The following is a 240872-nucleotide window of genomic DNA, read 5'->3' on the forward strand; positions in this document are numbered from 1 at the left end:
ACTGGGGCCTCTGCACTTCCCTGGTCCCTAGAGCACTTTTTTATTTTTTAAGATTTTATTTATTGCCTGACCAGGCGGTGGCACAGTGGATAGAGCGTCGGACTGGGACATGGATGACTCAGGTTTGAAACCCCGAGGTCACCAGCTTGAGCACAGGCTCATCTGGTTTGAGCAAAGCTCATCAGCTTGAGCCCAAGGTTGCTGGCTTGAGTAAGGGATCACTCACTCTGCTGATCACTCACACACACACCCCCCCCCCCGTCAAGGCACATATGAGAAAGCAATCAATGAGCAACTAAGGTGCCGCAATGAAGAATTGATGCTTCTCATCTCTCTCCCTTCCTGTCTGTCTATCCCTATCTCTGACTCTCTCTGTCTCTGTAACACACAGACATACACACAAAAAAGATTTTATTTATTGATTTTACAGAGGGATGTGGGAATGAGAAGTAACAATTCATAGTTGCCTCACTTGAGTTGTTCATAGCTTGCTTGTTGCATGTGCCTTGACTGGCCAAGCCCAGGGTTTTGAACCAACTGGTGACCTTAGCATTCCACATCAACGCTCTATCCAACTGCACCACCACAGGTCAGGCTAGAGCTCTTATTGAAAGAAATTTTCTGAAAGAGTGAGCTTAAGAAGGAGCGGGAGCTGTTGCCATGACTGAGGGAAGCAGTCTAGCTTCTCTTCCGGGAGCCTACCAAACTCATTAGGGAAAAAGCCTTTTGTTCCCTAGAGATAAACCCAACACCTCGCTGTGACGGTAATTATCCTGCATAGTCTGCAGGGTGCTCTCGCCATGTGACTTCGTTTAGTCCTGAGAACAGCCTGGCGCTGACACCAGGAACAGGCACTGAATGGCAGGCCAGAACGCAAACCTGGGGCTCTGTCCCCAGACCTGGTGCCTGCTCTGCCACGTAAGCCAGTGAGCTTGACCAGTGAGGTGACGTCTGGTTCTCTGTCCCTGTGTAGAGCCCTGGCAGGAGTTGGCCTGTTAGAAAGCCGTTCTGATGGTTCCAGGAACAGAACAACAGTAATGAGGCAGCAGACCTTTCTCTTGCCAGGACTCCTGCATCCCCCAGACAGAGCTGACTCATGCACTCGCCCTCGGCACCCCCTGTAATAAGCGTCCTCCTTGTTCCAGAGTGCCGCCAAGATGATCAAAGAGACGATGGACAAGAAGTTCGGCTCCTCCTGGCACGTGGTGATTGGCGAGGGCTTCGGGTTTGAGATCACACACGAGGTGAAGAACCTCCTGTACCTGTACTTCGGGGGGACCCTGGCCGTGTGTGTCTGGAAGTGCTCCTGACGCTGCCCCTCCCCAACCCTCCCCCTCAGGGCCCTTCCTGCCCTCCATCTGGCATGGGAGCAGCCCCAGGCATGTCCTAGCTTTCTGAAGGAGAGCGCGGGGTCTGTCCTTTGTCCTGTGTACTGGTGTCCTGAGCCATGCCCAGTGTGTGAGCTTATCAACATCTCTCTCCCCAGGCTCTGAGTCCCAGGGTGTGAGGGGCAGCGGCAGTGGTCTTGATGCAGGGCAGGGCAGGGCAGGGCAGAGAGATGTGAAATGTGACAGGGTAGGAAGGTGGGGAGGCGGAACTTCTCTCCCAGTGTGTTCTAGCCCCACCTCTCTCAAGAGCTGCTCCCTCTTATATCCAGGAGCCCCCTGCCCTTCCACCCAGCACTGCTGGCAGCTGTCACTATCCTTGTCATTACTGACCATATGCAAATGGTCCGAGAAGGAGCCTGTCTTCTCCAGGGTCACTGGCAGCTTCTCTCCTTGTCCTCTGGAGGAGTGGTGACTCCCCAGAAACCCCTTTCCAGTCTGACCCCAGGCTGAACAACCACTGCATCTCATTGGACCAACAGCTCCACAGCCCCGGCTTCTTCGGCCTGAGGACCAAGCAGCCTTCCCCCATCCCCTCCTGCCTCCCCACCCCAAGGCTTCGTGAACCTTTTCCACTGCCTCCCCGCGAAGTTGGTGACCAGTGGCTGAGGGTGTGGGGACTGCTCTGGAGCAGTGTCTCAAGGTGTCAGCCCCGGTGAGCCGCCTGGGCCAGGAGCGCACTCACCGTGAGGCCCATTTCAGCAGGGAAACCTGGCCTGCCAGTTATTTCTCATCAGGGACCGCATGCTATTTGTACTTCTTATCTCTGCTGGGTTTTCTACATTCTTTTTGAGTGTGGGGAGAAGCGTTTAGTAGAAGGGTGAATCCTATTTTACATAGCGGTCTTATTTATATAAATGTCTTGTTTTTTGCAATTAAAATGGTCAAAAACTGACTCGAGCTACAGCGTCTTAAGGTTGGGGGAAGACGTGAGCAGGGTCCTCAGACTGTGGTGTAACCCAGGAAGCCAGAGACTTCTGGCAAGACAGTGAGGCTGCTGGAAACCCTGTGCCTAGACACACACCCCGGGCCCCGCCCCCCTCCCCATTGCCTCGTGTTCTGGCTGAGTGCAGTCGGACAGGGCCAGGTGGACACTGACTGGACACCCTTGGTGGTCAGATTGAGCTACTGTGGAGGTACATTCAGTCTCACATAATTTGGTTCCGTTCAAAGATATTTATTCAACAGTTGTTGAGTGCCAGGACCCGGAAGTGCGGGTATGAAGATGGGAGCCACAGACCCTGCCCTCAGTGAGCGCACAGCAGATCGGGAGGAACACTAACCCAGTCATTTAACAGAGTGTGGAAACTGACAAGTCAAAAGCCTAAACGGGCATTCTGGGAGGAGGACAGAGGGGCTGCACACCCAGCCAGGGGAGTCAGGGAGGGCCTCTGGCAGGGTCAGGCCAAAAGTCAGCCCTTGAAGGGAGAGAGGGGTTTACCCAGAGAGGGCCGGGACTCCAGGGTGAGGCATGCAGGAGTAAATGTGGAGGCAGAAGTGACATGAGGATGGCGTTCAGGTGCTGGCCTCTGAATCCCAGTCTCAGACCTGAAAACACTGCACATGGGCAGAGCTGGGGCCCTTGCTCTTGTCCCTACCTTCCTCACACCCACAGGGCCCTCTCTTTAGATGGCCCACCCAGGACACTGAGGCCTAGAAGTCCTGGCACCTGGCCCAGTCACGTCATTCTGTGGCTGAGAGTCGTTTTAATGAGGTCTGCTGGGTCGTGTCTTGTCAGGCTACTAAAGCTTGCTCATACAAAGCCCAGTGTGGCGGAGCAGAGGCAGGAGCTCTGTGGGCCCACATGGGAACTGACGTGCTCTCTGGAGCTGCTGCTGTGTGTAGGTCCTCAGCTAGGTGCAATGGGACAGACAAGAACAAGAAGTCAGGTCACTGCCCACAGCTGACCGTCCATCCACTCAGGTGGCTTTTGGGATCTAGGCCCTCTGGGACTTGAGGCAGGGAGATGGGGAGGCGAGGTGGGGAGGTGGGGAGGCCTGGGCCGGCCAAGCCCTGCGCCACACCAGGTGCTACCAGAGAAATTGGCAATGTGCAGACGGGAATGAAAGGAGAGGGACACCAAGGTCTGGGATAGCTATGGTTATTAACTGCCTGCTTTGCATCTGTTCTCTCCTCTAATGTGCCGCATGTGATGCCAAACAGTGAGGCTGGCCCTGCCCTAACCAAAGCAGTGTGGTGCTGGGAGTGTGGGCTCTGCCGTCCACAAATCTGGCTCAGGCCCAACCTTGCGCTTCCTACCTCTCTGTACCTTGCTTGCCTGGTCTGTGGAATAGAGATAAAAGCACCAGCCTCCTGAGGTTGTTGGGAGACTCAGGCCTGTGTGTGTGTGCTGTTACTCTCTTTACTGCTCAACTTGGGCGTGCTACTTTTCTTTCTATCTGTAGATGGGGAATGACACCCAGCTCCCTCAGGACTGTGTGGAAATTCATCAAGATCAGGCTGGTAAAGGGCCTAGCATACATGGGTTCCCCTACCCACTCCCCACCTAACTGTCCCCCCACTACCTCCAGACGGTGGTGTGCTCACTGTTGGGCCAGGTCAGGTACCCGGGGACCATAGCAGCTATGCTTTCCAGGGACCTTCCTTCCTTTCCTTCCTTTCCTTCCTTTCCTTCCTTTCCTTTCCTTCCCTTCCTTCCCTTCCTTCCCTTCCTTCCCTTCCTTCCCTCCTTCCTTCCTTCCTTCCTTCCTTCCTTCCTTCCTTCCTTCCTTCCATTCCTTCCTTCCTTTCCTTCCTTCCTTCCCTTCCTTCCTTCCTTCCTTCCTTCCTTCCTTCCTTTCCTTCCTTTCCTTCCTTCCTTTCCTTCCTTTCCTTCCTTCCTTCCTTCCTTCCTTCCTTCCTTCCTTTCTTTCCTTTCCTTCCTTCCTTTCCTTCCTTCCTTCCTTCCTTTCCTTCCTTCCTTCCTTTCCTTCCTTCCTTCCTTCCTTCCTTCCTTCCTTTCCTTCCTTCCTTTCCTTCCTTCCTTCCTTCCCTTCCTTCCTTCCCTTCCTTCCTTCCTTCCCTTCCTTCCTTCCTTCCTTCCTTTCCTTCCTTTCTTTCCTTTCCTTTCCTTCCTTCCTTTCCTTCCTTCCTTCCTTCCTTCCTTCCTTTCCTTCCTTCCTTTCCTTCCTTCCTTCCTTCCTTCCTTCCTTTCCTTCCTTCCTTTCCCTCCTTCCCTTCCTTTCTTCCTTCCTTCCTTCCTTCCTTCCTTCCTTCCTTCCTTCCTTCCTTCCTTCCTTCCTTTTTGTATGTGTGTGTGAGAGACAGAGGGAGGAAGGGAGAGAGATGAGAAGCATCACCTCACTTTAGTTGTTCATTGATTGCTTTCTCATACATGCCTTGACCAGGGGGCTCCAGCCGGGCCAGTGACCCCTTTCTCAAGTCAGCAACTTCAGGCTTCAAGCCAGCAACCTTTGGGCTCAAGTCAGTGACCATGGGGTCATGTCAGTGATCCCACACTCAAGTTGGTGACCCTGTGCTCAAGCTGGCAAGCCTGTACTCAAGCCAGTTAGCAGGCACTTAAGGCCAGTGAGCTTGTGGTTTTGAACCTGGGACCTCAGCGTCCTGGATCAATGCTCTGTCCATTATACCATCACCAGTCAAGCAGACTTCTCTTTCTTTATCTCATTGACTTTACTTCCCTTCCCTCCCTGCAGCCCATACCAACCAAAGTCACCCTAATCTTCCTGGTTATAGCCTGTGATTTAACAAGCTTTGCTGACAGGGCGCTGAAAAGGCAGGGGATAGAACAAGGAAGAATGTACCATCCTTGGCAGGAAGTGGCTCACAGTCTACTGAGGGAGACAGACCCAGGAACAGTAAAGCAGGATGCATGTAAGTCATCTACTTGGAGAAGAGACATGGTGGGTGTAGGGGAGTGTGGGGTTCAAAGAAGAGAGCAACCCTCACTGCCAAGGCTCAGTGGATGCAGTGGAAGGCACCACTGGTTAAGGGAGTGACAGCATATGCAGAAAAACAGCACGAGGAAGCAGGGGGAGACGTTCAGGGAGTGGACTCTGGCTCCCTCCCTATAACCATGATGTTCTGTATCTTCAACACACCTCCACGGTGGTACTCCTGTTCCCATTTGCAAATAAACTGAGGCCTGGAAGATGAGATATCTTGCCCAGGGTCCATCCAGGAAGCAACTCTGGCCAGGCCCCAAACCCAGGCCTGCCAACCTGCACCATCCCTGCTCTTCCTGGCACAACCGCACTCATAGGCCTTCCGTGTTCTCCCACCCCGCAGAGAGCTGGGATCTCCACGGCCTGCACCGTCCCTGCTCCTCCTGACACAACCGCACTCATAGGCCTTCTGTGTTCTCCCACCCCGCAGAGAGCTGGGATCTCCACGGCCTGCACCGTCCCTGCTCTTCCTGACACAACCGCACTCATAGGCCTTCCGTGTACTCCCACCCCGCAGAGAGCTGGGATCTCCACGGCCTGTCCCCAGTGCCTCAGTCCATCTGGCTCTTTTTTCCTCAGGCCTTCACCACACCCTCCTCTCACACCTCAGCAGCCCTGAGGATTTACTGGCGGAGGCAGGGGCCCCAGCCAAGCAGCTGTGGCCTCCCAACTTTTCTTCTGCCATCAATGTGGGGGGTGTGGTGGCTCACCCACTACCACCTCAGTCCTTTCTGCTGGGCCCAGCCAGAGTCAGTGAGGGGGGGGGGGGGAGGTAGGGGGAGGAACAGGCAGCCATGAGCAGACACATCTGCAGGCCAAGTCACTGGCCCCAAACCTCAGGGTCCTGTTCCTCTAACTGGGAGAGCGGTGAGCCCTGGCCAGATCCGAGAGTGGAGCGTTGGTTCCCCCACTGGGACCTACAGACTCCAGCACCACAGGCCTCACCAGAGGGTGGGGTGGGGGGTCAGCGAGGCTGTCAGTGTGAGAAGGTGAAGGCCATGGCAACGAAGGCAGTGGGCATGCTGCCTTTGAAGCTCTCAGTGGGGCCTGTGAAGAAACCTGTGAATGTTAGTGTCCTGGACGTGCTGCAGACCAGCTCCGGAACCCACTCATCCTACTTCTGGAGAACAGCCTGCAGTCAGGTAGGGGCTGTCTGCCTGTGGCCTGCAGGCCCAGCCCAAACCAGTGACCCCTGCCAGAAGGACTGAACTGGAAGCAAAGCTCCTTAAGAATAGGAAGCAGGCCAGGAACTCCGTTGGTTAGAGCACCGTCCCAATAGGCCAAGGTTGCAGGCTCGATCCCTGGTCAGGGAACATACAAGCATTAACCAAGGAATGCGTAAATAAGTGGGAAAACAAATCAATGTTTTTTTCTCTCTCTCCTTCCCTCTCCCCCTCCTCTCTCTCTAAAATCAATAAGTTTTAAAAAAAAAGCGGGGGGGGGAGCAGACATCTGATTTGTCCTCCAGATCATCCTCCCCAAGTTTGGGAGGGCAGTTGATGAAAGTTTAGCCATGAGCCAACACCTCCTCTGTTTTCCTGTTGTTCTCATCTCATATTTAAAGTAACCACCTCCCACTGCCAGCTGCTGCCTTTCATCCTTAGAAAGAAAGGCGTTGGGGCGGGGGTGGGGAGGAGAGAACAGGAGGCAGACGATCTGGATTAGTGTTAATATTTCCAAACTATTGGGTGCCCCAGGTGTGCCAGGCACTTCACTGAGCATTTTCTGAACTCTGTCTCATGGAATGCTTCCATTCACTCTGGCAGTAGGACTCTCAGTATCCTCTTTATTCAGATGAGAGATTGAAGTCCAGGGAGGCTAAGCTATGGACTTAGCCTCCCTGGCTAAGCACACAGCGATGAAGTGGAAGAGCCAGGATTCATCATTGGCCAGGCCTGTGACACCAGAGCCCCAGGTCTGAAACCTCTCCAGGGGATGGCCCGTCAGCGGGCACAAGCCACCTTGCTTCTCGATCTTGTCAGTTTCCTCACCCACAGAAGCCCCCGCCCTGCCTCCTCCCCAGGGTTACCATTGGGCACTGCGGGAGGGGGGTGGGGATGGCAGCCACAAGTATGGAAGTGTCTTAGAGTTGGAAGGATCTGGGTCAGGGTGAGTCTCAAGAGCCATCCCCGGCCTTGGGGCTGGTTGGATGAATGGATGGGTGGGTAGATAGATAGGTGATGGATGGATAGATGAGGGATGAATGGATGATGGATGGGTGGATGGGTGGATGAATGGATGGATGATAGATGAGTGGAAAAGTCTTTTCCAGGAAGCTTTGAGCAACAGGGCACACAAGGCAAGCACATCAGTAATGACTGGATCAGGGACTGAACCTTGTCCCTTGATTTCTGATGCCCTCAGCCAAATTTCCAGGCCCCTCACCGAAGATCTCAGGTTTGTGTGGGACTCACAAAGTTAATCCCCCTTTGACCTGGTTCCTAAGAAAGATGAAAACCCAAAAGTGGCATGGGTGGATTCCTGAGGGTGGAAGAACATGGCTAAAGGGCAACAAGCGAGGAGGTGCAGCAGGTTTGCAGTTGGACCTGAATTCCAGCGCATCCCCTCTGGCCAGCCATATGACCTTCAGTGAGTCCCCTCATCTCCTGAGCCCCATCCTCATCTATAAATGGGGAGACATCCTTGTCCTCCTATTCAGAGGTCACTGGGACAATTAGGGTATGGAGCAGTAAAGTGGTCAGTTAGCTACTATTGTTAAAGCTTCCGCCTGGTTATTGTCATTGGCAAGTGAGACATATCTTGGCCCCTACACCCCAAGTTGGCCTGTGACAACCACTTTCTATCTATTCCACTGTTCTGGTGGTCTTTCCAGCCATCAGTCAGCAAATAGTTAATGAGTTCTGGCAAAGTGCCAGGCACTGTGGTCTCCACCCTCGGGGGCACACAATCTGAGAGGGCTTCCTGGAGAACACTGCACAGGCAGAGCTGAGGCGAGCCAGCAACTGTTAGAATCCGCACGTCCCAATCAGGAGCCCCCTGCAAACCCTTCTCCGCAGTCTCTGATCACTCTGGCGGGGCAGAGCTTCTCCCCTTAACAATCTCATCGTCGGGCACTTACAGGAGCCCAGAGACCTTGCCTGATGTATCCCCCTGGGGGGCGTAGCACAGGGTGTGTAGACACCTGGGGCTCGATAGATGTATTAAGTGAATGCCCTTGTTCCCCATTTGTTTATTTGCCACACTTTTTGGCACATTTTTTGTGCTGGGTTCTGCTGGGGCCAGGGAACACAGGACAGCATGACGTTTGCCACCCTGAAAGAGCTTGGGACAGCTCTGTGCACAAAGTGCTGTTATGTGGGTATGGGAGTGCCCAGGAGGGGCACAGAGACCAGAGGAGGGACATTTGTACTGAGCTGGACTTGGAGTTCAACATGAGAGAAAGGAATTGAGGCAGAGCTCAGTCTCTGTATAAGCCCTGAAAACAAGAGTGTTATGTTTTTCAGAAAACAAGGCCATTTGGTGTGGCAGGAGGTGGGGATGAGGACTGAGGGTCATGAGAGATGGCTCTGGGGAGGCGGGCAGGGCTGCACATTTGTGGACCTCACTCACTGAAGCAAGGAGTGGGAGTGGGTGGTAAGAAGGTGACAGCACTCACATGGTAGGGTCCAGCTGCCACATAGAGGGCAGGCTGGGGTCAGAGGAAGGCCTACACCAGGCTGACAGAGGGTGCTGAATGCGGGGAGGCGACAGTGCAGAACCTATTAAATGTTGGGAATACAGGCTGGAAAGGGGCGGGGGTCTGTGGAGGACCTTGGTCCTTGGGCTGGGCGGTTCTTGCTCTCTCCCACCCCAGCTCAGGGCACCTGTGGAGCCACTTTGGTTTGCACCAGCATCTCTGGAGGTTTCCTCAGGCCCAGGAGGGAGGTGAGGTAAACATTCTGTCACTGAATAATCCAGAGCCCAACCCTGCCTTCCCCTTGACCCGCAGCCCCTTCTCCCTTATCAGCACTGATAAACCCCGCACACCTCCCTCACCTAGGACTCCTCCCTCGCCCAGGCCTCCACTACATCCCCAGGGCCATGGGCGCTCTCTAGACTCCATCTCTGAAGACCCCACTGAGAGAAGACCTTACCCCCACCCCCCAGCTGGCCTGCTCTAGCAGATGCCACCTCTCTTTGACTCTTCCCTCTGCCAGCCTGACCCAGCTCCAGGCCTTCCAGCTCCTGAGACTCATCTCAATGGCCCTGCTACCTGTGGGCCCCTTCAGGTGACCAGGGCAACCCAGGTCCACATAGCCAGGAACCATGTGGAGGGCTTCAGAAGCTGCGGACTTCAACAGTGGCAAGGACTCCATGGAGCGGGCACTGCCTCACTGAGCCTGGAGCCACAGCACTCCAGGTGGGCCAGGACAAACTGGCCAGCTCTCTGCCCGAGCCAATCCTGAGTAAGGAAGACAAGCTTCTCTGTGACACCCCAAAGAGAAGTTTACAGACCCCCAAAAGGAGTGCTGAATGGTAAAGGTCAGGAGAGCTGGACTTCTGGGTGTTGCTGTGGGCCTGGCTAGAGACCAAGCCTCTCCCCGTCCCCAGCTGGGCGAGACACAGGGGGAGGCTCTTGGAGGCCTGCTTAGCTTGAACATTCAGTGACTGGAAGATAGGGCTGGTGTCTCCATCCCCTCTGGGCCCCTCTGTCCCAGACTTACTCTTTCCTTTCTCCCGCCAACCCTCTTGTTGAATGCTACATATGCTGCTGGGCCCTGGAACGGCTGGAGACTCCAGTCCCTGACATTCAGCAGTGTTCTCTGCCCACCAGGACGTTGGCCACAAACCCAGTTAATGTGGTGGGCACTGAGCTCCCACAGGTCTGGGGCCCCAGGGAGAGGCCTCGATCCCCAGACTGTCTTGAAGGTGTTTCAGAGGAAGTGACATTTGAGCTGGGGCTGGGCCTGAAAGGGATTTCTTAGGCCCCAGAGAGGGAGGAGGGGCCAGGACATAGCAGCCAAAGATGTGGGTAGAGAATGGGCAGAGCTGAGGCTGGGGCTGCGTGGGGCGTGTCCATGTCACCCAGCAGTGGCAGGGAGTCATGGAGGCTCCTGGCAGAATTCGATGCCATGGAACCAGGAACATAGGTCTCTTTTCCCAGCTCAAAGGCTTGACAAGTGACAGCAGAGAGCCAGTCAAGCTGCTCTGCAGGTCAAGCATGAGCTGGGCTAAGAGCTATGGCGCAGGCACCAGAGGGCAGGGCCTCTTAACCTACTCCCCCACGCCTCTCTTGCCCCTAAACAGTAACCAGAAGGCCCATGCTGCTCCCCATCTTACCCCCCACCAGATAGTTTGCCCACTTCCCTAAGATAAAGCCCAATTTCTCACCTGGCCTGCAAGGTCCCTCCTGGCCTCACCACCGTTTAGCAAGGCCCCACTGCCTGGGCATCCAGGGCCAACGCTGACCCTTGATTCTGGGGTCCCAGAGTCAGCAAGGGCCAAGCAAGCTGGCAGAGCTGCCAGGTCAGACCCCAGGGCACTTGCCCCACCTGACAACACTTCCACATCAATGGGCATGAGCTGCACTCTGGCGTGACCCCCTAGGCCCACCCTGATGGATGAGGATTGTGCTTTAGGTATGGCTGAGTCCCACCACTGTAATCCCACCTATCATACCCATCCCCCAGTCTTGCCCTCCTTCACTCCATGTCTGCCTTTCAGTCCAGCAGTCTGGGGGTAACCCAGGCAAAGCTAATCATAACATGGCCGACAATGACACAACCTCCTTCATACCAGTGAGGGAACCTCGCAGCTCTACCACAGGCTGGCTGTGTATCCTGAGAACAACCATCCCTTCTCTGGGCCTATTTCTTCCTCTGTAACCCAGGGCGCTTCTTATGGTGCACCATTCCACTGATCCTCCAGATGGTACAGTCCTCCAATCCTGCCTCCCTCCCTCATACTACAGATTTTTCCTCTACTACTAGTGGTCTCCTTGTGGCTGGTGGTGTGGGGCGACCTCTGGTGGCTACATATGGGCATAACGGCTCAACAGCAACTGCTCTGGCCAGGTCCTGAGGGAGGGCACTGAGGGTGCTTGATGGGCTCAACTTCCACCCTGTTCTCTGAAGCCCAACAGGCCATAGGCCACCTCTTCAGGTTCATTGGGCCCAAGTGGGGAAAGTGTGGCTTTGGGTCTGTCAGACCTGACTTCCTTCTGCTCTTCACTAGAAAACATTTATTGAGCACCTACTATGTACTCTGCTTATGTGGGTACTGGGGCAGCAAACTAACAGAGCAGGTAGGTAGGTCCCCATGCTCATTTAAGTTATGGTCCAGCCTGCCCCAGCACCTCTACTTCACAATCTGAGCCCCTGTTCCCTCCTGTAACTTAGCAGGTATGCCAGGTGCTCAGGACCTGGCCCAGGGCAGACATCTGGGACCTGGTAATTCCCTCAGCAGATTACCATCAACTCCTCCACCTGCCCCAAGGAATCCTCCAGAGTCCAATTCTGGGACTAGGGCTCGCTGGGGGGGACGACAGCATGAGAGGCTCCTAGGGGATGGGCAGACTGGTGGGGAAGAGGAGATGGCACCTCACTGAGGGGTTCCAAAGGGAGTTGTTTGATCCTAGAAAGGAAGGCAGAAGGGAGCACAGGATCCAAGGAGTGGGAGGAAGGCTGGCAGTTAGGGATGGGGTATGGGGAGGAGGCAGGGAGCTGGTTCTGAGGGCTCTGAGGTAGGAGGTGGGGGCTAGGGAGAGGCCGGAAGAGGAAGACTGAGAAATTGCCCAAATTATAAATAATCATCACCACCTTGGCCCAGGGAGCAAAGCTGTTGAGAATGGAACACAGGAGGAGGTTGGGATAACAGAGAAGAGAAGTAGGGGGCAGGACAGAAGTGTAGGGAGAAAACAGAAGAGTTTGGAACACTCCAAACAGAAAGGAGAAAGAAATGGTGACCTACAGGAACCTCAGAACCTGTGTGGGAGAGCCTGGGCAGCCAGCCAGCAGGAGAGAAGAGGGACAGTTAGAGCAGGCATTACACATGTATACAGAGCTGTCCCTGTGAAGCAGGCATGGACTGGGTGTGTATTTAAGGTGTGTCCTTGGGGCTGGATCAATTCCAGGAAGGTGGCTGGAACAGAGAAGGGGACAGCCCCTGCTAGTGGGCAAGCCTGAACCCAGGATGGGCTTTGGAGGGGACCCTAAGGGCAGTTCATTCAATCCTTGCTGCGGCCAAATAAGCGCACTGAGGGTTGCTCAAGTTCATGCCACTTGCAAGTGGCAGCCCAAATCTACTGTCTGTGTTGTACATGCGCGTGCGCGCGCACACACACACACACACACACACACAGAGGCACACATACACATAAACACATGCCCCAGCTGCAAGAGAGGAGTCCTCTCTTGGACCAGTGGGATGAAGGGGGCAGCCCCAAGCCATCCCTTGCTGACCCTGTCCCACCCTCCCACTCTTCAGCATCAAGAAATCAACCTTTTTGAGCTCACACCTCCTTACCACCAGGCCCTGTAGCCTGAGTGATGGCATATGGGAGTCTCTGAGCTCCAGGAAGCCCCGGGCCGAAGGCCAGAAGCCATGCTGGATACAATGCCCAAGTGCCCTCTGATGTGTTAGTGGAGGAGCTCACTGGCTAGTGGGATGGAGCTGAGCAGAGGAGCACATTTAGCCTTTGAAGCTCTTCACAGCCCCAGGTATGAGGCACCAAAGCCAGCCACTCAGGTTCCTCCACACCTAAAGGACTTTGGCTGCTGCCCTGGATGAATAACTCGATTGGTTAGAGTGTCATCCCAATGCGCAAAGGTTGAGGGTTCAATCCCCAATCAGGGCACATCCAGAAACAGGTCTCTGTCTCTGTCTCTGTCTCTCCCTTCCTCTCTAAAATCAATAAAATACATTTTTAAAAAAAGGACTTTGGGGCCCTGGCCGGTTGGCTCAGTGGTAGAGCGTCAGCCTGGCGTGCAAAAGTCCCGGGTTCGGGCCCTGGCCGGTTGGCTCAGCGGTAGAGCGTCAGCCTAGCGTGCGGAGGACCCGGGTTCGATTCCCGGCCAGGGCACATAGGAGAAGCGCCCATTTGCTTCTCCACCCCTCCGCCGCGCCTTCCTCTCTGTCTCTCTCTTCCCCTCCCGCAGCCAAGGCTCCATTGGAGCAAAGAAGGCCCGGGCGCTGGGGATGGCTCTGTGGCCTCTGCCTCAGGCGCTAGAGTGGCTCTGGTCGCAACATGGCGACGCCCAGGATGGGCAGAGCATCGCCCCCTGGTGGGCAGAGTGTCGCCCCATGGTGGGCGTGCCGGGTGGATCCCGGTCGGGCGCATGCGGGAGTCTGTCTGACTGTCTCTCCCTGTTTCCAGCTTCAGAAAAAAAAAAAAAAAGTCCCGGGTTCGATTCCCGGCCAGGGCATACAGGAGAAGCGCCCATTTGCTTCTCCAGCCCTCCCCCTCTCCTTCCTCTCTGTCTCTCTCTTCCCCTCCCGCAGCCAAGGCTCCATTGGAGCAAAGATGGCCCGGGCGCTGGGGATGGCTCCTTGGCCTCTGCCCCAGGCTCTAGAGTGGCTCTGGTTGCAGCAGAGCGATGCCCTGGAGGGGCAAAGCATCGCCTCCTGGTGAGCAGAGCTTCGCCCCCTGGTGGGCGTGCCAGGTGGATCCCGGTCGGGCGCATGTTGGGAGTCTGTCTGTCTCTCCCCGTTTCCAGCTTCAGAAAAATACAAAAAAAAAAAAAAAAGAAAGAAAGAAAGAAATAAAAGGACTTTGGCTGGCAGAAAGTACAGACCCCAAGGAAATAGGGGTGAGGGAGTGTTGGGCACAGAAAAAGAACTGAAGAAACTGGGTCCCCAGATGGAAATGCCCTTGGCCATGACCAACAGCCCACCACTCTGGCACCCTTTCTGGGGGTCACGTTGAGTGGCTCATGATGGAACGCCTTCCCCATGCAGGCTGCAGTGTTGACAGAGGGACGCTGAGTGAGGTGGGCCTCTGAGGCTTCTCCCTGCATGGGAAAGGCATGCCGGTCACACCAACAATAGCACTGCTGTGAGGACTGGCTGCCTCTGTGGGTCCTCACATGGCACCTTCTCCCCAGGCCCTGGAAAGCTTCCACCTCCTCTGTCTCTACAGCCACTGGGTAGGCAGGGGAGGGTGGCAATTACTGTCCCCATTGTGCGTGGGAAAGTTTGAGGCTGGGGCAGGGATAGAATGTGCTGTAGTCAAGGAGGAGGGAGCTGGGCTAGTAATGGAGGGTTTGTGTGTTTGGTGACAGGCTACAGTTGTGCTGGGGACATGGGTGGAAGATGCAGTGACAGGGCTGGGATGGGACAGAGGCTGTCTGCACGCAGTGGGCCTGGTAGATCTGGCAATGCATTCATGAGCTCAGTGCTCTCCCTGCTGTCCCCTCTGCCCCTCTTGTCTCCTTGGTCCCCTGGCTTCTCCTCTTACCCTCTAGGCCACTGTCTCTGGCAGCTTCCCTGACTCCCCAGATCTGGGTTAGGAGTCATGGTCTGGCACAGTGTCAGAGCCCACAACACTTTCAGGGCACATGAAAGTATTTTAATTATCTTTTTAATTGGGAGTAGGGGATATTAGTATAATCTAGCCTAGATTATGTTTGTCTTCATGCCAACACAGCCAAAAAAATAGAATTTTTAACATTTTTATGGAAGAAGAGGCCCACAAAAGTCACACTGAGGCCCTGGGGGACCTTTGGGGACCGGTGCCCCTCCCAGGGCTTCATTGTGTGCTAACCATCTGCTCTGTTGACCACCTTCTCCAGTGGGAGCATGTCCTGCTGTCAGAGCAGGCATGCAGTAGGCACTGGGCGAATAAATACTGTACATGCTTATAGTTAGCACTGACTTAGCACTTCCCCTATGCCAGGCACTGTGCCAGCTTCTATGAAGTAGACACATTAATGTCGTCTTCGTTTTACATAGGAGGACATCAAGGCTCAGAAAGACTACATGACTTGCCCAAGTTGCTCACTAGGAGAGACTGTCAATTCTACACTCTGGACCATTGGCCCAGCAATGTCCCCACAGGAGATAGAGTCAGTTTCAAGGAGGGACAACCTCACATAGATATCACACAAGTCCGTCAATGTCAGCACATGAGTCCTGACCCATGTGTGGGCCGGTGCCCTCAGAGGCCCCAAGGCTGCCCCCTGACCTTTATTCTTCTTCTTCTTCTTCTTCTTCTTCTTTTTTTTTTTTTTTTTTTTTTGAGAGAGAGAGGGAGAGGAAAGGAAAGGAGAAAGATGAGAAGCATCAACTTGTAGTTGTGGCTCTTTAGTTGTTCATTGATTGCTTCTCATACATGCCTTGACCAGGGGGCTCAAGCCGAGCCAGTGGCCCCTTGCTCAAGCTAGAGAACTTGGGCTCAAATCAGCAACCTTGAGCTTTAAGCCAGTGACCCCCTGCTCAAGCTGGTGAACCCATACTGAAGCTCTTAAACTCAGGGTTTTGAACCTGGGACCTTAGCATCCCAGGTTGATGCTCCATCCACTGTGCCACCGGTCAGGCCTGACTTTCCTTCTGACAGCACACCCATGCAGGCCATTCCTCCATGAAGCCAGGCACAGGGCCTGGGAGACAATAAGTGATAACGTCACTTTCACTGTGTGTCAGGCATTAGCTCATCCAATCTCATGATGCCTGGGACTGTGGGTGACTAGTACTCCCACTCAAGAACACAGCTTGAGATAGAGGGGACACTCAGAACATAAGGACACGATGTAGAAGCCATTCCTTTGCCTTGGATACATAGAGGCAGAGAAATTTGAGCCCGTCCTTGAAAGGTTAGTAGAATTTCATCAGGCTGAGAAATGGAGAAAGGGCACAGGCTGAGCAAAGGTGTGGGAGTGGGAGGTGCCTGAGGATGGGCTGAGGAACAGGGCTCGACTCTGGGGAGTACAGGTGGGGCCCACAGGCGTCTGTGGCTGCCACGCTAGGGAGCAGGGTGTTTGAAGATTGGGGAGCCACAGTCATGCAGTTTGCTGATGCACATTTATTTAGAGACAGGCACTGTAATAACGGGAGGGGGGCAGAGATGATTTAAGGCACAGTCACCCATAAGAGCCTGGCTGGGAGAGTTCAGTCTGTCCCTGACACCTGCTGGGCCCATTTAGTGACCTGGATCCAGCACCTTTCCTTCCTTGGCCAGGCAGGGAAACAGCCCTGGGGCAGGGGCACCAGATCCTCTGAGATTACTGCCTCTCCATAGCTGCCAAACATGTTCCTGCTCCCGAAAGCTTGATCTTAAAGTCTCTCCCCCACCCCCATCAAGGCAACTCTGCCTGTGGTGGTGGTTTAATGACAGACGCCAACTCCCGACTGCTGACTGATGTGTCAGCAGGGAGGAAGATGTGGCGGTGGCCTTGACTGAAGTGAGATGGCTAATACCCTCACTCATGTGGTCATCTGACACAGGCACACTAAGTATCTCCTTTGGACCAGTCCCCAGCACACGTGTCCTGGATCCATGGAGGAGGCAGACAGAGGCACAGATCATTCCAACACCCCATGGGGATATAATGGGAAAGCCCTAGCCTCTGAAAGCACAAAGAAGACATCTGATTTGACTATGAGTCCAGGACAGACCAGGGGCCCAACACTATCTCTCCTCTTCCCAAAGACCAGTCGTGGCAAAGCCCTTTGTATTTGAGCAGTCCTTCTCAATTGCCCTCCCGTATGAGGAAACAGAGGCCAGAGAGCCTCACTGACTGGTCCAAGGTCACACAGCCATTCACATACAGACAAGACAGTTGCTATTCACATTGTACAAATGAGGAAAATGGCTCAGAGAGGTGAAGTGTCTGGCTGGGAGTTACAAAGCAGGTGGTGCACCTGGCCTGGAACCAGGGCCACAGATGCCACTCTCTCTCTTGCTGGTCACCACAGCCCACCCTGGCACGGGACTCCCACAGCTGCTGCTGCTCCAGATGAGAACGAGGGTATTTTGTGGCCCAGTAGCGCTCCCTGCACTGACTTCCAGTGCAGGGCCATCCTCTCCATGTGGCAGAGCAGGCACAGCACTAGGGCCCGGGCTGCTTTGGGGGTCCACAGAAATGTTTTCATTTTCATTTCTTTTAAAATCAGAAAGAAAATTAAGTATCATAATAATAAATATTGACTAATGAAAGCCTAGAGTACAGTCATCTTTCTACCAATGTGATCATAAAACATAATTTTAAAATATTTTTTATGAAGTGCCACTAAGGCAACTGCGCCTAGCAATAGAGTCATAATATGGCCCCACTGCTGTGGCTGCACTGTCACAGCTGGAGCAATACCACCATCTCCCCTCACCACTGTTTATGAAATGATGATGAGAGAAGGAGTAAGAACAAAGCAGGAGAGAGAAGTGGGGCTGGGAGAAGACTAGCCAAAGGAATGGTGGCCGGACAGAGAGAGAGTCTGCAAGGTGGAGTTGCTGAGTGAACAGATGGAAGAGAGTTGGGGGGGGATGGCAAGAGAGATGGGGAGACTGGTGTGTGTGTGTGATCTCACACGTCTGATGCATGGTGTCAGTAAGGCTGGCCAGGACCGAGGGAGGGGCCTGGTATATTGTGGAAATATCTGGTGTATCTTAAGCAGGAATTTGCCAGGGTCCTTATTACTGTCCTATCGCTGCTATGGCAGATTACCACACACATGTGGTGACTTACAGCAACAGGAATTTATTCTCTCACAGTTCAGAAGACCAAACGTCCAAAATCAAAATCACTGGGCAGAAATCAAGCTGTGAGCAGGACCATGCTCCCTCCGAAGGCTCCTGGCAGAATCTGTTTCTTGTCTCTTCTGGTGGCTGCCAGCATTCCCTGTCTTGTGAGCACATACTTCAGTCTCTACCACTGTGGTCATATTTCCCTCACCTCTTCTCCTTTGCCTCTTTCTTAAAAGGATATTTGTGATTACACTGAGGACCCACTCTGATAATCTGCATCTCAGAATCCTTCATTTAATTGAATTCGCAAAAACTTTCCACTGGTGGTTAACATTCATGGGTTACAGGAATTAGAACTTAATATATTTGGAGCCCATTGTTTGTCTCCTACATGGAGACATGTTAAGTATAAAAAGGGCCTGCTTCCGGCCCTGGCTGGTTGGCTCAGTGGTAAAGTGTCGGCCTGGCGTGCAGGAGTCCTGGGTTCAATTCCCGGCCAGGGCACACAGGAGATGCTCCCATCTGCTTCTCTACCCCTACCCCTCTCCTTCCTCTCTGTCTCTCTCTTCTCCTCCTGCAGCCAAGGCTCCATTGGAGCAAAGTTGGCCTGGGCGCTGGCTCTGTGGCCTCTGCCTCAGGCGCTAGAGTGGCTCTGGTCGCAACAGAGTGATGCCCCAGATGGGCAGAGCATCGCCCCCTGGTGGGCATGCCGGGTGGATCCCAGTCGGGTGCATGCGGGAGTCTGTCTGACTGCCTCCCTGTTTCTGGCTTGGGGGGGGGGGGAAGGGAGGGCCTGCTTCCAAAGAGTCCCTGGCCATGGCCCTTGCCTGACACCAGCAGAAGGCACAACACCTCCTGCTTCACAAACCAGCAGATCCTGGAAGGGAGGTCCTTCTGCCAGGACCCTGGAAGAGGGGGGAAGCAGGCTCTGCAATGGAGATGGAGGTATCTGGAGACTCCACTGAAATTAGCTAGGAAAAAATTGGGGTGTTAAAGTACCCTGGTAAGGAGGTGTCAGAATAAAGTCCTGCCCCTACCTGGACACTGACCCTAAATCTGAGTTCTCAGCAGATATTCAGACATGAGCGCAGATATTCAGACATGAGCCAGGACCTGTGCTGGGTCTTACAGAGCCAGCCCTTGGCCTCAGGAAGCTCTCCATCTACCCCAGAAGCAACTCTGACCAGCACCATTGTCTTCAAGATGCTGTAAATACAGGTGAGGCCTCTACTTTCCAGGTGGGGCAGTGGAGGCCCAGGGAGGGAGGATTGTTTTTTTGTCTGGAGTCAACTTAACACAAGGGCTTCAAATTTTCTCAATCCTCTACCCCATACCCCAGGGGTTGGGAAACTTTTTGGCTGAGAGAGCCATGAACACCACATATTTTAAAATGTAATTCCGTGAGAGCCATACAACGACCCATGTACCTTACACATTATCCAATAAAAGTTTGGTGTTGTTTCAGAGGACAGCTGTGATTGGCTCCAGCCACCCGCAACCATGAACATGAGTGGTAGGAAATGAATGGATTGTAATACATGAGAATGTTTTACATTTTTAATGTTATTTTTTTTTTTATTAAAGATTTGTCTGTGAGCCAGATACAGCCATCAAAAGAGCCACATCTGGCTCGTGAGCCACAGGTTCCTACCTCTGCCCTACCCCCTTCTTCCTGTCCTGTCTCAGTGGTTTTGTCATTTCTTGTCTCTTCCTCTTGGCACATTAAAAATGAAATAACTAGTCTGTTTGTCTTCCCCTAGAAGAGCTTGCACAGGAAGTGACTACTCCCAGGCTTTGCCTCTGGTAAGCCAGGGCACAGGACCCCTGGTGTTAGGCATTTTCCTCGGTCAGTATCTATATATGCTCATAGGTGGCCTGCCTTCTCAGCACCAGTGGGGCCAACTCCCTCCTTAAAACTGAGAAAAACTTCTGCAGTGAAAGTTGGGGCTTCTGGAGGCAGACTGGGAAGCAGCAGAGCATCCCACCATGTTTGAATCCCAAAATTAACCCTAAAATGGAAACCGCGGGTTTGGATGTGGAGAAAATCTCCTAATCTCAATTTACCTCTTTCCAGCTGTGTGACTTGAAGCAAATCACTTCAAACCTCTACGAACCAGTTTCCTTATTTGTAAAATGGGTGTAGGAAGGTCTGGCTAACAGGACAATCACGCATGCTCCTTCAACAATCCTTTGAGATTCCACGGAGGGCTAACTACAACCCTACACCCCCAGGTGGGCCCAGGCCAGGGATCTTTTTACCTCCCCTGCTCTCCACCTCCTCGGGCCATCCCCGGGGAGGCTGTTACTCCAACCACACAAAGCCTATAAGATCCTGGCACCCGGGTCTCGTCAAGTCAGCTTGCGGAGAGCTGGGACGCCGCGGACAGGGGGCCACGAGCGGTGTGGAGCGCTAGAGGGAGCCCTCAGGTGTTTTGAATCATTGGAACGGGGAGCCAAGTGCGCAGAGACGACCGGCGGAGCAGCCAGCCACCTGCGAGATCCAGTTGAGTTCTCAGCGTCCAGACGTCACCCTCGCGCCTCCCACGCGCGGACTGCTAACTGGGCGCGCCCGGCCCGCGGGGCCACGCGGTGGGCGGGGCGAGCCGGGGCCTTTGTGTTCAAACCACCCAATAGGAGGTGGCGGTGGGCGGTGAAGCGGGAGGGGCCTGGCCAATGGGCCACGGCCTGTCAGGGTTGACTGACAGGCGCACACATACACACTCCGCCACGCGCGCACCGCTCGGCCCCACTCGCGCAGTTCTGCGCGGGCGGCATTGTCACCGCTCTCGCAGCTCCCGCCCGCCGGCCCCGTCCTGCGCCGCCGCTCCTCGGCGCCTCGGGCCCGCGCGCAGAGCGCCGTTCGCGGGATTCTGACGGTGAAAGGGGGCGCGCCCGGGTGGCACCGCGGGCCTCGGACGCCCCCGTCCCCGCACGGAGCAGCCGTGGTAGCAGGTAACAGCCTTTCGTGGGCCTCAGGCGAGCGAACACGCGGGGCGAAGGTGGTGGGCCGGACTCGCCCGCCTCCCCGCGGACGCCGGGCCAGGCCTGACCCCGGGGTCATCACTGGGCCGCTTCGGCTAGGGCCAAGCTGCCCAGGCCTGGTTCTTCTCCGGGCCAAGCTGGGCCAGGCTCCAGCCCCGCCCGGCGCACGCCCCTGGGCCGGTCGGGCAGGGCCAGCGCCGGGCCAAGGCCAACCGCCCTGACTCATCTCTGCCAGGTCCCCGCCCCCAGGGCTGGCTGCCGCACTGGTCCCCACGGAGGGCGGATGTCTCCAGGCGGGACTTCCTTGGGCAGAAACTCCCCGGGAGAAGAAGAGTGAAGACCGGGCTGCCCCAAACCAGTGCAGGGCAGTGCCCATGTTTTCGTGCCAGTCAGGCAGTTTCCAGGGACAGGCAGTTCTCTGCCTCTGAGTGTCAGAACTCAGGAAATAGGAGGAAGGCCCATTTTGTTCAGTTCTAAAAAGAAACCAAACAAACGGGGAGGGAGTGTGCCTTAGAGCAGAGAAGCAGGGAAGGCTCGCGGTTGGTTAAAAAGAAAAAAAATTTTTTTCTATGTGTTCAGCGGGTAAGAAATAAAGGAAGTTAGCACCTGGAGCGTTTTACAGGCCCCAGGAGGAAACGTAATGTGACAATGCCCCAGAGTGAAAACAGCCCGTGCAAGATACCCAAGATCCACGTTAAGACTGAACATCGGATAGATACTGTCATATAAGTTTGCGATAGGGTGGCGGAAGGTGGTGTTAAGAAAAGGATGTGGTTCAGCTCAGAAGTGGGGAGAGATGTTTTAGTTGAGAGTTTTTTTAACTGATCGTGGGGGGGGATGGGGGGGTGTCTGTTTTCATATGCAAAATATCTGAGCTAGCGGCTCCTCTGTTTTGTTTTGGTGGATAAAGCCTTGACCTTTTTCATCTTGAGAAATGCAAACTGTTTTGTGTTAGCAGCATGCCACAGGAAAGACTAAGAGGCTCCCCTGGGAGCGTGGAGGTGCTAACAGCTTTCAGCCTTTCCACCACCTCAATATGAATATCTGTGTTTTTGCCAGCCTCAGTCTTCAGTGTTGTGTAAACACATTGCTTTGTTTCTGCCCGGGAGTGGAGGCCTCCACTGCAGCAGGGCAGAAGTTAAGAGGAGGAGCCTGTGTGGGTATTTGGAGCTTTCAGGTGGGAGGGCAGTAGTGGGGGTGGAATTACCTAATAAGGAGTTGAATATAGAAAAGAACTCAGGCCAACTTCCTGCTTTGGCTACTACCAGTCGGTCCTTTACCAACATTGGCTAGAACCAGGGGAGGACGTTGGGTGGACATCCACCTGAGAAGATGCGAATCAGACCAAGACAGAAGGGTCCTGGCATGGTGACTTAGTCGATAGAACATCCTCCTAGTGTGCTGTGGGTTGGATCCCCTGGTCAGGGCACACATGAGAAGCAACCAATGAGTGCGCAACTAACTGGAACTACTGAGTGGAACAATGAGTTGATGCTTCTCTCTCTCTTCCTCTCCTTGTTACTCTCTCTTCCTCCATCTTCCTCCCTCTTTCCCTCCCCCCCAAAAAATCAATGGGGAAAAAAAAATTAAAAACAAAAAGCAAGGTATGAGGCCGCTTGTTTTTCAGAAGAGGACTTTCTAGAATTCTCTAGCTGGACTAACCAGACCTTCTGGTTTTCATAGTCTGAGTTGAGATATGTTAAGAGTCTATGCCCACCACACAACCCAGAGAACTAGTAATTTAAGTATGACCCAGGAATATTATTAGGAGGAGCCCTTGAGTGGGCCTGAGTAACAATGACTATAACCTGGACGGGCAGAGGCAGCGTGTTGACACCCCTCACATTGGCAATCTGACATTTCAAACTTGGGTTTCTAGACTTTTTTTTTTTTCTTCATTTTTTAGAAAGGAGAGAGAGAGGGAGAGAGAGAGAAGGGGGGAGGAGCTGGAAGCATCAACTCCCATATGTGCCTTGACCAGGCAAGCCCAGGGTTTTGAACCGGCGACCTCAGCATTTCCAGGTCGACACTTTATCCACTGCGCCACCACAGGTCAGGCCGGGTTTCTAGACTTTATTAATCCTCCTCAGGTGGTAGAACGGTACCTTCTGCCAGGTCCTTCACCCAGCCTCCTCTCAGTCCTAGTTCTCGGTTCCCGAGCCTTGATTTCCGGCCCCTGTAATCCCACACTCCTGCTCTACCGCCCTGTTTTGTTAGTTTGTTAACAAATATTTGTTGTGTAACAATTCTATGTACAGACTGTTGCGAACATATTTTAGGCTGTAAAGGACTCTAGTTGGGGATACACTATACATTTCTGAAACAAGTTGAAAACTTCATGGTAGGGTGGAAAGACCCAGGCCCTATCACATGTCAAATCTGAGCTCAAACCCTGGCTCTCTGTCCCTTACAGGCTGGGTGGCTATGGGCAGTTACCAGTCATCTTAGTGTCTCAGGATTCTCCCTTGCTTATAGGATCAGAAATACCTGTAAGGAGCGAGGTACCTAGGTAGTATTTACAAAGTGTTTTGTCGTCACCTCCCACACAGTAACCAGCCCAGGGGTATACAGCAGATGGCCACTGTTAGAATGCTGGGGGCATGTACCAGGGAAGGTTTTCTGGAGTCCCAGTTTGACTGGGGCCTGATCAAATGAGTAGAGCTACAAGGAAAGGAAAGCGTGTCTCACCAGAGAAGCATCTAGAATGAGAGAGGACACCGCTCCAGGGGAGGGCAATGCAGTGGAATGCAGGGCCACAGGTTCTGTGTGGGGCAGCAGTGATTGAAGGCACTCATTTAGCATCTTTTGTGTGCCTATCGTGTGCCACTTACCACAGTTGCAGAAAGTATTGTACAACGCTGGCTCTCGTGAAGCACGGTGTCAGATAAACTGAAAATTAGGAAACCTCATGGAAAAAGGCTGCCTGGGTACAAAGTGAGCCCAGGGCTGGGTGTAGACTGTAGCAGAGTGGGTGGTGCTGTCACCCACATCTCAGGCTGTTTTGATTGATCACAGGGGGTGATCTTTTCATTGGGAGAGAGTGCCTAGTCTTTCCTCCCCCAGGGAGGAGCTGCCAACTGCCGCAACCTCACCTGTCCTCCTTTCTCTCCCAAGACTCTCTTTAGGGGAAGGGTCCCCATCTCACCTCATCATGTCTCGTCGAAGCCAGCGCCTCACACGCTACTCCCAGGTGGATGATGACGGCGGCAGCAGCAGTGGAGGGAGCTCAGTGGCTGGGAGCCAGAGCACCCTGTTTAAAGACAGTCCTTTCAGGTAGGGGAGCCCCACCACCCCTGTGTGGATGTGCAGAGCAGAGGACTCAGGCAACTCACTGTGCAGCCTCTTCCTGTTGTGACCTTCATGGGCAGAGATAAGATGCCCATGTCCAGTCAAGGGGCCATGAACAGCTACAGGGAAGCCAGGACTGGCACCAGTCCTTCTCTCTTAATGTAAGCCAGGCTGCTGCCCTCATGTTCAGAGAACAGGAAGTGGGGAGGCAACTTCAAGAGTAAGCTAGACCGGAAACCCCGACACTGCAAGCTGGGCTTACAGGATCCCCTTCTGCTATAGATGGGTGTGCCCATCTGGCCGTCCTCCCCAGACCCACACCCTTGTGTCTCACCGAGGGTAGGGCCGCAGCAGGGCCAGCCAAGCAGCTGTGGAGAGGAATGGATCCCAGGGGCACTAGAAAATGAGTAAGGCAGGCGCCAGCCTCACCGGGCCCCCCCTTGTAGACATGAGCCCCACAGCAGGCTCCTGGAGGTCAGATTGGGTTTGTTCAGGTTTTCAGTGGATTGTAGAAATTACTAATCCACAATGAAGCACGAGAAAAAAATTTGGCTTTGGACTTAGAGACCTGGGTTTGAATCTTGATTCTATCACCTTGACAATCTCCCTTAACCGCTAGTGAGATTTTTGAAGATAATGGAAGCAGAGGAACTGCCTGTGCTCAGCTCTGCAGCCAGTCAGTAATGGGGAGCTGTTAGTTTCCTAGCAACAAGGCCAGCCTACTCACTGCAGGAGGGCAAGGGGACTGGCTTCCTGTTCCTGGCTGGGTTCACCTGCCTGTTCTGCTCTTCCTTTCTGGCTGACCCCCCGCAGGACCCTGAAGAGGAAGTCCAGCAACACCAGGCGCCTTTCTCCAGCTCCACAGCTGGACCCATCCTCTGACACACACACCTCCTACTACAGCGAGTCCGTGGTCAGGGAGTCCTATTTTGGCAGTCCCCGGGCTGCCTCCCTCGCCAGGAGTGCCATCCTTGACAACCAGCTGCACAGTGACCCCTATTGGAGTAAGTATCTGCAGCCTTTCTCCTGGGACTTCGCTTCTTCTGGAAACTTAAGGTCCCAGATGCTGGCTCCTTCCCCCCAGGTTTCCTAAACATGCTGAGCCAGAGGAAGGGCTCCTGTGTTCAGAAACCCTTGGAAAAGCAGCCAGGTGTCTAAACTTCCAGGCTCCTTTAGAAGATGAAGTAGCCATGTTGCTGCTCCAAGCCCAGGAGACAAAGAGGGGCTGGGCCCAGCTCACCCCAGAGGGTCCCAGAGAGCTGGGAGAGGCCAAGGACAGAGTTCATCTGTTTATCAGGGTGTCCCCACACAGCCCTCCAGAATGCCTTCATCGGCACCTCTGTTCCCCAGGAGAACCCTGCATTCTTCCCTCCGCAGGTGAAGCCCTGCGGGTGAGGAAGAGGAGAGGCACAGGGGGCTCCGAGAGCAGCAAAGTCAACGGACTGGCAGAGACCAAGCTCTCCGAGGACTTCCTCGGGTCTTCCTCGGGCTACTCCTCTGAGGATGACTATGTAGGTACGCGACTATGTAGGTAGGCGACGCCGTCCACCTCAGCCTCAGGGAGACGGGCGATGCTCCAGCAGGTTCCAGGACTGCAGGGGAGGTGATGGGAAGCAGGGGAAGGCGCCCCTGACAGCTTGAGAGAGCGCAGTGTCTGGCGGGCACCTCCACAGATCATCTGGGCGTCCCTCCTGAACCCTAGCCTAGGGTGTCCAACACACTGGGTGCCCCTGCCCCACTAGGCCTGCGGTCAGCTCCATTGTTGAGCTTATTTCTGGCCAGCCTTTTAACACAGGCTTCACACAGAGAAGGTGCCTGATCCCTTGGTCCAGGTCTGAACAGTGGTTGAAGGATTGTCCGTGAGGGGAGGGATGCAGGTGAGGAGCTCAAGGAAAATGTCAGAAACCTATTGAAAGTTCCCTCAGCAGACAGTTACTGACCTACTAGGTGCCAAGCCTATGTGACTCTCTGAGAACGTGAAGGAAAATGATGCGTGGTCTCGGCTCACAGTCTAAGGGAGATGATAAGTAATAGGCAGTCACCACATCCCAGGGCCTTTCTGAATGAGGACAGGCTGACTTTCTTCTCCATCTCTGCAGGATACTCGGAGATGGACCAGCGGACTTCAGGTTCATGGCTAAGGAACGCTGTCTCTCAGGCAGGCACTTTTTTCTGGATGGTGGTCACTTTTCCAGGTGGGTGCTGGCTGTTCAGTGCACACTTGCTTCCATTCCCTACAGTAGTCCCTTCTCACTCATCTCCCTGAGGTTGGGTATGCAGACACCACTATAGGACCATCTGGGAAACTCACCTGGTTAAAACAAATAATTCTGGAATAACCACTGGGAGCCAAGAGCCATGGGAATATCCTCACTTGGACAGGCAGGAGCAGCTGTGGACAGGACCAAGGGCACTGGCAGAGCAGGCAGGTGGGATTTCAGGAACTGGGTAGCCAGCTGTCAGCGAAGGCAATGGTGCTCTGGCAGGTCCATGTTAGTAGCGGCAGGGAGGACTGCAGGTGGAGAGGAAGCGGTGCCCTGAAGCCATGACCCGCGGGCCGCCGCTGGCTCAGGGTGACACTTAGGCCTCATGGTCTCTCTTCTAGGCCGGCTCTTTGGACTCCTCTACTGGTGGGTTGGCACCACCTGGTACCGCCTGACGACAGCTGCCTCCCTCCTTGACGTCTTCGTTTTAACCAGGTGAGCGAGATTCCTGCCTGGACAATGATTCAGAAAGTTCCAAACAGAAGTCTCAGACAGGCTTGGTCTCTTCCTACTGGTCAGGTCGTAGGCTCTAACCCACCAGTGGTGTTTCTCAGGATATTCAGTTTCCTTCTGGACCCTGTGATGGCCTAGACCCCAGAATTTCCCACCCCATGTTCAGAGGCTGCCTGAGGGTGCCATGGGTCTGAAGTCCCTGGCCCAGTAGTGCCAGGGTTTGGGAACTGGCCCCTTGGCGGAGGGGAGAAGACTGAGCCAAGAAGTCAGGGTCCCTCTGGCCATCATCCTGGTTGGAGTGGGTGGCCAGCTCTGCTGAGAAGAGGGGCAAGGATGGATTCATGTCACCAAGAAAAAAAGGTTCCTCGTTTATTTAAAAGAAGATGTTGTTGAAGTAGTTCCATTTTTTAATATATATTTTCTTGCTTAGAGGACCTCTGTATATGAAAATTTTTATTTTTATTTTTTTAAGATTTCACTACTTATTTTTAATAACAACAGTGAACTCCTAGGTCATAATTGTCCCCGTTATTCCAAGACCTCGAAAGAGTCCTATTTGGCTCTGGCAGGATGAGACACTCAAGAGTGTCACTTCAGCCTCAGTTTAGCACTCAGAAAAAGTCTGAAGGGACTCCCTGGGGGGAAACCCAGAGGCCTGAATTTCTCTTGACACCCTTGCCTTCCTTGCTCACCCCTCCCATGGCCCAGGCGCTTCTCATCCCTGAAGATGTTCCTGTGGTTCCTCTTGCTGCTGCTGCTCCTGACAGGGCTGACCTATGGTGAGCTGACCCGCTGTTACAGGAAATGGGTAGGACAAGAGCTGCCGGGATGGGGCTGGTAAGCCAGATAGGCAGGGCAGTGTGGGCAGAGGCTGGTGTTGAGCAGAATAGAAAACTAGAGGGACGGTGATCACCTACTGGATGAGTGGGGTTGGACTGCACCTGAGCACCTCATGAACCCTGAGACCTGAGCCTTAGACCAGTCCTGTCTGGCTCTCCTGGGTCCTCTGCTGACTAATGCTACTGTGTTCTCAGGGTGCCCAGTGAGTGAAAGGGTAAATGCCCCTACCCACTGATCTTGTCCTCAATAGCCACTCTGGACTGCCTGGCATGTCTAGAGGAGGTTTGGAGCCACCTAGGTCAGAACATGCCTAGTACAGGAGTAACGGGGTAAAAATCAGGGACTCTGACAGTTGTTAGTAGTAATTTTTTCTCCATTCCAAATCAGGACATAGTCTGGATGAGTGAGTTATTGTTACAAGATCAAGTTCAAACTTTAACTATCTTTAAGATCCAAGCAATGAAGTAGTAAAAAGAAGTAAATACACCTTTTACTCTAAGATGCTATCTTTGTGAGATGCTCTACATTATCCCAGTCTCTATCATGGGAGTTCCAAATTTGTTACATAGTTGTAATCATTGTGTGTATGTGTACGTGTACATATATATGTGTGTAGATCTGTACTTTTTTTCTCTTTTTTTGTATTTTTCTGAAGTGAGAAGCAGGGAGGCAGAGAGACAGACTCCCGCATGCGCTCTACCAGAACCCACCCAGCATGCCCACTAGGGGGTGATGCTCTGCCCATCTGGGCTGTTGCTCCTTTGCAACCAAAGCCATTCTAGCGCCTGAGACAAAAGCCATGGTGACATCCTCAGCACCCAGGCCAACTTTTGCTCCAGTGGAGCTTTGGCTGCGGGAGGGGAAGAGAGAGACAGAGAGGAAGGAGAGGGGGAGGGGTGGAGAAGCAGATGGGTGCTTCTCCTGTGTGCCCTGGCTGGAATCGAACCCGGGACCCCTGCACGTCAGGCCGACGCTTTACCACTGAGCCAACCGGCCAGGGCCTTATATGTACATTTGTGTCAACTTTTTATTTGGCAGTCTCACATGAGTTTCACAATTCCATAAGGGTTGCCTCCATGGACCCCAGGTTCAATTTTAATAATTGTACTAATTTATAATTAGAGATCATGCTTTATTATTTTTTAGGTATTTGGTTTTATAGATTTAGCATCTATTCAACTTGTATTTCTTTTACTAATGTCAAGGTAGAACATTTTCTCCAGTTGTTGATTTCCTTTTTGTTTCTGTTACAAGAACAGCTTGTTCATATCCATTGGAAAGTGGGCATCATCCTTAAAATAATACCCTCTATAACAGTACTGCATTTTGTTCAGGAGGTACTTTCCCATGAGTTAACTCAGTTTAACCTGAGCTCCACCCTCACCCCGTGGAGGGACCTGCTCAGGGAGTACAGTAAGGGAGGGCGTGCCCAGGGGATCTGACAGAAAGCCTGCAGCCAAGTGCTTTCTGTTGCACCTGCTGCTAGCCGATGAGTGACAAGTATGGCATCTTACTGGGTGAAGACTCCTCAGCCAATACGGCCTTTTCAGGTGCCCTTACCACCGTACACAGGTACACACGCACACACATGTACATGCACAGCTCAGGGATAAATGCATCACAACACAGATGGCCCCGACAGCGGCCTTTTTAGCAGGTGTATTCTGTTTCAGTGATTCCCATTAGAGTCACGTGAGGAGCTTTTACTACTCACCTATGGAGGGTCCCCCTAGAGTCAGACCAATGAACTCATCCTATGGAGGGCCAGGCCTGACGCTGGGTGTTTTAAAAGCTCCCTGGGTGATCCTGATTTAAAGTTTGGGCTGAAAACCACCATCAGGGCCTCTGGGTTCTATTGCAAGTTCTGAAAGATGAGGATTCCTGAGGGGATGTGAGAATGCACACACTCTGGGACGACAGTCTGGTGGAGTTGCTGCCTTGGAGACTGGGAAGTGCGGCTCTTGTACCACTTGCCAGCAGAAGCATGGCTCCCATGAAATGAGACAGGCTACTGATGACCAACATTGATTAAGCTGAAGTCCTTACCATGTGTGCCATCATGCTTATGGCCCCAGCCTGGGTAACCACCCTCCCCTGTGTACAGGTGCTTGGTATTTCTACCCATACGGACTGCAGACATTCCACCCAGCCGTGGTTTCCTGGTGGGCAGCACGGGGCGGTGGCCAGCAGCGTGCAGCGTGGGAGTCCAGAGACGCATCTCCGCATTTCCAGGTGAGCATCTTAGCTTGTTCACAGGCTCCTCCCTCAGCCTGTCCATAGCTGGTTTCCCTGTGCTTCTTCCTGACATGCCTGACTGAGAAGAGGTACTATCCTAGCTGAGACACTGCCTCACCTTCCTGGCACCCTTTCTCTACCACTTGGAGTGTGCGTATTGAGAGGCAGTTTGCTTAGATAGTAGTCAGAACTGTCCCAAAGTTAATTGCCACCCTGGGCACAGGCAAAAGAAGGAAAAGGAATCAGACAAGTCATCTTGTTTGCTTTATTTTATCGAACACAATTTCACAAACACAGGGTGGGGCAAAGTGGGTTTACAGTTGTTCATATGGAAAACAGTACAATCATTAATAAGTGATATTACAGGAGTAAACTGTGTATTTCATGTACTCACAGCCATAAACCTACTTTTTCGCCCTACCTTGTATTTACTGAACGCCTTCTCCTTCTACAACTAAGGTGGTAATGTTGGTCAGTTACCCACTAGCAGATAAACCACCCCTAAAATCAGTGCTTTAAGAGTACGAGCCTTTGATTAGCTCATGAGTCTATGGGTCCTCTAGTTGGCTCTTTGAGTCTGTGCAGGGACAGATCAGTCTTGGCTGGGCTCCCTCATGTGTCTGCAGCTGGCTGGTGGAGCAGCAGGGTGGGCTGTACCCCACCTGCGCTGCTGCTGTCCAGCGGGCTAGCCCGATCATGTTCTCACAGAGGCTGATCCAGGTTCCAAGGGAGCAGAATCAGGCCCAGCCTTTTGCGGCCTCACTTCAGAACTAGCACCCTGTCTCTTCCTCCACATCCTATTGGCCTCAGCAAACCCAGAGCCAGTTTAGATTCAAGGACGGGATATAGGCTCCTCCTCTCCATGGGAGCACGTGCAAGGCCGCATTGCACAGGGTGCACATGCAGGGCAGAGGGCAGGACCGTGGCCATGGAACAGGCCCAGACTGCTCCCTGAAAGTGCCTGCAGTCCAGTGGGGAGGGGGTGGTGACAAGGGCACAAATAACCAGAATGTATGTGTGCAGGTCCTGAGGTACACGATGAAAAAGTTAAACTCTTTATTGTAATGATTTAACTTTGTGTGTACCTTGCTGACTTTAATTTGGTATCACATTTTTAATCATTTATTTTGGTGGATATTACTTTCTTGACCATGATCTTCTTATTTCTTAAAATAACATATCCTGGCATTTGTAAATTTTCCTTTTTTAATTAGTAAAGACATTAAATACAATTCAATTTCAAGATCACCTTTTTTTTTGTAAAAAGAAAAAAAAGAGAGAGAGAAAGGAGAAAAAGAAGTAGCAGAGTTACAGAGAGTTGCCTGGTTTGGGAGGGATGGAGAGGAGGGGAGGGGGAGGGGCAGAGATCAGGAGCATGACTTTTACTGTTTGTTTGCTTTTGAGTCATGTAAAAAATGGAATTTTTAAAAATCAAGCAATCTCTGTACCCAGTGTACCCACTGGCCTCACCCTTTGATAGTTGACAGACTGTGTTTTATGCTTTCTCTTGGCAACGATTTTTGTTCTTAAGCCAACAAGGTTCTCAGAATTCATGGCATGCTATCAAATGCCAACCTCAAGTCCAAATGACTCGTATTCTATCTTCTCTGTGGGGCAACCAGTTAGGAGAAAGAAAGCCTTTTCAAGTTATTTGGCCTTTTAGCCATTGTTCCATGAACCTCTCGGTGCCACACTCTCTGGTACACTACACCTAGAGAGGGGAGGGGGGGTGGGCTCAGCCCGGCAGGCCACCCAAATGGCCATCCTTCCTCTTCTGGGGCTGCTCCTCCATTCAGACCCTCTTCTGGGAGGGCACTGGATCCCCTCTCACCTGTCCCTTGTGCACTCCTTCTTGGGATCAGACCCTTCCAGCACCCCCTTGTGTCCCAGTGCCCTGTGCTTCCTGGTTACCATACCCACCAAACCCGGTTACCTGCAGAAGGACTTGCCCACCCGCAGGGCAGAGAGACTGTCCAGGGATCCTTGGACCCAGCATGTGTTGACATTTGGGCATATCTGGGATTCTCTTCCGTTTCTCTTCAGGAAGCACTGTTGTCGCAGGTCCCTCACCTCTTTGGGTTCTCCCTCCCACCCTGCCAGGCTGAGCAGCGCATTCTGTCCCGCGTACACTCTCTGGAGCGGCGCCTGGAAACTCTTGCTGCCGAATTTTCCTCCAACTGGCAGAAGGAGGCCATGCGCCTGGAACGCTTGGAGCTGCGGCAAGGGGCTGTTAGTGAGGGAGGTGGTGGCAGCCTGAGCCAGGAGGACACCCTGGTGCTCCTGGAGGGGCTGGTGAACCGCCGAGAGGCTGCCCTGAAGGAGGACTTCCGCAGGGACACCGCGGCCCGGATCCAGGTAGGGGAGAGGAGCTGTGGTCTCTGGGCTAGAGCTGAATGTCATATGCAGGTGACACAGTGGGCGTGTGGGGTGGAGGGGGCGAGACCTTGCACACCGTGACAGACATGAGAGACAGCTCTGCCACTTGGCAATTACCTCTCTATGTCTGAGTCTCCTCTTCTTGAAAATAGACACTCTCCTGCTGCCCCCGCCCCCTAGTTGTGAGCACTTGAGATTTCAGAGTGCCTGGTGCTGGGCCTGACACCACGTCGGTGTGCAGGAAAGCTTAAGGGGAGGTGTGCATGTTTCCAAGAAGCATGGTAGCAGCAAGACCAGGAGCTGATGTTTGCCATCAGGCCTGGTTTGAATTCCAAACACACTGCCAGTAAGTGGTCCTCTGAGCACAGCTCAGTGAAATCCTCAGCCTCTGTCACTATGCCTGACAGGAAGAACTAGTCACCTTGAGGGCAGAACATCAACAAGACTCAGAAGACCTCTTCAAGAAGATTGTCCAGGCCTCCCAGGTGGGTTTTGGGCACGTGAACCCTACAGTGGGGCCCTGATCCAAGTTGGCATCTCTTCTAGGGCTGAGATAAACAACATGGCTCCCTGAAGGGTCTGCTCAGGGATGCCCTGGGAGTGTGCTGGAGGACAGGGAGGGCCACTTTCAAGCGGCCCATGCTATTGGTCTAACATGCTGAATGAATGAGTGAACATATGAATACCCGAGTGTGCCAGATACAGGGTGAGACTAGGAGGCCAGTTTGACATTTGCTGAAGCAGTGGGGAGACCCTGGGGAAGGGATGAGTTAAAAAACCCCAAAGGGAACAGGTACTGCTCTGGGAGGCTGACTGCTCTGAGCCTGACATCTCCCTTGTTCCTGCCAACAGGAGTCTGAGGCTCGACTCCAACAGCTGAAGTCTGAGTGGCACAGGTATTGACTGGGTCTTGCAGTCTGGCCAAGGCCTGCCTTTCCCCTGCCCACCCTCACCCCCACCCAAAGCAGGACTGGGGAGCAGAGCCCCAGAGCAGAGTTCAGACTGTGTTCAAAGCAGAGTCAGATGGCTGAAACCTGGCTTGGAACCATATGCTTACAGCCTGTCCTTGAGGTGCAGTGGAGGTTGGGAGTGTGGGGTACAGCAAGAGAATTGGGATTCTTGGGGTCATGCAGACATACCATCTTTTCTGTACAACCTTGCGCGGCTGCCTTCCCATGCCTAGACATCATGCTCATGGAGGGCGTGAACAGCTGAGGCTGAGTGAATGCTGGATCTGCATTTAGAGAGGGAGCCGGATAAGAATTAACTCCCTGGTACAGGCAAGCCCGGAGCTGCATTCACAGCCAGGATCTCCCAAGAGTAGGATCTCCAAGAGTAGGCTTTGCATTCACCTGCAGGTGATCCTCTGGTTTTCCCCAGCATGTCCTTACCCCTCACCAGAGATCCAAATCTTCTTCTTCTCTTTGGGAGCAGGATGACCCAGGAGTCCTTCCGGGAGAACTCCATGAAGGCGCTGGCGCGGCTGGAGGACCAGGTGGCAGGCCTGCGACAGGAGCTGGCAGCCCTGACCCTGAAGCAGAGCTCGGTGGCAGACCAAGTGAGCCTGGTGCCCCAGCAGCTCCAGGCCTTGCGGGATGATGTGAGTTGGAACTGTCTAAGTACCCTGCTGAACAGCCCGCCCTGTGAGGCCATCTGTCCCTGCAGTCTGCATGGGGCAGAAAGCTTCCTGTCCGTGCAGCCTGTTCCATGAGCCCTGGCTCTGGACTTGACACATGCTGTTTTCCTTCAATGGGAGTTCTTCCCATTCTTCTATCAAGAACTTCTTTTCTACCCCTTTACACAAGCCAGACACCTCCCAGCCAGCATCCCAAAGTGAGACCATTTTTTTGTTTCCTAGGTGGAGTCTCAGTTCCCTGCCTGGGTCAGTCAGTTCCTCCTCCACGGTAGGGGAACCCGCACTGGGCTCCTTCAGCGAGAAGAGATGCAGGCTCAGCTTCAAGAGCTAGAGAGCAAGATCCTCACCCATGTGGCCGAGATGCAGGGCAAGTCAGCGAAGGAGGCCGCGGCCAGCCTGGGGCTCACGCTGCAGAAGGAAGGCGTGATCGGGGTGACAGAGGAGGTGAGGTTCTTGGGACCCCCACTTACACACACAAACTGCTTTCCTCCTGGGAGCTATAGACATGCACAGTCCCACAGTGTCAGCTCCCTGGAATATTCCAGGAACCAAGTGACATGCAGGGGCTCCAGTGTTTACTTTGAGGCTGATATGGGAGGGTAGAGGTGCACCTGTGTGGGAGGCATGTGTGTCGGGACACCAGTGTGGTGCAAGCACAAAAGGGGTCTGTGGGTCCCTAGCCCCCGTCAGAGGAAGCACAAGGGTAGATGAGTCTGCCTCCCACTACAACTGCTCTGGGTGCCTGGGTTTTAGGAGGTGCACCGCATTGTAAACCGGGCCCTGAAGCGCTACAGTGAGGACCGCATCGGGATGGTGGACTATGCGCTGGAATCAGGAGGTGTGTGTGCTGCCCCTTTCTGTTGCTGAGCCCGGTCCCTGCACTAGCATCCAGCATCTGCTGGAGCACTGTGGTGCTAGGCAAGCAGGGTTTATCAGCAGTCACCCAACCTAGAACTCACGACGAAGACAAGCAGCAGCTGGGAGAATTCAGAACGTGCCCAACACCATCCTTGGCTGGGATGAGGCTGTTATAGCTGCACTGTGGTCTGGGTTAGGTGGGCAGACTGGGCCTGGGGCATCTGCCTCTGCCCTCAGGGAGAACATGGGCTATAGTGGTCCCTCCTTGAGCTGCCTCAGCCCTTTAAACTTGGGGTCTTTATGGCTACTGAGCCGAGCTGGTCATCTGGTCTCCCCTTCCACCAATGTCCAGGCCCCAGGCACCCACACTGCCTTTCTTTCCTGTGTCAGGGGCCAGTGTGATCAGCACCCGATGTTCCGAGACCTATGAGACCAAGACGGCCCTCCTCAGCCTCTTCGGTATCCCCTTGTGGTACCATTCCCAGTCACCCCGCGTCATCCTCCAGGTAGGTATCCTGAGCAGTCTCCCGTGTAGCTGGGTGACCGTCCCACTCCAGGTCAGCCAGAGCTACACTCAGGACAGGCTCTTTGTCACCAGCCTTGCACTGACCTGACTTTTTCCCCTCTAGCCAGATGTGCACCCAGGCAACTGTTGGGCCTTCCAAGGGCCGCAGGGCTTTGCTGTAGTTCGCCTCTCTGCCCGCATCCACCCCACTGCTGTCACCTTAGAGCATGTCCCCAAGTCTTTGTCGCCCAACAGCACCATCTCCAGTGCCCCCAAGGACTTTGCTGTTTTTGTGAGTATGCCACCTGTGCTGGGTGAGCCCGTGGGGCTCTACTGAGGTCATGCTTTGGCCGGGGAGGGGAGCAGATCTGGAAGAGATGGTGCCAGGGTGGAAATGGTACTTTGATCCCAGTTGTTCTGGGCTATAGAGGGAGGAAGTGTCCATTGTTCAGATCCCCTGTCCGCCAGGTGGGAGGGGACCAGTGTGGGAACAGGGAGGGAAGGCACTCATCCTTGGGTGGCCAGGATCTTCCCTTCATCCTTTGCTCTTCACAGGGGTTTGATGAAGACCTGCAGCAGGAGGGGACCCTTCTTGGCCAGTTCACCTACGACCAGGATGGGGAGCCCATTCAGACCTTTTATTTTCAGGTACAGGATTGTTTTGCCAGCAGAGGTGGCATACTCACTTTCTCATCCATTCAGCAGATATATTATGGTAGTTACCCTGTGCCAGGTGCTGGGGGTTCAGAGCAGGAAACCAAAGACCCTGCCCTCCCACAGCTGGAGGTATGGGAAACAGCTGTCCCAGGTGACTGGAAGAGGTGTCAAGTAGACATCAGACAGGGGAGGGGCCCCTTCCAGATGCAGTGTTAGGAAAGATGCCTGGGAAAGGTCTGAGCATGGCCCAGCCAGACCTCAAGCAGTACACTGTACTGTGGCCACTCAACCTGAAATGCAGAGTCCCAGGCTCTACCCCAATAGGTTGATTCCCTAGGGCCGTTGGGACTCAGAAACCTGTGTTCTAACAAATAGCCCAGATGAATCTGATGCAGGTTGCCTGCAACTACCACCAATGGTAGGGACTCGGAATACTCTGCTGTGCAGTGGGGGATGTGAGGTAAAGGGACAGTAGCAGGAAGAGAGCCTGGAGAAGCAGGCCTGGATCCCAGGCCTAAGTATTTATTTTAGCCCCCAGGGCTGGGGTGGAGCATTGCCGTGTTTTAGGCAAAGAAATGACAATATGACATACATTATAATAAGATCACTGTGACTGGGTGTAAATGGTGAATCCAAGGGGGACAAGCCTGGAGACAGGGAGACTGGTTGGGAATGGTTGCAGGGAAGCAAGCCAGAACTGAAGCTAACAAGAGGGTGTTTGGAGGACCAAGGGTGGCGGGACACAATTGCCCTGGCTGGGAGTAGGGGAGGAGATGGTGGAGGTGAGGGCAGCTGGGAGGCTAACGCAGAGATGGGGCAGGTTTGGCCAACAAGTTTGAGGCACTTGTGGGACAGTCCAGTGAAGTTGTCATGAGGCCTGGACATACAGACTGAGCTGTGAGCTCCAAGGTGATAACTGAGTCATGGGAGGAGCTGGGATTTCTCAGGGAATGCGTGCAGACTATACCTTTAGGAGAATGTGGAGGACAAGAGGCTGTGTAGGAGACTGGAGGGAGAGGAAGAGCAGAACACTGTGCTGGGCCATCAATGGTGAGACTTGACCTGTGGTGGCGCAGTGGATAAAGGCGACACTGAGGTCGCCAGTTCGAAACCCTGGGCTTGCCTGGTCAAGGCACATATGGGAGTTGATGCTTCCTGCTCCTCCCCCATTTCTGTCTCTGTCTCTCTCTCCCCTCTATAAAGTGAATAAATATTAAAAAAAAAAAAAAAAAAGGTGAAACTTGCTTTAAAAGCTGGCCTTCTCTGGGAGTAGGAGAGCAGCACCCTGCCACTTCCTGCACATGCTTGATTGTGCACTGACTTCCAGGAGCAAGAACCCAAAAATTGTAGCTTTTGCCTGACCAGGCAGTGGCACAGTGGATAGAGCATTGTCCTGGAACACAGAGGACCCAGGTTCAAAACCTCAAGGTCAGCTTCAGCATGGGCTCATCCAGCTTGAGTGGGGTCACTGGCTTGGCTGGAGCTCCCTGGTCAAGGCATATATGATAAAGTAATCAATGAACAACTAAGGAGCAGCAACAAAGAATTGATGCTTCTTATATCTCTCCCTTCCTGTCTGTCCCTATTTGCCCCCTTCTCTCTCGCTAAAAAAAAAAAAAAAAAAAAAATTTTAATTAAAAATTGTAGTTTTTTGAGCATAGAGAGGCCTGATAGGAACTTAAAAAAGAAAAGAAAAAATTCTAAAGTTTATAAAGGGATTCTTTCCTGACATCAACATGTAGCAGCAAACTCTCCATGGAGGTGGTTCTGCCCGTTGACAGTAATGATTGAGAACCTGAATTGTCGGTTTGGGATCATGTGCCACTCCCAGCTCCAAGGACATTTCCATGTGGCCCTGATGGGTGGCCCCTGTAGGATCTCTGAAGCCCCTGGGGCCCCTTAGTCCATCAGCTTGAAACTCCTCCAGGGTCTAAAGACAGGTCTCTGCAGAGGCCCTAGGGGAGAGGAACATGTGGTCCTAGTGGTGGTATCTCCTCTCCTGCCTGCTATCAGTGAGGTCTGGGGGGCTCTCTGACACTCTTAACCTCTTCCTTCTCCTGCTAGGACTCTAAAATGGCCACATACCAGGTGGTGGAGCTGCGGATCCTGACTAACTGGGGCCACCCTGAGTATACCTGCATCTACCGCTTCCGGGTGCATGGGGAGCCCGCCCACTAGGCCTTCCCTGTGCTGCTGCCAGCCAGCTGGGAGGCCAGCCGTGCCTTCTCTGGAAGTGGGAGAGCAGCACCCTGCCACTTCCTGCACATGCTTGATCGTGCACTGACTTCCAGGAGCAAGAACCCCTGGCCAAGTGGAGAGGAGAAAGAACATGCAGGGCTTTCCTAGCAGCAGGGTGGTGCCAGGGCACAGCGGGCTCTGTCGTTCTCATGCCAGGCTTCAGGCATCTCCTTCCCCTCCTGGGAGGGTGTACATATGTAGCATATCACATGGGACTGAGGCAGGAGAGGTGATGAGTAAACCTGTCCCAGCAATTGCGACCCCTCCACAGGGTGAGGGGCTGGCACTGAAGAAGCTGTTGGGAGGTTATGTGAATGATGCACTTGCCAAGGCCACGGGTGGTGTAAGTGAGGGCCTGGGGTAGGGAAGGGAAGCCCTGTGGGAGGAGGGTGAGGTTGGGCAACAGGCGGGAAGCTCCTGGTAGAGGGTGGCTGGTCTTTTCTAGAAGCCAGTGCCATCAACCTAGGAGAGCTTGGCCCACAGGTTCCTTGAGAGGCTTTTGTACACTGTATTTGCCCTCAGCTGAGGTGGGCAAGGGTCTGCTTGTACCCTAGGTCCGGTTCCTATGAGCCTCTGAGGGACCCAGGGGCCATCCCTGTAGGATCCCCTCTGCTAGGAATATTAGTTGCTCTTTCTCTTCTGATGCTGGGACCGGGGCCTGTCCCCTGAAGCTTGCCACATTCCCCCAGGGTGCAGGGAGCCCAGACCTGTCCTCTGAGGCTGTAAGCATCTGGGATCAGCTAGAAGGTTGGGAGCAGGGGACTCCCTGGGCTCTCCTGGTGGCCCAGTTATAACAAGGTGATATTCAGGGTATCATGGTGGGAAGTCAGTCTGCCTTGTGGGCCCTGCATCATCCTTCATGGTGTAAGTGGTCCTCACCCTCAGCCACCCCCTTAGGGCTCTTTCAGCTCTTGCTCAATTATTTCCTTTCTGGCTTTTTCTATGGGGGCCTGGGGATGGGGAGGGGGGAGCTAGGTAGGGCAGGGGTCTGAGCAGGGACTTTTTGACCCAGCAGGCCCTGCTATATTATGTAAATATTTTTCAAGGTCTGTTTTTTAAATTGAAAAGCTAAGGGCTTGATTCCTAGCCCTGTTCTGTGGGGTGTTGGGTGACTTCAGTTCCCTATAATGCCCTAGACAAGAGGGGCTGCCAGCACAGGCAGGTGCCCTTAGGAAGAAAGAGGGCTTGGCCCTTACTGGGCTGCTGCAGAAGGGAGCTGGAGTGAAGGCGAGGCCCCAGGCCATCCTGTGCTCCTCCAGCGCCAGTCCTGCACAGCCTCTGCCCCCAGACAACCTGGTTTTGTTTTGTGCTCTTCTGTCACAAATGCTGCACTATTGGGTTCTTAATTTTTTTATCTCCAGATTATAATTTATGTCTATGCAAAAAATAAAATATGCCCAGGACTGATGGAGTACATGGTTTTTATCTGGCCACTACACAAGGAATCAGCTCTTGGGAAACGAGAATGAATTTAGTCAAAACAATGCCTCGGCCCTGGCCGGTTGGCTCAGTGGTAGAGCATCGGCCTGGTGTGCAGGAGTCCCGGGTTTGATTCCTGGCCAGGGCACACAGGAGAAGCGCCCATCTGCTTCTCCACCCCTCCCCCTCTCCTTCCTCTCTCTCTCTTCCCCTCCCGCAGCCAAGGCTCCATTGGAGCAAAGTTGGCCCGGGCGCTGAGGATGGCTCTGTGGCCTCTGCCTCAGGCGCTAGAATGGCTCTGATTGCAACAGAGCGACGCCCCGGAGGGGCAGAGCATCGCTCCCTGGTGGGCATGCCGGGTGGATCCTGGTCGGGCACATACGGGAGTCTGTCTGACTGCTTCCCCATTTCTATCCCATTTCGGAAAAATACAAAAAAATACAAAAAAAAAAAAAAAGAAAGAAAACAATGCCTCAAAGACTTACTCCTACTTTAGAAAACCAGGCCTTTCAGCTAAAACCCAGCTGTGATGGGGGATGGGGCTCAAGGGCTGGGAGGAGAGAGTGAGGTGGCTTTCTTAGCCAACACTGATACCCATTATGGAGAGGTTTTTTCTGGCATCTTAGTGCCATTTGAGTAGAAGGTAGCTGTCTGCTTCACTAGTGACCATGTCTGCCTTCAGGGCTGTGATCCTTCTCTGTGGGAGTTAAGACATTTGCCCCTTGTATCTGTTGGGATGGGACAAGGACGGGGGTCCCCTGAAGAGCCAGACTCTGCCAGCTCGAGGGGACAGGTCCTGGTCCTTCCCCATAAACACTTCCCCAGATTCAGTGCCCCTAATGAGCTGCTCAAAGGGCCAGGGTGGTTCCCCAACTGGACTCGCAAATACATGCCTCTTATCCTGACCCTGACGCCTGGCCCGGGGCAGGTCCCCATCATGGCTGAGGAATTGGAAGGCAGGAACAGGTCAGCAGTACAGGGCTTGAGGATAACCACAGAGAAGTGCTGGGTGGAGTGCAAGCCCAGCCCTGATGCTTCAGGCCAGTCACTGAACTCAAGGTCCTGGAAAAGAGCTAATCCTACATTAGGCTCACCCCCCACCGACTGCTCACTTCCCTCCCCATTTCACCCAACAACTGCTTTGCTCTGCAACTAGCACCACTTTCCAACAAAGGGCACATTCCTGAGCAGTACCAATAAATGGGTCCCAGGAATTTGCCATATACCATGGCAGGGCTCGGGGCCTCTGCTCCTGCCCTCTGGGGCCAAGCACATACACTCTGCCTGTCTGCACATGTTCAAATCCTATCAGCCTCTCGCGGCACAACTCCCACCACCTTCGTGGAACATGCCATGCCCCCAATCAAACCTGCACTCACCCTGCCTAGACTGCGCCAGGGAAGCCAGTAAGCCAGAACAGCAGTGCTGACTTAGATGCCGCCCACGCCAGCAGCACACACAGAAGAGCCAGGATTAGCCATTCAGGTGATCAGAGTAACAACTTTATTCTTTATCAACTACAAAAGGGCTGGTGTTTTGTTTCAAATGGATAGTTGGTAGGGCTGAGACCAATGGAGAACTTTTATAGTCCATCGATGACAGTAAAATGCTGCATCCGGCCAGGCCCCTGCTAGCAAGTGTGGCCTGGTGGCCACAGATATCCAAACCAACCTCCTGAGTGTCTTGAGGGCAGAGAGGCCAGGGTGGAGGCCACAGCTTCCAAACATAAAAGTGGTTATGCTCACAGGGGCCAAAGAATTCAAGCAAAATGAGGTTCTACCTGTTCTAAGGTAAAGTAACCAACCCCTCTGGAAACAAATTCCACAGAACCCACTGTGGGGACCGAGAACAGAGGGGTGCCCAACACTGGAGCCCTCCAATTACGAAGGCATCAGTGGGCAGTAGCCCCTATAAGCAGAACCGGAGTCAGAAAAGCAAGAGAGAAAGAGCCAGGAGACAAGGAACAGGCAGGGGCCAAGGACGCACTGGAGCAGCGGAGCGGGAGGGCTGGGGCGGGCCAGTGCCAGAGCAATTCGCCTGCTGGGCACTGCTCTGAGCTTCAGTTTCCTTAACTAGAACAATGGAACCACCAACACCTTCCGTCAAGAGTATGAATGCAACAAGTGAGATACCGGACACGACCCAGCCACATAACAGACATGTCAATGCCACATTTCTCCTTTCAAGCCTGTCCCCCACTGTGGCCACTGCTGTGACTTGGGAACCAGTGTGGTACCCATTCACCAGGCACCCCCACGTGCTGGGCACATCAGGGCCTCACATACATCCTCTCATTAAATCTTTACGACCCTTGTAGGCGTTTACCTCTTGCTGTAGAGGAGGAAACTGAGGTTCAGAGAAGGCTGGCAACTTGTCCTGTGTCCCAGCCGATGGAAGTGCTCAGGTGTTGAAGCCACGCCTGCCTAACAAGAGCTGGGCTCTCTCAACTCACTCTGCTCTGCAGACAGGGCTGTAGGGCACGCAGAGCAGTGTTCCCAGGGGCAGCACCTCCACCTGGAAGGGCTGGACAGGGAACAAGACATTGCAACTTGGAACAAACTTTTATTTTGTATGCTGGTCAGTCCATGGCCATGGTCAGTGGATACTAGAAAGAATTGGAAGAAGGGGAGGTGAAGGGACTAGTAGTCCAGGAGCAGAAGGAAAGGAGAAAGGGTTGGGGACAAGAGGGAGGCAAGGCTGAGGAAGGACCCAGCCAGCTGGGTATTTGCCCTAGCTAGAGAAAAGAACATGGCTCTACCCATCAGTCTGCCCGAGTGAGGGCTTCAGTCCACAGCTCAGACCAGGCTGGTTCAGGGTCCATGCTGCCACCTCTGGCCTGGCAACCGCACCTTAGGCACTGATTCTTCCAGAGGGTTTACTGCTCTGTGCTGGGCCTGGGGGAGTCTTTCCAGACATCCCAGTCTGGGCTTCCAAACCCAGGGCTCAGGGCCTTGATTTCTGTGCTCCTGTAGCAGCCATGCTGGGATGATGTAGCAGGATGTGGTGGGAGGAGGAGTTCCAGTCCCAGCCTGGCTCAGAGGAACACCCTGCACCCCACCAACAGGATGAGCTTCTGAGCATAATCCTGAGCAGGTGATACCAGTCTAGGTCATCAGTGCCCTGAGACCCAATAAGATTCAAAATCCAAGCCAGAGGCAGCTGCTGGGAGAGGCCAGAGCCTCCAGCTCAGCAGTCACAGAGGAGTTGCCCTGACCAGCCACATGCAGGATTGTCTCCAAGGGAAAGAAAGCCACTGTCTCTGGATCAGTGGCAAGGGTCAGAGCTAGGAGCTAGGAGCAGGGAGGGCCTTACTATCCAATCGCCTCTTCCCTTCACACATCTATAGGTTACAATTTAGGAGCTTTTGGCATTACCTGTTTTGGGGTTAAGGAGAAGAGGGAGAGAAAAGAGGAAGCCAGCACTCCCCACCCTGCCAGAAGCCCCGAGTCCCAGAAGGAGGCTTCCTGAGTCGCAGCGGCAGCACTTACACCTGCGGCCCCCAGCCCCAGCCCCAAGGCCAGCTCCATGGAGGGGCTCCGGGCACCCTTCAGCTCTTGACAGCCCCTAAAGGTTCTCACAAAGACACATGGACAGACAGATGAATGGCCAGGTGGCCAGCTCCTGGAGATGGTGGCCAGCCATGGATGAAGAAAGGAGAAAGGAGAAAAACTGTCAGGGCCACACTCCTGCACCTCGCACACACACACACTTAGGATGGAGAAAGAATGAGAATAAAAAGAATAAAAAATCAAGGCCCAGATGTACAAAAACAGTGAGGATGAAGGGCAGAAGGCAGGAGGTGGTCATTGCTTCAGAAGTCTGGCCATCTTCCTTAGCTTATAAATTATAAGCCCCCAGAAACCAGGGGTGGGGGAATGACAAAGCTCTGGCTGTGGCCTGCGGGAGGGCACGTGGCTACTCTGGCCCATGTGGTGGAGTGGTGGCCAGAACATGAGAATCCCTTGGGTGGTGAGGGTAGGCAGGGGAAATTCAGCAACCGCTGGCAGGAGTCACGCAGGCCCCCTGGGACTTCACCTTGTGACGCTGGCCCCCTCGTCGCCGGCCCCCACTGCTGGGCTTAGGCTGAAAAAGAAAGGAGGAACTTGAGAAACAGTGGCCCAATGGGCACAGGGAACAGCTGAGGAGTGGGGATAGAAGGAAGGGGGGCAGGAGACGAAGGGCAGGCTGTGTGGTTTGAGCCTCCCTGGCAGGCACCACTGTAGACCTGAGCACAGCTTCTCCCCTTGGTCAGATGCAGCAAGGGTGTGCTCTATCTGCTGGGCAGGTGGGTCCCCTGGGAAAGGCATGAGCTCAGACAAGCACAAAGGGAAGCAGGAACCAACTCCTGCCACCACTGACAGGTGGAAAGTGAACAGGGATGAAGGAGCACAAGGAAAACTCAATAGAGAGAACAGAAAGGAAGGAGCCAGGCAAAAGCTTCCTTCTCCAGAGAGGGATCACATGGAGAAAGACTCAGAAAGGAGAGAGGTGAGGGGGTACTGGGAGAGACCGGGACGCAGCTTGCAGGGGACACTGAGTGACAGCCACAATACACAGGGCCTGAGGCCACAGATTCCTCAAGAGGCACTAAGTCAGGGAGGGATACAGGAGAGCCCTCTAAGGCACCGTTTTTCCTGTCACACATCTCCTCGCGCCTCCCCACACAAACACTTCTTACTCTTACTATGAAAGGGAAATTTGAAATGTGGAAACTAAATGCTAATCAGGACCAATTAAATTGATTTTACATTGATCACATGTCCAAGTTTGAAAAATTCTGTCTTCAGAGACCAATAGATCACACTCAGAAAGTACCCAAGTGCACAGAGTTGTGGGAAACACCATCTATCTCTGCACGGATCAGGCAGCAGAAAAAGGCTGCCTGAAGCTCTCTTAGATGTCGTCTCCACTGACAGTGACAGCCAAACCCCATCACCCTGCCCGCACCCGCCCAAGGTGGTCAGGGGCCCAGGGCTGGCCTGGGAGGCAGGCTCACCGCTGACTGGAGGCCGCTGGACACAGCTGACTGCACAGACCCAGGAGAGCAAGTGTCATCTCCAGGTGGGGGAACCCCTGCTGCCGGCCCTCCTGGTGGGCCCCCGTCTTCTCGCTTGGCCAGGGGGCCTTTTTTTGTCGACTGCATTTTAATCTGCTGAGGCTTGGAGTTCATTGGGGAGTTGTTGGTGGTCTGGAGGAGCTGCAGGAGCCAAGAGGTGAGGATGAGGTCATAGCTACAGGCAGTGACATCAGCTCAGCTGCCTGCTCCCGCCCCCACCTCAGGGACTTCTCATTCCCTGGCCTGGCTCGTCCTAGGGGATAGCCCAGGGTCCATAGCAGGAGGGCCATGATGATACAGGGACAGAGAGATGTCCCCCAACCCTACTCCCTCCCACCCCATGTCCCAGGCTGCCTCAGCCTGGCCGGGTAGGGCTCCATCCTGTCCCTTGCTCAGGTGTTCTTCCTGCAGACAATCAGGGAACCTCGCCCCCACCCCCCAGCCCACCAGAGCCTGCTGAGCTGAATGCATATCTTCTTCACTAGGCTGGCTCCTCAGAACATCAACTGCATCTCTAGCCCTTGGACCCTACTGCCCCTGGCACAAGAGTCTGGGGCAAGTTTTAACTTCAGGCCTCCCAGAAACCGAGTATCTCAGCAGCTGGAAACATTTGGAGTGTGGCTATCAGAAATCCACGGCTATCACCCAGGAGGACTGCGCCACTCCTGCTCTCCCGAGGCAGGACCGGTGCCTCTGCCCTGGCAGTTCAGGAGACTCAATGAGGCTTCTCAAGAAGCACCTGCTGACATAGTCTAGTGGCCCCGGTGTTTGCTGGGAGCAGGTGAGATCTGCCCAGCCATACCTTGGTGATGGTGCCCACAGCCTTGGTGCGGCCTTCCCGGAATACCAGCCGTTGGTCTATGTGTAGGTACTCGGGGGTCTTGATAAAGCGGAAATGCACAGTGGCCTTGTCCCCAGTGCGCAGACAGTCCTTGTCCATGCTCAGAATGGTGGCTGTCTGCCTGATGCTCCCGCAGTGCACTGCCAAAGGAGCCAGGTCAGGACAGGTTTGAACCACCCACTAGGCTCAGGGCAGGGGAGGCAGTAAGTGAAAGCATGAGCATGGCTGAGCTGCAGCAGCGTTTAAGACCTTAGGGAGGCCTAAGGAAGCTGAGTGAGCTGGCGGAAGCTGACCATGCCTCGGATTCTACCTTTCCTTCCAGGAGACCACTCCAGTCCCTGGACCCATGGTCCCTATTCCTGAGTACAGGGCACTGTGCTTGCATGTGTGCCTGCTCTAAACTGTTGGCTTCTTGAGGGCAGGGCCCTTGCCTATCTGGTCTTTGTCCCCAGCACCTGGCGAAAACACCAAGTACACAGCAGCCTTCAGCAGACACCGAACAGGCATACAGTGGCACTCGGTTTTGTGTCTGCAGGACTGAATAACCGCTACAGCTCATGGACGAAAAAAAGAGCATCACTAAGCAAGAAGGAAACCTGCCTCTTGGATGGAATTAAATTCTAGGGTTTGGGCTGCTGGAGCACTTTGTAAAGGGAGCTAGAGTGGGGGGGCCTCCTAGGGTGGCAACCCCCTTAGACACCTACCCATGGCCTGGTAGCGTGGGCTAATCGTGGTGGGATGGTGGAGGACAAGGATCTCAGCCTCGAACTCCCAGGATGCTTGGGGATTCAAACGTGGGGAAACCATCACCATGCCCTTGCGGATGGATGAGCGCTTTATCTGAAAGAAAGAGGGAATCCCGGACCTCTGGGACAATAATGCCTCTGGGTTTCACCCCTGGTCCTAGAGGGGTGGGAGTCCTGGGAATGAGATCACCCCAACTCAGCCTTGCCCTCCCTGCAATAGACCACAGGCCTTCTAGGCAGATTTCAATGCTCCATGTGAAGCTTAAATACTGCTATTCAGGGGCAGGAAAGGTTTCATGCAGGAAGTGACATTTCAGATGGGCCTTGAAGGATGGGTAAGAATTAAGTAGGTGACAAGGACAAGGGCAGGCAAGCATTAGGTGGAAGGAGCAGGGTGAGTATGGCACGACTACTGGAGAGAATAAAGAAAGTCCCATTTTGCTGGTTAATTTGGTTCGCAGAGAAGGTAAGTGACCCTAGAGCTAGCACTCATCCTAATCCCTGGGGGACAGAAGGCTGAATGGGACCTCAACAGCCCTGTGTACAAGGACCCTCAACACAGCAAGGAGATGCCTACCTGACCTCACCAGTGAGCTCAGGACACCTGCTCAGGCACTAGGAGGAGGAACAGAGCTTAGGAAGCAGGCAGGCCTGGGTTCAAGTCTTGGCTCTAACACTTACTACCTGTGTACTCCTGGGAATGTTACACAGCCTTTCTGAGTCAGTTTCCTCCTCTGTAGAAGTGAGGTCAGTAACCGCTGGCTTGCAGAACAGCCATGAGGACTGGAAATGGCCTAGAGCCTAGCAAAATGCACACTCCCAGGGGAGTTTTGGTATTATGGATACTCACCTTCTTCAGTGCAAAGGAGGCTGTCTGGCCCCCCCGCACCTCCTTGACAGGCATGCGCTTGCGATGGATTGATTTGACAGCAATGGATAGGAAGTTACCCAGAGGATCTGGGCCCAGCAGCAGAGTGTCATTCAGCTTGATCAGGCCCCTGAGTGTTGTCCCCGACACCACTGTCCCCACACCCTGCAGAGAAGACCCTGGCCCAGTAAGTCTATCCCCACAAAGCCCCTCTCCACCACAGATTCAACCCAATGCACCTTGTAGGAAGTACTTGCTCAGCCTTCCACCCCGCTCAGCCCACCAGCAACACTCACCGGTACCGAGTATGTGTCATCAATCTGAAACTCAGCAGGTTCTTCCTCCCGGTAGCTGGTGCGGGGGGAGAGGAGGTTGAGGAACATCTTTAGCAGATCCAGGTTCTCACCTGTAACGTTGGAAATCTGGAATATCGGGCACATCCTGAGTGAAGGGTGAAGAGAAAGGAAGACGGGCACTCAGGAGGCCAGCTCCTGCCTGGCACTGGACAGGAGCAGCAGGAGGCCCTGGGATGGTCCCTTGCCCCCTCACCCACCACCAGGGCTCTACCCCTCTGCTCCACACTAAGGTCTTCTCCCCTTACTCAGTTTTGCCTCTGAAATCTGTCCCCTCCTCTCTGCCCCTCCACCATAGCCCTATTTCAGGCACTCATAACCGCTTCTGATAGCACACATGCTTTCTTAAAATCCTTTACCCCATTAACAGAGAAAACAGCCTGCATTCCTCCCCTCCTCCCAACATTTCTACAGGTTTATTTCTCTAAAATTCCTATATTCCAGCCAGAGTAGAGAACCTTACTTTCTCCTAAAAGCTTAGTTCTTTTCTGCTGCCATGTATTTGTTCACTCTGATCCTCCTACCGGAATTCTTTCCCTCTTATCCAACTATCAATTCCTCTCATCCTTTACTCCACTGCTGCTGCTTCCAGGAAACCCTTCCCAGATGGGCACTCAACTCCTCTCAGATCTAGAACATTCTGTGTCTCTGTTATATGTAAATATGTCTGATTTTCCATCAGCTATCTCAGTGGTCTCTAGATCTCCTACCCAGGGTTAATCAAACATCTCAAGATCAGGAACTATTCATTCCCCATAGCTCCTAGAATAGCACCTACACAGAACAGACCCCTGAAAAAATCAGTGAATTAAAATGGGGACAGCTGAAAAATACTCCCTCTGCTGGCCATATGATGTACTTACTGAACAGAATCAAGGCAGAGCCACAGGCCAAAATGCCAGGGTCCTGCACTACGTATAGACCAACCCAGGAGACAGATGGCTCTAAGCAGCCCCAAGACTCTGGAAGAAGGAACAGAGTTAACCAAGTCCAGAGAGTATCTCTGACCAAGGAGCTGATCACTAGAGGACAAAAACAGTGCCCAAGCCAACTCTGATGCCTAGATGAAGAGACTGGCACAGTACAGACATCCAAAAACTATTTGTGCAATCAAAGGATATGTTAATGAGTAGAGGCCTAAACTGATTTGTGATTTGAGAGCTTTTGAGAAACAGCAGTATAAAAAAATTATACCAAGTTATAATAATGTCTGTGTGTCTTTCACACAGCAGCCAGGGACAGTGCTACGTGCGTTCTGTACATCACTTACACTCATGCGCCCTTGGGAGAAGATAATATTATCCCCATCACAGATAAGGACACTGAAGTCTCAGCTGGGATTCCAACCTCAGTGGGGCTAACTCCTCAGCATCTGAGTCACCTAAATGGCTCCTGGGCAATACTGCCAGCCTGGGAGACCTTGTGTATATTTCATCCATTGTCTGGGCCTGCCCAGATGCCTGCCCAGAAGTGAGTGCTCCCTACGTCATTACCTCTCAGAACTGAAGTTGGAGGCCGTAACAATCACATCATCCTTGCTCTGCACTAGCACAGGGATCTTCCGGCAGCCTGGAGACTTTAGCAGGCGCTGTAACAGCTTCAGGGTTTCTTAAAGGGTGAACGGAACAGAATTAGGAGGACAGAGCCTTCTTTATGGCCAGGCTTCCACGGCAAGACAGATCCACTCACTGCTGTTGCAAGCAGGAGACAGACAGTGTTAAATGTCACAATGCCTGGGGAGGCAAAAAGGAAGCTCAAACTTTGGGTGGATGCGTGCTTGCTGAAGTAGAAACAGAGAATAGATGGGGCCTGTCTGTTGAGGTTACAAGCCTGAAACCCACTGGGTTTCCCTAGAGTCTCTACAACAGTGGTTTTCAACCACCAGTCTGTGGCCCGGCACCAGTCCACAGACAGGTAGCTGAAAACCACTGCTCTAGAAGACTGGCATCCGATAAATACGTGACTAGGGGATCCATAGGACAATGTTCTTCTCAGAATGCTCTCCTTCCTAGGGAAAAAAATGCATCTGACAAAAGAACCTCCAGGACATTCAGACACCTGCAGAGGTCCTCATGAGGTCCTCTGAAAGGACATCTCTCCATTTCTCTTCCACCACCTGTAGTAATGAAGGAGAAATGCACCAAGGCCTAGTCCTGCAACCCTGTTCAGAAGCCTTTGGTGGTAAAAGGTTATCAGACCCTCTGCCCAATGTTGCCACATATATCCAGCTGAGATGGCGAAACCTAACCCCCTTTGTCTGGGTCCATCTGAAAAGAGGTACCAGATTAGGGATCTCAAGAATCTTGCATTTAGAACCAGAAAGAACAAAGTGCAGGAGATTACTCTACACTGTGCTCAGACCAAGAGCTGAACAGGGGAGAAAGCACAAGACTCTGGGATGACAGAAAATCCAGGACAGGTGTGAGCACAAGAAAAGGAAGCAGAAGATTTTGGGCTTCAACCCTGGTAGCAGACCACCAGGGAGCCACAGTATGTGACAGCCACAAACAGAGAGACTGCTGCTAGCTGGAGTCATCACTTACCTTGCAGGATGTTAGCAGGACACATGTCAATCTTGGTGACCACCACAAAAACAGGCACATTAAGTGCCAATGCCAAGCCCAGGTGCTCCTTGGTCATCCCCACGATACCAGCATTGCTGCCCACCTGCCCCAACACAGAAAGAACTGTCAGGGGAAGGAAGACAGAGGGTGCTGCTGGGTCAGAACAGAGACTCAATGAATGCTGGAATAAGAGCTCCCATCTCTGAGGCCTCTGTCAGAACAGGACACAGAGCACAGGTCTCAGGCCCCAGGAAAAAATGGCTGCAGATGAAAGCTAAGCTGGGCACAGACTGCTAAACCTGATTCAACAATGCGGGCCATCAAATCTGAGGAGGCTTACAAACATTAAAAAAGACAAACCCAGCCTGATTAAGCAGTGGTGCAGTGGCTAGAGGGTCAAAATGGGACGCAAAGTACCTAGGTTCAAAACCCCAAGGTCATTGGCTTGAGCGTGGGTTCATCTAGCCTGAGCGTGCGATCACAGACATGACCCCATGGTCGCTGGCTTGTAGCCCAAGGTTGCTGGCTTGAGCAAGGGGTCACTCGCTTTGCTGTAGCCCTCCAGTCAAGGCACATAATAAGAAAGTAATCAATGAACAACTAAGGTGCCACAACAAATTGATGCTTCTCATCTCTTTCCTTTCCTGTCTGTCTGTCCCTATCTGTCCCTCTCTCTCTGTCCAAAAAAAAAAAAAAAAAAGACAACCCTAGACAGTCTAGGAAAACAACTGTCTAGAATCATCAAAGTGAATTCAGTTTAACATCTCTGGCCCTCAGTGCCCCCCATCTATAAAAGAGGGGGATAACAATATCCACTTTAGGGGGTTACTGGAGGTTTAAATGTCGTAACATATGTCAGAGGTCCAGCATACAACTAGCATGAATTAGATGTTCAAGCAACGGCAGCTGTTATTACTATTACTATTCCTTCCTATAATAATAAACATTTTAAAACAGCACCACAAGGCTAGTTAAATCAGGGCACATGCACAAGCGAGCTATACCAAGAAAGAGGAAACTCTTATCTACTGATAAAGGATAATCCTCTGAGATATGTTTTCTATCTCGTGTGTGTCTGTCTGTCTGTCTGTCTGGTGTGTGACAGAGAGAGAGAGACAGACAGGAAGGGAGAGAGATGAGAAGCATCAATTCTTCTTTGCAGCATCTTAGTTGCCCATTGACTGCTTTCTCTATGTGCCTTCTGGGGGAGGGGGAGCTCCAGCAGAGCGAGTGACCCCTTGCTCAAGCCAGAGACCTTAGGCTCAACCCAGTGACCATGGGGTCATGTCTATGATCCCATGCTCAAGCCAGCAACCCCATGCTCAAACTGGAGAGCCCGCATTCAAGCCAGCGACCTCAGGGTTTCGAAACTGGGTCCTCTGCAACTAATGCTCTATCCACTGTGCGATCACCTAGTCAGACTATCTTTATTTTTTAAGGATATGTTTTTAAGGGAGAGAAAGCAAGGTAATCCTGGCTGGGTAGCTTGGTTGGAGAATCGTCCTGATAAGCCAAGGTTGTGGGTTCAGTTCCTAGTCAGGGTATAAACAAATCAACCAATAATAAATGCATAAATAAGTGGAACAACAAATTGGTATTTTTCTCTCCCTTCCTCTCTAAGTCAATAAATAAAAAAATTGTTTTTTAAATAAAAATGTTTTTTAAAAAAAGGTGTATATAGCACACTACCATTAAAAAAAGAGAATGGATCACTTAAAAAAAAATAAAACAGATGTAAAAAATTTGGAGACCATCTAAAAAATATAAATACTTATAGACTAGATATTGGGTGGTATTGGGGAGCTCTTGTTCCTATTCTTGGATGCAGTAACAGAAGGAGGCAGTTCTTACTTTTAGGAGCTACTTGCTGAAGTATTATGTATTTGGGGGTAAAGAGTTACAATATCTATAATCTTCTTTCAAATGATTCAGCCAAAAACAAAAGACAAAAGAAACCACACACATTCATCACATATACAAGTAAGTATGGGAAAATATTAATTGTTGAATCTGAGTGGCAAGTTTATGGCATTTGTTATATTATTCTTTCAACCTTTTTCAATGTTTGAAATTGGAGAAAGAATATATACACTTTTGCTGGTATGATTACAAAATATGTCTGGAGGATACATAAGAAACTGGAATGGCCAATAGACATATGAAAAGATGCTAATGTCACAATCATCAGAAAAATGCAAATTAAAACAACTCAGAATGGCTATCATAAATAAACCAACAAACAACAAGTGTTGGCAAGGATGTGGAGAAAAGGAAACCCTCATGCATGGTTGGTGGGAATGAAGATTGGTGCAGCCACTGTGGAAAGCAGTATAGAGTTACCTCAAAAAATTAAAAATGGGGCCCTGGTCAGTTGGTTCAGCTGTAGAGCTTTGGCCTGGCATGTGGAAGTCCCAGGTTCGATTCCTGGCCAGGGCACACAGGAGAAGCGCCCATCTGCTTCTCCACCCTTTCCCTTCTCCTTTCTCTCTATCTCTTTCTTCCCCTCCCACAGCCAAGGCTCCACTGGAGCAAAGTTGGCCCGGGTGCTGAGGATGGCTCCATGGCCTCTGCCTCAGGTGCTAGAATGGCTCCGATTGCAGCGGAGCAATGCCCCAGAGGGCCGAGTATCGCCCCCCATGGTGGGCATGTTGGGTGGATACCGGTTGGACACATGCGGGAGTCTGCCTGCCTGCCCCATCCCCCACCCCCACTTCTCATTTCGAAAAAATACAAAAAAAAAAAGAAATTAAAAATGGGCCTGATCAGGTAGTGGCGCAGTGTATAGAGCAGGGGTCAGGAACCTTTATGGCTGAGAGAGCCATGAATGCCACATATTTTAAAATGTAATTCCATGAGAGCCATACAACAACCTGTGTACGTTATGCATTATCCAATAAAAATTTGGTGTTGTCCTGGAGGACAGCTGTGGTTGGCTCCAGCCACCCACAACCATGAACATGAGCGGTAGGAAATGAATGGACTGTAATACATGAGAATGTTTTATATTTTTAACTTTATTTTTTTTATTAAAGATTTGTCTGCAAGTCAGATACAGCCATCCAAAGAGCCACATCTGGCTCACGAGTCATAGGTTCCCAACCTCTGGTATACAGCATCGGACTGGGATGCAGAAGACCCAGGTTCGAAACCCTGAGGTCACTGGCTCATCTGGCTTGAGCACGGGGTCACAGGCTTGAGTGTGGGATCATCGACACAACCCCACTGGTTGCTGGCTTGAGCCCAAAGGTCGCTGGCTTGAGCAAGGGGTCACTTGCTCTGCTGTAGCCCCCTGGTCAAGGCACATATGATAAAGCAATCAATGAACAACACAGGTGCCACAACGAAGAACTGATGCTTCTCATCTCTCCCATCCTGTCTGTCCCTATCTGTCCCTGTTCCCCTGTCTCCATCACTCAAAAAAATAAATTAAAAAAAAAGGGGACCCTGACCAGGTAGTTCAGCTGGTTAGAGCATCATTGCGACATGCCAAGGTGGTGGGTTCGATCCCTAGTCAGGACACACAGCAATGAATGCACAGGTAAGTGGAACAGCAAACTGATGTTTTTTTGCTCTCTCAAATCAATAAATAAAATTTTAAAAACTTAAAAACAAAATGAAAAAATTAAAAATGGAACTGCCTTATGATCCAATAATTACATTTCTAGGAATAAATCTGAAGAAACCTGAAACACTTGATTCTAAAGAATATATGTACCCCTGTGTTCATTGCAGCATTAATAATAGCCAAGATTTAGAAACAGCACAAGCACCCATCAGTAGATGAGTAGATAAAAAAGCTATGGTGTATTTACACAATGGAATACTACACCAATGTAAAAATGGAAATTTTTATAAAAATTGATTTTAAAGAGAAAGGAAGGGAGAGAGTGAGAGAAACACTGATTTGTTCCATTTATTTATGCATTCATTGTTGATTCTCTTATGTGCCCTGACGGCGGATAGAACTTACAACCTTCGTATATTGGGACGCTTTAACCAACTAAGCTACCCCAGCCAAGGCAAGAAGGAAACCTTACCCTCTGCCAACAGCATGGAGACCTAAAGAGCATTATGCTAAGTGAAATAAGCCAGTTAGAGAAAGGCCTGTACCACATGATTTTATTCATATGCAGAACTGGATAAAAAGTGTGGGAAGGAGAAAGGGATAAAGGGAGGAAAAAGAGAGGGAGAGGGAGAGAGGGGGAGGTAGGAAGGGAAGGGGCAGGGGAAGGGGAAAGGGAAGGGGAAGGGACTGGAAATACTACTACTTGCCTCAGGGAGTAAACTAGACAAAGGAAGGACTTTTGACTATCAGCCCTTTGATATCTATTTTTTTTTGTATCATATAAATATGTTACTTACTAAAACAAGATAAAATTAAAACTGCCATGACATTTGACCATCACAGTTCACAGGTGAGCCACCACACCATTGACACAGATGTCCCATGTCTATACTCCCTTTCACCTACATAAAGACACCCCTACTACCTTCCTCTGAATATTTCCACCCAATCTTTTCTAGCCAACCCAGACTTGCTTTTGTTCTTCTCAGCCTGGATAAGACAGAGGTCTACTGCTCTGTTATATTGTTTATAAGATTACCCCAACCCTGGGAAACTGATTGCTACGGAAAAGTGATATAGTATTTCATTCTTTTCTACAGAAAAATTTTAACATTAGAATCATGTCCTAAAAGTCAGATAATGTATAACGTTTCATCTGGGTGAAAATATTTTCAATAACTGGCCTTGCTCACTCTGGCTCAGTTAGAAAAATGCTCATTTTAAACTGATTGGCCTAACCAGGTGGTGGCGCAGTGAATAGAGTGTCAGACTGGGATGCAGAAGGACTCAGGTTCGAGATCCCGAGGTCACCAGCTTGAGCGCGGGCTCATCTGGCTTGAGCAAAAAGCTCACCAGCTTGGACCCAAGGTCGCTGGCTCGAGCAAGGGGTTAGTCTGCTGAAGGCCTCTGGTCAAGGCACATATGAGAAAACAATCAATGAACAACTAAGGTGTCACACGAAAAACTGATGATTGATGCTTCTCATCTGTCTCCATTCCTGTCTGTCTGTCCCTATCTATCCCTCTCTCTGTCCCTGTAAAAATAAATAATTAAAAAAAATTTTTAAACTGATTGATTTCTATATCTTTCTTGATATCCACCCACCACCAACATATGCCTTTTGGACCATCCATTGAACCCCTTCTTGTAGCCCAGTGAAGACTGGTAATGGCCTCCTGCAGTGATGGAAGCCCTGGGACATGAAACACCAAGATCCCAAGAGCCCCAGGCAGAGCGCCATGGAGTGCTTGTCCATATGCTCCACCTCTCTCAGTCTCCAGTCTGGGGAGACTCTGCCTGAGAACCTGTGTCTGTGGGGCAACTTGACAGAGCACGCTTTGAACAGACGCTTGTGTTTACTAAACTTATTAATGCAAGCGGCTGGAGGAACTGGGATATGGGGCAGGACTTCGAGAAGGACTTGCCAAAGAAGAACTTGCTTGCATTCTCTGTGAAAGTGGTGAAGCTGCTGCCAGGGCTGTGGGCCTCGTGGACACCCACTCTGTCCAGGGAGGAAGATCCAAGGGACCCAAATACAAACTTAGCAACATGATCCAACAGAGAGGCCTCTGCTCCCTTTACTTTTCAGTTCATCTTAAAAATCTCAGCTTAAAAATCTCTTCCCACTAGACAATAAGCTCTATGGGAGCCCAGGTCAGCCCTGTTCTAGCTGCACCTTCCGGCCCAGCAGGTGCCAGGCACGCCGAACCCTCCCAACAAGGAAACTCATTCCAGGCTTCAGAAGAGGCCTTCTCTCAGGCTCCCCTACGTTTTTTTTGTTGTTGTTGTTTTTTTACAGAGACAGAGAGAGGGATAGACAGAAATGGAGAGAGATGAGAAGCATCAATCATTAGTTTTTTTGTTGCGACACCTTAGTTGTTCATTGATTGCTTTCTCATATGTGCCTTGACCGACCCCTTGCTCAAGCCAGCGACCTTGGGTCCAAGCTGGTGAGCTTTGCTCAAACCGGATGAGCCCGCGCTCAAGCTGGCAACGTTGGGGTCTCGAACCTGGATCCTCTGCATCCCAGTCCAATGCTCTATCCACTGCGCCACCACTCGGTCAGGCTCCCCTACATTTGTTTTTTTTACAGAGACAGAGAGTCAGAGTGAGGGATAGACAGGGACAGACAGACAGGAACAGAGAGATGAGAAGCATCGATCATTAGTTTTTCGTTGCACATTGCGACACCTTAGTTGTTCATTGACTGCTTTCTCATATGTGCCTTGACCGTGGGCCTTCAGCAGACCGAGTAACCCCTTGCTTGAGCCAGCGACCTTGGGTCCAAGCTGGTGAATTTTTGCTAAAACCAGATGAGCCCACGCTCAAGCTGGCGACCTCGGGGTCTCGAACCTGGGTCTTCCGCATCCCAGTCCGACGCTCTATCCACTGCGCCACCGCCTGGTCAGGCTCCCCTACATTTTTTAAATATATTTTTTACCAGGCCGTTCTTGATTGCTGGAAGTGCTCTTGTCCATTTCCTTCCCTAGCCTCCCCCTCTGAGGTAAAGGTCTGCCATCACCTCCTCAAAGTAGCCCAAGCTCAGAAGAAACATTTCTGAAGGTAATAAGTAAGCCCTAGGACAAAGCCCTCCTCTATGCTCTCCAAAAAATGAGAGGTCTGCAAATACCTTGGTTAGATCCCTTCTGAGCCTTACCTAGGACATCAAGTTACCCCCCTTCAGGAGACAGTAGAGCTTAGAGGCCTAGGCACTCTTGGCAAAACTTGTCACCCTTAAGGATGTCAAAGCCCCAAACCAATAGGCTTTAGCCTCAGGACAATTTCAGACTCTTGCACATAGCCATGCTCTCAGTAGTCCTGCTGAAGCCACCCCCTGGGAGCACCACTCACTTACCATGAGCATGCAGAAATCCGGTAAATGGCCCGTCATGCCAAAGACAGTGGTCTTCAGGTATTTCTCATGTCCAGCCAAGTCAATAAAAGTAATCACTTTGGTGGATTTCTCACAGATCTTTGTCCACTCCAGGCTGCCACCATGGCTGTCCGGCTTGTTCACCACATTGCCCTCGCTGTCGAAGCCCAGGATGTCGTTGCCCACACTGCTGGTGCGGCCAGATTCAATCTCATGTTTGTGGCGGAAGAGCTTCTGACGGGCAAAGCCTCGGCCATTGTCCAGCTCCCCGTGAGTCAGGACCCCCAGAAGTGTGCTTTTACCGGCATCCACGTTGCCCACTACTGCTACCCTGCATGTACATGAACCCATACATCCACGTGAGAGTTCGTGGGTGAGCAAAGTGAAACCCACTAACTGAATCTGCGAGGACAGCTTGCTCCTGAGCCCCTCCAGGAGTCCGTTCTATTCGCAGGTGAGCACATTGGGAATGCTGCTGGAGGTATTATCCGGGGAGTACAGTTATTCAGGAGGAAGTGGGCTCCCACCACAGTGGTTTTCTCCCTTAACTTCCACCACCTTCCCCAAAGCTGCTGGACAGCGGGCCCAAAGCCAAGAGAGGTCCACAATACTCTTCTCCATCACCCTGGTTTCTAGCCTCACAGGCGGATAAGAAAGAAAATGCAGCCTATAGAAGGTATGGTCGCCTCTCTCCTACTCTTCCCAAACAGAAATCTTTAGGGGTGGGGAAGCGTAGAAATACTTAAGGCACTATTGTGTCTCTCTGCACACTCTTTCCGTGCCTCAGAAAGAAAGGGCTGAGCTGACACTCTAGGTATCAAAGGCTCAATCAGGACTTTCTATGAAGCCCTGGACCCAAGGTCATGCTGCAGGGGACCCCTGAACTGTTTTGAGGCCTCCTCACCTGACCTCCAGGAAGTCATTGTCCCCTACTCGTTTCCGGACCAGGTAATCACGCACACGGCCCCCAGCTTCTTGACGTTCCCGCAGGAGAATGACATCAGCCTCTATCTGTTCTGCCATGCTTTTCACTGTGGCGTAGGAGGCCTCCATGTCAGCTTCACTCAGCCCATACTCAGTCCCATCTGGTGACAAGAAGCGAGACATCAGTGTTCCAACAAGCCAGAAATCAATCTCTAACAAAGGCCCCAACCCAGGCACCAGAGAACATGGCTTTCTCTACCTGACACTTTTCAAAAACTTGGGCACACATAGTTAGTAAATAATAGTGCCACGGGTTTCTTCATTAAGCAGAGCACTCATTAGTTCATTCAACAATAATCACTGAGACTCTCCTGGGTTTTATGCCAAGCCTCATGCTGAGTCCTGGAAATACAGGTGTCCTTAGCAAGCTCACAGCCCAGTGGGAGAGATAGGAAATTAATTAACTGCAATATAGCTGGAATAATGTACTATAGAACTGTATAAAGAGAATGTAAAGTGTGAGCAACCAGCACTGCCTGGAAAAGCTAAGGACAGCTTTGCAGGGTGCTGGGTCTCCAAGTGTAAAAAATGGGCCCACAGAGAAAGAAGGAAAGACATCCTAGGCAGAGCAGCTAAGCATGGAGCATCACAGAGCACAGCACATTCAGGGACCAGCAAGCAGCTCGGGGAGTTGGGGAGCAGGCTGTCAAGTGGAAAGAGACCACACAAGAGGTGGAAGTGGTTAAGCAGACAGACAACAAACAGTAAAACACACTATGTACCAGGTAGTGGGAAGCCTTCAGGGGTTAGGCAAGGGCATGACAGGACCAGACCACTGTGGGTTAGAAAGATCTCTTGGGCAGCAGTAAACAGTGTGCACTGACAAGCGAAAAACCAGAGCGGGGAGTCCAGTTAGGAAGTCGTTCTAATAATCCAGGCAAACAATAATGAGGACAGGAGACAAAGGAAATGGGGAGAGAATTTAAGAATGATTTTAGGGCCTGACCAAGTGGTGGCACAGTGGACAGAGCGTCAGACTGGAACGCGGAGGACCCAGGTTCGAAACCACAGCATGGGGTCACTACCCCCTTGAGCATGGGGTCGCTGGCTTGAGTAGAGGATCATAGACATGACACCATGGTCACTGGCTTGAAGCCTAAGGTTGCTGGCTTGAGCCCAAGGTCGCTGGCTTGAGCAAGGGGTCACTCACTCTGCTGTAGCCCCCTGGTCAAGGCACATATGAGAAAGCAATCCATGAACAACTAAGGAGCCGCAACAAAAAACTGAAGCTTCTCATCTCTCTCCCTTCTTGTCTGTCTGTCACTCTCGCTGTCTCTGTCTCTGACACACACACACACACACACACAAATGACTTTAGGGATAGATTTTTAACTGAGGTAGCTCAGATGAAATGCTTGGCAGACAAGTAGACTGAAAACACGAGTCTGAGCTCAGGATGAGGAAGGACTGTATATCAATTCCCACCAGGTGCTCTCCACTTGCTGTCATAAATCCCACAGCAACTCCCTTCAGGCTCTCCTCCAGTCTGTCTCTGAGAGCACCCCTGCTACTACTCCTCTAGGTTAATACCCCCAGCATGGGCCCAACCTCTTCTCTCTCACTCCTTCCAAAGACCCTGAAGCTGCCTGACCTGGTGGTAGCGCAGTGGATAGAGCATCGGACTGGGATGCAGAAGGACCCAGGTTCGAGACCCCGAGGTCGCCAGCTTGAGTGCGGGTTCATCTGGTTTGAGCGAGACTCACGAGCTTGGACCCAAAGTCGCTGGCTCCAGCAAGGGGTTGCTCGTTCTGCTGAAGGCTCGCGGTCAAGGCACATACGAGAAAGCAATGAACAACTAAGGTGTTGCAACGCACAATGAAAAACTAATGATTGATGCTTCTCATCTCTCTCTGTTCCTGTCTGTCTGTCCCTGTCTATCCCTCTCTCTGACTCACTCTCTGTCTCTGTTAAAAATAAATAAATAAATAAATAAATAAATAAATAAAATTTTTTAAAAAAAAAGACCCTGAAGCAACTTCTCTCACCCTCTCTTCTTTCTCCCTCCACTTCTCCCCTTACAAACAAGCTCAAGTCATTCCTAAACTAGGAAAAGGCCACCCATCCCCTCTCCCCTTGCCCCTGCATATCTCCTGAGCTACCATCTTCTCTGTTCTTCCTTTCACCACTGAGCTTCTCAAAAGAGTAACTGACACTTGTTGACTACCACCAACCTACTACCTGAATCTTCCTTACAACTCTAGAAAAACCAGTTTTCAAGTATCAATGGCCTTCTTCCCACTCATTCAATGCCCCTTTCTTGATCCCAGTAGCATTTGACACTGCTGGCCACTCATCTTTGCTTCCAGAAGCACTTTTCTCCCACCCTGTCCACCTAGTGCACGAGCTCGCCAGATTCCCATAAACGCCAGTCTTTTCCAGTAGTCAGCCAGTGGCCCTCTTCTCTATCTTCTGAACATTCTCCTTGGCTATCTTATACTATGGCTTCTGCTGTCATTTAAAAAACTACAAAAAATATCAATTTCTAGCACTGTCCTCTTCTCAAAACTCTAGACTGAATTCCCTATTGCCTGGATGACTCCTAGAAGCCCAATGTCTAAACTCAACAACCCTTCCCCCTTTAAACAACAACGCAAAACCTGACAAGATTAATCAATCATTTTAGTTCCTACTGCAACCTTTATGAGGTAAGCATTACTTTTCCCATTTAACAGTGGGGTAAAGAGAGCCCAGAGAGGACTTGGAGGTGGTAGGGAACAGAGGGGCCCTATGAGCCTGGGTCTTCTGAGTCCAAACCTAGAGCTATTCCACTTAATGCTAAACCAGTTCCTCCTCTTGTTTTCCCTATTTCTGATGACAACACCATCCTTCCAATCACCCAAGCTTACCGCTCATCACTCCAGAACTGCTGAGTCTAGCTTTATATCTGGCCTTCTTTCTTTGTCCCTGCTCTCCTCTTTTTGCAAACCCAATGCCACAAGTATGATTCAGGCCCTTATGCTCCCTCAGTCACCACAACAGACCCCTAGCTGGTCTTAGCAAATCCTGTCTCTGTTCCCTCCAACCCATCCTGCACAGACACAGCCCAAGCTCCTACACAAAGCCCAGCTCTAATGTCACCTTCTAGCCAAAGCCTTGGAATGGCTCCCCAGGCCCAGCTGTGTTCAGTTTCAATTCCTTCAAGTCCTCCCCCATTTATTCCACACTCCCTCCTCAGTTCTGTCCCACAGCAACCGGCCCAGTCACCATCCCTTCCCCCTGTTCCCCGCACTTCTCCCGCTCTATACCTATGCTTATGTATGTCCTGTCCTAAGGAGCCCATCTGCACCCTCCACCTGTCAAAAATCCACCCATTCTGCTCCCTTATGGAATTTGCCACACACTATACTTTGTGGGACAGTGTTTTGGATACATGTCTTCCCCCACTACATAAACATTTTCGACAGGGATCAAACTCAAACATTCCCTGAATACCCCATGTAGGATGTCTTTTCTATATAAAGTTCTCAAGTGTTTGTAAAATGCAAAACAAATGAACAAAGATGGAGCAGTTGGGTTAAGGAGTTTCTAAATGCAAGGCCAACTGAGCTCTGGACATCTGGGTTAGAGAAGAACTTGCTAGAAGTGTTCCTCAGAGAAGGCCTGCTAACCCTAACTGACCCCCAAATTCTATTCACCCTTTCTTGACTCTGACACAACAAAAAGCACTGCTTTCAGGTCCTGTTTCACATGAGGGAGCAATAACCAATGTCACCTTGTCCACCCAGAGCTCCCAGAAACTGCCCCCAGTCACATTATGCTTCGCCAGCAAGCACTGCATTCTTCACTCGGTAGGAGGGGAGACACAGGCCAAGGAGAAAAGCTGAAGTCCAATTACTAAAGGCCATATATATTCACCCACGCCCAGCTCTAAATGACACTTCCATCCTGCCATCTGACTTACCTTTTCTATGTGTACTCTCCTGTTCAATGTGAGGCAAAGGTTTTCTAAACTTTTTAGTATATGTGCTGCTGAAGTGAGCAGTTCTCTAAACTTTTAGAATAAATGTCTAAACTCTTTGGTATGGTATTCAAAGACCCTCAAGATCTGGGCCCTGCCTATCTTCCAGCCTGGCCTCCTAACTGACACCCAATCTCAGACACTACGCTCCTGCTTTACTGAATCACCACTGGTCCACCAACTACTCCACAACTGCCAATGGCTCTGTGCCTTGTGCATGTGGCTTCCTCTGCTCCCTCATGACTGCCTCCACAAATCTAGAAAACTCCTAGTTATCTCTTAGAACAAATTCAAGGGGAACCTCCTCTTTGAAGCCTTTCTGACTCCCCACAAAGACTTAATACTTCTACTTTGTTCCCTGAACTTATTTTTTTAAGTGAGAGGAGGGGAAATCGACAGATTCCCACATGCACCCTGACCAGGATCCTACCAGCAACCCCCATCTGAGGCCAATGCTCAAATCAACCAAGCTATCCTCAGCGCCTGAGGCCAATGCTCAGACCAACCAAGCTATCCTCAGCACCCGGGGCTGATGCTCAAACCAAACACCTGACTGCAAGAGGGGGAAGAGAGAGAAGGGAGATAGGGAGGGGAAGAGAAGCAGATGGTCACTTCTCATGTGTACCCTGAATGTCCACACGCCAGGCAAACACTCTACCACTGAGCCAACTAGCCAGTTCCTCCCTGTTTTTTTTTGTTTTTGTTTTTTCTGAAGCGAGAAGGAGGGAGGCAGAGACAGACTCCTGCATGCGCCCAACCGGGATCCACCGGCAAGCTTATTTGGGGGCGATGCTCTGCCCATCTGGGGCACTGCTCTGTTGCAACCAGAGCCATTCTAGTGCCTGAGGCAGAGGCCATGGAGACATCCTCAGCTCCAATGGAGCTTGGCTGCGGGAGAGAAAGAGAGAGATAAGAGAGAAAGAGAGGAAAAAGGGTAGAGAAGCAGATGGGCACTTCTCCTGTGTGTCCTGGCTGAGAATCGAACCCGGGACTTCCACACGCCGGGCCAACACTCTACCATTCAGCCAATGGGCCACGGCCCCCCTGAACTTTTTTTTTTTTAATTTTTTTTATTTATTCATTTTAGAGGAGAAAGAGAAGGGAGGAAGGAGCAGGAAGCATCAACTCCCAATGTGCCTTGACCAGGCAAGCCCAGGGTTTCAAACCTGCAACCTCAGCATTCCAGGTCGATGCTTTATCCATTGCACCACTACAAGCCAGGCCCCCTGAACTTTTAATCTAGTACTGGCTCTTAGAAAGTCATAACTTAGCCTGACCTGTGGTGGCACAGGAAATAAAGTGTCAACCTGGAATGCTGAGGTCAGTGGTTCAGAACCCCTTGCTTGCCTGGTCAAGGTACACACAAGAAGCAACTACTATGAGCCCTCCCATTCCTCCTCCCTTCCTTTCTCTCTCTCTAAAATCAATAAATAAAATCTTTTTCAAGAAAATTCAAAACAAGCCTGACCAGGCAGTGGCGCAGTGAATAGAGTGTTGGACTGGGATGCATAGGACCCAGGTTCGAGACCCCGAGGTTGCCAGCTTGAGCGCGTGCTCATCTGGTTTGAGCAAAGCTAACCAGCTTGGACCCAAGGTTGCTGGCTCGAGCAAGGGGTTACTCGGTCTGCTGAAGGCCCACGGTCAAGGCATATATGAGAAAGCAATCAATGAACAACTAAGGCGTCGCAACAAAAAACTGATGATTGATGCTTCTCATCTCTCTCTTTCCTGTCTTTCCCTATCTATCCCTCTCTCTGTCTCTGTTAAAAAAAAAGTCATAACAATATCTGACAAATTAACAAGTTTCTTTTTAAAAGAAATCTCATGATAAATCAACTATAACCTATAACCCTTAAAAGATTACTACTGCAACTACCAATGCTAGCTAGAATTTATATAATGCTTACTATATGCCAAGTGTTAAGCTTAACCAAGACACTACTATCCCCAGTTTAAGGTAAGTTAAAGAGCCAGTCGGCAAACTCAGACCTGTCAAGACTCCAGACCCTGAACTACTAGACGAGATTGCCTCCTCCTAAAAAATCCATCTTAAATTAGAAATGTATACTTAAACAGCACATTCCTCTGTACTGCTTAGACTTTTTTAATGTCTAACTTATTCACACAAAATTTCTTAGGAGTAGAATGGAGAAGGATGTCATTATCCTCATTTTACAGGCAAAGGAAGTGATAAACAGGTAAAGTACCAAGCACACACAGGAAGCAGGTGATGAAGCTGACCCCTAGGGGCCTTACATCTGCTTTAGTCCTGTTTGAAGCTCAACTTGTTTAACTAATTATGACCTCTAAAAAATTCCAGCAGGAAGGAGTCACTATTACTCTAATAGCATCCAATTGATAGATGCAAAGATAATGCTTGGGTGTGTAGATGTGTTACAGAATGTTTGACATCTCACGCTTTGCCATGAGAGGGTTAATTAGCTGTGAGTTGCCAAGGTATGGTAAAATTTACTGACAGTCCACATTAAGGAATGGGGGTGTGGCTTAAGAATCTGGGTCTTCAAAGAACAGTCTAACACTTGTCAAAACTGATCCAGATTTGGTTTCTTCAATTCTACTTGAATTGAACTGAAGCAGCCTCTGAGTGGTGCATCCTACCTAGTACAGCAAGCCAGATGTGTACCTGACAGAAAAATTTGTAAAAGGCTACTGATGATCCCCTAGTCACCAAACAGAATGGCTTTTTCTGAACCAGATTTTCCTTGCTGTCTCCCTAGCACTTGACAATCTGACTAACTCCCTCCCTTTCTTGACTTGTACTCTCTTGGACCATGCCTTCCTCAAGGTGGCAGCAAGGATAGAAAGGAAAGGCTAGATGGAAAGGCTAGATAAGGAAAGCATTTCAAAGGAAGCACAGCAGTCCTGGAGATCAAGCCCTTCTTGTGTCACTCTTACAGCATTTCTAAATATTGTTTTCTATTGAGGTTATTTATATATATGCCATCTTTCCTCCTTGGGGCAGAGACAGATTGTAGTTTCCAAAAGCGCTTTCTTTGCAACAGTATCAAGCCCTTAGAACAGTGGTTCTCAAAGTGTGCACCAGGAAGCACTGGTGCGCCCTAGAAGATTTCCAGGTGTGCCCTATGGTATTCCAGAGAAATATGTTCCTGTTGGGGACCAATGCTCAGACCAACCAAGCTAGCTGGTTTTTGGAATTTAGATTTTTGAGGGACAGAGGTGTGGGGAATTGGCTATAAGCTGACATCTGCCCAACGCCCACCTCACTTGCCTGATTAAGTTGCAAAAGGCTGTTAAGCTGTGGTGCTGGATTGTTTACACTACCCCTCATGTTCCCGGGAAAGACTGGAGGCAAGTTTCTTCTATCCTTTGTTTGGTGTAAAAGTTAACGTGATATGTATGGTGGGGGTTTCTGCACTCAACACAATTAAGAGTAAAAAGAGAGGAATTCTTCAATGTATTGACAAGGAAATGAGAGTTCGTCTTTCAAATAAGTGCCCAAACATTGAAGAAATCGCTAGGACAAATCAGGCTCATATTTCTCATAAACACAAGAATGAAAAGACTTAACACATTTGCATGGGGACCTGCCCAATTTACTAAATCTTACTAAGAATGGATCTATCTATATTTTTTGTTGTTTTTTTATTTTTTAACCCCTCTTTTTTATGAATTCTAAAAAACATAAAAAATGTAACATAAAAATATTTTTTAATGTCAGAATAAATTTAATTTTGTCATATTTATTTCATTTAATTACCATAAAGCACGCTTGGACTTTATATTTTTTTCTTTAATATTTGACTTAATTATTATAACACATTTCTCAGAAATTTGTATATAGTGCGCCTACAATTATTTGTAGGATTTTAAATGCACCCCAACTTCAAAAAGTTTGAGAACCATTGCCTTAGAAGATACTTAATAGGTATTTCTTAAATAAAGAATGATTTTTGCCTGACCAGGCGGTGGCACAGTGGATAGAGCGTCGGACTGGGATGCCAAAGGCCCAGGTTCAAGACCCCGAGGTCGCCAGCTTGAGCGCAGGCTCATCCGGTTTGAGCAAAAGCTCCCCAGCTTGAGCCCAAGGCCACTGGCTCAAGCAAGGGGTTACTCCGTCTGCTGAAGGCCCGGGGTCAAGGCACATATTAGAAAGCAATCAATGAACAACTAAGGTGTTGCAACGAAAAACTAATGACTGATACTTCTCATCTCTCCGTTCCTGTCTGTCTGTCCCTGTCTATCCCTCTTTATGACTCTCTCTCTCTGTCTCTGTAAAGAAAAAAAAAAAAAAAAAGAATGATTTTTAGGTTTTCTCCATCTTAAACTGGGTCTACAAAAGAAGTATCACCTGCCTTTACAAAGCCTACATTCAGCAAAGAGAACTGCTCCTTTAACGATGGCGTGGAGCCCTACTGAGGCTTCCTGTGAAGATGAGAGACAAGTTCTGGTACAGGCTAAATTCAGAATCATTAACAAGACCAGCTGCCGCTTCAGCAAAGATAATATCATAATGAAGATGAGGGTAAGTAGGTCTTGTATTGAAAGTACAAACTAGGAATGACCAGAGGGAAAAATGCCCAAGATATAATCTGGGAGTCTGTAATGAAGGGGTGCCTTCCTCTAATATAGTCCCATTACAATGAAATAAGCAACTGGAGTACAATAACTAGTTTCTTCCAGAACCATAACAAGCCTACAAGCCTGATGGGATCTCACAGGGAGAAGAGAGAACTTTTGTTATCACAGATAGCCACTCTGAGTTGTCAGCGTGGTCTGGGGCAAGGAAGCCTTCTTAAAGAGAGGAAATTGGAAATCTGGGAGTTTCCTTCTTGCTGACATCAAGAAGGAACATGGAAGTTCTCTGCTAAGCAGACATAAGTAGCAACGGGCTCTGTAAACTGGTTGGAGGGGAAGACCTAAAACGGCACAGGGAAGGTTTCATTCTAGATCTGTGACTTGCTCTATACCTGGGACAAGAAGTTTCCTGGCTTCTTGTTTCACTCCCCATTATGCGAATGGAGAGCACTGGAGGTAGAAAAGAAGCCTCTGTAAACCATGTGGAAAGTGAATCTTTAAAGTCAAGCATATTATGACCACTAAGGTGGGAATTAACATCATCACATTGTACTTCCATGTCCTCCCAAACAGTTCTGCAGACACCGAACAAGAAAAGTGGGTAAAAGATAGAAAATATGCTCTAAATAATTTTTTAAAATTAAAGTGAAAGGAAAACTATGCTCACCTGATCCCTGCCCAATGACATATATGGTCTCTCCGCATCCCTCGTCCATCCTCTCCCACATCTGCCGAAGTAGGCTGTCATACTGCTCTGATGTAGGGCTCACTAGAACCAGCTAGAAAAGAAACCAACAGCCTTAGGACCACACTTACTAGAAGAACACCACAGCCAAAGCAGATCAATAGTCTGACCAAAGACCCTGACTGAACCCCACAGCACCCTCATCTAAAATGGCTGCAAAGCCCCCTCATTCCCTCTCTGTCACTCCTTAAATAATAGCCTTTGAGCCTAAGGCCTTATGTGAATTGAGTTTTATAACTACCAAAATGACTATGTCTGAAACACCACCCACAGAAAAGAGGGTATGAGCAGCCTGCTTCCTGCTGCTTAACAGGAGGGGAAGGACCAACAATGACTGAAAATTGTGGGTAGCAAATGATGAACAGTACTTCACACCTACATGCCAGTCTTCTACCTGCAGCTTGCAACTAACAAGACAGAGACCTCCTATATTGTCATCATGCCTTCCACCCAAGACCAGTGGTTGCCACAACAAAAGAATTCCATTCTGTCCAGCCTTCGTGCCTTCCTGCCTTGGCTATCTTGATTTTTTTAGGAATCGGCAATGAAAACTCCTGCAAGACTCATTTTCATCAACAAAATACCATTACCATTCAGATGGATATTAGCACCATCATTTTACAAATGTGTGCCAATAACATTGAATTATCACCATTTATTTGAGGAAGCCATTTACCAATAGGCATGACAGGTTCCATTCTCTAACCATTCATGTGTGACCTTGGACAAAGAACTTAACCTGAGTCTTATCTTTTTCAAGCTACAAAATGAAGATAATACCACCTGCACTCTAAGGCCACTGTAAAGACCAAATAAGATAACATGTAAGTATCTAGTCCACAGCTCAATAAGTGGTAAATATAGTTTTCTTCAGTCATTCCAAAAACCTTCTTGAATGAAACTAGCCATCACAGTTGAGTAATTGTTTCTCCCTTTGGAAACTTTCAGAGCCTTAGATCACATATAATTGTAGCAAGTGTATAAACTTATAGCTTCTAATCTTCTCCTCAGGAATCATTCTATGAACCTATCCCTTCTCTCCCTCCATATGATCAGTTTTTCTTTTCAATATCACTAATATTTATATACATATAGCTTCACAACTTTAAAATAGTGAGGCAAACTCCCCCAGCTATGTGATGTAGTAGCACCTCCCTATTCTGGAACATTAAATAAGGTCGTCAGAAAATAAAGCTATTACTGTCTTTGCAACTCTACCCTGCCATTTCCCACTGTGCTTTCAGGTTTCTTCAGCACCTTGACCATGAACCTGAGTCAAGTACATCTCTTGTAATTCCTGAGTTGACTCATCAGAGCTTGTACTTGTAACCTGAGTGCTGCCTGGGTCTTCTGCATCATGTCACATTGCCTCACATATTTCCCCTGACCTTCTTCCTTTTCTCCCAGCTTGGTCATCCTCATTATGGCATTAAAGGAACCAGACAGGACCACTGCTTCTAAGTGCTCTGCTGACACTAAAGGAAAAAGAGCCGTTGAAACTTGGTTCTTCAGATTACCAGGACAAGTTTTTTCCATTTTGGGCCAAGTTTCACGCCATTTTGCCATCAAAAACTGAAAAGTCACAAACAACTCTTGCAGTATTACAACAGGAAGAATGGGTATTCGTGTTCTATCTTCCATTGGCTATTACTCTGCACAAAAAAATCATCACTTATTCAGTTCACTTCAAACATTCACTGAATAGTACGTATTAGGCACTATACTAGGTGTCTAACATATATCGCTCACTTTTACAGCCACCCGTACTTAAAAGATGACATAGCTGGAGAACTGAGAGGTTAAGAAACTTCCCCAAGGTCACAGAGCCTTTTTAAGTGGCAGAGCAGGAAAGAAATCTGTTAAAAAACAAAACCGAGTATATTTGAAGATGTCTTTATTGAGAGATTCAAGAATTGCACAGCATCCCACCTAGTATATAAGAGACATGCTCTGAGTGGTGCAAAACGGGTGATTCTTATCAGAAACTGGGTGGAATAAGAGAGTTATTAGCAAAACAAAAGATTGTTTCAGGCCTGTCAGTCACCAGTTTCGGTGGGGAAAGCTTTTAGGGGGCTCTTATGCAGATTACCTCTCTAAAGTCAATGAGAGAATTATAGGTTAATATTCCACACTTAGGAGAGGCGGAAAACTGCAATTAAGTCTTGGTTTGTTGTAGTGGGAGCAAGAGAACCTACCTTAGGCCTGTTTCTTTTTTTTTTTTTTTTAACAGAATCCAGCCCTGACTCCCAAGCTAGCATTCTTTCCTTCAGCAACGTTAAGCACCTTCAAAACACCAATCACATCTTATACTTACCTTTTTTATCACCCACAATGCCAAGCAGAAAGTGAGAACTTAACTCCTGCTCACCTTCTCAAGAGCTCAGAAGACACGATTTGAAACGTCCTTCATTATTACACTCATACAAGTTGTATTTCCACTCCCAGAATAGCGAGACTATGGGTCATGCCCATCTTTCCATTTTGTTTTGGGTGGACTAGTAAAGTAGACAAAGCTCAGACATTCTTCTTCCCGATTGAGCGACTACTTTCTGTTTCCTTTCCAGGAAGAACCGCCTACCCGCTCCTCGGACGACGACCTGATCCTGATCCTCCCGCGCCTCCGCTCCCCCGGGCCAAGCCATCTGTGACCCTAGGCTGCCATGGATAGTCCAGGGCGAGGGCCCCTGTCGGTCTCGGAAGAATTGGAATCTGCGGGCGTTGGACACCTGCGTTCCACGTGGCGGAGCCGAGGGGTAGTGACCTCCCCCGGAGCTGGACGGCGGGAGGCTGGGTCGGCGCCGCCGAGGAAAAACCGCGAAGAAGCGACTGTGGAGGCCGCCCCTCACCCGGGAAGTCCCCGCGCGGCCCGCACCGGCAAGTAGGCGGGCTCGGCCTCTTCCGCCCCTGTTGTTGCCCGGGAGACGGATCGGTCAGCCGCCCTGTCCCCTACGCGCCCGGTCCCCTTTAGCGCCGCCGCCGCCTGGGCCTACCTTGCTGGTGAGGTCCAGTTCCGGCTCGCCGTTGAGGGCCTCTCCGTCCTCGCTGCAATCCGAGTCGAAGCCGCCGTGGAGTCGAGCAGCAGCCGCCGCGGCTTTGGACGCCCCTGGGGAAGTAGGCTCGGGGGCGAACATAGAGGCCGGGACCGGCGAGTCCATCGGGGAACGACCCCGTTCCGCCGCCATCTTTAATAACTTAGGCTAAATCGTACCCGGCCTCCCGTCCCTCTTGCTCATTTGCCTAATATATGCGTAGCCCCGCCCCGTGCCTTATCGGAAAAATTTATGCGAAATTTTTAACAGCCTCGTCGAAGGTGACACGTAACTCTAACGAGGAAACAATCGGCCAGGCCTCTCAGCCACCAATCGTTGCAGCCATTTCAAGTACCTAATGAATAATTAATAAGACTCAAAACAACAACAAATTTCTAAGACGTCACGTGCCTGGATTGCAGCTCGACAGAGGGCAGCACCATGTCAGCGCTACCAGCCCGGAGCTTTCCCGCCAACGAGAGCAGCGCAGAGTGTGACTGACACTGTAGCTATCCAATAAGGAAGGAAATAAACACAACATTTACCCTCACCACCTCACTCTCCTGGTTTCCAGAGGCCGGGCTCAGTTTCGAAATCTTACTGCAAAACAGTCGGCGCCCAGAGCCTCCGGATGATGGACTGGGGCAAGGCCCAATCCAGTCATCAAATAGGTCCCGCGCTTTGGGCCACTGCCCATGGAGATAGTAAACAGCACAGGGCGCGTGCCACACCACTCAGTGATTCGAGACAGTCTCTGGAAGTCCGAAGCTTGATGTGATGGCGATCTCCAGGCAATTTTGATAATAGGATCGGATCGATGCCTGGAATACTGTAGCAGCCAGAGCAAGGCAATTAATTGAGCGCTGACCTTAGGGAGAATTCTCCATTCACTGACTCTAAGGAGAGAGCAGTTACACGACCAAAAAAGAGGCAACCAGATGGAACAGCAGCCAGAAGTACCTGTTAAAAACAAATAGGCCAGCCTGACCTGTGGTGGCGCAGTGGATCAAGTGTCAATCTGGAAATGCTGAGGTCGCTGGTTCGAAGCCCTGGGCTCACCCGGTCTAGGCACATATGAGAGTTGATGCTTCCTGCTCCTCCTGCCTTCTTTCTCTCTCTCTGTCTCTCTTCTTCCTCTCAAATGAATAAATAAAATCTTAAAAAAAAAAAAAAGCAAAACAAAACAAATAGGCCACCCTGGCTGGATGGCTCGAGTGGCTGGAGCATTGTCTTGCAATGCAGAGATGGCTGGTTCGGTCCTTGGCTGGGGCACATACAGAAACAGATTGATGCTTCTGTCTCCCCCGTAACCCCCTTCCTCTCACTGGATTCAATAAAAATAAAAGATTTAAAAAATAGAAAAAAATAAAGACAAAAAAAGGCAACAGAGAACATTTTAAAAAAACAAATAGGCCAGTTGGCTCAGTGGTAGAGCGTCGGCCTGGCGTGCAGGAGTCCCGGGTTCGATTCCCGGCCAGGGCACAGGAGAAGCGCCCATCTGCTTCTCCACCCCTCCCCCTCTCCTTCCTCTCTCTCTATTCCCCTCCCTCAGCCAAGGCTCCATTGGAGCAAAAGTTGGCCCCGGCGCTGAGGATGGCTCCATGGCCTCTGCCTCAGGCGCTAGAATGGCTCTGGTTGCAACAGAGCAACACCTCGATGGGCAGAGCATCACCCCCTGGTGGGCATGCCGGGTGGATCCCGGTCAGGCACACGCGAGAGTCTGACTGCCTCCGTTTCAGAAAAATACCAAAAAAAAACAAAAAACAAAAACAAATAGACCCAAAATGGAGTCATTATGGGTAAGCCCCACCAAGACTTAACACCTAACAACTGCAGTTTCATTCTCTCCCAGAAGTGGAACTTGAAATCAATCAGTCCGCAATTTCCTGACCACTTGTGAAATAAGCTGCCTGAAAAGATCCCCTGCCTTCTCCTAAAGGAAGGTGACATTGCCTGAAATAATTCACTCTTTTAACCTCCTTGGCCTGTTTTCCTAATGCCTATAAACACCTCCCATTTTGTACAACTCCTTGGAGATCCCTTCTATTTGCTAGATGGGTTGCTGCTGCCAATTTGTGAATCTTTTTTTTTTTTTTTTTTTTTGTATTTTTCTGAAGCTGGAAAAGGGGAGGCAGTCAGACAGACTCCTGCGTGCGCCCCACTGGGATCCACCCAGCAGGCCCACCAGGGGGTGATGCTCTGCCCATCCGGGCGTTGCTCTGTTGCGACCAGAGCCACTCTAGTGCCTGAGGCAAAGGCCATGGAGCCATCCTCAGCGCCCGGGCCATCTTTGCTCCAATGGAGCCTTGGCTGCGGGAGGGGAAGAGAGAGACAGAGAGGAAGGAGAGGGGGAGGGGTGGAGAAGCAGATGGGCGCTTCTCCTGTGTGCCCTGGCCGGTAATCGAACCCGGGACTTCTGCACGCCAGGCCGATGCTCTACCACTGAGCCAACTGCCCAGAGCAATTTTTGAATCATTTAATAAAGCCTATTAGATCTTCAAATTTACTCGGTTGAATGTTTATGAACATATCTCACCCCATTTGTGAACTATGGTGCTGAGATCTAGCTAGGGTCTATTAAGGTAGTTTGTGGTAGATGGGTCTTTCAGTGTCGTCACTTGTGGAAAGCCCCAATCCAAATGCCACCAGCAAAAGTTTTAGTGTCTTGAATTCCTGTTTCAAAAATCTGAAAAGCTTGATGAGTTAAGGAGTAGACCACTAGCTCCAAGGGGCAACCTTGCTCGTTCCTGTCTGCAACTATAGTCAAGTCTTATATGTACAGTATACAAACACAGCTGGGAACCCTGGACAAGAAGTCATCCAACTCTAAATGTCTTGATAATAGTTGTTTTTTCATTTTTTACTGGCTAAAATGCTCACCACTATCCTTTATATTTCTCTATGATGTAGTTACAAATATTAAAATCTTGATTTGTCAGCCTGGCCTGTGGTGGCGCAGTGGATACACTGAGGATACGACCTGGAATGCTGAGGTCGCTGGTTCAAAACCCTAGGCTTGCCCGGTCAAGGTACATATGGGATTTGATGGTTCCTGCCCCCCCATTCTATCTCTTTCTCTCTCTCTCTCCTCTCTCCCTAAAAGTGAGTAAATAAAAATCTAAATAAAATTAAATTAAAAGCATGTTCTTGTTACCACAAGGCTTTGCCCAGAATATTCTCTGAGTAGGTGTTTCTTTAATAGAGAAATCTAGGCGGTGGCACAGTGGATAAAGCGTCGGACTGGGATGCGGAAGAACCTGGTTCAAGACCCCGAGGTCGCCAGCTTGAGCGTGGGCTCATCTGGTTTGAGCAAAGCTCACCAGCATGGACCCAAGGTCGCTGGCTCGGGCAAGGGGTCACTCGGTCTGCTGAAGGCCCGCGGTCAAGGCACATATGAGAAAGCAACCAATGTACAACTAAGGTGTCACAACGAAAAACTGATAATTGATGCTTCTCATCTCTCTCCATTCCCGTCTGTCTTTCCCTATCTATCCTTCTCTGTGTCCCTGTAAAAAAAAAAAAAAGAAGTCTAAAATCACATTTTATAAAGGGAATTCCCTAGCTATCTTTAAATCCTCTTTCTAAAGACAGGTTAGAGTCTGGTTTCAAACCCTTGGTCCACTACTTATTATGTGACCTAGAGCAGTGGTCCCCAACCCCCGGGCCACGGACCGGTACCGGTCTGTGGGCCATTTGGTACCAGTCCGCAGAGAAAGAATAAATAACTTACATTATTTCCGTTTTATTTATATTTAAGTTTGAACAATGTTTTATTTTTTAAAAATGACCAGATTCCCTCCGTTACATCCATCTAAGACTCACTCTTGACGCTTGTCTTGTAAGTTCAACAATTATATTTTAAAATACCACAGTTTTTACGCTGGTCGCATAATTTTATTTTGTGCATTTATCCGTCCCACCCTAAAGGAAGGTCCATGAAAATATTTTCTGACATTAAACAGGTCCATGGCCCAAAAAGGGTTGGGGACCACTGACCTAGAGCAAGTTAATTAACTTGAGCATAAGTTTTCTCCTTTAAAAAAAAAAAAAGTGCCTACCTCACAGGATAGTAGTAAATAAGTTTATATTTGTAAAGCACTTAGAACAATGCTTGCTTGCAAGCCTCAATAACCAATCTTACATAAATATAACTAACACTTAGGCTTATAAAATACAAAAATTTTCAGGTAATTCAAAAAGTTGTCTGGCCCTGCCAGGAGAGTTGGTTAGATACCCGATCAGGGCACATACAGGAACAGATGAATGTTCCTGTCCCTGTCTCTCTCCCTTCCTCTCTCTCTAAAATCAATAAAATATTTTTTTAAAAAGCTGTCTGGAGCAGCCCAGAGGATTCCAAGCCACGTAGTAGGCACTCAAACGTGTTAAGTGATAACTGTGTTAAGTGTAATGTTGTTAAGAGTCCTGTTCAATTAGGATTGAAGTGACAGAATTGTCAGAGATGTTTTTCCAGTTTTCTGAACAAAAGTCCAAACGGAAGACAGCTAAGATGGATAGTATTTGGTGATGTCCTCCACATGTCCTAGGGGTAAAGAGGGAAAAATTCACGCAGGACTAAAAATTTACCTTTCTGACATACACGATGCGCTTAGATAAACCTTAAGAGGAAAGCTTCGTGGGCAGCCGCCGTGAAGGCGAGAGGACAGTAGTCTGTTTGTAGTGAACCGAAATACGACACCAACGAACTGAAATCAGACTCTTCACTCTAAAAAGTGACAGTCTCAGCGTTCCCGTAGAGTGCGGCGCGGTCGGGCCCACTAACCGAGATTTTGAGCCCAGCCTGCCGGTTAGGCGCTTTGAAATCACCTGCGGAACCCCACTCTAAACAAATATAAAACGGTCTGCGCAGGAGTCGTGGATCCGGGTTGGCGAAAGCACTCAGCCAGAGTAGCCCAGCCCAGAGAGGGGCGGGGCGGGGCGGGGGAGGTCCGCCAAGTGCAGCCGCAGCCCAGGTCAGCACCCGTGAACGACGCCCGGGGAGGAGCGGCGGGTGTCGAGGCGGGATTCCCGCAGGCCACCCGACCCAGGGCAGCCTAGGGGAGGCTCAGAGCCGAGAAACTCGGCTCCAGCGCGACCCGCTGCCACTACCCGGCTCCGCAGCCCCACACCGACCCGGTCGCCCAACGTTGCCGGAACACAGCCAACTGCCGCGCAGCTGCCAGGGCCCCTAAGCCGGCGCCGCTGACGTCAGGCTGACCTCAGACGTGACGCTACGGCGGGGCGGGAGCTGGGCGGTGCAGGAGGGCGTTTCCGGAGCACGCGCTGGGCGAGGGCCGCTGACGTTGGGCCCAGGTGCGCGCGCCCGCCGGAGCTCGGCCCAGGTGGTGGCTCGCAGCTCTGGGTGGCACCCTGCGGCAGTGAGAGCTGCCCTGCGGCGCGGACGCGACTTGGCGAGGGGACCGGGTTTAGGGGAGCGACGGGAGGGCCCCTCGGTTTGCACTCACGTGACCGGCGGGAGGTTTGGGTGGGGGCGGTGCGACGGGTGGGCCCACGAGAGCGAAGCGAATATTTCGGCCCCACCCCTCGTGGGTCTGCCAGTCCCTGCGCAGGAGCTTCCCTCGGGCTGGGGCCAGAGAGCCGCGCCACTTTCCCGGCCTGGCTGGTCCTTTGCGGCTGCCCGTGTGACCGCCGGAGCTGACGGGTTGTCTCCCCCCGCAGGGCTGCGGCGGGAAGGTGAGAGTCCGCGCTTTCGAAGGGAGCGGCGCCCTCCTGGACCTGCGTCCTGAGGACCCCACCGCACCCGGAGGGGATGGAGAGCCGCCTCGGAGGCTCCAGCACTGCCCGCGAGCCCGCCTTGGCGGGCCCTCGCTAGCTGCTCGAATATTGCGTTTTATCCACCACCTAGGCCTTGTCTCCTGAGTTAGTGGCGTTGTGGTTCGAAAGAAATGGAAGAAAAGGAACGATGTGACCGATTTCGTTCTGTCCTCCTGCTTTGAGGCCTGGTTGGCTTCCGCAGAGAGGAAAATACAAGAAAGTCGTGTATTTTGGGGGGTGGGAGGGTAGGGTAGGAGAAGGGAACAAGGTCTTAGGTTTTATATGATTTTTTTTTAAAGCACTTTGACAGTGGTGGCGAAATAGACTAACCCAGAAGTTATTTTTCTAATAACTGAAGAGGTGGATCGTTTTTCCTTTTGATTCCAGCCTTTTCTCCCATGACAAAGCATAAATCATAGACACCAGAAAATAAGGTGGACTTCAGGAATCCTGAAAAGACTGAGAAGCTTACTTCCATTCTTCCCCAGGAGGGAAGGGTGGGGTGTTTTTAGCCCTCTCTGGAACCTAAAACGAAAAACATGAGTTGCGTGCCATGGAAAGGAGACAAGGCCAAATCTGAATCATTGGAGCTGCCCCAGGCAGCACCCCCACAAATCTACCATGAGAAACAGCGCAGGGAGCTTTGTGCTCTGCATGCCCTCAATAATGTCTTCCAGGATAGCAGTGCGTTCACCCGAGAAACACTGCAGGAGATTTTCCAGAGGTAAGGGACCCCTTCTTGGCTTCTTGATACTTTTTGCTATTTCTAAATTTCTGTGGGTGGGCATAGTCTCATTTCAATACACCTTCAACGGGTATTAGCGGGGTGCTGTTCGCAGGTACAAGGGACACAGAATTGGAAAGATAATTATTGTGAACTTACTATGGGTTAAGCACAGTGCCCAGAGCCTCAGGGATTTTATTTCAACAATCTCATGCAGTATGTGTTACTTCTATTTCATGGATAAAGATAAGACTCAGAGAAGTTCAGTAACTTGTCCAGGTAATATACCCTACCAGAAGATGAAGCTAAGTTTGAATTCAGGTTTACATCTGTGCAGTTGACTACTGTGCTATCATGCCTCTCAAGTCCTGCTTCCGAGGAGTTTACAGTCTAGAAGGGGATAAGTATTCAGTCACCTGTCATCGGAGGTGGAATGTTGTGGGTTCCATAGAAAGATATATTTATAGTGTATTCATAGTGCTCAGCCTGGTGCTTTTCATACTTTGCTTTGTGTAGCCCTCCCAACAAGTTTTCCTGTCTCTCTTTTTTTTTTTTTTTTTTTTACAGAGACAGAGAGAGTCAGAGGGATAGTCAGGGACAGACAGATGAGAAGCATCAATCAGTTTTTCATTGCGCATTGCAACACCTTAGTTGTTCATTGATTGCTTTCTCATATGTGCCTTGACTGTGGGCCTTCAGCAGACCAAGGAACCCCTTGCTCGAGCCAGCGACCTTGGGTCCAAGCTGGTGAGCTTTGCTCAAACCAGATGAGCCCGTGCTCAAGCTGGCAACCTCAGGGTCTCGACCCTGGGTCCTCGGCATCCCAGTCCGATGCTCTATCCACTGCGTCACCGCCTGGTCAGGCTTCCTGTCTTTCTTTTTTATTGATGGAGAAATAGGCAGAAAGGTCAGGTAATTTGTCCAAACAGTTCTAAGTAGCAAAGCTATGATGTGAAGCTGACTTTTGATCCCCTCTCTTTTCTACTTCATTCTAGATACCCTTTCTGACCATTTTGCCAAATGCTATCTGACAGGTTGATAGGAGTTCAGCTTTTTCTCTCTGCTTTGTTGTTCTAAACTTCTTTTATCAAAGAGGTTTGATAATTAGTTGTGCAGGAACTAATTCTCATCAAGAAATGGGGCCTGAGCAGGTGAGATAATTTGTTTAAGATCACCAAGGCATGTTAGCATGACTGCAGTACATACTAGCTTTGGCAGTGAGCCTGATTCCTCCAGCTAGAAATTGTAGACCTGCTCAGTTCTCAGTGTGGAGAAAGTTCAAAAATTCTTCAAGCAGTGCATATTGACAGTTCCAGAAGACCCTTTTCTGACTCCCTTCACTCAGTGATGAAAGTATTGCACCAGAAGGACCTGAATTACAGTTGGAAACAACTTACTTGGAGTGATTTGTGAAACCATAGGTGTGGACCATTTACCCTGAAAGAGCCATAGTCCTCTCTCTCTCTTTTTTTTTTTTTTTTTTTTTTGTATTTTTCTGAAGCTGGAAACGGGGAGAGACAGTCAGACAGACTCCCGCATGCGCCCGACCAGGATCCACCCGGCACGCCCACCAGGGGGCAACGCTCTGCCCACCATGGGGCGATGCTCTGCCCCTCCGGGGCATCGCTCTGTTGCGACCAGAGCCACTCCAGCGCCTGGGGCAGAGCCCAAGGAGCCATCCCCAGCGCCCAGGCCATCTTTGCTCCAATGGAGCCTCTGCTGCAGGAGGGGAAGAGAGAGACAGAGAGGAAAGAGAGGGAGAGGGGTGGAGAAGCAGATGGGCGCTTCTCCTGTGTGCCCTGGCCGGGAATCGAACCCGGACTTCTGCACGCCAGGCCGACACTCTTACCACTGAGCCAACCGGCCAGGGCCATAGTCCTCTCTTAAATGAATGTTAATCCTAGTGTGCTCACAAAATTGTAATGAGGGTAATTATTTTTCACTGCCAATAATAACCATAGTTATGCCTTAGCAGGGCAAATGTGTTATTTGCGTATGGTTATTATCTGGCAAGTAGAATTAACTCTTCAGGAATTGGGCCCTGGCAGTTGAGATAATTTGTCTCATCACCAAGTCATGTAACTGAAAGGAGTAGAAAGTAGGCCAATCCATTAGACTGCTTCCTTTTGACCAGCCATTAATGTTCTTTTTTTTTTTTTTTTTTTTTCATTTTTCTGAAGCTGGAAACAGGGAGAGACAGTCAGACAGACTCCCGCATGCGCCCGACCGGGATCCACCCGGCACGCCCACCAGGGGCGAAGCTCTGCCTACCAGGGGGCGATGCTCTGCCCATCCTGGGCGTCGCCATGTTGCGACCAGAGCCACTCTAGCGCCTGAGGCAGAGGCCACAGAGCCGTCCCCAGCGCCCGGGCCATCTTTGCTCCAATGGAGCCTTGGCTGCGGGAGGGGAAGAGAGAGACAGAGAGGAAAGCGCGGCGGAGGGGTGGAGAAGCAAATGGGCGCTTCTCCTGTGTGCCCTGGCCGGGAATCGAACCCGGGTCCTCTGCACGCTAGGCCGACGCTCTACCGCTGAGCCAACCGGCCAGGGCGCCATTAATGTTCTAAATTCAATATTTGCAATATTTCTTAACCCAAGATAGAGTGAAGGAAAGAACTCATTGTGAGTGCTTGAATGAGCTTAGTACTTGGTAATAGGTAGCAACCTTTCAACAACCTCATCAATAGTAAGAAGGAAACTAGGATTCAGTTTAAGCAGTTTGCCCAATTTCACTCACTGGTAAATTTCAAGTCAAGATTCCATGTGTTCATTCATAATTTTTTATTTATTTACTTATTTTAGAGAAACAGAAAAAAGGAAGCATTCATTTGTTATTCCATTTAGTTGTACATTTGTTCATTGGTCACTTCCCATATGTGCCTGACCAGGGATGGAACCCACATCACAGCCTTGGTGTTTCAGGACAATTTCTAACCTACTGAGCTAACCAGCCAGGGCCTAGAAATTTTTCACTTATATAAATTTGGCCTCTGATCTGACATGATAACGATCACTAACACAGATTAACACTCACTCTGCAAAGCACTGTTTCCTTGTGTTAATTCATTCCTCACACTGATCTTAAACGGTAGGTTCTGTGTTATTTCCCGTTTTTCCAGATGAAGAAATCATGGCACAGTTTACAGAGTTATCAGTGGCAGGATTTGGACCCAAGCTTTGTGACTCCAGGGCCTGGCCTCCTAACTGTTCTGTCACTTCCTGAGTATTGGAAAAGCATGTATCATGAGTAGCTATCCACCCTTCTAGTAAGTTTGGTCTGGGTCTGGGTCTGATGTGGACTATAATTTCTTTTTTATTTTTTACATTTTTATTTATTGATTTTTTTTTTTTTTACAGAGACAGGGAGTGAGTCAGAGAGAAGGATAGACAGGGACAGACAGACAGGAATGGAGAGAGATGAGAAGCATCAATCATTAGTTTTCCATTGCACGTTGTAACACCTTAGTTGTTCATTGATTGCTTTCTCATATGTGCCTTGACCATGGGCCTTCAGCAGACCAAGTAACCCCTTGCTGGAGCCAGTGACCTTGGTTGGGTTCAAGCTGGTGGGCTTTTGCTCAAACCAGATGAGCCTGCGCTCAAGCTTGCGACCTTGGGGTCTCGAACCTGGGTCCTCTGCATCCCAGTCCGACGCTCTATCCACTGCGCCACCGCCTGGTCAGGCTATTTATTGATTTTTAGAGAGAGGAGAGAGAGAGAAAGTCGGGGAGAAGCGAGAAGCATCAACTCATAGTAGTTGCTTCCTGTATGTACCTTGACCAGGCAAGCCTAGGATTTCTATCCAGCGACCTCAGCATTCTAGGTCGACGCTTAATCCACTGCGACACCACAGGTCAGGCATGAAGATGTGGATTATGATTATAAGCTGTTTGTGAATAATGGTGGGGCTCTTAACTGCATTTTCTCTGAATGAAAGAATGCTAAATATATGTTAAACACTCACATGGAACCAGAGTTCTAGTCCTGGCTTTTAAAGCTTTAGTAAGTTGTGCTACCTTCCCCTATTCCCAGTCAGCACAATGTAAAGATCTACCTTAAAGAAATAGCACACCAGTACACAGAGACTATCTATCTATACTCTGTCCCCACTCCAAGGATAGTATTATTATTTTTTTAATGCTTTTTTTTTTTTATTACAGAGACAGAGAGAGAGATAGATACGGACAGACAGACAGGAACGGAGAGGGATGAGAAACATCAATCATTAGTTTTTCATTACGACACCTTAGTTGTTCATTAATTGCTCTCTCATATGTGCCTTGACCGTGGGCCTTCAGCAGACCGAGTAACCCCTTGCTCGAGCCAGCGACCTTGGGTTGAAGCTGGTGAGCTTTTGCTCAAACCAGATGAGCCCGCACTCAAGCTAGTGACCTCGGGGTCTCGAACCTGGGTCCTCTGCATCCCAGTTCGACGCTCTATCCACTGTGCCACCGCCTGGTCAGGGAAGGATAGTATTCTATATAGAATACTTTGTTTGGATGATTAAAAACAAGACAAGCCTGAAAGACATCAGAGGAAAAAGCAAACGGAGAAGAGGTGAGAGAGAGAAAGTGGAATTTTTTTTTTTTTTCATTTTTCAGGAGCTGGAAACGGGGAGGCAGTCAGACAGACTCCCGCATGCGCCCGACCGGGTTCCACCCGGCATGCCCACCCGGGGGCGATGTTCTGCCCCTCTGGGGCGTCGCTCTGTTGCAACCAGAGCCATTCTAGCACCTGAGGCAGAGGCCACAGAGCCATCCCCAGCGCCTGGGCCAACTTTGCTCCAGTGGAGCCTCGGCTGCGGGAGGGGAAGAGAGAGACAGAGAGGAAGGGGGGGGGGTGGAGAAGCAAATGGGCACTTCTCCTGTGTGCCCTGGCCAGGAATCGAACCCGGGACTCCTGCACGCCAGGCCGATGCTCTACCGCTGAGCCAACCGGCCAGGGCAAGTGGAATTTTTTTAAACCAACATTTACTGGCTACCTGCAGTGTGTAAGCACTGCTAGGCACTGTAGAGAAAACAGATTGAATAGGACTCCACCGCTGGAACGTACATTTCAGAGATACACATTGTCCAGGACTTGAGAACCATGGAATTTGGAACAATCTAAAAGGAAAAGAGATCTATTTGCTTTCTAACAGACAGAACAGTAATGTTGGCAGGTTTAACTAGATGATTTTAAATTCCCAGGTTGATGTTATACACTTTTTTGAAGATGTGGCTAATGAATAGTAGAAATGAGAAAAAATTTTATTAATGCTTTTTGTTGAGAGGAAGTTCATCCTAGCAGTTGAATTTTAGCCAGATGAAAGAGAAACACAAAAGCGGGGTGGAGTTTTAATACAGTTGTGCATAGGAGATGACTCATGTTTGGAACACAAACGAATAGGAACTTAGGAAGAATTACACTAATGAGTCAGCAGCAACATGTGGACGGGGAAGACAGTAGTCAGAGATGTGACAGGCTTAGGCTCAGTTCAGGGTTTGGAGATAGTGGTAATGTCCACAGTGATAGCAAAAAGAGGTTTGAGAAGGGTCAGTTTGCAACATGTGAAATCAGAAAATAATAGAAATACAGCACGTTTCATCAGTATGTATGTGTATAGATGTGGATATTTATCTCATACTTTTTTGGGGGTTTCTTTTTAGACAATTTTAACGGGCTGACATTGATCAATTAGAGTACGTAGGTTCAGAGAAAACATCTCCAGATCATTTTGACATTTGATTATATTGTAAACTCATCACCCAAAGTCGAATTGTCCTCCATCACCTTTAATTTTATTTTCTTTATGCCCCTCTCCTTTCCTCACCCCTTCCCTCTCCTTCCTTCCCTACCATACATTTTATCATATGTATCTGTGCTTTAAAAAAGAAAGGACTTAGCCCTGGCCGGTTGGCTCAGTGGTAGAGCGTCAGCCTGGTGTGCAGGAGTCCCAGGTTTGATTCCCAGCCAGGGTGAAGCACCCATTTGCTTCTCCACCCTTCCCCCTCTCCTTCCTCTCTGTTGCTATCTTCCCCTCCCACAGCCAAGGCTCCATTGGAGCAAAAGTTGGCCTGGGTGCTGAGGATGGCTCCAAGGCCGCTGCCTCAGGCGCTAGAATGGCCCTGGTTGCAACAGAGCAACACCCAGATGGGCAGAGCATCGCCCCCTGGTGGGCATGCTGGGTGGATCTCGGTCGGGCGCATGCGGGAGTCTGACTGCCTCCCCATTTCCAACTTTAGAAAAATACAAAAAATAAATAAATAAAAAAGAAAGGACTTAGAAGTTAAATAATATGGTAGCAGCTTTGCAAGGTTGTTTTGAAAATCCTCAGGTCTCAAAGATTTTAATTAGATCATCTCAGTTTTTCAGTGATCAAATGTTCTGGCAGCTAGGTATGTATTCCTCTCCCAAATAAAATAGATGTTCAGATCTAAATAGACAAAAACTAGCTTGGTACTAGGGGGAAAATCTAATGCCAGCTGGAAGTCCCAGAAATTATAGATACTGGTGGATAACCAGCATTCTGTACCACAAAAGGGCAGTTCTCCTGCCTCCCTATTAAAAGGCCCCTGAGCAGGTGGAAGGAGCCACATTTTTTTTTTTTTTTAGAGACAGGAGTGAGTCAGAGAGAGGGATAGACAGGGTTAGACAGACACGGACGGAGAGATGAGAAGCATCAATCATTAGTTTTTCATTGCGCGTTGCAACACCTTAGTTGTTCATTGATTGCTTTCTCATATGTGCTTTGACCGCGGACCTTTAGCAGACTGAGTAACCCCTTGCTGGAGCCAGCAACCTTGGGTTCAAGCTGGTGGGCTTTTGCTCAAACCAGATGAGCCCGTGCTCAAGCTGGCGACCTCGGGGTTTCGAACCTGGGTCCTCTGCATCCCAGTCTGACGCTCTATCCACTGAGCCACTGCCTGGTCAGGCTGGAAGGAGCCACATTTAAAGATACTGCGGTTATAAATTGAGAAGAGGTGTTGAATGTTAACCTGTAGAGATTTGAATTATCTCATCCAAGGGCCAAACATCATTGTCCTCATAGCCAACATTTACTACAGAGTACTTCTGTGTGTCTGGCCCTATGATCTGTACTTTCTACACTTAATGACTTAAAGACATCAGGAAGTTCTAGCTGTATTATGTCACATCTTTTGATACCTGATGAAAAGGAAAATACTAATTACGGGAGAAGAGGAATAAGGATAAATGTCTCCACATCATCTTTTTTTTTTTTTTTTTTTTCTATTCATTTTTTTAGAGAGGAGAGGGAGAGACAGAGAGGAGAGACAGAGAGAGAGAAGTGGGGGAGGTGCTGGAAGCATCAACTCCCATATGTGCCTTGACCAGGCAAGCCCAGGGTTTCGAACCGGTGACCTCAGCATTTCCAGGTCCACGCTTTATCCACTGCGCCACCACAGGTCAGGCTCCACATCATCTTTTCATTAAAATCTGAACTTACTAGCATAGCCAGACACAGTGGTAACTGTGAGAGAGGACCTGGAATTTAATCTGAGGTGTGAGACCTGGACTAGAGCCCATCTTCTTACTTGGAGATCACTTCAAATTTTATCACTCTAACCTCTGGCTGTGGCAACAGTGAAAAACCTGCTTTGTGGTCTAGAATTTATTTTTTATTTTTTATTTTTTTTTACAGAGGCAGAGATAGACAGGGACAGACAGACAGGAACGGAGAGAGATGAGAAGCATCAATCATCAGTTTCTCGTTGTGCGTTGCGACTTCTTAGTTGTTCATTGATTGCTTTCTCACACGTGCCTTGACCGTGGGCCTTCAGCAGACCGAGTAACCCCCTGCTGGAGCCAGGGGCCTTGGGTCCAAGCTGGTGAGCTCTTTGCTCAAGCCAGATGAGCCCACGCTCAAGCTGGCGACCTCGGGGTCTCGAACCTGGGTCCTTCCGCATCCCAGTCCGACGCTCTATCCACTGCGCCACCACCTGGTCAGGCTGTGGTCTAGAATTTCTAATAAAATCATTGAGAGTCAGTCCTGAACAGGAGTTGGCCAAGGAGTCTCAAGAAAATCCAGCTCTGGCCAGGTTGTTTAGTGGATAGAGTTTTGGAGTGTTGTCCCAGTGTATCAAGGTCACGGGTTCAACCCCTAGTCAGGGTACATACAAGAAGCAACCAATGAGTGTACAACTAAAGAGAACAAATGAGTTGGAACAATGACTTGATGCTTCTCTCTCTCACTTTCTCTCAAATCAATGGGAAAATTTTTAAAAAGAAAGAAAACAATATTGGAATAGAAAAGGATCCCATTAAATTCAATGTGTCGAAATATCTGGAAGACTGTTCAGTATGACCTTAGTTAGCTCTGTTCAGAGTTAGGAGGCTGAGTCAGGCCTATGTCTGCCACTAACTAGCTGTAGATGACTTGGCAAGTCACTACTCTTGGCACCTACACTGCTCACAAAAATTAGGGGATATTTCAAAATGAATATGAAGTGATTAAAAAAGAAGCATTTGATTTTTTTTTAATTAAACAAGAACATCTGAAAAGCAAACAAGCCTGACCAGGCGGTGGCGCAGTGGATAGAGTGTCAGACTGGGATGCAGAGGACCCAGGTTCAAGACCTCAAGGTCGCCAGCTTGAGTGCGGGCTCATCTGGTTTGAGCAAAAGCCCACCAGCTTGAACCCAAGGTCTCTGGCTTCAGCAAGGGGTTACTCGGTCTGCTGAAAGCCCGCGGTCAAGGCACATGAGAAAGCAATCAATGAACAACTAAGGTGTTGCAACACGCAATGAAAAACTAAGGATTGGTGCTTCTCATCTCTTTCCATTCCTGTTTGTCTGTCCCTGTCTATCCCTCTCTCTAACTCACTCTCTGTCTCTGTAAAAAAATAAAAAATAAAAAAATTTGAAAAGCAAACAAGTCAAAGAAAGTTGTTTGATTATGCAAATGAGATGCAAACTCAATCTTTGTGATTGAGTAGCAAGTGACATTTTTGTGGGGGGTGAACAGAAGCATGTCAAACTGGACAAGAGTGCCACACATTCAGTAGGGTGTATGGTCACCCAAGACTGCCAAAACACACTGACAGTGATGGGGAGCGGACAGGATCAGGTTGTCCAGCAGTTCTTGTGGGATCCTCTGCCACTCTTGCTCCAGGGCAACCTCCAGCTCAAGAAGTGTTGTGGGAAGCATTGGATGGTTTCCCAGACATCTTCCCAGTGCATCCCAAGCATATTCAATGGGATTCAGGTCTGGAGAACATGAAGTCCAGTCCATGTGTTCGATTCCTGCCTCCTGAAGCATGTTGTTGATGAGATGTGCATGGTGGGACCTTGCATTATCATCCATGAAAAGAAAGTTGTTTCCAACTGCTCCAGCATAGGATACCACTACTGGGTGCAGGACATCATCTTGGTATGTGATAGCAGTCAGCAATCCATTACTGATGATGTGGTGGTTGGTACGACTACCAATGCTGATGCCAGCCCACACCATGATTCCACCACCAAAGGAGTCCCTTTCTTGTATGAAACATGGATTCTCCTGTGTTCCTTTTTCACGCCAGATCAGGACATGATGATTGTCAGGCTGCAGACTGAACCATGACTCATCAGAGAAGAGGACAGTTGACCACTCATCATGGGTCCAATGACAGTGCTCATCAGCCCACCTTCTACAAGTTCTACGGTGTTCAGATAAAGGAATGCATACCATTGGTTTCCAGGCATGCAATCCAACACAGTGGAGCCAATTTCATATGGTCTGGGTGCATATCCGTCGTCTAGTAGAAGCAAGAAGCTGTCCCTGCAGCTCTGTTGCATTACTCTCACCGTCTTTGTACCGTGCCAGTCTCTTGAAAGCAATTTCACAGTCTGCTCACCACGCTTTGGGATGTTCCAAGTGCTGTTGCCACTGTCATCTACGTTTGACCAGCTTCAAGACGTCCTATGGCTCTCCAGACTTTGCATTCAAGCAAATCGTGTTGCAGGGGCATTGCAAGGGCTGGGAAATTGCAGGATGTGCACTTTCAATACCAGGGAACATGTAGATACTCCAGTACTTTTAGCCTTTTGTATAGTGCATTTTCACCAATGAAATAAAAGTTGGTTTTGCATCTCATTTGCATAATTGAACAACTTTCTTTGACTTGTTTGCTTTTCTGATGTTCTTGTTTAATAAAAAAATCAAATGCTGTGCTTGCTTCGGCAACACATATACTAAAATTGGAACGATACAGAGAAGATTAGCATGGCCCCTGCGCAAGGATGACATGCAAATTCGTGAAGCGTTCCATATTAAAAAAAAAAAAAAAAATCAAATGCTTTTTTTTCCCCCTCTGAAATGAGAAGTGGGGAGGCAGAGAGACAGACTCCCGCATGTGCCTGACCGGGATCCACCGGACAAGCCACTAGGGGGCGGTGCTCTGTCCATCTAGGGCATTGCTCTGTTGCAACCTGAGGCAGAAGCCATGGAGCTATCCTCAGCACCCAGCGTCAACTTTGCTCCTGGATCCTTGGCTACAGGAGGGGAAGAGGGGGGATAGAGAGAAGCAAGAGGGGGGAGGGGTGAAGAGGCAGATGGGTGCTTCTCCTATGTGCCCTGGCCAAGAATTGAACCCAGGACATCCACACACTGGGCTGACGCTCTAACACTGGGCCAACCGGCCAGGGCCTAAATGCTTCCTTTTTTATCACTTCATATTCATTTTGAAATATCCCCTTGACCCTGGCCAGTTGCTCAGTGGTATAGCATTGGCCTGGCATGTGAATGTCTTGGGTTCAATTCCTGGCCAGGGCACATAGGAGAAGCACCCATCTGCTTCTCTACCCCTCCCCCTTTGGCTTCTCTTTCTATCTCTCTCCTCCATTCTTCCTGCACCTATAGCTCTGTGGAGCAAGTTGACACTGGGCACTGAGGATGGCTCCATGGCCTCTGCCTCAGGCACTAAAAAAAAATGGCTCTGGTTGCAATGGAGCAAGGGCCCCAGATGGGCAGAGCATTGCCCCCGAGTGGGCTCGCCAGGTGGATCCTGGTTGGGGTACATGCTGGAGTCTGTCTCTGCCTCCTCTCCTCTAATTAAAAAAAAAATATATATATATATATATATATATATATATATATCCCCTAATTTTTGTGAGCAAAGTAGTTTCCTTATTTACACTGTGAGGCTAATCTCTCTCAAAATTGTTGGGAGGATTAAATAATAAAGTTTACAAAAGTAACAGTGGGCACTTAGTTATTGTTAACATAAAAGCAGGGGCTAGCGCCTGACCTGGTGGTGGCGCAGTGGATAGAGCGTCGGACTGGAATGCGGAAGGATCCAGGTTCGAGACCCCGAGGTCACCAGCTTGAGTGCGGGCTCATCTGGTTTGAGCGAGGCTCACCAGTTTGGACCCAAGGTCGCTGGCTCCAGCAAGGGGTTGCTCAGTCTGCTGAAGGCCCGCGGTCAAGGCACATGTGAGAAAGCAATCAATGAACAACTAAGGTGTTGCAATGCGCAATGAAAAACTAATGATTGATGCTTCTCATCTCTCTCCATTCCTGTCTATCCCTCTCTCTGACTCACTCTCTGTCTCTGTAAAAAATAAATAAATAAAATTTAAAAAAAAAACAAAAAAAAAAAAACAGGTGCTAGCATAGTAGGCACACTGGGTAGACCCCACTTATTCAAATGATTGCATGCTGTGATTGAGATGGAAGCCATTCTTAGCATTTCCTGTATTGATTGGTTTGGCCAACACATGTTTACTGAGTTGGCAGTGCCTAGCTGTGAGGGATACAGAGTAGAAGAGCCATTTCCTTTCCTTCAGGAATTTATTGTTTGTTTGGACATGTATAAAATACCTGAATTTTTCAATGGTCCTATATGATAGGAATCATCCCCATTTTTACAGATAGGCAGGAAAATTAAATTTCACGGTTAGTATCACTGTTGGATGGATGTAAGCTTAGGTTTGTGTGGTCCTCCCAGTCTCCCTCCTTTTTCTGTTATAAAGGAGCCAGGAAAGAGTCCATGGAGGAGGTAGGATGTGAGGTTGAGCCTAAAGAAGCTTTAAGATTTGACTTGGAACAGAAAGGAGGATGGATGAAAGAGGCCACATGGTCATGGTGCATGAAGCCCAATGAAAGGGAAACAGCAGTCTGAGTAGGGTTTGGGGGTTGGAATTGGCCAAGGGGGCAGTTGGCTCCACTGGCAGTTCTTTTTTTTTTATTTATTTATTCATTTTAGAGAGGAGAGAGAGAGAGACAGGGAGGAGGAGCTGGAAGCATCAACTCCCATATGTGCCTTGACCAGGCAAGCCCAGGTTTTCGAATCGGCGACCTCAGCATTTCCAGGTGGACGCTTTATCCACTGCGCCACCACAGGTCAGGCCTGGCAGTTCTTTTTGTTTGTTGTTTTTTTTTGTATTTTTCTGAAGTGAGAAGCAGGGTGGAGGCAGGCAGACAGACTCCCTCATGCACCCAACCGGGATCAGATCCACCCGACATGCCCACCAGGGACGATGCTCCACCCCTCTGGTGCATTGCTCCACTGCAATCAGAGTCATTCTAGTGCCTGAGGTGGAGGCCATGGAGCCATCCTCAGCGCCTAGGCCAACTTTGCTCCCCTGGAGCCTTGGCTGCAGGAGGGGAAGAGAGAAATAGAAAGGAAGGAGAGGGGTAAGGGGGAGAAGCAAATGGGCGCTTCTGTGTGCCCTGGCTGGGAATCAATCTTGGGACTTCCACATGCCAGGCCTACACTCAACCGCTGAGCTAAATGGCCAGGGCCTCCATTGGCAGTTCTTATATAAGAGCGAAATGGTGATGCCTTGGTGAATGCAGCAGGAACATAGAGGTGAATAGGAGGTAGAAGAGTTTGAAAGCAAGATCAATTTAGAAACCTTCTTAAAAGTCTAGGTGTGGGGTGAGGGGCCTCCAGTTAAGGGAAAGATAGAGCAGACAGGAAATAATTTGAATCTGAGAAGGTGTAGGAGAGAAGGTCCAATAGGGTGCACCTCTAAAAAAAAAATATGTGGTCAAACATGTTTGGGAACTGAAAGATAATTCTCAAGACTCGAGGTAAACCTGACCAGGCGGTGGTGCAGTGGATACAGCATTGGACTAGGATGTGGAGGGACCCAGGTTTGAAACCCTGAGGTCACCAGCTTAAGTGCGGGCTCATCCGGTTTGAGCACAGGCTCACCAGCTTGAGCGCAGGGTCAATGGCTTGAGCGTGGGATCATAGACATGATCTCATGGTCACTAGCTTGAACTTAAAGGTCACTGGCTTGAACAAGGGGTCACTCACTCTGCTATAGCTCCCAGGTCTTGGCACATATGAGAAAGCAATCAATGAACAACTAAGGTGCTGCAACGAAGAATTGATGCTTCTCGTCTCTCTCCCTTCCTGTCCCTGTCTGTCCCTCTCTCTGACTCTGTCAAAAAAAAAATGACTCAAGGTAGTATTAGAAAACTAGAAGTTCCAAGAATTATTTCAGGAAACCTGTTTTCTTGATTCATTCAGCCATTGTAGTGAATGTTTTCTGTGATCCTCTGGGAACATATTTGGGAAAGTGCAGCTCTAAGGTTTGAGTCTGGTAGGGACTTCGGTGGTGAAAGAGGAGGAAGACTCAGCAGTTTATTTGTTGGAGCCTTCATGCACCTGTTGGTTAGAGACTTCACTGAAAGTGAAGTGAAAAAATGGTGAAGAGAAAGGAACTTGATTGTGTGTGTGTTTTAGAGAGAGAAGATTGACAGGAAGGGAGAGAGATGAGAAGTGTCAATTAGTAGGTGCAGCACTTGAGTTGTTCATTGATTGCCTCTTGGGGGGCAGGAGTCTCCAATCAGTCCAGAGACCCCTGGCTCAAGCCAGTGACATTTGGGCTCCAGCCAGCAACCATGCGATCATGTTGATGATCCTGCACTCAAGCCAGTGACCTCGAGGTTTCAAACCTGAGACCTCAGCTGTCCCAGGTTGATGCTCTATCAACTGTGCCACCACTGGTCAGGCAGGAACTTGATATATATATATATCTTAAGCTGAGCTTTTCTTTCGTGGGCTTTTGTATTTAATCCAAGTGCCCAAGAATCCACTGAGAGCGTTTGTCCTTCCTATTAAGCTACATTTTAAGCTCAGGCCCCAGGGACTCAGCTGGCCTGTCTTTATCAGCTTGCCACCACCACCATTCTCATCTTGGGTCCTTGCTGTAAAACAGGCACAACTTCAGATTCCAACAGATCTCAGTTTGAATCCTAGTTCTGTCACTTGAAAGATAAGTGATCAGGGACAAGTCATTCAAACTTCAGTTTTTTTTAAAGTTATAAAATGGAAATAATTGATAGCTTAATATAGGCTTATTGTGAGGATTAAATTAGAAACATACGAAAGCACGCCATGGGCTTGGCACAGAAGTTTTCAATAAATGGTAGTTATTGTTACAGGGAAAACATTTTGGTTGCAGGGTGGAATTGAGCGTCTTCAGATATCATAGTTTGCTGGCTTTGGAGACAAGCATTGTAAGCTCTTCTCATTTTGAGGGTCCACTTCTATTTTCAGGGAAAGAGATAAGATAACAAAATAAACATAGAGAACACTTTAACACTATTCTTACTTAAGCACCTATAATGTGCCAGGCACTCTTTGGGCCCTGGTGATGTAGCATTAACAGGATGAGAGGGCCTCTGTGGCCTCTGCTGTCATTGTAGTATGAAAAATCAGACAGATGAGAAGACATGTATCATAGTGACAAGTGCTATAATTATTGTAAAGCAGTGGATATTAGTGGAAGTGACTAGGAGAAACCTAAGGTTGATGGTCAGAAAAGGCCTCAAGGCAATAATACTTGAGACCCAAATAAGGAGCGGACCAAATGACAATCCAGGGAAAGAGTATTCTAGATGGTGGCAGCCGTGGGTGAATACAAAGGCCCTCAGTGTGAAAGAGCTTTGTATGTTCAAGTAGCAGAGAAGGTCTGTGTGATGAGGTCTGCAGGATCTCGAGGGCCTTGCAGGCCAGAGGAAGTAATGTGGATTGTATTTAAGTGTTTTGAAAGCCACCAGAGGGTTTAAGCAGTAGCAAGAGTATCTTTTATGTTGAAAAATTATCTGTATGTTTACTGCATAGAGATTTTTTTAACTTTTTATCAGATTAAGTTTTTAGAATTGACCTAAAGTCTCAGTTCTCTTCTGGAGATGGCCTTTAGCAGCCTCTGGACATCTCTGCTTCCCTTCCACACTTCCCTTCCTCCACACATGCTGCCCTTTCCTTCAGGTCCTGGCCGGACAAACCTAGGAAAGAAAAATAATAGGATTACAAATGCCTTCAGAACTGACCTTGCCTTGAGATGAAGGAGTGGTTAAGAGGCCTGGCCAAAAACGGCTTTAATTTGGCTGAGCAAACCAGATTGCAGTTGAGTTTTGTTTATCTGGCACAAAACACTTTTAATTGATTCTCTGTGTTTTAATATTTTTAGAAATCTTATTTAAGTATTTTATACATATACGTATATTTGGAATGCTTTCCAGTTTAATATTGTAATTTAATAACTTACTATAGTACTTTTTATTGCTTTATATCTGGCCCCAATTCCTATATTTCTGTTACCTGCTTGGGCCCCTGTGGGCCTTTGAGTATTAGATGATTAATGAGGACTGGTGTGCAAGCCTTCAGTAGGAAGCATTTAAAATGTAAACGAAGTCTGTGACCAGGCAGTGGCGCAGTGGATAGAGCATTGGACTGGGATGCGGAAGACCCAGGTTCGAGACCCCGAGGTCGCCAGCTTGAGCGCGGACTCATCTGATTTGAGCAAAGCTCACCAACTTGGATCCAAGGTCGCTGGCTCGAGCAAGGGGTTACTCAGTCTGCTGAAGGCCTGCGGTCAAGGCACATATGAGAAAGCAATCAATGAACAACTAAGGTGTCGCAATGAAAAACTGATGATTGATGCTTCTCATCTCTCTCCGTTCCTGACTGTCTGTCCCTATCTGTCCCTCTCTCTGTCTCTGTAAAAACACAAACAAACAAAATAAAACTGTAAACGAAGAGCAAATACTCTCTGTGCTGTAAATAGGAAATACTATTTCCCATTGTTGGAAAAAAAATAAAGGCTTGTGTCAGGGCAGAAAATCAGCAAGGAAAAAGACTGCAGACATGTGTAGGCTGGGGAGTTCATAAATGATACTCCGTGGAACATTCTTTGTGTCCATTGACTTCACTGTAGACACACTTTCTAAATGACAGACAGCCCCCATCACTATTGAATTATTATTTTGCATAAAAAGAGAAGTAATTCCTGGGACAGTAGGAACCCGGATGACAAATATACTGCTCACAAAAATTAGGGAATATTTTATCACTTCATATTCATTTTGAAATATCCCCTAATTTTTGTGAGCAGTATATTTTGTTGAAAGCTGGTTATGGTCAGTGGGATAAACAAACTTCCAGGGGACAATGGCCTAGAGTACCCTTCTGTTTCCAGTAGTGCAGGCTTAGGTAGTTAGCACATCAGCAAGTCTCAAGTCTCACCCCTCCTTTCACATCTATAGGTTGTCTCCGAACACCATGGTGACACCCCACAAGAAGAGCATGCTGGGAAATGGGAACTACGATGTGAATGTCATCATGGCAGCACTTCAAACCAAAGGCTATGAAGCTGTTTGGTGGGACAAGCGAAGGTAATCTGAGCCAGGCTTGACACGATGCAGACTGGCACTCGGTATGGGTAGGGAGGTAGGCGGCCAGTTGTGGTATGGCAGGGAACCGTGCCGGGTTTGCTGCTTGTATCCTGACACCATTTCTCTTCTGCAGGGATGTCAGTGCCATTGCCCTCACTAATGTCATGGGTTTCATCATGAATCTCCCCTCCAGCCTGTGCTGGGGTCCACTGAAATTGCCTCTCAAAAGGCAGCACTGGATCTGTGTTCGAGAGGTGGGCGGCGCCTACTACAACCTTGACTCCAAACTGAAGATGCCCGAGTGGATTGGAGGCGAGAGCGAGCTCAGGTGCCTGTGATTGCTAATGTGCTGGCTGGGCCCCTTCCTTTGGTGTTTTGAGGAAGTTGAGCTCATCTTTGGTTATTTGAAAAAAGAAATGAAATTCCTAACTCTTTGGACCTCTTCCTGCCTACTAGAATCAAAGACATGAATCTTTGATGACCCATGAAGTTTCAGCACCTGGGATATTGGCCTTCTGTTGTGGTGGGACTGGCACTGTCATGTTATCTACACTTAGACAATTGTCACGGAGCGGTCAGTTCAGAAAAAGAAAGGCATTCAGGCCAGAGAGGGCTAAATTTCCCTGGGACCAAAGAAGAAACTTTTTTTTTTTTTTTTTTACAGGGACAGACAAGATAGGAATGGAGAGATGAGAAGCATCAATCATTAGTTTTTTGTTGAGCATTGCGACACCTTAGTCGTTCATTGATTGCTTTCTCATACGTGCCTTGACCGCGGGCCTCAGCAGACCGAGTAAGCCCTTGCTCGAGCCAGCGACCTTGGGTCCAAGCTGGTGAGCTTTTGCTCAAACCATATGAGCCCGCGCTTAAGCTGGCAACCTTGGAGTCTTGAACCTGGGTCCTCGGCATCCCAGTCCGACGCTCTACCCACTGCACCACCACTTGGTCAGGCTAAAACTTTTTTTTTAGATGTAGAAGTCCTTTATAGTACTCTGGGCTGGCTGTATTTGTCACAGAACTAGCTAGTTTTGGCAGTAGGGATAGGAACAGAAATTCAGATTGGAAATTTAACTGAACAGATTAAGGGGTAACCAAGGGTGGAATCCTCACAGAACAGATCACTACAAGTGTTTAGGATGGCCAACAGTATACTGAGGTTACCAGTGAGCATGGGGTCCAAGACAGGAATTTATAATTTTCCCATCATTTAATCTGTATTTTTTCCCATAGGAAATTTCTAAAACATCATTTGCGGGGAAAGAACTGTGAACTCCTGCTGGTGGTACCAGAAGAAGTGGAGGCCCATCAGAGTTGGAGGGCTGATATATAACAGTTCTGCCCAACCTTTCCTCACCTCAGCCCCCTAAATCCTCTGTGACGTGCTGTGGCCTATGCAGTGGGTCTGCCTTGCCACTTCCCAAACATCTCATCGGGATATTCTCCCTCAGATTTGACAGTGCAATAGGCCAGATGTGTGAAATGTTACAAGAAACAACCAGCGTTACTTGTTCCTGGGAAAGGAAGGTAGGAGCACTGTGCTTAGGGCAAGCGATGGAAGACCCTTGTTTTATTTGAAGAGAGGGAAAAAAAGGTGGGTCCTAGCTTATTATGCCCTTTCCTCTGAGGACTTGACAAAGGCTCTGCTGGAGTTCACTGCTGCTCTGACTTACCTGAGGATGCTTCCTCCATTTCCCCTTTCCTAGCAACTAGTGGGTCTAAAGACTGGTTTGAAGGACCCAGAGCAAAAGGGCCTCTCAGGAACCCATCTCCAAAACCCCAGCAGCAGTAAGCATGCCGTCTCCAACCCTTAATGCCACCCCTCACTCTATTTTTAAGAGTGGTTTCTGGTCATCCTTAAGAATTTTATAATGAAAAGTTCTCTAATATTTCATACCAAGTGGTGGAATCCTGAAACATTCTAGAGTGACAGTGTGAGTTAGAGATACCTAAGAGGACATGGCCAAAGCCAGGTGGGCATGGATGACCCCTCTGCCTCACTCCAGCATTGTCCCTGCCATTTCATTAATTTAGGAGGCTCAGGGGCACAAGATAAGCAAAAGGACAATTTTCCCAGTTGACCCACTCCAGCAAAATGAAGAAAAAATAAACCTGCCTTCAATACGAAATTACTAATTTAAGACACAGTTGGGTGAGGATAGAATTGTTAAGAGAACAGCTGGAATCAGAAGTCCTTGGGTCAGAGTCACTATAGTGACAAGCAGTCCTCAAGTTGATGGTTATGTGCATTATGTTATAGGACCTGGGTTTGTCATCTTTCTGTAGTTTCCTTTACAAATCAACTAAGAATTGACCCACCCCCTACCTCTTTAGATAGTTGTAGGCCACTTTTCTCCTGCACCCTTGGAACACAAGAGGAGGGGAAGTACATGTCATACCACACTGCGTGTCACCAAAGTGTTTGTGATTGCCTCGATGCAGGTGGGCAGGCAGGGATGGCCTGTGCATCCCTTACAGATCAATGGTCTTGGCAGGCCTGAGAGCTGCCCCACTGGCCAGATTTCCCTCCAGCAGCAAAGCCAGCCTGGGCTTGCATGTCAAACCTGAGCAAACTATACAGGATGGAGCTGAGGCTTTCTCCTCCCCACTGTGACTGGAGTGCATGTTTACACCAGCACTTTCTCTGCACATACATCTTCAACAAGGCCGTTTTTGTGCTGAGTAACAGGCCACCAAGCGGCCATCGCGTTACACCATCTAAGCAACTGACCAGTCTCTTTTGCACCATTTTCTACACCAGACCTGCTTGGCACCACAGAGTTCTTTACCCCTGCACAATGACATTCCAACCACCACCAGCCAGAAGTTATAGCTGACCTTGCTGATTGTCACAAAGAGGACCTTGGGTCCATTGGCGCTGTCAGTGATCTAGTAAGCCATCTCCTGGGAAGAGGAGGAAACTCCTCCAGTCTGCTTGGGCCTGTGCAAATTGCACTTCAAAGGAGTCCTCATGTACTTGGGAGTCCTTGACCCAATGGGATATGCAAAGACGCTTAAACATTTCAGGGCTGGTTTCTGTTCATATCCAATTCTGGTGCTTAGGAACAGGGACCCATGCTGATGCCCATGGGCAAAAAGCCCCATTTCCTTTAAGGAAAGGGACAGGCCTGATCCTGATGCCTGGTAAGCGGCAACCCTAGGCTTTGTTTTTCTTGCTTTTCTCCCCCCTCCCCTTTTTTGTTGGCCTTGTGCTGGGTTTGTTTACAAAAGATGTATTTTGTTTAACCAAATATTAAAAATGGAAAACTCCATATATAAATCTCATGTCTGAATTCTGTAATTATGTACATTAAAAAAAAGGCAAACTGGAGTATGATGCTGCTTTTGAAGGAATTCACTAATATCACAGGTCATCTTTTAGATATATTGTGGTTGGGGCAGCTCATGTCTTGCCCTTCTAAAATGATCTAAGTAATTTTGAGGTGTATATCAGAAACACACGCATGACACTTTCAGTTGGAATCATTTTTATTTAAATACAAAAGAGAGCACTGACTTTTCCCCCCTCTTTTAGACATATACACAGGTCTAACAGCCAAAAAGTGCAGTGAAAGTGAGTTTCTGCTCTGCCCTCCACAGTCCCCATCCTGTGGTTGAAGCTGCTGCCAGCCCCCTGGCCCCTCCCTTTTCCAACATATATAGAACTTCACAGTGGCTGCTTTTATACTATAGCTATAATGCATTTTGTATTTCATATAGTGTGCATATCAAAACAAAATAGTCATTAACGGTCAGGGGTACATCCTTCCCAATGGCATCAGTTCCTACCCAACAAAATATACAAGATCTGGTCAGGAGTAATCTAGTGAAAGAGGCCAAGATGGCTAGGGCTGGAGTAACCATCTGCATTGCTGCACTCTGGTATCCGAGTGAGGACAGAAGTCAGGATAGCTTGAAGGGCACAGCTGCAAGTTGGAAGTCTCTCCATGAGACAATGTGGGGGAAATTCTCTCAACCAGGTTTAGATAGGTCAATGCCAAAGTTAAAAAAAAAATCAGCAGTTCAAACACTATTTTCAAACTTCATCCACCAAGACAAGTTAAAGATAGTAGTAACAATCTAGATCTTCCCAGGAAGTGAAGGTAGAGCCCCTGGCATTCCTCCTGACAGCCCTGTGTTAGGCCCCAGAAGTATCTGGAACAGAAAAGGGAAGATGTAAGGCACTGTACGAGTCTAGGGATCTTTTTTTACCTCCTACCTCACTGGGGGCAGACAAGGTCTACAGTAGGGGTCCCCAAACTTTTTACACAGGGGGCCAGTTCACTGTCCCTCAGACTGTTGAAGGGCCGCCACATAGTGTTTCTCTCACTGACCACCAGTGAAAGAGGTGCCCCTTCTGGAAGTGCGGTGGGGGCCAGATAAATGGCCTCAGGGGGCCGCATGCGGCCTGCGGGGTCGTAGTTTGGGGACACCTGGTCTACAGAATGCTTACAGCATACAATCAAGTACCTAAAAGAACATGGGCCAGATCCCAATCTCTACCCACACATTAACTGCTAGTTTACCCTGGTGCTGGAGAAATAACCAAGTTGCGTCTCCACCACTGGCAAAAAGCCCAGGGTCTGGACTCACCTGCCGCTGCTGCAGTTGCTGCTGCTGCTCCATTTGCAACTTCTCAGTCTCAAAGACAACAGGAAGAACCAGAATCATGAAGGAAGTTGTCCCAATCCACAAGGCTGCCCTGGAAAACCTGCAGGGGGATTGTGAGCAAGATGGTGGGGCAAAACTAGAAAGTTGGACTAAGAAAACCAAATTTCTCATGCTACATAAGCGAATGTTTCTGATTAATGTATTTTACCCAACTCTTGCACCATATCCTACTAGAAAGAAGAGAAGCAGTTCTGATAGCTGTGTATCTAAGTGACAGTACTTCTAACATTCTCCTGAGTTCTTACAAAGGTACTAATACGTTAATTATCTCACATCATCTGAAATGATTCTAACAATGACCCTGCCCGACAAGAATCCCCACTTTATAAAAAAGTAAGTGAGACAAAGAAAGGTTAAAGTATCACGAGTCCAAGGTCACTCAACGATCTAGGTGGCAGACTAGCTTCCAACCCTGGTATGCAACTCCAAAGCCTATGTTTAGTTATGGTATATGCGTGTATTCCAGGCACTCCCAACTCTCTTTGCCCCTGTTCCTTACCTGTACATTTTTTGAGCCACAAAGAGGGAGAGATCAAAAGTGGCACCGGCCGCGGACCGGATCCTCTCTGGAAACATCTCCGTCAGACCCCAGAGTCTCTCCGACAGGGTCTCATCTAACTGCGGTGGAGAGGACGCGGGTCTTGGCTGAAGCAGCGGTAACCTCCCCACGACGCCGACACGCCAAGCTACCCCTCCCCTAGGAGCTAGGGCATCCTGGGCCCAGCGGGGCCCCTAACTCCGCCTCCCAGAGAAGACGCCTCAGTTCAGACCTCTCCAGGATCCGCGACACGCCTTTGCTTCGATCTCGTAGCACGCGGAGCCCACACCCCCGGGCGGGCGCTCCTGTCCAGACCCCCACACCCCGCCCCGCAGGAACCACTACCTCGTCGTCGTCGTCTTCTTCCAGCTCCTCCTCAGTTTTCTCAGCATCGCCTTTCGGAAGCAATTCGTCCGGGGACAGGGGAGCCCCAGGAACAGCAACGGCAGCGGCGGCGGCCATGACTGGAGGTGGGAGGGGCGAGGAGGTGCCACCGGAACCGGAAAAGAGGAAGCGAGTGTAGCGCGAAGCGAGGATAGAACTGCTTTTCCGGGAGCCCGAGGCGGGAGGGCTAGGATAGAGCGACATCTTCTCGCCGGCTGTCATCAAACACCTTCAACCAAGTCAGGAGGCGACTGAGATTGCAATGAAAATTAACACAGGGGAAACTTGCTAAAATTAGGGTGCTTCCTTAGAAATTCTGTTCAGAGGGTTTCGCGTGGGCCCAGCAACTTGCATTTTAACATGCCTCCCAGGGATCGCACTTAGAGAAACACTAATTCTTTTCATTTACCTGAGTTGTGTTGGTAGGAGTAAGTTAAGAGATTTGAGGCTGTATTGGTCTTTTGAGAAAATCTCAAGTAAACAGACCCAATGTACTAAAACAGAGGCAAGAGTTAACACTTAAGTACCAGGCATTGTTTGTGTGTGTATTGAAGTATTGTTACCTCCATTTTTCTTTTCTAAGTGAGAGGAGGGAAGATAGTGAGACTCCCTCATTGCACCCACGCAGCAACCTCCCTCTCGGGCCAATGATTGAATCAACCAAGCTATCCTCAGGGCCTGAGGCCTACCCTGGGACAAACTGAGCTGTCTTCAGCACCTGGGGCTGACACTCCAACCAATCCAGCCACTGGCTGCAGGAGAAGAAGAGGGAGAAAAGCGGGGAGCGAGAGGGGAAGAGAAGCAGATGGTTGCTTCTTGTGTGCTCTGACCAGAATCAAACCCGGGATGTCCATGTGATGGCTGGTGCTGAGCCAACTGGCCAGGGCCTATTAATCTCCATCTTAGAAATGAAGAAATTGAGGAACAGTACAGAGTTACTATCATTCTGAAGGATAGGTTTCTGGGAGTGGACTTGCTGCCAAAAAAAAGTGTGAATATATAATTTTGCTAGGTATTAGCTGATTGCCCTTAAATTATATACTTTTACAATCATGAATTAAGTGTCCTTTTCTACACACCCTCCCCAGAGTTAGGTATTATCCATATATATGTACACACACACACACACACACACACACACATATATATATATATATATATTTTTTTTTTTTAGTGAATGGTGCAGGAAGCATCAACTCCCATATGTGCCTAGGCCAGGCAAGCCCAGGGTTTTGAACTGGCGACCGCAGTCATTCCAGGTTGGTACTTTATCCACTGTGCCACCATAGGTCAGGCCATATTGTAGCAAGAATCAAGGGAGACAAAGAAACCCAGACAACTTGATGAAGGAAATAGGATTTATTAGCCAGCACAACAGCGTGACCCCAAAAGAGGCAAAACACGAGCTCCCCAAAGTTAGATTTCTTACATCTTATATACCTTTACAGCTTTAGCTTTCATGTAACAAATGCCTGATTTCTATGACTTCTTTGTCTGCAGACCTACATGACTTTCATCGCTGGGAGGGGAGGGGGAGAGGAGACCGGAGTGTCTGTCCTTGACTATCACTCATTCTCTCTGGAACTGCAAGTTCATTTCAAGGAGCTGATAACAAGCAAGGACCAGCTGTGTTTGGTTATTTTTCATATTTTTCTGCTCCCTCAGTTCTAAACATTGAAGTCACTGGCTTGAGCATAGGCTCCAGACATTGCAGGTCCCCCCTCTTCTGCATTCTTCTGGTTTCTTCTTCCTCAGTATTATCATATTATTATTATTTTTGCCTGCATGATAGACAAAAATGCTCTTTATAATGTGCCCCATAAGTTAATACAAGGTAATTTGATATACATCCTTAGCCAATTTTACCATGGAATCAGAGAACTTCAGGATTGGATGGTCCAAACCTTTATCTGATGCAACTCAATGCAGCAATGAGACTTTGTCCTGTGCTTACATATTTTGGGGTAGGAGGGCTTGCACTTCCTCCAGATAGACCTGTTTTGTTCATCTATGGACAGGCAGCTCTGGCTACACAGTTTTCATGTCACAATGGGTGCCTACTGTATGATTTAATTATATAAAGTTATAAAACAGGCAAAACCAATCAATGGTGAGAATAGTGATTTCCTTTGAGGAAGAGAAAGGGATAATATTTAGGAAGGGATGGGAGAGTGACTCTTGGGGTGCTTCTGGTCATGTTCTAGTTCTTGATCTGGGTGGTGATCATAGCTATGTTTGTTTTGGATAATTCAGGCTGTACACTTATGAATTATGCCTTTTTTGCATGTTAAACTTTATATTTTTATTTTTTAAAGTAGGCTAGCTATACATCAATGCAAGGGCAGCATAAGACCCCAGCGGCAATGACTTTTGATTCTTTTACAGAGGCTCCATATGCACAATAATCTGTATCATTGTGCACATGGACTCTTTCAAGAAATGTCAAGGCCCTGGCCGGTTAGCTCAGTGGTAGAGTGTCGGCCTGGCATGTGGGAGTCCCAGGTTCAATTCCTGGCCAGGGCACACAGGAGAAGCGCCCATCTGCTTCTCCACCCCTCCCCCTCTCTTTCCTCTCTGTCTCTCTCTTCCCCTCCTGCAGCCAAGGCTCCATTCGAGCAAAGTTTGCCCGGGTGCTGAGGAGGGCTCTGTGGCCTCTGCCTCAGGCGCTAGAATGGCTCTGATTGCAGCAGAGCGTCGCCCCAGATGGGCAGAGCATTGCCCCCTGGTGGGTGTGCCAGGTGGATCCTGGTTGGGCGCATGCGGGAGTCTGTCTGACTACCTCCCCATTTCCAACTTCAGAAAAATACAAACAAACAACAACAAAAAAAGAAATGTTGGAAGACCGGCATAGTGAAGACAATCTTATGTGGAAAGTACAGCCATCAGTGATTTCAAGTGGAAAGTCACAATGCTAATGTGAAGAAGTTTTAGGAAAAGTTTAACCAATTAATTGTTTAGTGTTTACAAAAGCAACACATTTTAAAAAAAAAATCCTATGTTTGCCTGACCGGCCAGTGGCGCAGTGGATAGAGCATCGGACTGGGATGCGACCCAGGTTCAAGACCCCGAGGTCGCCAGCTTGAGCAAGGGCTCATCTGGTTTGAGCAAAAGCTCACCAGCTTGAGCCCAAGGTTGCTGGCTCGAGCAAGGGGTTACTCGGTCTTCTGAAGGCCTGCGGTCAAGGCACGTATAAGAAGGCAATCAATGAACAACTAAGGTGTTGCAATGTGCAATGAAAAACTAATGATTGATGCTTCTCATCTCTCCGTTCCTGTGTCTGTCCCTATCTATCCCTCTCTCTGACTCTGTCTCTGTAAAAAAAAAAATAAAAAAATCCTATGTTTAAGACTTAAGAGTTCTTCCAACAATTAGAAAATTGTTAAAGGATAAGTAAAAAAACACACAAAAGAGTCAAGCAGTGCAAAGTATTCAAAGCCTTAGGAATAGATCAGATGATCTAGAAAAGGCAGAATGGGAAGAGAAGACAGGGACAGAGCTCTGTGGACAATCAGAAACCTAAAGGTCAACAGGATACTTAATAAAAATCATAAAGTGGAAAGGTGGTTTGCCAGGGGCTGGAAGAGGGGGAAGTGGGGAGTGAGTTTAATGAGGACAGAGTTTCAGCTTTACACGATGAAAGAGCAGTTCTGGAGATGGATGGTGTTGATGGTTGCACATTATCAACATACTGAGATGGCAAATTCTGTTAGGTGTATTTTAATTTTGCTATAAGTTTTTTAAATTAAGTCAATAAAAAGCCATACCTATCAAAAATAAGAGGAAAAAAAAAAGGTGTTTGTGAGGAAAGGAGTCTCCTTCTCCCCACCAAGAGATTCAAGGAGCTGCTGGAGGGGAACAAGGAAAAGCAGGGGAGTGTGGCTGCACTGGTTTCAAGGAGAAATGCTCAGTGGCAGCAAAGAAGACCTATACGTTAAGACTGATGTCAGGCCAGGGGTCACAGTTGAAGGACAAGTGGGGATAAGGGTGCCACCAAGTGAGAAATGATGTCCAATGCGAGGTGCAAAGGTGACCCTCCCATTTGGATGGTGTTCTAGAACTCCGTCCCCTAGCTCATCTCATTCCCTATCCCTTAAATCCATGATGTTCACCTTCCATTTCTGTCCTGTCGAATTGGAAACTGGTAAAGTTCTTAATTTGGGTCAGTGGTGGGCATAGATCCCTTTGAGAATTTTACAAAAGCTATAGGCCCCCTCCCAATTAGCTCTTATCTGTTATTATTGTGCATACACATTCTCTTGCGAGGCCTCAAAACTATAAACTTCCTGATTATCGCCTCTAATCCCACACTCACTCAAATCCACAGCACTTTGTCTCAGCTCTTCCATAACAATTCTTCCCTAATTTGACACTCTGTACAGAAATTGACAAAATTGTAGTAGTTACAAGAGATAATGTCAACTAGATAGCACTCAATTTGGGTATCCCATAGAATAGATCTCATTAACAAAGGCTTTGAGGAGGAAGAACTCCAGCCAGAACCTGAAGAATACATCTGACTAAAAAGGGAAGATGTTTAACGTGTATATAGCATCTCAATGGAGGAAAAAAAGTTTGGTGAGATAAGGGTAATTTCCCCCCTTCTCTTAGAGACATTCATCAATAGGATTATCCATGACTCCGCTCACACACACACACACCATCAGCAAACAAGGGTGGGCTCTGCCTTCAATTCATGTCTAGAGTCTGCCCACTTCAGTTCCTCTACTGGCACCTCTCTGGTCCTAGCCTTCCCCCTTCAGTCTGTTCTCACCAGAGACGTCAACAGGATCCTTTTAAAAACCAAGTTGGTCACAGATTCCTCTGTTCAAACTCACCAAAGGCTTGCTTCATCATTTAAAATAAATGTCCTTCTTGCCTGACCAGGTGGTGGCACAGTAGACAGAGCACTCACCTGGGAAGCTAAGCACCCAGGCTCAAAACCCCAAGGTTGTCAGCTTGAGCACGGGCTCACCAGCTTGAGTGTGGGGGTTGCTCGCTTGAACATGGGATCATTAACATGATCCCATGGTCATTGCCTTGAGCCCAAGATCACTGACTCAGCGGAGCCCCTGGTCAAGGCACATATGAGAAACAATCAATGAACAAGTGCCACAACTACAAGTTGATGCTTCTCATCTCTTTTCCTTCTTGTCTCTCTCATGCATTCATGCGCCTCCCCTCCAAATAAACGTCCTTCACTGCAGAATTGTCCCACATACTGGCCCCAGGCCTGTCAGATGAGCAGGGAGATCCACATCATTGTGACAACTAAACTTGCTCCTCAGTTCCCAAGGTTTTGGTCCAGGCTCTCTCTCCCAGCTACACCATGCTGTGCTGGTACCTTCATCTAAACACAGGGGATAACAAGCTTGAAGAATTTTCATTAATAATCGCCTGACCTATGGTGGCGTAGTGGATAAAGCATAGACCTGGAATGCTGAGGTCGCAGGTTCAAAACACCAGGCTTGCCTAGTCAAGGCACATATGAGAAGCAACTACTACAAATTGATGCTTCTCTTTCTTTCTCTAAAATAAAAAAAAAAATCTATAAAAAATAATAATTCTCATGAATATGAGAAATATGCCTAGCCTGGCATCAAGTGTGTTCATTAAAATGGTTGCTAATTACATTCATTTAGAAATAAGCAAACTCCCAATCACTCCAGTTGCCTCCACCTGGAGACTTATGCCCTGTATGTATCTGTATCCTTCTCCAAGTTCTTCTGCATTACTCTCTATGTCAGAAGGTAAGCGGGCCATAAGGGTAAACACAAACGGCACCCAGCTCCTCTTTCACTGTGGGCTGAGTCCACAGGCTTCCCACTTCCACTCTGTATCCTAGACCAGTCTCTGAACTTCCCAGTTGGTTCCTTGTCTGCAAATAGGCATGCTGATAGTCCCTGTTCCACAGGGCCAGGTTGAGGAAATGAAGATGTATGCAAGGTCCTGAGCCATGTCCCAGGCACATAACTGCTCACCACAGTAGTCCATCCCTAGATGTAAGCCTTGTCCCCATCCTCAGTGACCTCCCCCTCGACTTTGGGAGCTGAGTTCCCTCTGACTGACTGGCTGGCTCCCTCCTCCAGCCAGAGCAGCTCAGCTCACTGACTCATGCACAAATTTCCACTCTCAAAATCCAGCCCCAACCCCAATCACCCCAGTCCCTGCCAGGTCCAGGCTAGTCCCAACTCCCCAAAGGAAGAAAACCAGGAATCTTGGGCAGAGAGAATGTTTCTGTTCCAGGTCAGCCTTTGCCAATGCCCCGGAACCAGAATGCTTCTTCTGCAACAGTGACATTTCCCCACAACCTAACAAGTCTGTCTTTGGATGGAGCAACAGAAACTTAGACTCCAGTTTCCATTTACTTCTCCAAGAACCAATTATATAACATCATTTAATTTTAAAAAGTAGTGTAAATAGGAAAGTAGCACAAAAATAGTGTTGCATGGAAGGCTGACACTTGCTGTTGAGATACTGAAGCCAGAGGACGGAGAGAGTAGCCTGAGGGGCACAGGACCAGAAGAGCTGCTCATCTGAAACCCCCTCCTACAGGCGCTTTAGAACTGGGGCCATGCTCCGAACACCAATGTGAGGGGATGCAATGATGAACTCTAACTGCTGCTTCTTCTAAGAGTCTGTCCAATGAGATTGAACCTAGGACAGGTGCCTTTGTATGTTAAGGCACTGGCAAGCATCTAAAGTTTTACTATGGCTCCAGACCTCCCTGAGGCCGAGTTCCTGTACTGGCCTCCCTGTGCCGTGCAGCCAGAGTACATTGCCACTTACTGCCCTGCAATCCTACTTTCCTCCATTTTTTTGTCAACTTTCTATTGCTAATTCAAGGGTGCTGGTGCCTTTGGCATTATATGGTACTCTTTCCCAGGACCTAATCCATGAGTTCAGCGAAAAACCCCTCAGCTCTATTCTACTCCGATCAGCAGAAGTCCCCTATTCTCCGAACAAGTGTCTTGGGAGGTCTTCATTTTCTTCTCCGGTTGACACGCTTCAGTTCATCCAATTCCTTCTTCATTATCTGGAATTCGGCAGTGGTCTCAGAGAACTGGAAGAAAAGCAGCAGACGATTATAAAGAAGGATGTTTCTGGGCTGTTTCAGGTTTGCTGTGCACCATGGAAAAGCCCCTGGCAATTTCCTAAAAATGCCTCTGGAAGCCATGACAAAAACCCCTTTGTAAATGGGCAGAATATAACCACCTCAAGTACTTGAAGAACATTCACAATCTACTTGAGCAATGTTTTTGATCACCTCCTAGGATTTTTTTTTTTTTTTTTTTTTTTTTTTACTGGGACAGAGAGAGAGAGTCAGAAAGAGGGATATCCAGACCAACAGGAATGAAGAGAGATGAGAAGCATCAATCATCAGTTTTTTGTTGTGACACCTTAGTTGATTGCTTTCTCATATGTGCCTTGACTGTGGGCCTTCAGCAGACCAAGTAACCCCTTGCTCAAGCCAGCGACTTTGAGTCCAAGCTGGTGGGCTTTTTGCTCAAACCAGATGAGCCCGCATTCAAGCTGGCGACCTTGGGGTCTCGAACCTGGTCCTTCCGCATCCCAGTCTGATGCTCTATCCACTGTGCACCACCTGGTCAGGCACCTCCTAGGATTTTATGGCACACACTGCATTGAGGACAGCAGGCCTCATGGGATGAAAGGGCAGATAATGGCACAATCTCCCTCTCAGGAGCACACCCGTGCCTTTCCCAGTCCCCTTTTTCCTCCTCTAGTGCATTACCTTTGCCTTTCCCTCATTTAAGTGCCAAGGCCCTCCTGCCTCTGTAACCTGTTACGTGAGCCCGTAAAGCCCAGCTAGCTCACTTCTGCTAATTGTGTGACTTTTCTCCATTTTTTTTAGAGAAAAAGAGAAACTGACAGACAGACAGACAGGAAGCAGAGAAATGAGAAGCATCAACTTGTTATTGCAGTGGCACTTTAGTTGTTCATTGATTGCTTTCTCATAGGTGCTGTGACCAGAGTGGGGGGGAGAGCTCTAAATGAGCCAGTCACCCCTTGCTCAAGTCAATGACCTTCGGCTTCAAGCCAGCGACCACAGTGTCATGACTATGATCCCATGCTAAAGCCAGTGACCCCACGCTCAAGCTGGCGACCTCTGGATTTCGAACCTGGGTCCTCAGTATCGTAGGTCAACACTCTACCCACTGCACCACTGCCTGGTCAGGTGTGACTTTCTACATAAACTTTCTCTTATAATTTGGAAAAAAAAGGCAGATATTGGTGAATGTAAGCTAAAGGACTAGTTGCTTCTGAGCTGTAGCTCCCATATGATGCATAGGGGGAAAATACTTCATCAAGAATGCCATTTTTGCCTGACCAGGCAGTGGCGCAGTGGATAGAGCATCGGACTGGATGCAGAGGACCCAGGTTCGAGACCCTGGGATCACCGGCTTGAGCGCAGGCTCATCTGGTTTGAGCAAAGAAAAAAAAGCTCACCAGCTTGGACCCAAAGCTGTTGGCTCGAGTAAGGGGTTACTAGGTTTGCTGAAGGCCCATGGTCAGGGCATATGTGAGAGAGCAATCGATGAACAACTATGGTGTTGCAACGAAAAACTGAAGATTGATGCTTCTCATCTCTCTTCGTTCCTGTCTGTCTGTATCTATCCTTCTCTCTGACTCTGTTTCTGAAAAAAAAAAAAAGAATGCCACTTTTGGCCCTTGCCAGTTGACTCAGAGCATCAGCCCAGTGTGTGGATGTCCTGGGTTCGATTCCCAGTCAGAGCACATAGGAGAAGCAACTATCAGTTTCTCCACCCTCCCCCTCTCCGTTCTTTCTCTCTTCCCTTCCCGCAACCATTGCTCAGTTGGAGCAAGTCGGCCCCAGATACTGAGGATGGTTCCATGGCCTTGCCTCAGGTGCTAAAGTAGTTTGGTTGCTAAGCAACAGAGCAATGGCACCAGATGGACAGAGCATCGCCCCATAGGGGGCTTGCTGGGTGGATCCCGGTCAGGCTGCATGCAGGAGTCTGTCTCTCTGCCTCTCCGCTTCTCACTTAAGGGGGAAAAATGCCATTTTCCTCATCAGGATCTTTCAGTGGGCTTGAGATATTCAAGACAGGGACAGAGCCTGACCAGGCAGTGGCGCAGTGGATACAGCGTCAGACTGGGATGTGGAAGGACCCAGGTTTGAGACCCCAAGGTTGCCAGCTTGAGCGTGGGCTCGTCTGGCTCGAGCAAAAGGCTCACCAGCTTGGACCCAAGGTCGTTGGCTCGAGCAAGAGGATACTCGATCTGCTGAAGGCCTGCGGTCAAGGCACATATGAGAGAGCAATCAATGACAACTAAGGTGTCACAACAAAAAACTGGTGATTGATGCTTCTCATCTCTCTCTGTTCCTGTCTGTCTATCCCTCTCTCTGATTCACTCTCTGTCCCTGTAAAAAAAAAAAAAAAAAAAAAAGACAGGGACAGAGAGATATCAACTTTCTAAAGTAGGGGTCAGCTTACTATATGAGTCACACTTCCTTAGTAATCCACTATTCTGAGTGCTTTACTTGTATTGTTAACTCACTATGAGGTGAATCCCACTATCATGCCTATTTTATTGCTAAAGAAACTAAGTCCTTCACACAGATCAGGTAAATAACTTGCCTAAAGTCACACAACTAGTATGGAGCTTGGCAAGGATCCAGGAAGTCTGGCTCCAGAATGCATGCTCTTAACCACAAGTACATTCTCCTGCCTCTTCTTCACATGCATCTCTAGAACCAACAAGCTGCTGGGTTTGGTTTTTTTTTTTGTTGTTGTTTTTTTACAGGAACAGAGAGAGAGTCAGAAAGAGGGATAGACAGGGACAGACAGACAGGAACAGAGAGAGATGAGAAGCATCAATCATCAGTTTTTCGTTGTGACACCTTAGTTGTTCACTGATTGCTTTCTCATATGTGCCTTCACCGTTGGCCTTCAGCAGACCAAGTAACCCCTAGCTCAAGCCAGAGACCTTGGGTCCAAGCTGGTGAGCTTTGCTCAAGCCAGATGAGCCTAGGTCCAAGCTGGTGAGCTTTGCTCAAGCCAGATGAGCCTAGGCTCAAGCTGGTGACCTCAGGATCTTGAACCTGGGTCCTCTGTATCCCAGTCCGATGCTCTATCCACTGCGCCACATCCTGGTCAGGCGGCTGCTGGGTTTTTAACAGCTACAGGAAACCAACGCCAATGCAAAGTGCTCCTCAGCAGGTAGTACAAGGCATCTCCAAGCCTCCTTTCCAGAATGCCTTCATCCCAGCCTCCATTCCTTTACTAGTTCCACACTAAGCTCAAATATCCCTTCCTATGCAGTGTCCTCCTGTCTTGACAGAGTTACTTTCTCTCTATCCTGTGCTGACACCAGGCCCTGTACAGATTCTAATTGTTGCCTTTCCCACAAGGCACGGGCAGTATATTTACTGTCCATCTCCCCACTAGACTTGTATCATTGGATTGTGGCCGGGCAAACTGGCCCTCACAAAGTATGAGCCGGAAGAACTGACTGGAGGGGGAGCCTCCTCAAAAGGAAAGCCTAGGTAGCCCTTCCCATCACCTTCCTCACCATGTCAAGCAGGATGTCCACCTTCAACTGCAAGATATTGTTCTCTTCTTTCAACTGCTGGTTCCGCTTCCGGAGGCGTTGAGCCTCCCTCTGGTCCACACCTTCACTAACCCTTGTCTCTGGTGGAAAAGCAAAACGAGGAGTTACAGGGGTAATTTCCTTCCATAATCTTGTTAGTCAAAATGGCAGGAAATCAGCCCACCTGTTACCCAATGGCCATTTTCAAACTTCAGGTTTTGTCCCGCCAGGTTCATAGTGAGGGTCCCATAGCCAAGGCCCAGCTCCACCTCCCGGGTTGACCGATCCAGCTGTGGGTGAGATACCGCATGCCAGCTTCAGAAAGCCTGGCACACAGGCTCCATTTCCCAGCACCTCTCCTCAGTATTGAACCCTGACTAACTCACTTATTCCTTCTAATCATTACCCAGCACATTTAATCATTTTTTAGTTAAAAATTTTTATTATTTTTTAATGATTTTAGAGAGAGGAAGGGAGAGAGAAAGAGAGAGACAAGAACATCAATCTGTTCCTGTATGTGCCCTGACCGGGGATCGAATCGGCAACCTCTGCTTCAGCACAATGCTCTAACCAACCGAGCCATCTGGCCAGGGCTTAATATTGTTTTTTAAAGTCAGAAAATCAAGTAAGGTGCAACAAAAACTTAAACCATAGGAGAGAACATACTGCTTTATACAATAAGTGTTTTCAAAAAAGCGATGTATGCTGGAGTTTGTAAAATGAATTATTTTACACGTACTGTGAAAATTCTTTTTTTTTTTTAATTTTTATTTTTTACAGAGACAGAGAGAGTCAGAGAGAGGGATAGAGACAGACATTAACAGAGAGAGATGAGAAGCATCAATCATTAGTTTTTCTTCATGACACCTTAGTTGTTCATTGATTGCTTTCTCATATGTGCCGTGACCATGGGGCTACAGCAGAGCGAGTAACCCCTTGCTCAAGCCAGCGACCTTGGGTCCAAGCTGGTGAGCTTTTTTTTTTTGCTCAAACCAGATGAACCCGTGCTCGAACTGGCGACCTTGGGGTCTCGAACCTGGGTCCTCCGCATCCCAGTCCGACGCTCTATCCACTGCGCCACCGCCTGGTCAGGCTGTGAAAATTCTTTTAAAATGTAGTAAGTGCAGCCATGGCCGGTTGGCTCAGTGGTAGAGCGTCGGCCTGGCGTGTAGAAGTCCCTGGTTCGATTCCCGGCCAGGGCACACAGGAGAGGCGCCCATCTGCTTCTCCACCCCTCCCCCTCTCCTTCCTCTCTGTCTCTCTCTTCCCTTCCCGCAGCGAGGCTCCATTGGAGCAAAGATGGCCCGGGCGCTGGGGATGGCTCCTTGGCCTCTGCCCCAGGCACTAGAGTGGCTCTGGTCGCAACAGAGCGACGCCCCAGAGGGGCAGAGCATTGCCCCCTGGTGGGAGTGCCGGGTGGATCCCGGTCGGGCGCATGCGGGAGTCTGTCTGACTGTCTCTCCCCGTTTCCAGCTTCAGAAAAATACAAAAAAAAAAAAAAAAAAAAAATGTAATAAGTGCCTAAATTATCATCTGCTTACTATGGAGCTACATACATCACAAACAAGGCATAAAATGTTAATACCCTATTAGGAATAGCTGTTCTTTAATGTATACTGCTCACAAAAATCAGGAGATATTTAAAAATGAATATAAAGCAATAAAAAAAGCAAACAAGTCAAAGAAAGTTCTTCAATTATGCAGATGAGATGCAAAACCAACTTTTATTTCATTCGTGAAAATGCACTATACAAAAGGCTGAAAGTACCAGAGTATCTGCATGTTCCCTGACCCCCTAATTTTTGTGAGCAATGTACTTTTCAATGTTTTTACAAGTCGCTGAGCACCCACCCTGCATCAGGTCTAGTACTGGGTATTCAGAGGTGAATGCGACCAGCTCTGCCCTTGAGGAGCCTGGAAACCGCCTCTTGAGCTGTGATGTATCCTTTGGAATGCCACTAATAGTGGCAAACATCATCTTTTCAGAATAATTTGATTTTTAGACATGACTAAAATCAATTCCTGACCACATCTTGGAAATAAAGTGAAGCCAAACTGGATAATATTTGGAGTAAAAAATAGTAATAAAATTAACTATCTTATTAGCTTCTTGAACAAGCTCTGACAGTCATCCCCAAATAGGAGTTAAAAATTATTTTAGCAATAGCAATATGAATGAAAAGGATGCCTCTGGAGGACCCCATTTCCATCGGAGACCAGGCTTGATGCTCCAGTCACATGCACTCCAGGCTGATCCTAGTACTGACACTCACATTTTGCAGGTTGGAGAGAGAAGCAGACTTCCGAGGAGGCGTCTTCTTTGGACTGAACGTATTCCCAAAGAGAGGCATTTTTGGCCTGATGAAGGAAAGGTCAATGCTCCTTGTGCTAGAGTAAGGATAAGTCAGGGGTATAAACAGCTGGGTCAGTGACTTTGTCACTGTCTTAAAATCACAAAACATACATCTTATGTGATGATTCACAACCCTGGTAATGGCTCCCCTGTGTTGAGTGCTCACTGAGTGCCAGGCAGGCAGTATGCTAAAACCTTTGCATATAGTGTTTCGACTCTCACACCACCCTTGGCTCACTCTTCTCATTATCCCCATTTGACAGATAAGGTTTAGAAAGATTAAGGTCCTAAGGGGGAGCTAGAATTTGAACACAGCTGTGTGGGGCTCTACAGTTTAAGTTAACCACAGAGAAGTGCCTAACTGGCCCGCCTTAAAATATCACAAGCTGACATCACCTGGTTTCTAGTCTAGGCCAGTGGTAGTCAACCTGGTCCCTACCGCCCACTAGTGGGCTTTCCAGCTTTCATGGTGGGCAGTAGCGGAGCAACCAAAGTATAAATAAAAAGATAGATTTAACTATAGTAAGTTGTTTTATAAAGATTTATTCTGCCAAACTTAACGAAAATCTGACATAAAGTACTTGGTAAGTAATTATTATATGCTTTAACTTGCTGTAACTCTGCTTTATAAATTTTATAAAGTAAAGTTACTTCCCTACTTTATAAATCACCATTACTGTGGAACCGGTGGGCAGTTAGAAAATTTTACTACTAACAGAGATACAAAAGTGGGTGGTTAGGTATAAAAAGGTTGACTACCCCTGGTCTAGGCCCTGGTCGGAAAACTGCGGCTCGTTGGCCCCTTGAGTGTGGCTCTTCTACAAAATACCATGTGCGGGTACTACCTTGATAAGGAATGTACCTACCTATATAGTTTAAGTTTAAAATTTTTGGCTCTCAAAAGAAATTTCAATCATTGTACCGTTGATATTTGGCTCTATTAACTAATGAGTTTGCCGACCACTGGGAGCAAGGAATACAATTCTATTTATTCCCATACCCTGGTAAGAGTCACACAGCCTCTGCACGAACTCCATTTTAAAGAAATAAAGCTATATTTATACTTCACTTTCAGGTTGATACTAGTGCCCCTCAGTCAGTCTAAATGTCAAAGGTCACCTGTCCTGCATCCAGTGGAAGGAGGCAGGCCCATAACATGGCAGAGCTGACAATAGCAGCTACACATTTGCTTTCAGCATATTGTAACCTGCTGCAATTCACACAGACCCAGTTACATAAATTTACTGACATTGTCCATTTGGGGGATAGGGGTAGGGGTAGGGGTAGAGGGAAGACTGGTAAATTTTTTGTATATTTATGTATAACATAAATATAGAAAAGTATACTGGCCCTGGCCGGTTGGCACAGTGGTAGAGCGTCGGCCTGGTGTGCAGGAGTCCCAGGTTTGATTCCCGGCCAGGGCACACAGGAGAAGCGCCCATCTGCTTCTCCACCCCTCCCCCTCTCCTTCCTCTCTGTCTCTCTTTTCCCCTCCCGCAGCCAAGGCTCCATTGGAGCAAAGTTTGCCCGGGCACTGAGGATGGCTCTGTGGCCTCTGCCTCAGGCACTAGAATGGCTCTGGTTGCAACGGAGCGACGCCCCAGAAGGGCAGAGCATCGCCCCCTGGTGGGAGTGCCAGGTGGATCCCGGTAGGGCGCATGCGGAAGTCTGTCTGACTGTCTCCCAGTTTCCAACTTCAGAAAAATACAAAAAAAATAAATTAATTAATTAAAAAAAAGAAAAGTATACAAGTCATAAACATGGTTTCATGAGTTTTACTAAAATAAGCCCCTCGCCCACGAACCCTGTGCAGCCACCCTCCAGCTTAGGATCCAGAACACTTCATTACCCCACAAGCCTTGCCCAACACCTTCAAAGCCACGGATTTGTAAAGGATATCCTCTTTTATATCTTTTTTTTTCACTCAATACCATGTTTGTGAGATTTCTCCATGTTATTATATGTAGCTGTAGTCTGTTCATATGGCTGTAAAATATTCTACTGCACAGAGTGTATGTTAGGACTGTTTCCAATTTTTGTCTGTTAAAAATGGGCTAAGAACACTCTTGGATGTGGATTTCCACACACGTTAAGTATACTACTCCTCTGGTTCTTTACCTAGCAGTGGAATTGCTGACTCATAGAGCCTCAATATATTCAGCTTTAGTAGATACTGCTAAATGGTTTCTAAAATGGTTATACCAATTTATAATCCTACCAACAATGTATGAGACCCTTGTAAACATATGGCATTTTCATCCTTTTTTATTTTATCCCTCTGGTAGGTAGGTGGTGTATCACATTGTGTTTCATTTGCTTTACCCCAATAACTAATTAAATCGAGCATCTTTTCATATGCTCAATGGACACTTTTTAGACATGCTGGTTCAAGTCTTTGCCTTTTTTCTATTGGGTTGTCTATCTTTTTTTTTATTTGTAAGGGTCTTTTTTTTTTTTTATTTTTTATTTTATTTTATTTTATTTTATTTATTCATTTTAGAGAGAAGAGAGAGAGGGAGAGAGAGAGAGAGAGAGAGGAGAGAGACAGGGGGGAGGAGCTGGAAGCATCAACTCCCATATGTGCCTTGACCAGGTAAGCCCAGGGTTTCGAACCGGCAACCTCAGCATTTCCAGGTCGACGCTTTATCCACTGCGCCACCACAGGTCAGGCCTGTAAGGGTCTTTTTTTTAACATGATAAATACAAGTCCTTTGGTGTCTGTATATATAGAGAATGCTAAAAATATCTTCTCTAATCTAGAACTTGCTTTTTGTTTTCTTATTGGTTTCGTTGTGATTAAATAAGTTCTTTTTTTTTAATGTTTAGTTTTTATATATTTTATAGAGAAGAAGGGAGAGAGACAGGAACATTGATCCATTCCCATATGTGCTCTGATTAGGGATCAAATCGGTAACCTCTGCATTTTAGGACAATGCTCTAACCAACCGAGTTATCTGGCCAGGGCAAAGAAGTTCTTAATTTTAATGGAATATAACTTACCAAATTTCTTTTAATGAGTAGTGTTTCTTTCTTTTCCTCTTTTTAATTTTTTAAAGACTCTATTCATTTTAGAGAGGGGAGAGAGAGAAAGAGAGAGAAGGGGGAGGAGCAAGAAGCATCAACTTCCATATGTGACTTGACCAGGCAAGTCGAAGGTTTCGAACCCATGACTTCAGAGTTCCAGGTCAACACTTTATGCACTGCGTCACCACAGGTCAGGCAAGTAGTGTTCCTGTGTCCTATTTAAGACACTTTGCCTACTCCAAGGTCATGATGTTTTCATATATTAATTTCTGGAAATTTTATTTCACACCTAGCACTATGATCCATCTGGAATTAATTTTTGTATATTGTGAGAAACAGGAGTCAAGGTTCATTTCTTCCCATATATTACCTAGTTTTAACTTATACACACAAGTGGCTTAAAAAGATTCCTTCTAAGAAACTCTAAGTGGACTAAAATAATAGTGAAAGCACCGGTGAGCGAAGAAACTGTTAGAGCTCTCACTGTCCCTAGTCCTAGTATAATAAGGTCTTTCTTCACCACATTATGAGATAAAAACAGTAATGAGTTAATCATATCTAATAGGAAGTTGGCCAAAAAAGAGGGAACTTCTCAAGACTATTTGAAACAAGGTTTTATATCAACTATCATTACAGGATAACTAAAAACACACACACACACAAAGAACTCATAGTATAAATCCATCATAATTAGCAAGATCTGTTTTCAGTGAGAACATGAAGGAAAACTTCTTTCTGTGCTGTTTTCAGTGATGTAGAAATTAGTATCACTAAAATTAATGATAAAAGTTTAAAAGTTTCTTTGGAGGTGTGACAATACACAATACAAAAGTATAAGTATACATGATATATAAAAAAGATATTTTGGGGTGTGCGCTCATGAGAGTTTTATTGGTAGGTGTGTTTTTGTAATGAAAGAAAGCTGTCGACCCACAACCTATGGAATGGCATTTGGGCCTGGGCAGAACACCTTAAGACTTGGACAAACCCGAATGCTTCCAGCTTGGTGGTGGACGGGACAGCAGTGGGAACCAAGATGCTGAGGGAATTTAAAGCTGTGCTACCACGTCATCCAAAACACAAGGCCCTGGTATTGTATCTGCTGGAGAAAACAAAAGGGTAGAAGAGGGGAGGCAATTAATCTTATGTCTGTAGAGGGCACAACAAGAATGAAACTAGAATGTACAGAAAGAGAGATTTTTAACAAAAAAGAAAAGGGCACAGTAACAAAAACAAAGTAGTATCATTTCCTGCACATCCACTATGGGTCTGGCCCAATGCTGGGTACACTTCCTATAGTTCTTGGATTCCTTGCAGCAACCCCTGAAGGTAGGTTATTTCCCAATGTCTGCTGCATATGGAAAAACTAGGCCTCAGAGAATATAGGCAATTTTCCCAAGGTCCACAGCCACAGTCAGCTGGTGAAAGGTATATAGCAAATTGCCTCTGTAATAATAATTTGTGGGGTACAGCATATAAAAACCATTTCCATCCATCATATTGGCAAAATTTCAAAGATGAATAATATCCAATGCTGGTGAGGGTGTAGAGAAAAATATTCTCTTGGTGGAAATCTAAGATGCTATAATTTTTCAATTAGGCAAAACCTAGCAAAATTTGGTATGTGCATACTTTTTGGCCAGCAAATCTACTTCTAAAAATTTATCCTCCACAAAGAATTGGTTGAGCATGCTTATACTAATGTATAAGCATTAGTTAATAACAGTGAAAATTAAAATACCCAAAATGGCTGTGTAACAATCCAATGGTTGGTGCAGCCAAAAATATCATGGCACATTCTCATAATGGAATACTAAGTGGCAAGGAAAGACAATGAGACAGCTGTATATGGACTGACCCGAAAAGCCTTCCAACACACTCTACATGAAAAATGCAGGTTGCAGAACACTATGTATACTGTAATCCCATATGACAATATAAAAACAGAAATAAAAAAGCAATAATATAGTGTGTATACAAAAAACCCCTCAAAATTTGAAGAAAAACTGGAAGGATACACCAAACAGCTCACAGTGGTTAAATCTGGGAAGGGGAGTAGAATGGCTGACTCCAAAGAAATTATCATTTTTATAGGCTTAAAAAACCTGGGGTGGGGGGGAGTGGGGGTAGGGGAGCAAATAGTGGCAATTTAATATGTTACAGTAGAAAATTATATTAAAGAAATACATTCCCAGATTTAATGAATTATTAGAATAATATATTCATGTATTACTTAGGAAAAAACAAAACAAAACAAATAAAAAAAAACACATAAGAAAAGCAGCCTATCTCTCCAGGCATCTGGAAACATGCAAAGAAGGAGAGAAAAAAGCCCAATTGTCATTGCAAAGGTAGCAACTGTGCTAACAACTCTGTGCCTGAGCACATCCTTAGAGCAATTTCCAGGCCTGGTTCTGCCCCTTAGTAGCCTGCTGAACCTTAGCCTCGTTAATTTATTTCTCAGGGTTTTAACAGGAACACTTCACCAATGACCTCACTAATCCTCATAATTCTTCAGCTGAGAACCATCACCAATATACAACCAATGAGGAAAAGGAAGGGTCTGCACTAGCTGCCTTTTAAGTCGGATTCAGTAACCCACAAACAAGTCGAGCTGAGACCCATGGGTCCTGGAACATCAGTGTGGACCGAGGGTCCCCTTGTTTCTAGTGAACCTGCCAGGGGAGACAAGGCTCAGTACACAGGAAGTGAAGGGAGAGCATATGGGTTCCAACCATCGCGCTGCCGCTCACCTCCAGCAGGACCCCAGCCCTTACCTTCTCCCGACTTCAGGCTTCTTATTTGTAATCAGGGAAAAGACCAGTACCCGGCTCACAAGTTGTTAACGTACTTTACTGTTTACAAAAAGCTGTGACATTTGATGCTCACAGCAACTCAAGGATGTCCCCATCTACAAATCAGAAAACTGAGGCTGAGAGAAGCTAAGTAACTTGCCCCCCTCACACCGTGAGTAGGTGGTGGACCTGAGCTTCAAAATAAGGTCTAGTTCCCTGTACTAGTGATAATAATCACTTCACCACAGTGCAATGAACATTTTGCAATGGGCCATAAAATGCACTCTCTTATTTTAATCTAACAAAAAGTCTTTGGCTTTCATCAGATTTTCAAATGGATCCGCGAATCCCCGAGTTCAGTGCCAGCCCAGTCCGCGTCGCACAGGTACATGCCGCCCGGGGCTGGTGGAGACAACTGACGGTAGCGAACAAGCGTTCACTGTTCACTCGCAGGCCCTTCGCAGCCTGCCTACGGGGAGGAATTACTATTCCAATTTACAGTCAAGGCAACACACTTCGAGAGGGGAGGAGACCCGCCGGGGTGAAGCAGGCCTTCGCCCCCTGCTCGGCGCCCTGGGGCCGTCCAAGCAGCCGGGAGGCCCTGGGTCCTCTGGGGAAAGCCCGGATGTCCTACCCTCCTTCAGGCCGTTGGGAGATCCCGGGTTAGGAGACGTAACTGACGCGTTCCAGAAGCTAGGTTCCAAATAAACTCCTACACCGCGTGCAAAACACCCGCAACGAGTCTTCCGACCAGAGGTGATCGCGACTGCGGGTCCTTTTTTCCACCTGACCGCCGCGCGCAAGTGCAGCCCCGCCCCCGACTCTACCACTAAGAGAGTGGAGGGGGGGCGTCCAGAAGGTGGGCTTAAACGCGCGTGTCTTCGCGGAGCACTAAGAAGGCTTGAGGACTGCTCTCGACATAATAAAGGGGTTTCACAAAGAGATTATCTTCTGGAGTCATTTACATATTCCTCTGATAGAGAATAGGGCGAGGAACGACACTTGCCCCCCCTACAGACCCACTGGTCTGGTCTCCCCAACCTACTTGGATCGTCTCCTTGGTGACCGCGTCAGGCAGGGGTTTGCGAAGCTTCCATTATTGTGGGAGAGGGGGACGTGGTGGTTGCGTCCCGCGTTGCTTGGAGAACGCCAGGACTCACGGTGGCAAAAATGGGCCTCTCCCTGTTTGCCCCTCCTCTTCTTTTTCCCCTACAACCGCAAAACAAAAGGCACCTCTTCCTGGTGGATGTGGGGGGCAGTGGTATCGGCTGTCTTACCTTGAGGGACCTGCGACAAAACCAGTCCCCAGTTCCTCGGATTCCGCCGGTGCCTTCAGGTAAGATGAACAGAAGAACCCACACCCACACCCCCTCACGCCCAACTCTCAAGGGTTTCGATGAGCCTAGGAAACTGAGGCTCAGGGTCTCAGAGTGAGCAAGGGGCAGAGAACTACTCGAGAGTCAACTCTAGATCTGCTAAAGTCCTAACAGAGGTATTATTAGTTCCATTTGATAAATGAAGAAACGCAGGGTCATTCAAGGGATATTTACTGGGTGCACCAGTCAGTGAGGAGCAGGACCCATGGCTATCCGGCTCCAAGTGTAATTTTCTTTCAACTGCACCTCACTGCCTTGAAAGGGGAAGAGTTCCATGTCCTAGAACCAAAATCTGCACGGTCTACTGCGGCACCATCTAATGGAAACATAATGTGGGCCACATATGTCATTTAGAATTTTTAGTAGCCATACTTTTAAAAGTTAAAAAAATTCTGGTGATATTAATTTAAATAACATTTTATTTAACTCCAAATACTTTGAATATTATCATTTTAGCATATAATGAATATATTTAAAACATATGAATTTGTACTTCATTTTAAAAGGTTTTTGTTTGTTTTGTTTTTTAATTCAGTGAGAGGAGTGGAGGCAGAGATAGACTCTCGCTTGCACCTGGATCGGGATCCACTTGGCAAGCTCACTAGGGGGCGATGCTCTGCCCATCTGGGGTTACTGAGCTCTTCTTAGCCCCTGAGGTGGCCATGGAGCCATCCTCAGCGCCCTGGGCCAACTTACTCTAATTGAGCCATAGCTGCAGGAAGGGAAGAGAGAGAAAGAAGTGAGAGGGAGAAGGGTGGAGAAGCAGATGGGCGCTTTTCCAGTGTGCCCTGACTGGGAATTGAACCCAGGACATCCACACACCAGGCCGACGCTGTACCACTGAGCCAACCAGCCAGGGCCTAAAGTTTTTTTATTCATTGATTTTGAGACAGGAGAAAGGTGGAGGGGAGCAAGAAATATCAACTCATAGTTGCTTCACTTTAGTTGGTCATTGGTTGCTTGTCATATGTGCCTTGACCAGGCAAGCACAGGGTCTTAAACCAGAGACCTCAGCATTCCAGGTCGACACTATCCACTGCACCACCATAGACCAGGCTCATTTTTTAATTAAAATCAAGTTTACTTCTTCAGTCACATTAACTAAATTCCAAGGGCTTACTTGTTATATGTGGCTAGTGACCACTATGATGCTCAGGTCTAGCCTTTTCCTTCCTTTCTACTCTTGCTCCCCTCTGCTTTGATGGTGTTTCCCTTCCCCCTTTATCTAATTAACCCCTGCTCTTCCTTCAAATCTTGGCCGTGTTGACTAGGTCATTGTCCACTATTACGTCATCTTGTAGCACACTGTATATCCCTTCAAAGAAGTGGTCAGAGTTATTATTCCCAATTATTTATTATAATTGTTTGATTATTGAATGTCTCCCCTAGTAGACATAAGCTCCTTTAGGGCAGGTATCCAGTCTGGTTAGCTCACCATTGTATCCTCAGAAAAAATATACTGCGGGCTTGTGTTAGGCACTCAGTAACTAGTCATTGAAGGACCAAAGGTTAAACTGAACAAAAGACAACCTGTTTTAAGTTAAAATAGATGAGGTTCAGAGAGGCAAAAAAGATTTGATTTCATTTCTAACTTGGAAATTAACTTGCTGGGTTGTATGGAGCCCAGCCTTTTTAGTGCCCTAGTCTCCTTATTTTTAAAATTACAGGTTGTCTCTTGAACTTATTGTGGACTTTTTTTCAATCAATATGTACAATACTGTAAATATTTTCTATTTCTTATGATTTTTTTTGTGTGACAGAGACAGAGAGAGGGACAGATAGGGACAGACAGACAGGAAGGGAGAGAGATGAGAAGCATCAATTCTTTGTTGCGGCTCCTTAGTTTCCTTAGTTGTTCACTGATTGCTTTCCCATATGTGCCTTGACTAGGGGGGCTACAGCAGAGTGAGTGACCCCTTGCTCAAGCCAGCAACCTTTGGGCTCAAGCCAGCAACCTTTGTGCTCAAGCCAGCGACCATGGGGTCATTTCTATGATTCCACGCTCAGTCAGAATCCCCACACTCAAGCTGGTGAGCCTGTGCTCAAGCTGGATGAGCCCACGCTCAAGCCGGTGACTTTGGTGGTTTTTTTTTAAATTTAATTTAATTTTTTTTTACAGAGACAGAGTCAGAGAGAGGAATAGACAGGGACAGACAGGAATGGAGAGATGAGACACATCAATCATTAGTTTTTCGTTGCACATTGCGACACCTTAGTTGTTCATTGATTGCTTTCTCATATGTGCCTTGACCGCGGGCCTTCAGCAGATCGAGTAACCCCTTGCTTGAGCCAGCGACCTTGGGTCCAAGCTGGTGAGCTTTTGCTCAAATCAGATGAGACCACGCTCAGGCTGGCAACCTTGGAGTCTCGAACCTGGGTCCTTGGCATCCCAGTCCGACGCTTTATCCATTGCGCCACCGCCTGGTCAGGCAGGGGTTTTGAACCTGGGTCTTCTGTGTCTCCATCTGACACTCTATCCACTGTGCCACTGCCTCGTCAGGCATTATGATTTTTAAATAATGTTTTCTCTAACTTTGTTGTAAGAATACAGCATGAAATACATATAGCGTACAAAGTATGTGTTAATTGACTGTTTATGCTATTGATAAGGCTTGTAGTCAGAGGTAGTTAATTTAAGTTCAGGAGTCAGAAGTTATATGCAAGGCCCTGGTGGGTTTGCTCAGTGGATAAAGGGTTGGCCTGGTGTACAGACATTCTGGGTTCAACTTCAGTCAGGGCATACATGAAAAGCAACCATCTTTCCCTCCTGCTCCCCCTTCTCTCACTCTTCCCCTCTCACACACAGCCAGTGGCTCAGTTGGTTTGAGTGTCATCCTTGGGCACTGAGGATAGAGCTCGACTGGTCTGAGCATCAGCCTCAGGAGCTGAGGATAGCTGGGTTGATTCGAGCATCAGCCCCAGACAGAGTTTCCGGGTGGATCTCATCAGGGTGCCTACAGGAGTCTGTGTCTCTCTATCTCTCCTCCTCTCACTCTAAAAAAAAAAAAAAAAAAAAAGGTTATATGTGGAATTTCAGTTCATTAGGCCACATCTTTCTTTTTTATTTTTTTATTTTTCCGAAGTGAGAAGCGAGGTGGGGGGCCAGACAGACAGACTCCTGCATGCACCCAACCAGGATCCACCTGGCATGCCCACCAGGGGGCGATGCTTGGCCCTCTTGGGCATTGCTCCACAGCAATTGGAACCATTCTAGCACCTGAGGCAGAGGCCATGGAGCCATCCTTAGCTCCCGCATCAACTTTGCTCCAGTGGAGCCTTGGCTGTGGGAGGGGAAGAGATAGATAGAGAGAAAGGAAAGGAGGGGTGGAGAAGCAGATGGATGTGTCAACTGTGTGCCCTGGTCAGGAATCGAACCTGGGACTTCCACATGCTGGGCCAACGCTCTACCTCTGAACCAACTGGCCAGGACTGGGCCGCATCTTTCTTATACCCATATTGTTCAAGGGTCAACTGTACAACAATTTTCATCAGGGCTGGAGGGTGGACATCAGTAAGTAAAAAGAAAAAGTATATATTTCTTGAAATGCTCAGTGACAATGGGTTTCTCAGACAAAAGCCTTTATTCCCCATGTTACATCCAGCAGGTGCCTCTCCATCAGCCCTGCTTGCCAGGTGAGCATGCTTGTGTTTTCTAAGACAGTTCCATGGGATTTGTGATTTCCAGGAGACTGCCTGAACAGAGAACAAGACCACCGTAAGAAATGAGAGGCTTTTAAAAGCGGAAATTTACTATTTATCAGTTTACAAGAAACTGGAGAGTGGCCTATTTCAAGAAGATGGATGTCATCAATGCCATCGCCTTGCCAATGGTGCCAGTGAACGAGCACCTGACTGTCTCACTCACTGCACAGAGCACAATGCAGAATGTCGTGAGGAAGAATCTGGAAGACAGTCCATCCTGTATCCTTCATGGTGCTGTTTACAATTGAGACAAAATACACCTGCCACAGACGTGTAACCTGTGCCAAGTTTATAACATGCATTACTTATAAGCTTGTGCCTTATATATTTGTTACTTTTTTTCATTACCTGAGTTCTACCTATTCTCTAAAGGTATTTGAGACTGTGAAGGGTTGTTCGACTTGAATTTGTTTTACTGAGATAGAAAGAACTTAAAAGGAAGAAATACTGGCAATACTTCTTGAAAGAATCAGGAACAAGAGAAAAAAGCTCAGTATTTTTCATTATCTCCTTCTTTCCTTTTCACCTTCTGAAGAATTACAATTATAGATAGTAACAAAAGAATTATTGTCCAGCCCTCCACCCTTAGACAAGTGAACTTAGACTCAATTTTTAAATTTTTTTTTTTTTTGTATTTTTCTGAAGCTGGAAACGGGGAGAGACAGTCAGACAGACTCCCGCATGCGCCCGACCGGGATCCACCCGGCACGCCTACCAGGGGCGACACTTTGCCCACCAGGGGGCGATGCTCTGCCCCTCCGGGGAGTCACTCTGTTGCGACCAGAGCCACTCTAGCGCCTGGGGCAGAGGCCAAGGAGCCATCCCCAGTGCCCGGGCCATCTTTGCTCCAATGGAGCCTTGGCTGCGGGAGGGGAAGAGAGAGACAGAGAGGAAGGAGGGGGAGGGGGTGGAGAAGCAAATGGGCGCTTCTCCTATGTGCCCTGGCCGGGAATCGAACCCGGGTCCCCCGCACGCCAGGCCGACGCTCTACCGCTGAGCCAACCGGCCAGGGCCTAAAATTTTGTTTTTAATAGTTATTGATTTTAGAGCAAGAGAGAAAGAAACATTGGTTTGTTCCACTTATTTATGCATTCATTCATTGATTCTTGTAGGGCTCCTGACTGGGGATTGAACCTGCAACTTTCGTGTATCAGGTTGATACTTTAACCAACTGAACTACCTGTCCAGGGCAAAAAAAATTTTTTTTGCACTTCTTGACCTCACCAAACCTGCCAGCCCTTTTGCCTGGGCTCAGAGTTTGCCCCTTCTGGCACCATCCAGGCTCCATCAGCATCTTACTTCTCTAGTCCTGCCTTCTTTGATCTTTATCTCATTTCTGACCCTGAACTATATTCCAGGAACCCACAGAATCTTATCTTTGGAGGACTTAGAGCTTGTCCAGCAAATAACCCTCTTAGATTATAAAGAACCACAGATCTTTCCATCCCATGAAGACCTCCTTTCCCTTTAAGCATGCTGCTGCCAACCAGACTGCATGTACCTCTCTGTGTCCCCTCTCTTCCAGGCCTTTCAGAAACCCTCTTCAAGATAGACATGGGTGATCCCATCGGGATGTGCTTCAGGGTCTCGCTTCCCTGGGCCTTTTCTGACATTCCTTTTTCTTCTTAATCCACTCTCATCTCCACCGAACCCATTTGATTTGTCATGTCTCTCTTCAACATCTTCATTTGTCACATATCCTTCAATTTGTAAGACCACTTGAAAGAGTGAACTTTGCTTTATGTGAAGGCAGCAAGGTGTGATGGGATTATGGGGCATTTACAGAGGATGGGTCCTAGACCAACTGAAGCTAAGACAGAAAGAAATTCAAATGTACAGACAGTAATAAGAGGGGCCATTGAATCAAAACAACAAAAACAGGAAAAACAAGTTAAAAAAATGGGTCATTGAACTGAGCAGAGATTTCAACAGTGATAAACAAGTTTGAGATACATTTTGACCTAGTTATCTGTCACCTGAAAATCTCTCTTAAAGGAATAATCCAAAATATGGAAACAGCACTCTGTGTGACTATGTGTATAAATAATTTGGAATTATTTATCATTTCAAAAGTTATAAACAATTTAGAGCATCATACTGAAGCACAGAGGTTGCCAGTTTGATCCTCAGTCAGGGCACATCCAGGAAAAGATTGATGTTCCTGTCCCTCTCTCGCGCTCTCTATAAAATCAATAAAAAAGAAACATTAAAAAAATGATATGTAGCCCTGGCCGGTTGGCTCAGTGGTAGAGCGTCGGCCTGGCGTGCAGAAGTCCCAGGTTCGATTCCCGGCCAGGGCACACAGGAGAAGCGCCCATTTGCTTCTTCACCCCTCCCCCTCTCCTTCCTCTCTGTCTCTCTCTTCCCCTCCCGCAGCCAAGGCTCCATTAGAGCAAAGATGGCCCGGCGCTGGGGATGGCTCCTTGGCCTCTGCCCCAGGCGCTAGAGTGGCTCTGGTCGCAACAGAGCAACACCCCGGAGGGGCAGAGCATCGCCCCCCAGAGCGTCGCCCCCTGGTGGGCGTGCTGGGTGGATCCCGGTCGGGCGCATGCAGGAGTCTGTCTGTCTCTCCCCATTTCCAGCTTCAGAAAAATACAAAAAAAATAAAAATAAAAAAATGATATGTAATGTTTTAAAATATATATTGGAAAGGAATCTCCCCCGAATTCTTTTCCTTCCTTCCTTCCTTCCTTCCTTCCTTCCTTCCTTCCTTCCTTCCTTCCTTCCTTCCTTTTTTTTTCCTTGTATTTTTCTGAAGTGAGAAGCGGGGAGGCAGACAGACTCCCGCATGTGCTCGACTGGAATTTATCCAGCAAGCCCACTGGGAGGCGATGCTCTGCCCATTTGGGGCATTGTTCCATTGCAACTGGAGCCATTCTAGCACCTGAGGCAGGGGCCATGGAGCCATCTTCAGTGCCTGGGCCAACTTTGCTTCAATGGAGCCTTGGCTGTGGGAGGAGAAGAGAGAGATAAAGAGAAAGGAGAGAGGGAAGGGTGGAGAAGCAGATGGGCGCTTCTCCTGTGTGCCCTGGCCAGGCATTGAACTTGGGATTTCCTTTCACATGCTGGGCCGATGCTCTACCTCTGAGCCAACTGGCCAGGGCCTCTACAAATTCTAACAGCAGTTTAGGGTGGTAGCATAATGGATGATTCTTTTTATATTTTCCAAGGTATTAGCTACTCATTTAAAACAAGATAAAAGAAGTATTGAATGTTTGGAAAGAAAATAATTGAGCGAGAGACAATACAAGAAGGGAGTAAGCCTCTGTCCTTGCCAGACTAGCTCCATCCTATTTGGGTGTAACTACCACCCAGACCATTTCCTTAGCCAGCTCACCACCCAGCGTGCCTTATTGGCTCCATCCACCAGGTGAACCAAAAGATTGCTGAGATGGATCTGAGTTTCAGCCTGCTGGACAACAGTCTGGTGAGTTACGGGTGCTGGGGCTGAGGCCAGGCATCTAGGAAGGAAGGGCCCTGGACGCCCCTCCATTTATTTGCAAGCATATTTGCCCATTAGAGGTCTCAAAGATATATTTTTTAATTAACGAACTGGATTTTTTTAGAGCAGTTTTGGGTTCATGGCATAACTAAGCTGAAAGTATAGAGTTCTCACATTGCCCTATTCTCACACATTCACAGCCTCCGCATCACCACAGTGTTACCCTTGTTATAACTGAGGAACTTCCATGGACACATTATTATCACACAAAGCCCATTCTTTACATTAGGATTTTTTCTCTGTGCTCTGCATTCTATGAGCTTGGACAAATGTGTAGCAACATGTATCCACCTTTGTAGTATTGCACAGAAGAGCTTCACTGCCTTAAAACTCTTCTGTGCTCCTATCATCCCCTTCCCCCCTTCCCCTCTGATAACCACTGATCTTTTTATTGTCTACATAGTTTTACTTTTTCCAGAATGTTATATAGTTAGAATCATAGTATGTGGCCTTTTCAGATTGGTTTCTTTCACTTAGTAATATGCATTTTAGTTTCCTCCATGTCTTTTCATGGCTTGATAAGTCATTTCTTTTCAGTTTTGAATAATACTTCATTGTCTGGAGGTCCACAGTTTATCTGTTCACCTACTGAAGGACATCTTGGTTGCTGCTATAGTAGATTTTGGCAAGTATGACTAAAGTTGTGATAAACATTCATGTGTAAGGTTTTGTGTGGAGATGGTTTTCAGTTCATTTGGCTAAATACAAAGGAGTGCGATTCCTGGGCCATATGTTGAGTATGTTTAGGTTGTAAGAAACTGCCAAATTGCCTTCTCCCAAAGTGACCGCACCATTTTTCATTTCTACCAGCAATAAAGGAAAATTTCTGTTGCTCCACATTCTTTTTTTTTTAATTATTTTTATTTATTTATTCATTTTAGAGGAGAGAGAGAGAAAGAGAAAAGGGGGCAGGAGCCCAAAGCATCAACTCCCATATGTGCTTTGACCAGGCAAGCCCAGGGTTTTGAACTGGCGACCTCAGCATTTCAGGTTGACGCTTTATCCACTGTGCCACCACAGGTCAGGCCCAGTTGCTCTACATTCTTGTCAGTATTTGGTGGTATCAGTGTTCTGTATTTTGGCCATTCTAATTAATGATATCTCATTTTAATTTGAAATTCTCTAGTGATAAGTGATATTAAATATCTTTTCATATGTTTATTTGCCATCTATATTTCTTCTTTTTTTGTGGCAGAGACAGAGTCAGAGAGAGGGGACAGACAGACATGAAGAGAGAGAGATGAGAAACATCAATTCTTCGTTGCAGTTCCTTAATTGTTCATTGATGTTTTCTCATATGTGCCTTGACGGGGGGGGGGGGGCTACAGCAGAGTGAGTGACCCCTTGCTCGAGCCAGTGACCTTGGGCTGAAGCTGGTGAGCTTTGCTCAAACCAGATGAGTTCGCGCTCAAGCTGGCAACCTCGGGGTCTCAAACCTGCGTCCTCCGCATCCCAGTCCAACTCTCTATCCACTGCGCCACCAATCTATCTACTGCACTCACTTCTTTAGTGAGGTGTCTGTTGAGGTCTTTGCCCCATTTTTTAATTGAATTATTCTTTTTTTATTATTATTCATTGATTGATTTTAGACAGGGAGAGATAGGGGGAGAGAGAGAGAGAAGCATTTATTTGTTGTTCCACTTAGTTGTGTATTCCTTGGTCACTGTCTGTATGTGCCCTGACCAGGGATTGAACCCACAACCTTGGTGTTTCAGTAGACACTTTGACCAACTGACTTAACTGGCTAGGGATGAATTGTTTTCTTATTGTTGGTTTGTTTTTTTTAAACACATTTAAAAAAATTTTTTTTCCCATTGATTTGAGAGAGAGGGCAAGCGAGGGAGGGAGAGGGAAAGAGAAAAAGAGAGAGAGAGAAGCATCAATTCATTGTCCTACTTGGTTGTGCACACATTCACTGTTTCTTACATGTGCCCTGACCAGGGATAAAACCCATGACCTCAGTGCACCAAAATGACACTTTTCCACTGAGCCACTTGGCGTTATTGTTGGGTTTTAAGAGTTCTTTATATATTTTGGATAACAGTCCTTTCTTATGTGTGTCTTTTGCAAAGATGTTCTCCCAAGTCTGTGGCTTGTCTTCTTCTTCTTTTGACTGTATTTTTTACAAAGCAGTTTTTATTTATTTATTTTTTTTTTTTTTTTTATTTTTTTTCCTGAAGCTGGAAACGGGGAGAGACAGTCAGACAGACTCTCGCATGCACCCGACCGGGATCCACCTGGCACGCCCACCAGGGGGTGACGCTCTGCCCACCAGGGGGCGATGCTCTGCCCTTCTGGGGCGTCGCTCTGCCGCGACCAGAGCCACTCCAGCGCCTGAGGCAGAGGCCAAGGAGCCATCCCCAGCGCCCAGGCCATCTTCGCTCCAATGGAGCCTCAGCTGCGGGAGGGGAAGAGAGAGACAGAGAGGAAGGAGAGGGGGGGTGGAGAAGCAGATGGGCGCCCCTCCTGTGTGCCCTGGCCGGGAATCGAACCCGGGACCCCTGCATGCCAGGCCGATGCTCTACCACTACGCCAACCGGCCAGGGCCAGTTTTTAATTTTAATGAAGTCAAGCTATTGGTTGTTTCTTTCATGGACTGTGTCTTTGGTGTTGTATCTAAAAAGTCATCGCTATACCCAAGGTCATTTAGGTTTTTCCCTATATTACCTTCTAGGAATTTTATAGTTTTGCACATAATGTTTAGTCTTTGATCTATTTTGAGTTTTTTTTTTTTATTTTTTTTATACAGAGACAGAGAGAGTCAGAGAGAAAGGGATAGATAGGGACAGACAGATGGGAACAGAGAGAGATGAGAAGCATCAATCATCAGTTTCTCATTGTGGCACTTTAGTTGTTCATTGATTGCTTTCTCATATGTGCCTTGACCTCGGGCCTTCAGCAGACCGAGTAATCCCTTGCTTGAGCGAACGACCTTGGGTCCAAGCTGGTGAGACTTGCTCAAACCAGATGAGCCCATGCTCAAGCTGGCGACCTTGGGGTCTCTAACCTGGGTCCCCTGCATCCCAGTCCGACACTTGATCCACTGTGCCACCACCTGGTCAGGCTTGAGTTCATTTTTTTGTGAAAAAAGTGTAAGGTCTGTGTCTTGGGTGTTTTGTTTGTTTGTTTGTTTGTTTTTTCATGTGAATGTCAAGTTATTTCAGCACCATTTGTTGAAAAGACTGTCTTTGCTCCATTGTGTTGCCTTTGACTCTTCATCCAGGTTCAGTTGACTATGTGCGGATCTACACATTTCTGGCTTTCTATTCTGTTCCAGTGATATATTTGTCTATTCTTTTGTCAATACCACACTGTCTTGATTACTATAGTTTTGTAGTAAGTCTTAAAGTCGAGCAATGTCAGTTCTCCTTCAATATGTGTTTCATAGATAGGTACTTCATAGTGCTTCATAGATAGGTACTAATTCATGTGTGAGCCATCTCCTACTGCGGCTCAGATCCTCCTCCTCGCTTCCTATTTCCATTCCTTCTCTCCTGCCTTCACTGTGGGTCTCCCTCCAGGCTCTGGGCATGAACCTCACTTAGCTCTTTTTCCGGTCTCCCTGTAGGGGTCGTCAAACTTTTTATAAAAACCGCCCACTTTTGCAGTGCTGGTCAACCTGGTCCCTACCGTGCAACCAAACAGCGCCGCGATTGGCCCATCATGAAAGCTGGAACGCCCACTAGTGGGCGGTAGGGACCAGGTCTACCAGCACTGCAAAAATGGGCGGTTTTTATAAAAAGTTGGACGACCCCTGCAAGTTCACCCACCACCACAGCTCCTCCCGTCACCTTCTTTCCTCTCTCTGCCTGTGGATCACTACCCCTGCAAAGGCCTTCTTGGCCACTTAACCTCAAGAGCAGTGTAGGTGCCCCTCTGGACATACTTCTGTCATGCTGTCCCTCCCCAGAGCAGCACCACTCACTCTTTCTTGGTCACCAGCTTCTCCCCACTAGTCTGTGAGTGCTGGTAATGCAGGGATGGCAACACTGCTCACTGCAAATTCTTGACATTGGCACAGTTCAGCTTTTAGTAGGTGCTTGGGAAATATTGGCGGAATTAATGCATTCACAAATTATAGCTTCTTACCCTCATTTTAGTCTCCTGTTCCCCACAACTAGAGGAGGGATACCTAAACCTAACTAGTCATCTGACTGCTCTGGGAGCTTTTTGAAAACTAAAAGTGGACATTTCAAGGTGTGAGAGTGTGTACCTTGAGTGCTCTCGTTTGAACAGAATAGCTCTGGAAGGCTATGCAGGAAACTAAGTGTATTGGGCAAGGAGTAGGAGGACTTTATTGTACTCTTTGATTTTGTACCATGAAAATTACTGGTTGTTAAATATTTACATAGAAAACTATTTAGGAGCCACTATTTAGGACCCAGTGCAGGCCTAAAGAATAAGCCTCTGGTGAATCTATATATCCGAATAATGTGCCTCAGGGCTGGACCTCAGCAGGTTTGGGAGTTGTCTTCATGAGAACCACCCCTGGAAGATCCTGCTGTCACCTCAAATGCAAACTCGGCCTAAGGCCAGTCTCATCATTCTCCCTCTAAAACTTGCTTTCTTTTCAGTGTTCAACTATCCTTTCTGTTCCCTCTGTGTGCAGGTCTTGTCCATCCTTCCAGGGCCCTGACAATATTCCTATAGTGGTGTCTTAATAAGGATCAGAGGCCTTGCTATTTTGCTACATTGACACCCACCCACCAATTCATCCATCATGCTTGACTAGAGCAACAACATTCATATGTACCTTACCAATGTGACCCCTTCCGCCACATACACGCCTGCATGCATGCCAGTTCAGGAGAGAGGTGGGGGCAGGCTGGAGAGGTATTTCAGGTGATGGAGCTAAATAGACAGATGCTTCATCATTTTCCCCAACACTCGTGTCCCGCCTCTTTTGGGCAGTCCTTTCTGATTGCTCCAGCTCACACTAACCTCTCTGGTTGAATCCTGAAAGTAGCAATTTAATTCTTCCACAGGTGTTGATTTGGCTCTCAAAATAGGTTGTAAGTTCTTTGAGGGCAAGAACACAGAATCACACTTCTTGTTAACCTTGTTATCCAGGAGCAGTGGGCTGGGGCTGACAGTACATCTTGCTGGCATTCAGTTTTCTTTCTTTTCTTTTCAGGAGGGGGTGGGTTAGGAGAGGAGGAGTCCAAGATCAAGAGAAATTTCTTGAGAGGTCAAGGATATAATGATCAATAATAATAAGAGTTACCTTTTATTGAGCAGCTGCTACCTGTTAGCCTCTGCGCTTGTGTTTTAAGATGCATTAATATCTTTATATATGAACCTTGTAAGAATCCTGAAAAGTAGATATTATTATTCCCTTTTTACAGAGAGATTAAAAGTAGTTTGTAACCTGTGGAGCCACGATTAGAACTGCTCCAAATCCTGTGCACCTCAGAGGTGTAGCCAGGAGGAGGGGCAGAATGAGAGAAGGCAGGGTTGGGGATGTAGTCACACTCAGGGATGAGGTCAGTGGCTGCCAAGGCCCTACCACCCAAGGAGAACACAGAAAGGTGCTGTCACAAATGCATCAGTCTCTAATTATCCATTTCTTTTTGGTTTTTGAAGGCAATTGAGAGATTTGAGTTGGAGAAGAAGGCTTTAAGAGAGAAAAGTCACGACAGCCCGGGAGACAGAGGCAAAAATCCTTTCTCAGCCTTGATGATGTTTTTGTGGGGTTTGGGTTTTCAGTGTCTAAAATAGCATTGAATAGGAATCCAGAGTTTCAGGTGAGGGTATTCTTGTCCTCTTCTGAAGGAGCCTTAAATCTGACTTCTTGACATTGGGCAACAAAGGCAGGGAGAACAATCCATTCAGAGACCACCTGATATGTGCCTCGTCCACATTGCACCAGGTGCTTGTGTACATATTCCTTGTTAAATCTGCATAGTGCCCCAACCTGAGAGGTGGGTGCTATTGATATATTTTATAGCTGAGGAGCAGGCTTGGAGGAAGGGAGCAACTTGTCAAAAGTCACACAGCTTGTCTGTGGCAGGTCCTGGATTTGTCCCAGCCTGATTTCAAAGCCCATGCTTTTTCTACTCTGGCTCCTTCTCTGGCTCAAGTAGTCTAATAATTAAATAAGGAGGGGACTCTTAATAAGTCAGCAACACAGGTGGGATCTAGTGAGACTAATGATGTGAGTGTCTTCAGGTAACTCAGGTTGAATGAGAAATCACAGTTATCATCAGAGCAGAGCAGTGGACAGGCCCTGCGGTTGCTCACACCCCACTTCTCTTCCATTCTTCTGCAGACAAAAGTCATAAAAAACCGCAGCATACTTGCAGCAGCTCAGAATCCAGGAATGTCAAATCTTTCGCTGTTAAAAGGGTAAGAGCCTGTGTCTGGCTGGTTTCTGCTAGGCATGAAATCGATTTTATTCCTGGGAGGGGGGAAACAATTGGCACTTGGGTGGTGATTGTGCAGGGAATTTGCAGAATTCCCTTTATAGAGGATCTCCATACAGCATAAAGCCCAACCGGATCTAAATGTCCTGCCCAAGGTGACACTGCTACTAGATGGTGGAGTGACGTCTGACCCAAGTTGTCTGACTCAAAGTCAGTGTATTTATTCACTGGGTTCCTCCACTGTCAGTGCCACTGCACAATTAGAGAGTGATTTAGTCCCTCAAAATGTTTCCAGTAGGTGCCTTTGGATGATGGTAATTGGTTTCCTCTTTCTATTTTTCTGTATTTTTACATTTTTATAGTCTTATTTTTATTCTAAAAATTCATTTAATAATGTATATAAAGAACCATAAGGAGAGTTTTATTCTTTGATCTAATGTTGTCATTTTGAGAAAGTCATACTAAATAAGTAACCCAAGGAGGAGGAAAAGCTGTATGTTCCAAATTAGTATTAACTTTAAAATATATACCTGACCTGTGGTTGCACAGTAGATAAAGTGCCAGCCTGGAATGCTGAGGTCACTGGTTCAAAACCCTGGGGTTGCCCAGTCAAGGCACATGTGAGTGTTGATGCTTCCTGCTCTTCCCCGCTCCTCTCTAAAATGAAGAAATAAAATCTTAAATATATATATATATATATATATGAAATAGCTGTGGTAGTATTAATTAGAAGTAATTAAATGTTAATTAAATTATAACCTATCTTATTAATAGGATATATTATTTTAGATGAGAAATTTGAAGACAGTAGCAATGTGAAAAATCTAAAGTGCACAGAGCAGGACATAAAAGTGTGTGTGAGAGTGTGTGTGTGTGTGTGTGTGTGTGTGTTAAAATAAAGTTTCATATATGTATTTGTATATAAGTGCTCAAGGCCTGAAAGGGAAACTAGAAATAATGTGAATGGGTGTTTGGTAAGGGGTGCTGGGGTCATGAACTTGCCCTCATTTTTTTAAATGTCCTGTAAGGTTATTATTGTCTTCATGATATAAATGGGAAAATACCTATTGTCTTAAACTATCAAAAGACGGACCTCATTTTCATATTCTGTTTTTGTTTTTTTCAGAAAACAACAGATAAAAATTTGCTGGCAGAGCTGTATCAGTACTCACAGTTTGACAGCTCTAAGCCAAATGAGCTTCCAAATGGGGTGAACTTCTGTGACATGGTGGGCAATGTGGTCCAGTCTGAGAGAAACCCCTTTACTGGCAAGGTAAGAAAGAGCGGGCAGCTCTGTGCTGCTCAGCTGTGGGCCCAGCTGTACCCCAACTTTACAGTTACCCCTGCAGAGACACAGCTGTTGAATTTTTACACCCCAGGAAACAGAGAGTCAGAGCATTTGAGTAGGTCACTGAAGTCCACACAGTTTGCAAGTGAGTTAGCTGACATTAGACCCCAAGCCGATGTTCCTCCAAAACCTAGATTCTGTCTACCAGAGCACTGGCCTCCAGCTCCTTTTGTTGTTCTACTTATTTATGCATTCATTGATTCTCTCTCTCTCTCTCTCTCTCTCTCTCTCTCTTTTTGTGAGAGAGAGGGACAGACAGGGACAGACAGGAAGCAAGAGAGATGAGAAGCATCAGCTCATAGTTGTGGCTCCATAGTTGTTCATTGATTGCTTTCTCAAATGTGCCTTGACCAGGGGGCTCCAGCTGAGCCAATGACCTCTTGCTCAAGCCAGCGACCTTAGGCTTCAAGCTAGTGAACTTTGGGCCCATGCCAGTGACCATGGGATCATGGCTAGGATCCCACACTCATGCTGGCAACTCTGTACTCAAGCAGGTGAGCTTGTGCTCAAGCTGGCAACCTTGGGGTTTTGAACCTGGGTCCTCAGCATCCCAGGCCGATGATCTATCTACTGCACCACTGCCTGGTCAAGCTATTCATTGGTTGATTCTTGTATGTGCCCTGACTGGACTGAGAATCAAACCTGCAACTTTGGCATATTGGGATGATGCTCTAACTGAATGAGCTACCCAGCCAGGGCAATAATTCTAATTTTAGAATTCTGTGTGCTTACTATTAACTGAGTATAATCTTATGATCTGGTGATTTACATTTGTATAATTTTTGTGTTTGTTCATATTGATTACTGTTAATTGAATGTAGGTGAGAGCATGGAGCACCTATCTAGAACTATGGTTTCTTCTTTTTTTTTTTTTTTTTTTTTTTGTATTTTTCTGAAGCTGGAAACGGGGAGAGACAGTCAGACAGACTCCCACATGCGCCCAACCAGGATCCACCCGGCACGCCCACCAGGGGGCGATGCTCTGCCCCTCTGGGGCGTCGCTCTGCTGCGACCAGAGCCACTCTAGCACCTGGGGCAGAGGCCAAGGAGCCATCCCCAGCGCCCGGGCCATCTTTGCTCCAATGGAGCCTTGGCTGCGGGAGGGGAAGAGAGAAACAGAGAGGATGGGGGGGGTGGAGAAGCAAATGGGCACTTCTCCTGTGTGCCCTGTCCGGGAATCAAACCCGGGTCCCCCACACGCCAGGTCGACGCTCTACCACTGAGCCAACCGGCCAGGGCCTAGAACTATGGTTTCTAATCCTGGCCCTGCCACTTGCTGGCTGTATTATTCGAGCAAGTGACTTCAGCTCTGTAGCCCTCAATTTCCTCATCTGTTATATTCAGATAATAACCTATGGCTAGTATAATTGTTTTAGGGATTAAAAGAGAACATGTGAAAATACCTAGCGAGGCAAATAGTCAGCACTCACTATAAAGTTAGGTGTCTGATATTTTTTCAGGTTGACTCCATAGTATGTTGACTTCAAAGCTGACTGGTGGGAAAATGGTGTGATTAATAATAACAAAGCATAGAACACAGAAGGAGGAAAGGAAGGTTTTGAGTGGAGATGATTATGAATCTGGCTGTGGCTTCAGGTAAATTTTTTAAAAAAGAACAGTAACAGCAACAATAATAATGTGAATTTTGTTTTTTCAAGTCTTTCTGTTCAGGTAGAGAATTGGAGAAGTTTCTCTCTTCGCCTCCTCTAAGAGCCATATGGCTGGATAGCTTCTGGTGGATCTTTCATGAAAGATACCAGGTAAATGCAAATCTGATCGCTTTTCTCTCCACTGCTTATCAGGGGTCCCCAAACTTTTTACACAGGGGGCCAGTTCACTGTCCCTCAGACCATTGGAGGGCCGGACTATAAAAAAAACTATGAACAAATCCCTATGCACACTGCACATATCTTATTTTAAAGTAAAAAAAACAAAATGGGAACAAATACAATATTTAAAATAAAGAACAAGTAAATTTAAATCAACAAACTGACCAGTATTTCAATGGGAACTATGGGCCTGCTTTTGGCTAATGAGATGGTCAATGTGCTCCTCTCACTGACCACCAATGAAAGAGGTGCCCCTTCCTGAAGTGTGGCGGGGGCCGGATAAATGGCCTCAGGGGGCCGCATGCGGCCCGCGGGCCGTAGTTTGGGGACCCCTGGCTTAACTTATGCTTCTATGGCACAAACCCTGACCACTCTACCGTGAGCTATAAGCCCCTCTGATTCCATGGATTGTGCCTGCAGCCTCATCCATCATCTCACCCCTTCCCCCACTCATGTCTCACCCTTATACTCTGTGCTTTAGCTATTACCCCAACATCTTGAAGCTACCTTAAACTTTAGGAACTAGTTCGTGTTACATGGCTGTTCAAGGCCAGGGCCAAGAGTCAAGTCAGGACCTCCTGGTCCAGAGTTAGGATACCTTCAATGCTCTACTTCTCTGTACATGTTTTATAAATTCTGTAAAACAAATTACTGTATGATAGTTTCCTAACTAATAGGAGGTTAAATAACTTGAGAATAAGATTTTTAAAAATGAGAGAAATTCTTATTTACGAATCTCAGCCCTTGGCTGTTTTAACAAGGAATTCTAATAATTCCTTCTCTATTTTTATTCCTGTTAGCCAAACAGAGAGATCCAGAATAAGCTATTTGATCGGATATCCCAAAAATATACCTTTCTTTTGTTTCATGAATCAAGGTCCCACTATGAAGAGGCTATCTTAAAAGTGAGTATCAACCACTGTTTAGAAAAATAATCACATGTAATAGTTATTCACTTCTTTTTTTCTTTTCTTTTTAAATTTTTCCATTGATTTGAAAGGGAGAGAGAGACAGTGGGGGAGAATGGAAAGAGAAAGAAGCATTAGCTCGTTCCATTTAGTTGTTCCTTTTAGTTGTGCACTCATTGGTTGCTTCTCATGTGTGCCCTGACCAAGGATCAAGGCCATAACTCCGGCTCTATCTACAGATCCACCTGGCCAGGGCCTCTAGTCACTTCTGATACCAGTGGAATGCCCTTAACTTTCTTTCCATAAGGAAGTAATTAGTTAGTAAGTTGTGATATATTTATACACTGACTTGTAATGCAGCAGTTACAAAAAATGAGGTAGGTCTGTATATACAGGGTAGGACAAAATAGGTTTATAGTTTTTCATATGGATCATGCTATAATATACAATAATTAATAAGTAATAATACAAAAATAAACTGTACTTTGGTGCATACTCATAACTGTAAACCTACTTTTCCCCCACCCTGTACTGATTGGGAAAAATATAATGATGTATGTTAAGTGAAAAACAAAGCAATTTATACAATTCTATATTTTAAAAAATATGTATATATGCATATGTGCCTATGAACAGAAAAAAATCTGAAAAAATATTTACCAAACCATTAGCACTCATTATATTCTGAGAAATAAGGTTATAACAGACTTCCTTTTCTACTCTATATATTTCTATAGTATTTAAATAAGCATATAATTTCAAAATTAAAATTGCATATATGTATTTACTTTTTATATATAAGTGTATATATGTACTAAAAGGATTGCTAGAAGAAAATATAAGTGAATATTTACCTGATTTGGTAGTGGGGAAGGACTCTTTAAATATGACCTCAAATAACCATATGGGAAAAGAGGCCCTGGCCAGTTGGCTCAGCTGTAGAGCATCAGCCCAGTGTGTGGAAATCCTGGGTTCGATTCCCCATCAGGGCACACAGGAGAAGCGCCTATAAAGTTTCTCCACTCTTCTGCCTCTCCTTTCTTTCTATCTCTCTCTTCCCCTCCTGTAGCCAAGGCTCCATTGGAGCAAAGTTAGCCAGGGCGCTGAGGACAGCTCCATGGCCTCTACCTCAAGTGCTAGAATGGCTCCTGCCGCAGAGAGCAATGCCCCAGAGGGGCCGAGCATCGCCCTCTGGTGGGCATGCCAGGTGGATCCTGGTGGGGTGCATGCAGGAGTCTGTCTGACTGCCTCCCTGCTTCTCACTTCAGGAAAAAAAGAAAAAAAAGAAAAAAAACATATGGGAAAAGACTGATTGATTTAATTATATAAATTTTTAAAAATTACTGCAGACAGCCTGACCTGTGGTGGCGCAGTGGATAAAGCGTTGACCTGGGAATGCTGAGGTCGCCGGTTCGAAACCCTAGGCTTGCCTGGTCAAGGCACATATGGGAGTTGATGCTTCCAGCTCCTCCCCCCTCCTCTCTGTCTCTCTCTCCTCTCTCTCCCTCTCTGTCTCTCTCTCTCCCCTCTCTAAAAATGAATAAATAAAATTAAAAAAAAATTACTGCAGACAAAGTTAAAAGGCAAATGAGAAACTGTGCAAAAATACTAGTACCATATATGTCACACAACATCAAAAACTTACAAATCAGCCCTGGCTGGTTGGCTCAGTGGTAAGAGCGTCGGCCTGGCCTGCAGAAGTCCCAGGTTCAATTCCCAGCCAGGGCACACAGGAGAAGCGCCCATCTGCTTCTCCACCCCTCCCCCTCTCCTTCCTATCTGTCTCTCTCTTCCCCTCCCACAGCCAAGGCTCCATTGGAGCAAAGATGGCCCGGGCGCTGGGTATGGCTCCATGGCCTCTGCCTCAGGCGCTAGAGTGGCTCTGGTCGCAACAGAGTGACGCCCCGGATGGGCAGAGCATCGCCCCCTGGTGGGCATGCCGGGTGGATCCCGGTCGGGCGCATGCAAGAGTCTGTCTGACTGCCTCCCCGTTTCCTGCTTCAGAAAAATACAAAAAAACAAAACGAAACAAAAAAAACTTACAAATCAATAAGGAAAAAATGAAATACCCTATAGACTAATGAACAAAGTATGTAAACTGGAAATTCACCAGGGAAGAAATATAAATGGGAAAAAGTTTATCCTTAACAATAATAAAAAGCATGAATGAAAACAATAATTTAATAGCTCTTTTACCTGTTAGAATAATTTTTTTTTAATTAAGTGAGACATAGATTCCTGCATGAACCCCAACTGGGATCCACTCAGCAAGCCCCCTACCAGGCAATGCTCTGCCCATCTGGGAGCACTGCTCAACCAAGCTATTTTAGCGCCGAGGAGAGGTTATGGAGCCATTCTCAGCACCCAGGGCCAACTTGCTCAAACATTTGAGTAATGGCTGCGGGAGGAGGAGAGAGAGAAGAGGGGTTGGAGAAGCAGATGGATGTTTCTCCTGTGTGCCCTGACCAGGAACTGAACCCAGGACTTCCCCATGCTGGACCTATGTTCTACCACTGAGCCAACCGGCCAGGGCCAAGAGCATAAATTAAAAACTGAAATTCCTGCCTGGCTAGGCAGTGGTGCAGTGGATAGAGCATCGGACTGGGATGCAGAGGACCCAGGTTTGATACCCCAAGGACACTGGCTTGAGCGCGGGCTCATCTGGTTTGAGCAAGACTTACCAGCTTGAGCACAAGGTCGCTGGCTTGAGCAAGGGGTCACTCGATCTGCTGTAGTCCCTGGTCAAGGCGCATGTGAGAAAGCAATCAATGAACAACCAAGGTGCCACAACGAAGAATTGATGCTTCTCATCTCTCTCCCTTCCTGTCTGTCTGTCCCTATCCATCCCTCTCTCTGTCTCTCTCTATCTCTGTGACACACAAAAAAATGTAATTGCTAGTGTTGTTAAGGGTATATGGCACTCTGTATGAATGGGAAGTGAATTGATACAATTATGCTGGAAGGCACTTATACTAATTAAATAACCATTTAACAAATCATTTAGGTTTTCTGTGCCTCAATTTCATCACCCGTAGAATGGGGATAATAATGCCTCTCACTGAGTTCCCCTAGGGATTAAAAGTGATGATGTTTGTACGGCATATGACATTTTTCCCAGCACACGATAAGCCCCCAATGTATCATAGCTTCTATAATTAGCAGTATTATCATATTGTCTCCTGGATCACATAATTTAATATACAGGAAGAACTGCTTTTATTCATACATGTATTCATTCATTCAGCAATTTTGACTATCTAATTTGTGCTGGATAATGAGTAATAAGACAATATCCACCAGTGGGGGATGTTTAAGCAAATTTTGATATGCCCACTCTGCACAATATTATAAAGGTCACTATGGAAAAAGAAAATCCCAAAGAGTTAATAACAACCTGGGGAAGTACTTATAATGTTAAATGAATAAAGTAAAATATAAATGTACAATCTGAGCTCAACCATAGTTAAGAAACAACAGCACCACCTGTGCGAAGAAAATAACCCAGTGAGTAGCACATACTAGTATCATCTCTGGGAGACAACAAGATGGGTGGGTCACATGTATCTTGTCCTCTTCTGGACTACTGTTTGGCCAGGTTGCAGAAAGGACTGAGCCAAAGACCAGGTACAGAGGAGCTGCAAGAAGGGCTGCTGGCCTAGCACAGCGTGATGTTTGAGAAGTGGTCCCCAACCTGAACAATTTTATTAACCAATGTCACCCCAATAAATCCAATTAAAAATAAAATTTTTAAAAGAAGTGGTCCCCAGTTAGGGTAAGGAGTCCACTGAGCTGTGGGGCAGCCACAAATGGAAATTGCTCCCCTCAAAACCAGGAAGGCAGCATAGGGTCAGCTAGAGAATTTTATCGCAGTTCCTTTTTGATGGCAGGGGCTCTTTTCTGAGGGTAGAGATGTCCAGAATGTTGCCTGAGCTCTGTTTGCCCCTTAGAGGTTGCCATCACTTCTGAGTAAAGCCCTGTATACCAGCTTCTGTTGCTGCTTCCCACAGTCCTGGTTCAACACACACGAATTCAAGTCTCTGATCTGTAACACCATGAGCCTGTGGATTTCAGGTAAGAGGTTGGCTGCTTTCTACTGGGGAAACAATTTGGGAAATCCTCTTTCCACCTGAGTATGTTGTTGTTTGCCGTCACATCCCTTCATTGAGGCAGCTGTCCTTTTCTCTCTTTGACATTAAAGAAAGTCAAGTGTACTGTCAGAGTCCCAAGAGTACCAATTTTCCTGCTTCCTCAAAACAGTTCTGAAACATTCCTTGGCTCCTTTTTGTGCCCAGCTGCATCTGCTGTAAGCAGGTTTGAGCACAGCCCCATTTACTGCACAGAAGTTAACCTCGTGCTGTGGGCTGATGGGCCCAGAACTCAGGAATCCAGGAGCATCATGACACTTAAAACATCCCGCCTGACAGGATGGTGGCGCAGTGGATAGAGCGTCGGACTGGGATGCGGAGGACCCGGGTTTGGGACCCCGAGGTCAGCAGCTTGAGTGCAGGCTCATCTGGTTTGAGCAAAACTCACCAGCTTGGACCCAGGGTCGCTGGCTCGAGCAAGGGGTTGTTTGGTCTGCTGAAGGCCCGCAGTCAGGGCACATATGAGAAAGCAATCAATGAGCAACTGAGGTGTCACAACGCGCAACGAAAAACTAATGACTGATGCTTCTTGTCTCTCTGTTCCTGTCTGTCTGTCCCTGTCTGTCCTTCTCTCTGACTCTGTCTCTGGGAAAAAAAAAAGAAATTAAAAAACACAAAAAAATAACCATCCCTCTCTTCCACACCCCTCCCCCATGTGATGCCAAGCAGCCCATTGTGTCATCCCCTTCTGTCTGTAGCACACACAGTGCCCGTGTGATATTTGCTTTTCAATTACTTTTCTGTTTCCTTCCCCACTTCCCCCATCTCATCCCAGACAGTTTTTTTTTTATTTTTTGTGGGAGGGGAAGAGAGAGAGAGAGAGAAAGGAGAGGATCCAGACAGTTTTTTTTAAGATTCTTTTTATTGATTGATTTTAGAGAGAAGAAAGAGAAAGAGAAAGGATTGGGGGAGGGAATGAGAAGCATCAACTTGCTTCTCGTATGTGCCTTGACTGGGCAAGCCCAGGGTCCTGAACCCACAACCTCACTATTTCAGGTCAACGCCTTATCCACGGTGCCACCACAGGCCAGGCTCAACCTAGACATTTTTAAGGTCTCTAAAAGATACCATTTATTGAGAGGTACCTGTGTAGTAGGTACTCTGGTAAGTAAGCACTTTTTATATTTCTTACTGCGTTGGCAGTCTCTGAGATTACTCCCATATTAGGAGATTTGCTAAGAAAACTCACAGGTTGTATTCATGGCTAAGATTTATTATAGCGATGTGGTAAGGATACATAGCTGGACATAACAGAGAGGACAGGTAGAGTTTGGAAGAGTTCCTGTGCATGCTTCCTTATGCTCTCTTCCTCCCATGAGTAGTTATGCAAAACCCTCTCCCTTCTGCAACAAAAATGTAGTAATGTGTGTGATGTTTGTGCCCAGAATCCTACTTGAGAAACAATGCCCAACCTTTTTATTGGGAGCTAGTCATGTAGACACTTCTGTCTATCATGTACTCAAGTTCCAGAAGAGCAGGTGTTCAGCATGAGCCACATTGTTTAGCAAGCAGTCTAGGCACAGTGAAACACTCTTACTCACTAGGGAAAATGTTTTCCCCCCAGCTTTGTTGAGATATAATTGACCTATAACATTGTGTAAGTTTAAGGTACAATGTGATCATGCACAATATATTGCAAAGTGTTTACCATAATGAGGCTAGCTAACACAACCTTCACCTCGCAATAATTCTTGTTTTCTGTTGTTGTTACCATGAGAACCTTGAGGATTTGCTCTCATAACAACTTTCAAGTAGACAGTACTGTAGTCATCATGCTGTACATCAAATCCTGAGAACTTGTCCCTCCTATAATTGGAGGTTTGTGCCCTTTGACCGACATCTCCCCATATCCCCTTCCCACCAGCTCCTGGCAACTGCCATTCTACTCTCTGCTTCTGAGTTAAGCTTTTGTTTGTTTTTGTTTTTGTTTTTTCATTTATCTGAAGCTGGAAACAGGGAGAGACAGTCAGACGGACTCCTGCATGCGCCCTACCGGGATCCACCCGGCACGCCCACCAGGGGCCACGCTCTGCCCACCATGGGGCGATGTTCTGCCCATCCTGGGCGTCGCCATGTTGCGACCAGAGCCACTCTAGTGCCTGAGGCAGAGGCCACAGAGCCATCCCCAGCGCCCGGGCCATCTTTGCTCCAATGGAGCCTTGGCTGCGGGAGGGGAAGAGAGAGACAGAGAGGAAAGCGCGGCGGAGGGGTGGAGAAGCAAATGGGCGCTTCTCCTGTGTGCCCTGGCCGGGAATCGAACCTGAGTCCTTCGCACGCTAGGCCGACGCTCTACCGCTGAGCCAACCGGCCAGGGCCTGAGTTAAGCTTTTTAAGATTCTAAATATACATATAAGTGAAATCATACAATATTTGTCTTTCTCTGTCTGACTTATTTAACTTAGCCTAATGTCCTCAAGGTCTGTCCATGTTGTCACAAATGACAGGATTTCCTTTTTTTATATGCCCAAATATATTCCCTTGTGTATAAAATATTTTTTAGAGAGAGGACAGACAGAGAGGAGAGAGAAACATCGTTAGCAAATGTTCAGTCAGTCTCAAGATTAGTTTCCTCTTGTAGAGGTTCCTTTAAAGTTATTCAAGCCATGCTTACCCTAGAAGCTTCTAGTTTCCAGTCAAGATAAGCTTCGCATGTATTCAGTTTAATTTTAGAGCTGGATTTTCTAATTGTGCATGCAAAAAATTAATTTAGGCATCAAAAGTATTTCATTTTGGCCTCTTAAGTTGATGTTACTTCTAGTTAAATCTTCCCATTTCTTTAAGTACTTGTAGATTTTCCCCTAGGTTGATTGCAGGAGTTTTATGTTTTCAAGTCTCACACTTAAGTTCCTAAATTTATTTTCAATTTATCTTTTCCTTTCATTGTTTTAGTTATTTTTTTTTATACTTTTGGGGGACTTTTTTGGTTTGTTTTCTTTGTTTTTTGTTTGGGTTTTTTGTTACTTTTTTTCAACTGATTTTTTGTAAGTGATGTAAGGTAGGGGTTCTTTTGCATATGAATATCCAGTTTTCCCAACACCATTTATTGAAGTGACTATCCTTTCCCCATTGAGTATTCTTGGCTTCCTTTTCAAATATTAACTATATATGTTTATTTCTGGGCTTTTAATTCTGTTTCATTGATCTGTGTGGCTGGTTTTTGCTAATAACATACTCTTGATTTTTATAGCTTTGCAATATAGTTTTAAATCAGTGTGCTACCTCCAGCTTTGTTTTTTTTTGTTTGTTTTTTTTTTTGTTTTTTTTTTCATTTTTCTGAAGCTGGAAACAGGGAGAGACAGTCAGACAGACTCCCGCATGCGCCCGACCGGGATCCACCCGGCACGCCCACCAGGGGCGACGCTCTGCCCACCAGGGGGCGATGCTCTGCCCCTCCTGGGCGTCGCCATGTTGCGACCAGAGCCACTCTAGCACCTGAGGCAGAAGCCACAGAGCCATGCCCAGCGCCCGGGCCATCTTTGCTCCAATGGAGCCTTGGCTGCGGGAGGGGAAGAGAGAGACAGAGAGGAAAGTGCGGCGGAGGGGTGGAGAAGCAAATGGGCGCTTCTCCTGTGTGCCCTGGCCGGGAATCGAACCCCGGGTCCTCCGCACGCTAGGCCGACGCTCTACCGCTGAGCCAACCGGCCAGGGCCCAGCTTTGTTTTTTAAGATTGTTTTAGCTGTTAAGAGTCTTTTGTGGCCTGACCTGTGGTGGCGCAGTGGGATAAAGCGTCGACCTGGAATACTGAGGTCGCTGGTTCGAAACCTTGGGCTGGCCTGGTCAAGGCACATATTGGAGTTGATGCTTCCTGCTCCTCCCCCTTCTCTCTCTCTCTGTCTCTCTCTCTCACTCCTCTCTCTCTAAAAAAATCAATAAATAAAATATTTTTTTAAAAAAGAGTCTTTTGTGGCCTGACCTGTTGTGGCTCAGTGGATAAGGCGTCAACCTGGAAACACTAAGGTTGCCGGTTCAAAACCCTGGGCTTGCCTGGTCAAGGCACATATGGGAGTTGATGCTTCCAGCTCCTCCTTCCTTCTCTCTCTCTCTCCCTCTCTCTCCTCTCTAAAAATGAATAAATTAAAAAAAAATTTTTTTAAAGTTTTAAAGAGTCTTTTGTGGACTCATACAAATTTTAGCATGTTTTTTTTTCTACTTCTGTGAAAAATGCTTTTGGAATTTTGATAGAGATTACATTCAATCTGTAGATGGATTTGGGTAGTATGGACATGTTAACAATATTAATTCTTCTGCTATATGAACATGGGATACCTCTCTGTTTATTTGTGTCTTCAATTTCTTTCATCAATGTCTTATAGTTTCTTTTTTGTGACAGAGACAGAGAGAAGGACAGATGGGGACAGCAGACAAGGCAAAGAGATGAGAAGCATTAATTTTTCATTGTGGCTCCTTAGTCTCCTTACTTGTTCATTGATTGCTCTCTCATATATGCCTTGACCAGGGGGCTGCAGTAGAGCAAGGGACCCCTTGCTCAAGCTAGTGACCTTAGGCTCAAGCCAATGATCTTTGGGCTCAAGCCAGTGAGCCCACGCTTAAGCTGAACAAGCCCATGCTCAAGCCAACGACCTTAGGGTTTCGAACCTGGGTCCTCTGCGCCCCAGTGTGATGCTCTATCCACTATGCCACTGCCTGGTCAGGCATATAGTTTTCAATGTGTAGATTTTTTTTTAATTTTTTTTTTAATATTTTGTCTTTAATGCCAAGAGTAAAGTGTTTTTATTTTATTTTATTTTTAATTTTATTTATTCATTTTAGAAAAGAGAGAGAGAGGGGGAGAGAGAGAGAGAGAGAGAGAGAGTGACAGAGAGAGAGAAGGGGGAGGAGCAGGAAGCATCAACTCCCATATGTGCCTTGACCAGGCAAGCCCAGGGTTTTGAACTGGCGACCTCAGCATTTCCAGGTCGACGCTTTATCCACTGCACCACCACAGGTCAGGCCTGTAGATTTTTTTTTTTTGTATTTTTCTGAAGCTGGAAACAGGGAGAGACAGTCAGACTCCCGCATGCGCCCGACCGGGATCCACCCGGCATGCCCACCAGGGGGCGATGCTCTGCCCCTCCAGGACGTCGCTCTGCTGTGACCAGAGCCACTCTAGCGCCCGGGGCAGAGGCCAGGGAGCCATCCCCAGCGCCCGGGCCATCTTTGCTCCAATGGAGCCTTGGCTGCGGGAGGGGAAGAGAGAGACAGACAGGAAGGAGGGGGGGTGGAGAAGCAAATGGGCGCTTCTCCTATGTGCCCTGGCCAGGAATCGAACCCGGGTCCCCCGCACGCCAGGCCGACGCTCTACCGCTGAGCCAACCGGCCAGGGCCTGTAAATATTTTTAATTGCTTGGCTAAACTTATTTCTAAGTATTTTATCATTTTTGATATTATTGCAAATAAGGTTGTTTTATTTATTTGTTTTTCTGATAGTTCTTTGTTAGTGTATAAAACACAACTGATTTTTGTGTATTGATTTTGTATCCTGTAACTTTACTGAATTCATTTATTAGTTCTGACAGTTTTTTGTGGCATCGTTAGAGTTTTCTATGTATAATACCAAGTCATCAGGAAACAGAGATAATTTTATTTCTTCCTTTCTGTTTTGGATATCTTTTATTTCTTTTTCTTGCCTAATTGCTTTGGCTAGGACTTGTAGTACTATGTTGAATAATAGTGGTGAGAGTGGGCACCTTAGTTTTGTTCTTGATTTTCGAAGAAAATCATTTAACCTTTAGCTATTTAGTATCATATAGCTGTGGGGTTGTAATATATGGCCTTTATTATGTTGAGGTATGTTCCTTCTGTACCCTTTTTTTTGAAGTTTTATAAAAGAATGTTGAATTTTGTCAGATACTTTTTTTGCATTTATTGAGATGAACATATAGTTTTTATCTTTCGTTCTATTAATGTGACATATCACATTTATTGATTTGTGTATGTCGTACTATCCTCTGTCCCAAGGATAAATCCTGCTTCAGGGTGGTGTGTGATCTTTTAGTTATTTCTTTTTTTCAAAATATAAGACAAAGTTTATTTAGAAAGTCACAGAGATAGAAGAAATGGGTTCTAGGAAACGCACTACAAGGTAAGATAAGGGGACCTTAAGAGAAAGAGAGAAATGCCTGAGAGGAAGGGGAAGGGAAGGGAAAGATGTGGACTTGCTCCTGGAAGGAGAGTGCTGTGTGATTCTTTTAAAGTGCTGTTGAATTCTGTTTGCTAGTATTTTGTTGAGAATTTTTTCATCTATATTTATCAAGGATACTAGCCTATATTTTCTTTTCTTATAGTATCCTTATCTAACTGTGGTAAGGATAATGCTGGCCTCCTAAAATGAGTTTGGGAGTATTCCCTCCTCTTCAATTTTTTAGAAGAACTTGAAAAGGATTGTAGTTAACTCTTCTTTAAATTTTACTAAAATTAATCTGTGAAGCCATCTGGTCTTGGGCTTTTCTTTGTTAGAGGTGAGGGGGGTTGATAACTGACTTTATCTCCTTACTCATTATTTGTTCAGATGTCCTATTTCTTCCATGATTTAGTCTTGGTAGGTTATATGTTTCTAGGTATTTATACATTTCTTCTATGTAATTAGGGGAAGTTTTTTATCAATGTAAGGAAATGTTTACCAGCCAAGGTCACAGATGCCAGCTGTTTTGTTTTAAGATTTTATTTATTGCCTGACCAGGTGGTGGCGCAGTGGATAGAGCGTTGGACTGGGATGTGGAAGGACGCAGGTTCGAGACCCCGAGGTCGCCAGCTTGAGCGCGGGCTCATCTGGCTTGAGCAAAGAGCTCACCAGCTTGGACCCAAGGTCGCTGGCTCCAGCAGGGGGTTACTCGGTCTGCTGAAGGCCCACGGTCAAGGCACATGTGAGAAAGCAATCAATGAACAACTAAGAAGTCGCAACGCGCAACGAGAAACTGATGATTGATGCTTCTCATCTCTCTCTGTTCCTGTCTGTCTGTCCCTGTCTATCCTGCCTCTGGAAAAAAAAAAAAAAAAAAAGATTTTATTTATTGATTTTAGAGAGAGGATAGAGAGAGAGAAAGGTGGGCGGAAACTGGGAAGCATCAGCTCGTAGTAGTTGCTTCTCATATGCACCTTGACCAACAAGCCCGGGGTTTTGACCTGTGAATTCAGCATTCCAGGTCCATGCTTTATCCACTGAGCCACCACTGGCTGGGCACAAGCAGGCCTTTCTAAGGATAACAGTTTACTATGTTAACTCTTTTCTGCACAGCTGTTTAATCCTCTTAACATATGAAGGATCCAACACTTTATCCACTGCGCTTGGTGGCGCAGTGGATAAAGTGTCAACCTGGAAACACTGAGGTCACCAGTTCGAAACCCTGGGCTTGCCTGGTCAAGGCACATATGGAAGTTCATGATTCCTGCTCCTCCCCCCTTCTCTCTCTCTATCTCTATCTCTCTATCTCTCCTCTCTAAAATAAAAAAAAAAATTTAAAAAAGAAAGAAAGAAATTTAACAGCAAACAAATGGAGGAGCAGCCATGCAAATCCAGGGATTCAGATTCCATACCATAGCAGAGGTAGGTCTATGAACATTATTCCACTCTGCCTCCTGTTTCCTTCCTTCCTTCCTTCCTTCCTTCCTTCCTTCCTTCCTTCCTTCCTTCCTTCCTTCCTTCCAACAGAGATAGAGCTCTCTCTGTCAGAGAGAGGGACAGATAGGGACTGACAGACAGGAAGGCAGAGAGATGAGAAACATCAGTTCTTCGTTGTGGCACCTTAGTTGTTCATTGATTGCTTTCTCATATGTGCCTTGATCAGGGGGCTACAGCAGAGTGAGTGACCCCTTGCTCAAGCCACCGACCTTGGACTTGATTCAAGCCAATGACCTTTGGGCTCAAGCCAGTGACCATGGGATCATTTTTATCATCCCACGCTCAAGCCAGTGACCCCGTGCTCAAGCTGGTTAGCCCATGCTCAAACTGATGAGCCCACGCTCAAGCTGGTGACCTTGGGGTTTCAAACCTAGGTCCTCTGCATCACAGTCCTACACCCTATCCACTGCGCCACTGCCTAGTAGGCTCTCTGTCTCTTTCTATTCCTCTTTCCTATTCCTTCTTTTTGTCCAAGGTTGTGCCTCCTTTTCCTATTCTATCCCCAGTAACAAATCTCCTGTCTACTTACTTTGTCCAACAGAGACAACATTTTTGCATAGAGGCTGAAATTTATCAATTAATCCTTCATCTTTTCTTTCCTAAACCAGAGAACTGAGGGAGACAGTGTAGTCCCCCTCTGATGTCTGAGAGTCCAGGTTCCAAGAAGTCAAGATTCTGAAACAGATGATTCCCTAAGAGAAAAGCAGTAGTCCCATAAAAAGAAAAGAAAGAGGAAAGGGAAAGAGATTCCTGTGTGCGGGGCCGATGATAACTGCTGGGGGAAAAAAAACTATTTATTAAGTGGGTCAGCAACTATAAACTCCTAGAAAAGTAATACATATAAGGGTCTGTCTCCAAGCCAGGGGTGGCTATGCTAATTTCCAGCCAGTCACAGAGAAGCAGTCTCACTCTTCTATCACTATCAAACATTTAGGATGAACCCATTTCTGGTACTTAGCTAAGTGTGTTAATATGTTGAACATAATTTACTAAGTGCCTATTTATTATGTTCCAGGTCCAGTACTAAACCCTGGAGGTAGAAAGATAAATAAGACCTGCCCTCAGAGAGCTCATAGTCCAATAAAAGCAGAGGAGATAGACAAGAAGCAAATAATTACAGTGCCTTCACATCTGTATAGCACATCACAGATTCACACATCCCTGGTGTGATCTGATTCTTATACCCATGCTGTCAGGAAGGCAGGGTGGCCATCACCGGCTGCATTTTCCAGATAAAGAAACCAAAGCCGCCTAGAGAGGAAGGGACAGCAAGACCACAAATCCCGTGTGGTATGGGGATAATGCTTGCTGGAAACCCAGTCTCCTCAGGACCAGCAAGGGGCATCTCAGAGGCTGTCTTCTGTTTTCTGCTTCCCATTCTCTGCAGTTTTCACTGTCACTTTTGACTCCCTCTTAGGTATATATCCTAGCCTGCGGAGCTATGACTGTTGGGACTACTCAAAACTGGATCCAGAGAGATTCTGGAGAGAAGAATTAATGTCGCAGAGAAGAGGACTGACAAAGGGTAAGGGACCATTTATGGACACCTGTCCCCCTTTTCCGGGCATGCCAGCCACCATCTGGTTGGGACATGGGAAGGCCTCAGTATTGAAATCCTCAGGCCAGCTTCTCTTTCTTGTAAACCCAAACTAGCTACCCAAATGACTGAAATGTTAATTTGTGAACCAAATCAGCACAGCATAATTGTTGGAGTGTGGAGTTGGTATTTTATATTTTAGTAGATGCCAGTTATCTAGTGTCTACTATGTGCCAGGCACCATACTAAGCTTTTCATCCTTTTTATGTAATCCTCACAACAGGGAGGTGAAGTACACACTAAATCCACAGGTGAGGAAACTAGAGTTCAGAGAAGCAACTTTCCCAAGGCCAGCTTTCTTCTTGCACTTAACAGACCAGGAAAGAGCCCCGTGGGCCAGGCACTGTGCTGAATAAACACTAGGCTCATGCGTGCAGGCTAATGGGAAATACAGGCAGCATAATAGCACACAGTGGATTGGGCACTGTGATGGGGAATATGGGTGCTAAGCAGCTTGGGAAGGGGTACCCAGCCCAGCCCTGAGAGGGTCAGTAAGTGGGAGTTAGGCTGTGATTTAAAGAATGTGTGTTTTAGGCTGGTAAAGGGGAGGACTGCTGTTCCAGACAGAAGGAACAGCGTGTGAGAAACCCAGAGGCCAGAGGGGAACCGAGAGGCATTCCTCATGTCTGCAGTGGAGAATTGTGATGGATAACCAGCCTGTTGGTGGCTGAACCAGGATCCAAACTCAGAACTGCGGAGTATGGTCTAAGAACCAGCAGCATCAGCATCAATGTCTTTCCAGATGGACTAAATCAGACTCTGTAGTTTACCAAGATCCCCATGATCGATAAGCACATTCCAGTTTGGGAAGCCCTGGTGCAGGCAGGGCACAGGGAGAGAATACCTGACAGCCTCAGAGAAGAGTGAGACTGCTTCTCTGTGACTGGCTGGAAATTAGAATAGCCAGCCCTGGCTCGGAGACAGACCCTTATATGTACTACTTTTCTAGGAGTTTATAGTTGCTGACCCACTTAATAAATAGGTTTTTTCCCCCAGCAGTTATTATTGGTACCGACACACAGGAATCTCTTTCCCTTTCCTCTTTTCTTTTTTCTTTCCTTCCCCTCCCCTCCCCCTCCCCTCCCCCTCCCCTCCTCCCCTCCCTCCCTCCCTCCCTCCCTCCCTCCCTCCCTCCCTTCCTTCCTTCCTTCCTTCCTTCCTTCCTTCCTTTCTTTTTGTGAGAGAGACAGACAGATAGATAGAAAGGGAGAGAGATGAGAAGCATGAACTCATAGCTGCGGCACCTTAGTTGTTCATTGATTGCTTTCTCATATGTGCCTTGACCAGGGAGCTCCAGCTGAGCGAGTGACCCCTTGCTCAAGCCAGAGACCTTGGGCTCAAGCCAGCAACCAAGGGATCATGTCAGTGATCCGACGCTCAAGCTGATGACCCCACAATCAAGCAGGGTGAACCCACACTCAAGCCAGTGATCTTGGGGTTCAAACCTGGGTCCTCAGTGACCTAGGCCAGCACTTTATCCACTGTATTACCGCCTGGCCAGGTACACACAGGAATTTCAAAGTGAAAAAAATATAACCTATAAATTGTCTTCAAATTTAATAATGTTTCAGTGAACACTAAATCAAGTACTTGAGGAGATTGATAGATTGTTACTTTTTAAAGCATTTAATCTAACATTTGTTTATTTCAATTTTGCTAGGTTCTGAGTTTTTTTGTTTTTCTTTTGAAGTCAGTACTTTTAAAATGTGGATTGAGCCCTGGCCGGTTGGCTCAGCGGTAGAGCGTCGGCCTAGCGTGCGGAGGACCCAGGTTCGATTCCGGCCAGGGCACACAGGAGAAGCGCCCATTTGCTTCTCCACCCCTCCGCCGCGCTTTCCTCTCTGTCTCTCTCCTCCCCTCCCGCAGCCGAGGCTCCATTGGAGCAAAGATGGCCCGGGCGCTGGGGATGGCTCTGTGGCCTCTGCCTCAGGCGCTAGAGTGGCTCTGGTCACAACATGGCGACGCCCAGGATGGGCAGAGCATCGCCCCCTGGTGGGCAGAGCGTCGCCCCTGGTGGGCGTACCGGGTGGATCCCGGTCGGGCGCATGCGGGAGTCTGTCTGACTGTCTCTCCCTGTTTCCAGCTTCAGAAAAATGGAAAAAAAAAAAAAAAAAATGTGGATTGAATGCTTGTCCTGTGTACTCTGCAAACTTTATTCCCTTTAATTGGCTCATCTGTCCTGCCCTGCAAGGTAGTTAGCATTCACACCTTTTAATGAGTCACAGAGGTTAGTCATTCACCCAAGTCACTCAGTGAGCAGTTCTGGTTTGAGGCTGGTTGTCATGCTGTTGCCTCCAGGGAGGGGGCTGTCTCAAAGGTCATGGTTTGCAGTGTCACCCCAGGATATGAAGGAATTGAAGAATAACTTTTTTGCCTGACCAGGTGGTGCTGCAGTGGATAGAGCGTCGGACTAGGATGTGGAAGACCCAGGTTTGAAACCCCAAGGTTGCCAGCTTGAGTGTGGGCTCATCTGGTTTGAGCAAAGCTCACCAGCTTGAGCTGAAGGTCGCTGGCTCGAGCAAGGGGTCAGTTAGTCTGCTGAAGGCCCACGGTCAAGGCACATATGAGAAAGCAATCAATGAACAACTAAGGAGCCACAATGAAGAACTGATGTTTCTCATATCTCTCCCTTCCTGTCCGTCTGTCCCTCTCTCTGACTCTCTTGCTCTCTGCCACACACACACACAAAAAAAATAAGAACTTTTTCTTTCCCCTAGGAAGAGAGCTGTCCTTCCTCACTTTTAAGACATACTCTTTCCAGAAGTCTGTCCAGAGCAAGAAGATCCACTCTCCTCATGTGAGTGGAGAGGCACAAACCCAGACCCCTTGGAGCCCATAAACTTTAATGACTTCACTGTCAGTCCTATATCTAGCAATCCCTATCCTGTCATATTGGGGAGGGGCCCTTGAATTTTTCCAAGTTCCAGAGTATGGTTACAGTGAGGGTCAATAACAATACTGACCCAACTTAGGCCAGCTTGTGCCCACACCTGCTAATTTCAGATCTCAAAGCCCACCCCCCTCTCAGATATTTGTGGGCATCTCCAGAGTGAATCTCACATTGGTTCATCATACCTGAGCTGTCAGCATATGGAATCTGAGCAGCAGGGTGACCACATGGGGTAGAATGGTTCTATCTCCTCTGTGCCATGGTGGGGAGGGAGCCCCAGAGCAGGCTTAGTTTGCCGTCCTGAACCCAGTTATAGTCACCCAGCCTCACGTACTTAGGGTGGTTGCTGGTTACAACTTGAGACTAGATGGAAAAGGACTTTGGAGAGTGCACCATGCGCAGATTTTCTTTGTATATATCTATTCTAGTCTTTACAATGTTCCTGCAAGGTCAGTAATTATTATCTTTATTTGGCAAAGGAAAAAATAAACTCAAAGAGGTGAATCACTCATCCCAGGCCACTTCCGCTGACATCAGGATGCTGCTAGTCTGAGCTCTTTCTGCACCATTCTGCTGCCTCTAACAAATAGGAGAGTCTAATAACTCAATCCAAGCCAGTCTCTTTGCATTTGTTCTCTGCTTTACTGTAGACTCTCTGAAGCCTGTTAAGAATGAGCATGATGCTTCATTGAGCCCTGGGAGTGTTTTCTCTCTTACAAACCCTAGTAACTGCTTCAACACTACAAGCATCAGTAGCTGTCGGACAACCAGCTGCATGGTGCATTTTAGCTTTCTTCTTCCTATTCAAATATCATGTTTACATAAAAGCAAAGTAGTGATTGTTGAGGCTGGTAGACTGCTCATCTGCCAGTTGGCAGACCATCTGTTTAGTGTCCCTAAACTCCTGCTCACCCTTAAAGACAGAACAAGGCTGTCTTCTCTCCTTGGAAACCCTTCAGCTCTCCCCCAGATAGAATCAAGCGTTCCCCACTCTGCCTTCTTATGATGCTCTGCTTGTACTTCCGGCCTACTATTAGTTGTGCTGCAGTATCTACTGTTCCCTTTCTCTATACAAAGAGAAACTCTCATTTTTTTCTGGGCATGTACATGGCTAGGTAAAAGATTACATTTCCTAGCCTCCCCTACATGTACGTATGTGTAGCCATGCGACTAAGATCCAGTTAATGAGATATAGGTGGGCGCCATGCCGCATTTCTTGGGAACCTTAAGAAAAGAGCGAATATGAGTCCTTGACCTATTTGTCATTCTCTTCATTCTACTGCCTGGAATGTGAATGTGATGACTGGAGTTCAGGCTGACATTTTGGACCCTCAGAACAAGATTTCTATCTTAAGGAAGGTGGAACCTTGAGCTGGAAAAAGCCGGAGGCCCTAAGGACTTGTCTCAGGAGAAATGTCATATAAACCCTAGGTTGTCTACCTTCAGACTGTTGTGCGGGAAAGAAATTTCTACCTAGTTTGAGCCACTGCTATTTTGAGTCTCTGTCACTCACATACAAACTTACTCCTAACTTACATTGCCTCTCTAATAAATATGTGATACTTTCCACACCTTAGCATAATCGTCTATTTACTATTCTCTCCCCTGGTAGACTGGGAGCTCCTTACCAGGAGTAGGTTTCAGGTTCTTCCTAGTGCCAGGCACATTGGTAGTTGCTCAGTGAAATGTTTACTGAAGGAGTCATGGTGGTTGTATGAACAGTGGTAGCAATGTTCACGGAGCACTTTCCATGAGTTGCCACTCGTATGCTTTGCTGACAACCTCCATAAGAACCCCATGAGGAAACAAGACAATAGAGAGGTTCAGTGACTTGCCCACGATCACCAGCTGTTGCGTAGCGGGGTGGGAGGAAACCCTGTCTGCCTCAGCCCTCAGCCTCTAGCCCATGCATCTTCTGCATCATCCTGCATCCCCATCCTGGGATGGGGGCTGAGTTGTCGAGCTGTACCTGAAGGCTCCCTCTCTGCAAGAACAATCAGAAATATCTAGGAAGTAGCATGTGTACTTTCTATATTCCTCTCACTACCAGTTTTACTGAATTTGTTCTTTTTTCCCCCCTCTTCCCTGGAGTCTACTAGTGTAAAGTCAAACAACGAGAGAGACTCTTTATCTAAGAAAAATTCAGAGGATACCTCACAAGTACAGGATACCATGAAAGGTACATTAACTACCTAAAAGGGAAATGTAAGCTTTCAACTCAGTTATTATCTCCAAAACCCTGGTTTCTTTAGGTTTGTTTCAACATAATTTGTCACTCTAGTTCATACCAAGGTTCCATCTAGCCTGGGCTTTGGCACCAAATGATATCTTGTGAGAGGACATAATTTTCTTTTCAGTTCAACAAGCACTGATTCAATTCCACTTTTGTAATGATGAGTCCAACACAGCACTAGTATCTGTGGGAAAGAGAGGTTGTTGGCAATGGAAGGAAATAAATCTAAGACATGATTACTCTCCTCTCCCCATCAGAAACCAGCATTTACTGAGGTAGGAACTGATTTGTTCCTGGTTGTTAACTTATACAGGTGACTGAGTAACTACCCACCGGGGCCAATGCTGTTGAAAGAAAAGTTTGTTATTCACAATTCTCCTAGGAACAAGAAGCATGGCTTGCCCTGCACAGCCAGGGGATAAAATGCAAGTGGCATTTTATGACTTTACCTGAGCTTCTGTCTCTAGCATCCCTCAGTGATCTGAATACACCCCAGGTACTGTCACACTGATTGGAAGCTGAGGTCTACCATATGCTCTCTCTCAGGGTTAGTCAGGAGGCAGAAAGGAGCAAAGGGAAGGCGTGTATTTCCTTGGGAAAGACCAGGCATGGCGACAAACAGTTTAGGATTGGCTAATTTTGAGTAACTCTGGCAGGCTTTGGGGGTTCAGGGGCTCTCCCTACTTGTCTGGCACCTGACCCTGGATTTAAGTCAGGGAAAATATCAGCTTGTGTGAAAGTTAGATAAAGGTGATGGTTCAGAGGATGGGCTCTGAATCACAGGGGAGATTGAAACAACTTTGTCCATTTGTTTGGCCCTGCAATTAATGGATGCCAAATAGACAAATACAGAATCTCAGAAAACACAAGAACATTGTGGACAATTTCACAAATCATCTTTTTTTAAAAAAAAAAAATTTCTTACATATTGATTTTAGTGAGAGAGAAAGGGAGAGAGACAGGAACATCCCTCTGTTCCCGTATGTGCCCTGACCGGGGATCAAACTGGAAGCCTCTGTGACTTGAGACAATGCTCTAACCAACTGAATTATCTGGATAGGGCATCTTTTTTAATTTTAATTTTTCCATTGACTTGAGAGAGAGAAAAAGAGAGAAAGAGGAAGGGTGAGGGGAGAAGGAAGAGAAAGAGAGAAAAGCGTCAGTTCATTGAACAACAATTTGGCAGTTCATTGTTCCACCAATGAACTATGAACACAATGAAATGGTTCTATTTAGTTGTGTACTCATTGGTTGCTTCCACAATATTTTTTAAAAAATTTTAAATTCATTTTAGAGAGGAGAGAGAGAGAGAGAGACAAGGGGAGCAGGAGCAGGAAGCATCAACTCCTATATGTGCCTTGGCCAGGCAAGCACAGGGTTTCAAACTGGTGACTTCAGCGTTCCAGGTCGATGTTTTATCCACTGCACCCCACAGGTCAGGCCAACATTGGTTGCTTCTTATGTGCTCTGACCAGGGGTTGAACCCATGATGTCGGCGCGCTGGGATGACCCTCTGTCCGCTGAGCAACTTGGCCAAGCCAAACTATTCTTTTTCTTGATGTACAAATGGAGGCTCAATAAAGTTAGTATGCAAATTATATCTCAACAGAGCTGTTATTAAAAAAAACCCAAAATAACTTTAGGACTACTCATTGAGAGATATAGCCAGGTTTGTAAATACAAGCATACCTCAGAGGTATTGCAGGTTCAGTCCCAGACCACTATAATAAAGTGAATATCATGATAAAGCTAGTCACACGAATTTTTGTTTCCCAGTGTGTATAAAAGTATGCTTACACTATACTGTAGTTTGTTAAATGTGTGATAGCATTATGGGTTTTTTGTTTGTTTTTTGTATTTTTCTGAAGCTGGAAACGGGGAGAGACAGTCAGACAGACTCCCACATGCACCCGACCGGGATCCACCCGGCACGCCCACCAGGGGCGATGCTCTGCCCACCAGGGGGCGATGCTCTGCCCCTCCGGGGCATCGCTCTGCCGTGACCAGAGCCACCTTAGCGCCTGGGGCAGAGGCCAAGGAGCCATCCCCAGCGCCCGGGCCATCTTTGCTCCAATGGAGCCTTGGCCGCAGGAGGGGAAGAGAGAGACAGAGAGGAAGGAGGGTGGGGGGTGGAGAAGCAAATGGGCGCTTCTCCTATGTGCCCTGGCCGGGAATCAACCCGGGTCCCCTGCACGCCAGGCCGACGCTCTACCGCTGAGCCAACCGGCCAGGGCCATGTTTTCCAGTCTTTTGTGTCCACATTGTTCAGATTGTGTGCTATAATAAAAATAGAGATTTGGTCTTTGTCCCTGGTTCCTGGCACAGAGCTCCTAAAAGCCTCTAAATTTCCAGAGCCATAGTAGTGTCATTCATAATGAACATCTTTCAACCATACCTAAGTATATGCTAACAAGATGTCTTAGGTTGGGACCCCAGAAAGCTTCAAGATGCAGTTTGGGTACCAGAAAGACCAAATATGATTAGAGGGTGGGAATGTTTAGTTCCCTCTCCCAATCTCCAGGGAGGGGTGGGGGACTCTAGAGATTTAGTTATGAAAACTCCTAAACAGTGTGATTTGATGAACAGGTTGCTGAACACTTTGATGTACTGGGATGGCGATGTGCCTGAACAGAATTTTATCAAACTTTCCCAGTTCTTTGAGAAACTTTGTACTGTTCTGTGGCAAAACTCAGCGGTTAAGAGCTCAGGGTCAGAGTCAGACAGATCTGCATGCAAGTCTTGGCTTTCTCACTTATTTGCTTTGTGAACTTGGACAAATTAGTTACTTTTCTAAGTGTCATTTTCCTCACTAATAAACTGAAGAAAAGCAGGAGTTACTATCTTAAAGGACTGACAGTTAAAATGTACTGCATGCCCAGGTTTAGTGTAGTGCCTGACTTGTAGTTAGTGTTTATTACATGAGAATTATTATTACGACCTCAGGTAAACCTCTTAATACTTTGATCTAGGAATTGTTACCATCACTTTATTTTTTTTCTATTTTTACTTTATTTTTTTAATTCAGAGAGAGAAAGACAGAAACATCAATGTGTTTCTGTATGTGCCCCAACCAAAGATTGAACCAGCCCCTGCATTGCAGGACAGTGCTCCAAACCATCCGAGCCACCCAGCCATGGCTAAATTGTTATCTTCACTTTGTAGAATAGGAAACTGAGAAAGAGAGACAGACAGAGAGAGACGGAGATAAACACATACAGTATAATCTTTAGCAGTTTCTTTATCACAGGTTTTTTTTTCTTTTTTCTTTATTTCTTAGCAAGAGAGATGGACAGAGACAGAGAGAGGGACAGATAGGGACAGACAGACAGGAAGGGAGATGAGAAGCATTAGTTCTTTATAGCAGCACCTTAGTTGTTCATTGATTGCTTCTCATTCATGCCTCGATGCAGGGGAGAGGACAGGGGGACTTCAGCCGAGCCAGTGACCCCTTGCTCAAGCCAGCAATCTATGCTCTTCCTTGTTTTTGTTTTTCTATGAATGTCTTTATTTCATCTTTGTTCTTAAAGGGTAGATTTACTGGTTACACAAGTCTACCTAAATGCTCTGCTGATTTTATTCCACTGTCTTCTAGCTTCCAGTGCTGCTGCTGAAAATGCTGCAGTACCTCTAATTATTAATTTATAGATGACCTGTTGTTTCTCTCTGCCCATCTTTAAGATGTTCTCTGCTAATTTTCTCCTACAGAAAGACTATACAACATTGTGCAACAGTTGGATATTTTTTCATTTAATTACAACACCTTTTCTGATCTGCTTATCTTTTTTTTAAAAAAGCCTTTAACCTTCCCTTGTTCTTTGATCATACTTTAACCTATAGAGAATTCTATCATGGCACCTGAGTTGGTATTACATTTATTATTTGCATGTGTTTCTTTTCACTAAAGTGTGAATTTCTTTTTTTTTTTTTTTTAAGATTTTATTGATTTTTCAGAAAGAGGAGGTGGGGAGTGAGTAGTATCAACTCATAGTTGCTTCACCTTAGTTGATCATTGCTTGCTTGTTGCTTGTCATATGTGCCTGGACCAGGCAATCTCAGAATTCTGAACCAGTGACCTCAGCATTCCAGGTTGATGCTCTAGCCACTGTGCCACCACAGGCCAGGCAAAATGTGAGTTTCTTGAAGATAGTGTACTTCTAGCACCTGACGTAGGCCCAGCACATAGTAGATGCTCTGTAAATGTTTGTTTGTTGGATGGACAGATTAATAAATGGACAAATCAGCCTGATCCATGGTGGCGCAGTGGATAAAGCGTCAACCTGGAAACACTGAGGTTGCCGGTTCAAAACCCTGGGCTTGTCTGGTCAAGGCACCTAAGGGAGTTGATGCTTCCTGCTCCTCCCCCCTTCTCTCTCTCTGTCTCTCTTTCCCCTCTCTATAATGAATAAAAATAAAATAAATAAATAAATAAATAAATGAACAAATCTGTGTCCATAGGTGTATATATGGATAAAATTAAAGTGAAACTGTATTAATTTACTGAGTTACTTCCTCTCTCTAGTATCTTCCAATGATCTGAATACACCCAGGCATTTTCACACTCTTAGGAAACAGAGGTCTACCACAGCCAACCAACTCCAATGATTTTTTTTTTCTGCTAATATTGCATTGACAGATCATTATATTCAGACTCTGGCCATGAGGAGACCTACACAACAAGTCAAGAGGATATCCGAAGCAAGAGGCCATGAGAATATGCTTCCTAAGAAGGTGATGGAAATTTAATAGCAGAGATGATTTAGAAGGAGCTAGGGGGCATGGCTACAAAAGTAAGCACCAAAGGGATGTCAGGGTAAGAATTGGGATTTTTCTTTTAAGTGTTGTGGGTTTTTTTGGACAGAGACAGAGAATCAGAGGGAGGGACAGATAGGGACAGACAGATGGGAAGGGAGAGAAATGAGAAGCATCAATTCTTTGTTGCAGGACCTTAGTTGTTCATTGATGGCTTTCTCATATGTGCCTTGACTGGGGGCTACAGTGGAGTGAGTGACCCCTTGCTCAAACCAGCAACCTCGGGCTTCAAGCCAGCAACCATTGGGCTCAAATCAGAGACCATGAGGTCATGTCTATGATCTCATGCTCAACCCAGCGACCCCACACTCAAGCTGGTGAGCCCGTGCTCAAGCTAGATGAGCCTGCGCTCAAGCCAGAAACCTCGAAGTTTCAAACCTGGGTCCTCCATGTCCCAGTACAATGCTCTATTCACTGCGCCACTGCCTGGTCAGGCTTAAGTGTTTTGTTTTGTTTTTTTAAGATTTTAATTATTTTTAGAGAAAGGAGAGAGAAAGAGAAAGGGTAGAGGAGTGGGAAGCAACTTGTAGTTGCTTCTCACATGTGCCTTGGCTGGGCAAGCCTGGGGCCTCAAACTGGCAAACTTAGTATCCCAGGTTGATGCTTTTTTTGAACCTCCTTCTTTTCTCCATGTTTATTACAGCTACCTCTTTCCCATCAGCCTCTAGCATGAAACTTTTGAGAAGGATTAGGCCATGGTGGAAAAACAGACAGACATGGTTCAAATCTTGGTGCTCCACCTCATTAGCTGTGTTACTCGAGCAAGCTGTTTAGCCTTTTTGACCTTCTTCTATAACATTTGCAAAAGGAAGCCAGCAGTGGTATTATGGTTCCATTTTTTTTTATAAATAAATTTTTATTTTAATGAGGCAACATCAATAAATCAGGGTACATATATTCAAAGAAAACATGTCCAGGTTATCTTGTCATTCAATTCTGTTGCATACCCATCACCCAAAGTCAGATTGTCCTCCGTCACCTTCTATCTAGTTTTCTTTGTGCCCCTCCCCCTCTCCCTCCTTCCCTCCCCCTGCCCCTCGTAACCACCACACTCTTGTCCATGTCTCTTAGTCTCGTTTTTATGTCCCACCAATGTATGGAATCCTGCAGTTCTTGTTTTTTTCTGATTTACTTATTTCACTCCGTATAATGTTATCAAGATCCCACCATTTTGTTGTAAGTGATCCGATGTCATCATTTCTTATGGCTGAATAGTATACCATGGTGTATATGTGCCACATCTTCTTTATCCAGTCCTCTATTTTTTTTTTTACAGTGATTAAAGCCTTTAAGCAAACTCTTGGCCAATACAGCAAGAATTCATAAAAGAGTAGTGTCCTTAACATGTTCACCAAGTCCAAGTTGGCCCCAACACCATTCCAAATCCCTGATAAATGCAACCCAACCCCAGTTCAGTCTGTTAGGAACTGTCACAAGGAGCAGGAATCCAGGAAAAGTCCACATCCAGGAAAACTTTGCATGGCACTGGAATTGTTGTCACAATTCTATACTTTGCAGCTCATGTCCAAGTCCCAGTGACCGCTGCTTCTAGCTGGTAATGATTCAGGTAGACTGGAAAAGCCATCTGCAGCATGTGTGGAGATGGAGTTTCTGTTCTCCTCTGCCTGGAGTGATGAGACCAGGTTGCTTTTCCCTGGAGCTCTGCGACTGTGGCTTGGTAAAGAGAACCTTGGGATACACTAAGCTGGGTGGCAAAGGTAGATTCATAATAGAAGTTGGCAAAAGGGGGAAAGAGAGCTCTAAATTAGGAGTAGGTCCCAGCCTGAAATATGAGTGGGGCATTGAGGTAGGAGGAATAAAGGAAACACTATATATATATATTTTTTTTTTTTTATTTTATTTTATTTTATTTTTTTCATTTTTCTGAAGCTGGAAACAGGGAGAGACAGTCAGACAGACTCCCGCATGCGCCCGACCGGGATCCACCCGGCACTCCCACCAGGGGCGACGCTCTGCCCACCAGGGGCGATGCTCTGCCCATCCTGGGCGTCGCCATGTTGCGACCAGAGCCACTCTAGCGCCTGGGGCAGAGGCCACAGAGCCATCCCCAGCGCCCGGGCCATCTTTGCTCCAATGGAGCCTTGGCTGCGGGAGGGGATGAGAGAGACAGAGAGGAAAGCACGGCGGAGGGGTGGAGAAGCAAATGGGCGCTTCTCCTGTGTGCCCTGGCCGGGATCGAACCCGGGTCCTCCGCACGCTAGGCCGATGCTCTACCGCTGAGCCAACCGGCCAGGGCAGGAAACACTATATATTAAACAAAGCAGCAGAAAATAGGACTATCAACACCCACAACAGAGATCTTTGAGGGAAGAATAAAAAACCTGACTATTCAGGCTAGACATAGTTAAGTGGCCCTTGTGCAAATGAGATCAGTTTACCTGCTTCTTGGAAGAAATACCCTAGGCTCGTCCACATGTCGTAGACGGCCCTGGGCACCTTCAGCCTTCCATGGCAAACCCCAGCATTCTGGGCAAGGTTAGGTCATAAGTGGCTGGAGCAGGGCTGGAAGAGACTGAACCCTCCCTTAGAGGAGCGAGGGAGAAGCCTACCTTCCAGTGTCCCTGTTTCCTCACAGCAGAGGCATGTAAGTCTGGCAGGCTTTAGCTCAATGACCTTCCTTTCCACTATTGGAGCAGGACCCAGATGACATCCTATGAGACCCTATGGTTCATTTTTATTTTTGATTTAAAGCTCCCTGAATTACTGCTCCCAAATGCATTAAAGGGCAGGTAAACTCACCGGACACATAAGACTCGGGCTGCTGGGAAAGGGGAATGGCTACTGGCAACCAGGAGAACAACTCTCTGATAAGCTGAGCAGATCCTAGATCCAGTTTGGATTTTTCTAGACTTTGAAAAACTTAGTTTTTTAAAAAATAAGTTCATCAAAACCAAATACCTGTTATCTGCCATCACTTTCGTTTCATTAAAGAAAGATCATTACAATATAAAAGTGTAGAAAAGACGATCTCAGGGTAAAAGAGAGACCTTAAAGTGAATAAGTTTACTTTATGCCAGATATATCATAATGTATTCTTCCTTGTTTTCCTTATTCCATTGGAGACCAGTGAGCACAGACTGGCCACATGTGGAGATGGGGATTTAGGCATCATGAGACTTAAATGATCGATAGGTTCCCTACTAACCCCAAGCTTCTGTGATACAGTGGGATCTTGCTGTAGAATAGTGCTTCTCAACTGGGAGAGATTTTGCCCCCTCAGAGACTTTTGGCCATGTCTGGAGACATTTCTGGCTGTCACTGTGGAGGCTGGGGTTGGAGTAGTACTGTCACTAGCAAGTGGAGATCAGGGATGTCACTAAACATCCTACAATGCACAGGAGAATCTCCCACATCAGAATATTATCTGACCCAAAATGTCAAAGTACTGAGGTTGAGAGACTCTGCTATAGATAGAAGAACTCTCATTACGCAATTAAAATGGGTAGGATTAGAAAATAGTGTGGTTAGGTCCGGTTGCAACCTTTATTCTCAAGGCAGAATTTTTTTGTTTGATTAAATTCTAACCACTTTTTCAAAATAAAATATATATTTTTTAATACAAAAGTAGTACATAATCATTATTGACATTTTTGGGGAAAGGCAGAGGAATATAAGGATGGAAAGCAAACCACTCTCAGCCCCAGCCTGCTCTTTCCTGATCTACTTCCTCTTAGCTGTCTGTTAGCATCTCAAATGCAACACATCTCAATCAGACCTCTTTTTTTGTGTGACAGAGACAGAGAGAAGGACAAACAGACAAGAAGGGAGGGAGATGAGAAGCATCAGTTATTTGTTGTGGATCCTTAGTTGTTCATTGATTGCTTTCTCATATGTGCCTTGTCTGGGGGCTACAGCAGACCAACTGACCCCTTGCTCAAGCCAGTGACCTTGGGCTCAAGCCAGCGGCCATGGGGTCGTGTCTATGATTCCACACTCAAGCCAGTGACCCTGCGCTCAAGCTAGTGAGCCTGTGCTCAAGCCGGTGACCTCGGGGTTTTGAACCTGGGTCCTCCGTGTCCCAGTCTAACACTCTATTCACTGCACCACTTCCTGGTTAGGCTCAATCAGACCTCTTTCTTTTCCCACTCTGCTAACCTGTCCCTTCCCAGGTCTTCCCCCTTCAGCAACTGCACCTAAACCTTTTGAGTCATCCTTGCCTCCTCTCGTTCTCACGCCCACATTGAGTCCATCAGCAAATCCTGTTCTGCTTTCATAATATATTGCACATTGATCGCTTCTCACCCTCTTCCAGTACCCAGTCCTAACCCCATCAGCTCCCCCAGCCACTGCAGAGGCCTCCCAACTGTTCTTCTCACGTCCATTCATACCCACTGGAGTCATTTCTTCACACTTCAGTCAAAGAGATCCTTAGAAAAAATTAATCAGATTATGTTGTGCCCAGATCAGAACTTTTCAGTGGCTCCCATCACACTGAGAAAAGATTTTTCCTTCCTGGGGCTCAGAGCCCCCGCTCCCTCTTCAGCTTCATCATTTATTCCCCATTTGAGCCTCGCAAGCCTTGTTTTTGTCCCCCTGCTACAGAAAGCTCTCGTCTGCCTCAGTGTCTCTTGAATTTGCTGTCCTCATTGCACAGATCATTCAGGATCTGCCAGGATCTCTCCTCCTCAGGGCAGCCCTCCGTGACCACCCCGTGGAAGATTCCTCTCCCCTCCAGGTTCCCACCACACCACCCTTTACACCTTGTCCTGCTTTACTTTGATCTGAAGCACTTATTCCGTAATATCATGGAATTCTTTTATTTCTTGATTTGTTTACTGTTTTCCTCTCAACTGTAATGCAAGCTCCACTAGGGCTGGAATTTGCCTTATTTTCAGCTGAATCTCCAGTGCCTAGAACAGTGAATACATAATAATCACCCAAAAATACGTGCTGAATGAATTATTAGTATTTTGGTGACTGTGCTTCTAGTTTTATCTATTTTTTTGTACAGAATTATTTCACATAATTAATTTATATTTCATATAAAATATTTAATATTATCTACTCAATTTTGCATCTAGATTATTTTAATCTATTATATCTGAAACAATATTATAGTACCACCTCTCATAAACATTTTAATAGTGGCATGCTATTCCTTGGGGTGGGGATATTAATATCTTCTTGAACATTATTCTGTCTTTTGTTATAATGATAATTTCTACAGTAAACATCTTTGTGCCTAAGCCATTTGGGAGAGGGGGTAACTTCCTTGGGCTAGCATCCTGAAATTGGAATTACCAGTTCAAAAGGACTTGAGTGCCTTTACATTTCTTAATGCATGCTGTAAGAATGATACTATCTTTTTTTTTCTCTCTCTCTCTCTTCTTCTCAGTCTCACCCTGCCTGCAAAAGCCCTGAGCTGACTTCAAACCTCTTCAACATTCATGGGAAGAGCCCTCTAATTGTATATTTCCTCCTAAATTATGTCACTTTGCAGCAGCGTGGCAAAGACATGTTGATAGTCCGGAGGGAAGAGACCAAGACCATCCCATATCCTTCCCTTCACAGGTGGAGTACACATTACTCCAGGCCCCTGCTTCCTCTTCCCAGGAGCAAGGGTCGAGGAGAGGCATCCAGCCTTTACAATACTGCCTGGCACATGGTGGGTGCCTGTCAAGTGTGGTCATTGATATAAGTGTCAGGGTCAGAATCTTGTTCATTTCAGTTCCACAATTGCCTCATGAACTGGCTGTGTGGGACCCTGGGCACACAGGGTCCTTTGTACAAAATTTATTCCAGAATGAATAGGCTAACTAGATGCTCAAACATTCTTTGCAACTCAGTAATGCCTCCCAGATGCTCACTGACCCTGGAGTATGTACTGATCAGGAATTTCAGTGTCTGGGTATGTATTTTTTTCTAACACCTTTCTCACATACACTCCTCCCCCGGACACATCAGCAAATTCCTGGCCCTACTATTATCTTAAAGATTTGGTATAAAGCTCAGATCTTAAGAAAACAGGTCTGACATATGTTGGTGTCCTGAGTCTTAGCAGTTTACCACAAGGGGTAAGAAAATGGACTCAAATAGACGACTCAGGAACCAACTCAACTGCTTACCAGCTCAGTTATCTTAGACAAATTCTAACTTCTCTCTGAGCCTCATTTTTTTTTCATCTATGGGGAATAACAGTACCTGCCTCATGGGACTGCTTTGCAGAGTACAAGCACAGAGGTAAAGGCTTAGCATGGAGCCTACGTAACAAGTGATTGAATGGGACCTATCTACATATAGCTGCCCATGAGGAGGAGCTTTCATAATGAACTAGGTAGGACTTTTACCTGCTGTCCTGCTCTGGCCAGATAGCTTGATTGGTTGGAGCATCGTCCTGAAGCACAGAGGTTGCACACAGAGGTTAGCTTATGTCTTTTCTGGACTCCCACAATAAGTGGCGGGTGTGGCTGAGATTCTGACTGATCCAGAAGGGGTGGAGGGCATGGAGGGAGGCAGAGAAAAAATTTCAACATAGAAACATCAGCAAGGGGATGAGGCCTTGGGCCTTAAAGGCAAGAAAAGTTGGAATGCCTTCCTATTCAGCACTTTGATACCAAAGTCAGACTTTTAGATGACAGTCTGAAAAAGCATCACCCGGCCCTTGAATCAGCGGGAAACAAGACAGGCTTCTTAAAGATAAGGGGTGGTCTGGCCATGGAAAGAATAGTCTCTTTCCAAAACAGGCTATTGTCAAACAGCAGAGAGTCATCTCCTGCTCAGATATGCATTACCTCATCCACAAGCAGATGGTTTCCCCACTCTGCTATCTCACCATCCCCCACCCCACACACTAGGCACATCGCACTAATAATGTTAAGAATCAGTACCTACCAACATTGTGAGGTTTTCCTTGACCGTGAAAGCCACTGAGTGCTGCCCGACCTATGCTGACATTATCAGCCTGACTAGGTACAACATGAAGAAGCGGAGAGAATGCCTCCAGCAGTTGAACCATCTCCACTGGAGCGAATGGAATTACTTTGATGAGTACCTGAAGGAACTGCAGAAAAGCTTCCTCAGGTATGTGAGGGACCTGAGGGATGTAACCGGGTTCCAGCACTTGTCTGTTGGCAGCCCATCAGAATAACTTTAATGGGGGTTAGCCCTGTAACATCTTAAACACAAGTATTCTTGTGATCAGAATGTAAACTCTATAATAACAGAGACAATTTTTAATTTTATTTGAATATTGACTGGGTTTTAAATGACATTAGGAATTCCTTTTATTGGTGTGTTCCTTTGTAAAAGATATTATAGTAGTTTTATAGTTATGTTATTTTTTTAGGAGTCATATTTTAAAGAGATACATAATAAAGTGTTTATGGATGAAATGACATGGTGTCTAAGAGTTGCTTTAAAATAACCCACTTAAGGCCCTGGCTGGAAAGCTCATTTGGTTAGAGCGTTGTCCTGACACATCAAGTTTATGGGTTTGATCCTTGATCAGGGCACATTTAAGAATCAACCAATAAATGCATAAATAAATAGAACAACAAATCAATGTCTCTCTCCTTCTCTCCTTTCCTCTCTCTCTAAAATCAGTTAATCAATAAAAATAACCCATTTAAGGTGGGGATGAGGGGACAAAGAGAGTAACAGATGAGTCAAGATTGACCTTACTTATGTTGGTAACTGATGAAGTTAGAGAATGGGTAAATGGGGCTCATAATATTACTTTCTTTACTTTTATATACAAATTATATGTTATAAAATTTTAAATAAGTGTTTTTTTTAATGGTGGACATACCAAAAACAAAAGGTGACAAATGGCGATGTGGCATATTACTTGTAGATGGGCTAGGACCCTTTTGGGACATCAGTTACCATTTATTTCCCTAACAGAGCGCAACAGTTAAGAGAACTGACATTGAAGTTGGACCGACCGAACCTCCAGTTACAGCTGTCTCACTCTCTGTGTGAATTCGGTCCATCAGTTAGCCTCTGTGAGGCTTGGATGCCATCTATATGACAGAGACATTTATAGTAGTACTCCCGAAGTAGTTGTGTGAGTGAAAGGAGATGTCTAGCTTGGTGCCTGGCTCAAAGGAAGTGCTTAGTGAATGGCAGCTGTAGAGATAATACATGTGAGCCCATACCATGAAAACTGCAGGGTCCAAAGCAGCAAAAGGACTTGGAGTTGGAAAATTTGTATTTAGGGAGGTATGGAGCAGACCTCCTGAGAAAAGGCAGTCTAACCAGCTGCATGTGCAGGGTTCTCTGCTTTGAGTGGAGGAAGAGTCAAGTTTGCACGTGCAGATGGAGCTACATAGTAGAGGAGCAGGTCAGCTGCTACAGTAGAATTCATTTCTTGTGAGTTCAGAGCCCTGATCCTCACACTGGTCTGGGGACAAAGCAACCACAGTTTAAAATGCTTTTTGGAAAACTCTATGAAATGTTTCAACATATGATTCTATCATCCAAGATAAAGATGCTTTTACTCGAGGAAAGGAGACTAAGACATGTTCAAGCTGCAACAGCTCAAGAAATGACAATATAGAAAACATTATAAAGAATTACATCCAAGTTTTTCTGTTGGAAAAATGTGATCATAACAAGGACAATTTGCTGCTTATTTTTGTCTTTCTATTGCAAGCAGAGGCAGGCTCCAAAAAGTTAAGAAAGGTTGTAGCAGAAGATCATAAAAGTGAGAATGTTATGTCAACACAATTTTTTCCTTTGGCTTGGAAAAAGACCCCCCACTGATTAAATAACTGTTGGTTTGGTTCAATGCTAGTTTTTAAATATCAGTCTTCATACATCTATCCTACCTGCCACAACAGCGAAGTATATGACAGCATCGGACTTCACTCAAATATATATTTATTACTGTTTTGTCTACCTTGAACATCCATAATATGCTTCTTCATCAGTAAATGTCCACTCATCCTTGAATAATCAGCTGATATATTAACCAATTCAGTATTCCCGTTGTGTGCCACAAGCTTATTTAAGCACATTCCACTGAAAACCTCATATAATGACAGCAGCAGCAGCCAACATTTATTGAGCACTTCCTGTGCACTAGGCATGGTGCTAAGCATCTGACCTGTGGTAACTCAGTCCTCACCATGCCCTAGGTTCTATGATTACCGTGTTGAGATGTGTATACTGACATAGAGAAGTGAAGTAATTTTCCCAAAGTCACTCTGCAAGTGGCAGAGCCCCAACTTAAATTCAGCTTGCCTTCAATGCTCACGCTTCAACTTTCCTTCATATTGTGGATTTCCTCACCCCTTTCTAATTTGAAGATGTGTTCCTTGAGTTCATGGGCCACCCTTATTCCTCTCTGTCCCCAGGGTTGATGTGACCTCTGGCACACAGCAAGGTCTGGGTTGCTGATTTGTGATCAACTCTCTGTTCAGTCAGTTTCTCTTGACAGATGTAATGAGTGAATTTGTAAATATTTGCCTGTTTACATATGAAGATAGGAGAGAGAAGATTGTGCTGACTCTTGAGTCTTTTTCCCTATATGTCTTTGTGATTTCCCACAGGGAGGTGAAGATTATAGACCAAAGAGAAGCAGAAAGGAAAAAAGCAAACCACATGTTCATCCGTCCTGCAGTCTCATCTGAGGAATTCCTTCGAAAGAAATCTAAAGGAATCCGTCAGAGGGAGATTGCATTTCTTTTAAGGTTTGTTAGAATAAGACCATGGTAAAAGTAGAAATGTGAACAATGTAAGAATTCTTAATATATGGAAAAGAATACATAAAAGTTCACTCCCTTTTATGTGTCACTCAATTCTCATTTTATTTTTTTTATTATTAATGGTAGTAGAAAGAGCTACCTATGATTTTGTACTTCCTTTATGCCAAGCATTTGTACTTTATGAACTGTATGAGTAACAGCTCTTTGGTTGCAAGCACCAGGAAACCAGCTCAAAGTAGCTTGAGAAGAAGGAGGGCCTAGTGGCTTCAATCACCAGGCAGCCTGTGGACAAGTTGACTGCAGGCACGTTAGACCTAAGGGCTCAGGGATATTTTCTGTTGACCCTCTTGCTCTCTGAGTGCTGGCTTGCTTTTCAAGCTGCCTCTTTTCTCAGAGAAACAAAGAGGACCAGAGACAAGCCTATGTTCTTATAGTGCATCACCTAAAAGGATGTACCCTTACCCAGCCTCCATTCACCAAACCTCATTGAGGTCTCTTATTGCTCTGCTTGGGTCATGGCCTCACCCATCCTGTCTGGACCAACACTGTGTTCAAGAAGAAGCAATGCTATGATTAGTCAAGCCTGAGTGTCATGTGACCTGAGAGAGCAGGGCACAGTCAATGATGTGGGATAGAATGGGTGACATGCCATCATACAAAGACAACATGCCCACTTAATTTTATTTACATCTCATCAAATCCCATTAAATAACATCACTCCCGTTGTACTGAAAAGGAAATGGAGGCACATACATGCCAAGTATATGTTGACTAAAGACCTTCTATGCCAGGCACTAAGGGTACAAAGAAATAACTAAGTTAAAATTCCTGTAATCTAGGGAAGAAAAAAATATATGTAAATAGGTGACATGCTACAAGTTGCATAGGTCCTAAGGGAACAATTCAAAAGGAAACACAGTAGAAAGTGGTCAGTTCTTTTTTTTGCTAGGTGGAGGGGAAGAATGGCTGGCACTCTAGGCAGAGAGCTGCTCAAACCCGTTTGTAGGCCTAGAAGCTATCAGCCTGCCATGGGGACTGGCTGGGCAGGGAGCGAGGGAGAGCTGAAGAAGTAGTGAGGTGGGGATATTAGGGGGTCTTAAATACCACACTTGAATTCTGCTGTCCTGTAGCCCATAGCCAGCCAGCCAGAAGTCTACTCTACAGAAATTACAGTATTCAACTCTGGAATTTATATCCATTATTCTAAATAACACACTTATATATATATATTTCTTGATATTTTTCTTTCTAAGACATTATCTGTTGATCATTTTTTACAGATTGTTAAGAGCTATAAAATACTAAGCAGCATTATTTTCCATATTCTCAAATGTATCATATATATATATATGTATATATATTCTATTAGCTTATGTGGTCGTAACAAGGACAAATGCAGTTTACTGCTTACTCTTTTCATTGCAAGCAGATGCAGACTCCAAAGGTTGTTTTTCTTTTTAATTTTTACATGTTTATTGATTTTAGAGAAGGGAGGAGGGGGCAAGGGGGAGAGAGAGAAAGAGAGAGAGAGGCATATCAATCTGTTCCTGTATGTGCCCTGACCAGGGATTGAACCAGTGACCTCTGCACTTCAGGATGGTGGTCTAACCAACCGAGCTATCCAGCCGGGGCTCAGACCCCAAAGGATTAAGAAAAAGTTGTGCTCAGCAGATACAGTGCTCAGCAGATACAGTGCTGGCCTGGCATGCAGACAATCCTGGTTTGATTCCCAGTCAGGCACATAGGAGAAGCACCCATTTGCTTCTCTCCCCCTCTCCTCCTCCTGCAGCTAGTGGCTCAACTGGTTGGATTGTCATCCCCAGGTGCTAAGGATGGCTCAGATGGTCCAAGTGTGGGCCTCAGGGGCTAAAAATAGCTCAGTTGATTTGAGCATTGGCGCAAGATGGGGGTTGCCGGGTAGATCTCAGTCAGGATGCATGTGGGAATCTGTCTTACTGTCTCCCCTCCTCTCACTTGAAAAAAAGAAAGAAAAGAAAAAGTTGTGGCTTTTTCTAAAAGTGAGGATACATTCTATTAATTTCTTCTTCTTTTTAATTTTGAAGTTCTCCTTCTCAGGTCCTTATCCTCCTCCAATCCAGATGGGTGTGCTCTAGGTTTGCTCATAGTTACCATGTTGGGATTTTATTCAGCATCATCCTAGGACTTCTCTTTGTCAACTTTACTTTGTTGGAGTCTCTGTTTTTCAGGCCACATGTCTTTTTCTTTCTTATTTTACTTTCTTATTTGGCTGGAGCACATCTTCTAGGAGTTCTCCAAGAAAAGGTACATGGGAAGTTTTTTTAGTCCTTACATGTCCAAAATGACTTTGCTCTTCATTGATATTTGACAAATGTTTTGCTGGGAATGAAATTCTAAATGAAAAGTCAAATTGCCACAGAATTTTGAAAAAAAAAACATTTTTCCCACCTGACCTGTGGTGGCACAGTGCATAAAACATCGAACTGGAGCACTGAGGTCACCAGTTTGCAACCTTGGGCTTGCCTGGTCAAGACACATATGATAAGCAATCAATGAACCTAAAGTGAAGCAACTAGGAAATGAAACTTCTTGCTCTTCATCCAGCTCCTATAAAATCAATAAACAAAGTCTTAAAAAAAAAACCGAAAAACTTTTTTCCTAAGTTCTAGTTTTACTGTTGAAAAGTCTGATACCATTCTGATTTCTATGGCCTTGAATGTTGTATATTACTTTTTTCCTGAGTAGCGTTTTAGGATATTGTCTTTATCCCTGAAGACTGAAGTTTCACAATTATATGCCTTGGTATCAGTGTTTTTCTTAATACATTTTATTTGGTTTGAGAACCCGCTTATACTGGAGAGTAATGTCCTCCAATTCTGAGAATTTTTATTACTACTTATTATTTAATAATTTCCTTCTCCTTATTTTTCTAGCTTTGTTTTTCTGGATTACACTCAGTTGTTGGACTTCCTGGACTGACTTTCTAATTTTCTTGTCTTTATTTTCCTGTTGGAATCTATGAATTTATGTCCTACTTTCTAGACAAATCTCTACATTTTATCTCCCAACACTTCTTTTAATTTAGTTTAATTTAATTTAATTAATTTATTTTTAGTGAGAGAGAAGGACAGACAGACAGCAAGGGAGAGAGATGAGTAGCATCAATTCTTTGTTGTGGTACCTTAGTTGTTCATTGATTGCCTTCTCATATGTGCCTTGACCCAGGGGCTAGCTGAACCAGTGACCCCTTGCTCAGGCCGGTGACCTTGGGCTTCAAGCCAGCAACCATGGGGTCGTGTCCATGATCCTATGCTGCAGCTGGTGAGCCTGTGCTCAAGCCAGTGACCTTGGGGTTCTGAACCTGGGACCTGAGTGTCCCAGGTTTATGCTCTATCCACAGCGCTACCACCAGTCAGGCCCTGCTTTCTTTTGATTAGTGTTAGCATGGTATATTTTAACCCCATTCTCTTTTAAGGAGCATTTCCAGAAATCCCCACCTATACCTCATTGCTAGAACATGACAACACAGCTACAACACCTTCTCCCCCCCCCTTTTTTTTATTTTTTTTATTTTTTTATTTTTCTGAAGCTGGAAACGGGGAGAGACAGTCAGACAGACTCCCGCATGCTCTCGACCGGGATCCACCCAGCACGCCCACCAGGGGGTGACGCCCTGCCCACCAGGGGGCGATGCTCTGCCCCTCCGGGTGTCGCTCTGTTGCGACCAGAGCCACTCTAGCGCCTGGGGCAGAGGCCAAGGAGCCATCCCCAGCGCCTGGGCCATCTTTGCTCCAATGGAGCCTTGGCTGCGGGAGGGGAAGAGAGAGACAGAGAAGAAGGAGAGGGGGAGGGGTGGAGAAGCAGATGGGCGCTTCTCCTGTGTGCCCTGGCCGGGAATCGAACCCGGGACTTTTGCACACCAGGCCGACGTTCTACCACTGAGCCAACCGGCCAGGGCCACCTTCTCCCTTTTTAATAAGATATCATTTTGTCCTGCCCAGTGGCACAATGGATAGAGCATTGTCCTGGAGCACTTAGGTCACTGGTTTGATCCCAAGGTCACTAGCTGGAGCCCAGCGTTGCCAATCCCAAGGTTGCTGGCTTGATCCTGGGGTCACCAGCTCAATCCTGAGGGTACTGGCTTGACTCTGAGGTTGCCAGTTCAAGCCCTGGTCAGAGCACACATGAGAAGCAATCAGTGGCACAACTAAGTGGAATGAGTTGATGCTTCTCTCTTTCTCTACCCCCATCTCTCTCCCTCTCTCTCTCTCTCCTCTCCTTCCTCTCTTAAAATCATTTAAAAAAACATTTAAATGCTTTTTTTTTTTAATTTAGTGAGAGGAGGGGAGGTAGAGACAGACTCTCGCATGCAATCCGACCAGGATCCATCTGGCAAGCCCACTAGGCAGCGATGATCTGCCCATCTAGGGCCCTTGCTCTGCTGCAACCAGAGCCCTTTCTTTTTTTTCTTTAGTGCCTGAGGCAGAGGCCATGGAGCCATCCTCAGCACCCAGGGCCAACTCGCTCCAATTGAGCCATGGCTGCAGAAGAGAGGAGAATAAAGAGAGAAAGAGAAAGTGAGGTGGGGGGGTGGAGAAGCAGATGGGTGTTTCTCCTTTGTGCCCTGACTGGGAATCGAACCCTAGACATCCACCTGCTGAGCCAACACTCTGCTGCTGAACCAACTGGCCAGGGCTTTGAATTTTCTTTTATAATTATATAATTATTACTATTTTATAAGTTTTATTGAGGTACAGCTTACCATAAAATTTGCTCATTTAAGGGTACAATATTTTTTAGTAAGTTTATAGTATTTTTGCAACAATTACTGCAGTCTAGTTTTAGAACTTTTTCAATCACATCAGAAAGATCCCTCATGCCCATTTGTAGTCAATCCCTGTTACCCCCTCCCTTTTTAATAACCTCCCTAGAAGTACCATATAACATTACCACTTTATTTCAAGGGCCAGATGTTAGTCATATGGTGATATTAGCTTCAAAGAAGGTTGGGAAATGTAGGGTTTTTTTTAAATGGGATCATTGCCTTCTTAAACAAAAATTGGCTCCATTGCTAAAGAAAAAGGGGATAGTGGATGATGGGTTGGTAACTAACCATCTACCACAGATAGATGGTGTCATACTCTTTATTTTAGAAATGAAATAAAATCTTAGTGAGTTGAGGAATTTATGTAAGAAAACCTTCCTATTTTAAAACCTTCCAATTTTTTCAAACCTTCTAATTTGAGTTTTCCATTGAACCAGAAAAAGACCACAATTTTTTGATAATAGTCTGATCCATGGAATCTTCTAGGATGGTGACTCATTAATAGTCTTTCTGATATTCATTTTAGATTCTCAGAAGTATAAAAAGCCAACTAAGTCAAAGTCACCAACATTATTGTTGTTCCCTCAGACTTGACTATCCTTTGGCTGCTGCTGCTGCTTTTTTTTTAATTTTAATTCAGTGAGAGGAGGGGAGGCAGAGAGATAGACTTCCACGTGTACCCCAACCTGGATCCACCCAGAAAGCCCACTAGGGGGCGATGCTCTGCCCATCTGAGCTCTTCTTAGTGCCTTAGGTAAAGGTCATGGAGCCATTCTCAGTGCCTGGGGTCAGCCAACTTGATCCAATTGAGTCATGGCTGCAGGAGGGGAAGAAAGAGAGAAGTGAGAAGGGGAAGGGTGGAAAAGCAGATGGGCACTTCTCCTGTGTGCCCTGACCAGGAATTGAATCTGAGACATCCACATGCCTGGCCGAAGCTCTACCACTGAACTAACCAGCCAGGGCCTCAGCTGCTTCTTAGTCAAGATGAACCCTTAAAACTCAGTGATCGCCTGACCTGTGGTGGCGCAGTGGGATAAAGCGTCGACCTGGAACACTGAGGTTGCCAGTTCGAAACCCTGGACTTGCCTGGTCAAGGCACATATGGGAATTGATGCTTCCTGCTCCTCCCCCTTCTCTCTCTCTCTCTTTCTCTCTCTCTCCCTCTCTCTCTCCTCTCTAAAAATTGAATAAATGAATTTTTTTTTTTTTGTATTTTTCTGAAGGAAACGGGGAGAGACAGTCAGACTCCCGCATGCGCCCGACGGGGATCCACCCGGCACGCCCACCAGGGATGACGCTCTGCCCACCAGGGGGCGATGCTCTGCCCCTCCGAGGCGTCGCTGCGCCGCGACCAGAGCCATTCCAGCGCCTGGGGCAGAGGCCAAGGAGCCATCCCCAGCGCCCGGGCCATCCTTGCTCCAATGGAGCCTTGGTTGCGAGAGGGGAAGAGAGAGACAGAGAGGAAGGAGGGGGAGTGGAGAAGAAGCAAATGGGCGCTTCTCCTATGTGCCCTGTCCGGGAATCGAACCCAGGTCCCCCGCACGCCAGGCCGACGCTCTACCGCTGAGCCAACCGGCCAGGGCCAAATAAATGAAGTTTTTTAAAAAAAACAACTCAGCTCTGGCCGGTTGGCTCAGCGGTAGAGCGTCGGCCTAGCGTGCGGAGGACCCGGGTTCGATTCCCAGCCAGGGCACACAGGAGAAGCGCCCATTTGCTTCTCCACCCCTCCGCCGCACTTTCCTCTCTGTCTCTCTCTCCCCCTCCCGCAGCCAAGGCTCCATTGGAGCAAAGATGGCCGGGCGCTGGGGATGGCTCTGTGGCCTCTGCCTCAGGCGCTAGAGTGGCTCTGGTCGCAACATGGCGACGCCCAGGATGGGCAGATTATTGCCCCCTGGTGGGCAGAGCCTCGGCCCCATGGTGGGCGTGCCGGGTGGATCCCGGTCGGGCGCATGCGGGAGTCTGTCTGACTGTCTCTCCCCGTTTCCAGCTTCAGAAAAATGAAAAAAAGAAAAATAAAAAAAAAGAAAAAAAAAGAAAAAAAAACAACTCAGCGATTACCTCCAGGAAGTCTTCCCTGACTTGCCTACTGAGGGTACCCATTAGGTGCCCTATACTTTCCTTATCACACTCCACAGAGCATAGCCTTCTCTAGTCATAGATCTGCTTGTCCATCTGCCTAGACTAAAGGTATATTTTAACCCCATTCATTCTTTTTTTTTTTTTTTTTGTATTTTTCCGAAGTTAGAAGCGGGGAGGCAGTCAGACTCCCGCATGCACCTGACCAGGATCCACCCGGCATGCCCACCAGGGGGTGACACTGTGCCCATCTGGGGCATTGCTCCTTTGTGGCTGGAGCCATTCTTGTACCTGAGGTGGAGGCTATGGAGCCATCCTCAGCGCCGGGGCCAACTTTGCTCCAATGGAGCCTTGGCTGTGGGAGGGGAAGGGAAAGATAGAGAGAAAGGAGAGGGGGAAGGGAGGAGAAGCAGATGGGTGCTTCTGTGTGCCCTGACCAGGGATCAAACCCGGGACTTCCACACACTGGGCTGATGCTCTACCACTGAGCCAACCGGCCAGGGCCAACTCCATTCTTTCTTAAGGTTGGGGATCTTGTCCTAGATGACCTTGTTTTCCCAGGGCCTAGTCTACTGCCTGGCACCCAGCAGGTCTTCAATCATTGTTTAGACAATGAATGAGGGAGTCATTGTAGTGTGTTCAGTAATGCTTCAGTCATTTGCTGCTGCCAGTGTTATTTGTCAACTTTTTTTTTCCAAAACTTGTCAGGATTACAGTCCAAATTTGAAGAAATGACACTGAATTTTTGAGCCAATTTCTGTTGATGTGTTTTTTCTTGCTTTTTTTTTTTTTTTTTTTTTTTTTTTTACAGAGACAGAAAGAGTCAGAGAGATGGATAGATAGGGACAGACAGATAGACACAGAGAGAGATGAGAAGCATCAATCATTAGTTTTTCATTGCACACCTTAGTTGTTCATTGATTGCTTTCTCATATGTGCCTTGACCTTGGGGCTACAGCAGACCGAGTAACCCCTTGCTCAAGCCAGCAACCTTGGGTCCAAGCTGGTGAGCTTTTGCTCAAACCAGATGAGACCTCAGGGTCTCGAACCTGTGTCCTCCACATCCCAATCCTACATTCTATCCACTGCACCACCACCTGGTCAGGTTGTTGATGGTTTTTTTTGTTTGTTTCCCCACAGAAAGGGAAAGGAGAGGGAAGAGAGAAAGAAGTTGAACTACTCTTCCTTGCCACCTGCAAGGCTTGATGAAGTCTATTCCATGAAAGTAGATAGCTCCTATGGATCATCTGATATTTCTGATGCCGGGTAAGTACCACAACAGGAGAAAAAGTAAATTATGTCCAAAGATTGAAAAATAAAAGTAATGCCTGACCAGGCGGTGGCGCAGTGGATAGAGCATCGGACTGGGATGTGGAAGACCCAGGTTCGAGACACCGAGGTCGCCAGCATGAGTGCGGCCTCATCTGGTTTGAGCAAAAGCTCACCAGCTTGGACCCAAGGTCACTGGCTAGAGCAAGGGGTTGCTCGGTCTGCTGAAGACCCACGGTCAAGGCATATGTGAGGAAGCAATCAATGAACAACTAAGGTGTCGCAATGCGCAATGAAAAACTAATGATTGATGCTTCTCATCTCTCTGTTCCTGTCTGTCTGTCCCTGTCTATCCCTCTCTCTGACTCTCTCTCTGTCTCAGGAAAAAAAAAAAAAAAAAGGAATTAAAAAAATAACTATTCCCAGGGCAGAGGAAAGAGTTAATTATAATTTTTCCTAAACTGAGTAAAAAAACAGGAATGGGGATTTTTTTTGCTTTTATTCATGCATTTACTCTTTTACCCATTATTTTATTTTAAATATTATAACTAGCAATATTAAATTATAATATAATAATGGCTAACATTTATTAACTGGTTACTCTGTGCCAAGCATGGAATTAAACACATTAGGAACATGACCTCATTTTAACCTTTATAACAGCCATTTGAGGTAGGGATTATCCACTGCATTTAGCAGCAAGCTCAGGTTTGGAGAGGTTTCAGAAGTTCCCCGCAGTAGAAACTGAGTGAATAACAATAGCTAAGATACAGTCCCTATTTTCAGGGGGCTCACGATCTGGTAGAGAGAAGGCAGATGTATTGACAAATTAATGCCATAATTCCAAAGGTGCTATTAGAATGAGGAGACATAGAATACAGCAGCCAGAGCCATGCAGAAGCACTTTACAGAGGTGGTGTGCCTTGACCTGAGTCAGGTGTTTTCCAGGCAGACGGCATGGGATGAGAAAGGGGGCTGGACCTCTCAGTGATGGAGCAGTGGAGGCAAAGTAGTGTCTGAGGCAGGAGGTCAAGACAGTGTGTGAGGGGCTTCCCGGAGAGTGAGCCTGGGAAAGATCCCTGGACAAATCATGAAGGGGTTTCCATGAGGCACATTATTTTCTAAGTCATGGGGAGTCATTGAAAGATACTAAACAGGGAAACCAGATGGTCATATATTGATTTTAAAAGTCCTGATGGTAAGTGGTGGTCTTCACAAAGGGAGTTATATGTATTTTGGGGGACCTGCAAAATCTCACACAATTATTTACCTTTATGTAGAAACCTGCCTATACTATACCTCTTGGTCAATAGTCCCCAAGCTTTCTTTTTTTATATTTAAAATTTTTTAATTTATTGTGTTAACATGGTTCCAAGTGTCCCACTCAATATAACACCCTCAACCACCCACATTGTGCCCTCCATGCCGATGCAAAGTCTCTTTCCATTCTCATTTCACCTCCTTTGCCCCCCCCCCCTCCATCACCCCTTTCCCTCTGGGACTTGCTGCTCTGTTATCTCTATCAGTGTGTTATGTATGTATAATTTGGCTAATCCTTTCACCTTTTTTGATCTCATCCCCTCATCCTCCTTCCCTCTGATAGCTGTCCTTCTGTACCTTGTGACCCTGCCTCTGTTTCTATTTTGTTCCTCAGTTTATTGTGTTCATTAGATTCCACCTGTATGTCAGATCACATGATATTTTTCTTTCTCTGCCTGGCTTATTTTACTTAGTGTAATACTCCAGTTCCATCATGTCACAAAAGGTAAGGTTTCCTTCTTTTTCATGGCTGCATAGTATTCTATTGTAATTATTATATATGTACCACAGCTTTTTTATACACTTGTCCACTGTTTCTAGATCTTGGCTATTGTAGACAATGCTGCAATAAACATGTGTGCATATCTTCTTTTGAATTAGTGTTTTGGGATTCTTAGGATATATTCCTAAAAGTGGGATAGCTGAGTCATAAAGCAGTTTCATTTTTAATTTTTTGAGGAAACACCATACTGTTTTCCACAGTGGCAGCACAAGTCTGCATTCCCACCAGCCATGCAGGAGGGTTCCCTTTTCTCCACATCCTCACTAGCACTTGTTGATTGAATGAAAGCCATTCTGACAGGTGTGAGATGGTATCTCATTGTAGTTTTAATTTGCATTTGTCTGATGATTAATAATATTGAGCATTTTTCCACATGCCTATTGGCTATCTGTATGTCCTCTTTGGAGAAGTGTCTAGTCAGGTTCTTTGCCCATTTTTAACTGGATTTTTAACCTTCCTAGTGTTGAGTTTTAGAAGTTCTTTATAAATTTTGGTTGTTAACCCCTTATCATATGTATCAGCAAATATGTTCTCCCATTCTCAAGCTTTCTTGATCTTGTCTGTCTCTCAGTGAAACATTTATGAGAATTCAGCCCCTAATAATACATTTATTTAGAAATCACATACATACATTTCTATACTATTATAGTATATATACTATAAAACATACAGAAAAATAGAATTGAAAAAAGATGAAATAATATATAAATAGAAATTCCAATATCTTCTCCTTTACAATGGCTCCTTTGGGGATCCATCTTATGGTAGGGATGACTACTCTGGATGAACTCCAGGTAAAAATTAATCAGGTAAAGAAGTTTCCTTTTAGTTTTCCCCACATGAAAAGATGAAGCAGTAGAAGGAGCTTTAATTCTAAAAAGATCAGGGTTTTGAATCTTTGCTGTGCCCCCTCTGCAGAGGCAGATTTAAAGGTGGGTGCACTGGCACATGCCCTGGGCCCCACTTCTGAAGGGCCCCGTAAAACCCCAACTTTACTCTTTTTTCTAATGTAAGGGGCCCAATATTTTACTCTGTGCCTGGGGCCTCAACCAACCTTAATCCGCCTCTGCCCTTCTGTGACTTTAGGTCAAATTACCTGTTTTCTTGACCCGTTTCCTTGGCCATAAAAATGTGGATGGTTGTTCCGTATGAAAGCTAATCCATATAAGGAACCCAACATAGAAACTGCCAATAATTAACAGTCACCATGTGATTTTTTTTTCCCTAAAATTTCTTACATTCCTTAATCCAGGAAGGATTAAGTCTTCCTGGACTCGCGTATGCCTGTTTGAGAGCACTGGCCTAGCCACCCAGAAGGACACCCTGGTTTCCTGGGCCCGGACAGCTTACTGATTAGCGCAGACCACACTTGTTCACCCACTGTGGGAACTGAAATGCTGAAGCTCCAGAAAGTACATGGGTTCTTACACAGGGAAGAGCCTCCGAGCTCCCAGAATGTCACATTCAGACAGGGCACAGCAAAGGTCCAAAAACATCCTTCTTGACACTTCTTTCAGAAGTCACTGAGTATTGGTGCCTCCTGACTTCTAGGAGCCTGAGGAAGAGCAGACTTGTTCTTCCAGTTACAAATACTGGAGGAGAAATTGAGGACAAGTAGTCTTTCCCTGTGCTGAGTGTATTCCATCAGTTGCCCCATTCAAGTCTCAGGACAGTCCTCTGAGGTAAATTTTATTGTTCCTGCTTCCAAGGAGGCAACTGAGGCTCACTTGAGTTGAGGCACAAGCTCCTCATGGGTCTCTATCCAGAATCTACATCTCATCATGCTACTGTTTTGCTGAAAACCTGCATTTTTTTTCCTCGTGCCCCTAAGGCTTATAGAGATAAGATCTAAATTCTTAGACGTGAGGCCTTCATGAGGTGGCCCCTGCTCACTTCTTCTCTCTGCTGTCTCCACTGCCACCTCAAGCCACACTGAGCCCTGCAGCTGCCCTAAGAGGCCGAGCTCCTCCTGCCTCCAGGCCTTGCTTGGCACAAGCATCTTCCTCAGTAGGAAATGCCATTCCCCCTCCTACCTCAGTCCTCCTACCCCCACCAGCTCCTGCTGCTTCTTCGTAGCCAGTGCAGATGATATCTCCTCCTCCAGGAAGCTTACCCAGACACACACACAAGATCAAAGTTAAGTGCTTTTCCTCTACGCTCTTAGACATGAAAACTCGCTGAGCCCAAAGCAGTGCAAGGAAGTCTGTTGGAACATTCTGGGTTAGGGGATTTAGAGCAGACCCATTATGGAGAAAGCAGTCCAGTGCTTGTTTCAGTGGGCTACTGGTTTAGGGTGGGGGAAGAGGCAGGCTTCCAGTGCAGACGGACTAAAAGGTGAAGGAGCAGAGGCTGCTATACACAGGGTGTTCTCAGCGCACAGCCCTCATTCTCCCATCTGTACGGGACAAAACAGTCAGAAATCATAGTGCTCTTTGCAGAAGCCTAAAAAAATCTTATTTTAAATTCTGGCATCCAATAAAGGACTGCTCACTAGCATAAAATATAAATTTTTAGTATATCTGCAAATTTCAGCATCTTTTTTATTGATTGATTTTTAGAGAGAGAGAGGGAGAGAAAGAAGCATTTATTTGTTTTTCCACTTAGTTGTACATTCATTGGTCACTTCCTATATGTATCCTGACCAGGAATCAAACCCAAAACCTTTATATTTGGAGATGATGCTCTAACCAATTGAGCTAACCAGCCAGTGTGAAAGTTTGGTATTTTAAAGTATCACATACTGTGTTAAGATAGCATCATCTAGCATCAAACATCAGCTAATGTTTTTCTTAATTATAACTTTTACTTATTCATTAGTTTTTATCACCTTGAGCAGTAGCACAGAGTTTTCCATACTTAAAATTTATTTATTCAGTACTTGTTTTGGCCAAGCATAATCCATGTATTATTTAATTCTCACAGCATTCCTGTGAGATATGGGATAATATTACCCTCATTTTACACCTGAAGCAAACAAGCCAGAGAAGCTTAGTGACTAGTTCTCAGGCTCTCACGTTTGGGAAGCAGACTTCAAGGCCTGAGCTGTGGCCAGACTATTCTTAAGAGAAGGCTTGAGGCCCTGGATGGTTTGCTCAGTGGTAGAGCATTGGCACAGCGTGTAGATGTCCCAGGTTCAATTCTCAGTCAGGGCACACAGGAGAAGCAACCATCTGCTTCTCCACCCCCTCCCTTTCTCCCTTCTCTCTATCTCTCTCTTCCCCTTCTGCAGCCAAGGCTCTACTGGAGCAAACTGGCCCAAGCGCTAAGGATGGCACCATAGCCTCACCTCAGGCGCTAAAATGGCTCTGGTTGCAATGGAGTAACGCCACAGATGGGCAGAGCATCACCCCCTAGTGGGCATGCCAGGTGTATTCCAGTCTGGTGCATGTGGAAATCTGTTTTTCTGCCTCTCCACTTCTTGCTTAAGAAAAATACAAAAAAAGAGAGAGAGAGAAGGCTTGAGAGGTAATCTTAATATGAAGAAAATTTAATCAATTCATTTTGTTAACTAAAGAAACAATCACACCTGACCAGGCGGTGGCGCAGTGGATAGAGCGTCAGACTGGGACAGAAGACCTAAGTTCAAGACCCTCAGGTCACCAGCTTGAGCGCAGGCTCATCCAGTTTGAGCAAGACTCACCAGCTTGAGTCCAAGGTTGCTGGCTTGAGCAAGGGGTCACTCGGTCTACTGTAGCCCTGGGTCAAGACACATATGAGAAAACAATCAATGAACAATTCAGGTGCTGCAGTGAAAAATTGATGCTTCTCATCTCTCTCTCTTCTTGTCCATCTGTCCCTATCTGTCCCTCTGTCTGACTCTGTCTGTCACACACACAAAAAAGAAATAAAGAAACAATCACTGATACTGGCTTATAGCAGCATGGTTTGGGCTATGGAATCTCCCAGGTTAGGAGTGGCTTATAAATACTATTGTTTTTATCCATTTTACAGTGGAAGGGGAAACCAACTATTAGTTCAGTTCTTTTTTTTTTTTTTTTTGTATTTTTCCGAAGCTGGAAACGGGGAGAGACAGTCAGACAGACTCCCGCATGCGCCCGACTGGGATCCACCCGGCACGCCCACTAAGGGTGATGCTGTGCCCACCAGGGGGCGATGCTCTGCCCCTCCGGGGCACCGCTCTGTCATGACCAGAGCCACTCCAGCGCCTGGGGCAGAGGCCAAGGAGCCATCCCCAGCGCCCGGGCCATCTCTGCTCCAATGGAGCCTCTCTGCGGGAGGGGAAGAGAGAGACAGAAAGGAAGGAAAGGGGGAGGGGTGGAGAAGCAGATGGGTGCTTCTCCTGTGTGCCCTGGCCAGGAATCGAACCCGGGACCCCCGCACGCCAGGCCGACGCTCTACCACTGAGCCAACCGGCCAGGGCAAGTTCAGTTCATTTTAACAGTAGTATTCATTCTCTCCTTTTCCTTGAAAATGTTATAGACACTTTTATCTGGCTGATTTTTACTTCACCCTTAAATCGTAGCTTGGCATCACTATCTATTGTAGTCTGTGCTTTTTCAAACATGCTCCACTGGATATGCTGAATATGTCCAGAGATGTTCGTCTCCCTCTCTGTACTTACTGTAAATCTCTCAAGTTCAGGGAATTTGTTGTCTCATTCAGCATTGAATGTCCTGCACCTGGCATATAGTAGGGATTCAACAAATTTGTAAAATGATGATAATAGGTATAATGTAAAGTTGTTATGAGGATTGACTTGTTTAACATTTGTAAAACACTTAGAATAGTGCTTGATGCAAACTAAACATAAATACTTTTTTTTTATCTTACAGAGACAGAGAGAGAGTCAGAGAGAGGGAGAGATAGGGACAGACAGACAGGAACGGATAGAGATGAGAAGCATCAATCATCAGTTTTTCGTTGTGACACCTTAGTTGTTCATTGATTGCTTTCTCATATCTGCCTTCAGCAGACCGAGTAACCCCTTGCTCAAGCCACGACCTTGGGTCCAAGTTGGTGAGCTTTGCTCAAACCAGATGAGCCCGCACTCAAGCTGGCGACCTCGGTATCTCGAACCTGGGTCCTCCACATCCCAGTCCGACGCTCTATCCACTGCGCCACCACCTAGTCAGGCTAAATATAAATGCTTATTAAATTAACTAATTAATAGTTCTATAAAATGTGTTACAAAAAAATTACACTCCCTGGAGCCCCCTTTCCCATTCCCTAGAAACAAGACTTTCCACTTTCTTAACGGGTTTTTTAAAAAAAATTTATTGAACTTATTGGGCTAACATTGGTTAATAAAATTATACAGGTTTCAGGTACACAGTTCTACAACACATCATCTGTATATAGCATACTGTGTTCACCACCCCAGTCAAGTCTCCTTTCATCATCATCTATCCCCTTCTTTCTTTCTTTTATTTATTTATTTTTCATTTTTAAATTTTATTTATTTATTTTTTTTGTATTTTTCTGAAGTGAGAAGCGGGGAGGCAGAGAGACAGACTCCCGCGTGCGCCTGACCAGGATCCACCCGCTGTGCCCACCAGGGGGTGATCCTCTGCCCATCTGGGGCATTGTTCCGTTGCAACCACAGCCATTCTAGCACCTGAGGCAGAGGCCATGGAGCCATCCTCAGTGCCTGGGCCAGCTTTGCTCCAGTCGAGCCTTGGCTGCAGAAGGGGAAGAGAGAGACAGAGAGAAAGGAGAGGAGAAGGGGTGGAGAAGCAGATAGGAGCTTTTCCTGTGTGCCCTGGCCGGGAATCGAACCTGGGACTTCCACACGCCAGGCCGACGCTCTACCGCTGAGCCTATCCCCCTCTTTCTTAACCGATTGCTTCAGTATTTGTATATTTTCCTTTTTGTGTCTAAATACCATGCTGTTCTGCTCCTTGATTTTTCAGTGTTAGGCTTTATCTGTTGAGTTCTCACCAGGAAAGATGAGGACTAAGGTCTCTCTCACATGCACATACTTCCCATCTCCCACCCTCCCACTGTGTTTCTGTTGTGATTTTGGCTGGATCATTAATCAGCATTATTACACCATCAATACCATTGCTGTGAACCACTGAGTGTACTATGGTTATTTTTCTTTTCTTGAAAAACCATTTGCTATCCCTGGAACTCTTTCTCTCTGTTTTTTAATCTTTTCCTGTTTTCTCCTTTTTTTCTTGTATACTTATTATAATATTTATCTCCAGATTCTCCCTTAGTTTTATAAATTTCTTTTCAGTACATTCAGATACTTTACATAGTCTATCAATTTCACCTTCTGACCTGCTTCATTCTAGGTGGTTGATTTCTAGACTCTTTATATAATCCTGGGGATTCTCTTCTTCATTCTTTCTCTCTCTTGTCCACTGCTTTGAGAGAGAGAGAGAGAGAGAAAGAGAAGCATCAACTCATTGTTCCACTTAGTTGTACACTCATTGGTTGCCTCTTATATGTGCTCTCACCAGGCATTGAACCCACGACCTCAGTGTGCTGGGCCAGTGTTTTATACACTGAGCCACCTGGCCAGGGCCCCCTTCTTTATTCTCTTGCTCAAACTGGTTTTTAAAATCTGTTTCTGTTTATGTCTTTATGATTTATCCACAGAGAGGTCACCAAGAAGTCAAAACCAACGCAGACAAAGGAAGTGTTCTTGCTTAGTTCCTCACATTCCAGCTCAACTGAAGGAAGCCTTGTCTAAGAACTGGGACAAGTTTTGGGATGAAACCTGCACATATTGTTGGGTTTAATCTAAAACAGAAACAACAAGGAAAAGAAAGTAATACTGCAACACATTTAGTCATTCCCAGTCCATAGGACAAAACATATTAAAGTTTACTCCTACCCTGGGCGTAAGTCAGAATTTAAATTGAAGTTAATTCACCTCTGTGGGTCAAATAAGTTTGCAAATATGATGTATATGTTTGCTCATTTATAGTTTGCATTGGCTGTGGGGGACAGGCTGTAAGCAGGCAAGGTCATTATAGCCTAAAGCTTAGTTTTAAGACTAAGCCTTTCCCACCCTGGGGTGGTGCAGTCTCATGAGGAATCCCATTATGCCTCAGATAAGTGACTTTGTATCAGAGATGTTTTTGTTTGTATATTGACTTAAAGGTTTTGATTTCTACACTATAAAATGGGGCAGACTGGGAGCTTGTTCTCTCTTGGTTCCTGAGATTAGCATTAGGGAGGAGAGCCAAGAAAGGCCACATGGAGGAGAGGAGAAGCAGCCAAGATGGTGGAGTGCTGAAGGAGAAGCCAGTTTGTGTAGAGAGAAGGAGATGGGGAACAGAGGTGAATAAGGCTGGTGAGCTAGAAACCTTTGATTCTAGGAAACTCAGATAAGTCTGTGGCTTTGGAAGCCCTGAATGGAAAGGGAAGTGTTTTCCCACTGTGCGTATTTCTTGCCCGCCAGGTGCAAGCTAGAATGAAAGCTAACCAGTTCTTGGCTCCGTTGTTTCGGTACCATCTGTCCAAATCAAATGCGAACCTGCATGGGCCAGGAGGCTGTTATGGTGGCCGTGGCTACTGACTTTACAACCCCATTCATTCATGCATTTACTTACTAATTCTTTCATTCACTTGTTTATTAGTAATACTACGGAATATGTAATATTATTACGTGACATAGTAATCATAGGAGACATCACTTATTGAGCACTTACTATGTGCTGAGTGCTCTGTTAAGTCCTTTTTAAACATTATTTCCATTAATCCTCCTGGTGGTCTCCTGAGATGGTACTGTTACCTCCATTTCTCCTAGGAAGACACCAGGGCTTGGAGAGGTTGAGCAAACTTCCTCTAGCTGTCTATTCCATGTCACACCTGTACTAGTCCCTGTGAATAAAGACGCTGTTCCTGACCTTACAGGACTTACAGTCTAGAAGAGGGGGTATGACATATATACCAAAACATACATTAATGCTTTGTAGGAGAGCTGCGTAAAATCTAAGAAAAACCAAGTGCAGAGAGATTCACTGAAGCTATAAGGTCCAGGGTGTGCTGAAGGACGTGCAGCTGGGTTGAGAGGTTTAGATGTTACCATTTTGGCCTCAGGGCAAGGAGTAACCTGCTTTGTGTTAGAAAACAGTCTGCTTGACACAGCCCAGAGGGACAAAATCATGCATATGGCTGTTAGCTTGAACAGAGACCTACAGTGTCTCCCAGGGATATGCATCTTCACTTGCACCCTGAGTTTAATTCTTGGTGACCCCTGCTTGGAGAATATTACCCAGGTAAAGAGGTGCAGGAAGGGTACTTGAGAAAGAGCTCAGGCTTTGGCTCCAGATAACTCAGGGCTTTGAGACCCTGCCCTGCTTCATACAATATTTAAAATAAAGAACAAGTAAATGTAAATCAACAAACTGACCAGTATTTCAATGGGAACTATGCTACTCTCACTGACCACCAATGAAAGAGGTGCCCCTTCCAGAAGTGCGGCGGGGGCCGGATAAATGGCCTCAGGGGGCCACATGCGGCCCGCCGCCATAGTTTGGGGACCCCTGTCTTAGAATATAATAAAAATGACATGACAATTTTAAATTTTATAGAGAATGTGTGGGCTTACTGAAAGATATGAGAAATTGTGAAAACTAATTGTCAAAATTACTAATTGGTTACTAACTGACGAAGAAGTTCCGGTTCACCATGCTCTATATCTAGGATGGAAAAGGAGCATTTTGCCAGGCAGGATTTCTTTTTTCCTGTAGTAGCTTTTATAAGTCTTTTATGGCTTCTGAGTTTTGTCATACTTAAAGAGATTTTTCTTATACTGAGATAATAAAAAATTGCCTATTTTCTTCTAGCACTTTTGTAATATTATTGCTCAGATTTAATTTCTTGATCTATCTGGAAGTTATTTTGGCACGAGGTGTGAGTATGGTTCCAATTTTATTTTTCTTCCAGATGGCTAACTAGTTGTTCCAACACCATTCATTGGAGTCATTTCCCCACTGATTTGAAATATCACCTTCCTCATATTCACAGTTTTTGTATGATATGAAAAGTGTCTTTTTCTTTTGAATGGGAAGATCTTCATATGTACTTTTAACTACTCCAGGATTTTTGTTCTGTTTTTTAAAAAAACTTTAAAAAGTTGTATGTAACCATCAATATCATATTCAAACAAGATTTTTATCCTCACTTCACGGATTTGTTATTACCAAGCTCATTTCAGTTTAAGTGTACTGCACACAACCTTCAAATATTTTGAACATTTCTCTCTCCCAGCTGTCACTACACCAAATCACATATGTTGTATTTCCCTAAATCATCTTGCTGTGCTCTTTGCAGCTCTTCTGTACAGTAGATGTCTCCATCTAACAAGTTGCTCAAAAATAGCTAGAATTTAGGTGAATCCTCAAAGTGAAAGCTTTATTTCTATACAGTTCATTCCAAAAATGGACATTAATTTCCATTTAACCTGAAGGACAGGCTGTGTTTCTGGAAAATATGGCAGTTATTTGTTGGCTCTTTAAACAATCCACCTTAGGAAGGGGAAATGTCTTACAAAATACCAACTGCTATTGTGGGAATTTTTTTTCTATTTATTTCAACAAAATGATTCAGACACTGAAGAATAAGGGTCGCCCTGTACTAAGTCTTGAACCCAGAAACTGCACAGATATTCATCCAAGATACATCACAGCCTCCACCTCAACAGATGCTCTTTCAAATGTTTCATGACTCTCAGCAGTCAGTCTCCATTTAAGAGGAGGAGGATGCCCGCAGCCAAGGCTCCATTGGAGCAAAGATGGCCGGGCGCTGGGGATGGTTCCATGGTCTCTGCCTCAGGCGCTAGAATGGCTCTGGTCGCAACAGAGCAACGCCAGGATGGGCAGAGCATCGCCCCTGGTGGGCGTGCCGGGTGGATCCCAGTCGGGCGCATGTGGGAGTTTGCCTCCCCGTTTCCAGCTTCAGAAAAAAAAAAAAAAAAAAAGAGGAGGATGACGCTGCCAGAGACAGCTCCGCTGCTATGAAAGCTGGCCTAAAACTTCTATTTAAAAGCTGGACCAAATATGTTTGGCTTCTGTTGTCTATTTAAAATTTCAAGTTAAGACAAAGAAAAAATTACTCTCCCTCCTGAATGGGCCTTGGGTGCCTCACTCGCAGACTAGATAGAGTGTGGCAAATGGTAAGAGAGTCACAAAGAAGAAAGAAATGAAGAACGCTGAGGTATTAGTGAAGCCAGGTATGAAAGCCAGGTATGAAAAACTGGGAGTGAAAAGGAAAGCCTTGAGCAGGGGAGGAAAGAGCCCCCCATATTCGTTCTCCTAACCCCTGAGCTCTGAATTGCGATAAGTCTTCTACACGTCATCTGTCTCCAACCACCTCCATCAGGATTCCTCCTCCGCCTTGAGGTCTTCTATTTCATGTCCCCTTCCCAGCAGTCTCTCTTCGATCTCAGAACTGCCACTACTACCTTAGGGCCCTCCTTCTAATAGCTGTCTATCTTCACCTCCACTCGCTCCTCAGTACCTGCGCCCCTTGGGCCCCGCCCTACCCCTTGCCCTCAGCCCCGCCCAGTGACCCGCCCACTTCCGGTTCGCCCCTTGTGCCCCGCCCCTCATCTTAGCCCCGCCCCTTGGTCTGACAGTCTACGCTCTGCGCGCGCCCAAACTCCTGCGGTTGGAACCAAACCTCCTGGTCAGCGACGCGCGAGGCGCCAATCCGGGTTCTGATTCCCAGTCAGAATCCCTGAAGACTGGAAACCGTGGGTTGGGGGTGGAAGGGATTCACCTTGAAGACCTCGGGAGACTCTGGGTACGAGCGGGGTTTGTAGCAAAAGCGAAGCGTGTGAAGAATCTGAGGGGAAACGCCAAGGTTCCTTTCTTTGGTAATGCTTGGTGGTCGTTGTGGGCCCTCGGCTGGTGGGTTCGTGCGTTCCCTTTCAGCCCCGGGAGGGAATCTCGGTGAGCTCAAGGGAGTCCCAGCATTCTAATGCTAAAGCAAGTCGGACTTCAGTCTTGAAGAGGCCCTCTCAGCCTCCTTATGAGGGAATCCGGTGTCAGGACAACGTCCGGCTGCGGACCAGGCCTCCTTGGGGGCGGCCGGAACTACGCCTCCCGCGATGGCGAACAGCATCGGGCGCCCGGGACTGAGGTCTGGGAGCTGTCCAGCTGTTCAACCCATCAGCTGCTTCTCGAGAAATAAAGCAATCTTTTCATTTTTCCAAGGGAGAAATAGATGATTTTTTTTTGTCAATGTGGAATTTTGGGCAATTACATATGATTAACTGAGGGACAGTATTCCATAGTGTTCCAGAAGATTACATTTACACTGTCTCCTCATTTGTTTCGGTTACCGTATTTCCCCATGTATAAGACACCCACTCCTCCCACCCCACCCCGCCACCCCGGGAAAATTTGGGGTCTAAAAACTAGGTGCGTCTTATACAGAGGTTGTAGTTTTTTTACTTGCATTTCCTGCTTTTTCACGCTTGTTTCTGTGCTCATTGTTGAAGACAGTGATTCATCATCAGACACAGATGAGGACAAGCTAATGGATGGGAGTTTTGATAGTGATGAGGAGTTGTATGAACTTTATGATGAATAAAACTTTATGTAATAAAGTTTCAATAACTTTATGTAACTTTTTTTTTCAAATTTCGGGCCCCAAATTAAGGTGTGTCTTCTACATGGGGCTGTCTTATACATGGAGAAATACGGTACTTTGTGTTTAGATGTATAGGTGGTAGCAACCATACTCTATTTTAGCAATCTGTTCTCCTTTTGTTGGGTCCCAACTCCTGACTTTAATATTAAGTGAGGAGGTGGAATAGACCAAGGAAATGAATTACTTGGACCACGTTTTATACTAATGAACATAGTCATGGCTTATAGATTCCTGAGATCTTAAAATAATTACAACAGTGTTAAATCAAAGACTGTTTGATTCTGTTTATTGACCCTAATATTATTTTATTTATTTATTTATTTTATTATTTTTTACAGGGAGAGAGAGACAGGGATAGACAGGGACAGACAGACAGGAATGGAGAGAGATGAGAAGCATCAATCATCAGTTTTTTGTTGTGACACCTTAGTTGTTCATTGATTGCTTTCTCATATGTGCCTTGACCGCGGGCCTTCAGCAGACCAAGTAACCCCTTGCTCGAACCAGCGACCTTGGGTCCAAGCTGGTGAGCTTTGCTCAAACCAGATGAGCCGTGCTCAAGCTGGCGACCTCGGGGTCTCGAACCTGGGTCCTCCGCATCCCAGTCTGACGCTCTATCCACTGCACCATTACCTGGTCAGGCTGGCCCTAATATTATTTTAATATTGGATAGCCACCATAATTTTAAATCTTAAAACCACAGAACTAGTAAATATAATACATCTAATGTTACTATGAAGCAAAAAGATATATGTTATAGGAGAGCCCATTAATAATTAGCAGGAAGACATTCATATTTTATGAGAAAAATAAAATCTATTTATTGATGGTGGACTAAGTTCTAGGAGCCAGGGAGGATGCAGGAAGAAGGACACAAGGTCAAAGTTCATAGAATGTTGTTAATATAAACCTGAAAAGTTAAATAGCAATATGCAATTCTAAACATTCCAAGAAAATAAGACATTATCAGACTGGTATGACAGTTATGCTATGAGAAATCAAAAGATTTTTTTAAAATGATGAGTTTTGAGGAGAGAGAGAAGAAACTAAGTCTCCCACCCCCACATACATTCACAAAATATATAATGCCATATGCTCAGCAGAAAGAAGATAGGCCAGCTGAGTCATTTCAAACTAAATGATTCTCTACTTGTTCTTCTGGTCCTTGGTGACTTTGAAATAAAATCAAGGAGGTCTCTAGGTAAAAGATTTTATAATCTACTTAATCTACTATTAATATATAACCTATATAATGACTACTTCTTAAATAATATTTATTTTCCCAGAATTCCTTATTTTTCTGCTGCTCATCTTTCAATATGAAGGAGGATCAAGTTGTGCAGGAGGAACCAGGATTCCAAGATGAAGAGGTATTGGCAAGAATATTGAAAGATATGTAGACATTCAGTGATGGCTCACAGCCATGTTCCTTCTCTGCTAGCTACTATTTTTAAAAACTGAATAGAACTAAAACATAGTTCTAGAGAGAGGCAATATTTCAAATATGCAACAACTTGTTTGGCAAAGGGTGCTAAGATTAGCTACTTAGCAAAGGCATGAAATTATTTTAATAACTTAACAACTGGTATGGCCATACTGGTTCCTACGCATACTGGTACCGAATAACAGAGAAAGAAGTGCAAGGTCCTGTGGGGAAGAAGATTGAGAAAACATATTTAAAAATAGGTTCAGTGTTGCTCTACTCCTTAGGGTGAAGATCTTAAACATTTGGGCTATGACAAAAGTATTGAATTTCCCTGCCCTTTTGAGGTTGGCTATTCTGAGTATGTAACAATGTGTTTGTAAAGCATTATCCTACATCTTTCTGTCTGGAGAAGTGAAATTTGAGGCATTTGGAGTGACTTAAGTCTTTAAAAGATGTAAAATAGTTGGATATGAAGAATCAAAACTCCATTTTTTTCTGTTCCATCTCCTTTAGGAATCTTTGTTTCAAGACATTGACTTGTTACAAAAACATGGAATTGTAAGTATTTTTTCAATGCTGTGTCAAATTGTCCAATTCAGAGTTGCTCAGCCTTGACCCTATTGAACATTTAGAACTGGGAATTCTTTGATATGGGGAGCTGTTCTGTGCATTTTAGAATGTTTAGTAGCATCCCTGGCTCCTAAGTACTCTGTGAATGCTAGTAGCACATCTCTAGTTATGACAACTAAAATTTATCCAGACATTGTCAAGTGTTTCCAGGGGACAGAGTTGCCCGCTGGAAACACTTTGAGAACCACAGTTTAACTGGAGGTATTCAGAGCTGTCAACATCTACTGTCTTCAGCAGCAGAAAATTCAGTTCTATATCAGGTGATTCGAGTAAATGTCTACAGAAATACAGACTTTGAGTAATAAACTAAATGAATTTCAACAGCAATCAGTTGATAGTAAAACTTCTCTTATATTATCTTTTGAAACCTCACACCTGATCTCTTTCAGTTAGGTTTATAAAATAAGAGCAAGAGAAAATTCTGGTCCTCTGGTGATCTAGTTTTTTTGTATTTTCCAAGGGTAGAGGAAGAAAAAAAATCTTTAAAAATTTTAAAGGAATATATTGGTAATGAAGTTCTGCAGAAGGAAGGAGTTGAACTGAGGGGTGAATGTGTGATAAATTTACTAGCTTTTCTACCAACAGACTTTTCTTTTGAATTCCTTATTACATTGCCATGATCTCACTAACATTCTTGGGAAATCAGGGCACAGACAGAACATTTGGCAGTGTGCTGGGTGTGTTCTACTCGGATATTTCCAGAACATTTGGCTACATGGTGGGTGGGTTCCAACTGGTTGCTTGTATAAAATTGGCATCATTGTGGAAGGAGATGGACACAAAGCACATGACATAGTATGGGAGTTTTTCAGGCTGGTATTTTAGCAATCTGCTCCATTCTTTCATTTATAGAACGTGGCTGACATTAAGAAACTGAAGTCAGTAGGAATCTGTACCATCAAAGGGATACAAATGACAACAAGAAGAGCCCTGTGCAATGTCAAAGGGCTCTCAGAAGCAAAAGTGGACAAGATTAAAGAGGCAGCCAACAAACTTATTGTAAGCAAAATCCTTCTTTGTTGTTTAAGCTTAGCAGGACCCTGTGAGTCTCTGTAGCTTTTCTCATTATGAACACTAGAAACTATTGTGGGAGCTCTGAGTTCCTGTATGTAGATCACAGTATATCAATCTCCCCATGTTACCTTTTTATCAGTTCAGTGATAAAAAAAAAAAAAAAGCAACAGCAATTAATTTCTACAAGATTGAGGCAGGGATTAAGAGACCTAGAACACTATGAAGATAATTATATTTACCAAAATTTTTCTTTCTGTATTCCTTTATATTTCTTTTTCTTTGTTTTTCTCTGCCTTTTCTTCTCCTTTTTATTTTTTACATTCTTCCTAATTTTAATTAATTAATTAATTAATTTTATTAAGTGAGAGGGTGAGAGGCAGGGAAGCAGGCAGAGAGACAGACTTCTGCACGTGCCCCACCAGGATCCACCCAACAAGTCCACTAGGGAGAGATGCTCTGCCCATTTGGAGCCGCTGCTCTGTTGCTTGGCAACCGAGCTATTCTAGCTTCTGAGGTGAAGCCACAGAGCCATCCACAGCACCCAGGGCCAAGTTGCTGGAAACACTTGAGGGGGAGAGAGAGAGAGAGAGAGAAAGAGAGAGAGAGAGAGAAGGGGAAGGAGTGGAAAGCAGATGGTCGCTTCTCCTGTGTGCCCTCACCAGGAATCGAACCTGGAACTTCCATATGCCGGCTGATGCTTCTTTCTCATTTTTAGATTCCTCATATATATCTATGGCTATTGTAAGAAATATGTCTACTGCTCAGTACTGAAGAAGTTACTCTCTCCTGGTATAGACCAATTGATAAGAGAGCATTGGGTTAGACTAACAGAGGTTGGTTCTATATGTCTGCAGTTGAAACAGATATGATCAAGGATATCCTCACTGTAGCAGCTGAGCTGAATCCATACCTTATAACTGGGCCCACAGACTGTGAAAGGTCCATGCAGCTGACAGATTCCAAGCAAAAACATGCTTTGATTCCAGCTTTTGTGTTGAGCTTTTGGGGCCACTGAATCTAGGTAGGGTGGCTAAGGAGGCTGTGTTCTTCACCATGATCTTGTGCTGCCTTCAGAAACAAATGAACTGTAGTTTATATCAAATAATGATTTGATAACCAAGTAGGTAGTTTTTGGCAGCATTTGAAATTAAAACCATCTTCTTATACCCTTTTTAAACCTTTTGTCTTCCTGTAGGAACCAGGATTCTTGACTGCATTCGAGTATAGTGAGAAGAGGAAGATGGTTTTCCATATCACCACTGGGAGCCAGGAATTTGAGTATGTATCTCATAAAACACTTTATTTCTTTTTCTATATCTGGTTGTTGTTTCTACTGGAAGTAGTTTTTTTCTTTTTGTTTTGTTGTTGTTTCTGTTTTTGTTTTTACAGAGACAGAGAGAGAGTCAGAGAAAGGGATAGATAGGGACAGACAGACATGAACAGAGAGAGATGAGAAGCATCAATCATCAGTTTTTCGCTGCAACACCTTAGTTGTTCATTGATTGCTTTCTCATATATGCTTTGACCACTGACCTTCAGCAGACCAAGTAACCCCTTGCTCCAGCCAGCGACCTTGGGTCCAAGCTGGTGAGCTTTTGCTCAAACCAGATGAGGCCGCACTCAAGCTGGCGACCTCGGGGTCTCGAACCTGGGTCCTCTGCATCCCAGTCCGACCCTCTATCCACTGCGCCACCGTCTGGTCAGGTTTTTGTTTGTCTTTTTCAAAAGGCAACTGAAGAAAATAACTTCTAAACTGCTTGTAGAAACAGGATTAAATTTCTTACAAGAAATTCAGATCCAAAATATAGTTTCTTAATCAGCCTGTATTAATCTACAAATCATTTTTAAAATTAGTTTAACTTATCATTTTCTTTCTCCTATTATCTATTTCTCATGTTTCTCAGTATACTTTTTTTTTTTTTGTATTTTTCCAAAGCTGGAAATGGGGAGGCAGTCAGACAAACTCCCGCATGCGCCCAACCGGAATCCACCCGGCACATCCACCAGGGGACGATGCTTGCCCATATGGGGCGTTGCTCTGTTGCGACCAGAGCCATTCTGGCACCTGAGGCAGAGGCCACAGAGCCATCCTCAGCGCCTGGGCCATCTTTGCTCCAATGGAGCCTCGGCTGCGGGAGGGGAAGAGAGAGACAGAGAAGAAGGAGAGGGGGAGGGGTGGAGAAGCAGATGGGTGCTTCTCCTGTGTGCCCTGGCCGGGAATCGAACCTGGGACTCCTGCACTCCAGGCTGATGCTCTACCACTGAGCCAACAGGCCAGGGCTCAGTATACTTTTTAAAAATTGAATATTCAATTGACTTTAGAAACAAAGTCCCAGTCTCTGGCCAGTTAGCTCAGTGGGTTAAGAGTGTCATCCTAAAACAACAAGGTTGTGGGTTCAATTCCCAGTCAGGACACACATGGGAAGCAACCAAGAAATTCAGGACTGAGTGGAACAACAAATGCTTCCCTTTCCCCTCCCCTCTCTCCCCCTTCTTCTCTCTGTCTTTCTAAAAAATATCAATAAAAATTAAGTTCTGGCTGAACAGCTCAGTCGGTTGGAGCATCGAAGGTTGCCGGTTCGATTCCCCAGTCAGGGTACATACAGGAGCAGCTCGATGTTCCTGTCTCTCTCCTTCCCTGCCTCTCTCAAAACAGAGAAAGAAGAAAGGAAGGAAGGAAGGGAAGAAGGGAGGGAGGGAGGGAGGGAGGGAGGGAGGGAGGGAGGGAGGGAGGAAAAAAGGAAGGAAAAAAGGAAGGAAGGAGCCTGACCAGGTGGTGGCGCAGTGCATAGAGCGTTGGACTGGGATGCAGAGGACCCAGGTTCGAGACTCCGAGGTTGCCAGCTTGAGCTCAGGCTCATCTGGTTTGAGCAAAAGCCCACCAGCTTGAACCCAAGGTCGCTGGCTCCAGCAAGGGGTTACTTGGTCTGCTGAAGGCCCTCAGTCAAGGCACATATGAGAAAGCAATCAATGAACAACTAAGGTGTCTCAATGTGCAACGAAAAACTAATGATTGATGCTTCTCATCTCTCTTCGTTCCTGTCTGTCTATCCCTCTATCAGAGTCACTCTCTCTGTAAAAAAATAAACAAATTTAAAAAAAAAAGAAAAAGAAAGAAAGAAAGATAGTCCCAGCACAATTTGAAAAACCCATTTAATAATAATAGCATTTATTCAAACTTCAATTGAGTTCTAAAGAACAGAACTAAGACATAGGCTTATATAGCCCATTGGTTCCTAGAAGTATGAACAGTAGAGCTTACAAGTTGTTTTGTTAATCCACCAGCCCACACACAGTAGCACCTGTGATCTAAACAGGTGAAGTGTATTTCTTCAGCCAGGAATTCCTGTTCATATTGAATAGATAGATAGATAAATCTACAGATAGATGTAGAAGAAATAATATTAGCACTTTTAGCCCTGGCCGGTTGGCTCAGTGGAAGAGCATTGGCCTGGCATGCAGGAGTCCCGGGTTCGATTCCCGTCCAGGGCACGCAGGAGAAGTGCCCATCTGCTTCTCCACCCCTCCCCCTCTCCTTCCTCTCTGTCTCTCTCTTCCCCTCCCGCAGCCGAGGCTCCATTGGAGCAAAGTGGGCCCGGGCGCTGAGGATGGCTCCATGGCCTCTGCCTCAGGCGCTAGAATGGCTCTGGTCGCATTAGAGCAGCGCCCCAGATGGACAGAGCATTGGCCCCTGGTGGGCATGCCAGGTGGATCCCGGTTGGGCGCATACGGAAGTCTGTCTGACTGCCTCCCCATTTCCAACTTCAGAAAAATACAAAAAATAAAATAAAATTAGCACTTTCTCCTCTCTTGTTATCTCTATTTCTGTTCCTGTTACTAATGCTTGCCTTTTATTTCCAGTAAGTTGCTAGGAGGTGGAATTGAAAGCATGGCAATCACAGAAGCATTTGGAGGTAGGCAGAACTTTAACATTTTGTTACTGGGGAAAAAATACACACACACACACACACACACACACACATATATAATTAAATAAAAAAGAAACCCTCATTCACTGCTGGTGGGAATGTAAACTAATACAGCCACTGTGGAAGAAAGTATGATGGTTCCTCAAAAAATTAAGAATAGAACTACCATATGACCCAGCAATTCCTCTGGGTAGCTACCAAAAAAACTCAGAAACATTGGTACACAAGGACACATGCACCCCCATGTTAATCGCAGCATTATTCACAGTGGCCAAGGCATGGAAACAATGAAAGTGTCCCTCGATAGAGGATTGGATAAAGAAGATGTGATACATATATACAATGGAATACTACCGAGCCATAAGAAATGATGACATAGTGCCTTTTACAACAATATGGATGGACCTTGAGGCATTATACTAAGTGAAATAAGTAAATCAGGAAAAGCTAAGAACTGTATGATTTCACACATAAGTGGGATATAAAAATGAGACTCATGGACATAGATCAGTGGTTCTCAAACTTTTTGAAGTCGGGGCAATTTTAAAATCCTACAAATAATTGTAGGCGCACTATATACAAATTTCTGAGAAATATGTTATAATAATTAAGTCAAATATTAAAGAAAAAATATATAACATCCAAGCATGCTTTTATGGTAATTAAACGAAATAAATACGACAAAATAAAATTTATTCTGACATTAAAAAACATTTTTATGTTACATTTTTTGAGTTATGCTTTTTAGAATTTGTAAAAAAGAGGGGTTAAATAAGCCAGGCATACCTGACCAGGCGGTGGCGCAGTGGATAGAGCGTCGGACTGGGATGCGGAAGACACAGGTTCGAGACCCCAAGGTCGCCAGCTTGAGCGTGGGCTCATCTGGCTTGAGCAAAAAGCTCACCAGCTTGAGCCCAAGGTTGCTGGCTCAAGCAAGGGGTTACTCGGTCTGCTGAAGGCCTGCAGTCAAGGCACGTATGAGAGAGCAATCAATGAACAACTAAGATGTTGCAACGCGCAACGAAAAACTGATGATTGATGCTTCTCCTCTCCCTCCATTCCCATCTGTCTATCTCTCTCTCTGACTCTCTGTCCCTGTAAAAAAAATAAAATAAAAATAAGCCAGGCAGAAAAAGAAAAATATCATAGGACTTCACTCATTTGAGGAATCCAATGAACGATGTGAACTGAGGAATGGAATTGAGACAGAGGAGAGATCAAAGAGACCAGAGGAAAAGAGGACAGAGGGAAAGGGGATGATAAGATGGGATAAACGTGAAGGGAAGGGGGGAGGGCGCTGTGGGGAGGGGGGCAAGGGAGATGTTGAGGGGAATATGGAGGAGGGAGGATGCATTTGGGGCAACACTCACTAGAATCTATGTAAACACAACAAATTAAAATCAATAAAATAAACAACAAAAAAGTTATCTTTGTTATATATAGATCCATTCTTAGTAAGATTTAGTAAATTTGGCAGGTCCCGGGGTGAATGTGTTGAGTTTTTTCATTCTTGTGTTTATGAGAAACATTAGCCTGATGTGTCCTAGCGATTTCTTCAATGTTTGGGCATCTATTTCAAAGGCAAACTCTCATTTCCTCGTCAATACATTGAAGAATTCCTCTCTTTTTACTCTTAATTGTGTTGAGTACAGAAAACCCCCACCATACATATCATCTTAACTTTACACCAAACAAAGGACAGAAGAAACTTGCCTCCAGTCTTTCTGGGGAACATGGGGGTTAGTGTAAACAATCCAGCACCACAGCTTAACAGCCTTTTGCAACCTAATCAGGCAAATGAGGTGGGGGGTTGAGCAGACTGTCAGCTTACAGTCAATTCCCCACAACTCTGTCCCCCAAAAATCTAAACTCCAAAAACCCTGTTGGTTTTTTGGTCCCCAACAGGAACATATTTCTCTGGAATACCATAGGGCACACCTGGAAATCTGGGATGCACCAGTGCGCCCTGGAGCACACTTTGAGAACCACTGACATAGATAAAAGTGAAGTGGTTACCAGGGAGAAGGGTTCGAGAGGAAATGAAGTAAAGAAGGACAAATATACAGTGATGGAAAATGATTTGACTTTGGGTGATGGGCACATAGCACAATCAACAGTTCAAATGCTATAGAAATGTTTACTTGAAACCTATGTACTCTTATTGATGAATGTCACCCCATTGAATTTAATTTCTAAATAAAAAGTATTTTTAAAAAACAGCCAATAGGCAAACTGGTGCAGCCACTGTGGAAAACAGTATGGAGATTCCTCAAATATTAAAAATGGAACTGCCTTTTGATCCAGCCATCCCACTTTTAGGAATATACCCCAAGAACACCATATCACTGACTCAAAAAAAAGAAATGCACCCTCATGTTTATAGCAGCATTGTTCACAATAGCAAAGATCTGGAAACAGCCCAAGTGTCCGTCAGTGGAAGAGTGGACAAAAAACGGTGGTACATATATACAATGGAATACTATGGGGCCATGAAAAAGAAGAAAATATTACCTTTTGCAACAACATAAATGGACCTGGAAACTATTATGTTAAGTGAAATAATCCAGGCAGAGAAAGAAAAATATCATATGATCTCACTCATTTGAGGAATCCAAGGAACAATGTGAACTGAGGAACGGAATTAAACCTGAAGGGAAGTGGGGAGGGGGGCAAGGGATGTGTTGAGGGGAATACGGGGGAGGGGGAGATGCATTCGGGGCAACACTAGAATCTATGTAAACACAATAAATTAAATTTTAAAAATCTAAAACTTAATTAATTAATTAATTGAAAAACAGCCAATAGTAAATTGTATCTAATTTGGAACTTATGAAATATCAATTATCATTTTTAAAATGTATTCCAACATTAATAGATGGGTCTTAGATTGGTGTTTTTCATTATTTTTACCTCTGACTCCTATAGAAGAAAATAGAATTTTTTTGCATTCCTTCAAAAGGTGTTGAATAATGAAACAGATTTTATTTCTAAGAAATGCATGTTGAATGAACATAGAAAATAGATTTTTCTCTTCCCTATTTATATCCTCTATTTTTCTTCAAAACAATTCATGAATAACTATATTTTATACTGTGCCTGACAATTCCAGTATTGGCTGTCTTTGGGGAATTAATCTGTTGTTTTGTTGATGTTTCTTTTGACTTAGAAAAATAAATTTTGTTTTCATTATTTCTGATTTTATTCTCTCAGTCTTAGTGGTTTATCATCTTATGTATTTATTAATATTTGTGAGATTATTGCTGATTTTATCTGTGGGAGTTCAGTGGGCCTAAACTGGTAAGTGGGCAGGTTTTCCTCCAGAGAGAATTTGCATTATGGGTAGCTAGGACATGCCACCAGTCTAAGACTACTTTAGCTCCCCTTTGAGGATCTCAGTTCAGTGGGAGAACCCCAGGCTCTCCTTCCTATGGTAGGGTCTTAAAATCTCATTCATATAATTATTCCTAAGGGAAACTTAGTTTAACTTAATTTTCATCTAATAACAATTTTTAAGAAGAAATACCTTAAAAATTATTTTTACTACTGGTATTCATATATACAGAATCTATTCACGATGTGGTGGTACTTTATGTGTGAGATTTGACAGTGGGAAAAGAACACTATAGTATGAGGTCATATTTTATTCTTTATGAAAATATCTAAAATGTAACTGTTTTTTGTTTTTGTTTTCTGTATTTCACAGAATTTCGTACTGGAAAAACCCAGCTCTCTCATACCCTCTGTGGTAAGGATACAGAACAACATCAATAACAATAATAATCATAGCTATCACTTACTAATCTAATTTGTGCCTGGAACTTTATATAATGTCATGTAATCTGAACAAATTTACAAGGGAACTAAGTCTCAGGGAAGTTAAATAAACTGCCCACTCACAGATACCAGAGCCAGTCTTTGTGTGATGCTTGAGGTGATGTGCTGTACTCTGAACAGCTGGATGGCAGGGAGATGAGTTAAACAAGTATAGGAGTGTGTTGGTGGGGAGTGGCTTGCACTGACTCACTTGTTCTCATTCCATCTTTCCTATGTCATATCTTCAAGAATGTTATAAAATCTATTGAGGCCTAGAATTCCTTATTTTCCATGGAATAAGGTTGGCCCTAAGAAAAACTTAAAAACAATTTTTTCTAAAACAAAGTAAGAAAGAAAACCTCCTTTTATACAAAGACATTACTGTGCATTTCTTTGACTTAAGTGGAAGGAGCATGGCAAAATGGTTATGAGTTGATTCTAGAATCAAAATACTGAGCTCTAGTTGTGGTTATACTATTAATAGCTGTGTGACTTGGGTGAGTTCACAAGAAAGCTTCACCTTTCTAATTATCCCCACCAGTAAAATAGGAATAATGATAATGCTAAATTTAGAGTTGTTTTGAAAAATAAATGAAATAATATATACATGTACCTAATATAAAGTAATTCCTTAGTATAAGCTACTACTACATATAAAGAAAATGCATTTTAAAATTTGACATAAATTAATCTAAAGGTTGCTTAAATGAATTATATAACATAAGTTATAGTTGTGATTATTTCTTTTACGAAGGAAGTTAGTATACTTCTATTCTTTAGGAGAACTAGCTTTCATGAATATCATGCATTGTGAGAAATATTGACATTCTTTGTTGAATTACTGTTCTGCTAGCAGAATACTTATTTTTTCATTGGTTTATAATAAAAAATATAACATGTTGTTTAGAAACTAAAAGATCATGGTTCTTTGCTAGCTTGATTCAGAACTGAAATCGGCAAAAATCCCATGTTAATTTACACATTCATTTGTATAAAGTTTATTCAATCCTGTTAATATTAACTAACTTTTAATTGTTTCCTAGTGACAGCTCAACTTCCAGGAGCAGGTGGCTACTCAGGAGGAAAGATTATTTTCATCGATACAGAAAATACTTTGTAACCTTTTTATTTAAACAAGTTGCTAACTTAGTAGTGTGATATAGTAATGTTACTATAACAGAGTTTGTTTGAACTATGTCATTTTTATAATCATTTTTGTAATCCAGCAATAATGAGAAAAGCCAAGGGGTAAACAATTGCTGGTGAAGGTCTCAAACCACTTTTTATTTTAAAATGTTTCATTTTTTTAAATGGATTTGGTGTGAAATTGACCAAACAAATACATGAGATGAAATTACATTTTAATCATTTTTAATCATCTTCTCCAAATATTTTATTTGCAACTAGACAGATTATTGACTCACTCAGAGTCATGGTCCAAAGTAAGGGGAAAGGTATGAAATAAACCCAGGACATCCACACACCAGGCCAACACTCTACCACTGAGCCAGCCGGCCAGGGCCCACTTCACTTTAGAAAATATATTGTAGACATATTGCTGGGATCACCAAGGACCTAAAAATGATTTTATTTCTTTATAGTTTAGATAGATGTAACTAATTATTAGCATCTTCCAGAATATCTTTGCAGGTAGACTGAATTTGCCTCTCTATGAATTTACTCATTTCAGAAAGCTAACCCAGCTCCTTTAGAAGATGGGTAATTTCCTTCTGACCTTTGAAGTTACTTTCTCTGACCCTTTGGTTCATGTAGTCAATTTTATTATTCACTGGCAAGATATGGTTAATGGTTTATTAAACTATTTCATACTGGACAAGTGAGGAGTATGAAGAGACTGAATTAATTTACTTTGAAGTGACTTGAATTATAATTCAGTGATGTTATCTTCCTAAAATAGATCTATTTTTATGGAACATAGAATAAAAGAGATTCATAAATCTTAGTATCTAGTTTTTCTCTTGTAATAATTTGTTGAATAATCCTAAATTATTTGCTTAATCTCTGTAAATGTCCTCATCTGTAAAATGTCTTATAGGCCATAACATCTAGCTTCCATGGTTACTGTAAAGATTAGATAATTTAATATTTAAATGCATTACTGCCTCATCATTTCTCTAATCATAATCACTACCTAAGGTATTCATTGAGGCACTTATGAAAAAAAAAAAATCTGGCCTTGGCCAAGTAGTTTAGTTGGTTAGAGCACTGTCCTTGTCTGACCTGTGGTGGCGCAGTGGATAAAGTGTCGACCTGGAAATGCTGAGGTCGCCAGTTTGAAACCCTGGGCTTACCTGGTCAAGGCACATATGGGAGTTGATGCTTCCAGCTCCTCCCCCCCTTCTCTCTCTCTGTCTTTCCCTCTCCTCTCTAAAATGAATAAATTAAAAAAAAATTAAAAAAAAAAAAAGAACACTGTCCTGATATGCCAAGATTGTAGGTTTTATCCCTGGTCAGAACATACAAGAATCCAACCAATGAGTGTATAAATAAAAAAATCAATGTGTTTTTTTCTCTCTCACTAAAATCAATCCATAAAATAATGTTTTTTTTTAATCTGGTGTAGATTTGAAGTGATTATTAGCATCCTTCAGAATATCTTTGTAGGTACATTATTTTGCCTCTCTGTTAATTTCCTTACAGTATTATTTTTTGTAGTTGTTTAAACTTTTTTGGAATTGCTTTGTTTCCTTAATTTTGGCACCTTCCAGCCGTCCAGATCGCCTCCGGGACATTGCTGATCGCTTCAATGTAGACCATGATGCAGTGCTGGACAATGTCCTTTATGCACGTGCATATACTAGTAAGGGCCTCATGCAGTTGGATGTTTGGGCTATTTTAAGGTTGGAAGCACTGATTTACTATATGAGTGATACAACATTTTGACACTATTCTTTTCTCTTTTTATTTTAATTTTCTCCAAATTAGTTTAGCCCACAAATTATATCATCTGATAAGTCCTTAGATATTAAAATGCCCTCCAATTATTCCTTATACTTTGTCTTTGAAAAGGAGAGTAACACGAATAATGCAGCATTTGGCATGTATGCTAAGGTGGAATATGAAATCATATTTAATAAAGTCATAAATAATTAAGAAAATCCTACAAGGACTCTGCCTGACTCCCAAGGACATAACTAATCTTATTCTCTGCTTCTTCAAGCTTTTATGTTTTCTCACTGCATTTTTCACCAGGTGAACATCAGATGGAGCTACTTGACTATGTAGCAGCAAAGTTCCATGAAGAAGCCGGCATCTTCAAGCTGCTGGTATAAGCTTTTAGATTAAAAAAATAAAAATAAATATTGCTCACTCACGGAGTATATTATCTTTCTTCTATTGATTCTGATATAAATTCTTTCTTTCAAAATGCATATTTATTTTTACATTCATTCTATGCAGATCATTGATTCAATAATGGCACTTTTTCGAGTGGATTTTAGTGGTCGTGGGGAGTTGGCGGAACGACAACAAAAATTGGCCCAGATGTTATCACGACTCCAAAAAATCTCAGAAGGTAGGTTTTTAAAGTAAAATGGCACCATCAGAAGAGTATCTGTTAGTTTGCTTAGTAGACTTTGAGGAGAAGCTTTGAATAAAGTCAGGAGGCAACATATTTTTAAAAATTAAAATTAGGCCCGGGCCAGTAGGCTCAGTGGTAGAGCATTGACCCAGTGTGTGGAAGTTCCAGGTTTGATTCCTTGTCAGGGCACACAGGAGAAGTGACTGCATCTTCTCCTCCCCTTCCCCCTTCTCTCTCTCTCACTCTGTCTCCCCCCCCCCCCCCCCCCCCCGCAGCTATTGCTCAATTGATTCGAACATTTTGGTGCCTAGTGCTGAGGATTGGTCTGTGGAGCCTCCATCTCAGGCACCAAAAATAGCTTGGTTGTGAGCATGGGCCCCACATGGGAAGAGCATCAGCCCCAGATTGGGGTCACCAATCATGGTTGGGGTGCATGAGGGAGTCTGTCTCTCTATCTCCACTCCTCTCACTTAAATAAAAAAATTTTTTTTTTTTCAGAGACAGAGAGTGAGTCAGAGAGAGGGATAGACAGGAACGGAGAGAGATGAGAAGCATCAATCATTAGTTTTTCATTGCACGTTGCAACACCTTAGTTGTTCATTGATTGCTTTCACATGTGCCTTGACTGCGGGCCTTCAGCAGACCACGTAACCCCTTGCTGGAGCCAGCGACCTTGGTTTCAAGCTGGTGGGCTTTTGCTCAAACCAGATGAGCCCGCGCTCAAGCTGGTGACCTCGGGGTCTCGAACCTGGGTCTTCTGCATCCCAGTCCGACGCTCTATCCACTGCGCCACTGCCTGGTCAGGCAATAAAAATTTTTAAAAAATTAAAATTACCTTCATGGGAATACCACTCTTTTAAAAAAAATTGATTCTAATACAATAAGATACCTAAATAATAAAAATAACTTTCAATTACTTTGTTATCAAAGAAAAAATAGTAATATCTTGTTTATGAAATAAATTCATGATACAATATTTCTAAACTCTGAAATCTAAGCAAAGAAATTTTTATGTTTACTTTGCCATTATCTTAGTTTCTTAATTTTATTTTGTTGATGCAGAATATAATGTGGCTGTGTTTGTGACCAATCAAATGACTGCTGATCCAGGAGCAACAATGACGTAAGACCCAATATTCTGCTTTTGTATTTCACAAAGGTTAATAACAGAGGGTTAAAGTGTAGAATAGAAAATAATTCCAATATATTCCATCCTAATACAGGCATAAATATATCACAAATCTTTAAATTGCACTGTGGATATTACTTCATAATTGCAATATTACTTATTTCTTATCCAGAACCTGTTTTTCTCTAGGTCTTTATAAAATAAAGCAACATTTTTTTTTTTTTTTTTACAGAGACAGAGAGTGAATCAGAGAGAGGGATAGACAGTCAGGAACAGAGATGAGAAGCATCAATCATCAGTTTTTCGTTGCAACACCTTAGTTGTTCATTGATTGCTTTCTCATATGTGCCTTGACCATGGCCTTCAGCAGACCGAGTAACCCCTTGCTCAAGCCAGCGACCCTGGGTCCAAGCTGGTGAGCTTTGCTCAAACCAGATGAGCCCGCGCTCAAGCTGGCGACCTCAGGGTCTCGAACCTGGGTTCTTGGCATCCCAGTCCTACACTCTATCCACTGTGCCACCGCCTGGTCAGGCCAATTTAACTATTTTTTTTTTTTTGTATTTTTCTGAAGCTGGAAACGGGGAGAGACAATCAGACAGACTCCCGCATGCGCCCGACCAGGATCCACCCGGCACGCCCACCAGGGTTGACGCTCTGCCCCTCTGTTGCAACCAGAGCCACTCTAGCGCCTGGGGCAGAGGCCGAGGAGCCATCCCCAGCGCCCGGGCCATCTTTGCTCCAATGGAGCCTCGGCTGCGGGAGGGGAAGAGAGAGACAGAGAGGAAGGAGAGGGGGAGGGGTGGAGAAGCAGATGGGCGCTTCTCCTGTGTGCCCTGGCCGGGAATCGAACCCGGGACTTCTGCATGCCAGGCTGACGCTCTACCACTGAGCCAACCGACCAGGGCCCAATTTAACTATTTTAAGAGATACTTTGGACTCTGCTTTTGTCTAGGACTAAAATGATATTGAAGGATAATGAAAAGATCCCAGGCCCTAACCGGTAGCTCAGTGGGTTGTAGCTCAGTGGATAGAGTGTTGACCTGGTAAATGGACTTCCTGGGTTCAATTCCTGGTCAGGGCACACAGGAAAAGCAACCATTTGCTTCTCTTCCCCTTCCTCTCCCCTTCTCTCCCTCTTCCCCTCCCACAGCCAATTGCTAGATTGGTTCTAGCATGGCCCTGGACACTGAGGTGCACCAACCTCAGGTACTAAAAATAGCTCGGTACTAAAAATAGCATTGGTCCTAGATGGGGTTGCCAGGTGTATCCCAATCAGGACACATGCAGGAGTCTCTCACTATTTTTGCTCCTCTCACTTAAAAAAAAAAACCCTAGAGAAATAAAAACTTATTTTTTTGTGTGACAGAGACAGAGAGAGGGACAGAGAAATGTTTTTAGTCCATATTAGACATATGCAGAATTTATTTAAATATGTGTGCACATAAAACGCCTATTGATGGTTTGAGAGGTAGCTGTGAATGGAAAGGCAAGCAGAGACTAAAAGGGTAACAAAACCAGAAAATTTACTTACTACCATCAAACCAAGGATTAAGTATCTGAAAAAGCAATCAAAATAATACTGAATCCATGATATTGCTATTTTAAAAAAGTTTTACATTGATTTGAGAGAAAGAGAGAGAAGGGGAAGGGCGAGAGAGAGAAGCAGCAATTCATTGTTTCACTTAGTTGCTCCATTTAGTTGTGTACTCATTGGTTGCTTCTCATATTTACCCTAACTGGGAATTGAACCTGAGACCTTACACACCGAGGTGATATTCTATCCACTGAACCACTTGGCCAGAGCTATGATACTGCTTTAAAAAAAAAAAAAAAATATATATATATATATATATATATATATATATATATATATATATATATATATAGTTTTTTGTTGTTGTTGTTTTTTCTGAAGCTGGAAACGGGGAGAGACAGTCAGACAGACTCCCGCATGCGCCCGACTGGGATTCACCCGGCACGCCCACCAGGAGCAACGCTCTGCCCTCCGGGGCTTCGCTCTGTCGCGACCAGAGCCACTCTAGCGCCTGGGGCAGAGGCTAAGGAGCCATCCCCAGTGCCCGGGCCATCTCTGCTCCAATGGAGCCTTGGCTGCGGGAGGGGAAGAAAGAGACAGAGAGGAAGAAGGGGGGGGGTGCAGAAGCAAATGGGCGCTTCTTCTATGTGCCCTGGCCGAGAATCGAACCCGGGTCCCCCGCACGCCAGGCTGACGCTCTACCGCTGAGCCAACCGGCCAGGGCCTAAAATATTTTTTCAACAACTTTTTATTTAGAAAAATTTTTAAACAGAGAAAACAAGACTAGTTTAATGAATACATATATATCTTCAGTCAAGGTTCATCAAGTTAATTTTTTGCCACATTTTTTCTCTAGTGTGTATGCACACATATGAAATCTTCCTCCATGCACACACATGCATTTGTGTGTGTATGTGTATTTTTTGGTTAACCACTTGAGGGTTTTTTCCACTGAACCATTGAGGATTATTTGTAGACATCATGACACTTCATCTTTTTTTTTTTTACAGAGACAGAGAGTGAGTCAGAGAGAGGGATAGACAGGGACAGACAGACAGGAACGGAGAGATGAGAAGCATCAATCATTAGTTTTTCATTGCGCGTTGCAACACCTTAGTTGTTCATTGATTCTCATATGTGCCTTGACCGCGGGCCTTCAGCGGACTGAGTAACCCCTTGCTGGAGCCAGCGACCTTGGGTTCAAGCTGATGGGATTTTTGCTCAAACCAGATGAGCCCGCGCTCAAGCTGGCAACCTTGGGGTCTCGAACCTGGGTCCTCTGCATCCCAGTCCGACGCTCTATCCACTGTGCCACTGCCTGGTCAGGCATGACACTTCATCTTTTAATACTTCAGCATATCTCTTCTAAGAACAAGAACATTCTACTACATAGCCACAATATAATTATTACACTCAGGAAATTTAACATTGACATACTATGCAGTTGTATTCAAGTGTCTCTAATGTTGCCAATAATTTACTATATAATTGTTGGATTGTTTTGTTTTGTTTTAGATTTTGGATCAATGGAAGAGCATGTATTGCATGTCACTGTCATACCTCTTTAGTCTCCTTTAATCAAGACAGCTCCTCAACCTTTGTTAGACTTTTATGACACTGGCATTTTTGAAGAGCACAGGCCAACTGTTTTTCAGAATGTCCTTGTCCTTCAATTTGTGGCTGAGTTTTTTTCTCAGTATTTAAAGTGTTAAACAGATAAAATTTTTTGTTTGTCTATTGATTTTAGAGAGAGAGAGAGGGAGGGAGAGAGAGAGAGAGGAACATAGGTCTGTTCCTGTATGTACCCTAAGCAGGGATTGAACCAGTAACCTCTGTGCTTCAGGACGGATCTAACAAATTGAACTATCCAGCCAGGGCACTTTTGGCAGGAAAACTATAGGGCAGTTTGTTCCATTATTAGTGATCTTAAGTTTCATCATGTAATTTAGATGGTGTTCACAAGATTTCTACATTGTTAAAGACCTTTTCCCCTTTGTAATCAATAAGTAATTTATGAAGCGATACTTTGAGACTGGTGTAAATACCTTATTCTATTTTAAGCTTTCACCAATTGATTTTAACATCCATTGAAGATTCTTTTTTCCATCAATTACTACTCTGATGGTTGCAATACAAAGTGATATTACTCTAAAACTGAGTCAATATATCAAATAGCAGATAAATGAGTCATTGACATTTTATTTTTTGTTATTTTGTATACTCTGCTGTATATTACATCCCCAAACTCCCAATTATAAAATAAATAAGTCATAGAGGTTGACAATATATTAAAGAATTTTGATATGCTAGTACAAATTCTGCAAATAGTAGTGAAATAAATATTTTTTTCATTAAATATTTTCTAAATAAACCCTAGAATATTGCTGCATCTTCTGCAGTTTGATATATCTCTCACTTTTCAATACTCTTTTACAAGTATTTTTTACTTAATCACAGGAGATTCCAATGTGAAAATACTAACTACACAAATAATATTAAGGAAGTTTAAAGGATTGAGGAGAGGGAAATCAATCATTTAATTCATTCAATAAATATTTATCAAAAATATATTTACCGAGATCCTGGGAATTCAAAAGAGACTATGTACCTTGCCTCCATAAAAAAAGAAAAATAGCCTGACCAGGTGGTGGCCCAGGAGATAGAGCATCGGACTGGAATGAGGAGGACCCAGGTTCAAAACTCCAAAATCGCCAGCTTGAGTGTGGGCTCACCAGCTTGAGCGCGGGGTCACTGGCTTGAGCTTGGGGTCATAGACATGACCCCATGGTCGCTGGCTTGAGCCCAAGGTCACTGGCTTGAAGCCCAAGGATGCTGGCTTGAGCCCAAGGTCTTGAGTAAGGAGTCACTCACTATGCTGTAGCCCTCTGGTCAAGGCACATATGGGAGAGCAATCAGTGAACAACTAAGGAGACTAAGAAGCCACAATGAGGAACTGATGCTTCTCATCTTCCTTCCTGCCTGTCTGTCCCTATCTGTCCCTCTCTCTGTCTTTCTGTCTCTTTCTCTGTCTCTCTCTCTCTATGTCACAAAAATAAATAAATACATATATACATAAATGATGTCCTTTTTTTTTTTTCCTGAAGTTGGAAACGGGGAGGCAGTCAGACAAACTCCCGCATGCTCGCGACCGGGATCCACCCGGCACACCCACCAGGGGGCGATGCTCTGCCTATCTGGGGTGTTACTCTGTTGCAACCAAAGCCATTCTAGCGCCTGAGGCAGAGGCCACAGAGCCATCCTCAGCGTCCGGGCTAACTTTGCTCCAATGGAGCCTTGGCTGTGGGAGGGGAAGAGAGAGACAGAGAGGAAGGAGAGGGGGAGGGGTGGAGAAGCAGATGGGTGCTTCTCCTGTGTGCCCTGGCCGGGAATCGAACCTGGGACTCCTGCACTCCAGGCCGACACTCTACTGCTGAGCCAACCAGCCAGGGCCAAATGATGTCCTTTTAACTCAAAAGTCTACAGTCTTGGTAGGGTATGCATTGTCATTAGTCTTTGAGTGGTTAAGGCAATCTTTTCTGTTTTATAGGGTATCTTTATACATAGGACCTGAAATACTTCACAAACAGAATAATTTTAAACTAAAGAGAAATGGAAGATGTTTAAGGCTTGCCTTAAAAAGGGAAAATGACTTGGCCCTTGCCGGTTAGCGCAGTCAGTTAGAGCATTGTCCCAGAACGCTAAGGTTACAGGTTTCATTTGATCCCTGGTCAGGACGTATACAGAAGCAACTGATGTTTGCACAACTAAGTGGAACAACAAATGAATGCTTCTCTCTTTCTCTCTTCCTCCCTGTCTGTCAGTCTAAATTAAAGCAATAAAAACAAAACAAAAGATTTTATTTTTAACAAAGAGAGGAAAATGACTCATTGGCTCAGTGGGATGCATTCAAGTAAAAACAGTCCAAGTTAAAGAGCAATGTTCTTTCTTCAGGTGTGGGGAAGAAATATTGAAGAGGCAACACTGTCTATCTGGAGTCAGAAGACAAACGAAATCAGTATACATGAGGTCACAGAAAGGGGTTCTTTTTCTTGTACTTGTAGAAAGTTTCAAAAAGAGTAAAACCATTTTGAATTGACTCCAGTAAGACAGTGACAGGAGAAATGGAGAGGTGACAGAAAGGAAATAACTGAATGAGTCAGAAAGGGGAGATCTATAATGAAGTGAGCTAAGAGCCAGAGAAGGTAACAAAGGCTAGTATTTTTGCTGGGTGGATCTGCTTTGAAACATCATCTCCTCCACCTAGCTGAGCTGTAAGGAAACAAGGCTCACCATATAATTAGTGTATTCTAAAGTATTTTAAATTACAACAATACAAATTAAATGCATGTCTTCATATAAAGCACATAAATTACCACACTAAATGGATAAAGAAAAGACAGTTTAAACTAAAGGATTTCAAATGCAGTTTGAAAAGAAAGAAAATACCCTTGTTTCTCAGTGTTGAGGAACTCCAAGCTACAGCAAGCCTGGGGCCTGTCAGAAAAATATCACTATAATTGGTATGAGTCCCCAAGTATGCTGACAATAATTGAAGCTTATACCCCATGCATTATACTTGATGGCACATTGTATTAAAAAGGAACAAAATTATAGAGGTGAGGAGCTGCTGTAGGATACAGCAGAGCCATAGCTCCTAGACAAGGCTTGCAGATATAGATTTTAGAACTAGAATGATCCAGTTGATGAAGGTCTGGAGATAAAAAGTCAAAGGATCCACATCAGGGTGAATAATAAGATGAGCAACAAATAAGACCTTGATGTAACCTACTTCATTTGTCTTATTAAAACAAAAAGTCATCTTGGAACAATTGCAGTCTTGTAAATATGAAGTCAGTTTATTCTCTAATGATGTCCCCTACTGAACCAACATCATTAGCCTAAACTAAGAGGCGAATGTGGTTAGAGAAAAACATTAAATGAGGGTTACAAGTATGGTGACTCTGTCCAAGTTATTTGAACTTATATTCTTTCCTGTTAAAATTAAGAGAACTTGTATTTATTAATTGCTTATCATGTGCCAGGTGCTTTCATGTATTATCTTATGTAATTCACTCAGCATCCTTGGGCCTCCCTATTCTTTCTCTAAAACCAATTTCAGTATGTTATCCCTGCTCCCCAAAACTCTTGAATTCCATCTGGAAGATGTTGAAAAAGTATAGATTTTTCTGCATACTTTGGGAGAAAACAAGAGAGTTATTTAACAAAACTTATTAAACATACTCTTTTCTTGAAATCATCTCCTCTTTCCCCAAATTCTTCTCTTTGGCAATTTTTTCTTTTCTTTTCCTTCCTTCCTTGCTTCGTTCCTTCCTTTAAATGAGAGGAAGGGAGATAGTGAGACAGACTCCCACATGTACCCTGACCAGGATCCACCTGGCAATCCCATCTGAGGCCGATGCTTAGACCAACCAAGCTTTCCTCAGTGCCTGTGGCCCACACTTGGTCGAGTTGAGCCACTGGCTGCAGGAGGGTAAGAGAGAGAGGGAGGGAGATGGAGGGGAAGAGAAGCAGATAGTCACTTCTCATTTGTGCCCTGACCAGGAATTGAACCTGGGCCTTCCATACACTGGGCTGATACTCTATCCTCTGAGCAAACTGGCCAGGGCCAGCTGTATTGTTTTCTTCTAGTCTCTACCTAATCTCAAAGCACTCTCCTCATTCTTGGGCATGTTTACTCAGTCTTTTTCTCCTCAATGGACCCCTTCTCAAAAATCCCATCTGTAAGCTTACCCCTTAGCAAGTCAGAATTACTAGGAGTACTCATTGTCTCTCAAACTTGTCCCCTCAACATCCCCACTCCAACAAGTATTTCAGGTAGATACTATTATTATTTTTAATTAATAAAGGAGGAAACAGAGGCTCAGATTTAGTACTTAATCAATCACACAATTTAAAAAACAGAGACAGGCCCTGGCCTAATTAATAGCTTGGTTGGTTGGAGTGTTGTCCTGATTCTCTGGGGTTGTGGGTTCAGTCCCTGGTCATGGCACATACAAGTACAGATTGATGTTTCTGTCTATCTGTCTCTCCCTTCTTCTCTCTCTAAAATCAATCAATACATTTTTAAAATTTTTCTGTCAGAGAGAGGGACAGAGAGACAGGAAGGGAGAGAGATGAGAAGCATCAGTTTTTCGTTACGGCACCTTAGTTGTTCAATGATTGCTTTTTCATATGTGTCTTGACCTGGGGGCTCCAGCAGAGCAAGTCACCTCTTGCTCAAGTCAGCGACCTTGGGCTCAAGCCAGCGACCTTTGGGCTCAAGCCAGCAACCATGGGGTTATATCTATGATCCCACGCTCAAGCCAGTAACCCTGCACTCAAGCCGATGAGCCCCAGCTTAAACCATTGACCTTGGAGTTTCGAACCTGGGTCCTCCACATCCCAGTCTAACACTCTATCCACTGCACCACAACCTGGTCGGGCTAAAATCAATTAATAGTTTTTTAAAAAATTTAACACAACAGAGCCAGGATTTTATTCGTGGTGTCTTTGACTTCAAAGTTATGCTCTTTTAGCCTCCTGGTGCTACCCTCCCATCCCACTCCCAGAAAGAAATACCTGCCCTACCTTCACCATAACCCTATATGACTCATGACCCAATCATCCTAATTTGAAGTTGGGAGGTCAGGCTATTCTGGGTTTCACCTTCAGTTATATCAGTGGTCCCCAACCTTTTTTGGGCCACGGACCAGTTTAATGTCAGAAAATATTTTCACGGACCAGCCTTTAGAGTGGGACGGATAAATGTATCACGTGACCAAGACAAGCGTCAAGAGTGAGTCTTAGATGAATGTAACAGAGGGAATCTGGTCATTTTTAAAAAATAAAACATCATGCCCTGGTCGGTTGGCTTAGCAGTAGAGCGTCAGCCTAGCGTGCAGAGGACCCAGGTTCGATTCCCGGCCAGGGCACACAGGAGAAGCGCCCATTTGCTTCTCCACCCCTCTGCCGCGCCTTCCTCTCTGTCTCTCTCTTCCCCTCCCACAGCCAAGGCTCCATTGGAGCAAAGATGGCCTGGGTGCTGGGGATGGCTCTGTGGCCTCTGCCTCAGGCGCTAGAGTGGCTCTGGTCACAACATGGCGACGCCCAGGATGGGCAGAGCATCACCCCCTGGTGGGAAGAGCGTAGCCCCATGGTGGGCGTGCCGGGTGGATCCCGGTCAGGCGCATGCGGGAGTCTGTCTGACTGTCTCTCCCTGTTTCCAGCTTCAGAAAAATGCAAAAAAATAAAAAAATAAAAAATAAAAAAATAAAAATAAAACATCATTCAGACTTAAATATAAATAAAACGGAAATAATTTAAGTTATTTATTCTTTCTCTTCAGACCAATACCAAATGGCCCATGGACCGGTACCAGTCCATGGCCCAGGGGTTGGGGACCACTGAGTTATATGATAGCTGCATTCTGTTCAACCAGAGGGGAATAAATAAAACAATCTTTCTTGACCTCTCTTTATTTTTAATATCCACCTCATCTCTTCCTCTTTTTCACCACACTCTCCATCCCCTGAGAAAAGGAGCAAGGAAGAGGAAAAGAAAATAAAAAAGAAGGGGAAATAAAGAATACACTAAAGGAAGGATGTGGGTGTTTTTCTGAAGCTGTTTTTTTTTTTTTTTTTTTTTTTTTTTTCCATTTTTCTGAAGCTGGAAACAGGGAGAGACAGTCAGACAGACTCCCGCATGCGCCCGACCGGGATCCACCCAGCACGCCCACCAGGGGCGACGCTCTGCCCACCAGGGGGCGATGCTCTGCCCATCCTGGGCGTCGCCATATTGCGACCAGAGCCACTCTAGCGCCTGAGGCAGAGGCCACAGAGCCATCCCCAGCGCCCGGGCCATCTTTGCTCCAATGGAGCCTTGGCTGCGGGAGGGGAAGAGAGAGACAGAGAGGAAAGCGCGGCGGAGGGGTGGAGAAGAAAATGGGCGCTTCTCCTGTGTGCCCTGGCCGGGAATCGAACCCGGGTCCTCTGCACGCTAGGCCGACGCTCTACCGCTGAGCCAACCGGCCAGGGCCCTGAAGCTGTTTTTACTTGGTCAGAAATAGAAGTAAATTAAATCCCTCTAAGCCTGACCAGGTGGTGGCACAGTGGATAGAGCGTCAGACTGGGATGAGGAAGACCCAGGTTCGACACCCCGAGGTCGTCAGCTTGAGCACGGGCTCATCTGGTTTGAGCAAAAGCTCACCAGCTTGGACCCAAGGTCGCTGGCTCGAGCAAGGGGTTACTCGGTCTGCTGAAGGCCCGCAGTCAAGGCACATATGAGAAAGCAATCAATGAACAACTAAGGTGTCACAACGAAAAACTGATGATTGATGCTTTTCATCTCTCTCCGTTCCTGTCTCTATCTATCCCTCTCTCTGACTCTCTCTCTCTCTGTCCCTGTAAAAAAAAAAAAAAATTTTAAGATTCTCTTGGTTTATATGTTTTATCTAGATCATTTAGTTAAAGAATAATAATTACCATATATTATCTCTTTATGTGCCAAGATTACTGTAACTATAGAGCTAATTGGCACAATTCCTGGCATGTAGTAGGCTCCCAATGGGTTATACTAAATATATTGTGACTCCTCACAATAGCATTAAGAGGTAAAGTCTTTTTGTTCTCATTTTACAGTTAAGGAAACAGATTCATAAAGGTAAGTAGCCCAAGGTAAAATAGATAATGTGTTGTGTTTGAGTCAGGATTACTATTTAGGCATAGTTATTATCTCTCATTGAAAAGGAAACACATTTAGAATGGTTAAACATTTTTCCTGAGGTCACATGTCTGGGCCAAAATTTGAACCCAGGTGTAACTCCAAACTTCTATACCACACAGTACATCAAGGGCTGTATATGCCTGGGGAAAGGATGGCATGCCATCGTTTGAGAGGCTTTGCAGGGATATATCCATTACCCTGTTGAGTTGACCAGAGTTCAGGGCCCTCAGCCTTGCAGGCAGAGATTTGATTTGGCTAGCCTACTAAGAACAAATTCATCCCTCAGGGTCAGACTCACATCAATCAAGCTCATGAGACTGAATGATCAGAGAACCAGTTTACTGATATTGAAAAATGTAACTACATTTGAGGTCCTTCCCTTCTCTTTCCCTTCCCTTCCCCTTCCATCTTTCCTTCCTTCCTTCCTTCCTTCCTTCCTTCCTTCCTTCCTTCCTTCCTTCCTTCCGAGAAGCTCCAGCTTCTTGCTCTTCAAATTATCTGTACTAGGGTTGAGATCAAGGATTACTTCAATTAGGGAGAAATTCTATCTCCTTTTACATTTGTCTTTCTGTCAGAACACCCTTCAAATTTTCCTTAAATTATAGCTTCTTTTTAAGGGGAGACAGAGAGACAGACTCCCGCATGCACCCTGCCGGGATCCACCCCGCAAGGCCCCTACAGGGAGATGCTCTATCCATCCTGGGCTATTGCTTGGCAACCCAACCAAGCTATTTTTAGCACCTTAAGTGGAGGCTTCACAGAGCCATCCTCAGCACCCAAGACCAACTTGCTCAAACCAATCAAGCCATGGCTGCAGGAAGAGAAGAGAAAGAGCGAGAAGGGGAGGGGTAGAGAAGCATATGGTCACCTCTCCTGACAAGGAATTGAACCTGGGACATCCACACACTGGGCCCTGGGCCAATGTTCTACCACTGAGCCAACCAGCCAGAGTCTACATTTATGACCAGTACATTTTCTCCCTATAGGCAGGCCTCTATAGGAATCCAAATTTTAACTCAAAATTATTTACTAAATATGGAATCCAAGCGAAAGGAAATAATTAGGAGTTAGAAGAATAAGGACTCCCACATAGTAAGGACTCAATAAATCTTGGTGTTATTATTATTAATAATACCTATCTACATAAGAGGGACAAGAAACCACAAATCTCCTAAAATGTATATGCAAACTTTTGTGTATGTACAAATGTATATTTTTCTGAGAGTTTGGATCTTTCATTAAATTATCAGCATGTTAGTGACCTATAAAAAAGGTTAAGAGCCATATATGCAATCCCAGATTCTACACCTGAATCCTGAATACCTTGGTAGAGCAAGTAAAATTTTTTTTTTTTTTTCATTTTTCTGAAGCTGGAAACAGGGAGAGACAGTCAGACAGACTCCCGCATGCGCCCGACCGGGATCCACCCGGCACGCCCACCATGGGGCGACGCTCTGCCCACCAGGGGGCGATGCTCTGCCCATCCTGGGTGTCGCCATGTTGCGACCAGAGCCACTCTAGCGCCTGAGGCAGAGGCCACAGAGCCATCCCCAGCGCCCGGGCCATCTTTGCTCCAATGGAGCCTTGGCTGCGGGAGGGGAAGAGAGAGACAGAGAGGAAGGCGCGGCGGAGGGGTGGCGAAGCAAATGGGCGCTTCTCCTGTGTGCTCTGGCCGGGAATCGAACCCGGGTCCTCCGCACGCTAGGCAAGTAAAATTTGAATTGACTTGACATTCTCCTAGAGCAGTGGCAGTCAACCTGGTCCCTACCGCCCACTAGTGGGCGTTACAGCTTTCATGGTGGGCGGTAGCGGAGCAACCAAAGTATAATAAAAAGATAGATTTAACTATAGTAAGTTGTTTTATAAAGATTTATTCTGTCAAACTTAGCGAAAATCTAACATAAAGTATTTGGTAAGTAATTATTATTATATGCTTTAATTTTCTGTAACTATGCATAATAAATTTTATAAAGTAAAGTTACTTCCCTACTTTGTAAATCACCATTACTGTGGAACCAGTGGGTGGTTAGAAAATTTTACTACTAACAGAGATACAAAAGTGGGCGGTAGGTATAAAAAGGTTGATTACCCCTGTCCTAGAGCTAAAGCTGTTATACTATGTTGCAGTCTATTTGATTAAGTATAACCTCATAGTTTATGACTAATTTTAAATGCTTTTCTCCCTCCCCATGTCTTTCCTATGTATTTTCTTAGTACTTTGGCAAATCTTATAATTTATTTTACTATTCAAAATTATTTCCCTTTGGAGATGACATTTTTTTTGGGGGGGGGGAGAAGGGAGAGAGATGAGAATCATCAGCTCCTACTTGTGGCACTTTAGTTGTTCATTGATTGTTTGTCATACATGCCTTGATGGGATGGGGGGGGCTCCAGCTGAGCTGGTGACCCCTTGCTCAACCCAGTGACTTTGGGCTCAAGCCAATGGCCATGGGATCATGTCAATGATTCCACATTCAAATTGGTGACCCCATGCTGAAGCCCAGTGAGCCCACACTCGAGCCAGCTACCTTGGGGTTTTGAACCTGGGACCTCAGTGTCCCAGGTCAACACTCTATCCACTATGCCTTCACTGGTCAATCTGGAGATGACATTCTTAACGTTCAGGCTCTTTGACTACAATAATTAAGAACAAGCAGTAATACCTATTCTCTCTGTGCATAGGGTACCTCATTGGAAACAGCAAATAATAATTTGCTAAGAAAATACCATGGCTATATATATAGAAGCTCCAGCTTCTTGCTCTTCAAATTATCTGTAATAGGGTTGAGATCAAGGATTACTTCAATTAGAGAGAAATTCTATCTCCTTTTACATTTGTCTTTCTGTCAGAACACCCTTCAAAATTTCCTTAAATTATAGTTTCTTCAAATATATGTCACAAATCTGTCTCCAAAAGGATCTAGACCAGGGAGACCCAAACTATCTTCTCTTCTGTATTCATTCAACAATATTTATTGAGTGCCTTCTATATTACACGCACTCTTCTAAGCACTAGAATTAAAAAGATGAACAAGGATTTAGACCATTGGGGGGAGTAAGACCCACGAATTAAAAATCACGATGTAGGGCCTGACCTGTGGTGGCGCAGTGGGATAAAGCGTCGACCTGGAACACTGAGGTTGCCAGTTCGAAACCCTGGGCTTGCCTGGTCAAGGCACATATGGGAGTTGATGCTTCCTGCTCCTCCCCCTTCTCTCTCTCTCCCCTCTCTCTAAAAATCAATTAAAAAATCAATAAAAAAAATAAAAAATAAAAAATAAAAATCACGATGTAGGCCCTGGCTGGTTGGCTCTGTGGTAGAGCCTCGGCGTGTAGATGTACCAGGTCCAATTCCCAGTCAGGGCACACAGGAAAAACACCCTATTCTAAATCTGCTTCTCCACCCCTCCCACTCTTGCTTCTCTCTGTCTCTGTCTCACCCTTCTTCTTCTCTCCTATAGCCAAGGCTCAATTAGAGCGAGTTGGCTCCTGCACCGAGGATGGCTCCATGGCCTCCGCCTCAGGCACTAAAAAATGGCTACAGTTGCAACGGAGCAACAGGGCAGAGCATTGCCCCTAGTGGGCTTGCCAGGTTGATCCTGGTCAGGGGCATGGGTAGTCCGTCTCTGCCTCCCCTCCTCTCACTGAATAAAAAAAAATTTTTTTTAAATCACGATGTAGTGTTTTTTGTTTTTTTATATTTTTTTTACAGAGACAGAGAGAGAGTCAGAGAGAGGGATAGACAGGGACAGACAAACAGGAACAGAGAGATGAGAAGCATCAATCATTAGTTTTTCGTTGCGCATTGTGACACCTTAATTGTTCATTGATTGCTTTCTCACAGGTGCCTTGACCGCGGGCCCTCAGCAGACCAAGTAACCCCTTGCTTGAGCCAGCAACCTTGGGTCCAAGCTGGTGAGCTTTTGCTCAAACCAGATGAGCCCATGCTCAAGCTGGCGACCTCAGGGCCTCGATCCTGGGTCCTCGGCATCCCAGTCCGACACTTTATCCACTGTGCCACCACCTGGTCAGGCAATGTAGTGTGCTTTAATAGAGGAATCTATACCATGGTTTGAGAGCACAGAGGAGGCAGGATTTTACTCTGCTTCAGGGTATCAGTCAAGGCTCCCAAGAAAGGATGATACTTGATGAATGAGTGAGAGCTAAATGAACAAACACAGTAGGAGAGGGGACTCTTTTCCAGAGGGAATCCTGTGTGCAAAAGTAAGAAGAATTGCTGAAATAAGAAAAAAGAAAAGAATTTTGAGAGGAAAGGAGGAAGAATGACTACAACTGTAAATAGGTGGCAGATAGAAAGAAGAGGAGTTGAGGGAGCTTCCTCCTAAGAGCCCTCATTTTTTTGTGAAGAAGCAGATGGTGGTGTCAGGGATGAGAGGACAAGAATAGAAAAGGGGACTTAAGGAGACTACTGAAGGTTTGGAAAAGGGGAAGTGAAGCTACCCCTGCTCACATAGAATTACTAGGCAGTATTGAGAGACCATCTAACATAGCTATTAAAACTTCTCTCTGCCCATTTAGCTAACTATCCTTTCTTGTCTCCCTTGATAGAATCTTTTAACTGATCTACCTTCTGTGGAAGCATCAATCTTTGTACAGTTCAATATTCTCCTTGATATTTTTATCATTTCCATATCTCAGATTATTCTTACTGCAAATTCATAACCTGTATAACATTGAATACTTCCAACATACAGTTAATGCATAAGAAGGATGCACTCAATATGTTCATATTTACATTACAATGTCATGAAAGAGGGTTGGACATTCTTTTTCTTTTCTCTTTTTTTTTTAAGTGAGAGGGGGGGAGATAGAGAGACAGACTCCCACATGTGCCCCAACCAGGATCTACCCAGCAACCCTCCCCTATCTGGGGCTGATGCTTGGACGAACTGAGCTATCCTTAGCACCCGAGGCTGATGGTCAAACCAATCAAGCCACGGGCTGCAGGAGGGGAAGAGAGAGAGAAAGGGGAGAGGTAGAGGGAGGGGAAGAGAAGTAGATGGTTGTTTCTCATGTGTGCTCTGACCGGGGATTCAAACTGGTACATTCGCACGCCGGGCCAGCATTCTATCCACTGAGCCAACCTGGCCAGGGCCAGGTGTTTGTTATTCATTAGACAAGAATAGTGCTTGGTACATAGTAGGATTTTAATAAATATTTCTGATAAATGAATGTATAAATAAGTAAATTTTTTTTGTATTTTTCTGAAGTTGGAAACGGGGAGGCAGTCAGACAGACTCCCGCATGTGCCCGACCAGGATCCACCTGGCATGCCCACTGGGGGCGATGCTCTGCCCATCTGGGGCGTCGCTCTGTTGCAACCAGAGCCATTCTAGTGCCTGAGGCAGAGGCCATGGAGCCATCCTTAGCACCTGGGCCAACTTGCTCCAATGGAGCCTTGGCTGTGGGAAGGGAAGAGAGAGACAGAGAGGAAGGAGAGGGGGAGGGGTGGAGAAGCAGATGGGCGCTTCTCCTGTGTACCCAGGCCAGGAATCAAACCCAGGACTTCTGCACGCCAGGCCGATGCTCTACCACTGAGCAAACTGGCCAGGGCTAAATAAGTAAATTTAATATATTTTGCAGAGAAGAAAAACCGCTTAACCCCAATAGTTATCCTAAGACCGAGTAATGTTTACTTATGGTTTTTTTTTTCTATTTAAAAAAATGGACTAGTTATCACAGGAATCTTGGAATCCTGAACTGGATGGTTCCACACCCTACCCCACTCCAAAGTTAATGAACAAACCTGATGGTTCAGAATACACACCTACTCCATCCCCTGCCATCCACCACAGAAAAGTTTCCTTGAATTGCAGATATTACTCAACATAGTCCATATACTGTAATCTGAAAAGGTGTTTTTAATTAAGTTTTCAGGCAGACCCCAAAAAACCCATTGGGGGACACATTCTAGCTCATGCTTCAACAACAAGAATAAGTTTGCGAAAGGGAAGAGGAGAACTGAGAATTGCCAAGATTTATGACAGGTAAATATTTTTTAAATCAGATTCTTATAGCATATGATATTAACCCTTTGAGTAGTACTAATGTTCATGTACATCAGTGGTCCCTACCACCCACTAGCGGGTGTTCCAGCTTTCATGGTGGGCAGTAGCGGAGCAACCAAAGTATAAATAAAAAGATAGATTTAACTATAGTAAGTTGTTTTACAAAGATTTATTCTGCCAAACAGTGAAAATCCAACATAAAGTACTTGGTAAGTAATTATTATTATATGCTTTAACTTGCTGTAACTCTGCTTTATAAATTTTATAAAGTAAAGTTACTTCCCTACTTTATAAATCACCATTCCTGTGGAACTGGTGGGTGGTAGAAAATTTTACTACTAACAGAGATACAAAAGTGAGTGATAGGTATAAAAAGGTTGACTACCAATGATGTATATCCTCGTGCCTCCTGACCATCCAGTGTATGATCGGTTTATTTTAGAAATGTGTAAGGCAACATTAATAAAAGGTAAATGTATGTTCTTCTTGTTTCCATAAATTGGTTATCAAACAAACATGATTTTAAATTAATAAAACTGGAACTGGAACTAATTTCATGTTTTGAAAAAAGCTCACTCCCAGGGATCAGCGAGCATGAAAAAAACTCACTACTCAAGGGGTTAAATAAAACAGCATCTCCTGAGAGGCTGTAATCATACCACTGGAAGATACTATATGTTTGAATTTCCTTCTAAAAAATTATTCAATTCATTGGGAAGTCCCTACTATGTATTAGGTTCTAGGGATTTAGGAATTCTCTTGCCAAGCAGACTTGATCCTTGACCTCCCAAAGCTCACAATGAAGCTAGATAATGAAATAATTAGTAAAGTTCAGAAAATGTACAGGGTATGATAGGATATATGTTCTCCTTTTTTTCTGCCAATTTTCTTTTTAAGTTTCAGTTTAAGTATCACTTCCCCTGACCTAGGCTCTCTCCTTTATTATATCTTATATTCTTTCACAATACTTATTTAATTAAGAATTATAAACAATATTATTTTTGTGACAGAGACAGAGAGAAGGACAGACAGACAGGAAAGGGAGAGAGATGAGAAGCATCAATTCTTTGTTGCGGCACCTTAGCTGTTCATTGATTGCTTTCTCATATGTGCCTTGACCAGGGGGTTACAGCAGATCCAGTGACCCCTTGCTCAAGCCAGTGACCTTGAGCTCAAGCGAGTGAGCCTTGCTCAAACCAGATGAGCCCGCGCTCAAGTTGGCAAACTAGGGTTTCAAACCTGGGTCCTCTGCATCCCAGTCCAACACTCTATCCACTGTGCCACTGCCTGATCAGGCTAAACAATAATTTTTTTTTTGTATTTTTCTGAAGTTGGAAATGGGGAGGCAGTCAGACAGACTCCTGCATGCGCCCGACCGGGATCCACCGGCATGCCCACCAGGGGGCGATGCTCTGCCCATCTGGGGCGTTGCTCTGTTGCAACCAGAGCCATTCTAGCGCCTGAGGCAGAGGCCACAGAGCCATCCTCAGCCTCCGGGCCAACTTTGCTCCAATGGAGCCTTGGCTGTGGGAGGGGAAGAGAGAGACAGAGAGGAGAGGGGGAGGGGTGGAGAAGCACCTAATTCCATTCAGGGCTTCCAACTCAACTCCAGTTTTTGTCTAGCAAGCCCTACCTTACCTACAGACAATTTGCTATCCTCACAGGAGACCCCTCTACTATCTCCTAAGGGAACTAACCTTATCCATAGTAAGCTCAAACTTGACTGCCTACTCTTCGCCTTCCCAACAAAACAAAACAACCAAACAAGCAAAATTTAAAACAACAACAAAAAATACACACCCAACTTTGAAAGACAATATGCCTAATGATTAAGAACATGAGCTTTGGGATAAAAAGCTTTTGGAGTCATTAACTTAGTATGTAATCCTGGCATTTTCACTTATTAGCAATGTGACCTTGGGCAAAGTACTCTCTGAACCTCAATCTTCTCATCCATAAAATGTGGAGGATAATATATACCCAGCAGGATTATCATAAAGTTTAAATGAAATGAGAGATACTGACACACAAAAATAATAAATACTTAATAAAGGAAGCTATTAATATTATTATATAGTCACTGTAACCTGGCTATAATAGCACAGAGTAACAATAGGCTCTCATGATCAGTGATTTTTATATTTCTATTTCTAGCCTAACCATTTACTCAAGTTTTAGATATTTATTTCCAACTGCTTGCAGAACTCTTCTACATAAATGTCCCAGGAGTACATCAAACACATTTCTAACAGAAGTGTGTGTGTGTGTGTGTGTGTGTGTGTGTGACAGACAGAGAGAGAGACAGACAGGAATGGACAGAGATGAGAAGCATCAATTCTTTTTTGCAGCTCCTTAGTTGTTCTTTGATTGCTTTTTCATATTTGCCTTGACTGGGGGGCTACAGCAGAGCAAGTTACCCCCTGCTCAAGCCAGCGACCTTGGTCTTTAAGCCAGCGACATTAGGGCTCAGGCCAGTAATCATGGTGTCATGCCTGATGATCCCGTACTCAAGCTGGTGAGCCCGTGTTCCAGCCGCAACCTCAGGGTTTTGAACCTGGGTCCTCTGCATCCCAGTCCGATGTTTTATCCACTGCATCACAGCCTGGTCAGGTTAAACACGACTTCTTACTCCCCTCCTATGCTAATAGAAAACAAGCTTCCTATTCCTATTTTTTTGTTCATGCTATTACCTCTACCTGGATTACTCCCATTTCTTTCTCAGTGGCCCTTCAAACATTAACTATGAAGCCTTTCATAATCAACCTACTTGGCATAATGTCATCTCCTTTCTTTAGAGTTCTATAACATATAAACTGTATTTATGAAACAGCTTACTTTGCATATTTGTCATATGTACTAGCTCACCTGTTAGACTTCTTGAGTGTAAGGACTCTCATTTTTGGAAAATCTAGAGGGATTAGTACATGCTAAAGTATGATTTTCAAAAAGTTAAAAACATGACTTTCTTGCTAAAGATTTTATTCAACTCTGTAATTAATGAGGAAACCACTAATTCAAAGAATAATTTGAGATTTATGTAGTCAGTCAAAGGAATGCTGAAATAAATTTGCTAGTAAATGCAAAATTCTATGTAGGTTGATATCCTACCAAGCAATAAATTGTGACATTTGAAGTTGTCTTTTCTACTGAAGGGAAATCAGTTGCTTCTCTACACCATGAAATTCACTTTCATTGCTATAGACTGGAATAAACTGCATTGCTATTAGTTTTCTACAAATTAATTCTGCCCTACAAAGTTGCAGAACAAATTAAAAGGTAAATTTTTAAAGAGTATATAATCATGACTCATATACACATATAAAATGTCAGTTTATTCAACCCATTAAGGCAGTAACCAATAAGATTTTATAACCAGATCATTAAAAAAATCAAACTAGGCCCTGGCTGGTTGGCTCAGCGGTAGAGCGTCGGCCTAGCGTGCGGAGGACCCAGGTTCGATTCCCGGCCAGGGCACATAGGAGAAGCGCCCATTTTCTTCTCCACCCCTCCGCCGTGCTTTCCTCTCTGTCTCTCTCTTCCCCTCCCGCAGCCAAGGCTCCATTGGAGCAAAGATGGCCCGGGCACGCTGGGGATGGCTCTGTGGCCTCTGCCTCAGGCGCTAGAGTGGCTCTGGTCGCAGCATGGCGACGCCCAGGATGGGCAGAGCATCGCCCCCTGGTGGGCAGGGCGTCGCCCCTGGTGGGCGTGCCGGGTGGATCCCGGTCGGGCGCATGCGGGAGTCTGTCTGACTGTCTCTCCCTGTTTCCAGCTTCAGAAAAATGCAAAAAAAAGAAAAAAAAAGAAAAAAAAAATCAAACTACCAGACATATGTAGTTAGATAAGGAATGCCAAAATGAATTATAAATTGGTCAAAAACAGGTCACAGTATATCCATAGGACACTAATCAATTACATGCCTCCTTACACAATTTACATTTCTATGGACAAGAATAATTTGTATTATTTATAGTTTTCTATACCTTACAGAGTTGTAAAATAGCTCAAAGACAATGAAAAGCACAGCATAGAATTGGATAACTTGGAAAGATGTGCTAGCCAACCTATTTTTCACAGCAAGTGCTCAGTAATCTTTTAGTTCGTTTCAGTCTTTCACAGTTTTCCCCTACATTGGCCTAGTCAGTAACAGGTGTACACCCCTTTAGAATCAGATAAGCCCAGAAAGTTCTGCTACACAATGCCTGATAGCACACTGAAAGTAATCTCTTTTGACTATTTCCAAGTTTGGGGTAATTTTTCTTGGCCTTCAGGACCTTACTTATATATAAAGTTCAATAGAAGTTTGTGAGGGTAGGTAATACTTGTAGGTAAATTCTGTAGTCCATATTTAGCTGTACTGATATCTCTGGAGATTCACACTGATAGGCGAAGGATGCCTGTGACATGAATATAATATTTATAGAAATAGTGCTTTTTATAAACTTTTATTCCCTTGCATTCTGTTAGCCCTGAGATGCCTGAAAATGAAGCCACCTTCGCAATAACTGCTGGAGGAATTGGGGATGCCAAGGAGTAGGTGGTGAATTGATGCAAATTGCTTCTTAGTGCTTATTAGGAAATGAAGAAAGAAAGGCAGTCTCACATTTCAGATCTTGAAGTAAGAGTTTGTTTTCTTCATGTTATTAAAGGAAAGTTGGGAAGAGATTTAAATCTTATATTTATCTTAAAAGTCCCTGATTTATAACTTTACATTGTATGTCAATTCAGGAATATATATGCATATGAATAAAAAAGCCTACTGAAAATTAGTTGTGAGGGGAAGAAATGAAAACTAGTTGGGGAAGTGGTAACTAATTATCTCACTTTAACTTTTTTTTTTTTTAATAGTATGATTCCATTTATGTAAAACTTCCAGAATAGGCAAGTCCACACAGACAGAAAGTAGGCTAGGGAGTACCAGGGGATGGGATAGAGACTGCTAATGAGTAGAAGGTCTCCTTTTAAGGTGTTGGAAATATTCTGGAACTAGATAGAGGGGACAGATGCACAACATTGTCATATACCAAATACCCAAATTGTACACTTGCAAATGACCAAAGTGGTGAACTTTATGTTATGTCAATTTTAGATAAAAAATGTTGTGTTTTTCTTAATAAAACAGTGCTCTGACTCTACGTGTGCATTTCTTTATTGTAAAAGAAAAAAGCAGCAAATGACAGCATCAGGGGCAAAAGATGATCAGTCATGTCAGAGGGGGAAAGCTCCACTTCTAGAGTCCTGGAAATCCAGGCAGTGGGAAGGCTGCAGGGAACTGGAGGAGCGAGCTTGCTCCACCTCTCCATTCACCTTATTGTATATTTGTCCCACTTCTTCTCGGGGTCATAGGGTTCCCAGCGGCTGGCAGGGAAAATGTGCTTGTTTTTCTCGTACCAGCTCCTTAGCACTACCTTGCCCGCATGTGACTCATCCTTCTCCACAGTGGCATCACTGAGCAGCCGCACGTCATCATGAACATCAAAATTAAAGAGTGGCCCGCTCTTCCCTCGTGCCTTGGTGACGATGAAATCGTAGAAGCTGTGATGGTGGGGTATGATTAGGTCCTCCTTGATGTACATGAGCTGCTCCACCCCTGCCGACCGGAGCTCACTGAAGTCTTTGCGCAGGACCTCAAGTGCTTTCTGCAGGAACTGCTGCATGGTGTTGCCTTTTTTCATCTTGACTGTTCGCCGATGCCCGGAGCCATCCCAGTAACTGAAGGTGATTTCAATCTCCTCGCTCTTGATCTTCTCCTGCTTGGCTTCCCACTCTTGCCGAAGTTCCTCCCGGAGCCGATTCTCCTCCTCCTCGCGGTCACGGTCTGGCAAAAAACTTGTGTCCACATCTGGATTCTTCCCCAATTTCCTCTTCTTAGTGGTGATCTCTTCCCTTTCCAGCTCCTCCTGAAACATAGCTCCCTCCTCCCTCTCCTCGCCCGTCTCCTCCCTCTCCTCGCCTGTCTCCTCCTTCTCCTCGCCCGTCTCCTCCTCCTCCTCACCCACCTCCTCCTCTTCATCCAAGGTGAAAGACAGGCAAGAGATCTTCCGTTTGGCCTCCTTCTTGCGCTCCCTTTCTCGCAGCTTCTCCAGCTTCAGCTGCAGCTCCTTCGACTGCTCCTTCTTGGCCAGCTGCTTCTCCCGTTCCTTTACCAGTGCTTCCTGCTTGGCCTTCATGTCGTTCAGGGTCACAAGTCCCACGGTACTGGACTTGAGTTCCGCCTCCACAGCATCGTAGTGTGCAGAGAACTTCTTGTCAATGTTCGATTTCATGATGTTCTCCTCAGCGATCCGCTGCTTCATCTGCTCCATTTGCTCGCGCTGCTTCTCCCGCTTCTTCATCAGGTGCATGGCGCGGCCCGCCTCACTCGCGGCGCCCTTGTACTGAGCCATGGTGGCAGACGAAGTAGTGGCGGCAGCAGGGACAACAGTGACAACAGCCCGGTAACGGCTGCGGTAACCCCCTCTTACGCGCAGTCAGCCGACGCCGGCGTCGTGACGTCGACTACCAGGAGATGCGCAGGCGCGGCGAGGCTCCGCGGTGTCCCGTCCCCCGTCCCCTGTCGCCGTCTCCACCCTGCGCGCGCTTTAGTTTTTTATAGCGAGCCACTAAGGCAAGGGAAATCCAAAAGCTTAGAAATGCTCCCCTATCCTCCAAATTTCCCTTCAAAGACTTACAAAGGATACCTTCCCAAAGGAAGGAAACATTTAAGGAAGGAAAGTTTACAGAATACACAAACTTTTTTTAAACTTACATTATCAAACTGTACATTCACCTTTATAGCTACAGAAATGAAAGAGTAAATGTCCCAGTAGAGCTCAAGCTCTATGTCCATCAGGCGTCCCTGATTCCACTTCCCGGTGCAGTGGGACACTGCTGCTTATCAGCAGCGCTGGCAGCCTCTTCAAGACTACTCTTGAGGCCCTGGCCGGTTGGCTCAGTGGTAAAGCGTTGGCCTGGCGTGCAGGAGTCCGAGGTTCGATTCCTGGCCAGGGGACACAGGAGAAGCGCCCATTTGCTTCTCCACCCCTCCCCCTCTCCTTCCTCTCTGTCTCTCTTTTCCCCTCCCGCAGCCAAGGCTCCACTGGAGCAAAGTTGTACTGGGTGCTGAGGATGGCTCTATGGCCTCTGCTTCAGGCGCTAGAATGGCTCTGGTTGCAGCAGAGCAACGCCCCAGATGTGCAGAGCGTCGCCCCCTGGTGGGCGGGTCAGGCGCATGCAGGAGTCTGTCTGACTGCCTCCCCGTTTCCAGCTTCGGAAAAATAAAAAAAAAAAAAAAAAAGACTACTCTTGAGGTGGCTATGAGGATGCTACTGTTAAGTGCCACCGGAGGAAAGACACAACCAACACACAAATTAGTTGTAATAATCACACAGGCAATTTATTACTCACAAATCCTTTTGGCATGCCTGGGTACAGCTTAAGGGGGCCGGTCGGTGTGCTCCTCTCGGCTGGCTTTGGTTAGAGCTCAGAGCAGCGTGGAGACAGTCCATGTTCAGGTTGGAGTCTGGGAGACTACTGCAGCAGGGGGCCCCTCAGCTTTAGTACCTTTTCTGACCAACACCTTCTAACAGGTGTCAATCTACAGGATTATCACTTCAAACCACCTTTTTGGGAGTTCCTCGCAGGGAATCCCCTCTACGTCAATCTACTGAAATGTTTACATCAAACCACTTTTTAAGATGTTTTTATTTACATCAGTTTACAAAATTAATGTAAATATATAACACCAAGCTACTTCTTATCTAGGTATAACTTCACACACATACTAACTGGGCTCTGTTTGAAAGTCAGAGTCTGTTTATCATATTACAGAGTTATGGCACTAAGCCATTATACAGTGTGTCCATAAAGTCATGGTGCACTTTTGACCAGTCACAGGAAAGCAACAAAAGATGATAGAAATGTGAAATCTGCACCAAATAAAAGGAAAACTCTCCCAGTTTCATACCTATTTAGTGCAGTTCGATGTGGGCTCATGCACAGATTTTTTAGGACTCCTTAGGTAGCTACCCCGTATAGCCTCTACAGACTCATCACTGACTGATGGCCTACCAGAATGGGGTTTCTCCACCAAACTGCTGATTTCCTCCAACTGCTAATCCCACCAAGTAATGTTATTCCTATGTGGTGGCACTTCGTTATAAACGCGCCAATATTCACGTTGCACTTTGGTCACGGCTTCTAATTTAGGGAGCCACAGAACACACTGAACTTTCCTCTGTACCGTCCACATCTCGACTGGCATGACCGTGGGCTGCTCCGCTGTATACACAGTGTTATGTCATCATCTGCGCATGCGCACATGCTGCCACATCATCCTACAGAAACTGGAAGGGTTTTCCTTTAATTTGGTGCAGATTTCACATTTCTATCGTCTTTTGTTGCTTTCCTGTGACCAGTCAAAAGTGCACCATGACTTTATGGACATACTGTATTAATTCCTATCCAAATGACATAACTTTATTTAATTTTAATAATTATTTTTAATATTTTAATTACTTTTATATATCTTCCATATTTTTATATTTCTATATATTTAATTACTATAACCTTATATTACTACAACATTCCACCCCTTGATCCCAGCAAGCTATAAGCTTGCAGGGATCATTACAAAACTATTTTTTATTCCTTTTAAAACATATATTGCAAATGGGATCACACACTTTCAATCCAAATACAATCACAACAAACAGGCATATAAATATTATTATTTCCTTAATTCCAGTCCATATTGATGTAAAGGTATGAATACCTTGTTCAATATAATATACTGGATTTAATAAATTTCATGTTGGTTTACAACTCAGTGTTGAAAATATCCTATAGTCTCTATAAAATTACATGGTTTACCCTGTCTTTTTGCATCATGGTCTAAGATGATGCTTATACTGTTAGGTATCAGTCTCAGTTCCTTTACAATGTTCTGTTCTTGTCCAGCTTTTGAGATAAGTTTTTTGGTCTCATTATGGAGTACTTCAAGTTTTTTGAAGGTTTCTCCATAATCTTTTTCCCTATTCATATGTTCTTTCTGCAGTTCACTGAACGTTGTTGTTGGTAAATATTTCAATGTGCCGTGAATTGCATATGATGAGTATATGGTTTATCTGTTGATTGTCATGTTCATGGTGTCGGTGATTTGTTTGCAGGTGTCCATCGAGTCATCTGCGATGTTATCCGTTGTCCAATTCCCCGAGTTCGCAGTGTGGTCCCAGTAGGTTAGGTTGGTGTTGCAGTGTACGAAGGCGAAATTTCCTAAATTATAAAATGCTTCCCTCGGGGTGGTTTCCACCACGAGTAGGTCAAAAAAGTTTATGACTAGCTGCTGTGTGGTTATGTATGTATTTTTTGTCCATGTTATTAGTTGTTCTGGTTTCAAGAAGTAAGGGTTAGCGTATATCAAATTGCCTACTGGTATTATATGTTTACCAATTGCTAATTTGTGTGGTAAAGGTATTGTATGGAATCCTAATAGTGTTGTGCCTCCTGCTATAGTTTTTATAGTGAATTCACACTGTGACATTATGCATCCTACTGGTTCTGATGGTTCCAATAATGCTAAATTTTGTGTCCAGAGGGGTGAGTATTCTTCTCCCCTTATCATTATGTCTCTAATATTTCTTAATGCAAAGGTTAGTTGGTCTTAGGTTCTTTGGCAAGCTGTTAGCAAAGCTAAGTTTCGTGTGAAATTCTTAAGGTTTTGTATATCAACATCTAAGTCAGGGGTCCCCAAACTTTTTATACAGGGGGCCAGTTCACTGTCCCTCAGACCATTGGAGGGCTGGACTATAAAAAATAAACTATAAACAAATCCCTATGCACACTGCACATATCTTATTTTAAAGTAAAAAAACAAAATGGGAACAAATACAATATTTAAAATAAAGAACAAATAAATTTAAATCAACAAACTGACCAGTATTTCAATAGGAATTATTATTATTATTATTTTTTTTTCTGAAGCTGTGAACGGGGAGAGACAGTCAGACAGACTCCCGCATGCGCCCGACTGGGATCCACCCGGCACGCCCACCAGGGGCTACGCTCTGCCCACCAGGGGGCAATGCTCTGCCCCTCTGGGGCGTCGCTCTGTTGCGACCAGAGCCACTCCAGCGCCTGGGGCAGAGGCCAAGGAGCCATCCCCAGCGCCCAGGCCATCTTTGCTCCAATGGAGCCTCACTGCGGGAGGGGAAGAGAGAGACAGAGAGGAAGGAGAGGGGGAGGGGTGGAGAAGCAGATGGGCGCTTCTCCTGTGTGCCCTGGCCGGGAATCGAACCCGGGACTCCTGCACGCCAGGCCGACGCTCTACCACTGAGCCAATCGGCCAGGGCCTCAATAGGAATTATGCTCCTCTCACTGACCACCAATGAAAGAGGTGCCCCTTCCAGAAGTGCAGCGGGGGCTGGATAAATGGCCTCAGGGGGCCACATGTGGCCTGCGTGCTGTAGTTTGGGGACCCCTGATCTAAGTAATCCATTTTTTCTTTGGATGCTTTTTCCAATAATTGTATTTGTGTCTGCATGTGTGTTGCTATATCAATTGCAGTCGCAAAATGTTTTGAGAGTAAGTCTAGAGTTTGTTCATAGTCTCTCTTATTTTTTAGTTCTAATTCTGCTAGTTTTGTTGTGATCTTGTCAATTTTGATTGTGTTGTATACTGATGTTGATAATGCTAAAGCTGACATTCCAACAGCTGCTGCCTCTAGAAATTGTAAATTTTCTTCCTCTATTTATGTCTATTCTATTTGGTAGTATAATCTGATCTATTGTTATCTTTTCTTTAAGTGATATACATTGTGGTATGTGTTCAAATACTGTAAATGTTTCTAAATTAAATTGTATTCTTATTTGTGTCATCAATGGTCTCATTATGATTTTCAATGGTTTTTCTGCAAGTGTGATGTATGGTGGTGCTTGCTTTGAGGTAGGTTTTGGTCTGAGAATTCCATATGAAAATAATGGGTCGTAGTGTAATGTTCTCAAGCAATGAGTGTCATTATAACATCCTCTATGTATTATACATGGGTCTAATGGTGTCACATAACAATCTTGCTAGAAACTTGTGTGAAAATAAGTCTGTTTGTGGATGAAAAGAATAATTTGTAACTGGTGTATGTGTTTGTAAAATTACTTTTGTCCATGAATTTTCTAATGGCATTAACATATAATATGTAAACAATGATGCATGTGACCCTAAAATTCCTTGTGTGGTAAGTGGATTTGTTTGTGCACCAAATGTGTCATACCAGTGTAATCTTTTATAATTGTAACTTGAATTATAGTGTAAATCTACTAATGAGTCCAATAACCCAAAACACGACTGGTATCTTATGTCTGGATTCCTTAAGATTTCTGGTGCCTCCATTATTTCTGGGAATGTGTATATTTGCGTGCCATTCATAATTGACACATTTGTGTATTTGGGTGATATGGTCCAAATACATATGGATTGTAACTGAGTGACTTAAATGCTTTAGGAAATGGATTATATTGTATTACAATGTATGGTAGTGAGATTATTTTAATTGTGTTAAATATGTTACTGTCTGTGCACTGTGATATCTTGTGTAGTTTTGGTGCTATTATGTTGATTTTCCTTTTGGGTATACTTGTGTTGTCTTGTCTTATATATATGTCTGTTAGGAAAAATGGATATATCATTGTTCTTATATCAAATGATGAGTTGGTCAGCCCTGTATAATTATATGTATAATAAGATATATAGGCAAATATATCTGCTATATATTTATGTTTGGGCCTTGATGCAATTACCTTTCCTCAAAAGGTAATATTAAGGCATCTTATATATTTTGCTTTCTGTGTGGTGTCATTACACAAATGTGTGTGATTTAGATGAAATTCTGTGTTTTCTAGTAATCCTAGCTTTTCAGCTAATGTTGGCTGTCGGAAGCCGATCAACAGCTACTGGTTGACATAGTCACAGCAAAGAAGATCAACAACTGCTGGTTGACACAGTCACAGAAAGAAGAGGCACAACGATACTTCCCCCTTTGACTTTTTGAATTAATTTGGTTTTTTATCCCCCCTTTGCTGGATGTGTGTGCTATCATTTATGGCACAGGGATAATAGCACTGTGCTTTCCCTGCAGATTCGTAGTAATTTCTTTGGAAATGAGACAGAGGGTGTGAGTTCCACAGAAAAGCCTATAAAGCCCCTTTACCTGGGCTCATAGACATAGGAGGCTAGCTATGATATCCCCCCAAAAGGGATATCAAGTCTGTAGAAAATTTTCCTCCTATAAATCATATTAGGAAAAAATAGATTGTGACTTATGAATAGGTAGGAAGCTGTTTCACAAAAGCACGTTTCAGCCTTCACTTAATCCATTACTTTATCTCCGTAGCCTTTTCACATAATAGAATAGAAAAACTTTCCTTTCTTCTTGCATACCTGACCTGCAGGTAGTGGAACACTCAGAAAAATAAAGTTAGAACTTAACTGGTATATGAATATAGTAGACAAATAAAATTTTATTTATTTATTTATTTATTTTTTGTATTTTTCTGAAGTTGGAAATGGGAAGACAGACAGATTCCTGCATGCACCAGACTGGGATCCACCTGGCATGCCCACCAGGGGCGATGCTCTGCCCATCTGGGGTGTTGCTCTGTTGCAACCAGAGCCATTCTAGCGCCTGAGGCAGAGGCCATGGAGCCATCCTCAGCGCCCGGGGTCAACTTTGCTCCAATGGAGCCTTGGCTGCGGGAGGGGAAGAGAGAGACAGAGAGGAAGGAGAGGGGAAGGGGTGGAGAAGCAGATGGGTGCTTCTCCTGTGTGCCCTGGCTGGGAATCGAACCTGGGACTCTTGCACGCCAGGCCGACGCTCTACCACTGAGCCAACCGGCCAGGACCTATTGTAGTAGACAAATAAAATTTGACTAGACAACAGGACATTAGGTAAGGTAGAGTTATTAATCAATACTGACCTTTTAGAAGCTTGCACAAAAACTGTTGTTGCTGTTTTCGAGATATTGTATAACTGTACTTAGAATGACTTACCACCTGATTTATAGCTTATAGAAATATACTAACTGGCCTGACCAGGCGGTGGCGCAGTGGATAGAGCATCAGACTGGGATGCAGAAGACCCAGGTTCAAGACCCTGAGGTCACCAGCTTGAGCGCGGGCTCATCTGGTTTGAGCAAAAGCTCACCAGCTTAAGCCCAAGGTTGCTGGCTCAAGCAAGGGATTACTCGGTCTGCTGAAGGCCCGCGGTCAAGGCACATATGAGAAAGCAATCAATGAACAACTAAGGTGTTGCAATGCACAACGAAAAACTAATGATTGATGCTTCTCATCTCTCCATTCCTGTCTGTCTGTCTCTGTATACCCCTCTCTCTGACTCTCTCTCTCTGTCTCTGTAAAAAAAAAAAAAAAAGAATAAGAAAAAAAGATATATACTAACTGTTGCCTAGAAATATGTAACCATAGTGAAACAAAAACAATTATTAATCAATGCATTCTGTATACCATGTGATTGTAACTTAGTGTGTGTGTATAAAAATAAAGCTGTACTAGCCATTGGCAGAGATGCCTGGCAGTTAATGCTAAAGAATTCAGCTCTCTCACTTATTTTGTGCCGATGCCATCTCTTCCAGTGGGACCCCTGGATTCCCCCCGAGGCTGGACCCCAGCAGTTAGCCTAATTGCTTCTCAATAGAGTGGTGTAATATAATTCTGTTTAATCCTAAAAATCCTTTTGATGATACCTTTAACTGTAAATTAGAAACAAAACATTTGAGGGAAACTGCTTGTAATAAATCTTTAGTTTGCCATGATATCCATGTAGGTGGTACACAATTTAAAAATAATGTAATATCAATGGTTGGATGTGTATAATTATCATGCAGCCAGTACTTAATAGAATCTATGGACTGGTTAACTAGTCCTGAATACAAGCATTTTGTTGAATCTTACCAAAAGTTGGTGTGTTAGTAATAGGAATTGGTCTTTCTAATATAGGTTCCTGTATAAGATCAGTTAATATTTGTGGTTTATGTCTAAATGCCCAGAAGCCTTGATCATATTTCAAAAATTCTTCTGGGGTGATGGCTTCCTTCAATGGTGTATACATTTGTGAATGGAGTTTGTTTCCAAAAGCTATTCCATCAGAGAAGTAAAAAATCTTATAATTTTGTCTGGGGGGTATTCAATAAATGAGGCAAAAATTGCCATAACTTGGGAAATTTGGGAATCCTGTGAGATAATACTGTATGTATGTAATGTCTCCTTCTTTAATGATATGTGTCATATTAAAATTACTGTTTGAATTAAATCGTAATGGTAGCCTTGTGTTATTTTTTGGTGGTAAATAATATGGTTTTCTGTTAAAAAGTGTATTTGGGCCCTGGCCAGTTGGCTCAGCGGTAGAGCGTCGGCCTGGCGTGCGGGGGACCTGGGTTCGATTCCCGGCCAGGGCACATAGGAGAAGTGCCCATTTGCTTCTCCACCCCCCTCCCCCCCTCCTTCCTCTCTGTCTCTCTCTTCCCCTCCCGCAGTGAGGCTCCATTGGAGCAAAGATGGCCTGGGCGCTGGGGATGGCTCCTTGGCCTCTGCCCCAGGCGCTAGAGTGGCTCTGGTCGCGGCAGAGCGACGCCCGGGAGGGGCAGAGCTTCGCCCCTGGTGGGCGTGCCGGGTGGATCCTGGTCGGGCGCATGCGGGAGTCTGTCTGACTGTCTCTCCCAGTTTCCAGCTTCAGAAAAATACAAAAAAAAAAAAAAGTGTATTTGTGTTGGATGTCACACTAATTGTTATGTTTTCTATTTTCTCTGTTACTCCTATTTTGTCTGATTGTATCTCTTCATAATCCTCATAATTCATTTCATAATCTTTATAATCTGTGTCATCATCTGATGCTGGTTGATACCAGAAATACATCAGATGATTCATAAATGGTACATAATTTCTTGATGCTCTTTGTATGCATGTCAAATATTCTCTGATTATGTATGGGTCTATGTCATATGTTGGTAGAATTGGTAGTGTTGCATTTGTAAATGCATTATTAATGGGTTCCTTTATAATTTCATGTGGCTCAATGGGGGTTCCACTAATTCTAGGTCTACAATTGATATAGATTTCAGTCTTAAGTGTTGTTGGAACCATTTTTGTTTTAGGCATGTGTCTAGTGTAGTATCATATCTAACTCTTAGTAAAAATTGGTATTCTTTTAAAAATTCATATTCGCAATATGCTTTACTTAGGTATGTTGGACATAACATGTATGGGCTTGTATAAAAAATATCTCTTGTGGCCTGACCTGTGGTGGCTCAGTGGATAAAACATCGACCTGGAATGCTGAGGTCGCCAGTTCAAAACCCTGGGCTTGCCTGGTCAAGGCACATATGGGAGTTGATGCTTCCTGCTCCTCCCCCTGTTCTCTCTCTCTCTCTCCTTCTCTCTCTCTCCCCTCTCTCTCTAATAAAAATGAATAAATAAACTCTTTTAAAAAATCTCTTGTTATGCTACCTGTATGTATGTTGTTGTCAAGTATATTATAAAAATATGAATTGTGCCTGACCTGCGTTGGCGCAGTGAATAAAGCATCAACCTGGAATGCTGAGGTCGCCGGTTCGAGACCCTGGGCTTGCCTGGTCAAGGCACATGTGGGAGTTGATGCTTCCTGCTCCTCCTCCCTTCTTCTCTCTCTCTTACTCTCTCTCTCTCTCCTTTCTCTAAAAATGAATAAATAAAATCTAAGAAAAATATGAATTGTTACTTGTTATTATATGCGGTGGATGAAAAATTAGATGTGATTTTTGTGAATATTGTGTAAGGTTAAGTTTATGTGCAGTTAGTACATTAGGAAATTTAAAGGTAGTCACAATAGCAGTAGCAGTAACAACATTGTTATTATTGTTAGTATTATTAGCATTACACCTTAATATTACATTGACAATCAGGATGAACCAACTTGTGATCATATTGGATGATTTCATTCTGGTTTGGCCAGTTTCTGGGTTGTCTCCTATGCACTCTATATAGGTGTTCTATTATTTCATTTTCCTCTGGCTCTGAAGCAGATTCTTCTGTATTATATGGAGTAATGTTTTCCCTAGGCTGTTGTTTGTAATTGTGATAATCTTCAGAATTTAAAAATGCTAGGGTATCTGGATAAATTCCCTGGGGTGGATTTTCTAAATCTCTGTAAATTGGCTGTCTATGTGGGTTATAAATAGCTGTCTTAGCCAAATCCAGGTAATATTGTATATATAACAGTCCTTGTTCTAGTGGTCTTCCACTTGGTAGATGTTCTACCATTGATTGGATGCTGTTGAGGGTACAATGTATTTGCTCCCTGCATTCCCCAGTCAGAATTTGTGGCCAAGCCTTTTCTGCATTCAAATTCTGATTATTTTCATGCAGGAGGTATCAGGGGGTATGGATTGGTTCTGGATAATACCTATAGGTCCTCCACCAATGTGGAGCAATCAAAACTGGACTTATTTGTTTTTCCTTATATTGTGCCCTTATGGGCGTTTTTGGTGGTGAGGGTAAATAATCTAGATCTGAATCTTCACTTTTTGGAGTTTCCTCTGTTATTGATGGCAATTCTTTTTTTTTTAAAAAAAATTTATTTAGACAAATTTAACAGGGTGATATTGATCAATCAGAGCACATAAATTTAGAGAAAACATCTCCACATCATTTGGACTGTCAATTATGTTGTATACCCATCACCCAAAGTCACATCATCTTCTGTCACCCTATATTTTGTTTCTCATTAAGCACCTCCCCTTCTCCCACCCCCTCCCTCTTCACCCTTCCCTTCCTCCTGGTAACCACTGCAACCCTGTCTATGTCCATGAGTCTCGATTTTGTGTCCCACCTATGGATGGAATCATACAGTTCTTAGTTTTATCTGAGTTACTTATTTCACTCAGTATAATGTTATCAAGGTCCATCCATGTTGTTGTAAATGATCTGATGTCATCATTTCTTATGGCTGAGTAGTATTCCATTGTATATATGTACCACATCTTTATCCAATCCTCTATTGAAGGGCATTATGGCTGTTTCCATGTCTTGGCAACTGTGAACAATGCTGTGATGGACATGGGGCTGCATGTGTCTTTACGAACCCATGTTTTCGAGTTTTGGGGGTAGAGGGATTGCTGGTCATATGGTAGTTTCAGTTTTAATTTTTTTTTTTTTGTATTTTTCTGAAGCTGGAAACGGTGAGAGACAGTCAGACAGACTCCCGCATGCGCCCGACCAGGATCCACCCAGCACGCCCACCAGGGGCGACACTCTGCCCACCAAGGGGCGATGCTCTGCCCCTCTGGGGCGTCGCTCTGCCGCGACCAGAGCCACTCTAGCGCCTGGGGCAGAGGCCAAGGAGCCATCCCCAGCGCCCGGGCCATCTTTGCTCCAATGGAGCCTTGGCTGCGGGAGGGGAAGAGAGAGACAGAGAGGAAGGAGGGGTGGAGAAGCAAATGGGCGCTTCTCCTATGTGCCCTGGCCAGGAATCGAACCTGGGTCCCCCGCACGCCAGGCCAACGCTCTACCGCTGAGCCAACCGGCCAGGGCCTCAGTCTTAATTTTTTGAGAAACCACCATACTTTATTCTATAATGGTTGCACTAATTGAAGTGGTATCTCATTGTAGTTTTTTTTTAATTAATTTTAATGGGGTGACGATGGCAATTCTGATTCAAAATGTAAATTGGTATTAAATAGTTCCCTAGATTGTGGCCACCCTTCTTTCATTAATTTAAATTCATATTTTCAAGTGTTGTTGGTGACAATGGCTCATCAGAGTCCCAGTTTCCCGTGAAGTCTGATTTAAAATCCGAGGATTCAGGTTCTCTATTCAAACAATAAAAAT

The 240872-nt window shown here is 46.0% G+C and overlaps 8 protein-coding genes, 1 non-coding gene and 1 pseudogene across 34 annotated transcripts in view; 6 read left to right on the plus strand and 4 right to left on the minus strand.

Annotated features, from left to right (window-relative positions):
* DNAL4 (dynein axonemal light chain 4) overlaps positions 1 to 2280 on the plus strand; it is a 14150-nt gene extending 11870 nt beyond the window's left edge. For 7 of the 8 annotated variants that reach the window (XM_066257832.1, XM_066257878.1, XM_066257840.1 and 4 more), the window contains 2 exons: positions 1146 to 1244; positions 1868 to 2280. In XM_066257832.1, coding sequence (XP_066113929.1) covers positions 1146 to 1244; positions 1868 to 2044 — 276 coding nt within the window. In that variant the 3' untranslated portion in view covers positions 2045 to 2280. Of the gene's footprint in view, positions 1 to 1145 lie in introns of all 8 variants that reach the window. The other variant, XM_066257895.1, reaches the window with a different exon arrangement.
* An 18319-nt stretch (positions 2281 to 20599) lies between these two features.
* On the plus strand, positions 20600 to 39641 carry SUN2 (Sad1 and UNC84 domain containing 2). The gene is made up of 18 exons (XM_066257909.1): positions 20600 to 20858; positions 24003 to 24161; positions 24990 to 25180; positions 25554 to 25691; positions 26276 to 26371; positions 26782 to 26875; positions 27602 to 27672; positions 29838 to 29965; positions 32069 to 32323; positions 32752 to 32829; positions 33197 to 33240; positions 33779 to 33944; positions 34203 to 34424; positions 34734 to 34818; positions 35229 to 35344; positions 35468 to 35635; positions 35899 to 35991; positions 38065 to 39641. Exons 2-18 carry the CDS (start codon positions 24040 to 24042, stop codon positions 38176 to 38178), a joined length of 2181 nt encoding a protein of 726 aa, XP_066114006.1. The 5' UTR covers positions 20600 to 20858; positions 24003 to 24039; the 3' UTR covers positions 38179 to 39641.
* A 1496-nt stretch (positions 39642 to 41137) lies between these two features.
* GTPBP1 (GTP binding protein 1) lies at positions 41138 to 71574 on the minus strand. 4 transcript variants are annotated; one of them, XM_066257934.1, is made up of 12 exons: positions 70258 to 71574; positions 67190 to 67301; positions 57928 to 58108; positions 57006 to 57354; positions 50065 to 50188; positions 49015 to 49129; positions 47465 to 47609; positions 47151 to 47333; positions 46259 to 46394; positions 45516 to 45694; positions 44654 to 44854; positions 41138 to 43740 (listed from the first exon to the last, which is right to left on the minus strand). In XM_066257934.1, exons 1-12 carry the CDS (start codon positions 70447 to 70449, stop codon positions 43648 to 43650), a joined length of 2010 nt encoding a protein of 669 aa, XP_066114031.1. In that variant the 5' UTR covers positions 70450 to 71574; the 3' UTR covers positions 41138 to 43647. The 4 variants fall into 4 exon arrangements, with proteins under 4 accessions (XP_066114031.1, XP_066114039.1, XP_066114049.1 ...); XM_066257942.1 differs by lacking the exon at positions 70258 to 71574 and adding an exon at positions 69636 to 70232; XM_066257952.1 differs by lacking the exon at positions 70258 to 71574 and adding an exon at positions 69582 to 69605.
* A 3675-nt stretch (positions 71575 to 75249) lies between these two features.
* Positions 75250 to 96640, plus strand: JOSD1 (Josephin domain containing 1). Of its 6 annotated transcripts, none has more exons than XM_066258009.1 (5): positions 75250 to 75266; positions 75973 to 76792; positions 93273 to 93401; positions 93535 to 93729; positions 94632 to 96640. In XM_066258009.1, exons 2-5 carry the CDS (start codon positions 76608 to 76610, stop codon positions 94729 to 94731), a joined length of 609 nt encoding a protein of 202 aa, XP_066114106.1. In that variant the 5' UTR covers positions 75250 to 75266; positions 75973 to 76607; the 3' UTR covers positions 94732 to 96640. The 6 variants fall into 6 exon arrangements, with proteins under 6 accessions (XP_066114106.1, XP_066114088.1, XP_066114079.1 ...); XM_066257991.1 differs by lacking the exon at positions 75250 to 75266 and adding an exon at positions 75284 to 75671; XM_066257982.1 differs by lacking the exon at positions 75250 to 75266 and adding an exon at positions 75284 to 75635.
* Positions 86939 to 87045, plus strand: LOC136321600 (U6 spliceosomal RNA). The gene has a single exon (XR_010728747.1). It is a non-coding gene; the product is annotated as a U6 spliceosomal RNA (small nuclear RNA).
* Positions 96641 to 96869: 229 nt separating the features above from the next.
* TOMM22 (translocase of outer mitochondrial membrane 22) lies at positions 96870 to 99089 on the minus strand. The gene is made up of 4 exons (XM_066253082.1): positions 98953 to 99089; positions 98569 to 98687; positions 97992 to 98109; positions 96870 to 97553 (listed from the first exon to the last, which is right to left on the minus strand). Exons 1-4 carry the CDS (start codon positions 99067 to 99069, stop codon positions 97479 to 97481), a joined length of 429 nt encoding a protein of 142 aa, XP_066109179.1. The 5' UTR covers positions 99070 to 99089; the 3' UTR covers positions 96870 to 97478.
* Positions 99090 to 105371: 6282 nt separating this feature from the next.
* CBY1 (chibby 1, beta catenin antagonist) lies at positions 105372 to 118513 on the minus strand. Of its 7 annotated transcripts, none has more exons than XM_066258076.1 (6): positions 118370 to 118513; positions 115929 to 116039; positions 111837 to 111921; positions 109748 to 109853; positions 109546 to 109664; positions 105372 to 106051 (listed from the first exon to the last, which is right to left on the minus strand). In XM_066258076.1, the coding sequence occupies exons 3-6, from the start codon at positions 111912 to 111914 to the stop codon at positions 105971 to 105973; spliced, it is 384 nt and encodes a 127-aa protein (XP_066114173.1). In that variant the 5' UTR covers positions 111915 to 111921; positions 115929 to 116039; positions 118370 to 118513; the 3' UTR covers positions 105372 to 105970. The 7 variants fall into 7 exon arrangements, with proteins under 7 accessions (XP_066114173.1, XP_066114156.1, XP_066114163.1 ...); XM_066258059.1 differs by having other exon boundaries at positions 111837 to 111951; XM_066258066.1 differs by having other exon boundaries at positions 111837 to 111951; positions 115911 to 116039.
* Positions 118514 to 118896: 383 nt separating this feature from the next.
* Positions 118897 to 187479, plus strand: FAM227A (family with sequence similarity 227 member A). The gene is made up of 18 exons (XM_066253083.1): positions 118897 to 119071; positions 122797 to 123032; positions 126158 to 126240; positions 131899 to 131968; positions 132584 to 132660; positions 133804 to 133950; positions 135684 to 135785; positions 136655 to 136759; positions 140710 to 140833; positions 149944 to 150051; positions 152841 to 152920; positions 155105 to 155192; positions 159880 to 159974; positions 165412 to 165569; positions 166944 to 167096; positions 169568 to 169708; positions 177744 to 177869; positions 186259 to 187479. The coding sequence occupies exons 2-18, from the start codon at positions 122909 to 122911 to the stop codon at positions 186350 to 186352; spliced, it is 1875 nt and encodes a 624-aa protein (XP_066109180.1). The 5' UTR covers positions 118897 to 119071; positions 122797 to 122908; the 3' UTR covers positions 186353 to 187479.
* Positions 187480 to 190246: 2767 nt separating this feature from the next.
* Positions 190247 to 228159, plus strand: DMC1 (DNA meiotic recombinase 1). Of its 5 annotated transcripts, none has more exons than XM_066258112.1 (14): positions 190247 to 190486; positions 192552 to 192635; positions 193205 to 193249; positions 194174 to 194320; positions 195531 to 195613; positions 198197 to 198249; positions 201968 to 202009; positions 203121 to 203193; positions 204807 to 204898; positions 205291 to 205364; positions 205498 to 205612; positions 206681 to 206741; positions 222894 to 223010; positions 227496 to 228159. In XM_066258112.1, exons 2-14 carry the CDS (start codon positions 192585 to 192587, stop codon positions 227563 to 227565), a joined length of 1023 nt encoding a protein of 340 aa, XP_066114209.1. In that variant the 5' UTR covers positions 190247 to 190486; positions 192552 to 192584; the 3' UTR covers positions 227566 to 228159. The 5 variants fall into 5 exon arrangements, with proteins under 5 accessions (XP_066114209.1, XP_066114198.1, XP_066114217.1 ...); XM_066258101.1 differs by having other exon boundaries at positions 190247 to 190413; XM_066258120.1 differs by lacking the exons at positions 222894 to 223010; positions 227496 to 228159 and adding an exon at positions 212233 to 212392 and having other exon boundaries at positions 190247 to 190413.
* Positions 228160 to 229480, minus strand: LOC136324763 (protein FAM50A pseudogene; annotated as a pseudogene).
* Positions 229481 to 240872: the final 11392 nt, after the last annotated feature.

This window comes from Saccopteryx bilineata, chromosome 1 (assembly GCF_036850765.1).
Source record: "Saccopteryx bilineata isolate mSacBil1 chromosome 1, mSacBil1_pri_phased_curated, whole genome shotgun sequence".
Classification (NCBI taxonomy): Eukaryota; Metazoa; Chordata; class Mammalia; order Chiroptera; family Emballonuridae; genus Saccopteryx; species Saccopteryx bilineata.

Excerpts from the sequence above, each read along its gene's own strand:
- GTPBP1 (XM_066257934.1), bottom strand. The coding sequence starts at position 70,449 with ATGGCGGCGGAACGGGGTCGTTCCCCGATGGACTCGCCGGTCCCGGCC. Across the intron at positions 50,189-57,005 it reads CGGATTTCTGCATGCTCATG|GTGGGCAGCAATGCTGGTAT; the intron begins GTAAGTGAGTGG and ends GTGTTGGGGCAG. Across the intron at positions 46,395-47,150 it reads CCTCCTTTGCACTGAAGAAG|ATAAAGCGCTCATCCATCCG; the intron begins GTGAGTATCCAT and ends TCTTTCTTTCAG.
- TOMM22 (XM_066253082.1), bottom strand. The coding sequence starts at position 99,069 with ATGGCCGCCGCCGCTGCCGTTGCTGTTCCTGGGGCTCCCCTGTCCCCG. Across the intron at positions 98,688-98,952 it reads AAGAAGACGACGACGACGAG|TTAGATGAGACCCTGTCGGA; the intron begins GTAGTGGTTCCT and ends TCTCCACCGCAG. Across the intron at positions 97,554-97,991 it reads AGCAACTGCAGCAGCGGCAG|ATACTTCTGGGGCCTAACAC; the intron begins GTGAGTCCAGAC and ends TTTCTGTTCCAG.
- CBY1 (XM_066258076.1), bottom strand. The coding sequence starts at position 111,914 with ATGCCTCTCTTTGGGAATACGTTCAGTCCAAAGAAGACGCCTCCTCGG. Across the intron at positions 109,854-111,836 it reads CTCTCTCCAACCTGCAAAAT|CTGGATCGGTCAACCCGGGA; the intron begins GTGAGTGTCAGT and ends TCTCACCCACAG. Across the intron at positions 109,665-109,747 it reads AAATGGCCATTGGGTAACAG|AGACAAGGGTTAGTGAAGGT; the intron begins GTGGGCTGATTT and ends CTTTTCCACCAG.
- DMC1 (XM_066258112.1), top strand. The coding sequence starts at position 192,585 with ATGAAGGAGGATCAAGTTGTGCAGGAGGAACCAGGATTCCAAGATGAA. Across the intron at positions 202,010-203,120 it reads GCTCTCTCATACCCTCTGTG|TGACAGCTCAACTTCCAGGA; the intron begins GTAAGGATACAG and ends ATTGTTTCCTAG. Across the intron at positions 205,613-206,680 it reads ACTCCAAAAAATCTCAGAAG|AATATAATGTGGCTGTGTTT; the intron begins GTAGGTTTTTAA and ends TTGTTGATGCAG.
- FAM227A (XM_066253083.1), top strand. The coding sequence starts at position 122,909 with ATGGATGTCATCAATGCCATCGCCTTGCCAATGGTGCCAGTGAACGAG. Across the intron at positions 133,951-135,683 it reads GAAACCCCTTTACTGGCAAG|TCTTTCTGTTCAGGTAGAGA; the intron begins GTAAGAAAGAGC and ends TGTTTTTTCAAG. Across the intron at positions 150,052-152,840 it reads GAGAAGAGGACTGACAAAGG|GAAGAGAGCTGTCCTTCCTC; the intron begins GTAAGGGACCAT and ends TCTTTCCCCTAG.
- SUN2 (XM_066257909.1), top strand. The coding sequence starts at position 24,040 with ATGTCTCGTCGAAGCCAGCGCCTCACACGCTACTCCCAGGTGGATGAT. Across the intron at positions 24,162-24,989 it reads TTTAAAGACAGTCCTTTCAG|GACCCTGAAGAGGAAGTCCA; the intron begins GTAGGGGAGCCC and ends GACCCCCCGCAG. Across the intron at positions 34,819-35,228 it reads CTATGCGCTGGAATCAGGAG|GGGCCAGTGTGATCAGCACC; the intron begins GTGTGTGTGCTG and ends TTCCTGTGTCAG.
- JOSD1 (XM_066258009.1), top strand. The coding sequence starts at position 76,608 with ATGAGTTGCGTGCCATGGAAAGGAGACAAGGCCAAATCTGAATCATTG. Across the intron at positions 76,793-93,272 it reads CTGCAGGAGATTTTCCAGAG|GTTGTCTCCGAACACCATGG; the intron begins GTAAGGGACCCC and ends TCACATCTATAG. Across the intron at positions 93,730-94,631 it reads GGAGGCGAGAGCGAGCTCAG|GAAATTTCTAAAACATCATT; the intron begins GTGCCTGTGATT and ends TTTTTCCCATAG.